General features: G+C 40.3%; 13 protein-coding genes across 24 annotated transcripts in view; 8 read left to right on the forward strand and 5 right to left on the reverse strand.

The window, feature by feature from the left end:
• The first annotated feature begins 14,205 nt into the window (after window positions 1-14,205).
• LOC138623588 (cytosolic 10-formyltetrahydrofolate dehydrogenase-like) lies at window positions 14,206-40,360 on the forward strand. Its single transcript, XM_069703180.1, has 23 exons — window positions 14,206-14,286; window positions 15,957-16,102; window positions 17,218-17,452; window positions 17,610-17,775; window positions 18,993-19,094; window positions 19,905-19,994; window positions 20,339-20,476; window positions 33,004-33,129; window positions 33,216-33,307; window positions 34,020-34,167; window positions 34,269-34,388; window positions 35,135-35,262; window positions 35,540-35,690; window positions 35,836-35,906; window positions 36,385-36,490; window positions 36,571-36,658; window positions 36,752-36,845; window positions 36,936-37,035; window positions 37,129-37,227; window positions 37,945-38,110; window positions 38,247-38,352; window positions 38,489-38,688; window positions 39,913-40,360. Exons 2-23 carry the CDS (start codon window positions 15,976-15,978, stop codon window positions 39,966-39,968), a joined length of 2,709 nt encoding a protein of 902 aa, XP_069559281.1. The 5' UTR covers window positions 14,206-14,286; window positions 15,957-15,975; the 3' UTR covers window positions 39,969-40,360.
• Window positions 22,375-31,836, reverse strand: LOC138623589 (zinc finger protein 679-like). The gene is made up of 2 exons (XM_069703181.1): window positions 31,566-31,836; window positions 22,375-24,802 (listed from the first exon to the last, which is right to left on the reverse strand). Exons 1-2 carry the CDS (start codon window positions 31,762-31,764, stop codon window positions 24,027-24,029), a joined length of 975 nt encoding a protein of 324 aa, XP_069559282.1. The 5' UTR covers window positions 31,765-31,836; the 3' UTR covers window positions 22,375-24,026.
• Window positions 40,361-42,754: 2,394 nt separating the features above from the next.
• On the reverse strand, window positions 42,755-45,446 carry LOC138623590 (zinc finger protein 605-like). The gene is made up of 2 exons (XM_069703182.1): window positions 45,210-45,446; window positions 42,755-44,124 (listed from the first exon to the last, which is right to left on the reverse strand). Exons 1-2 carry the CDS (start codon window positions 45,400-45,402, stop codon window positions 43,157-43,159), a joined length of 1,161 nt encoding a protein of 386 aa, XP_069559283.1. The 5' UTR covers window positions 45,403-45,446; the 3' UTR covers window positions 42,755-43,156.
• A 2,061-nt stretch (window positions 45,447-47,507) lies between these two features.
• On the forward strand, window positions 47,508-50,926 carry LOC138623591 (uncharacterized). Its single transcript, XM_069703184.1, has 4 exons — window positions 47,508-47,728; window positions 48,081-48,165; window positions 48,965-49,029; window positions 49,107-50,926. Exons 1-4 carry the CDS (start codon window positions 47,613-47,615, stop codon window positions 50,455-50,457), a joined length of 1,617 nt encoding a protein of 538 aa, XP_069559285.1. The 5' UTR covers window positions 47,508-47,612; the 3' UTR covers window positions 50,458-50,926.
• A 1,509-nt stretch (window positions 50,927-52,435) lies between these two features.
• On the forward strand, window positions 52,436-57,988 carry pdrg1 (p53 and DNA-damage regulated 1). Of its 2 annotated transcripts, none has more exons than XM_069703185.1 (5): window positions 52,436-52,522; window positions 53,628-53,703; window positions 53,941-54,015; window positions 54,140-54,220; window positions 56,137-57,988. In XM_069703185.1, the coding sequence occupies exons 1-5, from the start codon at window positions 52,439-52,441 to the stop codon at window positions 56,217-56,219; spliced, it is 399 nt and encodes a 132-aa protein (XP_069559286.1). In that variant the 5' UTR covers window positions 52,436-52,438; the 3' UTR covers window positions 56,220-57,988. The 2 variants fall into 2 exon arrangements, with proteins under 2 accessions (XP_069559286.1, XP_069559287.1); XM_069703186.1 differs by lacking the exon at window positions 56,137-57,988 and adding an exon at window positions 55,816-56,104.
• Window positions 57,989-72,950: 14,962 nt separating this feature from the next.
• Window positions 72,951-83,468, reverse strand: LOC138623593 (endothelin-3). Its single transcript, XM_069703187.1, has 4 exons — window positions 83,242-83,468; window positions 82,241-82,457; window positions 76,986-77,138; window positions 72,951-75,829 (listed from the first exon to the last, which is right to left on the reverse strand). Exons 1-4 carry the CDS (start codon window positions 83,309-83,311, stop codon window positions 75,736-75,738), a joined length of 534 nt encoding a protein of 177 aa, XP_069559288.1. The 5' UTR covers window positions 83,312-83,468; the 3' UTR covers window positions 72,951-75,735.
• A 15,092-nt stretch (window positions 83,469-98,560) lies between these two features.
• znf831 (zinc finger protein 831) lies at window positions 98,561-112,987 on the reverse strand. 2 transcript variants are annotated; one of them, XM_069703188.1, is made up of 5 exons: window positions 112,908-112,987; window positions 112,447-112,665; window positions 106,530-110,863; window positions 103,695-103,978; window positions 98,561-101,569 (listed from the first exon to the last, which is right to left on the reverse strand). In XM_069703188.1, exons 3-5 carry the CDS (start codon window positions 110,821-110,823, stop codon window positions 100,694-100,696), a joined length of 5,454 nt encoding a protein of 1,817 aa, XP_069559289.1. In that variant the 5' UTR covers window positions 110,824-110,863; window positions 112,447-112,665; window positions 112,908-112,987; the 3' UTR covers window positions 98,561-100,693. The 2 variants fall into 2 exon arrangements, with proteins under 2 accessions (XP_069559289.1, XP_069559290.1); XM_069703189.1 differs by lacking the exon at window positions 112,908-112,987 and having other exon boundaries at window positions 112,447-112,879.
• Window positions 111,752-123,593, forward strand: cstf1 (cleavage stimulation factor, 3' pre-RNA, subunit 1). 3 transcript variants are annotated; one of them, XM_069703192.1, is made up of 6 exons: window positions 111,752-111,836; window positions 116,836-117,026; window positions 117,110-117,387; window positions 117,494-117,691; window positions 117,904-118,294; window positions 123,113-123,593. In XM_069703192.1, exons 2-6 carry the CDS (start codon window positions 116,858-116,860, stop codon window positions 123,370-123,372), a joined length of 1,296 nt encoding a protein of 431 aa, XP_069559293.1. In that variant the 5' UTR covers window positions 111,752-111,836; window positions 116,836-116,857; the 3' UTR covers window positions 123,373-123,593. The 3 variants fall into 3 exon arrangements, with proteins under 3 accessions (XP_069559293.1, XP_069559291.1, XP_069559294.1); XM_069703190.1 differs by lacking the exon at window positions 111,752-111,836 and adding an exon at window positions 116,546-116,581; XM_069703193.1 differs by lacking the exon at window positions 111,752-111,836 and adding an exon at window positions 116,569-116,586.
• Window positions 123,594-133,701: 10,108 nt separating this feature from the next.
• Window positions 133,702-138,260, forward strand: cass4 (Cas scaffold protein family member 4; the record flags this gene model as incomplete). The annotated part of the gene is made up of 6 exons (XM_069703174.1): window positions 133,702-134,130; window positions 134,778-134,861; window positions 134,967-135,083; window positions 135,574-136,902; window positions 137,010-137,069; window positions 137,290-138,260. Coding segments are annotated over 6 exons (2,427 nt in total), but the record flags the coding sequence as incomplete, so codon positions are not given.
• Window positions 138,261-141,575: 3,315 nt separating this feature from the next.
• LOC138623597 (constitutive coactivator of PPAR-gamma-like protein 1 homolog) lies at window positions 141,576-164,374 on the forward strand. Of its 3 annotated transcripts, none has more exons than XM_069703196.1 (17): window positions 141,576-142,449; window positions 143,742-143,988; window positions 144,086-144,168; window positions 147,924-148,052; window positions 148,509-148,677; window positions 150,124-150,212; window positions 150,302-150,552; window positions 151,736-151,820; window positions 151,919-152,140; window positions 152,322-152,493; window positions 154,714-154,963; window positions 155,135-155,249; window positions 155,907-156,116; window positions 158,399-158,597; window positions 158,784-158,922; window positions 159,964-160,060; window positions 162,774-164,374. In XM_069703196.1, the coding sequence occupies exons 1-17, from the start codon at window positions 141,976-141,978 to the stop codon at window positions 163,071-163,073; spliced, it is 3,231 nt and encodes a 1,076-aa protein (XP_069559297.1). In that variant the 5' UTR covers window positions 141,576-141,975; the 3' UTR covers window positions 163,074-164,374. The 3 variants fall into 3 exon arrangements, with proteins under 3 accessions (XP_069559297.1, XP_069559298.1, XP_069559299.1); XM_069703197.1 differs by having other exon boundaries at window positions 158,793-158,922; XM_069703198.1 differs by having other exon boundaries at window positions 148,509-148,599.
• A 1,556-nt stretch (window positions 164,375-165,930) lies between these two features.
• On the forward strand, window positions 165,931-200,631 carry phf2 (PHD finger protein 2). Of its 2 annotated transcripts, none has more exons than XM_069703194.1 (22): window positions 165,931-166,345; window positions 177,824-177,909; window positions 178,132-178,246; window positions 180,200-180,360; window positions 181,026-181,167; window positions 181,292-181,478; window positions 181,661-181,823; window positions 183,500-183,587; window positions 183,905-184,011; window positions 185,727-185,818; window positions 185,912-186,001; window positions 186,641-186,994; window positions 187,813-187,929; window positions 189,691-189,806; window positions 190,017-190,195; window positions 191,579-191,646; window positions 192,357-192,523; window positions 193,356-193,663; window positions 195,347-195,442; window positions 195,529-195,638; window positions 195,720-196,035; window positions 197,516-200,631. In XM_069703194.1, the coding sequence occupies exons 1-22, from the start codon at window positions 166,248-166,250 to the stop codon at window positions 197,602-197,604; spliced, it is 3,249 nt and encodes a 1,082-aa protein (XP_069559295.1). In that variant the 5' UTR covers window positions 165,931-166,247; the 3' UTR covers window positions 197,605-200,631. The 2 variants fall into 2 exon arrangements, with proteins under 2 accessions (XP_069559295.1, XP_069559296.1); XM_069703195.1 differs by having other exon boundaries at window positions 193,377-193,663.
• A 66,763-nt stretch (window positions 200,632-267,394) lies between these two features.
• Window positions 267,395-270,308, reverse strand: barx1 (BARX homeobox 1). Its single transcript, XM_069703163.1, has 5 exons — window positions 270,107-270,308; window positions 270,013-270,015; window positions 268,594-268,882; window positions 267,975-268,059; window positions 267,395-267,562 (listed from the first exon to the last, which is right to left on the reverse strand). Exons 1-5 carry the CDS (start codon window positions 270,306-270,308, stop codon window positions 267,395-267,397), a joined length of 747 nt encoding a protein of 248 aa, XP_069559264.1.
• A 6,591-nt stretch (window positions 270,309-276,899) lies between these two features.
• Window positions 276,900-288,358, forward strand: part of ptpdc1a (protein tyrosine phosphatase domain containing 1a) — a 15,486-nt gene continuing 4,027 nt past the window's right edge. Inside the window, exons 1-7 of one of the 5 annotated variants that reach the window (XM_069703203.1) lie at window positions 276,900-277,009; window positions 280,666-280,761; window positions 283,832-284,003; window positions 284,314-284,394; window positions 284,622-284,740; window positions 287,484-287,621; window positions 287,712-288,358. The exon at window positions 287,712-288,358 is cut by the window's right edge and continues 447 nt beyond it. In XM_069703203.1, the coding sequence (XP_069559304.1) occupies window positions 280,674-280,761; window positions 283,832-284,003; window positions 284,314-284,394; window positions 284,622-284,740; window positions 287,484-287,621; window positions 287,712-288,358 (1,245 nt within the window). In that variant the 5' untranslated portion in view covers window positions 276,900-277,009; window positions 280,666-280,673. Of the gene's footprint in view, window positions 277,010-280,147; window positions 280,565-280,665; window positions 280,762-282,772; window positions 283,710-283,831; window positions 284,004-284,313; window positions 284,395-284,621; window positions 284,741-287,483; window positions 287,622-287,711 lie in introns of those variants that run through there. The other 4 variants (XM_069703199.1, XM_069703204.1, XM_069703200.1 and 1 more) reach the window with 4 other exon arrangements.

Consider the following 288,358-nt stretch of genomic DNA (forward strand, 5'->3'; position numbering starts at 1 on the left):
AGCAACTTTTATTGCCACATGCACAGAGGAGGAGGGAGGGTGTGCTGATCGGATAGGAAGTATTTTTATCACTGTCCCTAAGCAGCGCAAAGGCAAAGTATTTCATCAGCAGTTATCATGCAAGCTAGGAGTGCTTGGCTCATGTCTCTTCAGCAGGCCTTTGGAGAGCCAGGCTGAGACTAATGTCCTCCACGCAGTCTGCAGAAAAGAGGAGACTATAGTGAGTACACACTGAGGAGACATGCATCATACCCACAATATTTCTGATAGACAATATGATCTGACACTATACTTTCCTTGGCATAAAATATATGTTTCACTATATGAACCCTAAAGGAATTAATTTCCTGTCTTTAGTATTAAACAGTATTAAACAGTCATTGTAGGCTTGTAAGCTCTCGTAAAGTGTGTAGTTTGCTCCTTCATGGATTAAAGTAGCCGCAGTCAGCTTGTATGATCGGAGGACACAACTATTCAACCTGGAGTTTAAAAAAGTAACTCAATGAGCTTCTCTCATGATCTTTTTATAATATGAAATAGTCTGGTGGGCCAAAACTTTGGCGACCACACACAACTGAAGCAAATAACTGGTTATCTTGTAACAATATTAGTGTGGCATATAGGTCTTCACAGGTCCACTTGGCTCTGAGGAACTGAGACCAAACCCATGACCTAATTTGGACCATGACCAAATACTCAGTCCCATGTGGTCTGGTAGGCTCTTATTTTACTGCCATTTGCTGAGTGGATCTGAATAGACCCAGGCTCTTTCATCTCCGATCACATGATATGATTAATACATACAGTAATAATCAAGGAGGAAACAGCGTGCTTCCAGTGGAACGGGCCTTTCAATTTATATGTACTACTTGAAGCATATAAACCATTAATTGTTGTTATTTAGTGTTTTTTGTCTTCTTGTTATTATAATCTTGTTGCTGCTCCTTGCCACCACCGCTGCTGGTTAAGTAATCAAATTGATTAATAGCATGTCATGCTGCGGTCTGTGTTTGTGTTCTCTCTCAGAGTTGGTCTTTTTCGAAAATGTATTTATACTCTTCGGGTTTATTTTGCACGGATCCATTTTGGATAGGGTCCAATATTATGGACCAGTGAAGGTTATGGACCAGTGAGGGCCTCTGATCTAGAATATATTTAACAGATGTGGGAAAACTGGTAGCTGTAAAAACCTGAGCCACTTTGACGAGGGCAGAATTGTTGGCAAGACTGGGTCGGAGAATCACCACAAGACTTTACACGTCAGTAAATAATGTAGGAATATTTTCCGTCATCCGCCATGAAATACTGGTATTTCTGTGCCCACCCGTAGCATTTGACCCTGTTCCCCTCCTGAAAATGATTTTAAAGATGCTTTTCACTCTCTGAGACCAACACCAGACAGCCTTCGTCAGACAGGACTTTTGATGATTGGAGTCTTGTGTTGTTTATTTATCAAAATCTGTACCTGTGATGAAGTTGCTTTTCTGTCTTTGTAGTGATATATTGATCATCTGATGGTGTGCTCACTTTTGGTCTGCCTGATTGGCTACAACTGATCGAGTTTCCACAGCATTTTAGAGTGCCATCCACTTCCCTCTTAAAAACCTTCAGTCCAGCCATGATTTGCCTCATTACTTTGCAAAATAATCTGAGTTCTGTCACTTTCATCGAGTTCTGATGCTGTTTCCCACTAACTTCCGGCTGCGCTACGGTGCAGACGTGTTTTCTTCAGCTCCCTGCTTGCTCTCTGCTTTAGCTGTGCTTTGTGCTTTTTCTCCAATCTGCTAGTTTTCTAAATATTGTTCCTAAGCGAGGTACTATCAAGCACAGGAGGAGAGAAACTTTTTCTCACTACCAACAGGATTTTTAATAATTTTTTTTTGTTTGAGTCGAGCTGAGACGGGCCAGCTTACACTGAAGGAAAAGCCATGTCTCAAAACGCAGAATCGGTAAGCTGCATGGAATGTAAACAACTGCATGACAAGATAGCACAGCTTGAGAAAAAGATTGAAACGATGCATCAAATACGTGAGAGTGAGCGATTCATTGACTCTGTAGCAGCCAACATGCAAAATGAAGGTGGACACACAGAGATTTTTATACGAGGGGCTACAAATGTTGAGCCTCCTGCCACAGACCTGGCTGAAACTTTCCCCTGGATATGTCCTAATGTCACTGGACCAGCTGGGCAGGCTCCCAGGATTTATTCTGATGTCGTCCGAAACTCTGGATTAGCAGCAGAGGCTGCTGCACCTGCCTTTTCTGGTGACACATCGTACTGGCATCGCACTGGAGCGAGGCCGAAAACATCAACTCCAGCCAGGGCTCAGTTTGATGTTGTCCGCCACAGAAGCAAAAACATCAGTAACACAGCTCCAACGCTCACTCCACCGCTGGAACTCTCCCTGCACAACAGGTATGAGCCACTGACTCAAAATGAAGTGTGTGATAACACTAAGTATGTGGAAACTGGTCATTATATTACCGGTAATAAGGCTAATCGAAGCAAGAGAAACAGCCCAAAAATCACTGCTAGATCGAGAGCCAGAAGAGACACAGTTAAAGTCACACAGGAACCAGGCACTATTTTGATAGGGGATGCCAGAACTAAGAGTGTTAAAATGGCAAAGACTGAAAATCTGTGCTTGGATAACACAACTGTCAAGGAGTTAACGGAGCTACTCCCAGTTATCCTCTAGACTCGCTTAAGAAGTCTGAGGGTTATGATCCACACAGGGTCTTTTGACATCCTGCGAAAGAGAACGGGCACTGAGACTGAAAAAAAATATTTCACACTGCTGCTGAAAACAATGAGTGACCATCAATCTCAAGATGTGTTTATTTCTGGACCAATTGCTACTTGCAGGAAAGGAAGTGAATCATTCTGTAGGCTCTTCATCCTGAATGCATGGCTAACATCAACATGCCTAAGCCATGGGATACATTTTATTGACAATTTGAACACTTTCTGGAGCTGTAAGGAGCACTTTCAACCTGACGGTGTACATCTGAACTTCACTGGATCCAGACTTCTCAGCGCCAACCTACGTCATGCCCTTGGAGTGCCCTACCAAAACAAGATAAGGGCAAAGGACAGCTTGTTTCTTCCCCCACGCAGCACACACAGGACAAGGCAACAAACATGGCAGTGCACACCATCCCTCCCCGCCCCTCTTACAGGCAGACAGACCGCATCTCTCCCCCAGCCCTCCTCACCAGACCCACTACTTCACATCACCCAAGGCATCCACAGGATGTCTCTGTCCCAATCAGCCACCCAGCACCCCTCCCCCCTCACTTTAAGCTTAAGACAGAACTTAGACCGACCCCATGCCACTTCTTCCAACATACCGGTGATATTAAACAGCCGGTGGCATGGTCATACTCGTCATAGCAATCATAGACCATCTGGTACTTGTTTCAGTAATCTCAAAATTGTAAATGTTCAGCCACAACCAGCCTCCTCTCCAGTCTTAGATCATAATAAATATTTTCTGGTTAATGATCTCATAATTGCACAGTATGTTCCTAGTTGAAACATGGCCTAACAACACTACTGGTGAAGCAACACTGATAGAGGCTTGTCCTCCTAACTATATATTGTATCAGTCTGTTAGACAAAACAAGAGAGGAGGAGGGATCGCAGTCATCTCCACACAATTTGAGTGCAATGACATTGACCTTGGTGAATTTACATCATTTGAAGATTTTGCTCTTGAGCTCAAAGCAAAATCAACAGTTCTAATCATCACAGTATATCGGCCACCAACGTCCCCAGTATTATTTCTGCAGGAACTTGTAGTTGATTTCATTATGTATCACCAGATACGATAGATTAATTCTGAATGGACACTTGAATATTCATGTTAATAATAAGAACGACCACAAAACTATAGAGCTTATACATGTACTTGACATCTTTGAACTGACCCAACATGTAAAGGAAGCCACCCACCAACATGGTGACACTCTGGACTTGGTGATAACAAGAGGGTTACACATGTATCATGTTTCAAGATGTGAATTACCTATCTCTGACCATCACTGTATATTTTATGATGTGATTGTAACCATGCCAAAGACTAAAAGGGAAATTCTGTTTCAAATGGACTCCTCCAGGAGAGGGCTGAAGCTACATTTTCTGAGATGATGAGATCAATTGAAACATACAGTCATGCATACTCTTTAAATGACTTGGTTCAACACGTCAATAACACTATGTCCTCTGTTTTAAATATTGTTGCTCATTTAAAGGTCAGAAAGAAGTCGACTGGTAAAATGTCCCCATGGTTAAACAATAACAGTATGAAAGAGAACAAGAGAAGTTGTGGGAACTGCTGGGAACTCAAAAATATTGTTCTCCACTATTGAGCAGCTATTCAACACTATCCCCGGTCCCCTGCAGGTCTCGCCATCAAAATGTGAAAAACTAGCACTGTTCTTCAGAGACAAATCCACTTCAATCAGAGCCAGTATTGCTGCTTATGTTAACACAGACAAACTCCAAAAACCTTGTAACATAGATGCAACCATGGAAAAATTCACCTCCATCACATTAACTGAGCTTTGTAAGACTGTCACTGGGTTTAACTCCTCCACTTCCTGTATTGACCCAATACCAACAGCGTTTTTTTTAAGCAGGTATTCAGCAGTATTTCAAGTCATGTCCTCGAAAATATAAACAACTCCCTTCAAACAGGAATTTTCCCAGATGGCTTCAAAATAGCTGTTGTAAAATCATTACTAACGAAACCCAATCTCGATGTCAATGCATTGACCAGTTATAGGCCAATATACAACCTTCCATTTATTAGTAAGACACTTGAAAACATAGTTTCAGTGGACGTTGTTTTCTTAAACAAAACAACATCCTGGAGGAGTTTCAGTCAGGCTTTAGAGCACATCACAGCACATCATAGCACTGACTAAAATAATCAGCGATCTCCAACTAAACTGTTGAAAATAAGGTCTCAATTATAATCCTCTTAGACCTTTGATACGATTGATCATGATATCCTGATCTATCATCTTGAGAAGTTGGTTGGTCTGTCCAACAGTGTATTAAACTGGTTCAAAACATGCATCAGAGAGAAGAAGTTTTATGTCAGCATTGGAGATCAAGTGTCAGAGAAACATGACAGCTGCTGTGGGGTTCCACATGGGAGCTGCCTCGGTCCTTCACTATTCTCACTTTGCATGCTGCCACTGGGGAACATCGTTAGAGAGCACAATTTTTATTTTCACAGTTATGCAGATGATACACAACTGTACATTGCCACTGAACCAAATGATGATGCAGCTATGTGCTTCATCACTGAATGTCTTTTAGCAATAAATAAATGGATGAGTAATAATTTCCTAAAATTAAACGAGGACAACAGAAATCCTCTTTGTTGGCTCCAAAACAAAAAGAGAAATCGTAGAAACGTATCTGGGGCAACTAACTCTGGAAAAGATCAGAGTCTTGGTGTAATCTTAGACTCAGATCTAACTTTCAAGGCTCACATTAACAAGGTGAAGAAAACATATTTGTTCCACCTTAGAAACATAGCCAAGGTGCGGCCGTTTAAAAATCAGACAGATGCCTTCATGTCTAGCCAACTGGCCTACTGTAATGGCGTACCAAAGAAAACAACAGATAGACTTCAGGTCATCCAAAATTTTGCAGCTCGAGTATTAACCAGAACCAAGAGAAGAGAACACATCAGTCCAGCTCTGGCTGCTCTGCACTGGCTGCCTGTAAGACACAGGATTGACTTTAAGGTCCTCCTCCTCACATACAAAGCTCTTAATGGGCTCAGACCAAGTTACATCACTAACTCTCTGGTTAACTATGAGCCTTCAAGAACACTGAGATCATCTGCTGCTGGTTTATTGAAGGTTCTCAGCAACAGCCGAAAGAAAATTAGGGATTCAGCTTTTGTCAGCTACGCTCCAAAGATGTGGAACAAACTACCTGTAAAAATCAGGGAAACTAGCTCAGTAAATACTTTTAAAAGAAAGCTCAAAACATATCTCTTTACATTAACCTTTAACTAGTTACTCTTGAAGCTCTCTTGCACTTGCTTGCACTTGAACTACCGCCCCTTTAAAATTCACATTGCTGATTTTATATTTTAACTCTATTTGTGTTTTATTTTATGCATTTTATCTGTTTCGTATGCATTTTATCTGTTCTTATGCAATTGTTGTCTGCTCATCTTTAAAGGTATTCTGCATGCAGTAGATGTTCCTCCGATACATTTTTATACATCACATTCAGGAACTAATTGGTTTTTTTTGGCTCGGTCCTCTAGGGATAAGTTAATTGTCTCTGGCATAACTATTGTCTGTCCTCCGCATAAAAGCAGAGCCAACGCAAGATGTTTCTGATTTGAACCACAATTTAAAGTAAGTACTGCTGCTCCAGAGACTTTGGGTAACCTTGCTTTCTCTAAATGTCTCTGGACAGAGTCTGCCTAACTTTAGGCAGTAAGCACCAAGTAAGCATGAAGCTGAGATGTCCTTTAAATAACAACATATGTGTGGTGTGACAGGGTTGGATTTATAGAGCAGGACCAAACAGCTAGGAAGGCATTTCACTGTGACACAGTGGGAGCAATCGAAAGGGAAACATCTGCTCAGTAATGAAGGATCAGTCATGTTAAATCCAGGCTGCCAAACAAATGGCTGATGCACATGTATGGCATGTCTGTACATCTCTGGGTAATGGGTTGTTTATGTAAAGAATCAATTACCAGAGTACTAAAGTGTGGAGGTCAGCTGGGAATAAGTTGTCACAAAAAAAAAATTATATATATATATATATATATATATAAAACATCATACCAATTTTTAAAAAGAAAAGCCTGTACACCTGCATTAAGTAAACTTAAGACTGCTCAGCTAAATCATGAGAGAAGCTTCTGTTGTGTTCTCTCAAGAAACTGTTACAATATCTGATTATGGCTGATACTTAGTGTTTTGTGGAAATGATGGTTTGAAAAGTTAATGCACTAGTTTATGTTTCATGAACTTGTTGACCAACAATTTGATGAACACTGAGCATTTTGAGCAAAACTCTTCTCAAGACTTCACAATTGTGAATTTTATTTATTTATTATTTCAAAGCTGCACTTTAGAATAAACCACATGATTATGTATAATGTGAAAGAATTGGAAATCTAGAGAAAATGATTAACAACTCTAGGTTCCCCTTAGTGCTAGCAAAATGTTTAATGTCTTTATAATGGATAAAATTACTTTCATGTGTAAAATTGTTAGGGTTGATGTAATGGAGCGCAATTATCCACATTTTGTATTCACAATACAAAAATTAAATATTTATATCTAGTCCTAACATTTGGCCAAACCAGAACATTGAGGCAAACATGAACAGTCAATTGTGCTTTTGTGCTTACAACATGAAAACAGACAACAATTAGAGTGATCCCCTTCACCGGTCTGTACAATAATGATAATCCTCATCCTAAACCAAAATCTATTTCCAAAAACAGACTGGGACGACAGGCCGTTCAGATCATCGAAATTGCACACCACACCACACTTTGAATGTACCATGGCACACCTATTGAGAACCATTACATAAAGTTCAAAGGGTTAGTTCAAAGTTCAAACACAACAAATACCTTTTTTTTTAATGGTTTTTACACCAGCTTCTCTTGCTCAGCATACAACCATTCAGAGGACAAGAAATACTGCTATATGCTGGTCACCAGCATCAAAACACAACACAAACTGGTTAATACTGCTCACTCAAACGTGTGCATATACTGATCCCTGCACCAAAATGCTGGTTTATGGTAACTTTATAATATATTTTACTGTATTAACTGTAAAACAAAATAGTGAGTATACAATTAATAATTGTACAAGCTATGTGATCATATCTCTCAGTTGAAGGAATTCATGAATGCCTCGCAGTTCCAAAATTTCTGCCTTGTGAAATTTCCTTCCTCAAGGAGTACACAGAAGTAGTGAAGCCATCACCTGTAGCCCTTGACCTCTGTCTAGGTGAGAAGAAAGGCTATCCTGGGCTTGTTTGGCTCACACTTTAGACCTTGAGGAGAATGCTTTCTAAGAAGCAGCCTGTGTGCTTCCATGCTGATGTCATTCATATTTTTCTGTCAGTGCAATTGAGTCTCAGTTCGGAGTTGTTCTACAGCCATGATTCCCACACACAGAATGGATGATTTTTTTTTTTTTTTTTTTATGGCCCAGCAAGTCCTGAAGGATCACAAGATTATTTCAGACAGTGGACCACAAATAAATGTGAAAGATGAAGTTGCAAAGAGCTCTAAATAAATTTGATTCTCCAGTACAACACAGAATTAGTCTCAAGTGCTGCTATGGAGCAACTATTCAGCTATGTTGGCATCACAGCCGAGTGAGTGATGTGCACTTTGAGCAAGTTCTTTTGCTGACACAATCGCTCAATATTCTCCCCTCAGTTTGAAAAAACAGCAAAGTTGTAACTAACATTTTGACACAATATCTGTGTCGTGTTAAAGTTCAGTGAAAATGTTTTACCCCTCAATCTGTGACAAACTGATGTTCCCTTAGAAGACCATATTTGTGCACTTTTCTGTTTTTACTTTCTCGTTCACTTGATTTTAAACACTTTGATTTGAACAAATGTTTCTGTGTAGCCTACAAATCATTGTTATAATCTGACTGGAAATTAGGCTAGATCTGCCTGAAGTGGTTATACAGCATATAGTGAACTGCTTTAGATATAAAAAATTTTTTTAAAAATACCATGGTCTTTTAAATGTCCATTTCTTTTGATTTGTTATATTCGTGTTGATTTGCAAAAGGCAGTTATCAAATTCACCATGTAGAAGCATTACAAAAAGAAAATGAGCACGGCTGTTTTACATGTGCCATTTTCAAATTATTCTAAACATGTTGTGAATACATCACTTTTTAATGTACTGTAACAGGATACTTTACTAAGTATGTTTTAAACAGTGTACACAGGATTTAGCCATTGCTACTTTTTTCAAAGAAGTGCACCTTCAAGCCAAAAGCTATAAACAGTTTTGCTCTGCAGTTTTACAAACATCAACCCCCTTCCCGACCCCCATTGCCACCCTCATCCCCACATTATCTCTGTTTCCCTTGGCTCTTCAATCGGATGGGATTATGTAAGACACTGACCTAAACCCCTGGCAGAGTCCTGAGATTTTTATGAACTGGACTGTACATTATTTGTATTCCTTGTGGTGCTGTCAGTACTGATGCCCTTGCCAGCAGTGTGCTGTACGAGGCTTTAGGAAAAAAAAGTCACGCGACACCAACAACCAGCAAACCTGCCAGCACAGACAACATGCAGTATACAGTACCAAAATAATGTTGTTTTTTTAATCGTGCATTACTTTGTTCTCATGTGTGTTTGACTTTTACAGTTTATCTGAACGTGAGATGTTCAAAGGCTGCAGTTAACTAGCTGGTACGAGTTCATTCAGCTGCGGTGGAAGATGTTAAAAGGGAGAAATTCATTTTTGGATGATTTTAAATAAAAACAAAATACTGAAGGAAAGAATTAAGTATATTTGTTGATTTATATTCAAATCTGTAGATAGCTTATTGTTCTATTAAGATTTTGTGTGTGTGTGTGTGTGTGTGTGTGTGTGTGTGTGTGTGCGTGCGTGCGTGCGTGTGCGTGTATGTGTGCGTGTTTGTTGGATATGAGGGCAGGTGTTTCAGTTCATTTCCAGGAAAGCTGATGGAGGACGCGACATGTATTTATAGCCCTTGAATCTGCAGCAGTGTGGAGTCTGAGTCGGTGTGAAAATACTCTCTGGATACACAACAGCGACCTCAACGGTGAGCTGTTAGCCAATCAGGAGTCACACACATTATAATTATAATCTGCATGATGGATATGTGGAGCTCCTGTCCACACTGCAGAGTACAGAGTAACCTCCTCACTGCCAACACACTGTATTCACAGCAAACACTGTGAATACTGTATGCACTGAGCTATAAACACAAGCAGTAGTTCAGATCTCGACATCCAAAGATGTGTTTGTACAGTTTAAGTTTAAGAAGAGACTTTTTCATCAAGATCCCCCGAATATTTGTAGACCTCCTTTTATGTTGTTAAATATTTACTATCAAACACACATTCTGGCTAAATTAATTCCAGTATTTTCAGTTTATTTTTACCTGGTGTATCTCCCTTTACTGCAGCCATTTTGGTTCTATGGGTCATGCTTTGCATTCTCTACTTTTGTTGGAGAGATGCAGGGATGAAAGGAGTTGCACAAAATGTCAAAATCAGGAATGTCAATCTGGGGTGCCTTACCTTCATCACCATGCATATTCATTAGCAAAAGAGCTGTTCCAGGCAGCTAATTTCTAAATTTACTTTATTTGTCAGCTCTTACTTTAAAAAATATATATATATTACTTTTAAATGGGTGAATATTATTGATGGATTAGAAATAATGTAAAACAATCATTATGTTTAGGATGGTCACAATTCACTGTTGATTGACCGAATATCAGAATATTGTGTAACATGGTATTTTAGGTTTAAGGACATGTTATTGATCAGTGAAATTGTCATATTGATGGTTTTTGATATTTTATTTTCTTTGAAGGTGAAGAGTAGGAATATAATGAAAGACGTGGTGTCATGGTAGAAGAAGGGCCGTCATGAGCTTGGGCGTCAACCAGAACCTTTTAACAGGAAGTAAAGACTGTTTTTTTGTTTTTAATGCATATTGTATGTATTCTGCATGAAGCTAAATGATGATCAAATATAAAATCAACTTAATCTACATGTTTTTTCCGCCCCACGCTTAGTGATGTAAGCTTTCTGTTGTTAGTCATCTGTTAGCCATCTCAGATTGAATTTGTTCATGGTATGAACAGTGAACAACAAACAATCAGGCAAAAGTCTTCCCTTTTATTGTATCTTTTTCCTTATTCATTGAGCGCTTCTTCCAAGAGTCGTGGTTATACATTCCATTATACAGTTTGTGGATATCCTTCTTTTTTTTCTGTTTAATGATCTTTTGATAATCAAACCCCATTGGGTGTAATTAAATCCAAAATGTCTTTACTTACCTTTGCTCTACATGTACATCAATTCATGCAAAATGTACTGTTCATTACGTTTTTATGGGCTAAAGAGGTCAAACAGAGGATACACACAGTCATACAGAATCTCAAAACCTTCTACCTCGTTCTTGGATTAATCTGGACCCTGAATGGTGTCTGTTTTGTGGTAAAGTGCTGCCCCCTTGTGTATGAGAAAAGGAAAATAATAACCGCTTCTAGGATGAGATGGAGGTTGATCAGACACAGCCAGCAAACACTCAGCAGGTGTGAATGAGAGCAAAACATCAGAAATTGTTGAAATTAAACACTGTTCTGAACAACAACAAAAAAATCTAACAGCATAATGAAAATGTGTTATTATATTATATTTACTGGCTTTTTGGGGTTGTTTTTTTTAACACTGCTCATAGAACAAGCACACAGGCACACACACTGAAATAGCCATCCAACTGAGTCTACAGAGCTGGTCTGTAGTCTATACTGAATGGATCATTAACTTTAGTGAATATTGAAGACCAGAATAAACCAGTTCAGATTTAACAAAGGAACACAAACACACATATACAAACACACACACACGAGTGTTGCAAGCTGTAAGGAAACAGCAGTTAAGGTTTAAATTGTTCTTTGGAGGGAAGCCTAGGATTTTTTTTCCATCTTGTCTGCTCATATTAATAATTAAATGGTTTTCTGTACTCAGTCATGGCTCACTGTAGATTAAGACCAGAGTTTATTGTTCAGAGGTCCAACTTTTTAAATGGCTGTTTATCTGATTGATTGGGTTAAAGGAATATGTATCTTTGGGCATTTTGGATGGCTGACAAAAAGTTCAGGTCTCATTGTAAACGTATTACTTGGTCAGAAATGCATTATGTCAGTATCTGTGCAGATTTCAATATTTGATCTCTCTGTTGCCAGACCACTGACCTTTGACTCATCATGCTACAAAAGGCCACTGAAATATGTATACAATCTTTTACAAAGGAATTTATACAGAACCAAAAATAAGCAGGTGTACCTTAAGCAAACTATCCACAAACACAAGACTTGAAAGAAAAATGATTGTGCTAATCAGTGCACTCACAAACCTGAAGAGTAAACCAAACTATGTATGCCAGAACATACAGATTAAGAAATTAAATATGATGCTAAGGACAGTATGGGAAACTTCAATTAAAAGCGATTGAGACAAACTGGTAAGCAAAAAAAGTTGTAGTACCACTCTCTGCTCTGTCACGTGCTTTTTGTTTGTCACGCTAGCTATCTGCAAACTGTATCTATATTGTCTTGTTGACTCACAGACTTTGACCTTGCTGTCCTCTGACCTTTCTTAACATGAAAAGCAACAAAAGCTTATCAGCTCCCATATCAGTTACTATGTTTTCACTATTTCCTTTTAGTGATTATCTTACCGATAGGAATTGGTTGCCTGTGTATCTTTACTGCTCAACCAGATGTTAACCCTCTTATTGTTCTTATTTTACTGAACAATAATATCATTCTGTCTCATTCAGAGCCAAAAGAGTGACTGATTTCAGCACAGCACAGATTCAATAGCACACATTTTCCATCGCAAGCAAGTGGTTTGTCGCTTGGTGATTTTTAAACTGATTGACATTTTTACACCCACATTATTTTAATATATCTCTGAAAGAAGGAGCTGTATTACTAAAACGAAAAGTTTTTAAAAGCGCGTCAACTTTTTTTCCTCTCACTTTCTGGATCTTTGAATGTGTGAATGTTGCTCATTTTTAAACTATTCAAAACCAAATCTCTCCTGCTTTTTTTATTGTATGTGTGCTGGAAGTTATAATGTTGCTCTTATCTGAGTTGCTTTCTGGACTGTGGATGGCCTCCAAAATAGTTGTAATGTTATCAAATGAATTATAATCCTCTAAATGCTAAACACAGACTACATTCTGTGCAGATGATAGAGAACAGTATATTCAAGTAAAACATAAGCAAAACATGTGATTCTGTCATTCTTCTTTTTAGACCTACTAAGCAACCCACAACCTTCCCGTCACCATGTCGAAGACGCATCATCATCAGTAGGGTCTAATCGCCAAATCCCTTCTCTGTTGTCAACCTTAATAAAACTACCTAAACACATTATATTGATCTCTCCCTATTGGACCAAAGTTAACCTTTATCAGGCACCATGGACAAAACTCAGCTAATGTTTCACAGCAATGTTTATGGCAAACTGTTGGGAACTGTCGTGCGTATGCAATAATTACAACACCTGATATGGCTAACGCGCAACACTTGTGTGGTAAATTTGAGGTACAGCCAAAAACAGGTGATCAAGGGCTGCAGGTTGATTTAGGCTGCTTGAACAGTCCTCTGATGAGTCGATCAAATGCACCTGAGTGTCATCTGCGTGCTCAATCAGTGAAAGGATAAATGTGGTTCATGCAACTTGTTTGCTTCAGAATGATTGTTGACTGAGACATTCTGCAGAATCAGGAATATTTGTTTTTTTATTTTATATGTCAGAACTTTTTGTGCTTTTAATAGTTTCTAAATCCTTAAACTTGCTTTACATGGAAATTGCCTGTGTCTCAGACTTTTGGACCCCACTGTGCATTGCCCAACTTTAAATCGTTCTTACATGAAAAGGCCCCCGGAGATAAACGTTTCAAACTGAACATAACAAAATAACCTATACCAAAGTATAGTACTTTATCTCCTGTGTCCAACATTTATATTAGATTCCTGGAAACTTTATTTTGTTTTAATGTGTAACATATTGTGTATTATGTTCTTTTTTTTGGTCAACATTTGTTGAAATCTTGTCTTTGTAAACACACTGTAAGTTGGTGCTGCTGGTACTTTATACTACATTTCTTGGATTTCTTGAACTTGAGTGAGTTGTTTTTTATTATTATTATTTGTAAACAAGTATATAGATTATTTCAATATATTTCTGCCCGTTGCTCACCACAACAGTCACTTAAGTCAGTGTGTTGCAGTGAGGACACCATTGACATTTCTCTTATTCCCGTGTGAATGGGTTCGTTCACCGACAGTAGCAGCTGATTAGGCCACCCCTACAGCCTCATGGCTCACCCTGTCCAATCACCCTGCTGAATTTACGTGTTATGTAATTGGGCCGCCTGCATGTGTTGGCTGAAGGGAGGAAATTAAAAGCAACGTTCTCCGTCCAATCGCCCCGTTCAAGCAAGTGGAGGAGCGCTGGGTCTGCAGGCCACGGTGAGATCGCATGCTTTGGTTTCAACTTCACATTTATATTTCATTGTAAGATGGGTACTGTTTGGGGAATGAGAGTGCTGTGTGCTGATTGGTCTCCTGCTACAACACACACACACACACACACACACACACACACACACACACACACACACACAAGCGCGCGCACACACACACACACACACACACACACACTGTTTGAAATAACAGATGGTTGCAGCCTCATGTTGAGGATATCGTAATTCTACATTATGGCATGTCATAAAGCGTGGTGAAGTGTGATGTTATGATGGATTGTAGTTTGCGGTGAAACTTTACATTTTGAGCTCTGCGTGAACATTGCTCTTTTCAAATGCCTGAAACTCTTCTACTCATGTGATTGGTCAACACTGGAGGCACGAGCTGTTGTAAGGGATTTGATCGGTTTACGCAGGTTGGCAGGGTTCCTGCTCCTGCTCCTTTTCTGTTAGGGTCAATAAACTGTCGAAAGGACAGGCCTGTGATTACTGAGCTTTTTTGCAATGTAAATAATCAGGGATATGCTGTATCACGGTTGTATAACTCCTGTCATATAAGTGTTTTTAAGCTTCGTGTAGTTATGTAAACATTACGGACACGATATTGACATGTATTAAAAAAAAACTTAAAAAAAACTAGAGCTTGTATAATACATTTTAACTTTCACAAAAAAATATAAATTAACTGCCTTTACATGTACAAATATGAAACATACAGTCAGTTGGCAGTTTATTAGATACACAAAGCTAAAACTCATCCAATCTGATCAAACAGTCCTGCAACACAAAAATGGCATCTTTATGAAAGTCAGACAGTTGCATTTTTGTTGTAAATGACTAACAGAAGTAAGATTTATGGTAGTTTTGAAGGCCGTGGTTTCTGGTGCTGTTGTATCATACTATATTATACCAACAAGTGTTTCTATTATTTAGTCCAATCAACACATTCCAGTGTGTGTAGGGCAAATAAAAACAGAACCACATCTCTGTATAATGCAATACTATTCAAAAATGGCTTTTATAATGACAAAAATTACCTCCTTTATGGCAGTGAGAACAAAGCCAGAACAATATGACGTTCATCATGTTTTATTGCAGGGCTGCTTTGGCTTTAGATGCGAGTATCTAATAAACTATATTTATATAATATATCTGTCCACTCGTTTTCTTCAAGCATTAGTGATTGAAGCTCACTTTGGTTTCCTATGGATCCAGTCACACGTTAGAATGAAGTGCGAGTGAGCGCCTTGTTTTTAGGACGGCAAGTAACGACCATTGTCATTAACAAATAACGTGAATCTTTTGATAATTTGATGTGACAGGAAAAAATGGATAACTCATTTTAAACAGTCTAGTGGGAAAGGGAATGTCATGTCTTATTTAACTGACAATTCAAACCCACAAGTTCAAGTAACAATGTTGCATTTTTGATAACTTCAAAAAGCTAAGATAAGTTACATAAAAGCAGTACATTTTTGTAGCAAAAGCTGTTCATTGTCCACCAAACTAGTGTAAAAAGGTTTGATACAGATACAGTTTTGATTTCGATTGCTGATTCAGAAGCAGGGGGTCAAATTTTGACCCATTCCTTTCTCCTACTTCACTAATTTAAAATGTATTTTCTGGTTGTCCTGGTGTGTATTGCTGCCCCTTCAGAACACAGTGAGACGTGACAATGAAGATCGCAGTGATTGGTCAGAGTCTGTTTGGCCAGGAGGTTTACAAGGAGCTGCGGAAGGATGGCCACACCATTGTAGGAGTCTTCACGATCCCTGACAAGGAGGGCAAGACTGACCCACTGGGTGAGAAATCTACTGATTTGGACCTCCATACTTTCCATACTCAGGCTGTGCCATAAATCACTGTAGCACTAGTTAAAGCCAATTATTAAAGCCTATATGCAGTCATGGTGGTGCCAAATGAAACGTGGACCCTTCACAATTCTAGTTTTACCGCTTTATTTAAAAAAAAAAAAGAATAAATACAAATCTTTGTAGCTTTCTTCTCAACATTACGTTATCATACTAACCCAAGTGCAGTGTGTCACGTTATCTTTGTAAGTGACAGATCAATGATCACATAATAACAATGAACAGCAATGATATGTCTACAAATTGATTTACATCACTGCTGAGGAATGTTGGATATGAAGTGTTGGATATGAATCCTGTTTCATGAGTTCAATTCAATTTTATTTTATTTATATAGCGCCACATCATAACACAGATTATTTCATGGAACTTAATACGTTAAAGTTCTTACCACAGAACTTTACAATATTATACAGAGAAATTCAACAATTTCCACATAAGATAGGAGGGAAAAACTTGGGTGAAAATGCTTGACAACTTTTAGGGGGCTCTAAAGATGCAGGTTGAAATGTTGCAGATCAGAAACAGAAAATATAACTGGTGAAAATTTACATTTTATGAGCGATGAAGCATTATGCAGTTCTGCAAATTACTTTGTAGTTGGGTGTGGTCAGAGATGCAAATACTATTTAATCTTTTAACCCATAACCATCAGAGCAGATCATTTACTCATACTTGTTTGATGGTGCTCTGAATTCCTTCTGTACTTCCTTAATCCTCTTATGCAACAGCACATGTACAAAAGCTCAAACTTTCCAACATCACGTTAAAGTTATTTCAGCTAAAGAGACATATAATCTGTGCTACGATTTCACAGTTATTGCTCTTTGTTTTGAAGCATTTCAATAAAAACAGAACAATACTAATTTACAACAATTATTGCAATACATACTAGCATCTTGTGAGAAATATAATATAAATGAAGCCATAAGTTCTAACAACACAGTTTAGGGACACCGGCTGTGGTAACTGATTATTCACTCAAGTTATTTGCTGCAGGATTTGCAGCTTTTTTATGCCGCCTGTTTGGTTTTCCTTTCCTACAGCCACAGAGGCGGAAAAGGATGGCGTGCCTGTCTTTAAGTTCCCCCGCTGGCGAGTGAAGGGCCAGGCCATCCCAGAAGTTGTGGCTCAGTACAAGGCTACTGGCGCAGAGCTCAATGTTTTGCCCTTCTGCTCTCAGTTCATCCCCATGGAGGTCATAGATCACCCCAAACACGGCTCCATCATCTACCATCCCTCCCTGCTGCCTCGTCACAGGGGAGCCTCCGCTATCAACTGGTGAGTGAGGTCCATGGTCAGGTTAATGTGTGTGTGTGTGTGTGTGTGTGTGTGTGTGTGTGTGTGTGTGTGTGTGTGTGTGTGTGTGTGTGTGGTGGGGGGGTCATTGCAGCAGGTCAGAGTTTTTTTGTTTTACCTGCTGCCTTGGACTTCACAGGACCCTGATCCACGGTGACAAAAAGGGTGGGTTCACAGTGTTTTGGGCCGATGACGGACTGGACACCGGACCAATCCTGCTGCAGAAGGAGTGTGATGTTGAACCCAACGACACCGTCAACACAATCTACAAGAGATTTCTGTTCCCAGAGGGAGTCAAAGGCACAGTAAGTGTGGCTTTGAGGGTGGAGAAAACAAGCGGTGTAGGCTCAGCTTGCCGCTACAGACAGTGATATGATGAAAACATTTTTACTTTAGACACATTTTAAACACTCATTGTAAATTATTTTTTTTTTTTTTAGATTTTATACACTTTATTAATCCCCGAGGGGAAATTTCTTAAATGAATAATTTTAAATTTCTTAAAATTATGCTTAAGTGTGTGGTATAACCACACAACAATTGTCAGATATGACCCCTTTCTTAGAGGCTTTCTCTTGGGAAACACAAGAGTATGCCTTCTCTCTAAACCTTTGTCTTTGCCCTTATGTGCCAGAGTTAAATTTTAACATGATTTTGTTTTTCCTCAGGGGTTAAAGTGCGTCATGTGGAAACGGCTGTGCTATAACACATTTTAACACAGTGACGTCTTAACACACCCAGCAGACACAGAATAATATTTTATTATACAGTGCTGTATTCATTTTAGCTGTTAAATGCCCCACTAGGTTCGCCATCTAGCTGATAACATCTGCCTGCTGGAAACGAGGTCAATAAAGATGATTTAATCAAAATTATAAAGTTGCTGGCCGTAAAACCCAAATAATGAGCTGAAAGATGCTAAATGCTACGGGAACTGCAGCGTTGGGTGAAAATATTGTTTAGGTTTATCAATACAAGCAATGACCTTCACATTAGATAGTCATTTTGATTCATTGTTGACATAAAAATATTGGGTAGTGCAGCTTTAAAATATTAGATTAGTTAATTCGTTGTTGTATTTTTTTTTTTTGTAACAACAGACCTTCAGGATTCTTCAATTGCCATGCAGCTATTTTTCAGATTCCCTTTTTTGTTTTTTGTAAAAAATATTGGGAAATGCAACTAAAGACTGGGGGCCTGATTTAGTAAGATATCAAATAAAATTGCGTGTTCCTTCCAAAAGTTTGCACTTTTTTTTTTCGCACCCGTTTTGCGGGTGATTTACTAAGAGTAATTGCGTCATTGAAATCAGGCGCAAATCGCTTTATTTAAATGACGGTTTTGCATGCGTTAAAGTGATTCCAGCAATGGAAAACGGAGCGACCGCAAAAGGAAAGGGAAATCTGATCCCGTTGAATTTAGAAATATAAATATAACAAGAACAAAACGCGATATGGGAGATTAGAAAGAGAGCACGATTGTTTTTGCGTCACAAAACTGATCTGCATTGTTCTGGCTTCAGGTGGAAGCAGTGAGGCTGATTGCTGAAGGGAAGGCCCCGAGGATCACGCAGCCACAGGAAGGAGCCACTTACGAGTGCATCCAAAAGAAAGATAACTCAAAGGTAAATACCAGACACTTCACTTCCTTCTACTACATAATAAAAGTGAAGAATAAGAGGAGGAATATAACTGGGGTAAATAGAATGAATGCTTTGTGGTTGTATGCACGCCAATTCAGTTGCAGTTTACATCCATGTTTCACGTAATATACAGTATGTAGTAAAGTCTTTACAGAAGTCCTTATGTATTCACCTGCTTTGCCAAATAAGACGATTCTGATTGAACACAAAGTTGCAGCCATGACAGTGGACAATGTTTTATATATAGGTGTTGCTGCAAAGAAGCTACAAATTTTGTAACCAAGATATTTCACTCACGACCCAAAAGCACAGAAGTTTCTTTAAAATCACTACAGTTTCAAGGTGGACATCGAGAATTACTCTCACCAATTGTGTATATGACCAAATGTAAAATATGGTCAATATTTCCCTTCTTTTTATTATGGAGTAGAAGTGTCTTGAGGGTAAAAATGTTAGTACTTTGTTTCTGACAATGGGGATGTGGTTTAGATTAAAGAGCTGATTAATTAAAGCAATAATAAGTGCTTATCATTTACATTTAAGTGCCACCACTGGAACCTGACAGAAGGAATCAGGTATCTGCTGATAGAGCAGCTGCACTACTTGCAACGCTACTGGCAAAACGAAAATGTATCCTGATATAAAACATAGAAAAAAATGAATTAAATTTATGATTTACTTATGATATACAATAAAAGTATGTTGGTGTCTGTCTTCTAAACTCTATAAAATGTCAACTGCGGGCAGGTAATGACGAAGAGGTAGTGATGGCAGTTTTCTGTTTGTCTCCAGATTGACTGGAATCAGTCAGCTGAGGCTCTCCACAACTGGATCAGAGGAAACGACAAAGTGCCCGGAGCCTGGGCAGAGTTTGACGGACAGGTAAGAGGAGAGCCTGAGCGATTCAGTGTTTCTTAAGACTCAGAATTCATATTTTCTATTGATACATATTGTATCATAGTATATAGTTAGGTAAATTGTTTCCTACAGTAGTTGCGACTTTTAAAGCACAGGCGAGATTAGTGCTATCTTGTCAGGTAGTCAATCAGGTGACGCACCTTTCTAGCTGCTGAAGATGTCTGAGCAATACCACATCCAGACCCACAGTTGTGACTGACACATACACTGTTGAGCCAAAACGTTATAATCTCTTTACCTAATATGCTGTTGACTGTTAAGTTTTGCACTGACTGCTGCTGCTCTGTTTTGTGTCTGTCTTGCTGCAGAAAGTGACTTTGTATGGCTCCACTCTGGTGGATAACGGCACTGCAGTTAACGGTCAGGCCCTGGAGATCCCTGGAGCCAGCAAACCCGGCATTGTCACCAAGGCAGGCCTGGTGCTGTTTGGCAACGATGGCAAGGCGGTAAGTCCTCTTATCTACCTGGGGAGATGCCTAAGTGTCTGCTTTCTCTCGATTTCCAGAATTCCAAAACATGTAATTGATATATATGTGTTATATGGGTCAATAATGAGGTTAAATGACAAATTACATCAAAGAAAGCCTTCATGTACAGTCACTTATTCAGACCCCTCAACTTTGTGCACACTTTATTGTGTTGTAGATTTAATTCTCAATTAATGTAATTGCAATTTCGTTTATCAATCCACAATTAATAACTAATAATAAGTGGCCAATCTACAAAATTTGACATGGGGTAGAAAGAGGTTTTGGCTGGATGGCAGGGCAGGGCGGTACGTGGGGGTCCCCATTATAAAAACATACGATTTCAACTTCTGTAGATAAATGGATCAGCAAAAGAGCCACAAATACACTTTTCCAATATTAATTGTCATGTGTTGATATACACTTTCTCAACTTACTTAATAATGGACAACAGGAACAACAAATTAGTGTTCATATAAAAAAAAAAAACTGCACAGCTCTTACTTTCTCTAAACTATCCCCCAGCTCACGTCTGAACACAAGTAAAGATTCTGCAGGCTGTGCAGCAAAATCTTTATGAAAATTATCTAAATCGAGGCCTTTGCACATCGGTTAGGAAATTCCTCAATTCTTCTGGGACTATTCAGGTCACGGCCACTCCGTGTGGGAGCTTCCGTTTGATGACCTCTGCAGTTTTAGGTAATATCTTTGAATGAGGCTGCATTACTCTTTCATTTTTACATATTTGAAAGAAAACAAAAAACAGAAATAGGATTATCTAATACAGTCATAGCATGCATGCATACCTTTTTACTTTCAGTTTGATCATCATTACTGATAGAAACAAGATCATTGTCACAGCATCATAGTGTCAAATCTTTATAAATAAGCTTTTCTTAGATATTTAGACAGTACCTCAAAATTAGTAATTTTACTGATTGTACTGTAAATTATACGGAAATTAAATAAAAGCATACCATGAGGTCCAGCTGGGATTTCAGCCCAGGTAGCTCTTGTCTACCCGCCATCTGTCTCTTATGTCCTTTCTGTTTGTTTTATTATATTCTTCCCTCGCGTTAATTTCCATCTCTCCCTTTTCTTCTAGCTTGTCCTCATCTTTTCCATCTGTGGTTTTGGTCTTCTGTTTCTCCTACCTACTGTCTTCTTCTTTTCCATTTCTTACCGTATCTTCCTCCTGCCCAGTCTTCAATATTCTCTTTCTGGAAAAGCTTGAAATATCCCAACCTTGCAAATTCCTTTTCATCTTCAGTTTGCACTGCCGTCCAGTCAAACTATTCTGACCTACAGCAGTCGCGACTCACTTGTTGCGGTACATTGTAAATGTTGGGAAGGGGTCAAACCTACGGGAGCATCGTCTCTTGCAGTATCCCGTGGCCTTGGTGTTGTGCTAAATTTCTGACCAGCAACAACTTTTTATATGGTTTTGAATTAGATTGTCCAAAACTGGGATGGAAAGTAGATGTTCCCCTGCTCACGATTACCAAAGATGTTCTAGAAATTTTGCAGATTCATGAAAAATCTACAACAGAAATCTGTCATTTACAGACATATTCAGGCCTGTTGTGCTAATGTGCATCCTGTTTGCTTTATTTATCCTTGAGGTGATTGTAGACTTTTGTTGGGAGTCCACCTGGAGCAAATTCAAAGAATTTGTCAGTTTAGTTATATATCAGGCTGCAAGAGATGTCACTGTTTTTTTTTTTTTGCATACAGTATTCAGTATTTTACAGAAGATGTAGCCTCTGTCTTCTATTTTCAGATAGACTGTCTGTTTTCAAAAGTAACATCAGATTTATGACTCTGGAATCATTTGGTAACTTCCAAACGATTGGTCTTTATAATAAGAACACTTTTTTTTTTTGTTTTTTGTTAATACATTTCAGTGATGTGCATTATGCCTTTTGACAGACAAAGTGATAGTGCTTTCTTTATTAGGCAATAGTTAAAAAAACAAATCACTTTTTTTTTTTTTTCCTCGACTGCAATATTTGCCAATATCTGCAATTCTCAGTGGCAGGGACAAAGACACGAAAGATGAGTGAAAAAAGTTAAGTTAATACTTTCTGAGGTGACTTGAGTATCAATGGCAACTGAATGTGTTCATCACCTTCAGTCCATCAGACACGAGAAGAAAAGATCTTGGGATGTTACCCACCATTTTTTTCTTTCTCCATCCGTTCTCACTGTGGTTGCTTGGAGAAAATATCTACTCTCTAATGTTACAGCTGAGGAAACACCTGCCAATAATTCTCCTGCAGTGTTACATGGCAAAAATATGGGGTACAAAAAAGGGATAAGACGACAACGATGCTTTTCCTCGATATTAATCACATCTGAATATGTGGACTTTTTTTTTTTTAGCTTTGTACTTTCATGTTCACCATACAGGTTTACCCAATGACTGAGCTTTGGCAAAAGAAAAACAATAACCAATGTATACACATTATATATAAAATATATATATAGAAGTATTTTACAGTGTAACATGGGTATGTCTAACTGACAGTTTATTATGGTGTAAATAATTCGATTTTTAATAATACTTTTTAAAAGAATGAACTTCAAGGAATGATGGTCACTGAATGAACATAATTAGGACGCATGTTTAGTGTCTTTAAGCTCGTTCTTTATACGATGAACATTAAAATTCTGGTGGTTCATATTAGCGTTGGCAGAGACACTAAACACAAAAGAAATATCCAGCACATGTGACGTTTTGTAAGTGTTTCACAACTTCAGAAAGGCAGCAGTAAAATCAAAAATTCAGCTATCGGTTTTTGTGTTTTGTATATCTAATCTATACAGGGCTGGTTATTTTGAACTGACCAAATGTGTCTGTAGCATGTAGTCTGTTGAGTTTTGAAAACTGAAATGATTAAAAGTTGTTTCAAAATGCCTGGTGAAATTCAAATGAATAGGAAGAGCCTGGATTCAGTTGGCATTTTGGGAAATATAACTATATACAAGTTAGATGAAAAGATCATGTTCATGTAATTTACCAGAAAAACGCAACTGTGCTTTTGAATTTTTGTTGGTGGACATATTAAAGAAAATAGATACAAAATGTTAAAAATCCCTTCAATTCATGTATTAAGACATACAAATACTGTGCTTGAAACAACAATGTGTTTGATATGTTTTTCATTTCTCAAAAAGTGTTCAATTTTCTTGATAGTTATTAAAAAAAAGTTTTAAAAAAAAAGAAGTGTGAATGATCTTCTCATCTAACTTGCATTTAAGGATATTCCCCACAATGTCAAACTCTTCCCGTAAGATCACTTTGTCAATTCTACTTCATTCTTCTTTTAAACAAATGTCTTGTATGGCCTTAGACAACCTTTAAAATCGGAAAAGAATAGATTCATGCAAAACCAATTTTGCAGTTCAATTAAAATCCCTATAACGCGAGGTTTTGCAAAATGTCAAGAGATTCCAAGCCCGGTTCTCGACTCAGGTTTCGGGCCAGACTATTTGCAAGATGTTCCACTGTTCTGCTTTTGAAGGTCTCTTAGGCCGGACTTTGGCTCGTGGATAGTTTGATGCCGTGAACCTTTCTCATATGCCTCTTCATCAGCAGCCTTTCGGTAAATAACTCGTCGCAATCCCCACATTTGTACGGTCTCTCCTCTTTATGTTTGGCTAAAACGTGTTTCCTCAGAGTGGAACCCCTGTTGAAGGATTTGTCACAGATGTGGCAGCTGAAAGGCTTCTCACCTGTGTGAGTCCTTATGTGTTCCGTCATGTGTCCTTTCAGCTTAAAACACTTGCCACAGAAATGGCAGCTGTAGGGTCTCTCTCCTGTGTGCACTCTCATGTGGTTCTGCAGGTTGCTTTGACAGGGGATGTGTTTGCCGCAGATGTGACAGTCAAAGTTGCCCTTGCTGTCGTGCGACTTGCTTTCGTGCGTCTTGAGGTGCCACGTTAGCACAGTCTTTTTGGTGAATATGTAGTTGCATATGTGGCAGCGGTACAAGGTGGTGCTCGTCTTCTCTTCGGAGAGCTTCGGATCGTCGGCGGGGGGTTGCGTTGGCTCTCTGCTCTCCTCCGCCGCTCTGCAGTCCTCCAACTGCTGCACTGTTTTGATGAGTTCTTTTGTCAGGGCGTCCCCGTCGTCACTGTCCTCTGCTGACGGTTGCTCCTCGCTTCCGTTGATCCACAGTTCCTCCTTCAGCTCGTCTTTAACGTGGGACGGCCCCGCCTCGTCCTGGCACTCACCAGGGCCCCACTCGGGCTCTTTCGGGGTAATCTCCTCTGTGGATGTCGGCGCAGTAGGCTGTAAGGCATCTGCAAGGACAAAGGGAAGTTAATGACACTCGCGATACGTTGGAGTTGCATCAACTCCACAAAGGGAGACAACTGGTGTCGGAACTCTGAAGCATTTTCTGTTATGTGTTTCACTAAACCATTTTGTATTTAATTGAAGGAGTGAAACCAAAGGACACGTTTACCGTAATCTGGATACATAAATGGGTGACACTTTGTTATCAGCTTTTGAATGTGCACAATTCGTCTTTCTTAGAAGCATTAGATCTCTGGAAGTGCATCCAGTTTGAGTGCAACTGCTAAAAAACTTTTCCATTTGTGTTTACTCCCTATAAACTACCAATGTACAGGTATTTGTTTGTTAGCTTGCGTTGTATCGATGCATCCATTTTATAAGAATCCTGTCAAGTCACTGCTCCGGACACTTAAATAGTTACAATAACTTCCTGTAAGAACCACAATTTGTGTATCATTTTAAAATGTGTATTTATGTGCAAATTTAACAAACCAGGTTTTTAAATATTTGGGCGCTTAAGAAGTATTGGTAGGTTACTTTTGAACTTTGAAAAGAGCCAGGCTATTTTCTAACCAACTAAGATAAACCTCCTGACTCCAGTTCCATACTCCATACGGAATAAGTGACTCGAGCAAATAACACCATTATGACTCGTGGAAAAATGTACTGACGTTGTATTTCATGAGAGGTGGTATAGGAGTGCATGGAGCCACCGCTTATTTGGAGCCAACCCTGCAGGCCCGATTCAGACCTGGAAGCTAAGTCCACTTTTATACACAGTCTTTGCTCTTTGTCTGCAGCTTTGACAATGTCATGTACACGACATTCACAGTATACATATCTTCCTCAAAAGATATTAGAACTCTACAATGTTTAGGTTGAAGTCGGGTGTTTATTCTGTTCAAAAAGCCAAAGTACCATCTGTACAGGTGTTGGCCGGCAGTAACAATTAGCATTGTACGCCGTAAACATTGCCTCTAAAATCTGCCTTGATTTCAGTCCCACGACAACTTGATTTGCCGTGTACTGTATAAGCAATGGTTTGTTATGGTAAGACAAGCATATGTTGGCAAATGCTGGTCAGTATTCTGCAATTCTTTAATGCTCTTCAATTTTTAGCTGAGCTTCACAAGCGATGATGATAATTTAATCATTTAGCCTGGTTCGTATGAGTGAGCTGAAAAGTACACACAATATTGGGGAAAAGCAGGCCGGGCTTTCCTGAATCCTGCATCGGCCTGGCATTTCAAGAGCTGCAGTGCTTCACGACTGACAGTTAGTCAGTCCATCTCGCTCTCTCTTCATTCTGAGGGTTGGGGAACGAAGATGTTGAGACGGCACTGATGAAATACTGAGCAGAATTTGATTCAACATATCAGGCCACGTTTTGTGCAAAAAGAAAGCAACGGATTATAAAAGATGTTTTCTCAATGCATCACTCTGCTGTTATACCTTCACTGATTTCCACCTGCTGAATATCGCGAACGGCAGTCGGCATCAGCTTCGTCACGTCGACAGCGGTTCACACGGAGAGGGTGACGTCGCGGAAGGTCTTCGTGCGGCGCTTCAACAAAACGAGCCGGGGAAAGCGCCGGCTGCACCGAATGCACTTTGAAAGCCACGTCCTCGCCGTGTTTGATTCGGGCGTGTCTGCTCGCGGTCGAAGGTCTGTTGAAAGCCTCGCCGCGAAGGCAGCCGTCGTATGGCCTTTCTCCAGCGTGCATCCTCGTGTGTTCTTTTACACGAGCTTTCTTTTTGCATTCGTTCCCACACGCGGGACGGGAAAATGGTTTGTTCGTCTCACGTGGCATGTCATTCGAGTCCCGCCGTTTTGTATTCCTGTCACGGGCCAGGCGGGTCAACTTTTTGTTGGCGGACTCTTTTGAAATGTTACGAGTCCATTTGGGCCATGCGGAGGTTCGCATTCGCAGCGCTCTCGCTCGGTCTCCAAATGTCACACCTTTAGTTACGCTGTCCGTCGTCTCATTTTCTTCCTGTTTTACAACTCGAGTCCGTGCATGTTGCAACGCTGCTGTACTCCGGACGTATGGGCTTCTCCACAGATCTGTCCCAGGGTTCAGTGTCTTCAACTTTTAAGGGGCAGGATGACCTGCATTTCCTCGCCTTTGCTGGAATTGCATTCCTCCTGCGTCTGCCCGTCTTGAGCACAAGCTTCCCGAGTCGGTGCGGGTAAATCGATCTGCCTTGAATCTGTAACAGTGGATAGGAAAATGTTTTTGGGTAGTAGCTATAAAAAATTTAAAAAAAAACACCTCGCTGATCACAAATGAACTAGATGTTGGGAAACTTGAATTGTCCCCAGCAGTGAAGCTCGTCTTAACGGCAGCAGAGCGATCAAATGCGATTTATGGTGTGAAAAGAGTAAATTAGAAATAAGCAGTTAAATGTATTTATCCCCAAATGTTCCGCACAGGATCTTTGGCTCAGTTCATCCTTTTTATTTTTTATCTTATTTTATTTGTGTATATATTGTGCATTTAAAAAAAAAAAATTATATTTATACTTTTACTACCTCCATTTTTATTCTGTAATCGTTATTGCTTTTGCTGTATCTTCCATGCTGCTGTAACGAAAACATTTCCCCATGCTGGATCAATAAAGTCCGTCCATCCATCCATTCATCCTGTGACCCGACCAGTATACCACCATTTGAGTGACTTGACTGTTAAAGTGATAATTATGGCCAGTGACACACTTTTCAAAATACATTTTCAAATAATTGTGTCCCCTGTTGAAGCCACAATGTACTTGCAACATGACCCCCAACATTTGGTGTACTGGTACACCCACACTAGGTCATAAAACTTCACTTACAGCTCACTAAAGAATATAAAATGCGAATTGATAATGCATGTAACCCAGTTTGATTAATAAGCCCGCAACTATTGCACACATTGTTCACATCATCACAATAAAGCCTAAAAATGATGTAGTAAATAGAAAGGACTGCAAAACATGTTGGGTATATCATGTTAATACTTTTATGAATAAAAGCTGCGGACTGACGTATACAAATTATTTTAAAATGCCGATTTGTCAAACGATGTTAAATATACGATGGCCATTACAAAAGACTGCAGCCATTTGAATTATTCCCAGATAGTTAGGTTAGGTAGTTACTTTATTAATCCCCGAGGGGAAATTTTTTCACTACAGCAGCATACAGAAGCAATAGATAGTAATAGAACAATAGAAAAGCAATAAAATAGCAGTAAAATAGCTGTAAAAACTATAAAATATAAATATAAAATGCACAGTATGTACAGTATATATCTATATATATTATATACAAACAACCAAGAAACACAGTCAACAGTGTTATTGTTATGTGATGGATTTTGCCAGAGGTGAGTTATTGTAAAGTCTTATTGCAGTGGGCAGGAATGATCTCCTGTATCTGTCCTTGTGACAGCGGAGCTGGAGGAATCTTTTAGAGAAAGTGCTCCGCTGTCCCTGCAGCAGGTGGTGGAGAGGGTGGACAGGATTATCCAATATGGATAACAGTTTGTTCAGCGTCCTCCTCTCCACCACCTTTTCCAGACTATCCAGATTATAGCCGATGATGGAGTCGGCCTTCTTAACCAGTTTGTTAAGTCTGTTGGTGTCACCGGCTCCAATGCTGCTCCCCCAGCAGACCCCAGCGAAGTACAATGCACTGGCCACAACAGACTGGTAGAACATCTCCAACATCTCGCTGCACACATTGAAGGATGGAAGTTTCCTCAAGAAAAGGAGTCGACTCATCCCCTTCTTGTAGACAGCGTTGATGTTGGTCTTCCATTTCAGTCTGTTGTCGATGGACACACCCAGGTACTTGTACTCCTCAACCATGTCCACCTCCTCTCCCAGAACTCTCAGCGGTTGTGGAGCCGTCGTCTTCCTCCTGAAGTCGACCACCATCTCTCTGGTCTTGGCCACGTTCAGGAGCAGGCGATTTATTCCCGCCCACTCCACAAAGTCCTCCACTACTACCCTGTACTCATCCTCCCGTCCATCCCTTATACATCCTACCACTGCAGAGTCATCAGAGAACTTCTGCAGATGGCAGGACTCTGACGTGTCCACCCCAACCACCCGCAGCTTCTCACTCAGCAGCAGTGGTTGGATGGTGTTGAATGCACTGGAGAAATCAAAGAAAGTGATTCTCACAGAGCCACCGGTTCCATCCAGGTGAGACTGAGCTCGTTGCAGCAGGTAGATGATGGCATCGTCCACTCCCACATGAGGCTGGTGAGCAGACGTTTCTGTAAAGACCTTGCCTCGCATGATAATTTACTTTAGGAAAGGAGTTTAAGTATTTGACCATGACAAAGAGGTAGCAATCACACAGTTGAGTAAACAGCCACCCTCCCGCCTCCTCTGGGTCGACACCTACACCGGAGTACACCCACTAACTGGTGTGAAGACGAAGTATTATTTGACTGAAGCAAATCACCACACAGTTCAAAGTTATGGGATAGTTTAGTGTCATAAGTCCAGCTGTAATCACCCTTGGGGAGAACCGGTCAGTACTCTGAGTGTGTTTGACTGGCAGCAGCATGCAGCTAAACTGTGGGAGGGTGAAAAAACACTGTAAACAAACTAATGTTGGTAACTGTAAGTCAAGGACAAAAGTTTTGTTTGCAGTCTTGTTGAAGAGCAAGGACATTGCCGTTTGGCCGGTCTTGACAGTTTTAGACCGCAAACTTGTTTTAGCTATTAGGGTGCACAGAGGTGTGCTGATTGCAACAGATCTACGCGAGTGGTATAAACTGTGAATGTAGCTGTAACCGTATACAATATACATGTATAGTATGATCCACGTTTTGTGATAAAAAAAAAAGAAAAAAGTTGTGTAGTCTTTTGAGCAAAGAAGAGTTCCTGAATTTTGTGCAGATTCATTTTGATTATAGCAACATGACAAGCTGCAATTAAATCCAAGGAGCATTAAGGTGTTTCAGAGCTCTTCAACCAGCCGTGTAGGATGTAACAGGACATTATTTGAATCTTCAGTCATTTACATAATGTGTAAAGAAATCAACAATATATATATTATAAATGACCAAATGTTCAATGTTGTCCTTCTCTTTCCTTCAAGATACTCCACAATAAAGCTGTAGGGAAGAATGTATAATTCTCATCAATGCACTGACTGCTGTAGCACTGCCTCAACACTATATACATGGGACATGCATTTTGTTACACTAGTGACCCAAAATTATACTCTTGACTTTGATCAATTCAGATAAAAGGAAGGTTTGCAACGGAGATGTCTCTCAAAGCTTTTCAGATCACAAGTTTGTAATTGGTCAAACAAAAACAAAAAAATCAGCCTTCACTAAGAGGGTAGTTACTATATGCTGCACGAGATGGTGGCTCCTGCAAATTACATGCATGTTAACCTGTTTGACTATCGGCACATTCTTTAAAAAAAAAAAAAAAAAAAAAAATGGCTACATGAAGGGGATCATCAATAAATTCTCAGAAATTTAGGTAAAATACTTGGAGGCTAAGTTTTTCTCTGCTGGTGTCACCTTATTAATAGCGTTTAAAAAGTAAAAAAAAAAAAAAAAAAAGAACTGTATCAAAAACTTTTATAGTACAGTATAGCCAGGCCACATGCAGTGGCGCCACAGGCTACAATATTGTAATTCCAAATGCAGTTTCCCGCTGCTGTCGTGCTTTTATGCAGTTTGAATTTAACACATGAAATAAGATGGCTAATTTAGACTATATTGAAACACCGGACCTCGGGTCAGATTGAGCTTTGACCCTTCACGTCGATGATTTGACTTTCTTCCACCACCCCAACCCCGCTCTTCCAAACTCAGCAGTCAGCCTGACCGTGCTGTAGTGACGGCAGAAAGATGCGTGGGGTCACCGGGTTACAATTGCAAACGGTGACGTCACATCTTCACAGTGTTGGCAAGCATCCACTGACACACGATTACTGTACACCCGTGTAGGCCACCGTGGCACATCATTTGTACATTTCCAGAATCCATAGTTTATCCCATGCGCATGGCTAAAATGAAACAGTAAGCTACGAAATGAGTAAAGGAGCAAGGTTTTTGTTTTTGTTTTAAAATATATATATATATATTTAATCAAGTGTGTCTATTTTCTTGATATACATGGATTCGTAGTAATATTTGAATAGGGAGAACAAGGGGCTTTGCCCAGCCAACCAATTACTTTCACTCCCCCCCCCCCCCTCACATTTTAAGTGGATGGTGGGGACAAGCATCATCGGCTGATTTAATAAAAGTGTGGCTTATTTTGGAGGAAACACATTTATGCCGAATTGACCAGTGTGTCCTTTGCACCCGGGGAAGTACGTCAGATGTGTTTTCCGAGAAAGACACGTTTTCTGAGATCGAAGTCAAATTAAATACCAAAATGTTTGTAAGGACGGTTTTTTTCTCCCCCTAAAAGACACGAGGACGTCTTGGATCTAAGCTAAATGTACCATAATGACCTTATGACAGCGTAACGGAGCGTAACATGTGGAAACGTGTGTTGTTGCTTTTTGTATTATTATTTTTTTTTAATTATTGTTCTATTTGAAGTGATCCGAAACGAAATTGCAAATATGAAAACTGATGCACCACCTTTGCAGCCAGGGAGCACCGGCTAACGTGGCTTGCTAACGCAGCAACCTGAAGGTGGTTGAATGCAAAACCTGTGAACTGACGTGACACTGTGGCCCGTCTGACGTGGCTCACTTTGACGGCCCGTCTACTTATAATGCAACTGGGAGAAACATACCTGCTCGGTGCAGTCTTATCTCCGGCTTGTAGACCAAATCCAGCAGCCGCTGCAGCCTTCGGTTCTCCAGCTTGGTTCGGTACACCTCGTCCTGGTACTCCACGACTGTCTTTTCGACAAATCCGTAGATGTCGACCGCAGCCGCGGTTAATCGCTCCGTCAGGAAGACGTTGAATGACTGGAGAGTAGCTGTGGCCATCCTGCCGCTTCACTGTAATTGTTGGATTTATGCTTTTATCCTGTCGGTGAGAGTGACAGCCTCCGCCTCCTCCTCCTCCTCCTCCTCCTCGTCTTTTTATGGCGCGGGGGGGAGGAGGGTTTAGGAGGGGGTCGCAGCGTGAAAGTGCATTACCAACCCCCAATTGTTTTTTTGTTGTTGTTTTTTTTTGGAGCGTGTGCATCTAGTATGATTATAGTCCCGTTTTAAATAAATAGAGTACTATACATTTTCCACCGACTCCTTTTTGCTTGCTCCCATAATCCTGATGGACATTTGTTTAGTGCAAAGATATTAGGTGTGGTAGAGTGCGCTCTGCCCTCTGGCCTTGTGGGTTAAGACGGTTAGGTTAGGATGCCCCTCCTGTTTGGTGCTGCTTTTTGTCTTCACTTTGCTCACTGGCTCGCTGCGCTGCATAAAGATGTTGTCTCGTCTGTGTTTTCTGTATCCCAACTGTGCTGTAAACTCTTTAATGATCGTTCTTTTGATTGTTCCTTTTGGTTCAGATAGGCTGTGTTACATCGGCCTGCTTCCCTTGGCACACTTTACTCAGCCAATATTCCCATTCATGGCCGAATCAAACTGTCGAGGCGTCCCTGGGCAAAGATCTGTTGTCCGGCTCTCCCGACCCCTCATGTGCATGTCAAAAGCCCAGTCAAAGTCCAGACCTTAACCCCGTAGGACATCCGTGGGTGGACCTGAAGATGACTGTTCACGAATGCCTCCCATCCCAATCTCTTTAGCTTTAGAGGATCTGCTAGGAGAATTGCAACAAAAGGATGCAAAGCTTGTAGAGACTTAAGAAACTGCTGCCGAAGAAGCTTCCACAAAGTATTGGATAAGGATGAAAAAAAAAATGTTGACATTCATGTTGAGTGTGGATTGATGGAAAATAATAATGATATCCGTTAAGATTTAAATCTATTCCCCAATGGTAGTGCAAACAGTGAAGGAGTCTGAATATTAGCCTAATTGTGACTGTATAAACCTGTGCAGGAGTGTCAAAGGTAGTTCAAGGGTTATAACACCGAATTTTTAATGAATGTAGTGTAACAGTTGTTGGAGTTGGTTTTTTTTTTTCTTCTGTTGAATTTGTTAAATACATTTCTACTGCTGTCGACATGCTTTCTACACAGACAGAAACTGTAACACTGCTTATCTAATGTTTTTTGAATCATGTTTTTGGGTGACACTGTTTTCACGTTTGCCTTTTTTCTGCAGCTGCTTGTGAAGAATCTGCAGTTTGAAGATGGAAAGATGATTGCTGCTGCACAGTACTTTCGTTCCGGGACCAGTGCTGCTGTGGAGCTCACTGAGGAGGAGAAAACCTTTGCTGAGCAGATGAGGGTAGGACCTCCTCTCCTACTAATTCAAGGCAAGTTGGGAATAAAAGCTTTTGTCCGTGTGCTCACTTTTGACATAATATCTTCCAGGCAGTGTGGCAGAGCATCCTGACTAATGTGAGTCAGATCGAAGACTCCACGGATTTCTTCAAGTCTGGTGCTGCTTCCATGGATGTGGTCAGGTAATAAATAATAGAACTACATCAAATAGGTTTCTTTGTATTGTTCCTCTCTTACTTGTGTCATATTCTACTTGTATACACGTCAGTTCCCTGATTACCAGAATTACAAACATCTGAAAGTGACGTGGATAGGTTAGATTGTTTATATGATAGTAACATAACATCAAAAGTTATGGGAATGCATCTGTCCAGTGCTTTAAAAAAAAAAAAAATACAATCTGCAATGTGTTTAAACACATCCTGCAGTTTTAGTGGGTGACTCAAAACGTTTGCAGTGCCTTTCTGCATAAAGAACAGCAACTCGAGCCTTGTCAGTTTCAATGATTGATAATCAAGTTTCCACAACAAAAACATAAGCATTAAAATCTCCATATAGAACTCACCTTTCCGCATTATTGATTTTCATGCAAAATAGCCCATTTTAAATGGTTCCAGATTTCCCAGTGTGAGGATACGCTGCTTTTCCTTTCATTTATTTTAATAATTAGTATTTATTTTTAATGGTTTTAAGGCGATGGGAATTTCTTACTGTTTCCTATGTTTTTGAAAACAAGCTGGTTGATTAATTCAGAAGATAATCGGGATCAATTTATATTAAAAAAAATAAATAATCAGTTGCAGTCTAATATAAATCCACTTCAACCAGCTACAACTGTAAAGAGCTCCATAGACATTACCCCCCACCTACTTCCACCTCCATTTCTGCCTTCAGGCTTGTGGAGGAGGTGAAGCTTCGGACCAGCAGCTGTCAGCTGCAGAACGAGGATGTCTACATGAACACCACCTTCCAGGATTTCATCCAGATGTGCGTTAGGAAACTCCGAGGGGAGGATGATGAAGAGGAACTGGTCGTCGACTATGTGAGCTGACTTAATTTTGAATTCACAGTATTTGTTGCTGATCAGCGCAGGGAAGACAAGATGTTGTCATTTTTTTTCACGTGCACTGTTTAACTACTCAGGTGGAAAAGAGCATTAACAACATGACCATAAAGATGCCTCATCAGCTGTTCATCAACGGAGAGTTTGTCGATGCAGAGGGAGGAAAGACCTACAAGACCATCAACCCCACTGACGGCTCGGTAAGGAACACCAATCATTATGTGCTACCACCTGAAAACCAGTAAAAGTAATAAGAATACAAGCAACAAGAATGGGCAAAAATGGCAATGAATAATACGAATCATACATGTGTCATTAAAACAGTATGTACATATGCTTGTACAACAGTGCTCACGCAGAGGTGAGCTGTTATGATGAAAAGTAACAATGATTTCCTAAAATATTCTGTATGACAGCAGAGCTAAATTATTTTGTTGGATAATGAGTTTTGCTCTATTTGTATTTGTGTCATGGAGTGGGTGGGATGGATTGTCCATGATAGAGAGCAGGTTGTTTTTTTTCAGTGATCTGCTCCTCACTGACTCAAACTACTCCAGGTTTTGACTAATGATAGTTCTAGCCTTGTGAAGGAGTTAATTGATCGCAATGACATCTCTGGCCTTGACGCTGCTCCCCCAGCAGACCACAGTGCAGTAGATGGCCCCTTGCAATCTTGTTACATGCATTAAAAGATCTGAGCTGAGTCAGTTTAACCCCCGTCTTATACATGGGCGGCTGTGGTTCAGGTGGTAGCGCAGGTTCCCCACTAATCAAAAGGTTGTCAGTTCAATCCCCATTTATGATTCACATGTTGGTCCTTCAGCCCAGTCCGTCATTCAAGTTGACTTCCAAGTACTTGTAGCGATCCATTTCAATTCTCTCACTAATGATTTGTGGCTTTGTGATTTTTTTTTGTTTTTGTTTTTTTGCCCTGATTGTCCTTCAGGCCATCTGTGACGTGGCTCTGGCTCAGATAAGTGATGTGGACACGGCAGTGGCTGCTGCTAAGGAGGCCTTTGAAGAGGGGGAGTGGGGAAAGATGAACCCAAGAGACAGAGGCAGACTCATCTACAAGTCAGTATACAAACACACCGGCGGCAACTGAAATTCAGCATCAATTAACAGAATGGTCTGTAGCGCAGCAATTTGACACCCAGACTTCCCACACGGACGGATGTGGACAAATTAATTGATACCCTTCCAGTATTTTGTTCTAAGCCATATTTGGGTGCTTTTAGCTATGTGTTTTGGTTCATTGTCCTGTTTGAGGACTCGTATTTTTCTTGCTGAATTAATCAAGCAGTTTAATGATGTCACTGACAATGTGCCTCATCTGCCACTCTGCCCACAGGTTGGCTGACCTGATGGAAGAGCACCAGGAAGAGCTAGCAACCATCGAATCCATTGACTCCGGAGCTGTTTACACTTTGGCCCTCAAAACCCATGTGGGCATGTCCATCCAAACTTTCCGCTACTTTGCTGGCTGGTGTGACAAGATCCAGGTAAGACAGCTGATTTAAAAACCTGAACTTCATCCTTTTATTTGCAGAGAAAATTAAATGAGATTTTGATACATCCCAGATACACTACACAGGTAAATACATTTAAATAATGACGAGGAATGATGATGATGTCCTTCTTTTACAGGGCAGCACCATCCCCATCAACCAGGCCAGGCCCAATCGTAACCTCACTTTCACCAAGAAGGAACCAATAGGGTGAGAAATGAAGGAGTGGATTTAAAAAAAAGTTTGACACATTACTTTGGTTTATGAACACATACCTGAAGGACCATAGATGTATGAAGGAAAACAAGTTGGTGCCTCATTCTTTTAAATGCAAGTTGCAGTTAAACCTTTCCCTAATAGTTAGAAGGTTATCTGTATAGAAGTTCATGAATTCATTACTAATGAGAGCTAAAGGAATTTTAGGCTCAACAGAGCTGTGGCTCTTTGTCAGCCTGGCGACAGTGCTGAAAAGAAACCTGTTGTGTTTTCTTATTTTGCTATATGAATGATGAATAAAATGCAGTTATGCCATTAGGCTGGGCAAATTACTTCCTAATTAGTAGAATCCCAGCTTTCACAATGACTGCTTTAAAGTGTACATTTGCAAATTGTATCGAGGAGCTAGTCTCCTCTCTTTCATTACTTTGATTCATTAACACCCAAAAACTCTCCCTTTCTTTCTCCTCAGAGTGTGCGCCATCGTGATTCCTTGGAACTACCCTCTGATGATGCTGGCCTGGAAGACAGCAGCTTGCCTGACAGCTGGAAACACAGTTGTCCTCAAACCTGCACAGGTCAGAGTCCCATCTGACAGACACTGTTCTTAAGAAAGTAAAATTATTATTAATTTCTCTTTTATACTATTTGTTCCCAGGTGACTCCCTTGACAGCTCTGAAGTTTGCTGAGTTGGCAGCAAGAGCAGGTCTGCCCAAAGGAGTGGTCAACATTCTGCCTGGGTCAGGTAGGAACACAGACACAATACATGAATGACGTGATCCTGACGATGACTGATGAAGCTTTGTGAGTTGTTATGGAACTGATCTTTTTCCTGTAGGTGCTCTGGTGGGTCAGCGTCTGTCCGACCATCCTGACGTCCGTAAACTTGGCTTCACAGGTTCCACTGAAATTGGTAAACACATCATGAAGAGGTGAGAAGTAAAGCACCTTTATAAAAGTCTCATCTAAACAAAGTGTAACATTAATGCTCACCTTTGTGTAATTGTTTTCTCCATTTAAAGCTGTGCTGTCAGTAACGTAAAGAAAGTCTCTCTTGAACTGGGTGGGAAATCCCCACTCATCATCTTCAGTGACTGTGACATGGACAAGGCTGTGCGCATGGTGTGTACATTAAGGGACATTTTTCTTTGTAATTTTCACACATGTAAATAGTTGCAGAAGTACGACCACCGTGTTGCTGTCTGTATATTTCAGGGCATGAGCTCAGTGTTCTTCAACAAGGGAGAGAATTGCATCGCAGCTGGCAGACTGTTTGTGGAAGACTCCATTCATGACCAGTTTGTGAAAAGAGTGGTATGTGTCCGTGGATTGCGCACTGTCAATGTTTCTCTACTCAGATCACTGAACAGCAAAAAGCGGCGCTCTTATCTGGATTTATGTCAGCTTTGATTAATCACTTTTGACAGATCAGCTTTATTATTCTTTTTTTTACATTGAAGGCATCATGTTATGTGTTTGATTTTACAGTAACGGCCATTAGTTTCACATCAAATCATCATAATACTGTTCATACACTGACTCGTAGACGGAGAGCTTTCTTTCATACTGCTTATTTTAAAGTTCAACATGTTTAAGTTGAGCTTGATGCCCTGATAGCTCACCAACACCAAATGTAAACAAACAACATGGCTGAACCTCAGAAATTCATCTTTCTATGAAAGCTTAATGCCAGCAGCTTAATTGGATTAACATAATGAGTGTGGTCATCATATTTCACACAACAGCTAATTCCCAGGAAGGGAAAGAGGTTCTTTATCGAAGTGAGGAGGAGCGGTTGATCCTGTTGCTAGGTGTAACGCATCCTTTTAAAAGGAGTGACTGGTTGGTAAAAAAAAAAAAAAAAAAAAAAAGCTCTATGTGTTATAATTGGCATAGAATGGACATTGACATCCAGTGGAAATTAAATGAACTGCATCCCAATATGAGGCTGTGAAAGTGCTGTCAAAAATAGACCTATAAATGTTGCTGATATGACCTTTTTAAAGACTGTTTCTTTGTCTTTAATCTCAGATTGAGGAAGTCAGGAAGATGAAGGTTGGTGATCCACTGGACCGCTCCACAGACCACGGCCCTCAGAATCATAAAGCCCACCTGGACAAACTGGTGGAGTATTGTCAGACTGGCGTCAAGGAGGGAGCCACCCTGATCTGTGGTGGCAAACAGGTACAGCGACCAGGTAAGGCAACACAAGCTTGAAGTTATGAACCAGTCAATGTGGTCCACCTCTGTTATATTGGATTCTGTAGATGGATTTTATATTCATTTCACATGTAGGTCTGTAATGTGCTCTCTCTCTGTATGTCTGCTTCCAGGTTTCTTCTTTGAACCCACAGTGTTTACTGATGTGCAGGACCATATGTACATTGCTATAGAGGAGTCATTCGGCCCCGTCATGATCATTTCCAAGTTCAAGAATGGGTACGTTAAAATTCACCACTGCTCACCCCCCCACCCCCCCCCACCCCCCCACCCCCCCCCCCCCCCCCACACACACACACACACTTTCTCCCCATTTATCACCTAAAACTAATCCCTACTGTCTCCCTGCCTTCAGTGAGGTGGAAGATGTCCTGAGGAGGGCCAACGCTACAGAGTACGGCCTGGCATCAGGGGTTTTCACCCGTGACATCAGCAAAGCTCTGTATGTCAGTGAAAGGCTCAATGCTGGCACCGTTTTCGTCAACACCTACAACAAGACTGATGTGGCTTCGCCATTCGGCGGCTTCAAGCAGTCTGGATTTGGCAAAGACCTGGGTAAGAAAAACTGCCGCTTTTACTGTATAGCTGTAGTTGTTGTTATTAATGTATCTCTATAATAAATTTCATTGAAATCTAATAAAACAGTAAAAAAAAAAAAAATCCCCAAATAGAATTATAAACACTAATTCCCACTTTTAATCTTAACTTGACTGCTTAAAACAGGCCTAAATTAACCTGTTCATTTTATCCATCAGACATACCTACATACCTTTTTTTTCTTTTATATTTTCACATTCATATTGCATTGAATTAACAGTTAATCGAATAAATAAACTAAGACTACTAAAATCTGCACCTAAAGTCTACTGTGAAAGTCCTGCATTTGACTTTTGATTCCACAAAACTGTTTTATAATTGGACCCTTAACCTAATATTTTGTTGCACAAACTTTCGAGGCAATCACTGCAAACAAGCAAGTTCACTTCAGGATATTTCTAGGCATTTGGATTCAACCTTTGTACTTGTTTTTGCTTGAACTTCAATCAGATGATACGGTTATGTGAAACCTGGCTTCTCAGAAGTCCAGCGTTTCTTATGCCGTGCTCTCTGGAATGTATCACTTACTATGACTTTCTCCAGGTAACACTGTTGTATTATACTAAAGGGCAATTGCCTAAGTGTTCATGAAGTTACTGTAAGTTGTGATTTTGTTACAAAATATTTGAATTAATCAATTCATAGAAAGTTAATTCCAAAATTTAAATTTCTCATTTATTCAGGTACTTATTTCTTAAACCATAGTTATTTTAAGTCTCTATGACAGTAAAGTGAATACTATCCATATGTTGTTGTTTTTTTTGACTGACTGGAGGACAAAATAAGGCATTTAAAATAGTATTATTCTCCACTGGGGAACAATTGAGAGGCTTGCTCTGAGGAGGTTGTGGCACAAACTGCTCAAACTACAGTCATGGTCAACACTTCACATCCCCTGCACGACTTACTGGTCCGAGAGCAGAGAGTTTTCAGTCCGAGGCCCCTTTAGCTCCGCTGTAATAAGGACCGCTCCTGGAAGTCGTTCTTGCCCATTGCAATAACAAAAGTATGACTTCCCTTTGTGGTGGAAGGGGATACTCATGAGGCAGAGCTACAAACACCCGCCTGTTTCCTCCCTGTGTGACCTTGCTGGTAACAAACCCACCCGGTAGCATCAGGACAGTGTAAGCCTGTGTTGACTCGTATCCATACTTACTGTCAGTGTCTGTGTCATTCCAACAGGACAAGAGGCTCTTAATGAATACCTGAAGACAAAGGCCGTGACCATCGAGTATTGAGTTTCATCACAGGTGGCAGAAGACCGTTAGAGGGCCACCTAAAATAATGACGTGTGTGAACACTGACAGAGGAGACAAGCACAGGAACACACAAGGCAAATCAAGTGTTGCTAACTATGATACTGTATGTGCCCTAACATGCTCGTTGATTACACTGACCTGATAAATTTGTCTAACACATCATTGTTTAATCCTCAATAACAGATCCATGTTGTATGAAAGTTTCCTAATATTGTCCTGAACTATGCAAATTAATGTTTTGTATTAGTTTGACCAAGTGATTTGAGTGTAATTTAGTTACAAGACAGCATTTCTAATATGGCTTACATTAGGTCAGACAAGTCTTACAAAATGTAACATTCACAATAAAATGTTTTGGCTATCAATGAAAACTGCTGAGCATCCCACTCTTGCAGACCCCTTTATTTGTTTATTTCTAAATCGTTTTTGGCAAATAAGTTTCGAAACTGCTGATGTTAACTCTAGATTCTCAAACTTGACCTCATGCACCGGTGCCACACTTACACATTTGTTTTTCATCTTGCTTGAAATAAAAGTCAAACTTCTTAAAAACATCAGCATTTAATGTCTTAAAAACAAAGACATACAAAGACTATCCTTCAAAAGAAATACAGTACAAGATGATTATTTCAACCGGGGAATAACTCCTTCAACAATATTAACAAGACAGACTCTCAGTGGCCAACTTCTACGAGTTAGTTTTTAGTACTCGCTTCAAATTTCGTTTTGATCAAGCGGAGTGTGCGAAAAGCATTATAACGGTAGGATATGAGAGGCTGCAAAAAGTCATTTTGCATCTTTGTCGTCATTTTGTAGCTCGAAGTTAAACTGTAAATTTACAGCAATTCCCGCAGTTTATGCAAGTTCTTATCTATAGAATCACTTTGCTTTCCTTAATAGTTATGTTTTGCATATTATAATAGTTTATATTTGCGAGTGTTTAAAGTGACTTTTTCAGTGTGCAGGCCTTGGGACATCTGAAAATGTATCCCACGTCAGCTCACAGGAAATCATGTACAAAAAACTATTCTTTTAAAAACATGGGTAATGGTGCATATTTTTAGACAATCTCTCCGGTGAGGCATTGCCAGTGTCGTGCGTTAAAAGTGCCACAAACAAAACTTTTTTTTTTTTTTTTTCATTTTTCATTTTGTCTCCCTGCCCTGCTCCTCTCACTTCCACAGCTGGCCACGAATGAAGTGTGTGTGTGAAAGTCGGATCATCGGTTTTGGAAAAGGGAACAGAGAACTTGTTCCGTGTGCCATCGGGAGGGTGTGGGAGTTTATTTTAACACGCACATGCAGCTGAGACAGCCTCACTTTGAACTGTGAAGGACATTGCTTTTAAATGATAACAAACAAAAAAAGCACAGCTGTCAGCTTTCCCTTTATTTCCCAAACTAGACTCTGAACATGCAGAATAATATACAGTATGAGGCCTGTATTATAACTGACCCTTATTTATAAACTTAACAATAATATGTGGTCTTTTTTTTTTTAAGCTTATTTAATTCAGTTCCTTCCTATTCTATCATAGTTGTGTAATTATGTCGTATATACTTGACCTACCTGGACATTACTGCCGCCACATAATTCCCCCTCTCGAGTAATAATCCTGGGCTGTTGTCTGATGTTGCATGAGATGCTGGTTGCTATGGAAAACTCAAAAGGTTTTTTTTCTGGACCAATTTTTGCATTTCCTCGCAATACATTTTGCGTTACTTGCAACAACTTCTGCATTTTTATGCATGACGGTAGTCTGCCGCTGGATGGGACTAAAGCCGGATTGTACTGCACCCTCAGCTGTGACTGCTCAGGCACAAGTCTCGTTATTTGCATTTAGACAGAAAACTAAAGGAGCTGGTTCACCAGTTCTCCCGCTGACTGCTGCGGGGGCTGATTGAGACTGTGTTGAGGCTATTGGCTGTGATAATGACTGAGTGGCTGAGTTGTCACTGTGATTGTTACAGTTCTGGCTGTAACACATTCGTTTTTAATGAATGTAACAGTTACTACATTTAGCGGTCGTATGCAGTTGTGTACTGAAAAGGTTTGAAAGGTGGTTGTCTTAAAAATGTCATGGAAATTAGTTTTGTTTCAGTTATTCAGTTTTAAAATTTTGCCGGTCCAAGTGTGAAATAATATTTATTTAAGGGGAATCACTTTATTCTATATGTGTCATTTAACCCCCCCCCCCCCCCCCCCAAAAAAAAAAAAAAAAGGCTTTCCAGTTGCGCTCCTCAGGGCAACAGGGATGCGTTGAATAACTCGCCTGAGACCAACAGTCATGAAGTCATGACGACTTAAGTGCAGGCTGGAGCACAGAGGGGAGAACAAATAGAGGTTGGTAGAGGTTGTAAAACTGTCAATAGTTTAATATGTACATCTTGTGAAGCACCTCTTTTGTGGAATAAATGCTCAACTTACTGTTTTTTTTAAATAATGTTTTTATAATGTATGACAATTTCACTTGGTAGCACTGCTTCAAAGATATTTTTGAGTTCTCACGATTTCAAGTCATAGTGGTGATGTTCCCATGGAAATGCAGGACACGCTGATGCACTGAAACTTTAAGAGCCCACAGTTACCAACAAAATAGAGCAAACAAGCAAAACATTTTAACAGAAGCAAAAGACGCCCAGACACTGCTTGGGGTTCAGAGGGTTATTCCCGAATTCCTGTGGTGTTTCGGCAACTGGAAAAATCCATGTAGATTGAGCCAGAGCAGCAGCAGCAGCCAAATTTGGAGCAGTAACCACATCCAGCCACGGCTCCACCCGTCACAGCCTTTATTGCAATTAAATGAGTAATGTGCACCAAGTGTCACCCCCTCTTTCCTTTCTGTACTACCTGCCTACCTGGTTTCCCTTAGCTGGCAATGTGTTTTAACAGGACTAGATCAAAAATTTAAAAAAACTGTTTCCTGTTGGTCAGTCATATGGAAATTCAAAAATTGATCCCCAAAAAAAAAAAAAATCCCCCATCGTGACTTTTTGTGGGATTTGTATCAATGCGCTCATGGTAAAATTTGTAAAACCTACAGTTAACAGAACTAGTTGATTTATTGTGAAATGAGAATCGATCACTACAAAGTGAACTCTAAAAATATTTGAGATCAAGATCTAATGTAGCTCCATTTAAACTGTGTACAAGACCACACAGTGGTTTTCACGTCTTCGTGTGGACTTGCGTGTGTCTCATCATGTCCTTCTTGTATGCAAAAGGTCTGGAGCAGATGCCGCAGCGATAAGGTTTCTCTCCTGTGTGCATTCTCATGTGACTTATCAGGTTGCTCCTCTGTCTGAATCCTTTCTTGCACACTTCGCATGTGTACGGCGTCTCCACTGTGTGGATCCTCATGTGTATTCTCAGAGACTCACCTCGTGCAAATCTCCTGCCACATTCTTTACAACAGTGTGGCTTCTGTCCTGTGTGGATCAGCATGTGCCTTTTTAAATGGGTCCTCGTGGTAAAAGTTTTGCCGCAGATGTGACACAGATTGTCCTCCTTATATGTCTCTAAGAGTTGAGGCCCAATCTCTGCAGATACTGCATGATTTGAAGGACGGATAGCGGGCGTATTGTTTGCGTGTGTTTTAAGATGTATCGTTAACGAATACCTGCGGTGGAAAGCTTTTCCACATAGCTTACAGCAAAAAGGTTTCTCATTTGTCCTTGGCTGAGTGTTTAAGATGGGACCGTCCTGTCTTTGCTTCACACTTGCATTTGCCTTCGCCGCCGTCGAGCACGAGTTTAATCCACTGCTCTTCATCCATTCGGCATCACCGGTATCATTTTCAGCCCCACTATCAGAGGAGATTGGCTGGCAGAAATCGAACCCTCCGTATCCATCCATTTCCTCTTCAGTTTTCTTCCACTCTGTTGACGTGTGGGGTAGAAGAAGCTCTCCCTCTGTGCCGGCCACAGTTTGGCTCTGACAACAAGACTCTGTCCTCTGCTCAGACTTGACAAAAGCAAAGGCTTCTCCTTGAAACAGGTCCTGCAGTCTCCCTTTGTCTCCGCTCGGCCAGTGCTCCTTTTTCTCCAGAAATTCTGGTCTCGGTGTGTGCAGCTTCACCCCTACCTGCCTGTCCTCTGTGCATGAAGGCTGGATGGAGACACTGGGCACTGGGGAGGCTGTGGACACGGTGGGAAAGAATATGTGGATGACAAACATCACTAATACACATGGCAAGATGTGTCATACTGCAACACGAGACAATACTCTTTCTATTCTGCACATATGCTATATTTAGATTTGTTTTTTGTTTTTTTTACTTATAACTTTACTTAAGGTTATAATACAACTTATAAACATCTCTGCAAATGTTATCATTGAAGAAATTAGATAAAGCAAGGCAAATAATTGCTTTGTTTAGAATTTACATGCAAAAATAAGATTTACATTTCGTTTCATTTGAAGCGATCATGGTGATGTTTTGACTCTTGAATGAGTAAAACTCACCATCCTCTCATCTCCAGCACAAAACTTAGTTGTTTTTTTTTGCCGAGCATGAAAACGGCAACAAACAAACCTGCTTTCAAACAACAACAAAAATACATATCCAGGATAATAAAAGTACTAGTTTCTATCACATAGACAGTCCCTGTACCCAAATAAAGAACATGAATCGGACACTGCACCCCGTTGCGCGCGGCAGCGGGATGTCCACTGAGCAGACAGAAGTTACGCACTTTTATTGACCACCGGTACCTGCGCAATTTCACCATGACCTGAAACTCGAGCTACATCAAATTGCGTGTCATTTGGCGCACAGAGGGAAGTCACAGGAAGGGGGAGGGGGGGGGGCAAGTATGGTTAACAACCACGCAGACGTCAAAGAAAACTCGCCCGGTTTGCGCCTTCAGAGGTCTTGACAGAGACGCGCTCTGCCCCTCCGGGAAAAAAAAACCGCGAACGTCACTTTACGCATCGACCCGGCTCGTTGCTCCACGACCCCTCGACTTTCTGAAGCGATTTAACGATCGAAAGTGCGCTCTCAGCTGAACATTAGGTTCACGGTTGAGATGATAAATCCGCATGTGCCGGTTGTCACTTACAGATCTGTAACACAGCTGCTTGTTTTGAATCGAGGTTTTATTTTACGGGGGGGGGGGGAAACCGGGTGTGTGTTGCCCGGATGCGTGCCGAGACCTCGAGAGACCGGAACCATCGTGAATGTACGGGTCTCGTCGCCTAAATAAAGCGGCTGATCACCAACCTTGTGTGAACACCTCCTCCCGTTTCAGAGCCTCCGCTAGCGTTAGCAGCTCGCTGTATTTCACATCCTCCGTTGACCCATAAATGTCACTTTGAAACTCTAAGATGGTTCTTTCCACAGCGCCGAAGATTTCCTCTGCTGCCGCTGTGAGTCGCTCATTGACAAATAGTTTTAGCTGATGTAACTTAGACATTTTGTGCGAAAAGAAAACAAACCGACGGTGGTCACTTCTTCTTCTCTGGCAGATCAGATGCGGAAGCGGGGAGTTGCTGCCCTCTTCTGTTCGGTTGATCTTCTTCTTCTTCTTCTTCTTCTTCTTCTTCTTCTTCTTCTACATCTTTGGGTTTTAAGGGAAGCTTGCATCCATAATCTGTGCAACATTATGGATAGTAGTGCGTACTGCCATCTTCTGATTCTAGTTACTTCCTACGGCTCCCAGCCTGTTAGACTATGTGTATCAGTCCTCACCAGGAAGCCGACCAAACATCTTCCGCCTTGTCCCCACACTTAAGAATGCCTTTCAACCCTGTTCCAGTCCTACTTAATCTTCTCAACTCATTCATCAAGTCATTCCTCTGTGCCACATAGGCTACCTCCCACAATTAACCATCACGTGTTCTACAGTTTCTGTTAGTTGGTCATGTTCACAAAGTCCTGTTTAGTGCTTTCCAATTATATTGTGCTGTTCAGTTCGCTATGACCTATTCTCAACCTATTTGTTATTGTTCGCTCTTTCCTGCTGCCTTCTGTTCTTCTTCCAAGTCCAACTCTATTGTGTGTCTTACAGCCTATTTTGTCTTAGTTCTATTTCCTTCTATTTCCTTTTACTTAGGAATGATAACCTGGAGATGACTTTGATAGAGAAAGAAATATATCAACAGTTGAATTGCACACACAAAAAAAAATAAAACAGCAACCAGTTTGTGTCAATACTGAAAAAGGGCCCCAGACCACCAAGTGCCTCAAAAGCTCCAGGTTCAAACACTCATTATCTATTGTCCATGATTTAAAGGGACACTCCAGCAATTTAGCATTGCTGTGCTGTAGCCTATTCCAGATGGGCAACAAGAGACCGATTTAAAGAAACAGCCAGGGCCAAAATATCTTTAAGCCAGAAACATCAGATTCCACCATGCACTTTTGAAAGCGACATCAGGGTTATTTTTGCTAGATTATTTAAAAAGCTCCCTTCATGGTTATTGGTCATGGCTCTGAGCCATAGAAGACATACAACTGCATTAAGTGCATTGGGGCCGTAGCACTTTAAAATGTGAATTATTTGATCAAATAACATAAGCTAATTAAAATGGTCCTCTTTTATGCATGCGTAATTCCTAAAATTGAGTTTTGTCTACCAGAAACTGACACACAGAGATGTTTAATGCTCAAGCAAAGGAGTTATGGTAGGTAAGTAGGCCTATACTGCAGATGTGAAATTTTAGATCAGCGTGAATGAGACCTGCATGAAGGGTGATTTTGAAGAGGTCTGTGAGTGCACCTCCATCAACTACAGGCACACAACACAAACTGCAATATTTGTACTCTCTTTTATGCTTATGGGCCGATATTGCTGTAATGTGCCAGCTGATAGCTGTCTTTGTCCTCCAGACAGGTATCCGTTTAACATCTGATTTTTCATAAAGGAGGGGCTTTGAGGCTCCCTCTATGTGGTGTGATTAGTTTGGGCAGAGTCTAAAACAGGTCTCACTCCAAAAGTGCGCAACCCTGCCGGTTGGTATTTGGGAAAGTACACCATAAAGAGAAAGTTCTGTCGCAACAATGTTATAGCCTTTCTTTGCACACCCATGTGTTTTGAATTAGTCTAGATACAGCAGTTGTTGACATTTGCCAGTTGAAGATAAATCTGGGACAGCTGCGGGAAGGATACACTTTTTCCCTGAGTTGCTATTTTATTTGAAAAGAAACGCATTAGGTCATTTTTAGCCAACCGAGAGTTAAAGAAATACAAGGTTGAACAAAGCTGTGACTCTTTGACAGCCTGGTTACATAGCCAGCAATATTATAAATCCAAATGTTTAAAAAATAAAAAAAAAAAACAAAACAATAGTCAGACAAAAGAGGGGTTTGAGAAAACACCAGGCTAAATGTTAAATTTCAGTTTCAGATCGAGGTTGTGACTAAAACGGTGTGTGGGTTAATTTACATACCGACGTTGTGGCAGTTTATCATTCCCAGATGAACAGGACGAAGCTGTGCTGCGCTCTGCTGGACGACAGCTGAATCGTTCATCACGTACAATAAAAAAATTAATTAATTAATTAATTTAAAAAAAAAAAGGGGTGCATTTTGTGCATTTTGGCCATCCTCTCATTATGATCACACCATCGTTTTTCGCGTGAACAACCCACTCGCCAATTTCATTGGTGCTCGCTGTAAACTGGGATGGGCACCATTCTGCAGGAGCGAGTGACACAACCGTGTCTGGAGAGGGTCTCCATCAGAGAGAGGGAATGGAAGAAGAAGGCTTCGTGGAGCAACAATAGGCCTAATGTGGCCAGGTAGCGTCAGATATTATTATTATTATTATTATTATTATTATTATTATTATTATTATTATTATTATTAAACAGTAATAGACGGTGGAGACGGAGGTGCTGTTTATTTGGTAGACGTTAATGGGGCATCAGTGGCGGCGCGGAGACGCTGGTTGATGGTGTGTGACTGCACTTTGATCTATGAGCGCTCACTGTATGCGTAAACACATTACAAATACCGCCATGTCCGTCCTGCAAACAGCCGCTTTTGTTATTGTCTCTAAATGCCTATATCTATTTTTTTTTCTCAGACAGTTTTATCTGGGTCAATGAATGTGTTTAATATTTAATTTTTTTTCAATATATTTTTCTCAAGCAACAAAATGGGAAGGCGGCAGTCACAAAGGAAGTCTCTGCCGCCGCAGGACACGTTCCCAAGTCAGGACAATAATGAGGAGAAAGTAAGTGAGGAGTAAGACTTAGACGATGTGTCGATGAAATCCATCCGACTGGAAAATGATCTGCAACTAGTTTCATTAATGATTTTTTTTTTTTTTTAAGCATAAATGGCCAAAAGTTTCAGATTTCAGCTTCTCATTTATTTGGATTTGCTGGTTTTGCTTCTTTTAAAACTATACCTTTTAAGTTTTGAATGTTTCCTCAGAGATATCACGATTTTCTATATGTTTAGACATGCATGCCCTACAGAGAGCTGTGGAATCAGCTTGAAGTAGGATATTTAACAGACGTTCAGTCCAAAAACAACTGACAACTTATCAACCTTGCTACTTCAACAAACCCTCACTCAATTTACTGCCTGGATGAAATTTCAAATTGACTATTTTTTAATCAATAAGGTGATTGGCAGGACAATTTTATGGTTGCCCTGAAATTAAAACATTGTATTTTGAAAAAAAAAAAGAAAACACAAGCAAACCAAGAAAACCTCTGCAGTTTGATGAGAAAAAAAATGCTTCAAATAAAGGAAACACAACCAAATGCAGAAACAAACTACACACACATCTGTATTTGGTTGTGTTTTCTGTAATTGCACATTTGTTTGTTTTCTTAATATTGTGCTGGTATTGTCAAATTGGTGAAGATGTTTTCTTAAATTGCTTTTTGACTTACACGGTGATGCAAATTGTCAAAAAAGATTAATAGTGTAAATCAGCATTAGTTTCAGCCATATAATGTACATGTATCAGTGATAAGAGAACAATGTAATGTATGATAACAGTAACCTGTCTGTAATCTCAGAGGCTGCAGCAAAGAAGAAAGCACAGGCCTAACACCTCCTTGACCAAATCCAATAATCAACACAGGTGAGATTATTGTGCAGATTTAGTCTTATTCTGTTCTGCCTGGGTGCTAAAATAATAACATTTACTTTTCCCCACAGCGCTCAGGGAACCTCAGACTCAAAGTCTCACCCGGTGTCCCCTGCAGCGGACAGGATGGAGCCGAAGGGGCAGCTGGCTGCTCAGCGCTGCGGCCACAGAGAACACAAGCACACAGGTCTCAGAAGGAGCAGACACACAGCAGCCTTCCCCTGCCACCACATGTCTGATGCAATCACTGATCTACCAGAGAGACACTCACCGGAGCCAGAGGTTGGAGGTCTCGGAGAGGAGGATGATGATGACACTGACTTGTCGGAGTCAGAGAAACTTTCTGCGTCGCCCTCTGGTCATGTTCCTCCGCAGCTCGAGCTCAGGCCAGAGGTCATTGAAGCTGAAAATTGCTCCTCTCGCAGTCACAGTACTGGAAGACATGGCCATGGTGGTTTTGACTTCCCAGACTTCCTCCCTCCACCTTTTAATTCATGGAGCCTGAGTCAGCTGGCTGTTTTCTATAACATGGAGGGCCAGGGGGCCCCTCGGCCCAGGCCTGTAGGCCCTTTGGAAAGGTACCTGGAGAGGTTGCTGCAGCTGGAGTGGCGTCAGATCCAGACTGTCCAGGAGGAGAGTGGGAAGACCGAGGTGTCAGAAATTATATCCAGCTGTCACAGGTCACCGGCTGCTGCCTCATCACGCCTAAGCTCTCCCAAGTGCATCCTCCAGAGTCAGCGTGCCTTCCCCATTACCATCCTCTCCCCCCTGGCCAGTCACTCCACCCTGCTCTCCGGCTGCACCTGCACTCTCTGCCAGATACGCTACTCCGCGTTTAGCGCGTCGTGCTGCCGCTCCTCTCACGCTGCTCAGTCCAGACTGAGTTCCATGCTGGAGTGCAGCAGGGCGCCTGTGTCGCACCCCAAAAGGAGCTACAGCGAGAGCCGGGTGCATTCTACAGACAGGGGCTCCCGGGTTCAGAGGTTCAGCAGCCCCGTGAGGACCAACAACCACCTGAAGAGAATGCAAGCTTCAGGAAACATCCGCAACCCCGTCCAAGGTGCTACTACTACTACAACTACTACTACTACTAGGCCTCACTCCTACCTGCCTACTGCCTGGGATTCTAGTGACCTCACTGGGAAGGGGGATGTGTTAGACTATAGGACAGGAGGGTTTAGGAGAAGGAGTGGCTCAGAGCAGAGGAGAGGTGGAGTAGAAAGACAACAGAATGGATCAGAGAAAAGACGGAGTGGCTCTGAGTGTAGAAAAGGAGGAGCTGAGAGGATGAGAGCAGCTGAGTTTAAGGAACGGGAAATAAAACCAGATGCTGTCACTGCAATAATGGACAATTTACCTGGGTCAAAATATTCTCCTATAAGGAGGCCAAGCAGACCGAAACAGGTTGAATTTATTACATAACAGCAAGTTAACTGCTGTATTTGTATTCTGAATGCCATAACTATATTCACTATTGTTTATGAATGAACATTTTCAGTCATTCTTCTTTATTTGAATGGGTTTACAACAAGTACAGCAAGCTTGTTCATGTATTACTATTATATGTACTGTGTATTATTTGCCTGATTTTTTGTTCTTTTGATTGTCACATGATTATGTTGACTCCAATACTGTAATTGCAGTCAAATAAGCTAATGCCCCAGTGGATGTTTACATGATTGATCATACATAAAGAGCCTGCGGATTTATATATGACATTTTTGTTTCATTAAAATAATCCTGTAAGCCTTTTTCAACACAATAGATTTTGTATATGTTTGTACGAATGACCTTTCAACACTGTTAGGTAAATGAAGTACCCAACACTACAACGTCTCTCAAAACAAATATATAAATAGTCACAAAAAGTTATTAAAGGATACCAAACATTTTTAATTGAAAAGTGTCATTCTTCAGATCAATAAGGCATAGGCTATTTTTGCCTGGAAAACGAACAAAGATGAAAACAAAACAATTCAGTCAGTGACAGCTTCTTCGCTTCTAAGGTTGACATGAGCAGTCTTGGACTGCATGGGTAAGAGAAACTTAGGAGAATGTTGAAATGAGGAAATTCTTTACATCCACATCACCAGAAGTCTTGAAAAATGGAACAAAAAAGTGCTACTGCTGAAAATAGTAAAATAGAGAGCTTTATGGTAATGAGTCAGCAAACACTAATATTACTGAACCCATTCTAAAAATGCAACGGCAGCTCTGCCAAATTTGATACATCAGAAATGAAATACAACAAATGCTTCATCCATTTCAATAGTATTACTCGGTGGCCACTTCACTGAATTTGCCGTGAACAATGTTGTTGGTTTGCATTTTATAACACATCCAGCCTAGGCCTGGACATTAAAACTATCAATATTTTGCTCTCAAGTTTTGCTCAAGTGTATGCTATTCATAGAGATCGAGTTACCCTGCAACAGGACCTGGCTGAAAGGTTAGTTCGGAGAAGGGAGAGAATGAATTTCCTGGAGGAAAACCTCATGCATCCTGCAAGACAATTCAACCACGATGATCCATCCATTACCTATTTTATCCTGAACAGGGTCACTGGAGCCTATCCCAGCTCACTTAGGGCAAAGGCAGGGTACACCCTGGACAGGTCGCCAGTCCATCACAGGGCCACATAGAGACAGACGGAAACAAAGACCATTCACACCTAAGGCTAATTTGTAGAACCACCAATTAACCTGAGACGCATGTCTTTGGATGGTGGGAGGAAGCCGGAGTACCCGGAGAGAACCCACACAGGCACAGGGAGAACATGCAAACTCCCCAGAGAGGCCAAGGCCCGGATTCAAACCCCGAACCTTTTTGCTGTGAGGGGACAATGCTAACCACTGCACCACTGTGCCGCCTGCCACCATGATGATGTTCCAGAGAAATAAGAACCAAAAACATAAAAGCAACAGCCTCAGAGCTAATAAAAAAAAACTTATAATAATGTCCTTCAATGGCCAATTTAAAGCCTGGATGTCATTCCACTGTAAGTTTAGTGGCACAACTTGACTACTGTTTTACACTCTTAGTCCCCATAGAACCTTACAGAGCCTGAGCTTGAGGGCATTTTGCTAAGCTGACACAGAAATACACATACAGACTCTAGTTAGGTTGAAAAATCCTGATAATGTCCAATATGAGACATTGCCACAATTGACAGGCCAGCAGATTAACAAACTGCTTAATAAATAAACTAGACATATGCTTTAATTTTACCGATGTATTAGTTGTACTTTTCTAAAAAAAAAAAAAAAAAAAAAAACTTAGCCTAAATCATGTAAAGTGGGTGGTTGGAAGAGACAGAAAATGTCCCCTGGCGGTCCTTTTTGGTTCTCATTTGCTGTTTCACACCGGACGTATTTTTGTGGCGACACAGCCAAAAAAAAAAAAAATGGACGCGGAATCCCAGCGTGCTTTGGAGTATTTAACAGAAGTCGAGGAGGCAGCTGAGGATGTTCTCACTACTAAACAACAGGTAGTTGAATACGTAGTAGGTACGAATAAATTGTTAATAATATGCAGAGCGCGGCCACGAGGAAAGACTTTGACATGCACAGCTGTTTGCTGCCAGGACTGTAAATAACTTCGAGCGCTACCAGCTAAGCCGGCCAGCTAAATTGTGAGCTTGTGGCTGTCAGTCAGCGTATTATGACGAACCTATATTTTAAATTGAAAGTTTTTGATGTGATCTTTATAGACTTGCAACTCTTTGTTAATACTAGTAGGGCTGTAAAATGCCGGAACACACAGATAGCCCAACAACAGAAACACGCAGGGAACAAACTTTACTTTCAGCTCTTGAGAGACGGATTTTTTTTTTAATTTAATTTAAAAAAAATTTTTTTAAAGCTCTTATTGCGGTAAAAGGATGTTTGATGTTTTAGATAAACTCTTAACTCTGGCCGGGATGCTCTATTTGTGAAAATGTAGCAAAGGGACATGTCGTGTCTTTGTTTCTAGACCGTATTGGACCTGGTCCAGATCCGTGACCACTCAGCTTTGACAGGTCAAACCTGAACTAGTTGATCCTTGTGAATCAGAAACATTTTTTTAATTTTGTTTTTTTACAGTATCTCAACTCGTTCTGAATTCATTTAATCCAGCTTTTTATCAGTCTCGATACAGTGGTTTTATATCTGGACCGGGTCCAATTGGTCTAGATGTGGTAAAAAGCAATGAAATGTAACTTTTGTAATTTATTTTCACGAGTACAATAAATGTTTCACTCATCAGAAACTGTTATGAAGAATGTTTAGCCTGCGTGAGATAGTCTGTAAAGAAAACAGTGAAATGTCCCTTTGCTGAATTTTCACAAACAGAATAAAGGTGTGACCAATTTGAAAGTAGATTTCAGACTGCATTAAGGCTTTATCTTTATCTCTTTATATATGTATATATATATGTATATATGTGTGTAATTTCATATTTACTTTATACACATTCAACTACAATATGTAGCTGTTAAAATGTATATTAACTTTGGCTTGCTTTTTTAAATTACATAATGAGCTAGTTAATGGATTTTGCAGCATCGCCTGCTGTATGATGTCATGAACTAAGGTTGTCTGTTATTATTCCAGATCGTGGACTTGGACACAAAGAGAAACAAGAACAGGGAGGCTCTGAATGCACTGAAACATGAAATGTCAGATTCAGGTGAGTGAACCTTCATGGCAGCGTGTTGCCACAAAAGAGAGAGGAAGTCAGTGGACACTCATAGCTTTGTTTATTAAAACTGATTGCAGAAATGTCCCAGTGGAAATGACACGTTACTGTCTCTATGTGTGTGTGTGTGTGTGTGTGTGTGTGTGTGTGTGTGTGTGTGTGTGTGTGTGTGGTGTGTGTAGATGTCACTGTACTTCAATTGATATTTAACACTGCTGACATTTGCAGAGAAAGTGAAGGTTTGCTTTGGGAACATGTTCATCAAATTTCCCAATTCCAAGACAAGAGAGATGATTCAGAAAGGTAAAGATTTCCAGATAATAAAAGCTGAATGCATTGGATAGCTTTCTGCTATAACTTTGAATAATAATAGATTTGTTTTGCACATCATCCTAAACTTTTTCAATCTTTGTTTTTCCATCCGTAGACCAGGAACAGCTGGATAAGGAGATAAATGACCTTCGCAAAGGGCTGAAAGCAAAAGTCAATGGTCTCAATGAGATCCAAGGTACGGAGAGTGTTCTGACTGTAATACATTTCAGTTGGCCATTTTTTTATGTGCTAATTTTAATCATTAGTTTGACATGGGGAAATGTCATTGATGTGTTGTAATAACAATGCATCATTCAATAACTCAACAAAATGTAAAAAAAACAACTTTCACTTCATTATGTAACAACACACATACTTTGTCATTAACAACTTGAACACAATATGTCCCAAATTTCCCCACACTTTGTTATAAATTATTACATATTACAGTAGTGATTGCAAAATGCAGGAGTCGCACCTTTTTTTTATTAATGAAAATATAATAACACGGTGCAATTATGTAAAAACCAGCCAATACGGATGTCTTCCTTTATATAAAGTGTTATAACATTATAACACTAATGTTTATTACAGGCACTCCAGTAGAAGTCATACTGACACAAAAATAGATTTCAAAAGATACTACTGGTTCAGTAGACGAGTTGTACCTTTCATTGGTCAAAACGGCAAGTGTCACTTTTTCTTAGCTTCATAGAAAATGTACTTGATGGTTCATAAAAACAAACAAAAACAAACAGAAACATCGCCACACCGAGTGCTCTACTGAGTCCCGTTGTAAACTTCAAACGGAGACGTTCAGTTTAAAACCCTCTTGGGCTCCTCATGCATCACTCCGGAATAAGCTGGTGAATCGTTAACCCAGCGAACCCTGTTGAAAAGTCACAAGATTATACATCCTTTTTTTCCTGACCACGCTTGTGGGTCCCTTCTACTTTTCATTGGCTTTGGGAATGGGTATGAAGAAGTCTCACTTTTTCTGACTTGCATTATTTTCATCAGTGTTTCAGTGATTATGCTGCAACTGGTGGGCCATGTTCAGAATAAAGTTGTTTTGAGGTCTATGTCCTATTGTTAGCTTTTAATGGTCTCAGCCATCTGTATTGACTGAAGAGTATTTATCTTTGTATACATACAGTAAATACATCAGTGAATATGTATCTACATGTAAAACGGCCATGTCTAGGCTTCCACTTCCTCATATCAAGGAGGTCAGTCTAATGCCGGTCCTGCACTTCTTTTGCTCTAATGGGCCTAAAATGGGTTTATATACAAATCTAGTACTTTACAGTCAACTGTCAACAACAGGCCTGCTTTTAAAAAAAAAATATATATTTATGTGATTTTCGCGTATTCGGTCTTAGTTCATTTGGAGAGTCCAACACTCTCTATTTGTTTTCTTTGATCCCAGGTAGTCATGGTGTAAAGTAATTTTACTGTAATTTAGCCCTAATAGTAGTATATTCTGAAAGCTTGAGCTAATTGTAAGGCTGTACATATTGGTGCTGCTGAACTGGACCACATGCTATTGTTGTGTTTCTGGTATTAATCCAGCCCTTTACAAAAAAAAAATTGCAATTGTATTGCTGAGATAAGCCTTTATTATATTGCTAATTCTGGCAGATTCCACTTGTGTAAGGTCTGGAAATGCTAATGAATCTAGATAGGAGGTTTTTAATAAATGGAAGGAGTCATCAGGCTTTTTGCTTTGGATTCATTCTGAACTTAACATTTGTGCCACTTCGACCATTTTTTTGACCTTTCATTTTTGAGCCCTGAAAGCAAGGAAAAACACCGTCATCACGTCTGCAAAAGCTCTGCAAGTCTTCATGGGATAAATGTTTGGTCTCCATGTTTATCCTGAAAGCAAACATTTTCCTAATAAACGTCCGATTGATGCTGAAGTGTTGTCAAACTCTTAAATCTCCTGAGAAATCCTTCATGTTCATTATGGGAGAATCCCGTAGTCATTATAGCAGCCAATGTGAGTTGCAACTTTTCAGTTGCTACTATCTGCTTTCATGATAGTGAAATATCATCCGTGATGTTCTGTGAAAAGTGCCCATGACGTGTTGTCTTTCTGTTCTTTTGCAGGAAAACCCGAGCTGAGAGGCTACAATCTTTCTCCACTGTCCACTGATGAAATCAAAGCTATTAACAGCCTTTTGAAGAGATGACATTAAATCCTAAAAAAGTTGTTTGGTGATTGTTCAAAGTCTGTCTGCAAACAATAGTCCGATTTTGCTTGGCGTAATCCTTCCCCTGTTCAACTGCCCTCTTAATGCATTTTCAATGTACTGATGGGAGGACGCGGTAATCATTCCATTTAAAATTGTATTCAGAGTTTACCTCAAGTCAGTATGAGGCTCCAGCAGTCCGAGTTTGACAAATCTAAAGGATTCCTCCCAGAGTTTTAATCTTTTTAAGTTTAAAATGCCCTTGTTTGGTTACTATCCCTTCACTGCAGTTCAGCGCAGAAACAAAAGGAGGACATTTTACTCTATACCTTTGGAGGATACTCACTTTATTTTTCAGAGATGGCTGTAGCCTCACCTTAGCTTCTCAATACATTTGTACATCAGTAGTCTGTTTTGTCCCCCATCACTTAAATGAAACATTAGAAACGTGTCTTTTATGAATAGAAGGAATAACTGTAGCAAGCTGAACCTGTTTCAGTGTCCATGTAGGCATCTGTCTGTTGTTTTACGACCGACTTAAGAAAGTGTGAACCTGACCCTAAAAAACGATTTCTACAAGGGTGTACTCTGAAAAAAAAAAAAAGGTGCTTCACGGAATTGATTAAAAACAAAAATCTTACAGGAATACAATATTTCTGCTAGTGATCATTGATGTACAACAATGCCAGATTTCAATTGATTTATTTAAAATACAGAATTCAACAAGCAGAATAGAGTTAAGTAGAACAACCACATAAAGACTTCAACGTTTACATACAGGACATAGAGTGGTGGATAAGATGGTCACGTTTGTCTTACATCCCCTGAGATATTAACGGTAGTGTAAACATGCAACAGACATGTCTAAAGGTATAACGGCAGATAAATGAATGTCATACTTCGGTACACTCGTTATCTTTGCCACTCCGACTCCCAATACGTTTTAGCCATCCTTATAAGCTTCTTTAAAACAGCATCTAAGAAGAAGCAGGGTTAACCTGCCTCTGAAAAAAGAGTGTGAACACAGCTGTGTATACAAAGTATTGCTGATGATGTGTTTTGGACTGTTAGCTGGTGCTGTGGATGTGCTTTAGCCGCTGGCCTCAACCTTGGCAGTGGAATAGATCTCTCGGTGCAAGCCACGCTGCCAGCGAGCGTGTAAACCAAACATGCATATTTCCGAAATTTCAGGGTATCTGCAGTAATTTGTTCAAGTAAAACTACAGGTTATTAGACTATTCGCCAAGCTCCAATGCTCGTTTCTATCGGTTGTGGTAACATTGTCACCGAATTACCTGGATTTATTTTTAAAATAATGGCAACGTGTTTACAGTGCCAGCATTAACTTTGGCGGTTCAATGTTCCGACTAAGAGAGAACTGTTCAAATGAACAATCAAATGTTATTGTTTATTCAGTGTTCACGTTTTTTTTTAGCTGCCTTTAGGAAACACAATTTCCCACAAGTCCTGGATGTTTGTCGGCTAAGTCTTAGGGTCACACCTAACGACTTTTCTGTTATCGAGATAATCGGTGATTTTAGACAGCAGAGATTAAAAAAATTAAAAAAATCTGAAATTAAAGCATCTGTGTATTTTTTAAATACAGATTAAACCAAGTTATAATGTATTAAATTAAGGTTAATTAACCTTAACGGTTATTAAATTAATGTCATGAATTAGCTGTAGTTGTAGCAGAGCCAGCACACCCACTGAGGAGGGTTGCCTAATTTATTTGATGAGAGCACCACCTTGTGGACGTGGTGACAAGCTGGAGGGGGGGGGGAGGGGTGGGGGGGTAACAGGACTGATGTGCTCAGTGCGTCTTTGATTGTGTATTTGTGGATGTTATGAATCAGACTTTACTTTAGATTCAAAGTTTTGTCTACATCGACCAGGTTTGTAATTGTCTTTATTCTGGGGCTTGTATGCAATCTATCCATCATGGCTCAACATGTAATGTGTTGGCACTTGCTGTAACAGAACATTTTGGTTGTTTGGTTGCTTTTCTTAGTCAGAAGATGGCAGTGCAGGCATCCACACTGTATTCACTGTCTACCTCCACAGCCTTCCCTCTCATTAAAATATGCCACGATTATCGCTTCAAGGAGTACTTGAAATAATTGTTGTTTGTAAATTCATTCAGTGTTATTTAAGATTATGGTGTCACCGTGTAGTAAGTTTTATACGCCTGTGTTTTGAACTCTTTTTCTTTCTTTTTTTTACTTTCCACCCAGCCTTTAAACAAATGTATTTAAATATTATTATTTTTGGCTGATTTGCATGTTTTGTACAGCTGTACTTTTAAAAAAAACATTTTTGTCTTTTTTTTGTCTTTTTTTTTTTTTTCCCCTCAGTTGAGACATACAATACATCCTTAGTCACAATCTGAGCGATAAACAGCCAGTGAGCTGTCCTGAGGTGGTGTGAACTTAATAAATAGGGATACTGCGGTTTGATTCCGCTGTCTGACATGCCATTGAGCACGAGAAGACATGAATAGCCTGAGGCTAAGGGAGAGGCGATGCCAGTCACAGTGTGTGAGAGAGAGAGTGTGTGTGTGTGTGTGTGTGTGTGTGTGTGTGTGTGTGTGTGTGTGTGTGTGTGTGTGCGTGTGGAGGTGGTTTTGGTTCCGTCTCTCCTCAGACTTTGGTTGCGTGCCACCGCTGTCCGAGCTGAAACCGGGTCTGAGTGATGAATTTATGAGTCAAAGGATGAGAACCTGCTGATCATCTCAAATGTTACATGGTTATACCAAACAAGACACGCAACGGTGCTAAGAGAAAGTTGACACATTGACACTGAGCGTTTGTCTCCCACCTGTGAAACTGCGTATCAACATGTTCTAAACTGATGATTATACAACCATATTGTTTGCCTCCGCTAGACCACAAGAGCAAAAATTATACACCTGTGAAAGGAAAGAAAATAAATCCATAAACTATGTGTAATTATAGTGGATTTGACAGTGCAGAGTGGAGATGCATCAGGGGCCAAATCTCGGGCTCTAATTGTGCTTTAGCTATACTGACATATTAATCACAGTTTACAGGTTAGACATCCGCATGTGCACTAGAAAGCAGTAATATTGCCACGACATTGTGATTAACGAGCTGCATTATGTACACATGCAACAGCTGTCACGCTTTTGGGAGAGGACTTGAATTCATCTGCTGTTGAATTCAAAATGACCAAATAACAACTCGCATGGAGAGGTTCTGACTTTGCCTTGGCATCTTCACTCTGTGTGTGTGTGTGTGTGTGTGTGTGTGTGTGTGTGTGTGTGTGTGTGTGTGTGTGTGTGTGTGTGTGTGTGTGTGTGTGTGTGTGTGTGTGTGTGTGTGTGTGTGTGTGTGTGTGTGTGTGTCTGTCTGTCTGTCTGTCTGTGTGTGGCCATGGTTCTTGCTCTGAGACTCAATTGCTTTATGGCTTTCTAGGGACCAGATCTCATTCAAGCTGTCAGTCCCATACATGGCATATTGGGATGCCTGCCGAGCTTGAGTAATGATTTACTGGAGGTGTGTGGCTGTTTATGAGTGCAGAAAACTCAAATTTGTACTGCAGTCAAATCTGGAAAGAATAGAAGGGAAATTTCACGTTTGGGGCAGAGATGCTTTTTTTTTTTTTATTTTTTTTTTTTTAAACTTGGGTTACAAAGTGTAGTTGACTTGAGCGGAGAACATGTTCTTTTTTTCTTTTATCTGTCAGTGACAAGTTTAACTCTGCATCATACAGCTGCAAGTGTAACATCACCCATTGGTTTGAGGACTGCCATTTGACTGTCACCATCTGGTTTTTTTGGAACATTATCTGGACGAGCAACAAGGGTTGGATCTGTATTGACTTTGTATTTAATGAAAGAACTTGACGCTTTTTTTTTTTTTTTTTCAGAGCTAGCCCTCAGCGGCCTTCGGTAGCATTGCACTTCCGCATTTGCTTCTCTATTCAGACCCTGAGACTAAATCAAGTTTTATATAAAGTCTATGATCAACAGTCATTTTTTTTATCCAAAGCTGGTGGAGATCAAAAGAGGAACTATTGAACTTACATGTGCCAGGTGGCCACATTCTTGACTTGAATGAATGCCAACATTGCTTCATAAAAAGTGATTATACAGCTGTTGAAGTACATGTTAATTGGGAACACCCGGCCAGTGTTCCTTAGTTTATTTACCCTGCCGGCACAGATGTCAGTGTGTTGACGACCTCGTCACCAAGCACCAAGTGTTGCTCCTTGTTGCGTCGCGGTCTTTTGTTTTTACGATTCAATCAATTTCTCTTTTTGGAAACAGTATCCTTGTTATTTTCAATAATCCGCAGCCTGAAACGTACGGCTTCCTATTTCCACAGATTTTATCCCCGGAATGTGGGTGAACTCGCCTGACGTATGGAGCTTCCCGAATAAGACAAAGGTAATTCATTGGGAAAAATAGGACTTGGTAGCTTTTGTTACCTGATATAGTGGAATTGAATATGGGAACAAAAGCATTGATCAGGATGCTTCTCGTCTACCTCTTGTCTGTGTGCGTGGGTGCTTCACATGTCTTTGGCAACTAGCAGAGCTTTGACACCTGTGATAAAACCCGATTGGTGGTGTTATCATGCAAATCAAAAACAGACTGAACAAAATGCCTTCTGTTATTAGTTCTTTGAGCCCCTTGTAAACGGCCTTCTGGTTCAGTTTGTTTATTACCAATCTTTTGAGCTTTTCACCAGTATCCAACACAGTTAGACGCACAACATTTCTGTCAAGAAAATAGGATGATAAGCTCTGTAATACAACACTTTACGCCCAAACAACACAAGTGTCAGACAGTTAGGAGGATCCCGATGCCTGTCCTGTCGATTGCTTTGTTCTGAACTCGCCTACAGGATAGAAATAGCATTTTGTACACTCCCTACGTGTTGTCACACTGGTGGTGATATCATCCATTTACTGTGTAGTTCACATAAATCGTTTATGTGCAAAGTACAAATATATTTTCTGTGAATACATGTCTTTTCTTTATAGTCCCATATTTGTTGCATGGATTATATGTAGTTTACTCCAGGTCTGTCCACTCACATTTTGAGGTTACTTCACACTGTATCTCCTTTTTTATAACTAACCCTGGTGTGTGGATGTTCTTAAGTCTTATATTCTACTTCTTAATTTGACATTTTACCTCGCAGTTAGCCGTTTGAACAACTAAACTGCCCCCACAGAGATCATTCATTTATTTTATCTTATCTTCTAATAACATATAGCACTGGCTAAACATTCGAATAGACCGTAATCCTGTTATTTTGCATTTCACTCTCACCTAAGTTTGTCTTTAAGGTTCTGGTCTGTAGCTCCATTGGAATATCTGACTGAAGGGTTAATGCTCGCTTACAAAATAGAATAGAATAAATAAATACATAACAAAATACTCTTTTCCTTCTGAGAGACAGCATAACATAATCGGAAAAGACTCATCGAGCTAATGTTACCTTTTTCCAGTTTTTGGTATCTCTCTATGAAGAAGCCTTGAAATCTTCCATGAGAATAAACCGTATATGTTTTTAAGAAACATTTTTGATTAGGAATTTTTTTTAAAGGTGCACAAATTAAATTCCACTCACCTCTTGTTCTAATAGACTCATTTAAAAAAAAAAAAAAAAAAGTGCCAACTTATTTTATATTTTTACACAAATCATGTCATTACATTATTTTTTTTTACCTTCGGTTTAGTGTTTGATCCTTCTGATAACATTTCCCTAATTAGTTAGAAAGACATTAAAGAAAGGTTTGTTTAGGGGTGTGCCTGGTTTGGTTGACATACCTGGGATGCAGTCCAATATTTTTGTTGTTATCTCATTGCTAACAAGTGTATAAAATCAAGCATGCAGCCATGTAATTGTCATTGACAGACCAACCCTATCGCACGACCAGAATTGGACGATTCAGCAAAATCCAGGATTGTTTTAAATGTATTTATGCTCATACAAACATTTCAAAAATTCTCACTTTCTAAAATATTACAGCAATGTATTGTGAAAGCCAGAGAAAGATTCTGGGTGGTACATTAAAATAATGATTACGATAAGGCAACAAAACACTATTCAACGGTAAGAAAGGCTTGTGGTTGCAGGTATTAAAAAAAAAAAAAAAAAAAAAAAGCAAATGTTAGGTTCAGGTTGGTTAAATCACATGAGGACCAGCAGTTATTACGTCTTGTGTGGTTAGTTAAGAATATGTCAAGCTTTATCTCCTCCCACAGTCATGTTACATATAGGAATCTGTAGCTCAACCCTAGGCAAATACTGTATTCCCAAAATCTCAGTTAAGCCGCCAAATCCCGTTGCAGCTGCAGACGTTTAACTCAGACTCACATTGTCTGTTCTCCGCATTAAGAAACTGGCTTTAAAAGCTTCCCATTAGACAAGCAACTGTCGCTGACCCTGTAGGTGTGACAAATGTTAAAATGGACAATATAAAGACTAGATCAGATGGTGACATATTTATGCTCGTATTTTCAACACACTGGTTGAATGAAGTTATTCAATTGTAGACTGAGATTTCCAGCAAACTATGCCAGATGAAATGATTTTTTTTTTCTCCAGAATAAATAAGAGACTTCTTATTCTCCAGATTTGTAACCTTCTCTTCTTGGTCTGCCTGCTCTCCCGTGTGCTAGGAAGTGTTTTAACTGAGGCAGCTGCTCATTCTGCTTCAGGTCGGGTCAGTGATAGAAGGCAGTTATGACTGTGGCTCACCTCCTTCATCACTAGATATGCTAAACAAAGCAGGACATCTGCAATCACTTTGTGAATGGTTTACATTGTCCTTTTGCAGGTCTTACCTCGGATACACTTAGGATAATGTTTACTGTTTTATAGTAGGGGTGTCTGCAGTCTGTATTTTGCAATTGCCTGATACATTCGTAATTTAAAAATAATTGTTCATTAATTTATTTATAGAATTCTTTGGTTTTTTTTTTGTTTGGCCTTTCCAGCAAGAAATAATGTAATGTTCATAACATTTAAAAATAATTGAGAATTTGTCATTTACAAGTTTCTTTTTACGTTCCCTGAATTCTTTTGACTAAAATCGGGGAAAAAAAATAAAAAATGTTTTGATCTTTTATGGTAACATTTCATTAAAACATTTGAACAGTACTGGTACATTAGACACATCGTTCCTAAAAGACAATTTGAACTAAACATATGTGTGTCGGGGTTGCAGAAAATCGTTGGACTTTTTTTTTCCACTTCACTTTCCCCACTCAACATGCAACAACTATAAAAACCTGACAAACTACCTAAAGAAAATGTGCTTTTATTGTTTCATTTTTGGCATTTTTACACAAATCAATACAATGATGAAAAAAATAGATATTTTAATAGTTCACAGCTTTATGTTCTAGTGTTTTCTTGTCTGTGAGTTTTACTTGTGTATGACCTGAGTGTGCTTATTCCTGGATCTGCCATTTGCCTTCTCCCCCTCCAATACCTTTGCCTGTGCGGACTGACCTCTGGTTTTTGGACTACTGGAAAGTTTTTGTAACTCTGAGTTTTGGATTGCCCCACTGATACCTCTGCATTTAATGTTTCTGATTTCTATAGGTAAAGAACATGTAGCTGAGCTGTGAGTCTGAGTCATGCATTTGAGCCCTGTAGGCCTTCCTGTTATATTACAAAGGCAAGTTTATTTGAATAGTACCATTCAGACACAAGGCACTTCAAAGCATTTCACAGGTTCATATAAATAAGTGATTAAAAAAAACATTAAAATTGCCTTGAATGAATGAAAAGTAACAAGACGTAAAAAAAAAAAAAAATGGTTAGGATAAATCTTAAAAGTATAAAATAAGTTACACATTTAATTTCCTGGGAAGCAGCAAAAAAAACAAAAACATTTTGAGTCCAGATTTAAATGAGCTGATCTTAGGTTTTCATGAGGCTGGTTCCACAGGTGAGCATAGAAAATATAAAAGCTGCTTCACCCTGCTTTGTTTTAATTCTGTGAATGTAATGTAATGTAATTCTGGGAACACATTGTAAGCCCGGCCTATAGGCGACCTTGAGGGCTCTGAAGGCTTCACAATAAGTTCAGCTCTGAACTGGTCGATTAAATTTAATAGATCTTTATGCCTTCCAAGCTCCTCTCTGTTATGGGGTCCCACAGGGGTCTATTCTGGGTCCCTTCTGATTTTCTGTATTTGTGAGTCCCAGGGAAAATCATAAAAATCAGACAGATTATCAATTTTCATAACAATATACAGCTAAATGTCCTGATAAAGCCTTTGTAACACAGATTTGTTCATAGTTATTCTTTCCCTCCCTGAAATTAGGAACTGTATTTCCTGAACATGAATGTCTCCATTTGAGAAAGTTTCAACGTTTTGAGTGTGTTGATTTTTGATGCACAGGGGACAAAAGTGAGTCTTTTTTTCACCTCTAGTTGAAACATTGGTTTTCACTAAGATTCGGTCATTCTTTTCATTTGCAGTCCAATAGAAGAGCATCCATGCTTTTATATCCTCTACACACCACAGTTGCAGCACACTTTACTCGAGTCTAAGCTGGTAACTAAGCAGGTGAAACATCCAAAAGCTTCAACTTCTACAAAATGATGCTGCGTCCAAATTCTATCAGTGTTTACTTCCTTTCACTTGTTACCTTCCAGTTTAAGAACTGATTTTAAGATTCCATACCCATATATGGTCGGACACCTGCCTAGAGCAGTGTTGTTTTTTTAAGTTCTCTATGAGCTTCCTTATTCTTTGTTTTTACTGTTAATTTATTTGACTTGGTTTTCTATTTCATAAACTGTATTGCGGTCTACAGCAGCCATACCAATTGTTTGCTAATGGTGCTAATGCAGGAAATAACATTGTTGTATTTTCAACAGAGGACCTGACGACAGCTGATAAGGAGCCAGTGAGCTGAAATCAAATTAATATTAGAGCCATATATCAACCCTATAACCTATGTCATAGTGCAGGTACACCCTGAGATAGACATGCAGCTGTACAAAGGCAAGACTTTTGTGAGTTCATGAGGTGCTGGTGAATAGTTTTCAAATGCCTATGATTCCCTTACAGATTCCTGGACTCTTTCATTTTGTGCCGAAAAAAAAAAATGCAGCTGTTTACCTATAAAAGAGAAACATGTTGGAGAGGTTTGTTGGCATTGTGGAAAAGTAAAAATGTTGATATGTTGCTAATGTTGGCACATTTTGAATTCCACGTAGGTTTTTGGCAATACATAAAAGTATTACTTAGTCCAGGTGCTCCGTTCACTAAATCATACGTACATACAGTATGTAGTGACTCGACAGTGTCTTCAGTGGAATGACATTTTTGGGGATTGTGACCAAAGTACCTTTATTTTCATATTTCCAGTTTTTCTTTTTGAACCTTCGTAAACATTTTCTTTTCCATATTTATGGGGATCGTGCTTAGAGTGTATAACAGTCTATAGGGATATGGGTCATGATATTTTCCCTAACCCAATTTAGCAGTCCATACTTGGTGTCTCTCAGGAGGATGAATGCGTCTACCGTTTTCACCCTATCCACTGACTTTTGGGTGCTGACCTGTAGCTCACCTTTCCAAGCTGAGAAATGCTTTGCACATGTCAAATGGAAGGAAAAAGTCAACACATCGACATCCAGAGCAAATTCTTTACACTTACCCAGGAGCTTGCTGCGTTCTGCCTCACACATGACGGTCTTTGACAGATTAATGAGTTCCTTTGGAGACCCAGAGAAGCAATCAGAGAGGCCCCGCAGTCTGCCCTAGTCTCAATGCACTTGTCAACTTCAAACTTCAACCACTGCCTCAGAGTGTTCACACTCGCACTTTTCATAACTCAGACAATAAGTCACAGAAGACTGTCAATGGGCCCAAGTGATTCATGGAGTTGCAGAACACATGGAAGTCCCGCTGAGCTTTGGAAACTAAAATGAAGGATTCAGGTAATGACAAAGACGAATGAGCAACAAAGATTAGTAAAGAAAACACATTTGGGAAATGAACACAAACATGAAGAATGGCTGGAATTTCCTTCAGTGATATTTGTAGAAGCTGTGAGATAAGTTACAAATACCGCTATCTACCAAACAGTCATGAGAAGTCATGATTCATAGAATATAGCATGCAAACATTCAATACAACTTGGAGGACACCCCAAAACTCCCACACACTGGGACATTCCTAGTTCTGAATTAAAGACCACAAGGATCCCTCAAAGCATATTTTTGGAAACGATAAGGGTAAATTATAAGTGTAAAAGAAATGGCATGCCAGAGTGGAAAATTCTGTACTAAAATTTAATTGAAGCTTTCAGCAAAAATTTAAGAACAAACACAGATATTATGACAGGTACTGTTATCATCCCAAAATATGCTGCCATTGCCCTCCAAAATGACCATCCAAGACTGCTTTCTGATTGGCCACCAGGTTGCTTTGTCGTCCTCCTTCGTCATTAAAGGAGCAGTGTGAGCAGTGGTGAGATTGCAGAATGTCCTTTCCCCCCCTTCCAAGCATGTAAGAGAATGTATGGAGACCACTAAACCTGTGTGCTTAAATTCACCGCTTGTTCCGGTTTCCACTCGGTTTGCACAGAGTTTGTTGTGGTGAGGAGATGAGAGGAGGAGAGCCGTACTGACTGTAAATGAGCAGTGGTGTTAGTAAAGCGAGTTTTGTCTGAAAATACTTACTTTGTGCTTTATTTCATTCAGCACAGCTTCGGCTAACATCATTTTTGGCGGAAAACAAAGAATTGCAGGAATTTTAAGATTTTGCAAGCTCCTGCATATGTTGCGGAGTTTGCTTGAATTTGCTTTAATGACTGCGATCGCAAGATCGTGCTTTCCTGCTTTTTTTTTTTTTTTTTTTTTTAAATATAGGTGATCTGGGTACAGACACAACCTCTATAGGATGTTGAAGGTTTTGGGTGAGTGACAGCTCTAAAAGAAGCTGCAGAGGAGCGTGTAAGACTGCAGCTCTGCGTCCTGGCCTCAACCCTGGGATGTCAGGTTTTAGGGCTGTTAAGAGACATGGCTATATTTCTGGAAAGAAGAGCTGCACCATCCAAAGTAGGAAGGATGCCATCTCTCCGGATCAGACCAGGTTTTCCCCAGAAAGTATTCCAATTGTCAATGAAGCCTACATTGTTAGCGGGACACCACCTCGACAACCAGCGGTGAAGTGAAGACGTACGACTAAACATGTCCTAAACATGGCAAAACTGGTCCGGTTAGGAAGGGGTCCAGAGAAAACTACGGAGTCCGACATTGTTTTTGTAAAGTTGCACACCGATTCCACATGTTTTGATTACACACAGCACAGAAGTAAAAAAAGCATGCAGTAGTTTTTCAGATTGCCCCTAGAAATCTGTTTTATATTTATAGTTAGTGAGTTTCTGAGGTGTTTAGGACCACAACACCAGCTCCACTTTTGTCTGAATTAAGAGACATTTACAAGTCATCCAAGCTTTTATTTCTTTAAGATATGCTTGAAGTTTGACTGATTGGTTTAATTTGGCTTGATAGATAAATATAGCTGGGTGTCATCTAGCGCTTCCCAGTAATATTGTAGAAGGAAAGCATTAATAAGGTGAAAAGTATTGGTCCTAGCACATAACCAATGACTTCTTTTTGTGTGCATGAAAGAGTCATTAATGACATGAACAAACTGGAATCTATCTGATGAACATGACTTAAAAACAATCTGGTGTGATTCCTTTAATCCTTACGACGTGTTTCAGTGTCTGTGAAATGTTATGATCTGTGGTGTGAAATGCAGCACTAAGGTCTAGCAGGACAAGTATTGGTAGAACATCTGAGGCAATAAAAAGATCATTGTGTCAGGATCCCTGTCTGGCCCGTTGTGTTTTGTCCTTTGTTTCCCCCAATCTCCTCTCCTCATCTGTGCTGTCATTCCCCTGTGTGTGATGGTTTGTTACGGTTTGTTGTGCTTTGTGTTTTTGGTCTGTGTCCTCCACTACTTCCTCCAGACACCTCCCATGGCCACGCCCCTGATTGGTGCACAGCTATGAACAATCCAGCTGAGTACCACCTGTCACTATATCAACCCTGGCCCTGCAGTCCTTGGTTGTCGGTTCATTACGTTTACTCACGTCAACCCTGCCCTGTTCCATCACTTCGCCTTGGATGCACGTCATGGCTGCTTTCCTGTGTCGGACCAAGGGAGCCCACACAGTTTGTCCAGCCTGCTGCCCTGTGTCGGACCAAGGGAGCCCACACAGTTTGTCCAGCCTGCTGCCCTGTGTCGGACCTCGGGAATCCGCCCTGCTCCTGCCAGAGTCCCGCCTTTGGTTCCTCCACGTCTGTATAAAGTCTGTTCTGTACCCGATCACTGTTCTGTGTCTGCGTTTGGGTCCTATCCTGCTGCACCTCTTAACACATTGGCTGTGTCTGTGCTTTGATGGACACTGAATCCAGCCTGAAAATTGTCAGAACAGACACTCCTCTGCAAGTGATTACATAACTGATTTGCGACAGCTTTTCTTGGGACTCTAGTAACCATGCTCCTTTCTTCAGTCATTAAAAACTTGCAGTGTGCCACAGCAGTTTAAAGGAAATGAGATGAGCTGATTTGATTTGATTGGCGATGATTGAAGTCAGCTGTGACACAACCTCTAACTATATATCCTCCTTCTTCACCACTGCACCATGCTGTGCCAGAGTTGTGCTGTATTGTGTTTGCGCTGCGCTGAGGAGAACCAAAATAGGGTTCCATGAGTTTAGGTTGTCAGAAAAGCTTCAATTTATGAGATGATTTCTTCCAGCAGGAACATTTCCACAATGATTCTTTTGAGCCTCAGGAGTTTCCTTACGTGTTCCCTATTTGGATGGAATAGTGTATTTCAGATATGAAATGTCACATCTGCATTTTAAATCCCAATGTCTCTCTTGTCCTGAAGCTTTCCCATAATCCCACTCATTTGAAAATGTGCAACATAAAGGTAAAGACCGTTCAGACTGCGGTCAAATGGCAACTGATCAGAAATGTGTCTGTGATTTTTGGGAGAATATTTTATATTCATTCCATACTATGAAAAGATGTGTGACGGAGGAGGAAAAATACATCTATAGATGTGCAGCTGGAGCCTTTGGCACACATTGTACTCGGGTAATAAATGAATGCCATAATGTCATAGGCACTTGCCTTTCTGTACATAAAACAGTAATGCGAGCTGTGTAAATATTGTGATTATTGACCGAAGAGAAGCAGAAGCAAAAATGTATCTTGGAAATGTTTTGAAATTCAAGTTGTTTCAGCTTTGCAGATGTTTAAACACATTTGGTTCCATCTCAAGCCTCAATAATGTGCCTACTGCATCCATTTGCTGCATCCAATTTTTATTCTTAGTCATTTATGTTTAGGGCAACTCTGAGCAGTTTTGTTTTGGGTGCAACCTAACCCTATTATTACATTGTAATTTAAATTTTAAATGAATAAAATCATACTTGTTCCTATCAATCTATACTCAATAACATATAAAGACAATGTAAAAAGTTTTTTTTTTTTAATATATATATATTTCTGCAAACTTCTTAAAAATCAAACATTACAATCTCTCATTTACAAACTTATTCAGACCTTTGCTGTGGCAGATTGTTTTGATAATCATAGAGTTGTCTGGAACCTGTATTGAAAACCACCTGTGGCAAACTAAATGGATGATGGTTCAGAAAGTTGCTTGTATAAAAGGTCCCACAACTCAAACAGGTTGTCAAGCCAAACCTGGGTCATGAAGTCCAAGGAACTGTTTGTAGACAGCTATGATTGAAATATAGTAGCGTATGGATCAGGGCAAGGGTATAAAACCATTTCTAGTTTTGAGTGTTCTCAATGGCCTTAAATACTTATGAAATGGAAATGTGAGATTACCCAAGACTTTGACTTCTGGCTGAACTGATTAATCAAGCAAGAAGGGCCTTGGATAGAGAGGTACCAGAAGAACAACCATCTCAGCAGCACTCCATCAATCAGGCCTTTAAGTAGTGTTGAAAGGAAGCCATTTGGAGTAAAAGCAAAAACATATGACAGTCCTCTGAGCTTTACAAGCAGCATTACAAAGACTCAGAGCAGGATGATCTGATGAGACTAAAACTGAAGTCCAAACACTTTGTCCAGCAAACACAAGGCATCACCTGTTAAAACCATTTCTACAGTGAAGCATAGCGGTGGTACCATCATACCAAAGGAGTGCTTTTCAGCAGCAGGGACAGGAGACTGTTCAGAACCGAAGAAAAGATGAATACTCCCAAATACAGAGAGGTCCTTAAAGAAAACCTGTTCCAGACCTGAAACAAGGGCAACGGTTTACCTTTTAGGTTAGTTTAGGTAACAAAAAGCAACGACCACATCGGAGTGCCTTCAGGACATGCCTCAGTGTTCTTGAGTGGACCAGGGGAAAACCCAGACTTAAACGCTCCAGAACATCTGTGGAAACCTGAGGATGGAAATTCACAGATGTTTCCCATCCCTTCTAATGGAGTTTGAGAGGATATGCTATGAAGGATGGGATAAACTCCTCAAATCCAGGTGTGCAAGAGCTGAGCCAAGAAGACGCAAAGCTGCTCCCAAAGAAGTTTCTACAAAGTACAGATATATTAATATATACAGTGGCGTGAAAAAGTGTTTGCCCCCTTCCTGATTTCTTTTTTTGCACGTTTGTCACACTGAAATGTTTCAGATCGTCAAACAAATTTAAATATTAGTCAAAAATAACAAGTAAACACAAAATGCAGTTTTTAAAAGGTTTTTTTTATTATTATTATTAATGGAGAAAAAAAATAAATCCAAACCCACATAGCCCTGTGTGAAAAAGTGTTTGCCCCCTAAACCTAATAACTGGTTGGGCCACCCTTAGCAGCAACAACTGCAATCAAGCGTTTGCGATAACTTGCATTGAGTCTTTTACAGCTGTGGAGGAATTTTGGCCCACTCATCTTTGCAGAGTTGTTGTAATTCAGCCACATTGGAGGGTTTTCCAGCACCAACTGCCTTTTTAAGGTCGTGCCACAGCATCTCAATAGGATTCAGGTCAGGACTTTGACTAGGCCACTCCAAAGTCTTCATTTTGATTTTGTTCAACCATTCAGAGGTGGACTTGATGGTGTGTTTTGGATCATTGTGCTGCTGCAGAACCAAAGTTGGCTTCAGCTTGAGGTCACGAACAGATGGCCAGACATTCTCCTTCAGGATTTTTTTGGTAGACAGTAGAATTCATGGTTCCATTTATCACAGCAAGTCTTCCAGGTCCTGAAGCAGCAAAACAGCCCCAGACCATCACACTACCACCACCATATTTTACTGTTGGTGTGATGTTCTTTTTCTGAAATGCGGTGTTACTTTTACGCCAGATGTAATGGGACACACACCTTCCAAAAAGTTAAACTTTTGTCTCGTCAGTCCAGAGTATTTTCCCAAAAGTCTTGGGGATCATCAAGATGTTTTCTGGCAAAAATGAGACGAGCCTTAATGTTATTTTTGCTCAGCAGTGGTTTTGGTCTTGGAACTCTACCATGCAGGCCATTTTTGCCGAGTCTCTTTCTTATGGTGGAGTCATGAACACTGACCTTAACTGAGGCAAGTGAGGCCTGCAGTTCTTTGGATGTTGTTGTGGGGTCTTTTGTGACATCTTGGATGAGTCGTCGCTGCTCTCTTGGGGTAATTTTGGTCGGCCGGCCACTCCTAGGAAGGTTCACCACTGTTCCATGTTTTCTCCATTTGTGGATAATGGCTCTCACTGTGGTTCGCTGGAGTCCCACAGCTTTAGAAATTGCTTTATAACCATTTCCAGACTGATAGATCTCAATTGCTTTCTTTCTCATTTGTTCCTGAATTTCTTTGGATCTCGGCATGATGTCTAGCTTTTGAGGATCTTTTGGTCGACTTCACTTTGTCAGGCAGGCCTTATTTAAGTGATTTCTTGATTGAGAACAGGTGTGGCAGTAATCAGGCCTGGGTGTAGCTAGAGAAATTGAACTCAGGTGTGATAAACCACAGTTAAGTTATGTTTTAACAGGAGGGGGCAAACACTTTTTCACACAGGGCCATGTGGGTTTGAATTTTCTTTCTCCCTTAATAATAAAAACCTTCATTTAAAAACTGCATTTTGTGTTTACTTGTGTTATCTTTGACTAATATTTAAATTTGTTTGATGATCTGAAACATTTAAGTGTGACAGACATGCAAAGAAATTGGAAATCAGGAAGGGGGAAAACACTTTTTTCACACCACTGTATATAAATATATAAAACCACTCAGCAATTATAAAAAAAAAAAAAGGGACCCTGGGACAAGAAGGGTTCAAAGCAGAGACTTCTAACACAGATGTGTCATTTAGGGTTTTTCTGTTGCACATGCAGCTAATTTCATAAAGAAAATCTGGTTAAACATTGAATATGAACAGTCTGACAAAAATGACAATTTCCATTTCTCAATATCACTAGCAAACCCGTTCTGAAATAAATTCATTTTGTATATCTGCTGTTTGTTTAAAAACATACAGTAATGTGAGATTATCTAAAACATTTTATTCCTTCAACTTTGACTGAGAGTAACTAAAATCCCCAAACAGCTTCATGGACAGAAGTCAGGACAGGAATAGTTTTATACCAAAAACAAAAACACTGACAGTAGAGGTTGTTCAAGGAATATAAAACTTTGTCCAATTTCTTTCTTGAAAAATCCTTTATTTACAAAAACGTTTGTTCAAGTATGAAATAAAATATCAGGATTGCCGTAACATGAGGAAAGACCAAATTAATTTGTGTATCTACTGTGAAAATCTAGACAAATAATGATTGAATCCCTTAAGCCCTGGGCTATTTTCTTTAAATTTCCTGTAAATTTTTTTTAATTTGAACTGAAAATAAAACCCAAACATTTGCACACACATTCAGTCAGTAACACGTCCACAGCAGTGTGGCCAAAATAAACCTTGGGCTCTATGGCAGTGTTTTTTTTAATGCAAGATTCCTTGTCCCTGTGACCAGGTCAGTGAGATTTGAAAATCTCCATCAAATATTCACATTTCTACTTCAGTAAGTAAAAACGGTAAATTAGCGAGTCAATAACATTCTTATAAAAGATTAATCGGTGACACTGATGTTAAATATTTTCTGAAAATTCTAAACTGCAATTAAGCAAAAGAAATGAAGCTCAACAATTCTGCATTGATGTCAATCCTAGTAGTAGTTGGCCTTCACTGAATGTGTCATTCACTGTAACCTTAAAAAAAAATGGCATTTTAATAACAGCCTGGTCCCGTTGGTACAGAAACATCCAGGGTGGGAAGAGTTACGTCATCAACATCTGTATCTATTTAGTGATAACTCTCAGTACTGTAATAATTAGCAAATTGCAATATGGTCTGTTGTAAAAACATATTTAGGTTTTATTCACAATGAGCATCTGTGTTTGTGCCATAGTTTTTTTCCCACCACATTCCTCAAAACAAGCAATCCCACTTTCATTATACCCTCAGAAGCAAGACACATACCACATATTATTGGAAGATGACAACATAATGAAAAAGCTCAAGAATGCCCAATTTGATTTGATTTGATCCAGGAATGACTCAAGGATCTAGTGTCTAAACACGTTAATTGGTTTAAGACAGTCCTCGCAGATATCAGGAAAAAACACACAAGAATAGTAAAAAGTTTAATTTATCATTGTTAATTGAACATTTAAATCATTACTTGAGAATTTACATTGAGAATTCTGGAATTGATTTTGTTGGCAACAGTCATTATCTATAAGACTAACAGGAAATGAGATTGAACTGCATGGCTGGTGTTCATGGTACAATCCTCTACCATCCTGAGCAACACCTCAGATCGTTCCCATTGACAAATGTAACATTTATATTGGATGATTCTGCAAAGTGATGAATATGTTAATTTACAACATTTTATAAGTCTTTCTACCCTGGTGGGGCCAGGTTGTATCTGTTAGTCAAACACAACCCACCGCCATTGTTTGAGGGTTGACAATTGTGGATGTAACATTATTGTTCTTCACTTGTGTTGCGGTTGACAATTTTTAGAACAGGTTCAATAAAATCAGTGTTGCTGACTCATTTTTATAGTGCTGTTATTGACTTTCCACCTTGTTTAATAAGGTCCTGACTGCTTCCTGCGCTGGCACTAAACACATGTCACCGGTCCAATATCATGTGCTGCCTGAATGTAATTCATTGTGATACTGACTCTGTATGATATACTTTAACCACTATATATGCTGCATTTCAAGCGCCCTCATGGGCTTGAGCCAATACCATGGGCTACTGCTGGCTGAAGATTTCAAGCCTTATATATATATATATGTGACCTTCCTTTGGGCTAAAATGCATATTATACTGTATTATTGTGAACCATGCTAGCAGGCATCAACATATACAACACATGCATAGTTTTAATCATCCATTTTTTTTCTTTGTATAGTGTTGACAGATATAAACCTAAATCCCAACACTTTAAATAAAGCCAGATGTACATTAGAATATTTCAAACATAAATCAAGAAAGCATTGTCTTTCTTTTGTCAGATTTTGTGTGAATTATGAGTAGTGCTTTGCTGGAGAAACTTTCAACTTACCACAAATCACTTGCACAGCTAGAAAGCTTTGTCTTGTCATGCCTCCTGTGGTGCGCCATGAATGTATTGTATGGTAAACAGTTCGTTTTTACTTAACGGAGTTCTTTACCACAGAATAATGCTGATTACCATGGTCACATATATCATTTTATATACAACATCTTACCATACATCTTTATTGCATGTACAGGTATTGTACGAAAATATAATTTATATCTTATATGTATCAAATCACATTTCATATACACAAAATGTTGGAGTCAGCTTATAAAATACATTATGACATGAGGTTCTTATTTTTCTCCCCCCGCTTCTTTATCTCCATAAATCTCGTGCCTGCTTTTACAATTAAAGCAGTCATAAGGGAACAAGCCAATAACCAAAATAATATCCTGATGTTTCAGTGACTTTGACAAATTGTGAATTTTTTTTTTTTTTTTAATGCTGAGTTAATGGCAAGTTAAATATTGTCCATGTGGAGAAAAGAAGGGTATGTTATACATTTCGACAATGGCAGTGTCCGATGGCAATGGCTCTTTAGATCACATTTAGACTGCAGATCACGCGGCATGGACATGTGTGAGCAACACACACTCTACCAAAAGTCTTTGATGATCCACACAAACCAGCCATGTAAACCACTTGCAGTTGTGACAGGATAATACAAAACATCTTTGACGCCTGCCAAACAGACGCTGGCAGAGATTCCTGGAGGGGGGAGAGGGCGCATTCTGTTAGCATTCCTGCTGGAACCCCTCACTTTCAGTTTTTGTGCAAGCAGCTTGGCAGATCTATATTCATCATTCTGATGATAGGGCACTACAAACATGTCCATCTGCACAAACGTAGATATGAACGCGACTTTTCTGAATAAGAGGATGCCTCATGTAGGTCCAACTTTCAGTTTAAAGTTTCATTTATATGTTGATTTTATATCAGACCCACTGCGCAAAGTTGCTGTCCTCTTGCCTATTTTAGGCACTGCTGGGGGTGGCTTCCTGTCCCTGCTGGGAAAAATACACAGATGCTTAAGGCCACATCTCGACGCTTGTTCAGCAGAAATTCACAAAGAGTTCATGTTTATTTGTTTATGTGAGTCCATCATGGGTACACTAGGGTGAATCAAAAGCTCCTGAGACTGGTCCTCTTACGCTCAAACGTTGCACAACGCACTGTTGTGTGCGAAGAAAGGGGGAGCTATAACATCTGTGAGTAAATATTCCAAGTTTTGCCGTTTGATGAGCATCCGCACCCGAAGTGCAACTAAGTTGTTGTTTTTTTAAGTTGGCATTTGAAGGGTTGTGGACTGTAAATTCGTCCAAAAAAAAAATTCCCCTCGGGGATTAATAAAGTATATACCTACCTACCCTACCTACCCAACAGGCTGAGACTGATAATTCTGACCGTGCCCTTCCGAGGAATCTGAGGGAAAACATTCAGTGCAACCCACTGTGGCACGGTGGCACCTGTAACTTCGTTCCCCTCCAGAAATTTGACAAACTTTGTGTGTAATTCAGGTGTTGATGCTGATCAAGTGACGAAACTTGCAATACTTATGAAGGTTATAGCTTCCGCCTGCTTTGTGCATGTCATGGTGCTGAACACCGTTTGTGCAACGGGAACAGTCTTGGATATTTTGTATGTTTTATGTGGTTTGCGACACAATTTTCTATCACGTTTTTTTATTGCACATTTTGAATCTTAAACAGGAACAAATGGAAGAGTTTTTAATTGATCTATTGTCAGCCACAAACCAGAGAGAGAGAGAAAGGGGACTAAGTTTAAATTCTTAACAATTTTAACAAACAAAATAGACAAAAGGTTTAGGATACCTTTCAGTATTTTCAAGATGGACTTTATACAGTTCTGTCAGGCTCACTGTACAGATTTATTAACCGTCTTACACTGGAGCTGACCACTTTAAATGCCAGTATGTACAGGAGAAATGATTGCAGTAGCTAGTAACCCTTCAGCATGCATGAGGTATGTCAACATTTCATTGTAATAAAGCTACATAACAAAAAGTCTACAAGCATGATAGCACAACATGGAAATGCACATGCTGTGCTTTCATGCTATCATAGTAGGGTTGGAATGAATTTACTGGTGTAATATAGGGTTTATGACATATAAAGATTGCATGTGTTTCTTTCTTGGAGTTACCTGTTCTTGCAGAAGCTGCTGCAGTCAGGGTCTGTTTGCAGCATACATACACAACGCTGGGCCTCCGCTCCCCTCCTCCCCTGCTCACTGCCAGCAGAGCGCCTCATACGCAGGGAACCCTGGGAATTGGACATACCGTATGGTACAGTGTGCCTGCAATAAGACATAAGCCAATACAATGCGGTGAGTGCCCAGACAGAATATCACCAGGTTACTAGGTAAACCTTTAACGTCTAACGCACCGGCACCATGGAACACATACAAGTATCACTTCCACCTTTGTGAGGCTTAAAGGGATTATTTTCTGACTCAGAGGGGAGTAGCTTGAACTCTGTTGTGGTTTTAAGGGGCTGTACTGGACTGCATTCAATTTAGGGGTGTTTCTAATATTTTGTTTTCCACCATTCAGATCCAAAACGAGGACAGAACATCTGAAACACCTTTCAGAATAATTCTGTACAGTACAAAACAACCAAAGACTGATGCCTCCAAAATGACCATATTTAACCTTTTTAAAACACTTTAACAAAACCCACACAACAGTGTGATTTATTATAGATCTGCAGTCACATTGTAAAGGTGTACCTACTAAAATGGAAAGTCAGTGTGTTTTGTATACATTACATTCATAGATTGAAATCAACATTCTCCCATGGTAGATGACAGGAAAATATAAAAACACCAAAACAAATTGTATTTATAATGGACAGTTTGGTAAATACATCACGTTCTGTTTCTCTTCTAAATAAGTCACCAAATTTGGAAGTTTACAATTGGGGATTTTTACAATTTATCAAACCTCATCTCGTGTCTTCCGATGTTGTGGCATTCCCATATTTCAAAAATTAAGAAACAGTGGTCAAAACCACAACAGTAAGACCCAAGCTGCAGTAAACCAAGGTTTGCCTTTAATGTTGCTGCTCTTACAGCATGCACATGCTGAGCTCATCACACCAACCCTGCCCTCCAGTCTTGTTCTATTCTCCCCATATGGCTGTAAACTGCAAAAATGGAAAACATTAAAGAACTTCACAGTGAGCTAAAACTAGATTGAACCACCTGTGTCCTTTGAACCCCAAAGGTGGTTCTCAACGTAAACTGTGGGGCTGTCGGAAGATCTTCAGGCTGACCCTGAGCACCACGCTACGTAACCTCACCTCCTCCAGAAACAGTCGAAATCCTGTCTGATCCCAAACTTCCCGCACAGAGTCAGTTTGCCGTCAAAGAACTGAGAAGTGTCTATCGTGTCTCTACATTACAGACGGTCGCTGTGGAGCAGCTGCTATTAACATTAACTTTCACTTCTGGCAGTAATGAGCACATATTGTGATCCAAGATGTGTTGTAATTTTGTTTATTTCCTTCATTATACAACTTTTTCTGGATATGTTAGGCCTGTAAAAACCAAAAGCAAATTAGCTCTGTTTTACAGTTGAAATGTTAAAAAATAAGAAATGTAAGAGTATTGAAAGAGAATGTCAGTGTGAAAGTCTGGACAGAAACACTGACAAAATTCTGAAGTTTTTGTCTAACAGCAACACTGCAGAGGTGACTTCACCTGGAGTGAGCGATGAAGCAAATGGTTGTTTATCACTGTGATATTTAGCTGTCAGCTATCATATAACTGACACTGAAACTAACTTTGGGGCTCAGCGTGATTACAAAGCTTTCACTGTTTTAATGGAGTGCAGCGGGGTTATTTATGACTGCTGACATTCTAGAAGCAAACAGCTGGATTCATAGCAGACCTCAGGGTGTAGATCCTTGTTTGTCATTGTAAGCTCTCTTGTGTTAAATATGCTGACTCACCGACCTGCCACTGTGTACTACAACTACCAGTCCATTGGAGAACAGCACGGCAGTGTAAGATTTGGCTTTGCTTTGGAGTTAAAAGTAAACACAAACCACATGGCACAGGTCATGTGACAAAGGTGATGTGATGGAGGTCATTTGACAAAAGTAAAAAACATACTAAAGTTTCTCCCTATGAGGATAGGGAGGAAGATTAGGGTGATTGGATGGGTGAAATAATGGATCGTTATTGAGAGACATTGACTGTTTCAAATTAAAACCACTAGTTTCAAATTAAAAAAACCCAGTGTTAAATGCACGCTGCAGCCTTGAACTAGATTCTGGCTTAATTTTCTCCACAGCTATCTGGCAGCCCCTTGAATTGAATTTCTCAACCTGGGAGTATAACCTGGGCATTGTGACCACCCAGTTATACTTTAAAACAGAGGAGGAGAGTGCAACGTTACCATGATTCATAGAGGCGCAGCAATGGGAATTAAGCAAGACTTAATCAAACCGGATTTGTCCGTTGACCCTGAATTGGTTCTGAAGCATTTTCTTTTGCGTTGTACCAGCCAGCCTGACAAACCCTTTTACAAAGTTTCACAGGGAGTGCTTGTATATCTCCAAAAAAATCACTTATTTTGCACAGACCGCACAAGCCACAACGTCAAAACATTTTGCATCCCTACTCAACGGTTTTAAGTTGACATTCAAGAAGACAACCATCTGTATAAATGCAACGCAGTCAGTATACATTCTGCATTTACAATATATCTGTAATTCAAAATTCTGAAGAGTACAACATGTGATCAAAAAGTTTTGAGACTACGCCTATAACAACCGAAAACTGTACCTGATTTAAATCTGGCCTCCATCCCATTCAAAGTAATCCACTTGTGCAGTGTGACACACTATATATTCCAGCACTCCTGTCATGCTTGGAATGCTACCTGCACGTCCCATTCTGTAAGCGGGTCAAGCATCATCTGCGATTTGTGATTGACGAGCTCTGTAGTGTGAAAAGGGTGAAGTTTAAGCTTAAACTTCATTTTGGGGAATAGAAAGAAATGCCAGGAAGCCAAATCCAGCAGATAGGCGGGGATGAGCAACAATTGGGTTGTTGCGGGTGAGAAACTTGCACGTTGTCATGTAAAACCCAAGTGCCACAGTTCAGGTCATTTTCCCTTTAGATGCCTCAGAATATCTAGAAATCTGCTATGACACTCTGACCCTGGGGGACGGATTCAAAGAAGATCCACCTGGTTGCTGACCAGACGCACCTTCTTCGATCTTAGACAGGGACGTTCTGCCTGCTTGAATCGCGAGTGTCACTCAAAACACCTCACCCAGCTCATTACTTCATTGCCATAGGCTTTCTGAAGCATTTCAAGAGGCTCTATTGCCCATTTCCCAAGACTGACACAAAATGTCTGCTCAAGTTTCAGGTCTATGGTCAAATCACAAAGTGGACAAATATTAGTGGTCACAAGTACCTGTGTAACACTGGTGTTGATGTTGATCAAATGACATAACGTGGAATACGTATTCACAAAAATTATTGCATTCTCCTGCTCCATGCGCGTTACTTTCCTGTCGTGCTCAACAAGGAATAGTCTCTGAACTTTTTGATCACATCTTTAAGGTCAGAAGGTCAGTTTACTATTAACAGCTGCAGGTACTTTCGGAGCTCTGTCCCCCACAAGGCATACAACTTCAGCCAATTCATGTAAATTTGAGCAAATCCTCTCACAGATTAACATACACATGCCCCAATTTGAAATGCAAATACTAGTTAAAGCTGAACTGTCAAAGGATGACTATTGAAGCCATGTGGTTCTTACAAACTATTCAGCTCCAGTAAATATGTAAATGTAAATATGAACTCATTGATTTACACGTCAGTAGAAAACAAGTTGAACAGGAACAGGTGCAGTACATGTATGGTCTGCATTATGCTGCTCAGAATAAGTTGGTTGTCAAAAGAATGAATTGGAAAAAGTGATGAATTTAATCTCATGCTAATTCTGAGCAGAAGCTCTAGACCGGCTGTGTCCCATTAGCAATTCGAAAGCTGCAATATATTTTCAGAGGAAAGACCTTCTGGCTGCACATGGAGCAAACTCTGAGAACCAAATGAAGATGAACTTCAAGCTTTAACTATGAAATGTTACTGTAGAAAAAAAGCCTGTTTTACCAGCTTTAAATAGTAAGAAGACTTAATATTTGTTTTCCTATGAACATCTACATGTGCTTGCTGGTGCAGAAAACAGATGCTGCACTGCCCTCTGCAGTCTGAAATATTCATCTCTACTGCAGTGGTGGTCACACTGTCAAAAGCTCAATCAATTATCAAAGAATTGATAGGAGATGGATGTCATCCCCCACCCGGCTCTCACCGTAACGCCCACCTACCAACTTTCTCACACACATTTCCAAAATGCGGCTGCCTGAAAGGTGTATTTACATAGCCTTTGAGCACCAAATTAAATCACAGCTGCCCTTAGGCCTGTTGTTTGCAATCAACAAAGGAGCCAATAAATCTGCCAACTAATCAGCAGATGTGCATTAGTTTGTGTCTTGAAGTGCTGGTGATTAGCTTTGTATTGTCTTTTGCATGCCAGAAACCAAAAAGTTCAAAAGGACTTCAAGTGCAAAATTTCAAGGTTCCTCATTTGCAGATTGAATCTGAAATGAAATAAAAACAAATACAGGAACACGAACAAGAATGCTGAATGAGCGAATAACTCATGAGGGAAAACAGCGGTGTTAGGAAGTCAAACCCATCTGAGGGTGTTGGTTTTGGTATAACAGCATGAAGAACCATTGCTATTTTCAGACAGGTTAAAATTTTGCATTGCCAGCTGAAAAACGAATTATGTAAATGTGCAAAGGATCCCTTCTGTCTCAATTTCTACAGCTTCTTACTAATAATCAAAACAACAGATTGCCAAAAGACCTCCCTCTTCCCACCCCTCACCCCGCTGCCTGTCAGAAATCCTCAGTAGAATTAAAATACCTGAGAGCTCAGGGTCTTGACCTCTTCAGGTTTCATGCACAAAGTCATAAGAAACACTCATATATGAGAAAAAAAAAAAGCCTGCAGCTCAGTTTCCTCAAATCCGTTTATGGTTTAACAAAAACGAGGAGGATTCCTTTCATTCTGAACCTTTCTACGCAGCTCACATATTTGTGAATCCTAAAGCAAACGCAATGTGACGATGGCTTTAGAGCACATACAACATTTAGAGAGTAAAAGAGTTAATTGAAAAGTCTATGATTAAAGGTTAGAACAACAGAATGCTATTAAAGCTGATGTGAGTACACGAGTAATGTGAAGAAGAATAAAAAATGCTATGAACAACACAGACACACTGTATGTCCCGATCTAATAGTGCCGCAATTGCATAAGTGACACACTTAAAAACTGAGGCAAGCTAAACATGTTCAGGGATGGACTCTTACTCTGGTGTGTTGATCCAGATGATGTCCAGGTGGCAGTAATAAACACACTCCTTGTCTTTGTAAGTGTAACATGTGCACCTCTTGGCGCGCCTCCTGGCCCCCGTCGGGTCACAGGCAGAGCAGGGCTTGGCCTCGACGTGGGAAGCGACAGCAGCGAGGTCATCCACCAGCCCTTCCATCTCCTTCCTCTGGCTCACATCTTTGCTGGATGAGAAACCTACAAAATCGCAGCAATTTTGCAGCTTAGTTTAAAATCCTTGGCATTAAATAAGCATCCCGTGATGTAAATTGACCCTACTTTTCCATAACCTTACCACACCGTACATAGTCTTACCTCTTATTTTAGTCATATACTAGCCCCTGCACATTATATTGCTAGGAGGACAATTTGCAGGACCATATAGCAATTTGAGAAGCCTTTCTTAACTTCCTTTCATATAAATGGCCAAAAATAGCCTGACTAAATGTGAACCTGTTGACACATTACAGTAGGCTACTATAGTATAGTGTGGTTTGGGAAATCCCCCGGGTTCAAATGGCTATATTTATTTATTATGATTAGATTAATGACTACAAATAATTGTCTGGCAGAAATTAAAATACTATAAGTATCCTACTTCAGTGGCATCTTCTGCTACAAGAAAAGTCCAAATCGGATCAGTCAATACATTTGAAGGTCTCAACTATTGTCGTTATCTTATGTATTGTCTGGACTCGATACTGTAAAAAAATATATATATATATATATTTACCCGTTTAGATTAATGCATTCTCAGTTCCAGCACAAACACCTAACATGCATCCTTTTTGTACTATCATATTTTGTTATCTTATGTGTTTGTTCTCTGCCAAAGTGAATTGTTGTCTTATAGTGTTTGTACATTTGCACAGTAACAGGTTCTTTATCGCGCACAGTTATGTTTTGTTTTCATGTGTTACCAGTAGTTGGTGTATGTGAACACTATTTAAGCCCCACAGTAGTAAGAGCACGCACTACTCACCGTTGGCCAAAGATGCTGTCACCATGATAAGAAACAAGACTCCCACATCAGCTGTTGATGCATTAGCCATCTCACGTGAAACATGAGGGAAAAAAACAGCCGGAATAAAAGACCCAAAAGCCCAAGAGCGTCCGTTGCTTTGCCTCAGAGAGTTGAATCAGTCCTGTTAAAATGCCATCTATCTTTCAGAAAGACTGTGGAGCTGTGCGACACCAACTCTGGTTTGCCTCCTGCAACCGGACTCTGGTTTATTGAGATGACAGCTTTGCGACAAGTCAGCCGTGATATCACGCAGGCTTCCTGATGTGGTTTTCAAAATAAAACACTCCATCAAACGCCCCCTGAAATTTGAGCCGCCTGGGAGGAGGTTTACGGCACTTAACCGACCTGCAGGAGGATCAGTGCAATTTGTGGAGAGAATTGTGCCACAGCTAAGTGGAACTGAATTAGACTGGTTGTAATTGCTCAATTCACAAAGTCAGAATTTGGAATGGTTGGGCCAAATACTTCATGTATTCCATTACATTAAAAAAAAAAAATGTATGTAGGCCTTTTGGTAATAGGTACACATTTATAACTTACAGTTTGATAACCATTCACCCATTCTTACCAGTTCAACGGCGGCAGATCTACCTTGCAACGTGCTCGCCTGCTATCAGGAGCAACTTGGAGTTCAGTGTCTTTTCCAAAGACATATAAGAGGACATGTAAAATGGCTGTGCTTTTTCGTAATTTTTTTTTTAATTTTCTTTTTGCAATACTTCTGGACGTAAATTTTTTTAATTAGCCCACACATTGCATATCAACATTAATGAACAAATGAAAGACCAAAGTTGTTTTGTTTTTTCAAACTGGGTGAAACCAGGAGACCAGCATATAGCAGTATTTGTTGTGCTCTGAACTTTATGCTGTTTCCTAAGGAGGAAGGCAAAGCATTTTATTTATTTTTTAAAAAAAAAAATTTTTTTTTTGGGGGGGGGGTTGTTTTTCGCCAGAAAACCTATTGTTAGTTTGCTTTGTTGCTAACGCCAGCATCTATAATTTAGACCTACAATTAAAGTCATCACTTTGAACATTGTTTTTCGAGTTTAAAATGCATGTAACAATTCAGTTCTCATTTGTAATTCGTCTACGCTTTTATTTTGAAGGTGAAATCAGTTCGCTTCTAACTTTGTGACTTTGACCCGCCTGACACTGCAGAGCACCATCCCCTGGATGCAGTGCCCTCTTGATGTATCTGGGTTCAAGTCAGCACCTCTTAAACCATATGGCCAACAATCCAACATCATTGGTATTTCATTCATTTTAAGTTTGCAGAGATCTGTGTTCACCTGAGGGATACGAGATAATTTAAAGAACACTCTTGTAGACAGGTGTTTGTAGGGCTGAGTTACCAACTAGGACATTTCTACAGTTATGTAATTGATGTATATAGATACTTCATTTATATAGATATGTATATATATACATAGTTATAGATATATTTATAGACCATATATATCTCCATCCCTAAGACACAATTTTTATTCTGCTGTCATTCAGTAAATTGACAGCAGGAAAAGCCACTCTATGAAGCCCAATACTTTTTTTTTTTTTTTTTTTTTTTTTAAAGCATGGAAATGAGCATCGCCTTAAAGCATCTGTCGAAATGTTTGTTCATTTATCACATTTTTACATCAATTCTGGCACTGGTATCTGGGGGAAGTTTGCTTATAGCTTAACACAATGACTAGAGTTAGGTGAGACAGCGAGCCTGTATGTCTACCAATGCCTCAGAAGCTCATAGATCATTTATTTAAAAAAAAAAAATTCATCTGAACACAAACAGAAAAAGTAAAAACACACCGTGGAAGTAACACACCTACCGTTTTTAATCCAACAGCCCGGCCCAGAGACAGAGAAGTGCTAGAAAAATGAAAAGATAAACTAGACTATACAACAAAGACTCTCACCTGGAGTAGATCATCGAACCCAGAGAAAGTAGTTTTTTTTGGAATCTTGAGAGAGAAAAAAAACCAACGGACACACGTGTCTTTTGGGCTGCTAAAGATGGACACATAAAATCAGAAAAAAGACATCAAAGCCTGTTCCCATAAAATTCTGTGTACACACAACATTGACACACATTGTGTAAGTGTAGATTTGAGTATCCACACACCTTCGGACACACTCTCAGACACGTGTCTTACATATTCCATATATCCAATGCTGAATCAAGCTTCTGCTATGTGGTTAAGTTTCTTTTAAGTGATAGAAATTGCATTTATATATATGATAAAAAAAAAACAAAAACATTATTGAGTTGATAAATACAAAAATACAATCACATAAAACGCACGAGACCTGAAGGCAACAGTTGGCACATGAAGGAGCCAGCATTAGACATTACATATGACACTGAGACTTTCAACCTTAAAAGACAGATATACATACTCCACTGTCCAGATTTATTATTTATTTGTTTCTGATGACAATAGCTTCTGCAAGTGCTTTGATTTCTTAGCTTGGAACCTGAATGACAACAAGTGTCCCGCTTGTTGGCAAATTTTCAGGTGGAAAACCCAACAGGTCCCAACAGGTGTACCTCAGTCGGTCATCGTCTAACGGCTGCATTTCCAGTGGATTTGTTGTTCTCATCTTTAATTGCATTTATTTTGTGTCAGCAGAGGTTTTATGCTGGAGACTGGAAATGTTTAATAAAGAAACCACTCAGGCGTAAAGAGGTCTGGAGTGCAGTGCTGGTTGCATGGTATGTCTTTCAAAATGTCTTGACCTTGAAATGCATAGGAGTGCATCACCTGTTTTTACAGCCGGCATTCCACATAGATCCATAGGACAAATAATCCAAAACGAAACGTAACAAAACCCGCCAGCCTCCCAGCACTCCTCGATTGACTTCATAACGTCACTAGTCAGAGCCTATGTGGTCTTTGCCACAGAGATCAGTCCTTGAATCAGATTATAAAGTAAAGCCATGTTTATCTTCCAGGGACATGATATTATGTATTAGGACTTTGGTGATGTGCTGAAGCCTAATAAACAGAAAAAAATGTGTTGTATATAAGGGTAAAATTACACAGTGTGAATCTGAATACTTATTTGGTCATTTTACTTTCCTACAAAGCCTCACACAGACATCTGGATAGGTTACTAAGTGTTGAGGTATTTGTCACAAGATTGGTCTTGATGAGACATACAAAAACAATGTCCTGAAATGTTTTAGCATGATGGCTGTTTAAGATCTGAGATCCATCAACTTGTCAAAATGAGTCATATTAGTCACTGGGAAATGAACACTAGGGAATCACCCGTCCTACAGTGAGTCCTACCTTTGTAAAGCTGATATTTACACCCAGTTTGAAAGTGCAGTCTGGGTTTGGATTGGATTTACACCTGACTGAGATCCAGTCTTAATGTGAAACTGATCCCCTCCAAATGTCTGACTTATCTGATCCCAATGTTTGCTTCGTAACTTGTGTTACCATATGGTTTCCCTTTTCCAGTTACCTGGATACAGATGTCGCAGGTGTAAATGGGGTCATAATGTGTATGGTCAAAAAACTGTTGATTCAACTTCATCGAATCATAGTATGTTATAAGGAGCTGATGTTGACGTGTTTTACAGTAGAAACAATGTAAAGAAAATGTTAAAGGTAGCATAAGAACAAATAATATTTGCCTGCAACAAGCAGTTGTTTTTATGAGTTATTCTAACCTTGGAGCTGAAGTCAGAACAGTCATTAGTGATTATGGGGGTTGAAGCATTTGCAGCAAAGTCATTACTTGTGTTGTGACACGATCAGCAACTATGATGAAAATTTGTGTTTTATAGTTTCGTAGTGGTGCTGTGATCAGTATCTATGCTTTTCAGTCTTTTTGGTCATTTACAGATATCTTATAAATACAGGATTTATTTTCCTGACCAACAAAAAATAGATAATAATAGATAAGCAGATTGGTATCACACACTCTAAATAACAATATTAAAAACAACACTAATAATAATAATAATAATAATAATAATTAATCCAGCTTTAATGTTAATTGTTTCACCTTTACTTTTATGCTGCTTAGAGTCAAATTGTCTCCCATGTGGGAGGTGAATAAGGGAACTGCCAGTAGCAAAATCGTCGCAGAATATCATCTTGTTGGTAATAATACATTTTGTAGCTCGCATTCAGCATACAGTTCATGGACCTTAGCCATCCTGTCTACTCAATTTACAACTTCTGAGAATGTACAGTGCATCCGGAAAGTATTCACAGCGCTTCACTTGTCCCACATTTTGTTATGTTACAGCCTTTTTCCAAAATTGATTAAATTCATCTTTTTCCTCAAAATTCTACACACAATACCCCATAATGATAACGTGAAAAAAGTTTGTTTTAAAATTTTTGAAAATCTATTAAAAATAAAGAATGAAAATATAACACGTACATAAGTATTCACAGCCTTTGCTCAATACTTTGTTGAAGCACCTTTGGCAGAAATTACAGCCTCAAGTCTTTTTGAGTATGATGCTACAAGCTTGGCACCTATTTTTGGGCAGTTTCTCCCATTCTTCTTTGCAGGACCTCTCAAGCTCCACCAGGTTGGATGGGGAGCGTCGGTGCACAGACATTTTCAGATCTCTCCAGAGATGTTCAATCAGGTTCAAGTCTGGGCTCTGGCTGGGCCACTCAAGGACATTCACAGAGTTGTCCCGAAGCCATTCCTTTGTTATCTTGGCTGTGTTCTTAGGGTCGTTGTCCTGTTGGAAGATGAACCTTCTTCCCAGTCTGAGGTCCAGAGCGTTCTGGAGAAGGTTTTCATCAAGGATGTCTCTGTACATTGTTGCATTCATCTTTCCCTCCATCCTGATTAGTCTCCCAGTTCCTGCTGTTGAAAAACATCCCCACAGCATGATGCTGCCACCACCATGCTTCACCGTAGAGATGGTATTGGCCAGGTGATGAGCGGTGCCTGGTTTCCTCCAGACATGACGCTTGGCTTTCAGGCCAAAGAGTTCAATCTTTGTTTCATCAGACCAGAGAATTTTGTTTCTCATGGTCTGAGAGTCCTTCAGGTGCCTTTTGGTAAACTCCAGGTGGGCTGTCATGTGCCTTTTACTGAGGAGTGGCTTCCGTCAGGCCACACTACCATACAGGCCTGCTTGGTGGAGTGCTGCAGAGATGGTTGTCCTCCTGGAAGGTTCTCCTCTCTTCACAGAGCAACGCTGGAGCTCTGTCAGAGTGACCATTGGGTTCTTGGTCACCTCCCTGACTAAGGCCCTTCTCCCCCAATCACTCAGTTTGACCAGGTGGCCAACTCTAGGAGGAGTCCTGGTGGTTCCAAACTTCTTCCATTTACGGATGATGGAGGCCACTGTGCTCATTGGGACCTTTAATGCTGCAGAAATGTTTCTGTACCCTTCCCCAGATCTGTGCCTCGATACAATCCTGTCTCGGAGGTCTACAGACAAGTCCTTGGACTTCATGGCTTGGTTTGTGCTCTGACATGCACTGTCAACTGTGGGACCTTATATAGATGGTGTGTGCCTTTCCAAATCATGTCCAATCAACTGAATTTACCACAGGTGGACTCCAATCAAGTTGTAGAAACATCTCAAGGATGATCAGTGGAAACAGGATGCACCTGAGCTCAATTTGAGTGTAATGGCAAAGGCTGTGAATACTTTTGTACATGTGATTTTTTTTTTTTTTTTTTTTTTTCGTTTTTGATTTTTAATAGATTTGTACAAATTTCAAAAAAACGTTTTTTACATTATCATTATGGGGTATTGTGTGTAGAATTTTGAGGGAAAAAAATAATTTAATCCATTTTGGAATAAGGCTGACATAACAAAATGTAGAAAAAAGTGAAGCGCTGTGAATACTTTCCGGATGCTCCGTAAGCCTCTACTGTGGCACATACTGTTTACTTTTGTTTACTGGAACACCATGTGCCTCTAATTTGACAGCTATGCTGTGTAAAGTGGAAACTATACCGTACTTGGTGGGGACCCAAGTGCACAATGAGCTGTAGGAAATGCAATATGTGACCTAGAACTGGTCTACACTAAACAAGCTGTTGTGGACTTAGATCTGAGAGAGCACATTCAAATAAATGCAGTATTGTCTTGTAAATCATCCATCCATTTTTCGCTTGTTTATCCTGTTCAGGGTATAAGAGGGTTGGAGCCTATCCCCAGCATGCATTGAGCAAGAGAGAGCTTTCCCTGTGGGACAGGCAACCTGTCTTGGGTGGCAGCTGTTTCACTCCTAAGATGAAGTATCTGCTTTATGTCCAAATGACATTTTGACAGTTTTTTTTATCAACACAAACCCAACTTTCTCTTCGCCAAGTAGACAAAGAGGTTAAGTTACAGATCAACATGCAATAATTTAATGCTAGTGTGTTGATTTATGTTGGTTCAAACACACTGTGTTTTTCAAGCTTCCCTTTCTGGTAACCAGCATACTTTTGTTCAGAACATAACAAATGCCTCTTTATGCCGGTCACCAGGTTTCACCGGGTTTCACCTGGTTTAAATTTGAAAAAGTACTCTGGTCTTTCATGTCTCTTGTCATTTAATGTTTATTTGTATTATTCATGTTGATATACAAAAGGTTGGCCAGTTAAGAAATCCATCCCCTTCAAGTTTAAAATCAATCAAATCAATAAATTATGATAAAGCACAGCTGGTTTGCATGTGCAGTCTGGTAGCAATGGGTTCCTTTTCTCGTTATGTTGTTTATATTCTAACGATTCTAATGACATTTTTCCATTTTAAACAGTGTATTCAGTATTCAGCCCGTCGCTTTTTAAAAGTATTTTACCCAGCACACACACACAGAGAAACAACTTCACAGTCACACCAACAGGCAATGCGGAGCTTCTGATTCAAGGAACTTACACGTCTGTAAACTGTGGGAGAAAACTAAAGCACCCACACAGGCTGGTCTGGCTATGAACCAACAGTGCTAACAACTACGCCAGTGTGCCACCCACTCACATATCAGATAGCTGTCAGTAGCTGTCACAACATTTCTCAATCTCTTTACTTTTGTGGCTGGCTCAGATACACTTTTTACACACAGATGTATTGATGACTACTGTCAGCAAAGATCTCTGCTCTCCAACTTGAATTTAAAATCATATTTATAGTGCAGCACCTTCTTTGATCCTGTGCCACATTAAAAGTAAATGCTTTTCAAAGTTGCAGTGGCAGCTTTATTGGTGCCACCATCAGTGTCAACCGAAGCTGGTGCCCTTTGCTTAATGGCGTATGTTGCGCTGCTAATATTTGCCTTCTGTTGGCCACCAGAGAGCAAGTTGACTTGAAGCCGAATACAGATGAGACTTTAGAGACACTGAGAAAAGGAATAGAGAGAGATAAATCAGTTCAGTCTGTCTTTCATGTGCACACAAGAAAATAAAAAAAATTTATGAACAGGACAGCAATTCAACCAAACAGGCAAAGTGTATAAATCCTCCATGGTTCTCTTTCTGACAATTGGTTTGCAAATTGTTTGACAATGTGCATAAATATGCAGTGATATACATACACAGCAAACCTGGCGCCAGGTATGGGTGACAGGGCACAATAAAAGTTGACGGAATGGAGGGTGAATAGGCCACCGCAGCTCATTTTACCCCAGGTTTCCCAAGTAGAAAACAATGCGGCCATAATGTGCCTCTATTCAAACTGCAAATATATCTGCAGCTCTGTACCAGCTTTACATCTTGCCTGAGTTACATCATCTAAGCTCTGAACTGAAACCCATGTGCAGTAGCACAGGAACAGATACTGTATATTCATATAATCCACAATAAGTGCTGTTTAGACTTCTCCTTGTGTGCTCTATGTTTGTGTATTGGATGAGGAAATAAACATGGAGGGCTGAGGGGTACTGAAAACCCCTAACTCTTGTTTTGTTTTTTTATTTGATTGAAAGTGTTAGATTATTAATTATAAAAACATACAAAAATATGAACATTAATTCAATTTTATTTGTGCAACCCAATATCACAAAACACACATATGCCTGAAGGGGCTTTACAATCTGTTCAGCACAGGACACCCTCTGTCCTTATACCTTGGACTCAGAATAGGAGAAACTCTCCCAAAATTTCACTTAACAGGAAAACCATGAGGAGATTTTAGGTCACAGATGTGAAATATGTTTTGTGTCCAGTACATATAGACATCGTTATAGACAGAATTATGAAGAAAAATTATGACGTAAAAAAAAAAAAAGATGAATAATGTGAACCAGGCATCAACCAACAGATAGGAGGACAGTACTACAAAGATTTGCAGTTATTGAGGTAACTTCAAGTTTAACTCTGAGTTTATATGATTACAAAGCTGGTTCACTTCTTAGCGTGATACATCGCCATGGTAAATTATACTGCAGACCTAACTTTCTCCGGAGCAGGTTAAGTTTGAGATAATAGATTAAAATATATAAAAGCACGACCTACTGACCAATCAATTCTCTTGGAAAAATTGAATCACCAGTCGTAGAAGATCCTGTGGAGCTCAATGCTGTGACAGTGACAAAGTCCTGTGTTCAGAGACTGACAAACCTCTTTGGCTATTCCTGACAATTGTTATATGACATATAGATTCCATTTCATTGTGTTTTTGTGCACCAATAACATCCTATAAGACTACAACAGAGACTGATGGAGCCCTTAGACTACTTGTACTTATGAGATAGGACAGTAAACCTACTACCTCTTTGAATTATGTTTCAATATTTTTTTGTATTTACTGCCTGGTCCATTTGGCATCAGCGGGGCTTCAACTGAAAGAAAACGACTAAAACTGTCATACACGCTCTAAGAATACACTTCATTAAACTCTTATCCAATTTTCCACATCTGTGAACTCATCCCATCCACAGTTCATTACATTAGCGCAATTATCAGTAAGCTATTTGTAGTATTACACTACACATTACACATACTGCTTATACTGTGTACAGTAGACTATTTTAGTACTCTATTGTGAAATGTTATTTGTATATCACCTTACTTGGCAATACATCAGATGCTGATACATCTACGCAAGACATGAATGAATGAAATTAGTCAGATGTTCTCGTGCTCTAAGTGATATTTGAAGCAACTGACACATCCACACAGCAGGGTTTTTTTTGTTTGTTGCCAACTATCCTTCTTTCATTTGGCAGCTGCAGCTGTGTTGCTTTTAGCCTGGATTATGTGTTCATATTTGTCTCATATCATTGTTTACTTTCCATTAAATATGCTGCTCTGCTACCAGTACACGTGTCTGTGTTTGCGATTGGTCAGATTGTGCAAACAGCTTGCGTCTTATGTGAACGCACTCATAGCTGGATTGGGTTCATTTAGCAAGTTTTAACCAGCTTTGTGTGACCGCTAAGCACAAACTCGTTTTTAAGGTTAAGTTAAGGCAGATAATGGAAAGATATCCTGGATATGTTGAACCTACTTTGTAGTACAGCCCCAGGACCTGAGCCACCACCATGAAGACCTGGAAGGAGCACAAACTAAACAAACATACAGTAGGCAGAAACTCAAGTACACAACCACACAGAGAGGATAAATAAAGCAAAAACACAGAAAGAGAGATAAATGTGAAGAGAAGCCAAATGTCCTGTAGGGCAAAATCCAGATTCTGGCATATTGTGAATTACCAGATGTTCACGCTTACCGAGCACATTTTTAGCTGTTTGAATGAAGACTGTTGTAGCCTAAACTGTTGTAGCCTACACATTGATTTTAACATTTCTACATTCAAATGCTTATTACAAACAAACTGACAAACTAAATATGATGTCTTAATGGTCATAAATAAAAACAATAAATAAAGGAAGAGAACATAAATATACACATATTCACAAAGATACTCTCAACATAACAGATTAGGAACAGGAGTCAAGTGTTCAGAACAGGAGTAAGGTGTTTTAAAACATGTTTTTTCTTGTGCAAACTGATAGAAAGGGGCTTATTGATCCCCTTACAGACCGTTTTTAACAGTGTTTATTTTGACTTATCATTGTAGGAAAAGCATAAGTGAATTAATGATGGCTGCATTTCACTTAGGGGAGGTCCTACTTTTGTACATGTTTGCTCTCTGTCATGGCTTACTGGGATACTTAATGGAACTGAGCCATCATTTATACACCTCTGCTTTCCCTAGTGTGTTAAATCAAAAGGTCTGCCATGAAAAAGGTCTATGTTGTCTCATATTTCCACTAATGGTCAGCAAACAGTCATGATATAATTACGTGTCGCATTAAGCTGCCTTCCCCAATGGCCCATGGGATCTTTTATGTGGAAAACAGTCTCTTGTATCTGAGCTTCTCTATTGATGAAAAGGGCAAATTGGATAGGCTTGTCTGAAATGTTTTATTAATATAGTAGTTTAAGCTTTAGTCAAACTTGTTCGATTTTTTTTTTTTCTTACTACGAGGTTACAAAGGAATATAACAACTCCAGCTAAAAACGGTTTATTGGCTTTGCTCTAGAAGCCATACATTTGATTAAAACCAAATGACATAGAAAGTGTGGCAGTTTGACAACAAAGATAGGTTTCATGTCCTGTATGTGGTGAGGTTTAAATGACCAAAACACTGGTTAAGATTAGGGACAAAATATGGTTTGTGTATGTAATGGAGAAGTAAAATATAATTTTTAAACTGACTGAAGGAAAAATGTTGACATACTGTACTATATGTCCTCAGGAATTTCAATGGACTTGATGTTTCTCCAAAATGCACACTTGAAGCAGACTGAAAACCCAAAACCAGTGACTGATGCACAGTAAATGAAACAGCCAACTGTTTGTTCTTCAAAATTGAAGTAATGAAATAGCTCATATGCATCTAACCAGAAATTCAAGATCAGATAACATCTGTACATTTTTTTATAACATAAAGTTGAATATCAGATCACTGAGTCTGTAGCTTAACACTGAACTGATCATACACAGAGGAAAAGAGAAACAACACTGGCTTATTGTATTTGGTTGTTCACCTGTGCAGTAAGAGTCATTAAGTTGGTAGTTTACTTCGCTGTCCACCAGTGATACAGAGAACCCTAGGAGTTTTATGTAAAAACGTGATTAAAGGCGGTGGACCATGGCAATATTATCATTTTTGTGGAGTATCTAAGAAAGGATGGGATATAGATTCAGACCTGCAGCTTAGTGATCCTCTTTAGTCCAAGGATGGTACATCTCTTATCATGTACTATTTCTATTTAAAGCAGTACTTAGGTTTAGGGGACAAATAATAGCTGTAAGGAGTTACACTCTATGTTTATACTGCCTTCTCCCGTTCACATCATGTAATTCTTAACTAGAACAGATCTGGGTTTTTGTTTTTACTCAACACTGGTTGCAAAATAGGTAATAAATCAACCCTATGTTCGTGGAAGAGACATAAGCAAAATGTTAAAAAAAATTGAAGTGCACATCGAAAACCTTTTTCCCTAAAAATATTTTCTATTACATTAAATTATTTTACAATGATGTTTTTTGAATGACCTTTATATCTGTTTATGGATTTCAATGTCACTGAGGCATTTGATATTCCAGACATTTCAAATGTACTGTTTACTGTATCTTGAGAGGGACTGTAACTGATAATAAAAAGAACAAACATTACCAGCCTTACTTTCAAAAAGAGAAAGCCAAGTCCATAAATTCAGTGAGGTTTCAATAGATTATTAGAAGATTGAAACCAGACTCTGACGAACAGCTGCAGCAGCAAGAAGAAAAAGACCAGGGCAGAATAGCACTGTGATTCGAAGGTACTCTCTCTGCTATATCTGCTCAGCTTTTCACCTCAGTCACCATATTGGCTGTCATGTACACCTGGAAAATGTGTATTTGTTGTAATCACTTTCAAAAGGCTCAAATAACTTCAAGGTCATCATCACATTGGGGTTTGTGAAATGTATTGTCTTTATGTGGTCTTTCTTAATTGTGTTATGTTCATTCTTTGGCACATGTCTTCAGTTATGTTATTTGCTTTCTGCAATTTACAGAAAAGTCTGGACCTTGATCTGTTTTCTATAGGACAGGGCCTGCACTATGTAACATAATCCGAACCTCAGAGCAGTTGTAAACATCCTGAGGAAAGCTTCAGTTGGCAATAACTTTCATCATAGTAATAACAGTAATACTATTGAATTTAAGGGTTCATTTAAACAAAAAAAATGTGTCCCTTTGTATTTAGTGTTTAAAAAATTTACCTATTCTGAATCAAACAAACAAGCAGAGGTATGCTAATCACAAGGACTCTGTACAAACAATGATCATTTAGTTTCTGTGTCTTGCTTTTTTGTCTTCCCTTAGGCTCAGCGGCGTGCACACACGTGACAAGTATGGGAACTGGTGATAGATTAGATTTATAGTTGGACATAACTAGGAGAACAGAAATTGGCTTTGTAGTTAAGTACAAATTGACGTCTCACTTCATTGCAGTAAAATAACAGAATGGAAAAAACACAAACTATGGGAGAGAGAAAACATATTGTTTATGACATTGTGGCATATAAATGAATCAAAACAAAGGATAGTAGCGGAGACGTGCTTATTGCATCACCGGGTATTACCCCAGCTGCTAATACAGGTTTGGTTCAGGGTTACCTGAGCCACCCTTAGCTATGGGCTTTATCAAAAGGAAAAGCTTTAAGCCTAATGTTTAGAGTAGAGAAGGTTTTTGCCTTTAGGAACCCAAACTGGGTGCTGGTTCCAACAAGAGAGGAGCCTGATAGCTCCGCCTCCAATTCCAACAGAAACCACGAATAAATCTGTAGTTAAAGAGTAAAGCATTTCTATTGGGATAATCTGGAACCATGAGGTCTTTGTTATCTTTCATTGAGAAGGAAATTAAATGATATTCTGTATTTTACAAGGAACCAATGACGAGAAGCAAATATGATCTTTCTTGCAAATTCTTGTCAATAATCTTCATGCAACATTCTGGATAAATGTAAGGCTTTTCATAGATTTATTGGGACATAGAATAATGGATTACAATAGTCCAGACTAGAAGTAACAAATACATAGAATAATTTTTAAGCATTAATCTGAGATAAGAAGATCCTCATTTTGAAAATACTGTGTAAGTGAAAGAAAGCTGTCCTATACAGACTTGTATGTGTGACTTAAGGGTCATATCCTGATCAAAAATAACTCCAAGGTTCCTCACTGTACTGACGGCGAATGCAATGCCAACCAGAGTAAATATATAGTTAGATAATGTGTTTATGAGGTTAGGATTTGTTTCATCTGGCTTCGTAAGCAAAGGTAGCTGAGTTTTATCTGCATAGTATTATTACTATACTATACATTAGTAGTATTACTAAGTACAGCAGACCAAACCGATTGTCTGAGGCAATGACAAGATGATTGCTTGAGGTTTCTGTGTTCAGTCTAAATCCTGACTGGAAATATTCAGATGGTCACAATTGATTTGTGAAAAGCTTTTTCAAGGATTTTAGACATAAAGACATGGTTTGATATTGGTCTGTAGCTGGCCAAATAACCTGGATCCATTTAGGGAGAGATTACACTCCAGCAACTTGAAAAGACTGCACATGGCCTTTTAACAAATATACATTGATCAAATGTATTATGGGAGTGTTAATTGAGGATGAAATATCCTTGATAAGTCTAGTTGGGATGGGATCGGAAACACATGCTAATAATTTGAAACAATGGTTGAAGTCACATCAGAGAGACCAATAGAAGAGAAAGTAGTCTGACTATAAATGAGGTCTTAGAGACATTTCCAAAGCTTCTGTTCTTGATAATATAGTTCATCTGTGACAGCTGTGGAAACGATGTTGTTTATTATTTTCTCTAATAGTTACAATTGTATCTGGCAGCTCATGAAATTATTACTACTGAGAGCTAAAGGGATACAAGGCTCAACAGAGCTGCAACTCTTTGTTAGCCTGGCTACAGTGCTGAAAAGAAACCTGGGGTTTTTCTTGTGTTACTTCATAACGACAAATGATGTGCTAATATGGCATTAAGGAGGTCCTTTTTCTGTTCTTTTTTTCCTATGTTTTTGTATGTTTTATATGTTTATCTACCCAGGCTAGGTGACATTCTCTTAAATTAGTGGAGCGACACTTTCTTTCTGCTTTAAAGTGCAAATTGGTAAATTATATTCTATCGAGTGATGTAGGTTTGATTGGAATAATGAAGCAGTCAGATTAGTTAAAAGCCAGTGAGGTTACAAATATAGCCATAACGTGTAGTTCACTTTTGCAAATGTTGGGCTGCCTGCTTGCTGATGTGTTCATCATGCATATCAATGTGTTTTGAGTTAATCTATTTGATAAGCAATGTTTCCATTAGATGTTAAGGTAGCTGATAAATAATGATAAAGTGTTTATATTTCTTCTGCAATTTAGTCTCTTGATGCATCATTGAAGGTATAGCTTAAATTTCAAAATATTTGTCTTTAAACTTTAAGTTGCACCTCTTTAACCTTCTTACCAATGAAACAAATACATGTCAAAAAGGTCACTACCAGTTACGATCCCACTTAAAATGTCACTGAACTCTGCAGGTCTATTACTCTTTAAGCATTTTTATCTTATTGTCTTGATTTTTTGAAATATTGTTTTGGTTCAGTCTCAAAGGAAGTCTAACTTCTACCAATGACAAATCCATATATTTTTCTCTGGAGGAGACCGAAACAAAACTACAACTGGATTTAATACAAATTTTTAAAGTGTGAGTGTCATTGTTTGGACTTCTGTTTTATTGTGTTTATTTCAATCTGAAATTTAGGGTTTCCTGTTTAACTTTGTAGCTTTGTTTGCTTTAATTAAGTTTGAGTTTTTCATTTCCTGTTATTTCCAATTACTCTTGTTTTACTTACCTCTTTTTGGTCAGCTGCCCCACCCTGATTGGGTTCATCTGTCTGCCACTGTCCTTCCCTCCCTGGTGTATTCAGTCAGTGTGCTCTCCTTCCGTCAGTTTTTTGTTTGAGTTTTCCAGTTGGGTTCTTGTGCATTTCACACCCAGTAAGTTCTGTCTTTCTGTGAGTTCATGCAACAATAGCAATAACATTTGCACAACGTACTTCTTTGCAGCTTACATATAGTCCTTAACTTAATCCACTATGTAGGTTTTGTGAAACAGCTCTGCTTTATTCACACATGGGCTCAATCGGACATTACACAAACTTTGTACTGAGTTTAATGTCTGATTCAAACATTTGCGTTCTCACATATAGCTCCTCTGACTGCTATCTAAATAAATGCAGGGTTTCAGTTATGTGTAAAAGAACTGTCAGAAGTTTATCTTAAGAACAGACACACAATCAGACCAGGCAAAGGATTTGTGGTTAATTTTTAATGTATGACTTGTGTTAAAATGATTGAAAACACAAAAAAAAGTGCAATAAATCTGGGACTCATTCAATTAGTTTGTCTATTATGCTTGCTTGTGCATTCTTGCCAATGTAAAATTAGAAAAGACAAAGAAAACAAATATTACTATTTGAACACAATAATACATCAGCTTGCAACTTGACCAAGCAAATAATTTGTGCCCATGGCTTACCTTTGTACCAAACAAGCACTATCAAGTTATCTCGCATGTTGAACCAAAACAGGCCTGAACAGATTCATTGGAGCTCATTCAGCACTTCACTCACCTGTCAGCTCCAAAAGGTTTTATAACCACTAATGGGCTGAATAGCGAAAGCAAGTCAGCGTGAGCCATAGCTGTGGATTTATCTACAGAATGTTACACAAACACGCATTTCCTGTGCCTTGCTTATTACTCATTACAAAACCCAGACTGGGAAAAGGGTCATGGCCCTCCAGTCACTGCCTGCTTCACCTGGGGCATCTAATTGGCAGAAGAGATCAACTTAATACATATTTGGCAACATGTGTGCATGATTCACACAAACAGGTGTTGTCTGGGAGGGCTACAAAGGGCAATTTATGAGAAAGAGTCTGTGTGGGAAGGCAGAAACAAATGCTGGTGAATTATGTGTATATGTGTGGGTGTAAGTATGTGTGAGCAGGATAGAGGTCACACAACATTTCTTAGGGATAGAGGTAATCTCATTGGTTGGGTTAAATTGCAGAGGGAGCCACAATGTTCCTGTTTTTACTCATGAAGCCAAGCAAAAAGACATGAGGTAAAACAGGAGAGACCTCGTAATGTGATGGCATAACAGAAAAAGTATCCACATTGTTTTTACAGATTTCACTGTGATTCCTAAAAAGGAAAGTTAATTTCAGGTATTTATATAATCATCAGTTACTACACACGACAGGAAGCTGCATGGAATAGAGGCATGCTATTTTAGTCTGTACTGTATGTGTTTCTAACTAAAACTTGAGCCAGGCTAGATTTTCTGTGTTAGTTAAAGTGACTTTGCGTTTACCGCACAATGGATCCAGAGCTGAAGGAAGCAGAAAAAGAAAAAGAAAAAAAAAAAAAAAAAAAAAAAGGGAACCTGCTGGAAGAAATGTAATTGCGATGCAAAGTTCAATCAACTTGAACTCCATATGACCTGTAAACTCAAGACTGGGTTACAGACCCTGAAGCACTTCCTCCACTCACATACCTGGACATTGTACATGATGCCACTTTTGGACTGAATGCATATATTTTGTGTGAGTTTAAAAGTTACAAATCCAGCATCCCATTAACAGTTTTACAGTGGCTGGGTGTGAGATCTGCTAATTCACAAGCTGGCAAACTGCAAGAGCACAGTCATACTCACAAAGATATGCCTGGATTCCCATTGGCGCTGATTGTGACCATTTTAGACAATGCTTGTGATTCTACCAGACGCGCAGCAGAACGTGTCAGAGGCATCTCAGAAGGGGCTCCCCACTTTGCAGTAAATATACACCAGTCCATTTTTGGTGGAAATGGCACTCATGGCTAATTGGCCGACCCAATTACATCACTCTGTCAGGCTACCTCATAGAAGTCATAGCTGTGCTATGTGGAATTCAGTAGTAAGTTGGCACTCCTCTTTTCAGCCAAATTATTGAACTAAACAAACTGAAAAGAAATGTCAGCTTTGTGATTATATCGTTGAGTCAAAAGAGGTAAGTTTGATCAGTCTCAAGATTTGCTTTAATCTTGATCCTTTTAAATAAAACAAAACATGGATTTTTGTACTTGCAGAGGACAGATATGTTTAATATTTGGTTAGTATTGGTTATGTTAAGTAGAAATGAACAGAAACCAGATTTTACAAGCCAGTACAGTGTGTGGAAAAAAAAAAAGAATAGTTATAAAATACACATAAAAGAAAAATAACTACAGAGTTTACAGATGTGGTTCTGTGGCTCTCCCCACTGAGTTAATTCAGCCATTGATATTACTTGTGCATCCTGAGCAATTTTGTCTCAGAAAAATACACATGTATAGCAAACAAAATTCAAAATAGAATATGTATTTATTTTTGTGTCCACTTTTCCCTTAGAGCTCAATGATAAGCTTCCCTTCGTCATCACTACTGCTGGTGTCTTCTGTGTAGTCCAGGCAGCTTTGCACAGGCCTCACGCCACCGGTCAGGCCCTCGGCAGGCTGGTAGCCGAGAAGCGGGCCAGAAAATAAAATAGACTGGTATTTGTTGGCAATGTCAGGTCTCCCAGAATTATTGCTCTGACCCATGTAATCGTTTGTTGAATTATCTGTAATGTCATGCCTTTCATTATGTTCTGCGTATGAAAAAGGCTTTGATGGGGACCCAGTATTCTGGTTGTCCTTTGATGTTTGAATATCTCCTGTCGATCCGTAGGGTGTGGGGGAGAATGTTCCGACATAAGGTAAGAGGCATTCGTGACTTTCTGATGGTAACTTATAAAAAGAACTTCCTGAAAGAACAGCTGCGCTGTCGTTATCTGCGGTGAGTTTTCCTTGCTGAATGGACGGTTTGCTGATGGTGGTTTGCTTTTGGTCCTGATGAGAGAATGTTTGAGTTTGTTGAAGGCCAGGCTCAGTTCTTGAAAAAACATTTTGTGTTTCTGAAAATGTAACCTGTGCTTTAACATCTCGACTTGTATTTAATTCATTTAAGATTTGTTTTTGGTAGTTATGGATAAAGCTGCATTCCCAGTTTTGTTGTGAGAGATTTAGGTTCTTTATTTCCAGTGGAGGCTGTGGCAAATTGAAAAGGCTAGTCTGGATGCTGCTGGCAGATACATTAAAGTTATTTGGTGTACTTAGAGCTTGCTGAGGGCTCTGTAGAGGGTATTCAGACATTCCTGAGTGTGTCTGGGAAAGATGCTGAAGATGCTGCTCAGATAGCCAGGAGTTTTTAAAGGAACCTGCCTCGACCTTTCTGTCTTCTCCCTGTTAATAAAAGAAGAATATAAGGCACATTACCATCTTACCATCACTACAATGCAATCATTGTCCTCCACCCAATGAACCTCATCATTAGCTTTCTGCAATGCTCAAATACTATAAGCTTGTTGTGTCCATTGAGTTGTGAATTATGATAAAATCGTGACAGAAGGTTGATGGACCATTCAGTTGTTACAAGCACTGCTCTTAAGCTATGTATTCTATATCTTTAAGTATGTTATCTGATGGAAGAAATTCATCCATACAAACAGACTTTTGCATGTAATTGTTGTCAGCTGCTTCATTCTGGTATTGCTTTAATGAATTGCTGATGTTTGAAATGTAGGCAAAAGACTCATAAATCCTCATAATTTATTTCCCACAGTTTGTGGCTCTGTAATATACATAGTTGTCAAGTTGTATAAATCTTGTTATTTTCTTGCACCACTTTATTCTCTGTTTTGACATGTTGGAAGGTTTTACTTTTATTGTGCTGCAAATATTTCATGAAAAAGAAAGAAACAGAAAGAAATAACACAAATTCTGGTTTGGCTGAATAATTTTTCTTGGTAAATGCCAATGGAAATCAGTTATGTGTTATGTGTTGTAACAACCCATTTTGCCTGAAACGTGTTTGCACATGATCCCCCAAAGAAGGACATTCTGAATATGTGAGAGATTTTTGGAAAACTTTACTTGGATTAAGAATAATTAAAACAGTAAAAAGTGTTCAGGAAGAATGCTGCATTGGAAAGAATCCTAAATTCAAAGTGTTTATTTACTGACTTTGCATTCAAGAGGACTTATGTTAAAGAAGTGGTTGCAGAAATACTCATCCATTTAAGTGAAAGCACCCATGCAGCAAAAGAATAAAGTTTTTTTTTTTTTAAATGCATTACAAGTAAAAGACCTGCTTTCAGCATCCACTTAAGCAAAAGTACCAACGTATTACTAAAAATATTTACTTAAATTATTATTAGTAGCCTGTTACCCTGTTAGATATTTTATACATTTGCTATTTTCATTCTAAATTGCATTTTACTGCTTTAGCTGGGTGCAATAAAGTTAGTCCAGTCATCCCAAATTTATAGGGGTTGGGCCTCAAATTATGTCAAGATAAGTTTTGAGGGTTGTGAGGTGGTTAAACAGAGATGAAGTTAAAAAAAAAAAAAAAAAGTTCTGAAACACAGAATTGGAATAATTTCCTTCATCAATTATGTTAACAATCAATAGTTGTAAACAATGATTGTTGAGAATTAATCAAATACAGTGGATGCTTTTCCGTAGGCTAGCTATTTTTCAACCACTGACATTTACGTTCGCCACAAACTCTGTGTATGTTGTGAATTTGTAGAACAGATAACGGAAACACTATATCAAGTGGATAAACTGCTCTTCAACATGTTAGGTTCACATTAGCATGAGCTGACAACCCAAAACGTTTCACAATTTAATGCTGCAGTGTTCAATAGCATGTTGCAGAGTCAAGGAGGTGGTTTTGACAGGAAGAACGTGCACTTGTTTCACAATTTGTAAAACCCTGTACGAAAGTGGTTAGCAAATTCCATATTATTAAACACCAATAAAACAGGGCACTACAAAAACATCGACAAAACATTTCTGATACCGCACATCCCTCATCTTGCATTATCAGTTAACATATTTCATTTCATTTAACTGTTAATGACAATAATGGATTACCAATTACCTATTACCATATAGTTGCAAACAATGATTGATATCTTGATTGTTAATGAAGATGCACAGTAATGATGGTACGTCTTAACTAGTCAAATTTAAGTTGAAGACAAATTTAAGTTGAAGACATCTGAAATTACATTACGTAAGAGTTGCCTATTCAATTGTTTGGAAAACAAATTCAATATATTTTCAAGTCCATTTTGCCGGTCCAAAATATAAATTCCTTTTAAATCCTGACAAGGATTGAATTCGAAATAAAAATGATCAAGATCTACCTTTCATGTGTTAAAAAGCCTTACAATAGCTGTAAAGCCATTGGCCTTTTTCAAAACATGCCAGTATGTGTACTGTAAACACTGCATGGCGGGAAACAAGAAATGCATTGTAAACATGCATGCAGCGAGCAGTAATTTGATTTACTCAACCTCACCTCTAGCTTCTCCTGATCTGGTGAAAGCGCGTGTCTGCAGTTCAACTCTGCCTTGCCCTTCTGTCCTGGCAATTTGTCTGTCTTGATTCCTCTGTTCTTATCCTCTCCCATCTCCCCACCACCACTCTGCTCCTCCAAGTACTGGTGGTTTGTCTCCCTGGCCTCTTGGCTCTGCTTTGCACCCAAGTTTGTGCTGTCTGGCTGCCCAGGAGCCCCTGCAAGTTCCCATGTCTGTGGCTCCTTCTGGGCTGCACATCCCACCAGGGAGGCTCCCTCCATAAGCTCTTGAAGTAGAAAAGCAAATGAAAAGCATGATGAAAGTGTTGAATCCACCATTTAAATTCTTATCAGTCAGTCTTGAAAGGTGCCCATTTGAAACGGGCTTTGTTGCTATGATAATACCATTTATTCATACTGGCTATTTAAAAAAAAAAGAAGCTTTTTATGGTGCTTTCCCTGTGTGAAAGTGATGGGGGACCCAATACACAGTCCTTGCTCTATGCAGGAAAATATTCAGAAGTTAATCAATGACTTCAACAATGCTACCGTAGACTAGTGGCAAGATTTAACCATAACCTGACAGAGATCATAATTATTTAGAGAAAAATTTAATTTGCGGTAAACAAATTCCCATTGTTCTTGGTCTCCAGTGTCAGTGACGGGTAATTGGATGTACACAAGCCTCCACCCACAAGAGCCCTGCTGAAAGATCTAACAAATGCACTCCAGCTTGCCCAAGTCCAACAGAATTGTCCTGCGCATCACATTAAGATGATGTAAAAATCATTTGGTAGTCTTATAAATATTTTAGAAAAAAAACATTTGCTCTGCTTAGGTGCATATGTTGATGTCACATTGCATACCGCTAACTTTGGCACAGAATCCTTCATCTTTGATTTTAGCAAGCTGAATGACTGAAACTTGGAAATGGTTACAACTTCCAAAAAACGATCAATCGGCAAGTTACAACCTGGACCTGAAAGGTTCGATGTACATGTCAATGCTGAAGAAGAGACAAAGTCTATTTGTTTTTGTTTGGAAGTTTTTGGTGTTATTAAAAGTGACTGAATGAATCTTCTGAAAAAAAGATCAAACGAATCAATAGTCAAAGCTTTCGCTCACCCTTTTACAAAAGGCACAAAATGGTTTAATCCACTTTGCACGAGGATTCACCTCTAAACACAGCTAATCGAACCGAGGGAGGAAGTCATGTCATTCCCCCAAAAAAGGGAAATTGCAGTACCAAAATAAAAAATAAAAAATACAGAAAGGAAAGAGAAACAAAAGTAAACTGAGGGGAAAATATCAAAAGAAAGGTGAGCAAAACTAACACAGTTTAGGAAAAGGTAAAGTTTATATCAGCAACTGCTGGATTGAAGGTAGTCAGCCAGAAATCTAGCTTGGAGTATATCTGCGTCGTGTAAAAAAGTATTCAGTAACATAAATTAATCAGCATCATAGCTGCAATGCCATATGATGTACAATATCTGTCAATATTGCCAAAATATATCAAGAAAGGAGGGTTGGGATGTGGTGAGATTCCATATTTTGCAAACTTAAGCAGCTATCACAGATTCAGTGACCACCACAATATATACAACATATTCATGTGTACAGTTATTGACTCAAACATTAAAACAATTCAATTAAATGAAAAGATGATTGATAGACATTGATCAAGAAGAATGGGGCCCACATAGACTGCTTGTGTAAATGGCCAAGAATTTCAGCTGCACCTTGCTGACTTTGAGTCATTTTTGTGAGTGCTCTGATTGAGTTATGAATGTATTTTCAATTTTGAAACAGTGACCTTTTGTTGTTGTTATTTAGACTTTCTGATGTTTTCACGGTTAAATGAGATTTTTTTTTTTTTTTTAATGAAATACCTTGTTGCTATCTGCAGTGGGAAATAGTAGGCCTACTAGAGAATTTTGTTTTGGTACATAGTGGTACATGGTGTAAAAGGATTGGGAATATCTGGCCTAGGACTACCAGAAACCAGTGGATGACGGTTACTGAGTGGCAGCTGTTTTATTTATCCTTTGCTTTCCTTTGGCCTTTTAACCCTGTTATTGTGTGCAGTCCTCTCTCTTCTTTTACTTAAAAAGTGGAAAAATAAGTGTTATGCACTGTGATGGGATCAAATGACAATTTCATATGGAGGACACAGTTATGTGTGAAAGACTGGGTGCAGCTTACATGTCATAGTAATTTGAGTTATAACAATCAAAATGAAAACCATGTGGACTTTGAGACAGGCTATTTAGTTTTGAGAGGTTTTTTTTTTTTAAGTAAAGCACCTTTTGATTGCTTTTTCCTGCAGTTAAAATTCCCAATAGAGCATTTAATTCCTTTGATAGATAGAAAAAAGACATATCAGTTGTGGGTTTTGGTGACCCTGCAGTAAAAAAAAAAAGCATGGTCAGGTGAGGGCTCCATTCTGCAAACGTATGATCATTTACTGCCACCTTGTGTTAGAGGGGGTCCCTGTCTTTCAATTTGCTCCGACTGAAACTTTTTTAGTATAAGCTACTATAGTGATGTCTGCTCAAGCAAGGTATAACTGAAGGACAGTGATTCTTGTGTTGTCTGGACATTAGATTTTAAATTTAAAAAAAAATAATAACTGTAACATTTAAGCGATAACAAACTTTTTACCCAATATGAATGTGCAATACCCTTACAGTAAATTATTTACAATCTTTGATACATTTTTATTCCAGTATGCAAACGTAGAGAGCCAAATTAATGACAAATGCTTAAATTGCACAGCATATCTTTAAGATCCCAAGCAATAATATGTGAATCACTAATAGAATTGTAAGTCATAAATACCTGCACTCGGGCTCAGAACAGCTGGAATGTCTTTGGGTCTTTCCACCTGGATGTTAGAAGACACTGTGATAAGTTGACCGGGTCGTTCTTCTGAGGGAGTAGAGATGATTGCGTCCTTCAGTTCTAATGAAGGGGCGGAATCGTCTGAAGGTCCCTCTCTCTCACATCTCACGTTTGCTTGTTTGGGTGAATTCAGAGTCTCAGATAATGTAGGTTCCACCCGCTTACTGCAATGGATGGATGCCTGTGGGTTCAGCTGTTGTGGAGAAATGGATTTATTGATTGAAAATGAGAGTTTATTTGCGCATGCAGCAGTGGGGCCCTGACCGAGGCACTCTCCACTTTCCAACTTGCTGCTTTTGTACGCCGAGGGTTCAACCTTGGTTTTCACTGAGCCAGCATTACATGAGGCTTCTTGATTTTTAAGTTTGTGTTGGCTTTCTTTGCCCACTAGTTCACTTTTCATGCTACCGTTATTGACTGGGCTGGGAGAAAAAGACGTCACGCTGACTTTGTGTTGGCCAGAGTGTGTTTCTGAGACCGCTTCTCCTTGGCTGACCCACGTGTCCAGCAAAAGTTGCTCCTTAGCACACAGGTTCAGAGAAAGGCTCTGTTTTTCCTCCGAAGTTTGGCTCCCTCCTGACTTTACACCTCTGAGTGAAGCAGTAGTTGACATACCATTGCCTACACAGCCCTGAGTCTCTGTGACAATGTTTACATGACTGCTTTTGTGTGGGTGTAGGGACAGGCCGAGAGTTTTAGGAGGAATGGATTCAGCTGATGCTGCAGCCTGAGTAGAATTACTGTGTTCAGCCAGATGGCGACCTGGTTCCGCTTTCCCATACTGTACTGACAGTGGAGGTGTTATTCTCTCCGTGTTCAGTGTGGGAAAAGACTCACTTTTGTCTACTTCCTTTTGATGTCCTGGCTGTTCATGATTCCTTCCCTCATTACTTTCCACGGTGACTAAGCTTTGAGTTTTATTTTGGACACCTTCTGGGGCTTCCATGTCAAGTCTCTGTGTAAGGTTAGTACCTGATGGACACTCAATCTGGGGTTCAATGAGGGCCAACTGCTCGTCAGATATGATCTGGAGGCAGATCTGAAGGTCTGCTGTGTGTACATGAAACACATTCTGAGCAGCTGGCTGCACCTGGTCAAACGGTACAATATGACAAGGTACAATTGGGTTGTGTGGCCCAACGTGTGCACTGTTTCCAGGGTCCAACAAGTCAGATTTTGCTGATTGTCGTGTGTGTGACAGAGGAGGGTTAGGGCTAAGGTAAGGCTGCTCTTGTGAGACAGATGTTCCAGCAGCAGCAGACGTCTGACTGTTTGCCGTGGTTGCTGCGAGTGTAGCAGGGAGGTCGGCAGCACCAGGTACAACAGATCTGGGTAACAGCAAAGGTGTTAAACCTTCTGCATATTTTGGAGACTCTATCAAAGTGCTGCATAATCCTGCCCGATAATCTTGTCGGCAGTTTGTGGTTATCGTGGTATCTGCAAATTGCCTGTGCACCACAGCTCCACTGCATGCTGAATACAGATTGAGTTGTGATGTTCCAGCCTGACAAAAGGTTGTGACTGTGCAGGGCAAGACAAGCTGGTCTTGTGTGGAGTTGAAAGCATTCATATTCTTGATATCACAAGTTTGCATCAACGGTGAAGTGACTTGGTCCCTACTATTCACTACACAAGTCGTGAACAAGGGTAAGGTTTGCTCAGAGTGAGGAGATGATAGAGCAGAGATAAAAGTGCGGCCATCTGTTTCTTCGAGTTTAACTCGAGGTGAAGGATTTGAGTCAGGCTGAGCGGCATTAGGTAATTTGAGCTGGTACTTGGGCAGGAAGTTGTTCTTGGCAGCAGAGGGGACGGAAGTGGCTGGCGAGGTGGTAACAGACATCGCATTTGCATTGATTATGCATGGTGGGAAGAGAGCTCCTTTAAGCTGAGAATGTTTTGAACTTTCTTGAAGGTTGATATAACTGAGATTTGTATCCTGCTGAGGCACACTGCTGGTGACGGAGAGAGCGGGATGAGTCATTGTGTTTGGGTCAGTCTCCATCTCCAGAGGCCAAATTACTTCGTCATCAGTTCTCTGCTTTTTCCTATCAGAGGGAATGTGGGCTCTGCAGAGCTGCGATGTGGAGTCAATATGCTTTTCCTCATTAATCAATCTCCCAGCCTCTGTTCTGTTCACACAGTCTGTTTTGTGACTAACTAGTGATCCAATAGAAGGTAATGGAAGTGTTGACAATGACAGATTTCTCCGAAGTGGAGCCTTAAGAGAGCTGCATGATGAATTAAGCTGACTGTTTTGTAAATTCAAATCCACGGCAGTGACAAGAGATTGATTGGCAGGAGGGCAGTCTAGGTGGCCCACTGTTGCACTGCTGTTTGTTAGGTTTATTGTTGAGCCTGCTGTTGTTACTGTTCCCTTATGAACCATTGGCGAACTTTTTTGTAGACCATGAACAACCTCATGCTCGAGGTTTGTCGAACACTTCCTGCCTTTGGTAACACTGTTATCACCACTTTTCTCAGCGTTGTAGAGTTTTTTAAATGTTCCTCCCCCGTACATGTACCACTTGTTGTAAGCAAACTTCTGCGTTTTCTTCCTCCGGAACTTTCTGTTGCTTGGCTCTCCACAAATGTCACCCCCGTCGCAGCTGAGACTGCCGGTGCACGCCTCCTCCACAGATGAATTCATGAAGAGACCGTCTGTTGCGTGGTTGCAGTCTACGGCTTTCTGCCGGACCAGTGGGCGGTGGGTGGATGCGTGCTGGTTCATAGGCTTGATTGTGAAACCTGTTGGATTGATCTGGCCAGAGCTCCCCCTCCGGACGTGTGTTACATAATTGCTCGGATAGGAGGAGGTTGGGCTGCTCCTCTCAGGCTGTAGAAGTGTAACGCTGAAGGGGAGGGAATTGCTGCGGGTTAAAGGGGCATGCTCCATGGTGGACGAGCACTGAGTGGGCACAGAACTGTACAATCCTGGCTTCCTGTTTTTTTGTAAGCCAAAATTCTGAGTCTGACCGATCCTCATATCAAAGTGAAAGGAGTCTTTGTAGGTGTATGGCATAGGGAGGTCAATACTACCCTGTTTTGACAGAACTGTCTTCCGTGGCCTAACATTCTCCAACTGTTTGTCCTCCACCACAGCTGTATTCTCCGAAATAAGCTTAGATATGCGCTCTTCAAGTGTCTTCTGCTCATCCTCTCTTGTTGTGTCTTTGGGCTCCTGTCCACAGTGGCTTGCTTCCAAAGGTTTGTGTTTGCTGGTGGTTTCTTCAAGATGCTCCTTGGTGGATTCTGTGAGGGAATCCATACTGTGTCCAGGTAAAACACTGTTGGGGTCGGGATAGTGATCACTGCTTTCACTAAAGCCGGAGTCTGTGCTTTCATGACTCTGTGATTTCCCTCTGGATACAGAGCTCTCCCACTGCTTGGAGAACAGCGTGGCTTCTTGTCTCTGAAGGGTTAGATGTCGGCTAGCAGTCAAAGGAGGTCTTTCATTTTCTGTCCTCTGTTTTTCCTCTGTTACCTTTCCATTTTCATTTGATTCAGTATTGTGACCTGTGAGGGTCAGCTCACTCTGCTCACCGACAGAACCTTGCGTCTTTAGAGAGAAAAGTATTGTAGTATTGGCAGGAGTAGCGCTCTCAGTGGCAGGTAGGGTGGCATCCTTTTCCATGCCTCCTGACTCCACACTACGTTCATCCAGAGATAAACTGGAGGTACAGGTCTCTCTTGAGCTGGACATGCTGTCTAGGCTGCCAAGGCTGCTCTGCTCTGATTCAGATGAAAGGCGGGCGTGAGCCTGAGTCCTTCTATGTTTGTAGAGGTTGCTCTGAGTCTTAAAAGAAACTCCACAAGTGGTGCAGGGGTAAGGCCGCTCCCCAGTGTGGCAGCGGAGATGCTTCTCCAACACACTGGGCTTCATACAGTCCCGTCCGCAGTGAGGACACACGTGCTTTCCAGCAGACTTGGGTTTGGCTGCAGGAGCAGGAGCAGCCAGATTTAATCCTGGCTGAGACTGCAGCCCACCAGCAATATGGAGCGTCAGAAAGGGAAGTGTCTCCTTGGAGTAGAGCGGTGGTATGGCCACATGGAGTGTGGTTGGCTCCCGGGCAGCTGCCGGAGGCTGATGGTAAGGCTGCGCTGCTAGAGCAGGCACTGTGTGGATGTAAACAGCCGTTAGTGGGGCCTGGATGTCCATCCTTTTCTCTGCCTGTGCTGCGACGGAGCTGATGTGCACGGGAGCGTTCGCCAATCCTCGCTTGCCAGTCTCCATGGTAACAGTGCTGCTGTCGTGATGTACCAGTGCCAGGTCTCTAATTACATGAAAGATAAGAACAGTTTGCATTAGACCTGTGCTTTGCTGCGGATCTGTCTGTCTGAGAATGTTTCAAGGTCTCTCTTAAATAAGAAAATGTGACTACTTCAGGAGAATATTTTGTTCTTACATTGGTGGATGAGAGAAAATGAGCACAGGAATGTACTAAAGCAGTTAATGATGACAGATTTGCAGTACCCTTCAGGACAGATGGCTAATAAAGCAACTCATCCTGTCTTGATTTTGCATGGTGATAAAATCCAAGGAGGTCTGTTTTGCAATGATGCCCACAATTCTAGAGCACCAAAAATAAAAATGCATCTACATTGAAGTGACATCATTGTTGTGATGAGCAATAATACCCATGGTTACAAAGCACAGAGAAAAATAGAAGCATCTGAATCAAGGGTAAGAGGTTCAGGAAACCAACTCTTAATGTTCTGTGTGCAGGGAGTGAAAATAGGAGACAAAATATATACATACAGTAGAAGCAGGGGATGATGTAGGAGAGTGACTCACATGAGCAGAGGGATGAGGGAGAGAGATCAGATACTCACATGTTACATCAGAGGCTTTTATCTCTCCAATTGAAATGTGCCTGCTGACATTAGCTGTTACCTCTGTCACCAGTCTGCACCAATTATATGGAATACCCTTGATGTTCATGGTAGCATGTGGCAGCTGTCATATTTGTGCAGTAATCTAATCAAAGCTTAAAGCCGCCTCCATGAAAAGATAGCTGTCCACATATTAGGGAAAGCAAATTTAATTTCCTGATGCTGTGATGCTTCCTCTTCATGTATGTTGAGTTTGCATAATTCACCCACAGAGGTACAGCTGGCATGAAGCGCACTCTTTTGTTGGTTGTACAGCATTAGCACACCCACATTAGAGACTTTTTATGCTGCTGTGAAATGAAGAAAGTTTGTTTCTGATCTTCTTTGGGTGACATCTCGGTAAAGGATCACTGTGTGAATATACTTTACTTTTATGACATTATTTACTTCAATCTGTAGCACTGCAATGTGCTTTCACTTCCTTCTGTAAATATGACATGTATGCTTCATCTCCGTGGAGAAATACAACTACTACAAGGTTTTGTTCTACAAGCGCTTGTAGTCAGTTTATAAATGTGTGTCCAAGCGGGAATGATTTTGATAATTGGTCACACTATACTGAAAAAAAAAACAGCTTTTGCATGCAGGAAGATCAAACATCAGCAAAAAAAAATGACTAGCATTAAAATGTAAATAGAAATAAAGACTTTCCAGATGTTTCTGGTTTCTCATGACTGCGAGATATTTGGTTAGGTTAGGTAGTTACTTTATTAATCCCCGAGGGGAAATTTTTTAATTTGAATTTGTTTTTCCTTCTTATCTACTCTTTTAATCTCATTTGTAGCTTCATTTTTGACCACATGAGAGGAAAGTTTGATCAGAGGAAATATCTGGCAGTTTTCATCACAGTGTAGGTAAGAATTACACTACAGAACCCAAAACATGCTGTACTGAACTAGGCCAAAACTCAGGCGCAACAGTTGAAAAACAAATAGCAGAAAACAATATAGCAGAAGTCACTTACCTTCTTCCTTTACACTCCAATCAGTGAAAATGATCCATCTTAAAAAGCCCACTACACTGAACAGCCCCATCCTCAGTGTACCTGCTGCTCATTTTAAGCTGTTCTGTCATCCAGGCTGTGTATTCCTCTCCAATCTGATCTTCTCTCACAGCTCTTTGACACGAACTGTTTCTTGTCACGAGGAAGCGGAAGAAATGCAAATGAGAGAGAAGATGCACTCTGAAAGTGAGACAGAGAGGAGGAGAGTCAGGGAAGGAGAAGGGCTGGCTGGGTGGCTGTCAAACAAAGACTTCCGGAGGACAAGTTGAAAACATAGATTACACAGAGAGAGATCGGCGGGAGTAAAAGAGTGGTGAGGCCCTGAGCATAGATGGAAGGATCTGAGGCTAATACAAAGTGTTGCTCAGTAAAGTGAAAGCAACTGTCTGGTAGAGGAAGTGCCGTGACAAAGGCAAGCTTACCTTCAACAGCTGAATGATTGACTTTACCATCAACAGTTTGAGGCAGTACCTGACATCTGGCTCCCTTATATGCTCGCTCCCCCACCTACCTACTTCCTCCCACAGACTGTATTTCATACACCCACATAGACAGAGTTCAGCAAAGCTATTGTTGATGGGGCTGCTTGCCTGCACGTGTGCTGCTCTCGCTCTCTCAGGCAGAGAACAAATGGATGAATTGTGAGTGGCCAAAGAAAATTTCCCACCTCCGACTACAGCCCCCATGATACCGTATGTATCACTTTGCAGGGGTACAGCAGTTCACGCAGCACATACTTATACAGTTGTGCTTTTTTTTTTTTTTTTTTTTTAAATCAAAATGTCTGTTTTATACTTACAGCAAAACCATGGATTTTAAAAACAGAATCCATACTGTGGTCATTTGTTTCAGACAGAGAATAGTGTGGAAATGTGGGGTTTTTGGCAGCCGTTTTCCTCAACATGACCCATAGTAAAGTTGTAAACAAAAGGCATGATGAATTTGTCTTTAATGTTACCACTAAATTAAATTAATTAAAATTAAGAGGTAAAGATTTCGCAACTAACAATACATTACTGTCTTCTTATGGTTCATGACAGTATAAAAGGACAAATGCAGTGGATATTTTTCACATACATACCCACTCTCTGTCCAAGAAATGACCAATGTCAGTTCTAGTGGCAACTATACATTGAAGGTGAAGCTTCGTAGTGGATGGTCTGTTACAGGATAATTAAGAAAATCATGTGATTTAAACATAACTACACCACAAGATAACGTGACTGCGTTGGATTACATGTTTTGGCCACTTGGGGGCAGCACAACAAGGTTATATGGATGTGTTAGCAAGCATTTAGGTATTTATGTAGACTCAGTGGATACCAACCAACAACAGCATTTTTTTTAATTTTTTTTTTAATGTAGCGTTAAGGCCACCTGACTATCTTAAACTATGTGGTCAATATTCACCAGCTTTGTTTTGGTCACCACCGACTTCTGAACAAAATTATTCACATTATTTTCAGCTGCCTTAAGTTTATCTTGTTTTTTTGTTTTTTTCTATTTCTATGTATGAACGTGAATAGAAAAACATTATACTCTTAAACCCTCCAATGTAAGGGATGGGCTCTGTTTTTCTGACCATTATGTCATCGTGTTGGATCGGCCGTGCAATTATCAGATGACATCTGCTGAACGAAAACAAATATTTTTTATATATTTTGCTGCAACAGACTCCAGCCGGTCTCCAAGGCAACTGCAGGCTGCTCCGCTCAGACCATGCTTTGTGTTGATATGGCAACAGGACACCTCCTACCATGCATGTTTTCTACCGTCTTCACACTGCTTCTCACAGTCCTGCAGGGACTGCAGGAAGCTGCCAATGTTGTTTTAATAGCAAATGTGGCCTTCAGCGCCCATAGAGTTTTTGGTTTTAAAATGAGCTGTGGTGCATTGCTTCGCGAATTGCATGCTTGAGGCTGGTAATGGTGATTGCGCGACCTGGTCTTACTGCAATAGCAGTAATTTCCTGTTGGGTCTATTTTTCAAGGGAACACTGGCAAGATAATTACACAGGTCCACAACATGTGTCCAGTCTGCTTGTGACACAAGGACATGCAGTAGCACGCAAACATGAAAGACACTCAAAATCAATAGGTTACAAGGTTATTATTGTGTGGGCTACATCAACCTGTACACTGCAGATCCGTTTCTTCTGCAGAGAAGCGTCTTTTCCACAAGTATACTTGGCAAATCTGCCATGGCAATAGCAATTGTCCAAAGTGCAAGCACACCTGATTTTTTTTTTTAAGGAAACGGGAGAAGACATTGTTACAGCCAAAACACGATTAATTACAACTCCTTTGGATCATGTGCCTCACTTTGCTCTCAGATCTGCCGTTAAACGAGAAAAATAGGATTTGGAAATACCCTCAATGCACTTGCACTATTGTCCTTAAAATATAGCCCTTAGTTGTTTTGATGCAGGTATTTTGACTTTTACTCATGTGGATACAGCTGTTCATTAGTTTTCAGCCATTAAATGGGATTATCCGGACATGTTCAGTCACACCACTGATGTTAGCTTGATCCCAATAGTCACAGATACTTCTTTAGACCGAGCTCAATTGAGCACATTGAGAAATTCACCCTCAGGTTTGACCTAATTTTGAAACTGTCTGCCTCAGCACACTGCGGTAAATAATCATGAAGTTATGGTACTGAAAGTCCCCCAGTGAAATATTTACCCTACTTCATTATGAAAATGGCCCCTCTTTTCACAAAATGGCAGATGGTGTCATTTGAATAAGCCTATGTCTTAAGCAGATGGAACTTTCACAATCTGTTTGTCTTTTTTGGCCACCACACCTATCACGTGATAAACCACATTGCAGGAAGTTGCAATTAAGAGATTGTGTGTGTGTGTGTGTGTGTGTGTGTGTGTGTGTGTGTGTGTGTGTGTGTGTGTGTGTGTGTGTGTGTGTGTTTTTTTTTTGGGGGGGGGGCGGGTGGGCTGAATTGCAGCAGGCCTATATGTTCCACTTATATGTTCACTAATGCCTTCTTAGTAGCTAAAGAAGTAGCAGTCTCATGTCCCACTTTTATCTTCCACCATTCTATTCTGCTGCCAAACACAGTGCATTTTACCTTTCACTGTTGAACTGCAAACCATCACACCCTGACACAGTCATAGAAGCTGTAAAATTACTTTTTAAGTTATCACTGGCATTAAAGTGCCAAAGCATAAATCAAATCCTGAGCAGATGAAGACAGCTTTTCTTTCTTTGTCTGAGATGCTGCACTTTGGCACCCTCTGCTGGGATTAGTGTAGGTAGGCCTTTATGAGTGAGATACAATACTTTTTTTTTAAAACATACAAAGAAATTATTTGCATTAAAGTGTAAGATTTGGGTTACTAAAATACATAGTATAGTAACAATGTATTTGGTATTGTTTATTAGGGTCCTAACATGTAGCCTATATATATTTTTAAGGGAACAATACCGAAAAAAAATACTATGACTTTACAGTTGCTTTTACAGTTTTATAGTAAAGAAGAAGCAAATGTCTACTCACTGCTGTAGAGTAATACAAAGACAATTATTCGTTATTTATTTATTTATTGATGCTCCCTTATTGATCACATTTTGCAGCTTGGGTTATCACCAAGACTGTAATTTTGCAAACACCACCCTCCAAGCTATAACACCGTTGTATAATTATCAACATATGGTAAACAAAATTTGCAAATTCCGTTTACCGAGAAGGAAACCTCACTCTGACATGTCATTTCATTAATACTTGACTGAAATTGTGTTTGTACATAATATATATAGATATATACTGTACTGTATATACTGTATATACTGTGCATTTTATATTTTATATTTTTTTACTGCTATTTTATTGCTTTCTATTATTCTATTATTATCTTATTGCTTCCTGTATGCTGCTGTAGCGAAAAAAATGTCCCCTCGGGGATTAATAAAGTAACTTACCTACCTAAATGTTCAGAAGCGGATTTGTTGTTCTCTTGTTTTCTAAATAAAGTTGTTTAAAAAAAAAAAAATGTCGGCGAGTATGATGACGTATGACGCAAAAACGTACGACGTAACGCACGTTCGTTCCAGAAGCGCCATCCGGAACTTTGAAGCGGGTCCGGTATTTAAACGTTTGAACATTTAAAAACAATAAAAACAGCTTCTCATTTCCCGCCTTTAAGTAGCACATGCTGCTTTTGTTGCAGCGTACATACGCTTTAGCCTGTTCTGGATTTTTGCATCCGCAGTTAACCTTTGTTTTTTTTTCCTTTTTGTTTGTGTGCGCGCGAAGCTAACGTTGTTAGCAGCACTGCTAAAAAAAAAAATTTAAAAAAAATTTGTTGCCCGACGTGGTTGTCTGTGGTTGCAGCTCGGGCGACGGAGACCTCGACATGTATCGTCCCAAACCGACCCTGAAGGACCGACAGCACCTTTACAAACTCATCATCAGCCAGCTGCTCTACGACGGATACACCAACATCGCCAACAGCCTCATCGGCGAGGTCAAGCCGCCCAACGTCGTGTCGCCCTCCGAGCAGCTGATGCAGCTGGCGAAGATCGGTGAGAGTTGTTTACTCCGTCCGCGACCGCGCTTTTTGTTTGTGTTTACTAACTCGCGCCAAAATCCCTCCGACCCGTCGCAGGGATGGAGAACGACGACAGCGCCGTCCAGTACGCCATCGGACGCTCGGACACGGTGGCGCCCGGGGTCGGCATCGACCTGGAATTTGACGCGGATGTCCAAACCATGTCTCCGGAGGCGTCCGAGTACGAGACCTGCTACGTCACGTCTCACAAGGGTCCGTGCCGCGTCGCCACCTACAGCCGCGATGGACAGCTGATCGCCACCGGCTCCGCCGACGCCTCCATCAAGATCCTGGACACCGAGCGCATGCTGGCGAAGAGCGCCATGCCCATTGAGGTGAAAGCAGGTTGGAGAACACGGGAGGGACGGGGGGGGCGAGAGTCCAAATGTCCCATCGGCCGTCTCCCTAACTTTTGTCTTTGTCTGTCCCTCTGTACGCCAGGTGATGATGAACGAGACGGCGCAGCAAAACATGGAGAATCACCCCGTGATCCGGACACTGTACGATCACGTTGATGAAGTCACCTGCCTCGCTTTCCATCCCACTGAGCAGATTCTGGCGTCGGGCTCGAGAGATTACACCCTCAAACTGTTTGACTACTCGAAGCCCTCCGCGAAGAGAGCATTTAAATACATACAGGTCAGCACGTTTTTTTATATTAAATCATTTCTCAAAGCTTTTTTTGGGGGGGGGGGGGAACTAAAACGTGGCCTGTTTACAGTGGAGACGACCACCTGTTAAAAAAAACAAAAAACAAATACAGGACAATTGAAACTTCTTACCCAAGTAAAACTTTGCTCGCCGATGTTTTGGTTTTTGTCATCGAATCCCCCCCCCCCCCCCCCCCGCAGGAAGCGGAAATGCTGCGCGCGATCTCCTTCCACCCGTCCGGCGACTTCCTGCTGGTGGGAACGCAGCACCCCACCCTGCGCCTCTACGACGTCAACACCTTCCAGTGCTTCGTGTCCTGCAACCCCCTGGACCAGCACACCGACACCATCAGCGGCGTCAGCTACAACCCCTCCGCCAACAGCTACGTCACCTGCAGCAAGGACGGCAGCATCAAACTGTGGGACGGCATCTCCAACCGCTGCGTGACCACCTTCGAAAAAGCCCACGACGGGGCCGAGGTCTGCTCCGCCATCTTCTCCAAGAACTCCAAATACATCTTGTCCAGCGGGAAAGACTCCGTGGTCAAACTGTGGGAGATCTCTACGGGTCGGACACTGGTGAAATACACAGGTAAAGTGGGGGCGGGGGGGCGGGGGGTGCTTTGTTGGAAGCTTCAAAGAGAAGTGTCGTACTTTAGACCTGACTTCCAACGCGTTATGCTTTTAATTTAACACGCGAGGGAGTTAAGAAGTTGACATGGCGTCTCTGTTATGCCGACTGGACAAAAAGTGCGCATCTAATTCTTCCACCTGATCCGGCGAGGATTTTTGTTCGCCAACGTGAAACGAACACGGATCCGGTTTTAAAGCTGCGACGTGTAAATATTGAGTCCTGCCTTGTAATAACTTTGAACAGGCGACAGTGAGTCGAGAGCTACGAACACCGATATTACGCATCGGTAGCGCGAAAGCAATATGATGTTAGTTTTAAAAGAAATACGGTGGGATTCTCTCCTCTCCCCAAAAAACAAACAAACATTAAGGGGGGGGGGGTCTTGTTTCAGCCATTTATTGGGGACACGTCCTTTTTGATTCGCAAAGATTTGTGACGAGATGATTTGGAATCGTCAACTCGTCTATATATATATATATATATATATATATATAGAGTGTAATTTGTAGCATCTTAAAACATGAATGAGGAAAGCGGTAGTGAGTTTCTTGCAACAGTTGCACTTCTAGCAGTGATGAACCAGCCAAAACATACAAAAAACAAGAGGGTCGTAAATTTGCAAACGCCCGTGGGTGCTTCAAGGGAATACCTCGGAGGCTTATGCAAATTCATGCTGCGTATTTGAGACGGAGGAGCTCTCCCGTGTTTCGTCGACCTCTCCCGTCATTTTGTGGACAGTTGCCGTCTTCTCCCAAAAAAAAAAAGCAAGACAAAACTCTCTCGCGCAATACATTTAAAAAAAAAAAAAAACAGAATCGCAGGCGACACTTATCAGCTGGTTTGAGTTGAGCTGTTATGAGCCCAGAAACACTGTCGCAACGTCCTAAAACAGAACGTCTCATCACAGTTGTTGTTGTTGTTGTCGTCGTCGTCGTCTGAACCGGCCTTCGGAATACGAACAAAACTTCAGATCAACCGCCTTCACACATTTAATTGACTCCATAACCATATTGGCTCAATCTGGATCAATTTGAATTTAAAATGTAAAGAAAATTCACAATGTCTTTTCCGCATCATAATCGCTGCCAAGTCTCCCGAGGGCTCGTTAAAATGCGAGTTATTTTGTTGGCGTATCCGGGCCCGGCCGCGTCTGCACGTCAGGAGTCGGGGCGGCCACGGCTGCCTTCAGTTCTTTCTGCAGCTCCCCGTCCAGCATCATCCGCTGCTGCAGTTCGAGTGGAACATCACACACACACACACACACATATGGCACAGAAGACGATTTTTTATTATTATTATTATTATTATTATTTTTTTTTTTAGATTAGATTTAGACTTTATTAATCCCACAGTGGGGACATTTAGTCTTCACGGCAGCACAGAAACACACACAAAAAAAAAAGGTGCACACAATATGAAAAAGGTGCGCAAATACGTATACGTAAAATAAGATGGATTTTTAAAAAAAAAAATTTACTTTGGAAAAAAATAAAAGCGATGAATAAATACGCAGACTATATACGCAAAAACAAATAAAATACAAATAAATGTAATCAAAATAAATAAATACAGCTTTTTGTTGATCAAATAATCAAATCTCAAAAACATCCGGCTCCTTTGCGAACAAACAAGTCTGAAATGAGCAATCTATAACAAGTTTGACAATCTAACTTGGACTACTTGTACAGATTAGTCATTCACTGAGCGGAAGCGAACTTTAAAAAACAAAAACAAACAGTTTTTAGTTGAGGTGGAACATTCCTGTGCTGGTGGACTGTAAATGCAGCAACTTGCGCTCCACAAATCGCACCCCCCTTTTTTTTAATCGCAAAGTCCAAAGAGCTCCATCGCGCACGTCACCGAGAATGCGCCGACTGTTGCGGCTTCACCCGATGTTCCGATAAATGCTGTTGCGAATGGAGCCCTCCCTGCTCGAGTGATAACGCCGTCCTCTTTGGTGTTTCTTGTTTCTTCTTTACCGTGACGTTTCCTTCCCTTTTTCTGCGTATGAGCGCCCTGTGAATTATTCTTGTAAATGCCGCTTAGCTCAGCGCAACAGTGACAGGAGCAGAAGTGGCGGTGCTTGTTTCGCTTGAACCTTTGCGTGCTCTGAAACCGGGGGAATTCTTAATTCGGCGGTTGTTTGGAATCATTCATAAGTTGTTGTTCCTTTTACATAGAACGAGTCCTCCTGATTTCATCACTGCTTACCGAACACTGAACAACAGCTCGCCATGTATTGGATTAGTAACACGTTCTTTTTCTGTTGGGTCTGTGGTCCATCACGATTGATTTTAATATAATATAGTATATATATTTATTTATTTTTTTGCTGTCACTAATGAACTGCTGTCCCACAAGTAACTGAATGACAATTTAACCAAAAGGAGTTTGTGTCTTTCAGCATTTGAACCAAGGCCTTCAGTGGTTTGATCAAGTGAAATAGCAGCTGTAGCTTGCGGTGCATCAGATACATATGTATTCAACATTTAGGTCAATATAATTATTGGATCAGATTCAAAGATATTCATTGATAAAGAGCTTTGATCTTGATTGGCCCTTAAAAAAAAAAAACAACAACAACATCAGAGCACTCCTAGTGTCCACTGCTGTGGGAACTAATCCCCATTGTGAGTCAGCTAATGAAGCATCCCTAGCTGACATTGAGACATTTTAAACACGCGTGGTGATAGTGACTCAACACAAGACGGGGTGACCTGACAGAATATGACTTCATGTGAAAATCACAATTTTAGCAATACGAACTGAAACAAATATCGGGTCAGCTGTCAGATTTAGCTCGGTAGCAATAAACGAAACCGGATCTTTTGAAATACAGCCGTGCACCTCACGGCGAACCTCTTCTCGGCTCAAGAGGGAACCAGAAACGTCAAAATCACCGGGTCCCGGCTGACGCCTGTCGGCCGTTCCACACCTCCCGTGACTTGTTTGCTGTCCGTTCACCGGATCCAGAGTGAGCCCGCACAACAGACACTGGCCTCTCGGTCCTCTGCGAGCACTTCCTCATCTGCCCTCACACCCCCACGTGACATTTCTCCCAACACTTGAGCCATTTCTTCTGTTTTGAGTCAGACTGATCCGACTTGGACGATCGCGTCACTTAAAAAAAAAGCTGATACTGAAACAGCGCTTGGCCCCCGCTGAAATAGACTTGCTGAAACCAGGTGACGGCAACACGTCGGTTTGTTCGCTGCTAAATGAGAAATGGCAGCGGTGCGACGCTTCAAAAGGAAACAAATCACTGTTGTTCGGTAGAAAGTGCTTATTTTTAGACTATTAAATGTCACAATTTGCTTATAACAAAATACTTCAAAAGGAAAAAAAAAAAAAAGCAAATCACTTGGACGCCAAAAATACTGATACTTAGTTGACTTTCAGGAGTCACAATCTCAATTTTATTATATTTCTTTCCCATACATAATTCCTATCGAAAAATAACTGCTGATAGCTGACGGTTTAGCGTGCGTGTAGTTTCGGTCGCTACGCAACAATTTGAAATGCAGTTTTTGTTTTTTTTATTTAGTAAAGTAAACACTCCAAATATTTAGAAATATCAACCGTTACAAAACGCGGTGCAATCTCGAGCTTTAGAAACGCACAAATGAACACTTTGATCTGTGTTTTTTTCTACACTAAGGACACGGCCTGTAATTTTGAATTACCTTTATTGGAATTTTCATCAAATTTGTATGTTCAGCAGGAGCTCCGCAGGTTGGTTTGTTGATCCGTACTGTTGTAGCTGAGGAGTTGCAGGCTCTGGCTGCAGGAAGGCTGAAGGCTGCTGCGCAAGGTGCGATCAAAAAGCTCCAAAAAGGTTCCTTTTGTGTCCGCAAGGAGCTCGGCGTTTGCGCAGAGCAGGGGGGTAAGACGCCTGAAAACCAAATCCGGATGAGAAGAGGCGGGAGGGGGAGAAACTCTTGAGCGGGAGAGTTGTGATGTTGGAGAACCAAATTGCCATCGCGCCGCAGTTCGGGTCATTTGCCCCAAATGTTTTCCCAAAAAAAAAAAAAAAAATCACAGGTGAACTCGGTGTTGACAGTCTGACCCCGGGGAACGAATTCACGGTTGCCACGATAAGTGACACCCCGCCCCTCTGCAAGGCAAACGTCACTCAAAACACCTCACCCGATTCATCGCTTTCGTCCCATAGATTTTCTTGCCCATTTAAAGGGTGTCTGTTGCCCATTTCTTGAGCGCGACACCAGATTTGATGTGCTCTCTCTCTCTCTCTCTCTGTGCCCAAGTCTTCAGTGGAATCACAAATTTGGCGTTCGAATGTAATAACGTTTGAACTGTAATAAAAATGTACCGCCGACGTGCACAGCAGACCGCGGTAGGTCATTTATGAGGGTGTGGATCAATAGGGTCCGAGACTGCTCCTATTGCACACGAACGAGGCGCGGCACCTCGACGCGCCGAAGGTGTAACCCCGACGGGTCAGTGTCACAGTCCGATTTAATCCAAACGAATCCCGCGTCGGTTCGTTCGGATAAAACATTTTCCACAAAACCGGCGGCATTTTGTAGACGTACGTCCATCGAGCACCGTTAACTGATTGACGGGGAAGCTGTCACCGTTATCGGTGTAAACGGCAGCCGGAACTGCAAAACAAACAAAAAATACAGCTCAGCAGGAACGTGAAGTTTGACAACAGCGGCAACAGTAACTTGGGGCGGGGGGGTTTAGTCGGGCGGTCAAGTTACCCGCCGATGAAAGCCGACGCTCCCACTGACGTGTCCCTCCCGCGCGTTGCAGGTGCGGGGCTCAGCGGCCGTCAGATGCACCGCACGCAGGGCGTGTTCAACCACACGGAGGACTACGTGCTGCTGCCCGACGAGCGCACCATCAGCCTCTGCTGCTGGGACTCGCGCACGGCCGAGAGGAAAAACCTGCTGTCCCTGGGCCACAACAACATCGTCCGCTGCATCGTCCACTCGCCCACCAACCCGGGCTTCATGACCTGCAGCGACGACTTCAGGGCCCGCTTCTGGTACCGCCGGACCACCACGGACTGAGCCGAGCCACGTCTCCCAATTACAAAGGGAGCTCTCTTGACTCTTCTGAAGCCTTTCCACGAACTCGTGGCTGTGGCGTCTTTTGATGTTTTTTTTTTTTTTTTTTTTTTTTTTCCTTTTGTTCAAACTGGGCAGTTGGATTTGTGGGACAGTACTTTAGAAAAGAGAGTTGTCATCGCAAGATCTTTTGAATAAAGAGTGAGGTCACCGTTTCTCCAGAAGTTCTCTCTTTTGAGTTGTAACACTTTTCGCTCACATTTCTCAATTGTATGTCATAATCGACTGCCTCTTTTCCACGTTTATATTTTGTCGATGTCCTTTGCTGTAATTCAGATTTTTATTAAACAGTTTAAATGAAGAAGCCTCCGCCAAGAAGTTGATGGTGAATAGTCCCCTTCATATCCTGTAGCTATTTTAAGACTGTGGTTACTGCAAAAAAAAAAAAAAAAAAGTGAGCAGCAACCTGCAGCGTGCACAATTGGGCAACTGCCACAGCTCTAGATATTTGTTTCTGTCATAAAGCAGGTCAATTAAGGAGATCCTTTTTTTGTGTGTGTGTTTGTATCTGAGAAAGAGAAACAAAAACTTGTAGAAGTTCCTCAATTATCTTCTCAACTGCGGCCTGTGCCCTCAGACTGAAATCACCCTTCTGAATTCTCCAAACACACCGCCCCCCAGCCCCCAGAGGCCACTGTCTGTTGTCCAGACAACAACAAATCAGTCATGCATATGGAAGAATGGGCCGGATTTAGAAGAAAAGAGGAAGCAAACTAAAAGATAATGGTTGAATAGTCCCTCCTCATATCCTGTAGTCAGTTAGTTAGAAAAGTAAACTAGTGGCAAGTGATGTACTTCCGCTTTCCAGAAAGGTGGAGGAGAAAGAAGATAAGTGGGGGAAAAAGTAAAGTGGTTAGGTTCTGCAGCTGCTTGTGTGTGTGTGTATGTGTGTGTGTGTGTGTGTGTGTGTGTGTGTGTGTGTGTGTGTGTGTGTGTGTGTGTGTGTTAGATGGGTGGAGGGTGGTTTGCTATGACCAATAGGGCTGCGGGAAAGCAGCTCTGTCATTGACATGCAGCTCAGTTTCTCCGCCCAGTGTGTAAAACAGTCTGGCTCTCAGTGACAGCTCAAACAATATGCTCAAGTGAGACAGAGGAGGAGTAAACCCTGAAGAGTTTTCACACCACACTGGTGGTTGAGATGGTTCACTGAAAAGTGACCCTCTGAAGACGGACTTATTTCTGTGTGGACACCAACTACTTCCAAATAACCATGGTGAGTTCTGCAGCTGCTCTCGGTTGTGAAAAGCATAAAGTGGGAAATAGTCCTTACCACTCGGTCAACTTTTGTTTTGAAACGATTTGTAAAGTCAATTTTGAAATGTATGGTTTCGTGTCTACTGCTGCTCATCCAGAGGAATGTCCCTGAAGACCACCTCCTTGGATTTCACTTTATAACTTGCGGCGTCAGCTACCACCTATTTAAACACACACGCCGTATCCCCCTCTGACCTGCACTACTGTAGGCTGTAACCTGAGAGTTTCTTAACCTGACACGGAGCTGTGAGGGAAACTTTATGACCCTTATTACCATAGAAGCCTTTACAAGTGAGATTATAAACTCAGGCTGCTCAGGAACAAATAATTGGGGATTTTGGGGTGGGGGGGGGACAGTTTAACTTCCTGCACTTTTGAACCTGTGTGTCCTTAAAAGATCTTCCACTGATTTACAAATTAAAAAGAACAAATAGATAACCCTCGTTGTGAGAAGCTCTTAATGTTCATGATGGGTAATCAAACTGTCAACATGTTTGATCTAAAAAAAAAAAAAAAAAAGTCTTGCGCACATTTTCCTCTGTGCTCTGTGTGCACTTTATATTTGAGGGAGTTTTGCAGTTCGATGCCTCGTCAACCTCAGCACGCTAAGTGGACTGGATGTTGCAAAAATTGCTACTGACAACACTAATGCACTGGTTTCTAAAACAGTTTGCATCTTGATAGCAAGACATGATCATGAGTATGTTTGAACCATTGTGTCTCTACACATCAGCGTTTGTTAAGGGAATCCTGGAGTAACTTGAGTTTTGCGGCAAGGTATCCAGCAGCAGATGGGGAAAGCATTAATGTTAGTCCAACAGGGGGATTCTGCTATAGTTCCTGTGTTAAATCTATTCTTAGATAGAGGCCTGCTAGGACAGTGGATGTTTGACTTGGTGGGGGGGGGGGGGTAGAAAATGTATAAAAATTCAAGACATGATTAATGTAATAGCATCTTAATGTAATCTTCCAAGGTCCTATCTATAGCTAACAGTAGGGGAAGATATGCATCATTCTGACATTTCCCAATGCGCAGCAACTATGCAACTGAGCTCGTATTCATCCCTTCTTTAAAAAACAGTGACGGGTTCGGTTGATGACTAATTCAGTTTAAGCAATCTCCTTTCCGTTCTGAGGTTATTTTGCGTTGGAATTTATGTTGTTTTTTTTTTAGTTTGTAGAGTGCTATTTTGGATCGTCTCATGTGTTGCTGTTGTGTCTGTTTTTATCATCTGAGAGCAGGAGTCAGTAGACAGTCATGAGGGCCAACACAGCAGGAGGCTTTTGTGGAGAGGTGGCAGCATCCTCTTCACATCCCACAAAAGAAAGTGGAATTCTTTTTTTCTTCTCTTTCAGCGAGTTCAAGCTAATAATGTTATTCAGTCACAGTCCCTGTGTTTACCGGATTATTTAACTACCTCAGGAAATCTAAACAAGAGTATGAAAATAAAATAACTGAGCCATTGATAAAGTAGTAAGTGAGTAAATATCTATTTGCAAAAGCACATTTGGAGCAGTATTGGTAGAATGTTTAAAATAAAATGTCGAACTGAAAATGAAGAAGCTCTAATTACATTTATATGTATGTGTATGTATATATATATATATATATATATATATATACGGATCATGTATATGTGGTGAACCAAAACTGTTACGCAAACTCTTGCCCCCACTGGTAATGACCTTGCATTTTGCCTGAGGATTGCTGTGGAATCATCAATGCTCTCCAGCAATGTACGATGGACAAAGTATGATGATGTAGCATGAATATATGTCTCGCCACGCTCCATAGGTATTGTAGGTAGGTAGGTAGGTAGGTAGGTAGTTACTTACTTTATTAATCCCCAAGGGGAATTTTTTTTTTTGCTACAGCAGCATTTATAGATACAGGAAACCAATAAAATAACAGTAAAAAATATTAAAAATAAAAATGCACAGTATATACAGTACAGTATATATATATATATATATATATATATATATATTTTTTTTATATATATTTTTTTTTTAAAACACATAAGAGATTGTTTCCAGTAATGGATCCTATGGGCATAGACTTTAGGTTAACTTTAAAACCATCAAAGCAGCCTTTAACTAGTAGGTATTTACCACCGTACATCATAAGTCTACCACTGCCGCCATTGTTGGAACTACTCAGCCTTATCCCACTTGGTCACTCCCACTATGGTAGTTAAGTGCCTCCCCATTGGCCTCTGAGTCACCACAACAGGGCATTGAGCAAACCTTACTGCAAACAGGGTTTCCAGACTATAATCATAGCGAAAACTGAAGCTGTTCGCAATAGTCAGGCGTAGCGAGGCTAGCAATGATGTGCACATGAATGTGTAGTTCAAAGGAAACACAGAAGCACCCTAAGCGTTGGGTGGTATTGTTTGCACCATTGATCCTGACATTACATATCTCATACAGCCGATTTCTTTTGTGTCGTAAAGAAATCTCCATTTGCCTTTTTAAAGGCACCTTGTGAACGAAGTTTGTTTTCCTCCAGTAGCTTGATGCCATTCTTCGTGAGTTCATTTTTGACTGAGGAAACAGTAGTTTGAAAAAAAAAAAAACTAAAGATGGACTTACTAGTTTCTCTCTGGAGCGTTCAACTGCATGTTTTGGGCTTCATTTTCTCAGTTCCAATGGATGTCACTGGTTTGTCATCACAAACATGACATGACATTTTGTCACGTTACCATCACTAACTATCGCTCTTCAGAACATCAGAAAAAAAACTCCAAAGGCCCACAAATCTGCCCCTGTATGTCACATTAAAGGTAGTGTATAGAATTGGTGTGAAATTCTCCTGTCTGTTTAGGTAAGCCAATGGCTCAAATAAATAGTTTTCCAAGGTTTCATGTGGCTTTCCACTTTGGTGATTCAAGTTGCATATATGCAGTGAGAAACAAATATTTGTATTAAAAAATAAATAAATGGTTCAACTAATCAGCGAGTCAAAATTGGCACACTCTCAATAACCTCACATGCATGTTGAATGCTTGACTGCAACAAAAGGCAGAAGATGAGTGTGCGGAAGTGTGAGTATAGATAAAACCGGAGTGCAAGCAATGAGATAAGTTCCTGTCAGGGACCAGTGAGCCTGCAGCCTGCCTCTTATCTACAGAACTTCTCCTCACTTCGTTCAGCCTGTCAACCACTGTTACACCTCTGGCATGGCAAACTACAAACTGTCCAGTGGATAATTGATACTCACTGTAGCATTTTACACTATTTCTACTCATTTTGTTTGCTTTTGGCTCCAGTTTAACAAGTCACACCTTATTTGAACCTAAATTGCACCTGAGATCTGTTGATCATAATTATAATAATTATAATAATGCGCTACAGGCATTTCTTTGCACGATTTTCAGTTTTTTTTTTTAATTTTTTTTTTTTATCATATAGACCCATACAGGCTTTTTATGTTGGCCCTCAGTTCCACCCTGGTTTAAAATGGGGTTTGTTTTAGCTCTTGTCTCTTTAAGTCCATCTGATGAGCCCACTATTTTCTGATTGACCATCAGACCTTTGGCAGCTCCGAAGCCATGAAAACAAACAATAATAGTCAAATTATCACTTTTCTTTGTAGTTGTTTACTCAAAATCCAATTCATCTGTACACGTTTGATCTGAAATATGCTAACCTTACTGACTAAGATGACTAAGATCATTTGATAGGTCAAAGCTTTGGACTTTTCATGTTAAGGGTATATTTTAACATATGTTGACCAGAGGTTTTTGATCTGTATAACAAAGACTTCTGACATTGTAACAGTATATAAATCTGAGGTTACTTAGAAATGATTTAGTAAAGCTAGAAATTGGACCATATTAAGGAATCTAGTGTTAAATTATTGTCATAAATCTCAAACATGTTGAACATAGTACAACAGCATTAGTAGCAAAGACTCTCAAGTTGTCTCTGCAGGCTTATGTCCATAACTCAAAGCTTCTATTCAAATCAGACCAAGTGAGGCGGTAGCAGAAAGTGTGAGTTTGCCAAAAGGTGCATATTGTTGCTTATGAATCCAAATATTCATTTTCAACAAAAAAGATTTTGTTATTTGTCCTTTCTGAAAGGCTATAGTCTCGCTTCGAAGCTCAAAACTGTCAAAGAAGCAAATGGCCCGATTTAAAAGCAGATTTCCTGCATTCATGTACCAATTTCCCCTAAAAAATTCCCTCTGTCCTTTGTACTATAAAAAATCCTGTCTCATCTCCTTTGGCCCACATACTGAGTTCCCCTTAAGTCACACTGACTCATAAAAAAAAAAAATGACAATTTTAACATTGACAGCACATCAGAGTAAAGTAATTCTTCATAATTAAATTAGATCAGTCATCTTTAATGGGCTATTTTGTTGAGTATTAAAACATATTAAGTCTTAACTGTGTTTTAGTCTGATGTTGTTGGAAGAAGTTTCATTCTAAGTGTGGAATGTTGATTGTCCTCTGAAGGCTGCTTGGAAGTTTTCATCAGTTGTGTGTGTTTGCGTATGAGATTTTGACATAGTTCTCACCAGTTTCCATCCAGGAAATACCAGGGCAGCTGCAGCGAGTCAGTGTCACTGCCATGGAGTCTGAATCAGTCTCCACAGCCTCCTTCTAAATTTCTTTGGTTTGGAGAGAAGGGCGACAAAGGTGAACTTACACAAAGCAGATCTGAAGATCATTTAAGATTAAATAATTATCTACCAAAGTTTAATTTCTTTGCATACCAAATCTCTCTCAGTATTCTCCCACTGTTTGTCCGTCTGTCCCTCTCTTTTCTCCTCTTTAACCCCTCTTCGTCCTTCTATGACTCTGTGGGAAAGTCTTATGTGTCATATTTACAGGCTGACTTCCTGTCCAAAGTCAAGAGAGAAGTTGATATCTGCTATGTGCTTTGTCTCATCTTGAACACCCTGCCTGCGCCACTCTGCCTGGGAAAATGAACATTATTCTATATTTCAGTGAACTTCTGGTCGTGTGTGACAGATTTGTTCACTACCACCACGGGTGTTGTGCAGGGCCTGGCATGTGTCTGTAGGTATAATGGATGAGGCGCTGACCTCAGGGTCCTGCCCTGGCTGTCGAGGGGCAAAAGATCAGAGTGGACCACGCGGGTGTCGTTCCCACACTGGCAAACACTTCTTATTCTGGTTCCTGTTCAGTTGGTCTCTGTGACTGTATAGTTGACACAGTAGTGCGTCTCTTCTCATATGGGGGGGGGGAAAGCCTCTCAACAGCATTACGCTTTCAAAAACAGGGATTTCCATTGTTTACTGCATTTATGAAATACCAAATGAATGCGCGTCAATGGCTGCAAAATAGTTACCCAATGAGATGAATTGTACAATACATGAATAAACACTAGAAATGATCAGTATGAATGCAATCAGAAAAAAAAAAATCACCAGCATTTTGGTAAGTCACTTTAAGACCATTTGAAAACTCGCTAACAATTTAAAGTAAAAATAGCACCTGCCCTCTTTTACAAATGAAAAGTTATAGTCATAAACAGCCCTTTGTTCACTTCCATACACACTTTTGGAGGGTACTGAAGTGAGCTGCTACAGTCCAACTTGGTCTGATGTGACCTGTAACTTATGGTGGCTAATGTTATCCAACCTTGGGTAAACATTGCTGCGATATGGTCACTATTGAGCCACTTCAGTTTGCTACAACTTTGCTGCAGTTTGCAGAAGCATATTAGTAGTATAGTAGTACTGAAGAGGTACTACTATGATTAAAATGGATGGAGCAACTTTGGGCTTTATGACGGTTGCATCACATTTGGAAGAGTTGTAACCTCAGTGTATACGACCTCACTGTCTAATGTTGCTAATCTATTTATATCACATAAAAATGAGAGAAATACTCACACCATTTATTTTCAATATACATGTCAGAATTCAAGACTTTTTTTTTTTTTTTACTTTTGTTTTGTGGGTTTGAACAAGTACACTGAAATAAAGTTAAGAGTAGTATTGTGTTCTTTCTGTTTTAAAGCGAGCAGAGTGTCCTATAAACAATCGACTCCACATTCACATAGATTGTATTGGAGTTGGCATAATTTGTGGCACGGCTTATTGCCTGAGCAGAAGCTGCTATCGTTGACTTCTTGCGTTGCGTCCGACTGGCCGATGTTAATTTGTGAACAGGACGGCATGCAGAGATGGGGAGAGGCGAGGCAGAGGCAGCTGTGCAGTTGAAGTGCTGAGGGTCAGTTGTCTGAGGGGCTGATCTGCACAAGCAGGCGTGTGCAGGAATCCAAAAGAGTCACAGCTGAATCTGACTTTGTTACTGTACTCGGTGATCAACACACCGACACACAATCAGGGCTTAAAGGTTCACACAGCAAGGCGAGATGGGGGCTTGTGCCCAGGACGAGTGACCTGTTTTATATGCTGGTTTATGGCTTAAACAAACGTATGTCAAATTTGGGCACCAACAATTAGCTCACACGATTGTGGTTTTAAATGCTACTTTTGAAATTATGCTGACTTTTTACACACATCTCACTGTGTGATGGATGCAATACAGAATAAGTGCAACACGCACAGGGTTTGTAGAGATGATCATGAAACCAACCAGTTGTCATTTAAGGTTATTGCACATGTGATGACTCCAAGTAGAAAGTTAAAAGTAAATCCCTGACTGCTGCTGACTGTCATCTGACCCAACGTATTTCACTTGCATGTCTGTAGCATGACCCAGGGGATTATGGAGTTTGCTGAGGCCTGGTGTGTTGAGGAGGGCATGAACTGCTGCGGTCACTGTGCTCCACAGGCCTGTATACCAACAGGTGCTGAGCGTGTTCGTCTCTTATGGTGAATGGGGTCTTTGTTGCAGAGGATTCACCCTCGAAGAGAGGGCGCAGCCAGCAAAACCAACCCCTAACACATACGCACACACACACACACACACACACACACACACACACACACACACACACACACACACACACACACACACACACACACACACACACACACACACACACACACACACACACACACACACACACACACACACACACAATCAGCTGACAGTGGTCTGTGAGTGGGTGTGTTTGTTTATTTCAGGGTCCGTGTGCCATGATCCCAAAAGTTTCATTTCTTCAGTGTCTGTTAGATTTAAGTTAAGTGGGGCGTAAAAATGACTAAATGGCAAATGCTAAAAGAGTAAATCTTAGCAGTCCACAAAGCGCTTTACAATTTGTTCCTAGTACATAGCCATTCATACACAAATCAGAGCTGCCAAGCAAGGCCTTCCATTGGGAGCAACTTGGGGTTAAGTTTATTGCCCAAGAACATTTTAGCATGTGGACAGACAGGGATTGAACCGCCCACCTTACGATTAGTGGGCAACAGGATCCATCTGAGCTGCTTTATGCTGCTGCAACAGCCTCACTCTTGCTTTGCAAAAATATTTTCAGTCACAGGAGCATTAGTGTGGTCTAGCACTGATGTAGAGTGATGAGGTCTGGCTCACCAGTCATTGTTAAATCTAATTCTAAATGTCTTTGAATGGGATTAGGGTTGTGCAGGTCATTCGTGTTCTTCCACAAAACTATGATCATGTTGAAACAGGAAAAGCCAAACACAAACTAATGACACAGTTTGAAAAACAGTATTGATACAAATTTAAGTTTAGACCAAAGAATTAAGATTCCCCTTCATTCGAACAAGGATGAATAAAAGTCGGTGTAAAATATGTAGAGAGGACAGTCCACCCCCAACCTTGCAGAAATATTTGCAAAAAATAAGAGTTATTATTATCGTCATGTGTCCATTATTGATGACAAAGCCACACCATGTTGTGTTTCTTATTTCTGTCTTTTATAGCTGTTCTGTTTGTTCATTTGATGGGGAAAGTCCTCACCATGTCCACTAAAAAAAAGAAACAAATTCAGTTAAGTGCTCCAGTTGTAAAGGTTCATAAGCAGAAAACTGAATTTACAGGGGAAAAAAACATCAATAGAATATTGTCCATTGTTCATTACAAGTATCAACAATGTGTTATTAGTTGAAACGTGTGCTTTCAACTGACAACTGACTCTCAGTCTAACTGACAGACAACAAATTGTGCCCAACAAGAATAAGGCAAATCAGCTCGATTGATCTAAATCACATATCACATCATATATCATATAATACATCGATCATATATTAGTCTATCGGAAATTTAAAAGATCTTTCAGTAAGCCCAGTTACTTAACCCATTTTTCCTGGAAGTGGCTTCACAGAACATCAGACCACACGCTGCTGCCTGTGTATTCAGCCTGGTGGTTTGGGTTTTGAGGTGCATGTCATTATTCAAAGTTATGTTCTCATGACTGCCTGTCCACAAGAGTAACCACAGCAAAAGGGTTAATAGATGCAACTACATGCAATGTCTGAGGGAATTCTCTCACACTGCATGTAGTCCAATCAGATTGACATTTGTCACATACAGAACAGAGCAGCGCAGTTCATGGAAAGCATGAGTGATGGTGGTTAGGAATGCCTCAACACATGGCAGTGGGTTTTCAGGGATACATGCTTAAAACACAACTCCTTTCATTGCTGTTTAGCAGATAACACCTGGGATTCAAAACATCTCGAGCAAAACGAGGTTGCATTTGCACAATGTGTTGTATTTTGGGGGTGACAGGATCGGATTCTTGCAAGTCTGCAAGAGAAAGCGTTGAGGAAACTTGTTTTCCATTTATCGCTCTGTCGGAAGCACAAACCAGGAAGTGAAAATTGAGAAGAAATATGTCATTCAAAACAACTTCATAACCACTCGAACAATAAGGGAACAAGAAGACAACTTGATGTATTAATTAGAAAAATTACATCATTGTTAAATGTGACAGCTCAGACGTGCAACTTGCTCCCACGTTTTGCAAGAGGAAATGTCGTTCTGCACATGATCTTAAGGTGTTGGTAAGGGAAGTTATTTTTCTCATGTAATAGTGTCATGACGTGTCTGCCAATTGGTATGTTGTGCCTCATAATCCTTATTTCTTTATCTCTGTTCTTTATTTCAGAACCAGCTAGCAAAAGCTCTGTATGACAACACAGCAGAGTGTGCAGATGAGCTTGCCTTCAGAAAGGGGGACATTGTCACAGTGATGGATCAAAACGTGGCCGGCACCAGCGGGTGGTGGATGTGCTCTCTGTATGGACGGCATGGCCTGGCCCCTGCAAATAGACTGAAGCTCTTACCGCAGACTGGAACCACTACAAGGTCCTTCAGCCATGTCGTAGAAAACCCCACATCAACTCATGCTAAAACTGATGACAGGGTGCAAAATATCTATCAGATCCCAAGTGTACCCCGACCCACCAGCAGCCCTGCTTATGAATGCATGGATGTGATCTACAAGGTCCCGTCCATTCCTTTATCAGCTTCAAAAAGTCCAATCCCACCAGCACTTCGGCACAGCACAGAAGGACCTGAAGGAAACAAGGTACAAATAGATTTTTCTGCAAGCATGATTTTGTGTTTATTTTAAAAACAGCTAAATGTAGATGTTAGTCTGTCTTCTCTGAGGTCAAAGTTGCTCCTCCTTCTTGCGAAGTGTTAACACTCATGATTAGAGAGGTAGACTGCTGCAGAAATGCAACGCTGTGAAACTCCTGCTGGCAAAAGAGCTTACAGATGGGGACCAGGGGCCTCTCCATAGGGACAGGCATGCAGCACCGGGGTCTTTATGGGCCTGTAAAAGACAAAGAGACACAGACTTCAGACACTTTTAACTGCAAACAGCAGCCTATGCCAACAGGGACCCCAGAAAGACAGAAGTGTCTGTACGGGGTGCCTGTGCAGAAGAAGGTGGGGAGAAATACACCCACATGTTCACCATTTCCTCTCCTGCTCCAGGGGAGTCCTGTTTCCTTCTGCAGTAGCTACCTAATACTCATGGAGCAGCATGGTTTCTATTACGGAGCTGCGTTAATTGGCAAAGTGTATGCATAATGGTGTTCTCTGGCACTCTCATCAGGCTTCACAGCAAAAACTGTCCCCATAAATGTGTTGATGCAGAGGTCAGAGAGGTAGAGCCTTGATCAAAGCAATGTCAACTCCAATATAACAGCCTGTCTGACTTGTCTACAGCCTTCTTTCTTCAACTATGCGTCCAGTCCAAAAGGGGAGGTTTATGATGTCCCGAATCAAGCAAGAAGAGCTTCTCTTTTCACTGTGAGCAGACACATGCATCAAAAGTTGAAACCATTTGTAGATATACTGCCACATGAGTGGGGATAGGTCTGACGTCTTCACAGTGTTTTGGTGTTCTATTTTCAGGAATCAACACCTCCTCGACAAATGTTACGGAAAAGCTCCCTGATTCCAGCTTCGGAGCTGGACAAGAAATTTGACTCTCTTGAGAGTTTGAGATGCAGCAGTCCAGGAGACACTTATGTAAGTGCTAAATCAATGAAGAAAGGAATCTATGATGTTCTCACTTTGAAATGCAGTCTTTCTTTCAGTACTTTTACATGTTTTTCACCTCTTTTAACAGTTTAAGACAGTATGTAAATATACTGTGAAATAGTTCCTACAACATGACATCAGATTATAAGGCAAACATGTTTACATCCATTCTAAATGGCCACACTTGTATTTGGGGTGAAAAACCTGCCAACAGCTTCCTCCTGGCTGCATCACACTATCTCCGTGGTCTCTCTCCCAGAACATGTCATCTTTTCTTCATAGTCTCAACACTTTCAGTCATTTGAGTCTCTTTTTGAAGATTTTCACAGTGTTGTACTCACTTTTAGATGATCCAATAAGAAATTAGTTCGAAGCACACTGAGACACCTTTCCACCAAACACAAGTCAATGTCTGCTTAATTTTTGAGGCCTTTTCTTTGTCTATAACTGTGGTATTGACAACTTTGTTCTTGTTTAGGTGTATGCTGTTCCACCACCTCTGCCTCAGGACCCAAACTATGACATCCCTGTTCCATCAGCTGCAGAATCCCAACTGAAAATGAGTGGTGGATTCAGCACACTTCCCAGCCCTCACAAGCTTGAGTGGATCTATGATGTGCCAGTTGGTCCTGAGAAACAAAGTCCACTCCGAGGTTCCTATGACATTTTGCCCTCCAAAGCTTTTTGTAGGAGTCTCTATGATATTCCTCCAGCACATGCTTTGCCCATTCAAAGAGACAGTCCAACTCCCTTGCTCTATGATATACCAAAACCCAGTTGTCTTGACATCCCGAGTCCCCTGAAAGTGCAACCAAGGGCCCCGCTTTGTGACAGACCCCCAACTCAGAGCCTTACAGAAGAGTTACATGCTGTTCCACCCAAGGAGGAACCCCTCACTCGAGTTGTCAGCGATCTTCCCAGTGATCATAAACCCCTGGAGTGCAGGGGAGACTCAAACAATACATATGAACTCAAAAGAGTGCGCTTGCAGCGGATGAGGAACTTTCTGGCCTGTACATCTTTCCGTGACCTTCAAGGAACTGGGGAGTCACTGGTGCCGGGGGACGAGCGAGGTAGAGTCCTCGGTCTCTCTGCAGCAGACAGCCAAAGAATCAGCACAGCCTCCAGCTCCTCCACCAGCTCCTGTGACTCTTTGGCCCTGAGTTCATCTTCTCCTGAGCCTCTGCGAGAAGTTACGCTCTGTCAGGACGAAGCCTCCCGCAAACTCCTGGACCTGCAGGAGTCGGTTTTCAGGGCTGTGCCCCGACTCATGGATTTTGTCAGCAGTCGCTGGAGGTGCAAAGAACATCTGGAGAAACACCTCAAGGAGATCAAAGAAGCAGCTGAGGGGATTGCGTGTGCCCTGATGTGCTTTCTAAACTTTGCTCTGGATGTTAAGGGCAATGCCCGCCGTTTGACTGATGTCAACCTGCAGACCAGGCTCTATAAACAGCTGTCCATCATAGAGGACTCTGGTGTGATCCTACAACAAACAGTTAGTGGTCTGAACATGGCCGGGTGGCCACTCAACACACTCTGTCAGGACCCAGGGCAGGTTCAGACACCTGACCAACTGGATCGCTTTGTGATGGTGGCGCGCACTGTTCCAGAGGACGTTAAGCGGCTGGTATCCATCACCAATGCCAATGGCAAGCTTCTTTTCAGAGCTCCTCAGAAAGATCCAGAGTCTGTGAACACCACAAGTTCCCCAGAGACAAAGAAAAGTCCTGATGGAACTGAACAAAGAGAGGACTTAGTGGAGGATGACAATGACTATGTAGAGCTGCAGGTGAAAGCCTCCAGTCTTGTAAGTCGTCATACAAAAAAGTGGTTACTGCAGTTACTGAATGATGATTTCAAGGAAAACCCGAAGCACATTTATTAATGTAATGCTTATACTTTTCTTTTTCTCAGAATAACAGTGTGCAGGGGGAACAAATTGAAAACATCACACCAGTCTCTCAAACAGCAGAGGTGAGTAGGTTCTGTTAACACTACATACACTATATACTATATTCAGTATACTTAATCATCACGACACAACAACCTGACAAAAAATGTACTATTGTATCCATCTGCAATCTACAACCTACGATTTAGGACTTACACTGTGGTCAGAAGCAAACAGGAAACACTGTAGTCTATAAGACATGGTATGTGGCCATCTTCACTTTTTTTATTTTGTCCTGCTCAGGGTGATAACTCCTCTGACTCCGGCAATGGCGCAGAGGAACATCAGGCAAATTCCCTGTCAGAGCACTGCCGGCTTTACTTTGGGGCTCTCCAAAAGGCCATAGGGGGATTTGTGGGCAGCCTTCAGAATGGCCAGCCACCTGAGAAGTTTATCTCGCAAAGTAAGCTGGTGATCATGGTGGGCCAGAGACTGATGGACACCCTATGCAGGGAGGCCCAACGTGGAGGATCCAGCCAAAGACTCCTGTGTAAGAGCAATCAACTGTGTGCTCTCCTTAAACAACTGGCTGTGGCCACCAAGAAGGCGGCGCTGCACTTTCCTGATCAGCAAGCTCTGCACGAGGCTCAAGAGTTTGCAAAAGAACTGGCCCAAGGAGCACAGCACTTTCGGATATCGCTTGACCTCTGAGAGCGCACATGTCAAGCATTTCTTTCAAAAATGTTTTATTCGTCAGTCATTTTTTGCCATTTTCTTGTTCATCAATATCATATCCTACGACTTTGGCTTTTGCAGAATGTTGGTCTTATAATGAATGCATGTGATGTTTAAAATGTTAATAATGATATAAAAAGCCGCTGGAACGAGCAGAAAAATTCAAGAAAGTACATTTGTACAGAAGACAGTGGGTTTGGAAGAATTGCACATTTAGGATACTGCATTCAAAGCAAATAAAAACAAATGTGATTTAATTAAAAGTGTAAAATATATTTTGTTTTATATAATTCACTCCAATTTTATATTCTTTGAGTATTGTTTTTCATGTGAAAGCTTTTTGTTTTTTATGTATTTCATTACTTTATTGTGTAAGAACTATATTGTTATCCTGGGTAGTAGTTTGATACAGTCTTCTTTTTGTAAATATCTATGTAAATATTCCTTAAAAAATGTGTTATGCATTCCCAAACTCTACTCGACAAAAGACTGAGTACAACATATATGTTGGATTTGTATTGATATTAATTAAAAGCTGAACATTTTATATTGTTTCGTTAATCTGTATCATCCATAAAGAAAACAGTCATGACCTCTGTATAAAAGATTAGCCAGGGTTTTTTACTGGGAAAGGTCAAATGACGAGAACTAGTTGGTTTGTGAAACAGACAATCCAATTACTGTATGTCACTGCAGTTATCTCAGGCAGTGTTTGGCAAGTTACTGGAAAATGGTTATTACTTGTTACATGCTAAACTAATTAACCTCTAATTAACCAAAAATCCTTGACACCCACATGTTGCAGATTTTGTGCAGGCACAAGCAGGCAGCCCAAAGGTTTGGAGGGATAAACTGACCATCCAAGCAGCAGCTAACTTGGCCCAAAACCAGAGACTACAAATCTGAATTTGCTTCAGTTTTGGCCATTCTTTAAGAAATCTGTCTCTTGTGAGTTCCCCAACTTTAAGAATGACTTGAGTAAATCTTTAATAGTGTGATTGTTAGCTCATCACAGTGAAAACAATCTTTTCATCGTACTGCCTATCGAAGCTGTCACAGGTCAGTGTCATTACAGAACAGGAACCCTGGAGTTGGCAGAGCTTAAGGTCAGTCAGCTGCACACAATATAATTCATAGTTAACCTTTTGCCACTCTGCCAATAGGATGTCTGCAAATATATAGGGAACGTTACCTCTCTCAGACTATGGATGGATGCGAGCTGTTTTGAAAAGAAAGTTCTGTCATTAAACTAATCCTGAGCCAATGACAATGCAACTAAAAACTTTAAAAAGGCAGTTTGAAAGTCTGAAGGTTAAAATAATCACTAAAAGTTGTAAATCCAAATTTATTGCAGTTTATGCAGACTATAAATGAGACAAATAATCTCATAAAATCTTTTAAAAAGCAGACAATATTTCAGTCATGGAACATTTGCATTTAGAACATTAATTCAGATTTCGTTTTGGTGGCCTGAACAAACAGGTACTTCAGGATAATTAATCTAATACATTGCAGCCACTATAAGTTCACATATACAGTATGTTCAAATCCAATTTTCAGCATTATCACAATAAACAAGTCAGATGGTTGGTCCCTCTGACTACAATCTGGACTGTGCAGGTATAGCAAGACCAAAAAAGAATAGTCTTTAAAATGTGGTATGAAACTTAGAACATAAACAGAATAAGAAACATTACATACAAGCAAACAATTATCCTGCTCTTGAATTCAGACACAGTGACTTCTCTCTGTCAATGTAAGGATCCAAGGCTGGATAAAAAAATAAAAAAAAAAGGGGCAAAAGGGGTCTCTAAAAGCCTCCAGGTTCACTGTGTGTATGGCAAGCAATAGCTTGCATACATTACTTCTGTGGGGGAAAAAAATACATTAGTCAGAGAGGCAGGCAAAGTTTTTCACCTGCCATATAACAAAGGTTTTCAGTAAAATATACTTTTATATGTACACTGACCCTGGCCATTAGGGTCTTAATATGTTTCCCTAGATAAATCAGAGCAGCTCTGTGTCACATGGCGTTACTGGCTGAAATTTGGAGAAAAAAAAGTTTGCAAAGAAATCATGGTAAAGTCTACGACTACATGACTAATGCACACATGGTCGTTACTGATTGGTTGCTGCCCTCTATCAGCATTGGAGGGGAATGACTTCTTTCACATGTTTTTCTTGCTTATTCTGAAGCAAATTTGGGATTATCAACTGATTGATTGGTCATTTAAGTCTATTTGTCAAATTATTCAACATGTATGCAATATGAGTTCTCTGCCTCTCTAACTTTAACGTTTATACATTTTTCGTTATAAATTAATATTCTGGACTGCCACGTGGCAAGGAGGAAATCCAGGGGACTGTTGGGGTCAAACAGGTGTTTTACAAGGCTCTGTAAATAATACTAACACCTGTTGCATTAATATGAGACAGTAGACACTTTGTTTCATTATTATTACCAAAATACATGCGTGTGAATATCTGTTGAACCACAGCAACCACACTGCAGTGCAGTTGAAATTGTTGGGGCGCTTACTTCCCAGCCTCGGTGAGCTTTTGAATTAAAATGGTCATTTTTACATCTGTTGTTAGGTGATATTTAAACAGTTTTCCTCCAGCACATGGAAAACTACTAACTCGCTGATTGGTTGCTTTGGACTACAAGTCTGGAGATGAAACCAGAATCCACTTTGAACCCAAAGCAAATCAGGAAGCAAAAGCCTCAAATCCAAAGAGTCACACTAGTCAAGATAATTCAAAGCCTTTGATAGCCAATTCTCTGCACTAGCATATGTTCCTTTTGTTCCTTCCATTGGTATTTCTGAAAAATAACATGTTCTTGGGGTTTACTTTACATATATTTTTAGAGGCCATCCACTACAGAAGTCTCTATCATTAATTGAAACCTTTGCAATTTGATCAGAGTTATACAAAAATCACATTGTGAACAAAAACCCCACCAGAGATCCAATACAAATGTAGGCTACCATTGCAACTTGGTTTTGCCAATATTCATAATATTACCAACACTTCTTTCCAAAGGCATTTGTTAAAAAATGTGTAGCCTAGTTGTAATCTCAGCTGTCTAAAAACAGCTTCACTCACTCATTGACTCCCCTCTTGTTCATAAATTATAAATAATGACAATGTTACCACATGAGATATTGAGAGAGGCTCTGTTCCAATTCTGTATTTTCTAGTTTTTCCACTTATTAGAATAGTAACAAAAGGATGATGAATGTACTTTTCTTACTTCTGGAAAAGATACCAGAAGGTTCGGTTTCACTAAGTAGGCCTACATGTAAAACAAATATAGCCACTGAACGGCATATTAAAAGGGATTTTAGCAATGTAATAGATGTTTTTTCCATTATCTTTGGACAAGACATTGCTATGACATCATACATTAATAGCTATTTTTGGTAAAGAAATACATGACTATAAAGTAGCATGTAAAAATGATCCGTTTATTTAAAACTTTGGTGTATTTTTATACTGTTCTTTTTAAATGACGCTTCATTTGGTACTTTTTGGTTTGCTTTATGCGGTGTTACTGGCTATTGTCCATGTCTGCGATCCTTGTTAAGTTGTATAAATAAATGCTTCATAATAAAAGTGGCAAAAAAAAAATGAAAGTGAAGATTCATGCGAGTTATCTCAAATTATCTGTGGTAAATCCCAGTCCAACATCACATCACGTTACTTCGTTTACAAATTTATATTCACGGACAATAAAGACACCATTTTCTTTTTTTTCTGGAGGAACAAATTTATTATCTTTCCAGTGAAGGTTTTTTTTTCCTTTAGCTGCGTTGAAATCAGCAAATTCAGAAACAAGCGACAATGCATCCTTTTTGCTTTCCTCGTGCGCTTCTGTAGCTGTACGTGCCTGTGCGTCATGTCGTCACGTGTTCCCCTCTTCCTCCCTCTCACTCCAGTCAGATTCACAACCGCAGACATGGCTCCGTGAACCGACACATGGCAGCCAGAAGCCATGAACCAAAAACAACTCACCAAAAACTGATCATGTCTAAATAGTAGCCTTATTTTTTGTTTTGTTTCTTTTCAAATTATTCCAACTCCTGCAATATCCACAGTTACCAGCCGGTTGTCAGTCACTGTCAGGGGGAGAGGCTCACTGCAACCCACTCCGGTTTAATTTCCTCTGGTATCGCGCTTTTTTTTCCTTCTTCTTTTTTTTTTTAACAAGTCACTTTTAAGTTTCCATTTTTTTTTCCCCCCAAGCGGAACATGGGTATTCATGGTTTGCAGGAATACATTGAAAAGCACTGCCCCAACGCCGTGGTGCCAGTGGAGCTCCAGAGGTTGGCCCGGGGGAGTATGGTCGGAGGTGGCCGGCAAAGACCCCCTCAAAGTCCGCTGAGGCTGCTGGTGGACGCCGAGAACTGCCTCCACCGGCTCTACGGAGGATTCTACACCGACTGGGTCAGCGGGGGCCAGTGGAACCACATGCTGGGCTACCTGGCCGCCCTCTCCAAGGCCTGCTTCAACGGCAACATTGAGCTCCTGGTGTGCTTCAATGGCGCCCTGGAGAAAGGCCGTCTTCACGAGTGGGTCAAGCGGCAGGTGAACGAGAGGCAGACCGCTCAGCAGATCATCAGCCACGTCCAGAACAAGGGCACCCCGCCGCCTAAAGTCTGGTTCCTTCCTCCGGTGTGCATGGCCCACTGCATCCGCCTGGCCCTCCTCAGGTTCCACGTCGGGGTGAGTGATAAATTCGGCCTTGAAGTGCCTGTTGAGCAGAGCCACTCTGTGCCGCTGCCGGCAGACATTAGCCGGCTCTGTGTTTAGCCTCCTAGCTGCCCACCATGTCATCACCGCCAACTTGACCCACGATGAAAGCTGTTTCTCCCCCCCCTCCTCCTCCACCTCCACCTCCACACAGCCAAGTTAATCAGTGCCTCAGAGAGAGAGCCAGCGGCCTGCTTCTTAACACTTACCTCATTCTGATTTAGTATCACCACCTCAAGAGTGTGAATGCACGTGATCAACACTGTAATGGAATCTGCTCATTAAGAAAAGGCCAGCTCCTGCTTCTCCTGGTCCCAGCTCAGACAAAACTACTGACTCATTGAAGCGGAGGGTCTCAGAAAGCCAGACAGAAAAACAAAACAAATCACTTTGGGAAATAGAAACTGTACTACTGCAGTCAAATGAATGAATGAATTGCCGTTCTGATTTGTTTAAGCAAAAAAACCCCCCAAAAAAACAGTCATGCAGGGAGACAGTAAAGTACAGAAGATCATTTGTTTTTTGTTTGTTTTTTTAACTGAGTATCTGCAGGGCTGCTAGGATGCCTCAACCGCAATCTTGGTTATATTGCCAGAGCCATTATCAACCGCCCTAGATTTGGTTTACTGAGACAATGATTTGCGTGGCGGAGTGTGAAAAGTAAGGGAGGCTCAGATTTGCTTTATTCGTAAATCGGAAGATATTGATAGGCAAACAAGCTATGGATCGCTCCACGCTGAATGCAATTTATCCATCGAGATTATTATAAAATGCAGTGTTTCTGCTCTCCGGATGGAATATTGATCGAAAAGGATTTGTGCTTATGTGGATTTGAAATTTGGGAATCAGGATGAGCAGATGCCACAGTTGAGGTATAAAAAGACGGGAGGTTGCGTCTCAAATGAAGATATGACTTGTGACCTATACATTTCAGCTCGGCAGGTGGATTTATTGTAAGACTGCATGGGTAAGTTTTCGTATAATAACGTAAAGGTTTTTATTTTTATTTTTTTTCCACGCACATCCTGAATAGATTTTAGAATATACATCTTGTGTATTATTTATCTTATTATTCAGTATTTTGAGGGTCCAATCAGCTGAGTAGGGCTCACTCACTAACCTCAGCTCAAAGAAATGTATGCCTCCTTTGTAATCCTGTTTCTGCACCCCCTTCTCGAGTGCCTAAATACACTGCGTCTGTGTAAGAGGTTTATTTTGAGGCTTTACCATCCTAAAGACTAATTCTTGTCTGTGCTGCTCTTCAGGTTGTCCAGAGCATGGAGGACCACCACCTGGAAGTGATAGCCTTATGCAGAGAGAGCGGCCTGCACGGCTTGCTGGCTTACGACTCGGACTACGCTCTGAGCAACATCCCATACTACTTCAGTGCCCACGCCCTCAAACTAAGCCGCAACGGCAAAAGCCTCACCACCAGCCAGTACCTGATGCATGAAGTGGCACGGCAGCTTGATCTCAACCCAAATCGTTTTGTCATCTTTGCATCACTTTTAGGTTGGTGCCATAGTTACCAGACGCAACACAAACGGGAATGAAGTGACAGCTCAGGTGAGGCTGACTGACACGTGCTGTGCTGCTGTGTGTTTTACAGGGAATCACATACTGCCTGATGAAGACTTGGCTGCCTTTCACTGGAGCTTACTTGGTCCAGAGCATCCATTAGCATCTTTAAAGGTAAAGATTATGATGGTGATTTTTTTTTTTTTTTAATTAATTTATTTTTTTATTTAATTACTGGTCTGGTGATACAAAGCAAAAGAGTGCTTAAATATGTTTTGGGACAGGTCAGTATTTGCTCCTGCAGTCCTGGACTAATTTCATTTACTTTCTCAATAGAAAGTGTTTTCAGGAAAACTCTTTAGATTTTATACACAAGGGTCAGGTACTGCGCCATCTGTAAAAAACAAAAAAAAAAAAAAACTGCCTGAGGATCTTCTTTTTTTTTTTTTTTTGGCTCTGGAGCATTTAGGACTCTATTGAATAGATCTATAGGGAAAATTGGATCTTTATCTGTTCAAATTAGTTTGACAAAATATGATCTAACTCTCTGAAAAAGCAACTTTAAACTGCTCCAGTAGCCTTCAGTAACAGCAAGAACGTGTCCAGTGGAGCTGTTAATTCACTGAGCAGGCTGCTGTTTCATATCTACAAGGGCGGGTGATAAAGTTCCCGGACTGCTGCCATTGCGTGTGCACGCAGCGCTGTGGTGTGCGTGGAGCAGGGGGAAGCTCTAACTTTTGTGAGCAAGTATTCCAAGTTCGGTCGCTTAACCAACAGCAGCACCCGAGTTACATGTGTTTGTGTCCACTGGTCAGGCGAAGCGGTAATTTCGGCGCGCACCCGAAACTCGTATGTACAGTACATAAAATAATCCTAAACCTAAAAAAATAAATAAATATATAAACCACTTGACTTAAGACATCCGAGTTAACTAGGGGTCTCCAACGGATGATGATGTCATCGACTTTCAGTGGGCAGCTCTTAAGTTTAGTGAAAAGAAAGGTCAACGGTCCTGCACATATTGGTAGCTTTCACGCGCTTGAAAGCAGATACGAGCTCATCTCTGCGTCACGATCGATGGCTAAAAATACTGCTCGTTGAACTGCATTTTAGCAGCGGCGTTTCCGTGGATGTAAACAAGAAAAGAACTTAATAAACCTGCGGCTCCTTGAGTATAACGGACAATACAGCTTACAGAAATAGCAGGTTGGTGGCTCAGCGAATCGTGAAGCGCGACTGCTGCGTGGCAGCAGTGGCCGGCAGTTTTAGGGCTCAGTGCGTAAACGCTTCAGCTGTTAGTTTTTAAATGACTTGTTGCGATTAAACAGAAAGCCATCTGCTTCACATGTGCCGCTGAAGCTCAGCTAGCCACATATCAACACATTACATTCCACGGCAGAGTGACACTCAACAGGACACAAACCCACGCTGCTCATACTGTATTTCTTTACTGGTTTCTGTTGGTGTTTACTTTTTTTCTTTACTCTCACCAGCAGCTTCAAGTAGGATACAAAATCGCATATACAGTCATATTGACGTATTGAAAACTGAAATTGAATTTAAAACAAGTAAAAGTAAATTCATATTTAACATACAGTGGCATCCAAATGTCTGAGACCAGGAGTGAAGATGCTTCTTTTTTCTTTTTGGACCTAATACAAAAAGTTTTCATGATAAATGATAATATCTGTTTCAGAACATTTAGTGAAACGTTGAAAATTTGAAAAATGTACATGAATTTCAACTTTAATGACAGAGCACTTGAGCTGTATGGACTCCCCAAGTTTGTTCAAACCTTATAACCCATGTTGTTTCTGCTTAATCTGACGATGTTTCAAAGAGCTTCTTGCTTCTCGATGTCAAGAATAGAGCAGTAACTAAAATCATTAGCAATTAATATGTTTCCTCAATTAATCAATCAGTTAGTTGATCCTTATAATGTCAGGTGACATGAAATGGGGAAAAATGTTGACCGGTGTTTTCCAAAGCTGAAGGTGCAGCACATAACGGCTTATTTAGTCCTGATCATCAGTCTATAACCAGTATTAAAATATTTTATGTCACACAGACTTATCAGGCTCTATTCAGTAAACCAGGGGTCCCCGGCCTCTTAGACAATGTACCACTGAGTATCCAACCAAATTCCCCAGGTACAATTATTTTCATTAAACCAAATTCACTGATTTAACTATGCATTAGCCTCCGAAAGGTTAAATGGAAATACCATAATGCTGCTGTTTCAAAATTGAATAAGACATTGACATCTCTTGCTAGAAAAAGTCCGCTTGCTAAAATCAGTGACTGAGGAGTCCAAATCTAACTGTCAAGCTTAGAGCCAGGCGATATATTGGTATTTTATCATATAGTGATATGAGACTAGATATAGTCTTTTTGGATATTGTAATATCGTGATTTAATATTTTTTAATTGTTGTCTTTACCTGGTTTCTAATGCTGCCTTACACTAAGGTCATGCCATTTTCTGAACTTACTAGACTGTTATTTCCCTTTACCCACTCAGTCCTCACAACAACATTACTGAGTTTAGCATTTTGTGAAAGCACCAATAGTCATCCATTCAATATAGTTGCAATATTGCTATCAAGATATTTGGTTGAAAATATTATATTTGATATTTTCCTTTTCACCCAGCCCTAGTCAAGCTGAGATTAGCATTATGCTATGTTATGCATGACCTGATGTCGCGCTATGTTACTAAGCACAGGCATATTTAAATTGCATGTAATGTCTTATGTGTATCCTGACTTATCGTAGGCCTTTCAGCAAGGCTCTTGCATAGCACCGTTGGTACACGTCCCACAGTTTGGGAAACACTGGACTAAACCACACCCACTGTTGAATGGAGAAGGTCCTGCAATTCACATTTGGAGCATTTTTGATGTCTTTCCGCGTCGTTATACCAGCACTGTCGTATTAAAGTCGAGTAAACACAGAGCTGCACTGGGGATTTACTGTTTTTGCACTGTGCGCTTCTTTCTGTGTCAAACTCGAGGCACAATACAGCACGTACCTCAACAGAACCTTCTTGTCAGGACTGGGGTTCTGCAGCATTGTGTCGAATCTGAATCAGACCGTCAATCCACTTATTAAATCTGAATCTTATTGATTCCCTTATTCTTGCTTCCTAGTTTGTTTGGTGCGCAATGAAAACATCCATTAGGGGAAAAATGTTTTATTTTCCTCAGCGCTGTAAAAATTTCTAGCGTAGTAACCAACCTTAATCACTGGATTTGGCTCCCTGGCGAATTCTTTCTGTTCCCCATTCATTTATCACAAACTTTGATGTGTGCTCTCTGCTCAAGTTTCAGGCGCATAAAGATTCCCACTAGTAGACCACTGCTCACAAAGGCATGCGTAACTCCGGTACTGGTTTTGATTAAGCGACCAGACTTAGAATACTTACTCACAAACGTTAGAGCTTCCCCCCCCCGCTCTATGCACACCACAGTGCTGCGTGCACCACCACCACTTCGTTATAACAGCTACAGCGCACCGTTCGCGGAGCAGCAAGAGCAGTCTCTGAACTTTTTGATCCACCTTTGCAGTTCTAGGTTGCGGTGCATGTGTGAAAGCACTTTCAATTACTCCGGCTAGTTTAGCAAATTTGAGCCCCGGCCGAAATGAAACTGGTTATTGAAACGTATTACAAATTGTTGTTCAAACCGTCCTTTCAAACTCGATTGCCTTGATTTGTTGTGATTGCAGTGTGTTGTTATTCCTCTGGTAAGGTATGGAACGTTATGCTGCAAATTTTATACACGGGGTCATTTTAAAAATGCTTGAAATGATGCCTTAACAAATAGACCAAAAAAAACCCCCAAAAAGCATGAAGCGTGCACATTAAAGGCATAGGAACCGAAAACAGATGAGAAAGTAAAGGATTGCATTTGCACATCTGATCTCTCTCAGGTACGAGCCCACCAGCTTGTGCTCCCGCCCTGTGACGTTGTAATCAAGGCTGTGGCCGACTACGTCCGCACCATCCCAGACATCACCGACCTGGACACCATCGCTAAGGACATCTTCAAGCATTCGCAGGTATGAGAAGTACAGCTGGATGTGTCGAGGGGAAAAGGATAATGTGGCATCATAACACAGATGTGTTTGTCACCAGGTTTTCCACCAGAGCCACCCATTCCTGTTTTCATTTTGTATTTAGTCAACCTAAGCTGTCTACAGTATTTATATTTTATCAGGGAAAGAAACGCATCCTTGTGTTTTGTGCGCTACATTAGAAAGGATCATGAATTTGTTTTGGACTTTGGAAGCGCTGTTTTAAAATAAATCCTAACCATCTCGCCACCGTTGAAAGGAGAACAGAAAAACTCTATTATAAGGAGGCTAAAGTTGAACTTTTGTATCAACCGAAGAAAAGCTAGATGCTAAATTATGTCCATGAGACAGGGCGTGTTGCATTTTCTTTCACTCTGTAAACCAGTCACTGACATGCTCTCTGCCCTCTCACCGTGTACTCGTTTGACATTTTCCTTTCAGTCTTGCACTATTGATAAAGTCATCCGCTTCAAGAAGGCAGTGGAATACTACTCAGCGGCCAGCAAACCCCCTTACTTCCCTCCAACGTTAGGTGGGTTTCCGTCGGATCTTACCGCGTGCCACTGGAGTTCGATCCGCAGCACTGTGTCCTGTGGAGGCAGCCTGGAAGGTCTCAAACTACATCTGCACTAAGCAAATCTGGTTTTAACCTCTGCTAACGTGGTGTTTTTACATGCTAAAAGGCATATGATGAGTCGAATAGGCAGTTAACGCCATTGCTGGCCATTTTCTACTTCAGAACTGCTGTGACAATCTGACATCTCAAAAACAGAGATTTAGACCGCCAGGGTTTTATACATTACATACCAAAGGAACCATGCAATCAACTATGCCCGAGAGCTGGAGGTGGCAGAGGAGTGGGTGGAGATTCATAGATCTGTGTTTACTGAATTAAGGCAAATATGTAAAAAAAAAAAAAAAAAAAAGGAGTTACATTTAAACCACTGTAAACCAGGGGGACTATTTAAAAAAACCCTCCAGATGTGTAATTTCGATGAACCGAGATCGATCTTTAGGCTTTTAACCCACCATGACCCAAGGCGCCCTCTAAAAACACATTCTAAAAACCTACGGTGTAGTTTGAAAACCATCTCCTAAATCCTTAAGATTTTCCAAAACAAACTGGATAGAATGTCATTGATCACTAAAACTTTTAATTTCTCAGCCTCAGTAGCAGATGGAAACGTGAAATGAAACCTTTTGAGAGCTTCAACCTTTGGCTTTAAATGGAAATGACTGAATTTGCTCTATACTTAAATAACACTTAAAAAGGTAGACAAAATACTTGTTGCACTTGTGGCACCGAGCATAGTAAGCATTGACTTTAGTGTACAACCGCAGTTTTGAATGTTTAGTGTCTCTGTGCCACTGTCATTAAGAGCAGGACTTCATAACCCCGTATACATGACAAAACCACTAACCCTGTTTCTGATTATACGGGCTTCCCCTACTCAAGATTGTTCTAGTTGACTAGTAGTTGCACGTTTATGATTATTTAATTATTTTTTATAATAATGTGGAATTAGAAAAAAATGTTATGTTACAGGGTTTACAAAGAATAAAATGGATAACATTTTTAGTAGTGCGCTACAATACGGAGAAATATAAAACCGTAGTAATAAGCTTTAAAGTACAACTTTTTTCAGCCCACACACAAAGCGAAGTGCCTGTTAACAACAAATGCTAACAGTGGTGATGTTTCTGAGTGCAGGGAGACTGGCCAGACACTGTCTTTGTCTAAGATACTAACAGATTATAGACAGCCAGGGGTGGGTGGGGGATGGGGGGGGCTGCACAGGGCTGCAGCATCATCGAGCTCTGTAACTGTGTTGTTACTGTTTTTTTTTCCTAAACCCTAAACTCTGGGCACTATGTGACAAAAGGTCGACATCTCCCACAAATGCCTTTCTCTTTTGTTGTAAACTTGCTCAATTTAAATCTGAGACGTGGCACTTTAAAGTAGCGTCCATGATTGCGATTGAAGAATGTGATGAGTATCCAAATACTTACGGTGCGGACTGTATGGTGAATGTTTTTTTTTATGTTTGTCTCACAGTTAGACCAAAACACCTGGGAGTGCCTGCTGCAGTGCCATCTCCAAAAATGCTTAACATTCCACAGGTGCCGCTGCCTGTAAAATCTGAGGTAAGCCTGGGAAATACAGGGAATACCACGGCGACCTACTGCAAGGGCTTCAGCTTGCTTGAGAACGACATGCTCGTGTTTGCCTTCAGATCCAGCACTCGTACCCAGAGCCACTGGCGGAGCACGGTCTGTCCCTGGACCCGGTGGAGAAAGGCCTCCAGAAGCAGGACAGCTTCGGCAACATTCCTCACAAGGGGAAGCACACACCGCTGTACGAGAGGTCCTCTCCCATCAACCCGGGCCAGGCTGTCAGCCCGAACCACACAGAGGCTGCTTTCTTCAACACCTCTTCCACTCCCTCCTCCTCGGAGAATGAAGAGAGCTCAGGCACGACTGCCAAGTGAGTTCAGCGCAACACTCTCTCGCTGAGTGTGTGTACATGGATGCGAGTATCCTGGTAAAGCCACTCAGCCTGCTTTTGATTATATTTGAGATAAGGCATTTAAATGAAGCTCAACGAATGTGGGTATTCATATCCCCGTATACATGACAAAACCACTAACCTATACATGACAAAACCACTAACCCTGTTTCTGATTATACGGGCTTCCCCTACTCAAGATTGTTCTAGTTGACTAGTAGTTGCACGTTTATGATTATTTAATTATTTTTATACATATATATATATTTTGTGGAATTAGATTTTTTTTTTTTTTTTATGTTACAGGGTTTACAAATAATAAAATGGGTAACATTTTTAGTAGCGCGCTACAATACGGAGAAATATAAAACCGTAGTAATAAGCTTTAAAGTACAACTTTTTTCAGCGCACACACAAAGCGAAGTGCCTGTTAACAACAAATGCTAACAGTGGTGATGTTTCTAAGTGCAGGGAGACTGGCCAGACACTGTCTTTGTCTAAGATACTAACAGATTATAGACAGCTGTGTGTGTGTGTTTGTGGATATTGTGATCTAGTTTAAATGTGGTTTAGGACTACCTATTTGAAATTAAGCCAATTTATTCAAGTCACTTCTCCACAATTAAGTAATTTCCACTTTAAAGTAGGGATTTACTCTCTTGGTCCTTCCCCTTCATTTTTTTTCGTTTGCTACAATCAAGAACTTACAAAAAAATGTAATCAAGAATTATGTACTAATTATCAGGATATTTTACTTAATACTGTGGCAGTCTTAGCTCAAGTAATTTGATCTAAAAACCAGTGTTGTCCACATATTTCAAACCTTTAAACAGTCATCAGAACTTGCTTATTTCCAGACAGGAACCAGCTTATTTTAAAGAAATCCTCTCGCGTAAAATGAACCAGCCGCCTGGACACATAATTTCACTGGTATTAAGTCATTATCTCCTCAAATTCAGTGTTTTTTTTTCTTGTGTTTTGGCCAAGCTTTTTGCAGCGTAAGCACACTCCCTACTGTCGTCACAATGTTTATCACTCCGCTCCCGCACCCGGCCTTTTCTATTTTCTCTCGGTGGAGTCGTAGCTCATCTTTTCAAGAAACCTGACCAGTGCTGCTTTGCGGGGAACGTAACGGCACCTTATTTCCCTTTTTCTGCTCTAGTCATGTTAGCGACGATAAGGAGGAATGGCCGAAAAATGGACACTCTGACAACACACCAGAGGTAGACTTGGAGGACCAATCAAAAGTGAGTTCAGCGTGTGGGCTACGGCGCATCGATGACATGAGGAATCTCACTACTATCCTGGTAGCCAAAGTGAAAACTATCCCCCCTTCTGTCCTCAGGCGGACCTCTGTGAGACCTCTGCCGCGAGTTCGGGATCACAGGCTGGAGGTCTCCACAGCCTGGATGCACAGATCCCCTCTCTGCTTTCCATGCCCACCAGGAACCACATGGACATCACCATCCCACCTCTCCCTGCCGTGGCCCCTGAAGTCCTGCGGGTGGCCGAGCACAGACACAAGAAGGGCCTTATGTATCCCTATATCTACCATGTTCTCACCAAGGTCAAATACACTCATTGTGCTTATATTTGTGTGGCGGTTGCTTGTAGCTTTGATTTTTTTTTTTTTTTTTTGAGGGGCGGGGGAATAAACATTCACATGAGATACCATATGTGAAGGAGGAATGTAAAGTATCTGTGCAGCAGTCATTGCGCAGCATCGAGGTAACAGTGTGTCTTTGCAGGGAGAGATTAAGCTGTCCGTCACCATTGAAGATGAAGCTAACAAAGACCTGCCTTCAGCAGTGCAGCTGTTTCGACCTATCCGTCAGTATGTTTACGGGGTGCTCTTCAGCCTGGCGGAGGCCAGGAAGAAGGCGGAGAGACTCGCCATGAGGAAGAACTGTCTCCCTGAATGTGAGTCAAAAACATCCATCCTCATCATTATTTTTGCAATAATATTTCACATACAGTGCCTGTAGACACATTTCCTGCCCTGCTTGAAAGACCGGTGGGCGGCGGGGTGCAAAACATTGATATCGTGATGTATTATATGATCAGAAGTCCGGATAGCTTGTTTACTTTGAAAAATGACAAGGTTCTCGAGGCTGTTCTTCTGTCTGACTTCCTGGCTGGCTGATCTGCTCTGTGCAGCTTCCTGCGGCTTCGGTCCAGCTTCCGTTAAAAATAGACTAGAACCGTATTTATAGTAGAGTGGAGAGACGCTTCTGGGACAGTGCTGACACGCGCCGTGGTGCGTCTGGTGGAATTGCAAGCATAGTCTAGAATACCAGCGGTCAGGTGGTTGTGTCGGAGCCAGGACGCGGCACAGCTGGTTCTGGTGGAATCCAACCTTAACAGGGCATCTGGGCTACTTTTAGGACCAGAAGTATTTGCTCAACGATTTAAACCGAGGAAATGACTTCTATTAGGGGTACGTGCCATCTCAACAGAAGCCGCTCTGTAACAACAACCAATAACTTCTGCGGTGGAAATCAAACTTGGCTCATACAGCGCCTCGGATAAATTGTACATATGGTGCATAAATCGGTGCCCCTCTAAGGATGATTCCAGTTTATTTCAACAAGGCGTATTAAATATAGATATGACTGTTGAGGCTCTGCGGGTAATGCGCACGTCGCACTTACCACCAGGCTCTACGCTTCCATTTAATTGTGGCACTCGTGCCACTAAGTGAAAAGAATTTAGAGGCATTACCATTACAAAAAAGTATGCGTGACGCAGAGCAATATAAAAGACAACAACAATGAATGAAGTTCAATAAATACATGCTGAAATAAATATTGAAATACATAGATAAAAGAAAAATAAATACCTTTTGGTAAGGGGAAAAACTACATTATTGTATTCATTTCTTGACTTTATTTCTGTATACATTACATTTTATTTAGGTTATTTTTGTAATTCATCATTTATGTTTTTCTCTATTTCTACATTTCTTCATGTATTTATTTCTGGATTCCCGTCTTTATATTAATAACCTAGATGCGCCCGACCTCATTGAAAGCCATTGCTTGTAGGTAACAGAAAGTTAGCACAGCTAGCTCGTGTCAAGTAGATTTAACAGGAATCGTTTGCTTCTGTCTGGTTAATCGAGCGAACGATCCTGCTTTATAGACTGAGGTTAGGACCGCCCACCTAATTAGACCCCACAATAAACAAGCAAATAGTCAAAAGAAAAGTTGATGCTTTGAGTGACATCCTAATTCATGTTCACAACCTGAACCTGAAACCTTGTTGACTTTGGCACCTCAACAGCTCCAAAATACTGAGGGGCCTAATTCATAACTGGAAGTTAATCTACTTAATTTATTGACCTGAAAATATGTTGATGTTCCCTCTGATCAGACAGACATGTTACAGACTGATGCATCTTTCACCTCATGAACAATCTGTGGCTGACTGCAGACAGTAGTGTGGTGCCGTATTGTGTTTCCCCACCGGCTCGCAGAGACACACAAACCAGACATCAGCGAAATTTCTTTTTGTTCTGTCGTTAGTTCTAATCATGAAATTCAAGTTAGTTGAGCAGCAATGAGAATCCGCACCAGCTAAAAATGGGAAGCTGCTTCGTGACTTGCTTTTTACGCTGATCTTCGCTGAGGTGAGTATTTACAATTAAAAAAAAAAACCTTTGCTCTTGTGCGCACCCGAATAATAATTTGTCACTTTTACACACTATAAACTTCGCCCTTGTATACTTGCATCGCACATGCCTGCTGTCACTTCTGTTTAGGAGATTCAGGGACTAAAAATAGTCACAGAAAGTAGCAAACCTGGAACATCCTGCTCCATATCTGACTCCTTACCAAGACACGCTCTGTTGTAAAAATCAGTGGTGATGAACAAACAAACAATCATGACACGGTTTTCTGAATAAGCTCAGACAGATCTTTGGCTTTCCTGTACAGTAACTTCTGCTCTCTTGTACTAATATCTGCTATAAGCTAATATCCTGCAATATATCAGCGCGACCAGTTAGTCGTCAAGATATTCACCTGAATAATGCGCGTCAGCTCCTACTTGGAGATAGCGATGGTTTTAGTCCCAAATTTAAAGTTGTATTTCAACAGACTTGTTAAATACAATTCCCTTTATTATTTTCTCTTCAAACAGACACTCACGTCATGGTTAAAGAGTGGGCCGCCTACAAAGGCAAGTCTCCCCACACTCCTGAGCTGGTGGAGGCCGTGCCCTTCAGGGAGTGGACCTGTCCCAACCTGAAGAAGCTGTGGCTGGGGAAAGCCGTGGAGGACAAGAACCGCAGGATGAGGGCGTTCCTGGCGTGCATGCGCTCCGACACTCCGGCCATGCTGAACCCCGCCAATGTCCCCACGCCCCTCCTGGTGATGTGCTGCGTGCTCCGGTGAGTAAAAAAATCGGAGACAACGCCGTCCTTGATTATTTGGATTTTCACTGTGTATGTGAGAAGTGAGACCAGTGTGACGTAAAGTGAAAGGGAGTGAGGATTTATGAAGACAGTGTTGATTAGTTCCTGATTTTTGTAACACTGTTAACCTTCTGTGTTTTGCTTTAGGTTTATGTTACATTGGCCAGGAGTAAGAATTTTGCGTCGTAACGAACTTGACGCGTTCCTAGCCCAAGCACTTTCTCCTAAACTTTATGAGCCTGACCAGCTGCAGGAACTGAAGGTGATTTTGTAGTATTTGATATATGAGAGGTGTCTGAGAAACACAAGTCAAAAATAATATCTTGGCAAAAATCTTCTGTTCACTTGTCTTATATCTGTTTAATTCTTCCGAGAGAATTGGCTTAGCTCTCCTCTTAGATTTCAGCTCGTTTTGTTTCTCTGGACACTTCTCGTATTCGACAGACCGAACAACTTGCTCAACAAAACCCTGTTTTGTACCAGCACGTTGCCACTGAAGCTTATAGCTTTGCATTAAGAGATGCATTTGTAGAGCTTTGGGTGGGTTCTTGTGTCACGTGTGGATGGTTTATCAACTCCACACCTCATGCCGAGTCGTAGAGAAGCCGGAGCTCTGTTCTCTTTCGGCCTTGTTAATGTAAACCATCCACACGAGCTGTGCGCTTTGCTCGTTGTGGTCTCTGTGCGTAGCTCTGTCAGCCTGTGTCAGAACCCAGAGAATCGAGATTGTGTCTGCTGGCTTTCTGTTTTGACTGGATTAGATTGTCCACTGATGTGTTTTGGCAGCCAGGAGTGAATGGGCTGCTTACGCTTGCTCTGTGCTTTTGCTTTAATCGGAATGCCGAGCTGGTCTATTAAGAGGTTCTTTGTTTTCTATTCATTTCAACATTATACAAGCCTGGATATTTCTCTTCTACAGATCGACAACCTGGACCCTCGAGGAGTCCAGCTGGCTGCTCTGTTCATGAGCGGAGTGGACATGGCTCTGTTTGCCAACGATGCGTGCGGACAGCCTATTCCGTGGGAGCATTGCTGTCCGTGGATGTACTTTGACGGCAAGCTGCTTCAGAGTAAACTCATCAGGGCCAACAGGGAGAAGGCCCAGCTCATCGACCTCTGTGATGGTCAGGTAGCTTCATCCGCACCAATCGCAAACCAAGAAAACTCACTCCCACTGAGAACTGGGTTATGATCTTCCAGAACAAGATCTAAAAGGATAACTTCGTTCTGTCTCCCATTATTGTGGCAATTAAGGCTCTATGGGTCCTGCTGCCTTTGCTGCACACTCCACTTCCGTTTTAGCGATTCGGAGAGACGAGCACAAAACAGAGCGGCGCACAAACGAGTGTTATGTTGGTGGCAAAAACGACAGGGCCTCTGCAGATTTTTTACACGAATCATTTTAAAAGTTATCCTGAAATTATGGTGGCCAAAAACGTTGAGACGCTGTGTAAAATGTAAAATAAAACAAAATTCAATGATTTGCAAATCACATAAACCCATATTTAATAGGAAGAAGAAAAAAAAAATACACCAAAGACGTTCAAATGTTGAAAAAGAGAAATTTAATTGTTTATGAAAAATATTGGGTCTTTTTAAATTTAATACCAGCAACACCTCTCAAAAAAGTTGGGACAGGGCAACAAATGAATGGAAAAGTTGGGTAATGCTAAAAAAAAAAAAAAAAAAACACCTGGTGGAACATCTCACAACTAATTAGGGTTACCCGGCAACAGGTCAGTAACAATATTGGGTATAAAAAGAGCATCCCAGAGAGGCTCTCTGCAGTATAGATAGGGAGAGGTTCAACACTGTGAAAAACTGCAAAATTGCAAAGAATTTGGGGATTTCATCATCTTTTGTACATAACATCATTCAATGATTCAGAGAATCCAGATAAATCTCTGTAGGCAAGGGACAAGGGAACACTGGGTTAAAAAAACAAAATTATCTGCATGGGTTAAGGAACACTAACAAAAAACATTGTCTGTGAACACAGTTCAACACTATCCACAAATGCTGGTTAAAACTCTACCATTCAAACATGAACATGATCCAGAAACACCGCCGCCTTCTCTGAACTCGACCTCATTTAAGATGGACTGAGGCGAAGTGGAAAACTGTCCTGTGGTCTGACAAATGAAAATTTGAGATCCTTTTGGAAATCATGGATGCCGCACCCTCCGGGGCAAAGAAGAGAGGGAGCACCCAGCTCGTTGTCAGCGCTCAGTTGAAAAGCCAGCGTCCGTGATGGCTCAGTGAGGCGTTAGTGCACATGGCACGCCGAGGAAGGCACCATTAATGCTGAACGGTATATACAGGTTTTGGACTAACATATGCTGCCGTCCGGACAACGTCTCTTTCAGGGAAGGCCTTGCTTAGTTCAGCAAAACAATGCCAAACCACATTCTGCACATATTTTAACTGCATGGCTTCTTAGTAGAAGAGTCCAGGTGCTAAACTGAAAAAATTTGGCGCATCATGAAATAGAAAATACAACAAGGAAGACCCTGAACTGGTGAGCAGCTGAAATCCTATCTCAAGGCAAGAATGGGACAACATTTCACTTTCAAAACTGTCCTCAGTTCCCAAAAGTTTAGTATTGTTAAAAGAAGAAGGGAAGCTAAACAATGGTAGACATGCCCCTGTCCCAACTTTTTTTGAGACCTGTTGTGGCATCAAATTCAAAATAAGCATATATTTGACACAAAACAATAAAATTCCTCAGTTTCAACATTTGATATGTTGTCTTTGGTCCATTTGCAATTAAATATGGGTTTACATGATTTTCAAATCATTGCACTTTGTTTTTCTTTACATTTTGCGGAGCGCCCCAACTTTTTTGGAAACGGGGTTGTAGATAGTCTTTGACTTGTATGAGTGTGGAGCCCTGCTGTATATTTACTTCCCCATTAGCATACTATTTCCTCCCGGTCCACATAGATATTCAGATCCATGTTAATACAAGCTGGAAATGAGCTATTTAACAGTGCATGTGGTGCAACATACTACTGGAGTTCTCTCCCGCATGTTAAGGCTCTTCCTGCTGTGCTGTTCAATCTTTCGTTAATCTGTTTTCTCAAAGCTCACGAATCAACTTTACAGCAGCAGTTAGCATTCAAACGTCAACATGCATACGTTGACAAGGTAAATAAAGGTTTGCTTCCGCAATGATTTAATCAGGCAACTCTCTTATTGTGCCGGGACATTTTCTTGTCCACCAGTGCCTCAGTCTCAGTGGAAGAATAGCAGCTGAGCTAGTGTTTTAAGCAGACCGATTTTTTTTTTTAGCTGCTAATTTGAGAGGCGGAGACCTCACCGATTTAAACGGAAAAGACCTTTTACGGTGAGACACGTAGAGGTATAGAGGAGTTTAGTCATGCAGCTCACGTATGATTTCTCCTTGTTAAGGCTGAGCTGGCTGCCAAGGTGGAAAAGATGCGCCAAAGTATCTTGGAAGGTCTCAACATGTCTCGCCCACCTCATCCTCCTCCATTCCCCCCACTGCCACCGCCACCTTCTCACGGGATGCCTTTCTACCCCCCCGCCGGTTTCTTCTACCCCCCGCCACCAATGATGCCTCCCTTGGGAAGAGGCAGGGCGATGCCCGGTAAGCGCAGCCGTGGAAAACGCGATGCCACCCGGTTTTGTGTTTTGATATTCCATTTGTAACAGTTCCCCCTGTTGAAAATAGTTTCCGACACCCCATCGCAAGCCAAACAATACCTTGTGAAACACTCTCCGCTCACATGGCACGGTCTAACATCTGCTCCCATTTGTTTGTTCTTTCTGTGAGGACTTCAAGGAATCTCGACCCAGGGAGGGAAGCTGGAGATCGCCGGCACTGTGGTGGGTCAGTGGGCCGGTACGCGACGCAGCCGAGAAAGGGGAGGGTTTCCTGTCCAGGTGGTGTCCGTCGGTGGACCCAACAGAGGGTAAGATCAGTCAAATGTGACGTCTCGTGTACTTCAATTGTGTCCCGGTTGCAATCAAAATGTAGTTCAAATATTAAGTGAATTTTGAGAAAATCTGTAAAAGAAAATGTAAATGAATGCTTCTTCTTTTTTTTTTTCTCATCCATTTGTGTTACTTTTAAGAAAGTTACAGTTCCACACAGATAATTTACTTTCTAAAGCTGCTTCCATTTTTCTTTTATTGATCCAACGTCATTTCCCCCTCAGTGGAAGTGTTAAATTCTTTTATCAATATTTTTAATTTGCTTGGCGACAGGTTTCTGACAGGCATACCGAGAACCGTTATCTTGTGGGCGTGTCCGTCCGTCCCATTCTCTGAACGCAATCTCACAACAACGCCTTGAGGGAATTTCTTCAAATCTAGCACACATGTTCACTTGGACTCAAGGATGAACTGATTAGCATTTGTTTGGTCAGAGATCAAAAGTCACTAGGACCTCACAAGTCATGTTTGTGGCCATAACGCAGGGATTCATACGCTAATTGTGACAAATTTTCACGCACCTTTAACAAGATAAAATGGTGAAGTGATGACATTTCTTTATTTGAAAGGTCTAGGGACTACATTTAAAATAAAAGGGGGGGGGGAGGGAGGGAGTTCAGGGAGGCAGCATTGGGGGACAGGCAGTTAAGGGAGACTGTACGAGTGGATGACTGCTGAATGGAGTGTGACAAGCTGAATTTGTGCTTTTAGAGCCTTAATGCATACAGTGAGTATTCCATCACTTACAGATTCCAGAAATTTGGAATCTAAACTGTGTGTGATGGAGGTGCAGGTTTTAACCACCTCATTGTATTACACTTTGAGAGATCCTTGTTGGTAGTAAATCAATTATAGTCCTTCCCTCAAAACCTTCTAGAAGTACAGCTTTAAACACTGCTGGGAGGTTTTTTGTAAATGTCACCTTAGTATGTTTTCTGTACAAATTAAAAATGTGCATACAAAGAGGAAGATGGAAACGTGCCTAAAGTGGAATTGTTTCTCGTTTTTGTTTTTTTTAGTCGTCCAAGAGGCTTGATTTCCACACCCGTCATCAGAACATTTGGTCGAGGAGGAAGGTATCACACTCGAACCTTTAAGAGTCAGGGACTGTACCTGGTAAGTCGGTAATGAATCATTATTTACACGGTTTGTACGTGCTACAATACACCCCCGTTACAGTTGAAAACTTTCCCTCCACTGGCCACTTGTGTGTCTTTGTATTGAAAAACTACAGAGGCAGAAATCAAACTTTACATTAGCTAGTTGCATTTTCCCTATTTCTTTTTGATACACTTTGAGTGCAGGTGATGGGAGACTATCTGTATTTTTCCCCATCACAGAAATTGAAAGTTGTTTAGGAAGAGATCTTTCAATGGCCATTATGGACAAGAGAATCGATTCCAGAAAGCGAAAACGGTTGCAGTGTTTTAGGGAACCTCACAAATGTTTTAACACAGATTTGAAAAACTTGAGCCTGTCCCTTAACTCAAGCAGTGATCTGTGAATGCACCCCTCTTCTTGAAGATTTATATGTGATGACAGTCAGTCGGTTCAAATGTCCAAGCAACAGCACGGACTAAAGATACACACTTCACAACGTGACACTGAAGCCAGATATGTTTTTTTCAACGGTACTAAATTTGTGTCATTATTGAAAATAATACTTTTGCAAACAATTTCCCAAGGCTCAGCTCAGGTCTTGTCATCTTTACAAGAAATTCTTTGGCGGACAGATTGACTTTCACGTCGGACTAGCATCAGCATTTTCTGTAGGTTTGTAAGTAGGTAATCCCTACGAATTTCACAAATGAATGCCATATGTAATCATAAAGACAACAGCATCAGCACTGTAATGCATTTGTCATCCAATCGCTATCTGTTATACACAAAGAAAATACAGTTTCATTAAACACACAACACGGACACCCCGATGGTAAACTGTTGGCAATTGTTTTCATGTCAGGTCAGACTGTTCAAATTTATTTTAAAAAAGATGCTGTGAAAAGGATCCATGAATAGAATGCATGGATGAAATGTAAAAATCCAGGAAAATTGACATTATGAAATAAGCTGGAGAAATGTCACTTAAATGTCACATTCACATTGGAAATTAAGGATTAACAGCAAATTGAATGATTAAATGCATCACTGATGCAACCTTGGAAGATAACTTTGATATTTAACAGACCCACCACTACCTCTTTTGGACCAGGTACCAAACATCACTCAAGTGTTGTCACTGTTTCTGTAGCAGCAATAAATACATAATACAAATACATAATAAACATGTTAAATACAAGCACCCATGTCGAAATATCAAAAAAATCCATCAATTTATGGGGCGGATTACCAGCAACGATTCCTGAATAAGACAGTTTGAGACATCTCAACTTCTGGTAATAGTCACATTAATTTGACATACTTGTGGTGCATACTGCAGATGGATCATCTTCTGGGAGACATAGCTGTACTCAGTAACTGCTTTGACATTACATTTCTGAAGTGTTGTCCTCAGGGTGGTGCTAGAGGAAAGGGGCCACTTGGCACACACTATGAACGGTATCACTATGTATGTATTTGTAGAGGAGTCACCGAGTGCTGAGTCATTAGGAATTATCCTCTAAAAATCCTCAATGTCTATTTGAAATCACAATTTGGTTCTACTGAACCAAATTCGTTGGAAGGGGGAGACATGTCCGAGCCCCGATGCCCTCATGCACTCGGAGTCCTTCAACTGTGGCTTATTAAACTCCAATCAAGAGTGTCATGTTCCTTTTACTGAAAGGTTTGTGTCCAGCTGCTCTACCATACAGGCCTAGTTGAAGTTGCTGATAGGGCTAACTCCTGCAAGCGTCCCGGTGGTTCCAAATCTCTCTCATTGAATATTAATTGTGGCCATTGGGAACACTTAAAGCTTTAGAAATGGTTGTATACTCTTTCCCTGATCAATGCCTCGACGCAATCGTATCACAGGGCTCTACAGAGAGTTTCTTGGACTTCGCGGTGTTTGTCCTGACTTGTAAATCACAGCAACTTATACAAACAGGTGTGTGCCTCAAAGATGTTCAGTCGGTGCAGTTTGCCGTAGGTGATTCCAGACACATTTCACAAGTTATTAAAGCAAATATGATGGACTTGACCACAATTTGAAGCCACGGCACAAGCTCACAGTAGTTTTGTAAATATAGGATCTGGTTTATATTTATTCTTAAAATTTCTATAAAAAAAAAACATCATGTCTTCCCTTTGTTCATTAGAGGTTAGTGATTGTACATTAGTTGGAAAATGTACATTTTAACAATTGAAAAGGAAAAACATGACGTTTGCAACAAACTAAATGCATTTCAATACTGTGGGATGTGGGAACATTTCCCAAATTTTGATTTGAAATTGAATGGATCTAGTTAAGAGAACAATGAAATCGTGGGGATATAAAAATTCAACTCCTCAAAACCAACCTCTTGTATCCCCTTTTTAGGATTGTGGGATAATCATCTCAGTTGCTGCGCAGAATGGAAATGCTTCACAAAGATCAAAATACAGCTGTTGCTCTTTTGACTGTTTAATTACAGTGTAACAACAAAACACGACCATTGTTTGAGCTTTCAGCATGGGATGAGTGGGAGCTGAACAGCCCCTCGGCAACCCCTTCATTTTGCTGCTCATTACCTTCTAAATGACTCCTTTTTGTTTGTTACCGGGACTCCAGCCCACATATGTATTTTCTGTGTCACACATGATTTTAAGAAGCTACAGACGCTATTGGAGTTTCATGTTGTTGTTTTTTTTTTTTTTTGGCAACAGCTTTTTTTTTGTCCTTTTGTACCAGAACAAGCCTGTTCATCCATTTGGACACGATGCTGCGAAAGAGAGAAAAAAGCCAGAGGAGGAGAAATCGTCTGCCGCACCACGCGACAGCTCGGCCACGGAGAACGGCGTGGAGGACAAAGAGCCGGAGGAACTAAGCGAAGATAAAGAGGAACGCAGGGCTCTCATCCAAGCTGAAAGTGCCTTTAGCAGTGACTCCAAGATGTGCAATACTAATCCTCACTTAAATGCACTAAATGTAGACTGCGGCTGCCATAGAGATGAAAGTCTGGAGGCTGCCATCTTAAAAAAAGAAGAGTAGGTCTATTTTTCTAGAGAGGGTGAAGGATGAAAGGTGGAACTGTCAAGGAATATCTGGTAATTTGAAAAACCTACACTCAATGTACATTTTTCCTCTCAGACAAAGAAACAAGATGAAATTCAGATCCCTCTCAGTATAAACATATGACACACTGGTAGCTTAAGCAGTTGTTCACGTCATTGTCACCAAGACTTCTACATGTTTATAAAAAAAAAAAAAAAATGCTACTTTTCATTTTTAAATGAAAATATTAAACCTGTAAAGAGGCTTCAATTTGGAAATATTTTAGATCTTATAGTTTGATATTCTGTACTCGCCATAGCGCCGTTATTAATTTTGTGTTGTCACGTTTAACTGCTTAATGAAGAAGCTAAATCTTCTGCTTCCGTCACCCCATTGAGTTTAGTTCACATTTAAGCAACTTTTTTTCACTAGTTCAGATGAGCTCCACGCAATTTCAGTCTGTCAGCTGCAAGTAACATTTAAAGAAAACAGCTCTGATACTCCATGTGGTTTCTTGAATCAAATGTAGATCTGTAGTTTTACCCGCTTCAACAGAAATCCTCTGCATGGTTCGCAGTTTAACAAGTGTGTACTTTTTATGCATGTTGTCCTTTTTCTTCCATCCTTCCAAACACCATGCTCATTTGCAAATTAAAGAAACGGCTAATATCAGTGAAAACCCATAGAAGGTGTTAACTGTTTGTAACATTAACTGTTCTGACCTTGATTTTTAATTATTATTTTTTTGTGTATGTAATATTGAATTCTTAATTTAAAAAAAAACAAAAAACAACAACGATGTTTTCTTGCCCCTTTGGGATAGTGTATTCAAACTATATTGTTCTCTGTTGCTGTTTTAGTCCAATATCTGAAAAATCAATAGAAAAAGCTTTGACAAAAATCACCCTTCTGTAGCTAAAAAGCAGTGTGCTCCACTTTCCAATTAAGACTTTCGCCATCAAGCCAGGTAATCAGTTTTGATATTTCCTCAGTGTTGTTTTACACTCATACTACTTCTCCACCATAATCATTTAACATTTCCATTTAATTCTCCTGAAGCTTTTCATCTTTCATTAGTGATCAGAGAAATGGTGTTTCCCCCTCCCAGCCCCCCCCCCCCCCCCCACCTCGCCAGAGCTAAATAGTTTACCTTCTATGTAAGTTGATCAGAGTTTCTTCTTAACTCATGGAATGTAAAAGAATGAACTGCTGTTGGGTTTGAGTGTTGATGGATTGTGGCCTGGTGTATTTGATGGCAACTTAGCTACAATGCTTAATAAAACTATATTCTTTTAGTACACGCTGTTGGTTTGTTTATTGAATCTTCAGAATACTGCAGCAGCTTGGAACCATTCATGTTTCCTCTTTTATTCTGCTCACTGGTTAACTTCTTATAACCTGTGGGAGCTTACTGTTGGAAAGGCAGTAGAGAGAGTGCAATGGGGAAATGACCGCTTTAAAAAGATTTGCTTCCTGGAAACGGTATATTTTAAGATGATCTTCTCACAAAACAACAGCAAGAGGAGAGATATAAAACATTGTTTTAAACTGGTAAAGAGTTTTGGCAAAACGGTTCCAACCGCTATCTTTTCCACAGCTTTCACCTGTATCACATGGTCTCCTCAGAGTTTGATCAGTTGTCATGGATCTATTGACAAAAGTGCTACTGAGTTTGCTTGTTAACATATCTCTCTGACAATGCAGCACACGTTGAGATGGTATTGTTTTATTACACAATTTTCAAAGGTTAAACAATAATATTTGATGCTTGACAGAAATCTGTATTTCACATTTTATTGATTTGAATGTTGCATTGAACCAAAGACAGATCAAATATCCCTTTAATCAGGAAAAATACATTTTTGAATAATGATTTTCTTATCTGCTTGGAATACCAAGGAGGTCTGAGTGTGATGGGGTGAAACCATAAATTATAGTGTAACTATGTTTACACAGTTATATCAAAATGATGATACCGAGGCTAAATTCCCCGAGAAGAAACCAAATGCACTGACGAAAAAGGGGGCCTTCAGCCAAACTAAAAAAATAAATTTTAAAAAAAGTCACATTTTCTTGGATTATTTAAATTGTATATTTATATAGCACCAGATGTTGCTGGTCAATAATACTGGAAAGCCAGATTAACCAAAGCCAGATTCTCCCGGAAGAACTCTGCACACGTAAGAAAAACTCGACACCAACCAAACTCTCTTAATTCTCCAAAAAAAATAAACACAAGAAAATCCCTTTTTAGTGTATTATGCATTCATTATTTACATATTCAGTTTATATATATAACGTCACAATATATTATATATATATATATATATATATACATATATGTATATATATATATACATATACATATATATATATATACATATATATGTATGTATATATATATATATATGTATGTATATATATATACATATACTGCCATGCAGTCACCAGCATATATATATATATATATATATATATATATATATATATATATATATATATATATATATATATATATATATATATATATATATATATATATATATATATATATATATATATATATATATATATATATATATATATATATAGTAAGAAGAGATTATGTAATAGCTAAAGAAACTGATATTAGAATTGAATTTGTCAACTAATTATAAGCAGTGTAATAATATAAAGCTCTCATGTGCTTCCATTCAACGGTTCCGTGATAAAATTTAAAAAAAAATAATAATAAAAAAAATAAAAAAAAAAATACGCTATCTGCATTGTTGATCCAGCCGCTCATTCATCCGATTTTGCTCCCTGACGTAACTTTCACATTTATTTATTTATTTTCGCGCCGACATCGAGGCTACATTTTCTCCTGGCTCCTAATATGACCGCCTCGGTGCCGTGCAGTCACCAGGGGGCATGCACATAGTAATAATAACAACAATAATGCATTTGAGGAAAGCCTGCTGCAACGAGCCTCCATCGTTTCCTACCGCTCCGTACGAACGCTAAACACGGCGGCGGCGGCGTGATGGAGCTGTGCGCTTAGGTTCATGTGTCCGGCGGGACTGCCCCTGGCTTTTTTTTTTCTGGGGAAGATCATATTGGATCATATTGTTTGCAGGACGTTGTTCCTCCTGCAGCCCCCCCAGTCTATCCCGACGTAGTTGTGAATTGAACATGGCGACTGTACCAGTGTATTGCATCTGCAGATTACCTTACGACGTGACCCAGTTTATGATCGAGTGCGATGCTTGCAAGGACTGGTTCCACGGCAGGTAAGGGCCACATTGTTCGTCGTGCCGTGTTTTTTTTGTGTGTGGCGGGTTTTTGCATTTGGTGAGAAACAAACAAAAATGGCGAGGTGTCGGTTTGCGTTTGACAGCTTTGTGGCTCTCGGTCGCCCGTCTACATCTGAAGAGAGGCCGCTCGGAGAAGAAGAAGGCGGAGTTAAATATAGCCGACCGGGGTTGTGACATTTTTTCGCGAAATAATACAAAACAGATTCCGCTTATTAGACATTGTGGCGGTTCGTACGGTGATTTTTTTTTTTAATTTTTTATTTTTGTGATGCAGGCTTCGTGTGTTAATTGCACTTAATGGCCATTTTAACGTCCCCGCATAGCCCCCAAACTAAACCCCTGCCTTCCCCGTTGCGAGGAGCGGACGGCAGCGGGGCAAGCCTCGGCTGTCTCGCTGCTCATTTGTCTCCATTTCCCTCCCCATTTCCTCCTCCTCTCTTCCCGGACGCTCACGGGCCCTTATTATTCGCCTAAATTGTCCGTAAAGTCAACATTTCAGCCATTTCTTCCGAGTTCCCCCGGTGGCTGATTTACGGAGCGCGGTGAAAAATCACGACCCGAGTCGGGAGCTCAGCCCCGTAAAACCAGCCTTCCTGCCAGGCTTGCAGCCATGGCTGACAATAGCGCCCCGTGTTTGGATGTCCTTAAGCTTCCGCGGCGATCAAATATATATATATATATATATATAAAAAAAAGATGAACATTCGTGTGGCTGGTTTTTTTTTTTAAAGTCTGTATTCACGGGGGGGGGGGGGGGGGGGCGATGGCGAATTGCTGTTTTGTTTTGTCTCGCGATTAAACGGGAGTCGTATCGTCTGCCGCCGCTCATCACCCCCCCCCCCCCGGTCGTACATAAGGTGGAAACGATCTCGGCCAGATCCCTGTTATCAAGCATGTAATATTCGCCTCCTGTTGTTGGAGTTGGCCTTAACACACAAGTCTGTTTCTTCTCTCGTGTTTTTTTATTTTTAATTTTTCTTGTATGTATGTGTGTGTGGGGGGAGATCGGGAGGTATCGCACTGTTCGGCTGCACTCTGGGTGTCTTTTTTGTGTGTGTGTGTGTGTGTTAACAGATCATTTGTGAAGCGCGTTTCTTTTAGTGAACAAGCCCTTCAGAGCCATGAAGAGTATTTACGCGCCTGAACGTTAACCCTTTAATGCTGCTCCCGGTCTGCCTGGTCTGTCGGCTTGTTGCTTTACCACATCGTTGCAGCTGGTTGGTGAATTAAATGCTCAGGGGTGAGCCGTGACCTCACGCCACGATTCAGCATAAGCCTTACAGCCACTAGGTGTTTGTGTGTGCTTATATATATATATATATATATATATATATATATATATATATATATATATATATATATATGTGTGTATGTATATGTATTTATCGATATGAATATATATGTGCATGTTTACATGAGTACTGTTGTCATAGATAAACACGTTTTTGTTTTGTTTTTTTTTGTCCCTGAACAAGTGGATTTACCCATAGTGTACATCCAAGCTTATTTTAAAATAAAAATAAAAAATAAAAAAATCCTATTATTCAGGCTCTTTGAGCTGAACCTTTATGAAGGGATAAATACAGTTATTCAAATCAAATTACATTCTCTGATTTTAACAAATTGCTCTGGCAAGTTGAAAGTGAAATTACACGACAAAACAAACTGTGTACAGAGCTGATAAGTGACAGCGTTATGAAATCGTTTATTATTTCACTCTTAGAGGACCTGCGGTGCGCAGAGTTCTGTCATGTGGTCACTGTATGTCATGGAGCTATTTCTCTACGTATCGTCACCATACTTGTGATACACGAGGACGGTGGAAGATGCAGTGTGACCCTGGAGGTTCTCGCACACAGTGTAATCAACCTTTACATCAGCTACCCTCAGCGGAGCTGATTTGGATGCTGAGAAGAGCTGAGAAGGTCCAGTATATTGACCTTGGAGGTGGGAGGTGTTAGCGCTTTATTGTACCCTGTTTTCTGAGATATATCACACACGCATGCGGCAAGAGGAAGCAATTACTGGTAACAATACTGTCGAGCTATAAAAAAATAAATACAATGATAGTTGTAATTGTATGTAATAGCACTAGTAACAGCACAGGTATGAAGAATGGTATGTATTCCATGAAGTCACACAGCAGGGCCAAACAACACTGAAAAAACAACAACTCCAGCTTCTTCAGCTGTCCTGTTTAGTTCCAAAAGTCATTTTGGTTTCGGACATTTTTGAGTCTCAACAGGGTTCAGGACAAGACTATAGAGAAGCCGCTTGCTTGCAGTCACAGCACACAGTTGTTGATCAAGGAAATAGTTCAAAACTTAACTACTCCTAAAACCACAATTTTTTTGTTGTTGTTGTTGAATTGCCAAATTCAATTGCCAAATGAACAAGGCCCAATTGTATGAGTTGTTGGATTTTTTTTTTTTTTTTAAACGGCAATATTTTTATATCAACATTTATTGTAGAAAATGAATGCGTATATTGTGAAAGGGGCGTCCCAAGTCTACCACAGGGTACAGTCTTGATGCTCTTACCGAACCTTTTTACAGTGTTGTTTTCAGCAAGTAAGCTCTGATAAGTTAGCTGGTGAGGATAGTTCAAAAATGAAAGTAAAATGAATGTTGGACTTCGTGTTAAAGCCCAGCTGATAAACTGACAGATATTTCTGGCTACTATTAGCTTATAACGTCAATGGACACAACAGTGTGTCGGTTGCCAAGTTAATAAAAGATGACTACACAGAAATGCCGGTAATATATAAATATCACTGTAATGTAATTTCAAAAATTGTGTTTCTCTATTAAGCTCAGTTTACTGTATGTACGTAGGCCAGAAAAAAAAAAAAATATATAACGATCGTGTGCTGCTGTTGTTGTAGATGTGCAAAACATTAGCCTAAGCCAAAAATTCATATCGGAGCTACAATTATAAGTTTACCACCTAAGTACCGTCATGTCGAGCATCCAAGTTATAATTAGAACTGGAAAAAGTATATATTTTTTTTCTAAAATACCATTTATGCCTTGGGACTAAATGTTATGGACGTTTCGGCAAGCGGACATGGACGTCTTACGTCAGCCAAAGTTCAAATTCGTTTCAACGTCATAAAACGCTGAATTCTGACCGATTTAGTGATAACTTGGACAAAAACGACCTTTTTGACCCCGTGTCCAACTCTGCAGTGAAACAAGCGGCCGTGGTTCAGACAACATCAGCCGCCCGGTACGAGTCGACTCACGGCTCTACTGTTTTAGGTGCGATATCAGCAAGGAGCAAGTGTTTGTTCAAAATCAATGCCGATCTGGTTGGTTGAGTTTATACGGCCATGAGTGGGTCGGTTCATCCGGTCACCTGATGGTACCCGCCTTTCTCAAACAGGCTGTATCCACAGGTAGAAAGCAATGACTTTTGTTGTCTTCTTTTGCTTTTTTTTTTTTTTTTTTTTTGTGCCGAGAGTTCCAGCCGCAGTGTTCAACTGTTCCGTTCATTTTAACAAGAGGTCAAAACACACTATTTGGTCTTCCTCTCGTGGGACTGTGGGCAGCCTGGGTGCTTCAGTGACTCACTGGCGTCTCTCACGACGCAGGGCGGTATCGTGAGTAGAATTCTCTGCAACACCAAACATAGTTTGACATAACACCGAAATGGTTATTTCTTCACATTCTGTTGATTCAAATCAAATCATCGATGATTTAGTCTGAACGCTTTCTGAAAGCGCTGAATAATATGCAGTTATATATATATATATATATACACGCTGACAGTCTTTTCCCCGCAGGTGAGTGTTTACTTGTTGTGTGCAGCGTGTGACCAACGTGCACGCAAGGACATATCATTTAGTGGGTGCGAGTGTAATCCAAGTATGTTGGATAGCTGCAATTTACAGATGTCCCCTAAACACCTCGCACGCAGACTGTCGGTAGATGCTCGCCGGGTTCTGCGCACAGAGAAGCCTCTAGTGCCCGCTCGGTTTACTGCGGTGCATGCAACTCGTGTGGTGTGGAAATTAGAGAAACACAAGACAAGGTCAAAACAGGGAATATTGCTGGACCATGTGTAAGACGCTAGAGGGCTTTTAATTTAAAACAAGGTACAGTAAGTCGCGGCATTTGTCGAACTGAATTCGATTCAATTCAAAAGGTTTTATTGGCGTGACAGTTTTGAAAACGGTTGTCGCCAAAGCGTGAAATACTGGAACAGTACACAATACAAACTCATTTTAACGTAACACTTTGATTTAAGGATACCGATTTAATAATTCATTAATATGTCAGATAATATAAGCTGATCACAAAAATGACACGGTCGATCTAATCATATACAGCATTTATTGAATTACATGAGGTTTACATTGTTCCAGTTGTGAGGAATTGCATTTTGTGTTTATTAATGAAAAACATTTATTGTGTTTGTTTTTGTTTTCATTGAATCTATAATGCAGTCACAAACTGTTTTATAAAGCTTCATAAATTGTGTTGTAAATTAGAGTCCATGGTTCAGAATTTTTTTCTTCGGCTTATAATTGTTGACAGTTCCTGTAATTAAACTGGAAAATCTTCACATAAAGCTCCACAAATTACATCACAATTTTTGAAAGCGAGTGATGCACTCGCTCACTCAGTTAATAACAGACATTTGGGTTTCTAGGGATGGCTCTATCAATACAGCCACACATCACAGTAATACATTTCCAGATCATTTTAAAATAAAGTGAAACTTTAACTTTGAAGATAATTGTTCAATAATAGGAGTTTTTAAGATTAAGAAATTGCAACATATAACCCAAAGCTTAGCACTTACTAATACAGTTTGTTAGCTTTGATTGAAACTAAAAGCCACGTGGCCTAAATATCACATTTCTAATACTAAGTATTAGTCATTAAGAGTACTTATCATGAGGGGCTTGTATAAACATGGCTACTTACAATTTTAATTTAACAGCTGCTTTTGGACAAGGAAGAAACATACTCTGTTGTATAAATAAATGTAGACTCTGGGTCTGAAAATCTAAACTAATGCGGAAGAGCTTTAAAGTGTAATACCACTGAGGACCATTTGGGGCTGGCTCCAAAAATGATGAATGATGAACAAGAAACCTCTGGCTCCAGTAGACTCTCTCATTCCTTGTGAAAAAAGTTCCATTATTAATTATATATTAGCCCTCAAAGACAGGTACAGTATGTTTGGGGGTATGCCTCATTTAACGGTGTGCAAAGATTCCTCGGGTACTCAGTCAGAGAACTCCACTCTCTCGTTAGAATATTGTCACTTCTGGCTCCAAAAACTCAAGATGGCAACGTCCAAAATGGCAGACTTGAGGCTTCAAAACGGCAGTTCACAAACTTGGCCAGCAGGTCAGTTTCGCTGGCCCCTTGTATATTTTCACTGGCCCAGCAGCCAAAATAAGGCTCTCTGTAATTTTGGTGATTTATTATACCCGATACTTCAAACAATGCTGTTACCTTCAAAGTTTGTTTATTTATGACATAAGAACACAAATTATGATCGTAACATTTTAGTGCATATTGGATGACCTTGATAATAAACTCTTGTGTCAAGAACTGAGTGCTGAAACCTGAGAGATCTCAGGGATTCCTACAGGTTGAGAATAAACTTGTCACCACTCATTTGCTGCAGCGTGCGCTACTCAGACACGTGTGTGGCCTTAACTTACACTTACCAGCACAATTTAGTTCACGCTGCCTTACTCCCTCCCCAACAGCTGCCGGCTACCGGCAGTCAACACATCCTGAGTCCCAACCAAGCAGCAACCAATGCGTGAAGCCACCCATTGGTTTGTGAACTGCCACTTTGAAGCCTTGAGTTCGGATTTTGGCCGTCGCCATCATGCTATTTTGGAACTGGAAGTAACCATGTTTGGACAAGCTAAGGAGGAGCACCACAGGCCTGTCAATCAAACAGACATACCGCCACACGTAACACTTTTTAAATCCTAATATCTGTAATCTGGAATTATTTTCAGTTGCACTGCCAGAAAACTAAGAAAAAGAAGTGACTTTAGCGTGACGCCATCATGCCTGGTGGAGACAAATTCAATGGGAGTCATTGGAGCCAGAGTCTTTTTTGGAGCCAATCCCCTGTGGCCCCCCGGTGGTACTGCAGTTAAAGGCACTCTGCATTGGCCTCATTTTTTCAGACGTATAGACTGTATACATCTATTGTCCCTACCACTCCCCTCTGTGTGTAACCGAGCAGCCGTCCACAGGGGTGCTCTTTGTCTTCCCAGTTGTACATCAGGGAATCATGACGCATTTCAACGACATCATCTTAAACATACTCATGCTGCAGATTCTGATTGGCCACTACAAGCCTGAATGGGCCAGCGATTGGCCAGCCAACCCGCACTCCGTAAACTTTTACTGACCCTGGGCAATCGGGCCATTGGTTATGTCGAACCCTGACCTGTGTTGCCACGTGATTTTACCACTGGCGCATTCAAAGAAAATCTATAGCCAGTCTCTTCTTTTTTCTCTCATATTTCAATTTCTAATTTCAATGCCCAAAGAAAAAAACGATTTCCAGCCTACATTCAGTATATGACTTGATTGTGCTGTGTGTACCTGGCAGAGATAATGTAATTACGGTGTTATATTTTTGCTCAAATTCAGAATTACATTCTCACATAAGCTAGTCGCAAAGTTTCCGTGAGCTCCAGTTGGATTTCTCTCGTGATCTTTTTTCCACCATGTGCGAATATTCAGAGTCAGTTCATCAATATAGTCTGCTGGTGTGTGTAGTTCTCCAGTCAGTCCCATTAAACCGTTCAAAATAAGATGGTGCAGCAAGATGACATTTTTGAAAGCACTCCAGTCAAACGTCAAACATTGAAAAAGAATGTAGAAAATAGGATGGACATAGGCATTTCTGTCAGTTTTTGTGTGCTACTTTGAGGAATGTTACAGTTTCCTCATTGGCCCACACACATCTGATGATATTTTTCATCTCTTTAGTGGACATTGAAATCACATGCATATGAATGTTAGTATATATTTGCAAAGTATGTTAACACATTTATTTAACCCTCCCGTTGTCCTCAGGTCAAAATGACCCGCAGCTGTGTTCAACCAAGTTCTATTTTATTTTTATATTTTATTTTTATATTTTTATTTGTCACCAATGATCCCCAAAAAAATATAAAAATAAAATAGAAGTTGGTTGAACACGGCTGCGGGTCATTTTGACCCGAGGACAACGGGAGGGTTAAGAAAACAATTCCTGCATTTCCACCCGAGTTATCGTACGGGCAAATTGAAAATGTGCATAAAGACAGGCGGATGGAAATGAAGAAATTGCTCCATGCACACATTCAAATGAACTTCAACAAACTGCATGGTCATTTAATTTGTCTACACTTTGTTTTGAATAAAATAATGGCAGCCGCGCAGTAAACATGACAACACGCCTGTAGAAACGTAGATTTCCAATAACTCTTTATACTAAGTACATGTGAGGTGTTTAGGTAACATCAGTAAATTAAAGCATCTATTGATAGCTTGCATGTGAGGCATTTGAGGGACATCATTAGAAACTTGACATGACGAGGTACAGATCAAACCCTGATTTTTGTGCACTGTTGTACCCCTAGTTAAATGTAGATGTGTAACAGTGCATGGTCGTTCTAGTATATTTTATTGCTGCAGTAGTCATCAGTCTTGCACCCCATGCAGGAGGGTAAAAGGTCGAAGACAGTTTTAAAAGCGCCCGAGGACGACGCTGCACTACAGCTCATGAAATGATGATAGAAGTCAGAATTGGTTGTGTCCCGGTTTAGGTTTAAAAATACACCCTTGTGCTCGTAAAATAAAACTGAGACAGCAATGAGTTCACTGAAGGTGATCTGATGCCATGATGGGCATTGAGTCTGTATTTGTGCCGCAGCTCTATATACTGTAGTCAAAATGAAATGTTTCCAGTGTTGCTGAAAGGTGAAACTGGCTAACTTGGTAAAAAAAAATACGTCTCAACCAAGTAAATGTACTGTGACATTTAATGATAGAACAATAATCATCTCAATGTAAAAACGGGACTAAAAGTCCTTCTTCTTGAGAAATAAACTGAGGCTCACTAAATACTTAACAAAACCCTTGCTACGGCAAAAATCTGTCTAATATAAAGTCTTTAGCATTCATTTAAGGCGTTCTTCTCCAAGCCACCGAGTGAAGGATGTCATGAACTGGCATACACGCATACTCTTCTATTTGTCTTCAGTGTAAGCGAGTGGGCTGTGTAGTAAAGCTGTGGAGATCCCAGGGGGGGGGGGGAGAGAGAGAGAGAGAGAGAAAAAGAAAACATTGTGGGGAAACTCCCAGTTCATTGAGTTTGAGAGCAGCGGCTCCAAATGGGAGGAATTTGCTTGTGCAAGACACCGTGACAGCTGCAGTTTGAAAAAGGAGGGTAGAGCTGGGCATCACTGTCATCCCGTAGAACCAGCCAAATGCTTTAAATCAATCACGTTCTCTCATCTTTGTCAATTTCTTACATCCTATTACAACTTTACCACCTGGAAAACTATTTTTTTTGTTACATTGCAGTTATAGATAAGTACTCTCTCCTATCTTTAGGGTGTTGAGTCTTGCTTTGTATCTCTCAGATCTTTGTGTGATTACAGTAGAGTTGCAAACATTATTTTTTTATGCTTCTCATTTCACTTCCAGAGTCTAGACTCGCAACTGTAGAACAGATTAAGGTAAAAGGCAAACAGAAGCGTGCTGCCCCAAGCAAGACTGGCTTTCGTGGCAGCCGTGCTACAAACCGCAGAGCTAAAATATAGACTGCTTATACAGTGTGTAGATGGATATTTATAGGTTACCGACTGACACAGGTACTCTGCTGTCCTCCACTGTCCTGTCCTCTAGTCCTGTGCTGTACTGTGGTCCGGATGCCCTTCTGTTGTCTTTCATCACGGACCATTAATCACTTTAAAGAACCATTATTCTTTTGCTGTTGTTTTGTCTTTCTGTTTTAGCCCATTTATTACAATTTAAAAGCACTTCTGATGTATATAAGTATATTGCCCCCCGCCCCCTCCCAACAGTTTTTTTTAAGAGACAAAAGGAGGGGGGAATCATACTCTTATGTTAATTTAAGACTTTTATTTTCATATTCAATTAATTATTTGTTGTTTTTCAAGCATTTTCTTACTATTCTATGACCATTAACTGAATTCTTAAGAAAGTAATGAGGTCTGGATGCCGTTTTGTTGTCTTTTAGCATTGGCCATGAACCCCTTTAAAGGATGATTCAGTTATTTTTTTTGGATGTTGATTTATTAGTAGTTAAAAACACATTCAGATAACGATGTCACAATACGGATTTGTTTTGGTTATTACGGTTAAAAAGCAACACATTCCAATAATGTAGTGGTTTGAATAGATTTCAAATTTTAGCATCACCCAGACTAAGTTGTATGTCTTCCAATAGGCCATGCTTGAGTGTATATTCCCCTTTACCCAGAGACAGACACCAGTTTTTGTTCATGCCACTACAAAATAAACAGTATTTGGAGACATATTTTGTATTTATTGAGAAAAAGCCAGCAGAATTTGTTTTTTAATTACATGTTTAGGCTTTCTGTTGGTCGTTTTTCTGTGTTTCATATCACAGAAAACTTACAATCATTCGCAGTTTTGGTTTTATGTTCATCTTTCATTCAGTCTTTTGTTCAGTCTGGTTTTTGGGTTTCCATTATCCATGCTCCTACCTCTTCAGACCAGCCACTCCACCTGCCCTGCATCACCTGACCCACCTCTCCTCTCCAAACATCTGTTCCCACTCAGTAGTATTCATACCTCCAGCTCAACTCTACTACCTTGCCGGATTGTTGTTGTGCTTGTGTCTCCGCTTTATGGCGTTCTGTCACTTGTCAGTTTCTTACCTTACCTCACCTCACATGGACTGTGCACTCTGCCTGGTTTTTGTACTCTTGAACCTTCTTGTTGTGAGTGAAAGCGTGCTTACACGTTTACAACCTGTATTTGTGCCAAACATTTGCGTCCTCCCTTCTCATTAAATAATTTATTCTACATTTCATAGCCCTAATTTATTTATCCCTTAACATTATTCACTGGGGCTGCCTCCTGAAAGTCCTAAATTAGCTAAGATTCAAGTTGAATGGTCTGGTTTTTTTTGGTTTGGGTTTTTTCCGTTTGTTTAGTTTTTTTTCCAAATCTAAGCCCATTCATCCTGCACCGGTGTATAACCAGCAGGCAGAGGCCGCAATGACGAAAGACTGATGTGAACAAACTGCTCTTCAATAAAGAGCAGTTTCCTCACAATTAGTTTGTTCTTTTGACTTTTGAGTTTATGATAACTGTTTCTGGTAATGTGCACGTGTCCCAAACACATTTTTGAGGCATTTTGTTTGTTGAACTCATAGACTTTATATAAAAGCGGACGCAGCTTACAGGTCTGTTTTGGCAGCTGTGTCTGTTTGATTGACAGGCCTTTGGTGTACTCAGATTTCTGCTATCGATGGGCGGAAAATAGTATCTCTAGTTTCCAACCAGTTCGAGTCAGATCCACCATCCGCTCCCTCCCAGCTCATCTAAATGCGGTCACTTCTGGCTCCAAACTAGCAATATGGCAACAGCCATTATTCGAATTGCAGGCTTCATAACGGCCATTCACAAAACAATGGGTGACATCACTTCAGGTTGCCACTCGGTTTAACTCTTACGGTGAAAATTGTGTTCAGCTCACAGTGATTCAACAAGTATGAGGCCCTTTAGATTTGTCAATTAATAGATTAATTGTAGGGTTGGGAAATATGGACAATATCAAATAACACCCATATTTTGGATCAAATAAAATTGTAAGGATAACTGGTTCCCTTTAGACCTCCATCATAATAAACTATTTTATGCTGCGCCTTCAGCTTGGGGAAACAATGGTTGGCATTTTCAATCACTCTCTGGCATTTTAAAGACCAAACAGTTTATCGATAACAAAATAATCCACAGCTTAATCGGTAATGAAAGTAATAGTTATTTTAACCCCCACTATATATGAGACGTGAATGCACTCTTAATCCAGACTAAGGAAATATTTTTGCCGTGGAATTAGTATCTTCACATGGTTCACACTGTTTACATTGTGAGGTCATGTGCTTTCAAAGTATAATTTGTCAAATGTGATTGAGAATGAGCAGATGCCATTCAAAATACTGTGGCAGAGCTTCACTGATCAATCGAAATAATAACTGTCAGATTAACTGATAAATGCTGCAATTCCAGTGATGACTTTGCAAAAAATAAAAGATGACATTAATGTCACTGTGACTGACCATAAAATCTTAAAGTTTCAAGTTTCTTTCAGGCACGTTGACTGTTAGGCTGTAGTGAACCTTCCGAAGGCTTCCTGGAAAATGAAAAACATGTTCAAAAGAGCCACATGATTTGACATTAAAAAGTGTTCCTGTTCTCGTTTCAGCTGTGTTGGTGTGGATGAAGATGATGCTCCAGATATTGACATTTATCACTGTCCAAACTGCGAAAAGACCCACGGCAAATCCACGTGTGAGTAGCTGTACTGACTCTTAAATGTTTCTCTGTTCAAGCAAAAAGTGCTGATTCCCCTTCTTTCCAGCTGTCTTTCACCTGATATAAAATTTCCTAAAGAAATTAAAAGGTGTTGGAACATAGTAAAACAGCATTTCAAGTCTGAATAAGAGCTACAAGTATTTGTCATTTCTTCTTCATTAATGGTAATATAATGTTTTTGTTTTGTCTGTTCTGCAGTGAAAAAGAAAAAGAACTGGAACAAACATGACACGGGGCAAAGCACCGATATCAAAGCTGTTCAGAACGGCAGTCAGGTTTTCATCAAGGAGCTTCGCAGCAGAACGTTTCCAAGGTAAAGACGACTTCAGGCCTCTGGAGTCCAGTCCACTCATCATACAATACACCCAGCATGTTTTATTTACAGTGACATTCACCCTATCGATGTATCAAGTAGAAGCAAGGCAGGAAATCAGTTGAAAGCTTTCACATTGTCTGTATGTTTGCAGACCATAAAGCATTTTTAACTGTGAATTATATATATGTTCAACAATTAACAGGCATACATTGACTCATTCAGTGAAAAAGGCACACAAATAAGTTGAGATCAAATCCCTTTACGACTAAATAACTATATTATAGTTATTTTCTTAAATTGACTTGCTGTATTTGTTTGTATTGCTAGAAAAAAAAAAAATTGATACACCCTAGAAGTGTGATATTAAAATAATAAAAATGTTTTTAAAAAACAGGTTACAAAGCACTTCACAAACATTTTAAAAAACAGTAAGCAAGAGTTATTACAATATTATGATAAAATACAACAAAAGATAATGAAACAAACAATAAATCAATAAAACAGTCAAATAAATCAAAAGTAAGTATGTGTTAGTTTACGTGATCCAGGAGGTCACTGAGAAAAGTTAGTCCGAGGAATGGCCAGAAATGAGTTCCCAGAGGACCCCAGATTGCATTTAGGCTCATAGGGAGTCAGGAGATCAGCAATGTATTCTGAAACTAATCCCATTTTAGCCTGAAGCGTAATCATTCAAATTTTTAAATCTGTTCTAAAATGGACTGGGAGCCAGGACTTGAAGTGATTATGATTAAAGATTTATACATTGTTCTTTCTTTTTTCGATGTATTTTGGGTACTGACAGCTTACTGCCACTTAAATTGTCAAAATGATCAGTCAGTATAACTGCTGAGTTCATGCTGTAAAAAATAAAGAATATCATGTCCATGAGCAGTCAAAAGTTCAGAATCATCTGATTCAAGGGTTTTTCTTTATTTTTTACTCTTTTCTACATTATAGATCAAAACTGAAGACATCAGATATATGAAATACTCCTAAAACATCGAATTATGTAGTTAGAAAAAAATGTAAACACAGTTTCATATTTCAAGTTCCTCAAAGTCGCCACTGTTTGCCTTGCTGACAGTTTTGCACACTTTTGTCAGTGTCTTAACCAGCTTCATGAGGTCGTCACCTGGAATGGCTTTCAGTTCACAGCTGAGCCTTGGTGGAAGTTACGAACTGGTGGAATTTCTCGCATTCTTAATGAGACCACCAGTTGTGTGTGGTGAGGCACTGTAACTATACAGCAAGCAGCCCTCTTCAACTACCTATAGTATTTCATATTATGGCAAGAACCGCTTAACTAAGTAAAGAGAAACGACAGTCTGTCATTACTTTAAGACATGAAAGTCAGTCAGTCCAGAAAATTTCAACACATTTTTCCTAAAACCATCTCTTTGATGAAAGTGTTTCTCATTAGGGCTGTGCCAGGAAAAGTAGAACAAGAGTTCATTAGTTACCAGCCTCAGAAATCAACAATTAATGGTATCTCAGATTCCAGCCCACATCAACACTTCCCGGACTTCTAGTAGCAGACGCATATCAACATCAGCTGTTCGCAAGAGACTGCATGAATCAGACGTTGCAATGAGCCAGAGTATCCCTCCAGACTGTGTAAGAGCCGTTTGATGAAGAGGCAGATGACATTTTGCAATAGATGACCTGGCGTCCACAATCATCACATATAATCCCAAATGAAATAACGTTGGACTGCAGAGGGAAGGAAAAGCACCCAGCAGGGATTTAGCATGTGGGAACTCCTTTAAAACGGTTTGAGTTTCATTCAATAGTTTTGTGTTAATCCACGTTTGAATAATTCCACAAGGGGGCACTGTCCGCTAAATTTTCAAGATCTGGCTGCATCCATGTTGCTGACATTATAATCAGATCTCGTTTCAACACTTCATGAAACATTAAACATGTCGTTCTCTCCTTCTGTGTGGTTCACAGTGCTGATGACGTAGTGGTGAAGCTCAGCGGCAGTCAGCTGACCATGGACCACCTGGAGGAGAACGGCTTCAATGAGCCGATCCTGGTTCAGAAGAAAGACGGTCTGGGCATGTCCATGCCCGCCCCCACCTTCTATATCAGTGATGTGGAGAATTACGTCGGTAAGGAACTCGGTGAATGTACATCGCTATGTTTACTTCTGGTTCTACTGCTGCTGGTCTTACTTCTGCTGTTTTGTGCAACCACTTCTATAAGTGCTACTACCACAGTTACATACATCTATTACTTCTACTACTTCTCCCACTATTGCAGCTATCACTGCTATGAAGCTGAGGCATTAATACTATTACTAATGCACAAATATTCCTGCTTCTATCCTTGTTTCTAATAGTACTGCATTTAATATTACAACCATGCTGCTACTACTTCAACTACCCCTATAACTAGTAGTACGGCTCCAACTCCTACTGTGACCACTACTGCTGTTGTTACTATTACTACTACTACTACTGTTGGTAGTTATAGGTTGTTTAATTAATGAATACTGTGTGTAATACTTGTGTTGTAGTTGGTGACCTACAATAAGTTTATGTTCGAGATAGAAAATGTGTTGTAGTGTCTGCTTTTCAATAGAGGGCGCATGTGTTCTTTCCTTTGTCTGTGCTCTGCTGCTCAGTGATGAGATCACTTGTTACACATCCAACACTACTGCTACAGACATGTTTTGCTAAACAGTTTGCTGTCTACGAGAAAACGTTTAGCTTTTAGGTGGTTGGTTTTCGCTGAACTTGTTTAATCGCGTCTGTTTCCTCTGGTATTGTCTCAGGTCCTGATGTTGGCGTGGATGTCGTCGACGTCACCAAACAGACTGACAGCAAGATGAAGCTCAAGGAGTTCGTCGATTTTTATTACAGCACCAACAGAAAGAAAGTGTTAAACGTCATCAACCTGGAGTTCTCTGACGCAAGGTACCCGTTCTGTGCCTGATGGCAAAGTTGAATAAAATGCAGAAAATGAGATATGGCTCGTAATGATACCCGTCTCATGGAAAAGTCCTGGTGCTAATTTTCCCTTTCTGTTTGTCTGGGACAGGATGAACAGCATAGTGGAGAGTCCGCAGATTGTGCGGCGGTTGTCCTGGGTAGAGAACTACTGGCCGGATGACGCTCTGCTTGGGAAACCAAAAGTCACCAAATACTGTCTCATCTGTGTTAAAGACAGCTACACAGACTTCCACATTGAGTGCGGCGGCGCCTCCGTCTGGTACCACGTCCTGAAGGTCCGTCCCACTTAGAGATAGAGCTGGAGCTTGAGTCAGCCAGTCGGCATCATCTTCCTCTGATATGATGAGAAATCTTTTTCATATAGTGACTGGGTCTTTAAGAGGAAATTGGAAAACATTACACTCCTACTCTCATCACAGAATAATGACAATGCTTGGAAATCTGATTTTGTTTGCAGGGAGAAAAGATCTTCTTCCTCATCAAGCCCACCTCGGCCAACCTGTCTCTGTACGAGCGCTGGAGATCGTCATCCAACCACAGCGAAATGTTCTTTGCTGACCAGGTGGACAAGTGTTACAAATGCACCCTGAAGCAAAGCCAAACCCTGTTCATCCCATCAGGTCAGAGCTGCACTCATGTCATCAATACAGCTGAACAGCATCGAATAATCTGAATAATGATACTGTTTTTCATTTGTGAGGGAAAATCAGGTGAAATTACATCATCTCTACAGGTGCAGTGGTGTGAAAAAGATGACCTGTAGGAGATCCATAGCTGTGTCAAATATAGCAAGCATTTAAACTTGCGAAACCTTATTTGAATTTCTTAAGGAGATCCCAAACAAGAAGTTGATTATTTGATCAATTGTCTGACAAAAAAATGAACCCTGATCCATTAATCATAAAAGTTATTTTTCTTCCAGAAGTGGAAAACATTTCTGTTTCCAATCTTTTAAATGTCCAGGTTCACTTCTTTTCAATATTTTATATAACTGTTAATTTGATATTGTTGGCTTTTTCGACTGTTAGTTGGGCAAAATGATCTATTTAATGATGTCACCTTTGGCTCTGTCACTGCACAGCAGCACGATAAGTGCATGTGTGCTCTGAGCTCAATTACAAATGCCCCTTGCTTGGGCTTTTGCCCTCTGTGTTAAAGCTTCATGTATCTATAAAGAAAAAGAAAAATTTAAAAAAAAAAAAAATTGCTGCCAGAGATACATCACTAGCTGTTGTTTTGGACATTTGTGTGTGTAGGTGTCATCTGTGATAAAACTAAAACAGACAGTGGGGGGAAAAAAAAAAAAAAAAATCTGATTTTGAGTGAATATTGTGAATACTCTGATTATTGTTTGTAAATAGATAGCTTTTTTTGAGATGGGAGTTTTGTTTAGTTATGTTTAATTTTAACAGCTGGCACCTCGGCATTTTCCAAAATACTGCAGACGCTGTGGATTTTTGCTTTAATGTGGTCCGTGACATTTTTTTTCTCTTTCCCCAATTTAAATCAAATGAAGTACTGGATAAACAGTTCATTCATCTAAAAGTAATGGATAGTAGTAGTTGCTAATAGTAAAGAACGGACATTCAAAACAACTAAAAGTAATGAGGTACTGTTGAGATAGTGCTACATAACATCCAGTTTAAAATCAACTCTGTGTGACAGCGCGGTGTTGATGAAAGGCTTCATCTGACAAGACCTGGTAAAAAAAATAAAATTGATTTGGAACCACAGGTCTATGTCATTAACTCAAACACAGTAACCTAAATAGTTTTCACTTCTTTTGGACACTCCCAACTTGTGTGACATCAGAGCATCTGCTTCACATGCGGTGTGTGTATTGAAGATGTAATGAGTTGGAGTTTCCAACTCTGATTTTCTTGGAGTTATGACTTCAAGAGCCCTTCAATCATACTTTTTCAAGTAGGAGTTGACGTAAGCGCAGCATTAGGTCCAGTCCATTGGAATGGATTGAATTATAAAGCCAAACTCTACCGTCTCTACACTTTTGTCCGGGCTAATGTGTTTTTGTCATGTTGCCCAACTTTACTGTACATCATGTCATCCTTTGTTATCAACCTGCAAGGACACGGTTCCACACAGTCAGTCAATAAATCAAATATCAATTGGGAAATGTTTAAAAAGACAGTATAGTAAATCATGCTGTGAAATGTAGTTGATGAGAGTAGGGGGAAGAAGTAGTTTTTCCTTCATGAGAAATACTGAATTAAGGAATATTTCAATACTGATTGGATTATTTTTGTTATTTTCTTTGACTGACACGGTCTCTCACCAGGTTGGATCAATGCAATACTGACTCCGGTCGACTGCCTGGCGTTCTCTGGACACTTCGTCCACAATTTGAGTGTGGAGATGCAGATGAGGTTTGGACACCTTTAGTATTACATAAACATTGGTCCTTTGTGAAGGTAATCACTGTGTTTGGTAATTGGGGTTTTGTTTTGTTATGATTTTATCTGCCATGGCTCTAGCAGACAGAACTTATGGGAGTGGGGGTTTACTGTGTCCTGAAGGCCTTGGCTGATATCACTCAGTAGTTTCCACTGGGTCCTTATCCACAACTTGTTTTTAGTTCCAAATTCCCTCAAATATGTTTGTGAATTCTCCTCATTTGTTGCAACAAACCCGTTGGTAATGCCTGACAATGTTTAGCTCAAACATCTTGGTTTATTCCCCTCAGAGCGTATGAAATTGAGAAGCGGTTAAAGGTCAAAACTCTCACCCCTTTCCCCAACTTTGAGACGGCGTGCTGGTACGTGGGACGACACTTCCTGGAGCGATTCAAAGGTGAACTCTTACGTCAGTCTGGTGTATTTATAGATTTCATTTTTGCTCAAATATGTTGTGTTTTAACATAAACTTACATCCTCAGTTAACTTTCCACTTCTCCAGGGGAATACACAAATGCAGAGAAAACACAAACACTGTCAGACAGGCCTTTTTCTAGGCCACACATCCAGTGTATGGCTGCATGTCTGCTGCCCAGATGAGGAGCTGGATGCTCTAATATTATTTCAGTCATTAAATCGGTGAATCGCAGAGTTCACAGATGATTAGCTTCAAAAGGTTTGGCTCAGCTAGAATCACTTGCTCCATTACATGCCTGTGTTTAAACTCCCCTCAGCTGGCTTGGGCCAACTGTTTATGTTTCCAGAATGTTCTGTATATGTGTGTGTGTGTGTGTGTGTGTGTGTGTGTGTGTGTGTGTGTGTGTGTGTGTGTGTGTGTGTGTGTGTGTGTGTGTGTGTGTGTGTGTGTGTGTGTGTGTGTGTGTGTGTGTGTGTGTGTGTTAAAGCCAGATTGCGATTGTGTGCGGTGCCCGCCACTACTAACCCATACGGCCTTGCCATTAAAATACCATTATTCTTTTCAACTTCAAGGTCAGCTTTTTCACTGCAGGAAAGAGACTCAGTTCACTGCTGCTGCTATTTAGCCTTGATCTTATTAATGATTTCCTGTTTTGATTATATATCCACTTTAGTTGACATTGATACTCAGCTATTCTGACAATTGTTTTCTGCCATTAAACTGAAATTAAATAGACAATCAAAATCCAATCAGAATTGGCATAATTTGACATATACAGCATCAGCAGGGTAGTCGTAGAAACTGAGTATAGACTGCTAACACTTTGCCCAAAGTTAAGAGAATAATAGAATTAAGTAAATGATCACAAGACGCACTTTGGAAAAGTGTAAATCAGTGACTTTGTGTGTAAACTGCGTTTACAATAGTGATGGGCTGATATTGGGGTGTTGCTAATATACTGGCATATATGTCAACTTTTTGGCCAGCAGACAGCGATGACAAAAATGTTTTTAACTGTGCTGCTCAGTACATATTTATAAAAAAAAAAAAATCATAACAACAAATAAGGGGGTGGGGGTTACTGCGCCATAACCATTTGACTACCAGAATGTATTTTTAAATTTCAGTTGAGTCAAAACTCATGTTTTACAAAGTTATATTATTGTTTTTTACAGAGTACAGATTTAGCAACAACAACAACAACAAAAAAAGAAGTGCTTTTTAGCAAATGGGCTACAATATATAAAACTTCTTATATGGAATTCTATGCATATACTGTATATATACTAATCTGTATGTATATACTAGTACATAGTATACTGTGTAGTTTTAACTTTGTAACAGCTCAATCCAAAATCACCATTGGCTACACCATATTTACTGTAGGTATATTTTACATTTTAGTGATTAAGCTGATGCACAGTGATCCGGAGTAAGTGAGCAGAGCGAGGTTGTCTTTGTTACTCAAAAACTTTAACACAACACTTAGCTGTTTTTTTTTTCCAAGATCAGCTCCCGTGTTTGGACGAACTGTCCTGTCACTTTAATTTACCAGTCACCCAGTTGACGGAGCCCCTCGCCTTGCTGCAGGGGGCAAGGACAGTGTAGTTTGTATTCTTTTTTTAATGCTAATTGCCCTGACTTTTCAATGTTCAATTCATTCAATGATAAAGTTTGCATTTCTTCCTTTGTAGGTTTACATAAAGCAAATAAGCAACCAGCTCCATACCTGATACACGGTGCCAAAATCATCAATGGAGCCTTCAGAGCTTGGACTAAAAAACAGGTATGCACATAACAGCCTCATATCCAGTGTCAGTTGTCTGTGTACATTATTGTAAACTTTTTTAAAACTTTTTTTATGCTTTCCTTGTAACAGGCCCTCCTGGAACATGAAGATGAGCTTCCAGAGAACATGAAGCCATCACAGCTCATTAAGGATCTTGCCAAAGAGATCAGACTGTCAGAGGTATTTTAATTTTGTTTGGCATTAAAGTTCTAAAAGTTCCAGTCGGTAGTTTTACACTCTGATGTCCCCAAGTGCGATAAAGGTTTAAAAAAAAAAGAAAATCCTTCACACACAGTGGACAGTTTTTATTTCAGTATTTGTTGTTGTAGAAATTTTTACAAGAGTATAAAAGCAAACAGGTTTCCTGTCTCTCCTAACTCTCTCTCTTTGTGCAGGTGAAATCTAGCTACCTACCTCTTACCTAATGCCAACCACATTAGAGTTGAATTTATTTCGTTTAGTTAACAGTTATTTTTTTTTAAAACCAAAAACACAAAGTTTGAAGTGTTTGTAGTCTTTAGTACGGTAGATGAAATTATGGGAAAGGCTCCAACTAACAACTTTCACCATCATTCAATCTGAACCTATAAAATGTCAAAAGTCATGACAACGTATCAGACTATTGTGAATGATTCCTTCAGTTATTGAATTAGTAAATTTTAGTTTTTTATTTTTATTTTTTATTTTTTTACCTTATAAATAATTATATTATCAAAATGATCTCTTTTCTTTAAATTGATCAGTTAACTAAACATGTAAGCCGGGGTCTTTAATTGTCTCTGGGTTAAATTCACATCACAATTCTGTTTTTACATCTAGAATGCCACAAAAGCCATTAAGAGCGAGCCCAGCATGAAGGTACCAGTAGAGGAACCACCGTCCACCCACTCCGAACCTGAAGAGCCCATGTCCCCGGCACATGTCCCCTCACCCAGCAGAGAGAAAACCAGAAAGAAAGCTTCCAAACCCCCCAAACCTCCCAAGCCTCCCAAACCCCCAAAGATACCCAAGGCCCCCAAGCCTCCGAAGGTCCCGAAGGTCAAGGAGGGAGGAAAGAAGAAAGCGAAGAAGGTGAAAGAGTCATCGCCACTTCCGAAGCCCTCCAGCTTCGCAGCTCTTGAGTCCCATGCCAAGGACATCTTGAGTAAAATGGACCAGCCAAAAAAGATGAAGGTGAGCGGACGGTGGCAGGTTGTTAGCATAAAATAAAAAATTATTCAGAATGGCAAAAGCAACCCTTCTTACCTTTCAAAGGCTGAAACACAATAATTACATATTTTTGGTCAAAATTGAGACCAGAGTCTGACTTTGTTATTCTTTATTTGGTCAGAGGACTTGTTATACCATACAATGATCAATTTAATTTGAACACAGAAAGTCTAGAGGTCTGTAAAAAACACAGGTAAAAAACAAACTTCAGTGGCTGCACTCTGGCTAAAGTTGGCTGGCTGCTAAATTATCCTTAACAAAACTTAATTGACTCAAGTCTCCTTGTTTGTTTGGATAAAAAAAAATAATATATATATATATATATTTTATTATTATTTTTTTTTAAACTTAAAAACTAAGATTTTAGAGCAACAAAATATATATCAGTAACTGCCTTCTCTTCAGCGTCTGACTCAGGTCGAATTCACATGATTTGATGTTGTTAAACCCCTTTAAATCCCAGATTTAAATGTGATGAAATAATAGTTCATCAAATTTGGTCATTAGTTCAAATGTACATAAGAACTGAGGATGAAAAAAAGACCTTGTTTTATGTGTTGACACTGCGTTCCTTTTATCAGAACCCAAAAATAGAAAATAGCATTTGTACCTAAATGTTAATTATGTAAGATCTGTGACGATGATTAATGATATCAGTTCAGCTAATTCCATTTTCTCTTCTTTACTGTGTCTGTAGTTATCGCTGTCTGCCTTTGTAAAGCAACATAGTAACTTTTTTGATGAGTTTATTTGTGAATAATTTTGTCTTTTCTCAAATCCAGGCTGTCAAGAATGTCCTGAGTATGTCAGAGAAGGAAATCGCAAAGCAGAATAATGTGGAGAAGTTTGAGATCAGAGAGCAGAATAAAAACAAGACTGAAGCAAAATGGAAGTATAAGGTAAGACCATTTCAGCTGAAAAGTGTTGTCATGATTTCAAACTAATGGCTGGTGGTTTAAGGATAAAGTAAACAGTATCACAATCTGTTCAAAGTTAAAACATACTGAAGGCTTGGTGTTGAAAAAGTTGTGAAGGTTACAAGCTGAGCAGCTGAATAGAAAAAGAAAACACAGGATCATCCAACAGTGATTTGCAAACTTCACTTCAAAGCAATCAAAAATAATGATGTGGCCCACGTCGCACATTTGAGGTCTGCAGCTCATCAGAGCTGCTCCAGAAACATCAACCCTCCCAAAGTTTACCTAATGGAATTATGCCACGTCCATATCCAACGCGTTCCACCTAAGTATTTACATATGGCCTCATCATTGAAAAAAAAAAGAAAGAAAGTTTGTTGTATCGTTATTGCTGAACAACAGGGAGAAGATTTTTCGGAACAAAAGTGTAACTCTGTCGAACGGAAGACATTAGCGAGCTTTAGTTTCATGGAAAATTCAATGCCAAACTGCTGTGGAATGTTTGCAGCCCCTTCATCCAACTGCTCCTTCACATCGGGCCAAACATTTACAGATGGAGAAGAGCCCCTGTTAGATGTTTACCAAGGTCACTGGATACCACATCTTCACTTGTGATCACTGTTATTCATGTAAAGACACACAGTTTCTCTGTGTCCTGTGTGCAGGGTAAAAAAAAAAAAAGAAGCATGTTTGTGTCAATTAAAAAAAAAACCCAGATGAGACGATGTCAAATTTCAGTTTCATGTTTCATGACGTGTTGTCACATGCTCGTAATATGAGACACAAAATTGTTTTGGGGTTAATGTTTGAAAATGTATATTGAATTTCAATTCATTACGGTGTGTTCAGTGGTGACTTCTATGGCAGTTGTTTAGCATTCCTCTTAGTAGATTTGGTTTAGTGTAAATTGAGTCAGAAAATGAGCATGACATGTGGGGATTAACATTGTGATGTCTTCACCCATTTATCAGTTATGTTTTTATTTTAAAAGCTGCCCCGACAATGTTTCGTTTTATTTTTGGTTATTTATTTGTTTAAAGTCAAATACAAGGATTGAATTCCAAACTAAATTTGATATGTTAAATTGATGTGGTAAATTTGAAAAGTCGTGTGCTTGGATTTTGAACTTGGTTTAGGGTATTTAAAAAAAAAAATTTAAAAAAAAGGATGTTTATGTTGATTAATTAAGGCTGATACAACAGCATATGTAGAGGGGATCCATACAGACAAAGATAGGATACAATATTTGTTTTACAGTCTATTTAAGCTGCATGTACAAAGTCAAGATGCTCAAACCAGAAGGAAATGGACTCAGTTTTAATCATGCTCATAATTTATTGTCATGTAATATAAGCAGATTTTAAAGCTACTGTTGGTTAAATTGACACTGCTGCCAAAAGACAATCTGGAATACAGACAGAGACTGCGATTTCAACTTGTGTTAAGTACTTGTATGTAGTGACGGCATGTTCAGATAGAACTGCTCATAATGAAAGCGGAAACGTTAAAGACACGTTGTGAAATAATATTACAACCTAAAAGATTTGTACATTTTTCGGACAATACCAATATGGATTTTGAGAGTTCAAAGCAACCCATCAAGTATCTTTCATCTTTTTTTGTGAACACGTTTGGTTAGAGTTATTGAACAGAGATGAGTTTTTAAGGGTTTAATCTTTGACATCATGCTGATTTTATTTACTTATGGGCATGTTTGACATGATCTTCTTTGGACCGTTACAGAACAGTAAACCAGATTCCTTGCTCAAAATGGAGGAGGAGTGCAAATTTGACAGAACACCGCTGTCAGGCAATAAAGACAGATTCAGCTTCAGCATGTCTCACAGGAAAATGCCCAGGTATGTATGGAATGGTTGTGATCGCCTCATAAATGTTTAGGTCTTTAAAGAAAAGAGCATGCCAGCCTTCTCATGTGGTGTATTACGGTGATTATAAAGCTATGTGGCTCTCAGCTCCATATCCATTAGAACTAATTCAAGGACTTCTCACTGTAAGTGCCGAGCTGAGCACTGTATCACTCTCTTATTGTCTTGTGGTTTCCTTTTCAGCTCCAAGACACTAAAACCTCAGACCAACTCAAGTGTTTTTGGATCATTACAAAACCTGAAAGAGGACAAAACCAAGCCAGTGAGAGACGAGTATGAGTACGTGTCAGATGAAGGTGAGCTGAAGATTGACGAATTCCCCATCAGGCGGAAAAAGAACACCGTTAAGAGAGATCTTTCCTGTGAGTATTTTGGAATTATGTGTTTCATGTTTCAGTTTATTCAAACTATCAACTAGAGTTGGGTAGAAATCTTTGAACTTCAAACACTTCAACTTTAATGTGTATGGAGCAATGAGTATCAACAAGTGCCAAAAATGTTTACTTTATTTTTACTTGTTCTTGATCTCGGATATATTTACTGACACTCGGGCATATTTTAGCTGTAAATATATATATATATATATATATATATATATATACACATAAGTACATATATACATAAGTAATAAAATATATATATTTACATTTTATTACTTATGTATTAAACAGTTTGTCAGAATTTGGTACATAAAAGGTTAACAACTAGCCTTGTTTTTTTACCTTTAAGTCCTCTGATTGGCATCTCTGGTTTGATCAGCAAACAAAATAGGTCTGCTGTTGCCTCAAAGCTGGAAACACAATTGACCAATCAAAATTGGTGTTGGTGGGATTAATAATTGAAACTTCCACTCCTTATGTACCCTAGTTTGCTTGCAAAAAAAAAAAATGGCTCTCTCTTTTCCAGCTCTCTCTCTGTGCCTGTCATTTAAGGTGGGCAGTACACAGTGCTGTGGGCACAGGTCCCAGCGAATATGTCCGTGGCTAAATTTCTTTCCCAGTGCCCATCTGTGCGTTTAAGCAAGTACATGTGTACCAGTGACAGTGGATTACTGGTACCTGAGAATGTGGTTTGTGATAAAAGTCATCATATTTCTTGAATGGCCTATGTTTTGTCAGTATAGTCAACTTAACCTCCATCTGCTGGATTGTAAGATGGATGGCAGTTAGTAGGCCAAATGCCACATCATGAGTTCTTCGTGCTGCAACCTTCCACCAGGAGTCATGGAAATCGGTCCAGTAGGTTTTTGTAATCCTGCAACAAACAACACAAAAAAACATAAACTCCCCAGGAGGTAGAAAAAGACAACAAGCGTGAATGAAATTGACACAGCTGTTTAGGTTGTTCACTTTCATAACTATCAATTTATAAACTATCATAATCATGACAAATCTTTTTTTTTTTTTATTGTTATTTATTATTATTTGCTCCAAACATTGACAACCACAACTTCTTTGTTTAAAAATCTGGGGCTGGAGAGAGGGATGGGGTTTGCACAAAACAAAGCAGAACCATCCCACAAATGAAAAATAAGGAATGAAAAGAAATGGCAAGTCAATCTGAATATTCGCTCGAATTTGACTAAAATAACATTCTATTAAAAAAAGAAAAAGAAACGTTTTGTCATGAGTACGAATGATCAGGTATTGCACAGTCCTGCTGTCAATGCCTAAAGCATATTTACATATTTCGAGAATTTGTGTTTGGCTGTTGCTCAATGGATGAATTTATTTCCCCTCCTCCAGTTTTGTCAGACATCAGAGAACCCATTCAGCCAGCCAAAAAGACAAAGCTCCAACCCTTATTGACCAAGGTACGTATCAGCTGACATCACCTGTAAGTAATGACCTTGCTAAAAACAAGCAAAAACAACCTTTTCTGAGCACCAGTAGGAATACACTCCCAATGTTGAATGAGTTCTAACTCTTGCTTTTACATTACGTAGGTTGAATTCACTTGTAAATGTATTGGGCAAAAGCAAATCAATGTAATGGCCTTAACAATAATCAGATGTTGTGACTTTTTATCCAAGCAACTAATATTGACTGGATGCATATGCATTTGTGTTTTGCCTTTCTGTCAAAAGCTCTGTTTTAAATTGGCATTTTATATAGTTTTTAAAACAACAATTTTATGTTATATTTTTTAGAGTTATTTTTAGTCTCCTTTTTTGTTGTAATGTTATTAAATACAAATTAGTTATGATAGAGGTGATAATAAAGGATCTGCCTTTATTATCACCTCTTTTATCTATATGTGTTTAAACGCGTGTGGTGCATATTTCTAAATACATTTGTGTTAAACTGTATAAACAGAAAAAAAGGGGGTTGGTCGGATCCAACTCATTTTTGTCCTAATAATCGTACAATAAACAATCAAACTGCAGTAAAACTGTCATTAGACATAAAAAGTGAATGTACAGGGAACGAAATATCTTAAATTCAAAGAAATTCCTTTCAAATGTCACAACTTCAATCAGCGCCATATTTCCCCTTTCATGTCTTGTTCCTCCTTTTCCACCAGGGCATCGACTCCTCAGATGAAGAGACTCTGCACATCGACACAGAGGCCAAGCCTGAGGTCAAAAGTCGCAACTCTAAGGTGAAGAAAAAGGGCGGCAGCGCTGCAGGGATTCTGGACCTGCTGCAGGCCAGCAAGCAAGTGGGTGGGATTGACTACAGCACCAACAGGTAGACTGACCCGAACCTGGCGTCATTATTTTCTGTTTCTTCACTCCATTCCCTTCAACACTTCTAAACTCTTTTGGGTAACAGTGCATGCCCGGCATTCATCTCTACATGGCTGTCGCTGGACCCGCTCTTCTCTCAGTAAATTAATTTTAGATCTCTGTAATGGGGCGAGTCACTGACAAACAAACGGCCCGCTAAACGACAATCTAATTGGATGAAAAAGCTGAATTTTATAACTCTGCTCCGAACTGGAGCGACTGGAGCAACAGTTTACGCAGATTCTGTCAGCAGTTTGTGTTAAGTCAGTGTTTGTTTCATGGAGCGTTAATCTATCAAACGCCGCGTGGCTCCAGGCTCTTCCGTTTTCCTTTTGCTGTTTCGTTCTGCTCTTGATGGTCTATTTCCACCACACTGAAAGCTACAAATGAGCAATGAAAGAAAGAAAGAAAACATTGTTGAAATATGGTAATTTACCTCAAATTGTTTTGGTGCTTTGAAGAGGGAATGAAGTGTTTACAGTTTATTATAGCAGTGTTTGATAGTAACTTTGCTCATTGTTGCAGCTCAGCAGCCAACAGGCATATGAATTCACGTTTCTAGGTGCTTCTTAAAGTAACTTCAGGCCTTTGGAGAATAGTTAGACGCGACAGTTTTACTTTGCTCTTACAGATTCAGCAGTTTTCAACACTTGACACGTGTCAGTTGATGCATACATGCAAATCGACTTCGAAGCCTTTTTCAATTATTTCTCTCTTTCTCTTCACCTCTACCAGCGTGTTGACTGCCGTGTAATGGCTGTGTTGTTGTGTATTTCTTATTGACGTACTTACAGTCAGCCACCTGCATCTCCCAGCACACAGGAGGCCATTCAGGGCATGCTGTCCATGGCCAACCTGTCGTCTTCAGAGAGCTTGCAACAGCCGTGGAGCAACAGCCAATCCAAAAACAACAGCCAGTCGAAGAGCAACTCGCACAGCTCGCAGGCCGGCAAGAAGGCCAGCGGAGGAGCCGGCGGCAACAACAGCAAGCGGCCGACCAAACGTCTCCCAAAGAAACCCAGGAAAAGCAGCAGTATCGAGAGCCTGGATTACGATGACGACCAGGATCACATGGATGCGTGTTTCAAGGACTCGGATTATGGTAAGCAAACAAAGACGAGACGCTGTCCTTTTGGTCCCGGCGCAGCGCCGTGATGTGCGTAAAGCACAGAGTAGCTGTTAACCTTCATGAGTGAATACGCCAAGCGACAAATGCTTTTAATGACAATTTGGGTGCATCTGCAGCGTTTTACACACCCGAAACCTGAGCAGAGAGCGCAGATGAAAGTTTGTGACAAATTATTGGGGAACAGAACGAAGTAGCAGTGAGCCAAATCCAGCGAATAGGAGTGGTGGGGAGTGACGATTGTTTTATTGTGGGCAAGAAACATACGCGTTTTCAATGCGCTGTAAAGAGGCGCGTTGTCGTGTTGGAGAGCTCAAGTGCCATCGCAGCACAGTTCAGGTCAGTTGCACTCAAGGTTTTCCTTAAGACTCCTCAACATCACAGCAGAACTTCCCGCTAGACCCATCTGTGACTTTAAAATGATTTCTTACACTTATCTTTTTAAAGAAGCCTTTTAAAAGTATTTTGTTTGTTTTACTTGGGGCTCCAATATCTATTCATTATTTTTAGATTATTCCGCTGAATGGTTCAGTCCAAATTTTCCTGTAAAGCATTTTGTAGCTGTGTGTTTGCAAAAATAAAGTTTATTATTGTAAATGTCATCGTTAAAAGTCTTAAAAGATCTTACATTTGATTTTTAAAATTTAAGGCCTAAAATTATCTTACAAAATCTATTCTTTAAAGAAATTACATTTCAACATTTGGATTATTATACTGTATTTGAATAATTTCCCGTGTGACTTTGGTGACAGTTTGCCTGTGATTCTGTGGGTCAGCATTGGGAAATATCCATATTAATATTGATTTAAAAGACACAGCCCTAATGTGCATTTCAACTGCTGTGGAAAGGAAATTTTAATTTCCTAGTTTCGGTTTGAAAAAGGACTTACCTGGCAAATTTGCAGATACCCTGTGTTTAATTTGAATGCCAAAAAATGTGGCAGATGATGGAAGCTCAGTGAGGTCAGTCCACTGTCACTGGGTTATTTTTGAGTGTGCAAATGGAAAAATAATGATGTACCATGTCTGGTTCTCACTCCCACTAGCAGGTGCTGTTAAAAACATATTTCCCCCTGATGGATCAGCATGTCGGTCTTTAATTCTAAATCTGGCCTGGAACTTTTCATCAGGAGTAGATGATAGGGCCTCATGTTTAGTTTTCATCCTCCCTTTCGTGTTGTTCCAGTTTGTGATCTTTTTACCTCCCAACTCTTTTCTTTGTGAAACCCTTCCAAAACCAGCTGTTTGGACCCTCCCAGCTTGTTAATAAGCGATTAACACGAGTTCTGGATGCTTTTTGTACTTAATTAGTGGAATTAGTTCTTCTTACCACAAACATTCTTGCTTAGAAATCCACAGAGCGGGTTGAAGCTTCTCTCACAAAGTGGCCTCCTGTACTGCTTTTCTAAACAGGCAATTTTTTTTAATCATGGTCGTACAATTATCTGATATTGTAAGGTTTAGATTAGACTGGTTGTGATGTGAGCAGGCAGAGCGAAGGAGGCAGTTAACAGCTGTTTTACAGCTGTCCTGCATGCTGCCATTGGAAACAATATTTACAGAAATATGTACACCTGTGTCACATTCTGTGCTTTACATTCTCTCACCGCAAAGCTCGCACATCAAATATTTGTAATCTGTTTCATGTTTTGATTTTAGTTTACCCGTCGTTGGAATCTGAAGAGGATAATCCTGTGTTCAAATCCAGATCGAAAAAACGGAAAAGCAGTGACGACACTCCATACAGCCCCACAGGTAAACATTTGCATTTATAAATAAAGATCTACAGGCAGTTTTATGAATTAAAAGTGTTCTAAACCGTAACATGGACCTCGTCGCAGCTCGTGTAGGACCCTCAGTCCCTCGACAGGAGCGGCCGGCGAGAGACGGGGCCCGAGTGGCCTCCATAGAAACAGGCCTGGCCGCGGCCGCAGCAAAGCTTTCTCATCAGGTATGTCAAGTTAACTGTATCTTCACACCACAGTAAGTTCTCCTGCAAATACTGCTCAAGCTGAAAATGATGTGTCAATAGGAGGAGCAACAGAAAACCAAGAAGAAGAAGAGAACCACCAAAAAGAAGGCAATAGTGATTGAAGAGCCCCAGAAAATCTCTCAGGACAGTAGCTCGCCGGAGCACAATCTGGACTCCCAGGACGGCAGCCTGACGGACCACGAGTTCAACACTGGAACAGTCAAGTCGCCGGGAGGACCGCAGCCCATGGCGCCGGGGGTCTTCCTCAGCCAGAGGCGGCCGTCCATGTCCTCTCCCAACAACAGCACCAACTCCACGAGCACCAACAGCAGCTGCGTGGCGAAGGGAGATCGTGGGGGGTCAGCAGACGCCAAAGGTGAGCCGTAATGAAAGCGCCGATAAGATGCTCGTTCTCTAATGCGGACCAACATATTCACCATCCAGCTTTGTTTTTAGCCGTGGTTAATTGTTGCGACGTCAGTCCAGACTTTCTGTCTTACCAAAGTACCAAATGACAACATCTTCATCCCCAGCTGCACCGTTGCTGCGTTCAAACGGGGTCGTATTTACAGCGTACGAAAGTCGACTCCGTACGAACACCCCACAGCTTTCCTGCAAAGCCTTGAGTTCACGAGTCGGGACGTGCTTGCTGACGTTTAAGGAAATGGCAGAGGCCACGGTGGTTCGTTTTCGATTTAATGTTAAGCTAATATATGGTAATTTTAGTCAAGTTGGTCTTCATAACTCACACGATAGCCTCCATCTGAGGAAAATGTTGATCTTGCCAACAGCCTCATCTTTTCCCTCTTTTGCCGTTGCATTTCCTGCGTTATGCTGCCCGCCTGTTCACTGGTTCCATTTAAATGCAGCATTTGTGTTGACTCAGATTAGCTTTGTCGTTTCGAGAACGTTTGCTTGCTGATGTTGTCACGGAGCTCGAAGCACCGTTGCTTCTAATTCAATCCGCACGGAACAACTGCGATCAACTATTTGTTCACCGGGAAATTTCAAACCCTGCATGAAAAGGTTTTAAGCCTCGATAATCTATTGGACCGGGGTGACGTTGTCTGTTAGTGGATTTGAATCATTCGCCTTCTTGACGTTGAGATTCTTGCTTTCAGTTTTTTTTTTTTTTTTTTTTAATAATGGAGCAGTACTACATAAATATTTGCTGGGTTTACGTTGAGCAATTTGTCAAGGTAATGATTGTGTTTGATGGCGTTTAGTTCGAAAATGAAAAAGCTTCATCTGAACTACTCAATAGTAATTCGCAAAATCCCGTTTGGGTTTCAGGGGCGGCAAAGTGCATTAAAGCTGCGGTGTTAACGTTTTCGTTTGAAGGCTTTCAAGTCTCCAGGTTAGGTTTAGACAAGTTAATGCGTCCGCCTGTGTGATTTACGTTGTGCTCTATGTTTTTATTATTTATCTATCCATTTCATCAATCCAAGTGCCTGAGGTCTAAAGTGCACGGAGCGAGTACATCTCAGGGCGTGTTCAAAATCCACTGCGCTCGTGGAACGGCAGATAATCTGAGCCGGTAAGGCGCGCGGATCAAAGGGGCGGTACTTAATTAATCATTTGGGCACAACATAAATAAACCAATCATCCCCCTTTAAGAGCCAGGTGTGCTTGCGACATGGCAGACTGCTATTATAATGGGAGACTTGCCGAGTCGGAAACAACACTTCTCTGCAGAGGAAACGGATCTGCCCTTTGAAAGTGTAAACAAGGCAGGAGTCAGTACACACTATATGGATGCCATCGAAGGGTTATAGATTTTGTCCCTGGGGTGGAAAGAAAAGCTCTCATTTAGCTGAGCGTCGTGTCTTACCTGTCTTTTCTTGTTCTTTCCACAGCTAAGCGGCTAAAGAAAGGCATGGCAACAGCTAAACAGAGACTTGGAAAGATTTTAAAGATCCATCGAAATGGAAAGCTCCTCCTGTAGCATGCAGCAGACTGTTGTAGGACTGGAAATTCATGAGCTGGGTCTAATCCCAGCATCACCCCCTGTTCACTTATTGAAGCCAACGACGGGAAGAAAAAAAAACGAGAAAAAAAAGAAAAAAAAAAACTGAGACAAGATGGGAGAAGAAGAAAATCATGCATTTTTCAATTTCTAAGAAGAACATCACTCAAATAGGTTTTTGCCTCTACTTATACTTTATAACTTTCAGATATTAAAGTGTACAGAACCTACTATAAATATTTTTTAAGAGAACATGTCTCATTTTACTACAGCTGTCAGTTTATCAGGGGTTGCTAAAACATGAAGTAGAAGAACATTGCAGTCATTCCAAGATTTGTGAAAGTATCCCTTGCATGTATTCAGTTGCATGTGCGCTTGGGTCAGGCTTTAGGGGGGGGGGATTTAATTCCTACTATATGGATGCAGCTTATCATTGCCACACTGAGTTCGAATGAAAAAAAAAATGAAAAAAAAATCAACTTCTCCCTTCCTTCCAAGCCAAGCTTCTCGGTGTGTCGTAGAGCACGGTTTAATCAGAGTCAACGCGAGCATTCATCTCTTTGTCTTTTCACTTCATATTTGCAGAGCACTATCAGTGAGGATATTTATTTATTCATGTCGAGTCATAGATAGGAAATGAGGAGCAACTGTAAAGCACAAAGCGAATCGTGGGCAGCGGTGTCCGGGTGTTTCTTGAGGCATGCATACCAGGATTTGATGAATTGGACAGGAAAAGCATAGGATTTCTTGACACTACGGGGGACCTGTAGCTAATGATAAGCCTCATCCATGTCAGGTTTGCAGTTACATGGGGATACTTTCTCTCTTCTTTTGCTTTCACAGGCAGCACCGACAACCTAGACTCATCTCTGCGTTTTTACGGCTTCACACAGTACAGTATATAGAATGTAGCTTGTACATAGCCTTTTAAATTCCTACTTTTTGTATGCTTTCCCCTTAAGGCTTAATTCTACATTTTTACCGGTTTTGCTAATTATGAATAAATGAATAAAAATATATATATGGATATACAATATAGTCCTAATTTGTAACTTTTTTTTTAATAGCAGAGATTCATTTTATTTTTTGTTTTATTTTTTGTCATTAGATTTAAAGGTGTTGCCTGGAAAACAACTGAAGAAATGATACATTTTATTGTCATATGGCCTTACATACACAAAGCTAATTGTATTGTGATTCTGTTTGAACAAGAGATGAAGCTTTGAGGACAAATTATATAAAAGGAAAACAAAAACGTGTAAAGAGCAACTTGCAGGTCGGCAACCCCAAGTGAACGAATGCGTGGGTTAACATATATATGCACTACAATAACATTCACAGTCATTTTTGTAAAAAAAAAAAAAAAAAAAAAGTTTTATACCCGCCTCAAAAAACACAAATTGGTTGTGATGTCACCAAGGGGAGAGCAGGACAGTAAGGGCAGGCCACTGAAGAGGTCAAAAATGTATATTCATACACATATGATATCCCACAGCTTTAATACCATGAGCCCGCCGGGTGTCAGAGAGACCAGGAACAGACACGTCAAGGAGAAATTATGGCCACCTGCAAGAAATGAATTAATGGTTTGAGTAGAATCAGTGCTGATGTTGTTGAATGATGTGTTCACCTCATTAAACTAGAAAGTTTGCTCTCACATATCAGAATATAACACGACTATTATTGGCTATTTTTTTTTTTTTTTTTGAGTATTAATGCGTAGCATTAGAACAACTATTGCAGAAGGATCAGCCGTTATCGTTCATAAGAAATTGTAAATGTAAAATAAAACTAGCAAAAGAGACGAGCTCATGAAGTCCCAGCTGCTCAGACTCATTACCACCTGGTACTGCACAGTGGTCTACGGCAGAGACGACTCCCTTAGGTGATGTAATATGACCTATCGTGGGGAGAAAAGTGTGTTTTTAAGAGCACTGCTAAGAATGCCACTTTTTCATCCGAATGTCTGCTGTTTGGTCTCCTTAAACATTTCATATCGTGTGTTAACTTTTCAGATGGTCATTTCCAACGAAGATTAAATCTAAATTTGATGAAACATTCAACCTGTAAGTTGCTCTTTAAAGTTTCTCTGACCAGCCTCTTGTTCAAGTTCTAGTATCCTGAAGGGTTTCGGAATTATTTTACTAGCACCTTGTGAAGTGTTTTTGTGTCAGTGATGTAATTTATTAATGTTTGTAGCTTTTTTTTTTTTTTATACTTGTACAATTCTTAAGAGTTTTGGTTTTGAATATATCATCAAGTTGTGAAATTACCCTTTATTTTCTTTTCTTTCTTTCTTTTTGGGATGTGTGTGTATTAGGGGGGGCGTCACAAACATTTGACACAATAGAATCTACAATAGCATTTTTCGTTTTTGTCTCCATTCTGTCCCATTTCCAATGTGACATATTATAATTATTGTTATTGTTAATATTATAGTTCTAAGCAGCTGCGTCCACACCCTTTTTTTTTTTTTTTTTTTTTTGGTCAGAACATTTTGAACATGGTTTAAAGTGCTCTCCTCTAAAGCAGCAGTGTTTCATGTCAGCTCAGAAATGACATGTGCTCCGATCAAACTGTCAGCGGGACATATTTTCAGGTTTTTATTTGTGCTATATGTGTGTTGCTTTGTTGTGGTTTATTTTTGTATGTCCAACCTATTAAATGCATCCACTGTGCCAGGACAGTGAATGATACCTGTTGTAGCTGTCTTCCCTTACTGTTATTTACAGTACTAGTAAGTATTTACAATCCTTTTTGACCTGAATCTATATTTTTCTGTATTTAGACGATTCTGTTTGAGGTCATGGCTCACTTTTTTAAGACGTGGAGAAATGGCAAACTCCGAGGATCAAACATATTGTTGTTGAATGATATGATTGTCCACCTTGTTTACTTTTGCAATACAGTTACTGTGGAAAACCTACTTTGTAATGTGTTCCTCCTCTTCCACTTGCAATGTGACGGCTTCTGTGGTTAAGACTAAAATTGTGTTTGTTTGTTTTTTTCCTGCTTTACATTGTCATACTTTAAAGTCAAATCCAGCACCACACTTATCACAAACTGATCAGAGAGCTTGCTGAACTTTCTGCTCCTGGACCCAGGAGCTTTAGTGTCCTCCCTTTTAGCCAAGTCATTAATTAAAACCAAGCCAAAGTCAACACCATTAAAACTTTCAACGTAAAAGTGGTCCCGAGCAGTCAGACTCTTTTTACTGGAGGACGACCTCAGCAGGTGTTGCTGTGGTTAAATATACTGCACACAGAATTCAAAAAATGATCTTCTCAGTAAAGAGAAAATATGTTCTCGTGTTTACTTTTACTGCCTCACAAGATTTTATTTTAGTTCTTAAACCTGTCTTCAAACAGCCAGTATTAAGGGTTGAAAACTCATGAGCAGTCTCAGTCTGTGCCACTAGATGGAGTCAACAAATGTACGAATGAAGCACGGATGCATGCTTCTAAATCCACCTCATGCAATGTTGTGTTCATGCAGACCAGAAATGCAGGATTCAGCTGTTGGAGAGCTGCTGTGTTTTCTTGTGATCTGAAGGTTTGACCAGTCAAAACATTTTAATACATATCTTTATTTGTCTGGAGCTGTTTTTTTTGTTTTTATGTCTATTACATCCAGATGTTATCACTAAAATGGAAGGGAAAACTGTTTTTTGAAGAGAGGAAGGGACGCGACCATGAAGGAGGAAACTATAAGAAAATTAGTTACAGCACATTTAAAATGAGTATGTCCAACATAAATAAGCCAATTAACTCTGCATTTGTGTAATTAAAGAGTGATTACATAAATAGGGACGTTATGCCTTCATACATTATGCTGCTTCTTTCCCGCCATTTTAATCCCGGACTAATAACACATCTGGACACAATTGATTTCACAAAAATAAAACGTGCAGGGATCTTCATGGGAATCTGCATTTCCCCATAGCCTACCGCTAATTTATTTAATTATTTTTATCAGATCTGTGTGCGTGTGTGTGTGCGTGTGTGTGTGTGTGTGTGTGTGTGTGTGTGTGTGTGTGTGTGTGTGTGTGTGTGTGTGTGTGTGTGTGTGTGTGTGTGTGTGTGTCTGCGTGCGTGTGAGATCCATGGGTGCAGCGAAGCAGTGCGGCTGTTAAAGGTCGTGACCCCGTTTCCACCCTGGTTAGCATCAAAGTGAGTTGTTATTGTTCACTAATTGTTAACACAAGAACGTGAAAGTGCTCCGACGTCTGCAAATGAAACCATCACACAGTTTGTCCTCTCAGGATCTTTTTCACGCAGATGACATGAGGGCACGCTCATGAACACTGCCTAGTTCCATACTTCTGCTAATAGGCTCTTTCCAGTGGGATCAAAAACGCAAACACAAACCAGCTAAAAAAAAATTAAAAAATAGTTAGTATAAAAAAGGTAAATAACATTTTGAGTGTGCTTTTTTTTTTTTTTTTTAATTATTATTATTTATTTTTTTAAATTGGTATTTATTGGGATAACGTGTGACACATAAAATGAAACTCCAAATTGATTTTGTGCCAGAAAATGAATTGAAATTAATTTGAGAGAATACCTGAAACAAGGTTAAAGCAGGATTTCCACTCCACCCTGATTTAAAGATTTGTTTGTGGCAATTAAATAGAAAAATATCTTTCTCTCAACACCTCCTCCCCTCCTCTCTTGTTTCTTTGCCGCAGTTGGTCCCCTCCAAAGGGCAAGTGGGATCACAATTTAAATGTCAGTGTATTAATAACAATGCCTGCAGAGTGTTACAGTCTAACTGCATTCATGGCCGTGTTGTGCTGCCTTAGTGATCACAGATGTGAATGGGCCGCCCTCGGCTGCTTTGAAAACCCCTCTGGTCCCGTACAGGAGTCCCAAGTGGTCAGGAGAAACGTGCCATGTGAGAAATGGAATGTCAGGTTATATTTTGTCTTGGTGTGGCCGTGCAGCAGTGCAAGATTCCCCCCCCCCCCCCCATCTCGCTCGTCATCACCCTTTGCTCTCGTCTTTTTATTTGTCCCATTCTTCCAGGTCCAGGGCTGTCGTAACCCCAAAACAAATGCACAGTGATTCCTCGGCCGAAAGATTTGGGAAAGCATTGGAGAGCCCTGCAGCTATCTCCTCACTAGTCTTGGTTTGTCTGTTTTTGTGGCTGCCATGAAAAAAGAACGGACTCTCGGTGATTCCCCTGCAGTGGTTTGAAGCTGCTTCCCTTTGCGTGGATTGATTCCTCTGTCGGCCAGCAGGAACGCCTCTGCTGGTGTTTCACTGAGCTCAGACGTGCAAGAGAGACGTTAAGGCTCCTGCTGACACTCAAACATCCACGGGCACACACATCCTCCTGTGTGTTTTGGTTTGTTTCCCAAAAATGATCAGTCTAATTACTCTTAGAAGGATTCTTAATTTTTTTTTTTTTTTTTTTTTCCTTGACAGACCAGAGGTGGAAGAAGTACTTCGATCAATTACTGAGGCAAAAATACCAGTTTCAAAATAAGTTGACTAACAAAAATATGAGCAAAATATCAGCCATATAAAATATCAAAATCAAAGGCCGTGTGATCTGCACACTCGTGATGTGTTGCAGTTGTTTACCATCTAAATCATTACAAATCAAAACATTCCAATTTTAATTTAAGCTATATTGAAAACAAATAAATTCAAAAGAGTTTGACAGAAATCAGTGTTGACTACTTTTAGGTTTACACTGACAAGTTTTAATTTGCATTCTATGACTTTTCAACTTTAAAGCCCAGTTTAAAACATTTATTAGAAAAGTAATCATAAAGTAAAAAAAAGAAAAGAAAAGTATAATACCATTATTTAACAGCTTTATTCGTAACAGACTTTTTTTTTTTTAACATGGTGACTTGTAATCTGCAACTTTTTACATTTCAAAAGTAACCTTCCCAACACTGCACACTGCTGCCTGAAGAATTGCATTCAGGGTTCCGATTGCAAAAGTTTTCTGCTTAAAGATCCTTCAGTCATAAAATAAGAGGAAGCTAAAGCTTAAAAATCATTGTCAAACAAAACACAGCGTTGTCTCAGCACTGAAATGAAGGCCGGACAGCTTGAGAAGTGCAAGCAAACGCTGCCCAGTTTCAAGACAAACACAGAGGCTCTGTTTTATGGTGGTGTGTTTCTTTAACCTTTGGCAGGCCTGAAATTTTGGAACTGGAAAACAACACTTCATCGCTAATTTTTGACGCCCATCAAGGAAACGACTGTCACGAGTGAAGCGAGAGCCCACCCAAATAAGACTATTATTAATGTGAGCGTGATCAAGGCCTCGGTGGAAATGTTGTTTTATTCACTGACTGCTCGCAGGGACGGCTGCAGTCACAGTAAAGCAGACGTACTTTACATGTTTGCTTTGATTTCGTTTGATTTGTTTGGATCATTTATACGTGTTCATCAAAGCACACCAAAGACTAATGTGCGCTACGATGCGAAAAGACTCTACCCATCTTTTTCATGTTCAAATAAACCATGACATCAAATAACATGTTCTGAATAACTATATACCCAAGAAATATAGAATTTCATTGAAAAGAAACAAAAAAGGAAACCTTTGAGGCAAAGATGAAGTAAAGTCCAAGCGTCACTGCAGTTACTGCTTTAGTTTTGTGATGCTGCATTTATGTGAAGTTAGCAGGGTGGGAAACCCTCATGTTACTCCCACTTGGACTTATGCATTATTCCCAGTTGGTTAACCCCCCCCTCCCCAACAGCACAAACCAGCAGGCACACACTGTCAGTCAGTTAGGAGCTGGCCTGATGCTCGGTTTGTTCTGCGGATAGAATAGCAAGCAGGAAAAAAATGGACAAACCTCTGAGAATCCTTGAATGTGGCACAACTCTCAATCTTGCCGCAGAGTCCCGAGCACGAGGGTGCACGTGTCAGAAATGATGTCATCAAGTGTCTCAGTGATGCACCCAGCAGCAACCACCTACTTGCTTCTCTATGGCATTTGAGACATGTCGCCCAGCGGAATTATCATCAGAAGACGAGGAAAAGGGAAGTAGAGAGGGAGACAATAACAAAGAAAAAGGCCTTTGCTGTCTGTGGCTAAATGTTCAAAATAAGCCAGTTCGCCAGTAAGGGACTAGTCACACACACAACCTAAAACACACACACACACACACACACACACACACACACACACACACACACACACACACACACACACACACACACACACACACACACACACACACACACACACACACACACACACACACACACACACACACACAAGTAGCTATGCAATGACTCTTCCTTAACTGGCTGACAAGGGTAAGAGAACAGAGGCATGTTTTATTGGACTTTCGAGTTCAAATGATCGGCTTCATTGAGTGTGTGAATGTGTTTACTTTTGTGCCGTTTGCTTTATGAAGCGGAACATTTTAGTTTTTTGTGGAGTGCTTTTTGGAATTTGATATTGTACTTGCATATATTGTTGCTAGCTTATGTCTAATTTCAGTGAATGTGTGTGGGGGAAGTTTGATACTTTTAAAACACTAGATGAAGAGCTGCTCCTTACCTCCCTGGGGCCCAAGCAGGGGCCCTCCCACCTGACTAGTGAGCGATGCAAACCATCTGTGTAATGGCAAATGGCCATTCAAACTGGCTTCCCCAGGTGTCCTTTTATGCATTTTCAAATATAAATTACGATTTATACTATGCTTTATTTTTTACAACGAGATGTACATCCATGTAGCCGAGTATGCCCAAGCTAATAAACATTTTAAATTCAAAATGTAATCAATAAACAATGTCAGTGCGTGACTTTCCATCTCGCATTTTTCAGAGTTGTGATTAAATCTTAACTGCGATACTAGAATCATTGTCTTGATTGAAAATGATGGGCGCCTGTATTATATTTTGTAATCTGAATAACTATTCTCTCAGATTAACATAGTGACCAGATCTAGTACTGGTTACATCAACAAATAAGGTTAGCTCACAACTAGCGACCTGGTGGTTTGAGTGAACTGGGTCGACGCTAACAAACTCCTTGAGGAACTTTTTTCAAATTCGGTGCAAACGTTCACTTTGATGCAAAGACGAACTGATAATATTTTGGTGGTCAAAGACTAAAGGTCAAGGTCACTGTGACCTCACGTCCATCCGTTATTGTAAATGCAATACCTTGGGAACATGTCGAGGAAAATTCCTGAAATGTACAACCATTGTACACTTGGGCTCAACACTGAAGTGAAGGTTTTGGTGGCCAAAGGTCATGGTGACATCACAAAACTCCAGAATTCACCCACTAATTATGTCAACATTTCACAAAAATGTATGAAAGGATAAAACCATGAAGGTGTGGCATCTATATTACATGAGTGTGGACAGCTAGGGATTTAAAGTGCAACTCGACTGGTTGGCCGAGGTATACAACCGTGAGGTGTAATTCTAGTTTTCACCAAGTGTTTAGCAATACATATTTGTGTAGCTGCAGCACATTAACATCTTTCCACAGGACCTTAAGTAAATGGTGCTTTCATTTCCTTTCCTTTTTTAATTAGCAGTCCACCAGAATCTTTTTCATTTCACATGATTTGTATCCAAACTCCAACCGCTGGCTCAACCTCAGGAAACATGTAGCTGCACATGGTAAATAAAGTGACACATGGTAAACTGAAGTGATCACTTCAGAAGTGGGCACAGTTTGTGTGTGTAGAGAGGGGTGGGGGGTGTGTGGGGAGGATTGTGGGGGGTAGGGGGGGTTAAGTGAGTTTTATTCTGTCATTGCATCAAGGCCTCCTGACGTAAACATCTATGGTCTGCATTTTGTGATACCTCGCTGTAAACAGAGAAGCCAAATAACAGATGCAACATATTTAGCTCCGAATTGCATAAATGCCAACATCTGCTGGCTGAGCAGTTCTTTTTATAGGATTTTACTTTATTAGAACCAGCTCTGTAAAATAGTACTGACTTTATTATCATCCTTGACAGAAATAGTGACTTTTAGCAGCAATAGAAGTATGAGTGGTGATAATGCTCATACATTATTAGAATATTATTTGTTACTATCAATACAGCAATATAAAAGTAGTGGTGATCCAATATGTTGAGTAGGGACTTTATTTTGTTTTATTACCATTAGCACCATTCAGAAGGAAAATACAGTGCAGAAATGCCAATGCTGTGTTTTAAAATGCATACAGTATATTGGACTGGACTCCAATCTGTTGACATTAATGGTGGCTGGAAAAATCTCAATCACATGAAAAACAAGACAGCTAAGGAAAGGGAAGGCCGAAATGAATATATGCTGATGAAAAAGTCATTACTAAAAAAATATATTAAATGTTAAAAATTCATGTTCATTAAACAACCTCACTCAAACTATAGACACTGTTTAATTTAGTGTTACAATTGCACATATATGTTTCTGAGATTTAATCATTTTCTTTTTCTTGTGTTGTTTATAGTTGTAATTATAGTAATATTTGCTGGTAGTGTTCTCTTTTTCTAAGTTTATTTTTCAACTGTAAAATATTCTGCTTCTTAAATAATACAGGACTCTAATTACCAAATTTAAGTGATTCTTCTTCTAAAAAAAAATTGCTTTTGTTATGTGTACAAAAAAAAGACTGTTAAAATACAAATATCATTATAAAGTTGTGTGAACTTTCAAATATCAGGATCAAAGTAAAAAAAAAAAAAAATCACAGACTAGCAGTGGTATTAGTTGTGATCAAAAAGAATATCATTGAGAAAGGTTGCTATTGCTGTCAGAGAGTTTCTGACTTCATTGTAGATGATGCAGAAACAAAGTACACTCAGCTGGCACTGGGAGTCTCCCAAGGACAATTACTCTGTTTACACGCAGTAGTAAGGGAGGGAAATTGCTTTTGAAAGCACTGTTTAAGGTCATGGTTTTGTTGCTGTGGATAAGCCCAATGTTTACCAAAGTATTTTAAGGAAACTCAGAGCCGTGCCACGCATCAACTCTCTTAAACAGCTGCAAAAAGGCCTCATTTTTGGCCCACTGAAGCGAATGCTCAACCTAATCCTTCAGAGAGGCTCCCGTGACACGCCCCCGCTGTCTCAGAGTGCGTGAGGCCTCTTTAACAAGGTGCTGAAGTCACTTAAGCACAGAGCAAACAAACAAACAATCTAAATCATTCCCTGCATTTCCTGGACTCACTTCTTTAAACAACTGCACGCACAATGCGTGTACCAGCGGAGCGTCCGAAGCTGCCGTGCAGTCATCTGTGTGTAATTATTCATCATCCTATATGGGAATACCAATGACGTGCTGCACTGGTGAGGCAGCATTACCTCTCTGAAACAAGTGGGGTTTATTTTCAAACCTCTGCTTTTTCTCCACGGCCAGATTGCCCAAAGAGATTGGCTTTCTCCGGGCTGTGTAACAGATACCATCTAAATCATTAGGGCTCATTCATTGCCATGTGCCACTCTGTGGCTCAGGTTCCTGTGACCCCGAGGTCAAGCGACTGAGAGCTCCCTGACCTCCAGCACTTCCTCCGAATATTAACAGGGTAGTTATGTAGTCAAAAGTCCTGATATAGAACATTGGTTCATTTAGATAATAGCCAATCAGGCGGAGCGGCGAGGAGTGTAGTGATCTCCACAGGATGGCTGAGCCTTTATGTGGCTTACTGAGGGCATAATGACAGCAAACAGAGGAAGTGTAGGCCTCTCTGGCTAAAATTATGTGGTCACATGCCTGCTGGCTGTAATGCTTTCCTTTAACCCAGCTAAACGGGGGACAAATCCAGCCAGGGTCTATTATGAAGATGAATGTTGTGCAGTTATCTTGCAGACATTGGGCTTTAATACAAGACAGAGGGGAGTTTACAGGCCACCACTGTGTAAGAGGCATTTACCATGCAACCTCTGCACATGACGCTAAGCCAAAAAATCAGCAATAAAATATTCAAATTATTTTTAAAGTAGGATGGTGCGTACCCACTGACTTGAAACTGGAAATGATTCAATTGTGGTTTGAAACGTTCTCCCATCAAAATCGGTGTATTTTATCAGCCATTTTTTAAGCAGGAGTTTTATCTCATTTTCTCCTTTGCTTTTTTTGTCATGCATTTATGATCTCATCATCACTTTTTGTCTAAAATTTTTCTTTTAAATATTTTGACTTTTTTTTATCTCTTTTTTTAAAAACTTTTTTTTTTTATCATAATCTCGACTTTTTAGCTCATAAATTCGATGATATGTGACAAACCTTTTTAGCTTATTATTTATATTTCAAGTAGGACTGGGCTGCCCTAGCCATGTGTAAGCCATGAGCAGAGATGATCTAAACCAGCTATGCCAATATCACTCAAAACAACTTGCAGGTTACACAGCAGGTGTTAGATCCCTGTTACTCATAAAATAAAATTGCTTCTTTGAAATGCAATAAAGTTAAATCCGTGAAGCATCTTTTTTAATCTTATGGAGTTTTGATTGAATCACATCGGAAATTATCGAGTTGAGGCAATTTTGGCCTCATCTTGGCGTCTTGACTCCCAAAGTATCATTGACCCTGTTTGACTGCCAAGCAGCCGCTGTTCATTCACAGCCATGCTATCGGGCCTTTAATCAGGAAAACATTGCCGTGTGTTTGTGGAACTGAAATGGAGCGTGGCAGCCGCTGGAGGCTCTCTAGAGATAGACGGCAGCCACATTGTCACCCCTTTGTGCTTAATCGTCTGTGTGGAGGAGGAGCAGAGATGAGAGGGTGGAGGTTTCAGTTGTTGTCATTGATGGGCAAATGGTTAATGAGAAGTGACGGAGAGTAGACAAACAGAGAAGAGGCTCTATGTGTCTATGTCTTTGTGTGCACGCTGCAAACATTAGCCTGAAGAAGTCACATAGTCACAATATAATCTTCTCTGAACTTTTCTAGTTTCAAGAAAATCACAAATCGTGAAACTTTGTGAAGTAATTTTCATTTTTATTGAAATAGTAAGATAATCTCTCCTTCGACCAGGTGTTGTCACTTTTTTTTTTTTTTTTTTTTTAGGAAATGTTGAACAAATAATTGACTGAGGGGTGTTTTGCTCAAATATGTCACAAAAACAAGAAACTCACTCGTACATTTTACTGTAGAGAAGTTAAACACACTAACAAATAATACATTGACTTGGCTTTTCTATTGTGTGTGATTTTTATCCACCAGGGTAAATGTAGGTAAAAAAAAAGTTCACTTTTCTTTTACCTCAGCTTTTTGTGTCCCCTGTGAAAAATATTTGGATCTTTAGCTGCTAAATTCAAGGATTCAAAGATTCAAAACTTGAATCCTTGTTGAGGCAAATGGTGGCACCGAGGTAAGAGCGTGTAAGAGGATAGGAACATCGTCAACATAGCCACTCACTCACTCACTCATTGTGAATTCTCCGGACAATGACCTGCTCTGTTCACACATGGGGCTCTGTTTTGTTCATTTCTGTACAGCGCAAATACAAGTCGAAGCTCTTTGCGCTGGGAGCACATGTAGGTGTGGCCAACTTTTTGGGTGAAAACAAACACAAGTGCATCTGCGGCGCAGTGCACGCAATGGTAAAGTAGGAGGAATAGATAATTAGAAGGCCGACTTCAGTTATAGTCAATCACATCAGTTCCTCTCATTCCCTTATAAACCGCTGCGGCGCACAGTATTGTCAGTTTCGTAATGGCTGAAGAAGGAGCAGCTCTGCACTGCCAGCCAGAGGATGTAACAGCTTCCACAGTCTTAGCTCTGAGCAGCTAGGATCTGGAGGGTGTCAAAAATGGCATATCAGGTGATATACCCAATACATAATTAGGTGCTGGAGGGATGTTGAATAAGGAGCATAAGTAAATTACGCACACACAAAGCTTCAATTTTTTTTTTATAAAGAGCACTGATGAAGAGCCATTTGCTTAAACAAATATTGTGGTATTAATAAATAAACTGCATCAGTAGCTTGGAATGTGCAACATTTACTTCCAATCATTAAATAAATGGCCAAAGCTGTCATGCATAAATTGCCCTCACCTTTTGTGCATAAATGACACAGTGTCACACTCCGTGGTCTTGCACGGCTGGCTAGATTACTAAACCAGATGAGTAGATGAAGGCTTTTTCAATTGTTCCCTTTTTTTCTGTGTAATTTAATTGCCATTCATTTGTAGCTAACCCAAATGCCTTTTATATTTTATGGCTGAGATTGGCTATTGCGTCATGACATGTGCCAACGGCCTGATTCACATCCAGTTCAATAGACAAGAGTCAGCTTCATTTTTTATTATAAAACAATAGAATTTTGCATTCAAAAAAACTTGTTTTAATTATTTATGTAAGTGGGATAAGATACGTATGACATCCACCAGACTGAAGCCACAAAAAAAGCGTTGCACTAAGACCTGATTTGAGCTGATGGAAGCACAATTTACCCTTAAAACGGACACAAATATTGCACTGCACAAAGTGAATCTTAACCGACACAACCCCCGGTGCGCCATTCCACCCATCCCGACGCGGCTGGGGTTCATGTTTAGCCACGAAAAATAACTTGGCGCAAGCGAGGAAAAAAAGCCCCTTGTGCTGCATCTAAATGCAAATGCACCTGGATCTACTCTTAAACCAGCATTGCAAGGGTATGAAAATAGGGCCCAAGAGTTGCATTGCACGAGCGCATCTTTTCTGACACACCCGTTGTCTCTTCCAGCAGCTTAAGTTTGTTTTCACACATGCATTTGGGGCGGCTGTGGCTCAGATGAAAGAGTGGGTTTCCTACTAATCATGGGGATGGTTCCTACTGGCCACATGCCAAAGTGTCTTTGGGCAAGACACTGAACCCCAAGTAGATGTAGAGCCACAAGATTATTCTTTGCGGCTTTGGCACAACGACGGGTCCCTTTTTACAACCCTGTTTTCCAAATTAAAATAAAAAAAGAAGATTGTGATTGCAAATCTGTAAACCCATATTGAATTGAAAATAGATCAAAGACAACGTATCATGTTGTTTTTGTTCTATGAAACATACGATCATTTTGATGGCAGCACCACAATTTAAAAAAAGTTCAGACGGGCATGTTTACTGTGTTGCGTCGACCCTTCTTTTAACAACACGAGGTAAACGTTTGGGAACTGAGGAGAACTGAGGAGATTAGTTCCTGGAGTTCTAAATGTGGAATGTTGTCCTATTCTTGCTGGATATAGGATTTCAGCTGCCCAACAGTTCGGGGTCTCCTTTCATGATGTGCTGGTATTTTCAATGGTCGATAGGTCTGGACCGCAGGCAGGCCAGTTTAGCACCTGAGAGGTGTACTACAAAGCAAGCATAACATACCCCGGCTTTTCTAGTCTGAGCTGGCTCAACAAAGCGGGAACTCTCAGTCAGAGACAATCGGTACTACGAAGGTGGTTATCAGCTTTCTCTGTTAACTCAGGCTTTCTGCTTTCTGCTCTCAGCGCGTTCACATAAAGGAGGAGGTGTTTGCAGCATCTGGTCAATCACAAATATGGACAAGCGTTCTGATAGCAGAGCCACATATTTTAAAAACGAGGAGCAAACTATAATCTTAAAAAACCTATAATGAAGTTAAACTCATAATCCACACTGAAAGCAGCACAGCTGCAGCTGCTAAATGATGGAAGGATGTGCAAAAGAAAATCGCCGGCTGTGTGAATGTGCAGCCCAAGTTGAAAGACTTATAATATCACTTTACCACAAAGTGCACAGGAAGGTTGGACTAATATATGTGTATATTTCATTAAATTAATCTATTAATAGATATGTTCTCATAATGTGCATGAACATTTCAGTCTTGTCATTTCACCTGAAGCCCCGGAGGTGTCAAACGGACTGAGGAGCAAATAAGAAATAAATATAAAAACATCATTAAAACGAGAGGTAGGTTTACTACCAGATCTTATAAGTGCAAGTGCAATGCTTTAGTGCATCAATCAGTTCCTGTTGTTGGATGATATCAGACAAAAACACAGTGAAATGAATCTATACCTCATAAAAATCACAGGGGAAAACCAGAGGTTTGTCGGTCTCAAAATGGATGCTGGCTGTTGAGCTGTGCGCTAATAACAAGCAGGAAGGCCCCTCTCCTCTTTAGCCCTGAGAACACAATGTCCATGATTCTGAAAAAGAGTTTAAAATTTTGATTCGTCAGACCACAGGACAGGTTTCCATCTTAAATGCGTTTGGGCCAGAGATGATCTTTATATGCGGTTTCTTCTTTGCATGGTCTTTTTTTTTTTATCCTGCATTTGTGGATGCAGCTATGAACTGTGTTCACAGACAATGGTTTTCGTAAGTGTTCCTGAGCCCAAGCAGTGATTTTACATTGCAGATTTGTGTCTGTTTATAAAGCAGTGCCTCCGGAGATCCCAATTATCACGGACCATCCAGTGTTGGTTTTCTGCCTTGTCCTTTGCATATAGAGATTTCACCGGATTCTCTTAATGTTTTTAGGAAATTATCATGGTACGTAGATGAGGAAATCCCCAAATTATTAACAATTTTAAGTTGAGGAACATTGGGCCTCATTCACCAACCATTCTTAAGAAGAAATGTCTTCTTTAAAAAAAACTGCATGAGTGGGGACTCGCGCAGTTTTTACGAAGATTCTGGCATTCACGAATGTTTTTTATGTGGGATTTTTTTCTTAGGTAAGAACAAAAAAACTCAAGAGCACGCTTACTCACGTCTGAGTGCTGACATGTTTGTGCCAAATAATTGGTTATTGCGTTTTCTTCAATCCTACAGTTGTGTAATAATACAGGATTTAAGTTACAATGATATTTTAAATAATTTAAAAGTTTTGATAGGTTTTTTATTATTTTAAAAAGCATTATGATATAACCCCCCCCCCACTAAATTAACACTTAAATTCACATCAATTACATGAATTGAGAACCACGCCATCTAATAATCGGTGATCGCTCGTGCTATTTATATGCCCAAAGTAGGCCCATGCAGGCCTTTTTGCACAGTGACATATTTACTGCTGCTGCAAGATGTTGCAGATCGTGCTCTGTGTAGGGAACGCATCTTCCAGGACCATTTTGATGTCTTTGCAGAGACTGATGAATACTATTTAGTGTGCTTTCGACTACCAAGAGCTGTCCTCATGGAGTTGTGCAACAGTTTGGAGCCAGCGCTGCGGATGCCGTCAGGCGGAAAGGGAGCCATTAAATTTTTACAGTGTAGATTGCTTTGTATTTTATTTTTGCTGTGTATTGTTTCCCTTCCAGAGAAATTCTAATTGTTTGCTTTTATATTGGTTTTAGCATGGGTTGTTTTTATTTGTATTGTGTGGTTTGAGCATGTGGTGTTTTATTTGCAAGTTTTTATAATCTACAACTTTATCAGGCATGTTATTGGCCACTCTGCTCTGAAGCTGCTTGTAATTACTGATCCCCTTGCACCTGCAAAAGTTCAGCTTTGTTTGAAGGACAAATCATAAGTGCTGGCAGGGCAGAAGCATCCAACAGTGCAGGATCTCCCCTCCCCCTACGTGGACATCAGTTAGTGGAGCTCGTATGTAAAGGAGGACTACACAATAGAAGAGGACAGCAAGGGAGGACAGCAAGAGGGGACACCAAGAGGGACAGCGAGACAGGAACGCCAGACAGGAGCATCAGACTAAAGGGCCACGGACGGGAGGAGGACTTGAAGACGACAGGCGCAGTGTCCCTGGTGGTTAGACTCAGGAGAGGATGGGTGGCTGAGCCACAAGAGCCAGAAGCATCAAGAAGACCCTGACTCCCCTCCCGGTGGCGTGCTTTTAGCTGGTGGAACTTTTTTTTCATTCTTTTAGTTGTTCCCTTTTTCAATGTAACTTGGATTTATTTTTAACTTGTTTTTATGACATTACACTGGACTTTTAACTCTTTTTAACCTGATTTATTGACATGACACTGAACTTGTTGTCTTTTCTCTTGCTGTGAAGCACTTTGAGCTGCATTTCTTGTATGAAAGGTGCTATACAACTAAAGTTTATTATTATTATTTGTATTATTTTAACCTCTTTTAATTTGATGGGTTTTAGATTTTAAATACAAAAAAATTACCAATTACTTAATTGTCATGTCTTAATGATCCCTGCTGCTCTCCCCCTGATTTTATAAGAGCTTGCGATTGCGATTTTATAAGAGCTCGTGTTTTAAATGGAGACCTAGACTCCTTAAACTAGGTGGCGTTAGTCTTCTAAATGATGAAATCTTAAGCCCCATCCATCAAACCCTGTACCACCACATATCCAGGTACTCTTCACCTTGGGTGTTTTAGCCACTGGGATGTTTCAGAGGGAGCTAAGTGATAGGGTGTGTATATCCCAGGTATCCATCAGCTCTCACGAGTCCTGGATGGAATTATTCAACTGGCCACGCAATATATCACATTTCCATATACCGCAGAATCACAGGTCCTGGTCAAAAGAAACCTTCATTCCATTGCTGGTCTACCAAAAACCATCGCCGCAATAGACTGCACTCACATTCGTATGAGGGCACCCTCTCCGGATCCATTCCCATATCTCAACTGCAAGCAATACCACTCATCAAAGGTCAACTGATCTATGACTCCCAGCACCACCTTCTGAATGTGGTCTTCCGCTTTCCAGGAGAGGTGCCCACGACTCATACATTTTGCAAACCCCTCTATAGGTATGTGCCTCGAGCAAGGAGCTGCTGGAGAGACGCATGGCTCATTGGTACGTATCTTTTGAGTGAGTATAATTGTAATCTCAGCAACAGTGACCTTGTATTCATACAATGACTTGTTTTATTAGGAGATCAAGGATATGCCCTGGCCGCCTGGTTGACGAGACCCTCGGTCACCAATCCTGAGACGCACCAGGAGGTGTCTTTTAATCAGAGACCTGCACGCACCCGCTCCACAATCGAGCGTACCATTGGTATGCTTAAAGGACCCTGGATGTGTTTAGACACAACAGGTGGCAAGCTGCTACACAAACCGGAGAAGGTGTGTATGAAGATAATGGCTGATGAACTGGTTTATTCTTTACAATATAGAGAGCATGTAGCCAAATTCTGTAATTTTTGCGTTTAATAATCATTGGGAAACTTTTCATCGCTTTAGGTTCGTAAGATAATCATGGCCTGCTGTGTCTTGCACAACATTGCAGTGAGACGTGGTGTACCACTTCCCCTTCAGCCACCACAACAGCATGATGATGTGCATCCTGAGCCACTCGTAGGGCCAGACAACAAGCTTGCTGTTCCAATCAGAGAGCAAATAATTGCTCGCCTGTAGCCTAAATAAAAGCATTGAAATCAAGTTTGACTTTTACTGTGTGATTATTTATATTTTACAATTAATCTCAGACGGAAACATGTCACAAAAACAAAATACAGAACAAAACAAATAAACATTTTAAACAAAAACGTGTTTCAGAGTAGCCCGTTTTTATCTTGTCAAATTTTCATTATTTTCTTCAAGGGTCTTGGAGATTGTAACCAGTGTGGACGATATCTGGGTCAGTGTTTGGGCCATGCGCTCCTGATTGCCCAGGACCGCATCCGAAATTAGACGTGGGGCAGTTACGGGGGTGATTGCCTCTCATCTGTGAATAAATGTCGAAAATCAAACCATCGTAGTGACCTTTTATTTCAAAGGGTTAAATGCACGCTTTGGTAATCCAAAAGCAAATATTTACAAGTTGTATACCAAATAAATGCTTATTAAACACATGGACATGTTGAAGAGAACACGTCACAAGAATAGGAACCCTTCCTTTAGTTTTTACACACCGGTGTTTACATGGTAAATGTGTCAATTTACAGCCTTTAGGTCAAATCTAACGTCAAATTGTATTTTCGAAAAAACAAGCTTACCTTCCGGTTCTGAGGAAGAACAGGGCAGAGATGAAACTGCTGACATGGGGCCCGGCTCTCTGTACAGATGATTCATTGCTGTTTTTTTGTCTTTATTTTACACAGCACCCCAACTGGGGGGTTGTACACATGTCTTCTTTATATTGTTAATGAAAAAAATCTGCACTAGTTTATTATTTGCATTATTTTTTTTAAAGAATCCTTATCAAATGCAATCATGTTAGCGTTTATGTCAAAACCTGGTAAATAGTCTTCACGTGTACGGTGTTTTATCACCTTTACGATCACATGTGTGAAATTAAACACAGTCATTTTATCAATTGCTTATTCAAAAATATTGATTTGTGCAGCTTTATAATATAAACTTAAAACCAAAACTGAGAGATGGTCAAAGATTTCATAATGCTGAGAACATCTATGCCCTATCAAAACTGTTTATTTTTGTATCTTTATGATTATTCTCTTTTAATTTGTAACAACGGCTGACCCCTTTTTACTTTACAGTGTTATTTTATTTGTATGCCTCTGTGCTGCCGATAGTTGTTGCCAAGGACATGATGTTTTCAGATATCATGTGCGTATACAGAAAACAATGGTCACAAGTGTTGTTCACATGGCTTTGCATTAAAGAATAACAATAATAAAACACAAAACAGGTGGAAACAACTGGCCTACATTAGCTGTTAAGACTGGGGAGTTTTCTCCAAAGTGGAGTAGCTCAAATAATCTAAAAGACTCTTTTCATTGAGCTCCATCAAAATGGATGCTTAACAGTTAACACCAACTCTGTGTCTGGGATGTTTTACTGGTTAGAGTTCATATAAAAGCTTCTAGAAACCTCCTCGCATTAGACATAAAACTAACTGGGGCAGAAAACAGTGAAAAGCAGAAGATAGGTTTCTTTAGATGATGAGCTTCCTTGCTGCTGTCAGACACTCCCATACAGAGCCTGAGGAATGCCATTCCAAGCTTGAATGCATTTCAATTACAGCCACATTTTCTTCGACCTCAGTGAGTAAATAAACACCCTTAGCAGTGGATAATCATCACGGCCACTTTTGTCTTATTGCAGATATTATGGTACGTGGAATCCGCATGCAGGCGGCCCTCCGCTATAAATAGTCGGCAGCAATCAAACAAAATAAATGAACTGTCAGAGCACAAGTATTTACAAGCACGACAAAATTTTTAAGTAATTATAAGTAAATTTGTTGCATTTCTGAGTAAGTGGTAGCAGATAGGCCTCTGACAGCGGGGCAGTGGTGTGTGACGGGCTGATTTAGAACAATGAGGCTGCCCAGCTCTGTGTAAACCCTCAACCCTAGCAACAAAAAACAAAAAAAAAAGCCCGCTCCACATCCCACACAGACCGCATCTCAACGGGGAGGAAAGCTAAAACATCTGCAGGACCATTACACACACTTAGCCGCACATCAAGGAAATCTTGGCAGCTTTGCCACTCCTGTTAAAGTCCCTCCAAATGGCTATTTGTTTCTCTGTTAACTGTCTTTTCCCCTGGGTGATTTTAGACCGCTTCAATCTTGTTCCCATCGTTGTCATCTCTGAGTGCTTTAAAAGTTGTTTACGGAAACATGCAAATTCTGACCGACACGAGAAAATACAACACGTAATGGAAAATTGATAAGCACAGCGTTATCCCATTTGAGATGAAAATGTCGCGTTTTTAGCGATTCGAGATGTTCACCGCATTACCATATTTGCGCACCATATGACATGATTTACAGACAATCATGTGATAATTTACATCTTGATGTCCTCATTCATGTGGCTTACTGAGGAGGGATTTGCAGAACCCGCCGCGCTGATTACAGAGTGAGTTGTGCTGCTAAAACAATGCGTGCTGTAGTCGCCGTGAGCAGGGAGAAACACTTTATAATCAAGAGCTATTTATAGGCATTTTGAATCTTTCATTTAGAATAACTGCGGCATTTATTCAAAGGCAGTCTCTGTTGGAATTCTTAACAAGCCAGATAAACAAAAAGCCAGATTGAGTGGGGTAGTGAAGACATCATGCAGGCACTTGGATGGATGTGTTACACGTACAGAGTTGGCCTGTTTAATGAAACAGTGTAAAGGTGGGACTTTCCATGAGCCACACACACACACACACACACACACACACACACACACACACACACACACACACACACACACACACACACACACACACACACACACACACACACACACGCACACGCACACATACACACACACACACACACACACACACACACACACACACACACACACACACACGAGCACGGCCTAAACTGCCTTTTTGAGCTACTCAATGGAACAATAAGCAAATGGCAGATAAGGAATGATTTGCTAAAAGCAAAACCTCAAAAATAAACAAACCATTACGGAGAGCTGGGTTAGCGCTTCTAATTCAGGTGAATTGCAGACAAATTTCCCCTTGCTGGCACACTTACAGCTGTAATAATACAGAGAGGGCTGGGAGAGTGGCTGGGCCGCAGACCGGCCTGCACAGTATCCACACATGGCCCAACTCTCGCAGCAACACCTCACATAGATTAATCTTGTATGTTTTGTATATATGCTGCCTGTGTGGTTAAAAAAAAAAAAAAAGTTGTGTCTTGATGTGTGTATTTAGTCATCAGCCTGCTTCTGAATCTTTTGTCTGTTTAACTCCAGACGAGGTTTCAATAAATATCTGTTTTTGTTGTTGTTTGTTTGTTTGTTTGTTTGTTTTGTTTTAGAGACCATCTTCCCAAAAGAGGGCATCTGTTCGCCGGGTGTATGAGCCAAAAAGATGTCTGGCCTCTGGCTTCGCTTTCATGTTGCACATGTTTCTCCCGTGGGTTAGTACTCAGCACATAGACTTTACATCATGAGGATTTCTTGTGAACAGTTTCACAGACAGGCAGTCGAAGAGAAAAATGCTTTTTGGACCTCATGGGATTTTTTTTTTTTTTTTTTTTTTTTTCATTGCAGTGATGCAAGTTGACCACTGGGAGAAATTAGCAGCAAGGCTGAGTAGTGGTGTCATACCGACACTCTGAATACACCCATTGTTACAATCCATAGTTAAGTTCTACTGTTAAGCACTAGAGGTCATGTGAAACACCCTAAATCGTTTTATGCAAATGCCTTAAAACAACATGTGTTTACATTCCAATGACTCCCTCTTGTGGCTTTGGTATTAATGACAGGAGTCAAATGTTGCTGTTATAGAGAGCGTAGGGAGGAGGTTGGCCTCGCTTCAGCAAAATATTGGACTGTAATGGCAAGGCCGCTGTTTACGTTCTCCTGCTTCAAAATGACAATACAGTTTGTTGGTGGCACATCTCCAGCAGCCAATACACTCCTATAGGTCGTATAAGAGAGTAACAAACCATCTGTATGGTTGTTTGCTGGAGGACTTGCTCTATCTTTGTTTTTACAAATGTAAAAATTTGGGAGAAAAAACCCCAAAACAAACGTAAATATTAGCTCCATATTTTCCCCATGCCTCTATGTGTGCCTGTGCGGGTGAGTTGTATGTTCCTGCTGAAGGAGGGCGGGGGAGGGAGGCCAGGTCGTGGGACAATCCCTGACAGAAAGACAAAGCGGGGTAAATTTGTCCCTGTTTTCTTTACCAGGAGTGCAGTGTTTATTTTTTGTTTCTTTGGTTTCAAAGCGTGGGCACCAAACTGCAGGGGAAACATGAATGATTCAAATTAAAGTGCTTTGATTGAACGCTGTTTTTCCAGCCTGTGGCACAAACATTTGCAGTTTAGTCCTTTTATAGGGATTTTAATGACCTGTTGGGAACACTTGGCCCTAAATGATGTGTTACAGGAAATAAACTTCAGAGAGATATGCCTCACCGTTGCCCCGAGTAAGATTATGTAAAGCATATTTAATGGGTTTGATGTTTACAACAGTTAAAACATTTGAAGCTTTGAAAGCTTAAAAAAAAAAAGAAGCAATAATCAGCAGCTCTCAGTTATAATTAAGCTGGATGTGAACAGTATGCAAGGTGGGAGTTCTGCAAAGAGGCCAGAAGAGCATCCAGGAGTAGAATAAGGACATTTTCACTTTAAATCCCCATCAGTGAGGCCACACACTCTCTTATATTTACGCCGTGGCGGAGTTGTGAGTCTGAGGAAACCTCGCTCATCGGCGGGCTCGAACCGTCGAGTGTACGAGCGCGAAGGGCAGAGCAATGACACGGTCCTGAGCGCCTGATTGCAGGCATCTTGAAAAGATCTGGCTGGCTCGGGCTCACCACAGGTCTCCTTTCAGTGGGCTGTCATTACCGCCGAGGTGAGCTCTCACACGCTGACCCACACACGCACACACACACACGCGCACACACACACACACACACACACACGCACACGCACGCACACATGCTCGGGGGGGGGGGGAAGCGCGGGATGAATGAGCGCACTGAGGCCTGGGCCTGATCAAGCGAGCGGTGGCCGGGAGTTGGTGTAAGGAAATCCTCTGGTGGGACTATCGGAGCACATTAGACTGTGCAGACCCCGACTCTGAGACACACAGCTGCAGGGAGAGCACACTGAAGGCAGTATGTTTCAGCAGCCGCTAAACGCTGCCTCTTTAATCCTAATATAAATATGTTGGCCAAATTGGAAAAAGGGGCGTCATTTACCTATTTCATAAATATTCTGTGTAACGAGGATTAATTACTCATGCAGGCGTTTAGTCATCCAGTAAGAGGCAGAGGCAAATAAGGTGCGGAAAAGACCTACCGCTCTCATAAAGGACCTGACAGAGGAGATCAAAAATAGACTTTTCATGAGCTCCCATCTTTCTTGGAAGTTACTTTGGAGGTACGCTTTTGATCTGGGCTCGATTTCCTGTCATTCGGATGATAAATACTTTATTAAATTGTTCCACAGTGTGTGTGTGTGTGTGTGTGTGTGTGTGTGTGTGTGTGTGTGTGTGTGTGTGTGTGTGTGTGTGTGTGTGTGTGTGTGTGTGTGTGTGTGTGTGTGTGTGTGTGTGTGTGTATAAGAGAGAGCTGTCTGACAGGTGTCTACTCCTCTCCCTCACAGACTAACACATGCAATCAGAGACTGTTTGTAAACAGTCTGTCCTTTCTCAAAAGGGCCTCGGAGATTTGCTCAAGGAAGTGAAATTGCTGCAAAACGACCTCATTTGGCACCAGGCTTCAACTTGTATGCTTGACTGAGCGTAATTGCTGGGGAGGGTGGGGGGGTTGGGTGAGGGTACGGGTACGGGACAAACCCGGCTTCACGTTCAGTATCTCTGGGCATACCTTCCCCTAATAACGACCGACTGAAATCAAACCCCGCTCTGTGTTTGCTCCGAGAGGTGATTAGCCTGAGAAGTTAGGATTTCAAATAGCCCTCATCGGGCCGCTCTGTTTACATTCACTTGAGATTTATCGTTGCATTTGTGATTCATTTTAAAAGGATTAGTCCCACGCATTCTCTGTCAGGGTAATTGTGTTTAAGTGGAGCGTGCACTAGCAACAGATTGCTGTGGAAAATTGGTTTCATTATTGGAATTATTTGCCATTTGCACAACAAGTAAGAGCATAATCTCCTTCTGCTTGTTGTCAGTGGAGAGAATGAGGATGTAACCGTTGGCCTGTTGTCAAAGTGTGATGCGTGTGCTTGGAGCTATCACCAACCACACTGGGCAGACCGGAGGCTTTTTGTGCAGAGATCTGTTGAGCTGCTTCCCCCGGGGTATGGTTTGATCTCTTGAGGTAGGTGTGTGTGTGTGTGTGCGTGCGTGCGCGTGTGTGTGTGTGTGTGTGTGTTTGTTAGCAGACGTGACCCGGCCAGGCGCAGACCTTCATGTCGGGTGTCAAGGCAGACCAACCCGTGGCTGTCAACAGCGATGCTTTATGGGGGCATTTCCTCCGTCGCTCTGACATGTGCTGTCACCTAGGTGTGGTAGACACTTCCATCTGCCTGCTAACAGCCACTGCTGTCAACACACACACACACACACGCACGCGCGCGCGCGCGCGCGCACGCACACATGTTTGTTTTACTCTCTTGCATGGGCACACACGCACACTGACACACGTGCACGCTCAGGAGAACACCCACCATCAGATATCCCCAACAGCCCCCCCCCCCTTCCCCGCCCCTACCTCCTCCCCACCTCCGCCCCCCAGCTGTCTGCCAAGAAAATGATCAGGATGGACCGGATTAGAAATATTTCAGTCGCTGACAGCTTTTCACCGGAATACTTTAACGACTTGTCTCCCAAGTCTGAGTCCCTATTTCATCACGTATCACTTTTAAGTGGTAAGTGTGTGTTGTCTTTGCTGCCATGCACATTGCATTAGGCCTTTTAGTCTTTTAAGACCAATAGGGATGTTGTTACAGTTAAGTTGCCAGCTGCTGACATCTTACACTACTTTCTACTGCAAACATTTGCGTGTCAATTTTAATTTAGTATTTAAGCTTGTAAAATAATAATGCTGGAATGTAGCAGTAATAGTATATAAAATACTGCATACTAGCAGACAGGTTAATACCCATTATAATTATGTTGACAGCTAAATGTTGAGCACCATACACTAAGTATGCCAACACGTTGAATTAATGAATTAATGAAATATCAAATATGGCTGGGATCTGAGGAAATATGTATGAAATAATGCACAAGACACCATATATTTTACTTTTCAATGAACGTATACTTTGAATTGCTTTGTTGTTGAAAAGTGCTATACACAAAAGAATGAAAAAAAAAAAAAAACCTTCATATATCCCCACACGTAAAGCCCACATGGAATTACTAGATATTTCTCAAACATGAGCTTGAGGTTGCATATCAGCAAAGTGATACGTCAGTCTAACTTGATGTATATACTCTATACGGTATGGTAAATGCTGCATGCTTCACCCTTCAGAAAAATGCCAGTACTCTAAATGTGTTGAGTAGCAGTAATCAACAAACACTAAGAATATCAGGCTTAGCAGCTGACTGCTACGAGGGTCACCTCCGTCTGTGGAAAGATCCCAGCGGAGCCGAGAACATAGGGACGACATGATCCTTGCAAGGCTCTGCGAGGCAGTCACATGGATGGTATGAGACGGCGGCAGGGACCACCCCTCAGGAGCGGCTGTTGGTTGGATGTGATGAATTGGCTGCATGCTTGAACCCAAAGGTTGGCAAATTAACAGTTAATTAGCGGTTGATAAATGACAGATCGACACAAGCCCTCCACCGCCGTAGCCCTCCACTGCTATCTCACTGAAGCAAGTGTTTATGTGCTGGTAACAAGTGTCGGAGCAGACTGTTATGTCTGCGTTTTGTCACATGGTGCGATTGCTCTCAGATGTGCCCAACCCCCCCTGCACTTCCCCCCCACCCTGCACCCCCTCCGCACAACCAACCACCCACCAACTTACTCCAATCTTTCCCCGGGCCTGCCTCCATTTAGCCCCAGTTCACTCCCAGTGGCCTGGCCCTCCTTTGCCTCACTTATTACGCTGTCTTCCAGCACACATTTTCAACCAGAATTAAAATGTTTGTAAGTGTGAAAAATGTCCAGAAGAACTTACAATTCTATGAAGTTAGGAACTCCTGTCAGCAAACCATGAAAATACGTTTTCTCCTCACTCTCAATCATTCTGAGCATGATAATTGCATTTTCCCTGCTAGATCGTGTTCCCACCACGACCGAAGGAAGCAATAATTTTAGGCCTAAGGATGTAAATTGGAGGCAGGTCCTGCGCGCTTGACATTTATGTAATGAGTGCAGAGGAAGACATATTTAACCTAACAATACCGCCTGTCGCTGGCAATGGGCTGTAAATGGCCTCGTATTTAGAGAAGTCATGTCTAAAGCGGAAAAGCAGAGTTCTTTTAATGGTCCCTCTCACTTTAAACTTGTTTGTCCTTTCACAAAGAATTTACATGAACAAGAAGGCTTTTCTTACTTGACCTAAAAAAAAAAAAAAAAAGGACATTTAAGTTATAAAATACAAATGACTATTTGGTCTGCAGTATAAAATCGGTTTCCTACCCTGATATTTCCTTTACTGGAGGTCGGGCATGTAATTTCCAAATAAAAGAGAGCAGAATTACTCTATACTGCATTTACATTACCATATGTTACCCTTCTATGTAAATGGCATTTGATTGAGTGGTCCTGAAGGAAAAAGACGGTTTTGTGAAATATGTCCTGAACTGGTTTTCAGTCATTCATGTTTCAACAGCAACGGGGGAGGCAGAGGAAACAGCAGCATGAACGTACATTCATTACTGCAGACTTGGCATGGGAGGAGAAATAATGTGTTTGAGCTCAGTGACTGACTGCCAGAACAAAGTACATACAGTGCTGGAGCTCTGCAGCTCCACCGCAGCTTGGAGGGGCTTTGGCTATTTGCTGAAACATCTGAGCAGGAGTTTTGTGTGACAAAATCATCATTGGGTACGAATTCATGCCTTTGATGGCGTGTTTTTAAAAAGATTAAGACAACAGATAGCGGGGAAGTTAAGCAGCCACACCTGAATCCAGCAAAATCTAATTCTTTTCCGTCAGCTTATTTTCTCCTGTCTTTTCAAAAGGCTTATCGAGGACATAGCATTCATCACCTCAGAATTAACGCCAGTGAGAAAGCGGAAAAATGAGCGGAGACCCTGCAGACCTGAAAGGCGATCATTATCATTATCCCTACAGATATCACTCAGCCTCGCTTGGCACGCAGATTTTCTCTGGTCCCCGGGTAGAAAACGCAGCCATCAAGAGGAGAGGGGCCGCCGCTGTGCTCCTTCCAGCTGCTCCAGCAGCAGGCAGCTGGATCTGCTGCTCTCTGAGAGCGCATGTTAACGCAAATTCTGCCATTGACACGCCGAGAAGAGAGCGGTCACTGCGAGGCCCCCCGAGCCAAACGCGTCTAAATGCTTTGATTCCCTCTCCCATCTGAAACGGAAACAATTTGGGTTTACAGTACATTTCGGCCCCAAAAGCCTCGTTGTTGTGCGTTTCTGGGGGCCATCTTGGCTGCTGAGTGCTTTGAGCCAGCGATGAGTCACATCGCTAATGTCGGGAGCATTACTCTCATTATTTCATGGTTAGTTTGACACGCGGCTAATATTCAGATGGCAGGAGTTGAAATGAATAGGCCGAATAATATGTGAAAATATGTGAGTGGGAGGTCTGCTAGTCTGCGTTGATGTGAGTTAGTGTGTGTGTGTGTGTGTGTGTGTGTGTGTGTGTGTGTGTGTGTGTGTGTGTGTGTGTGTGTGTGTGTGTGTGTGTGTGTGTGTGAGAGAGAGAGGAGGGGAGGGGAGGGGAGGGGCATCTGGAATCTGCCAAACAGTTCCTGACAGAACAGTGCCTCTCTTGGCCATTTCCTTCAAACAGCAATCAGGCCGAATCAAAGCAGCTGCTCTTTTCTTGAATACTCCAATTGCGCTAATCAACTCCGTTTAGCAGCTCCTTGGCTGGCGAGGGGCTGAGCCTCACTGCCTCACTGCCTACTGAACACACACACACACACACGCACGCACACACACACACACACACGCACGCACGCACACACACACACGAGTTGGGTGCTGTGGGCTCAGGCCACCGTCCAAAAGTCCAGTCAGAAATAATAACACTTATTTTATTAGGCCTGCTGGAGCGATGCCAGCAACATTTAAGAGTCTTACACATGTTGAATGCAGCAATGGAAATGGTGAGACTGCTAAAGATTCATACGAATCATCTGCTCATTTCTGGCTCCAAGTGGAGCAAAACTTAGGAAAATGCGATAATGCGGCAGGAGAGGGAAATGCCATATTATTGTGCTGGATCTGTTACTCTGCAGCAGCTGTTGTGTCTATTGTATATGACAATTCCACTGTAAACAACATGGCACTAATCCGCCAATTTCCATTCACTCAGATGACAACAATTCAGGTTAATCTTGTATGTTGAAAGCTACGCAGCGGTGATCCAAACAAACGTCTGGAGCAGGCTTTGCCTTGACTACCCCTGGATGCTGTGATAACGAAAACAATGCTAATTGTTCTGACTTGCCTGCCGATTCCAGCTCTGTGTCAGCCTGCTAATTCATTTAGTGACTTCAGCCCTGCCTGCTGCTCGCTGTGATCACCGTTACATAAATCCTAACTTTTAACAACACAAAGCGGAGGAAGTAAAGGCACACAGAAAGTGTTTCAATGTGGTCTGGCTGTGTAGCCTTGGCCCTGGGAGAGACTTCCTCTGTGAAGTATTTAATGTTGGAAGCGTTCTCTCTCCAAACACAGAGCACCTGGGACAACAGCGGCCATTCCAAAGCCAGTGTTAATCAGACTGGCAATCAGCAGTACCCACAAGAATACAATTAATACGGTATGCTGGCTCTCTGTACGGTCATGCCGCCTCACTTGTGAAAACAAAAAATTATAGCGTTAAACTGCTCTAAACATTTGGGAGAAGCTGTGTGGTACATCCAGAGAAAATCGACTTGATTGCTTAAAAAGGATTTCAAAGAGTTTGCATGGAAACTGGATGAAAGAGAGGAAAAAACTCCAAGCAGCTTTAAAAGCATTCTTTGCTCCACTGCAGTCAATTATTTTCTTCTGTTTCAGGCAGACAAAACACGTCCTCTGGAATTCATTCAGTGTCACTCCACAGTGCTGGAGAGGATTTCAGGCAGAGGTATCCCTGGCTGCTCATGGCCAACAGAAATTAGACAGATGGCGCCTATGACATAAATAAAAAGCCATTTTATTTTTAGCTGCCAAGGAAAATGCTAGCAGTCTCTTAATGAATAAGTCTTGTTTATTGCCTACTAACTTCTTACCCAAGTCCATATTTTTGGGATCGTTGCAGGCAGAGTCACCTAAGAGGCCTCTGAGACCAAATTTGAGATTTTTGGTTATATAAATTAATTTACTTGAAAGTCGTACAAATGTGGCGACACAAGAAGTCACAGATCAGGTCGTGAAAAAAAGTCGACAGTATAGCTACATTGAGGAAAACATTACTACTACTACTAGCATAATAATAATAATGACAACAACAATAATAATAGCAATATTCATAATTTCTTGTTTCTGATTTTAATGCTTTAACTAAAATATCAACCTGTAGCAACACAGTATTAAACCCCTGAAATCATAGTAATAATTATTACCGTTAAGTTACAACGCTGGCATGCTTTTAACTTCACCTGCACAACGAAGCAGGATTTGCGGATATCGAGAACTTCAGGTTTAACTCTGGCTTTTCGAAGATGGCTCACTTCATACTGGCCTGGTGACATGGTGCAGACCTAACCAGCTCCGGAGCAGTTTATGTTTGAGATAAAAGATCAAAATGTATAATGGCACCGCCTACTGACCCATTAGTTCTCCAGTCGTAGAAGCTTGGTGGAGCTTGATACACTGACAACGACAAAAGTCCTCTGAGGAGGGCAGTGTTCAAGAGACCTACAAACCTCTTTGGCTTTCCCTGACAATTTTGATGAGCGGGTTGGCCACCAATCATAAGGTTGGCGGTCCGAACCCCGGTACCTTATGTGAATGCGCTCATTGCTGGAACGGGAAACCTTGGATTTGCTAATCAAGTTGATAATCAACTTTGTGTGACCGCTATCACAATCTGGTTTGTCCGATTTAGTTAAGGCAGATGAGAGAAAAAAAATATTCTAGGTATGTTGAACCTGCTTCGTAGTACATGCCCTAGGCCTATTTACAGTCAAGATGGGGAAATGACAGTAGTATCCATTACGTCTAATATTCATTCTCCTTCAGCGCTATTTTGGTGTCCACCTACTCTTGAAAAAGATCACTCATTAGCTGCTACATACGTTATATGATGGTCACTGCTGATTAGTTAAAGGCTGCTCAGATATAGTTTCAAAATCATCCCGTGGCCCATGAGAACGCAATGACTGAAAACAGTCCTCAGTGGCGCACGGCCAGACCAATATATTCATGCAGTGAATTTGGGTCAGGCTGGTAGTGTACAGTGAATTTATTACAGATTTTTCTCCTCCAAAAATTAAATAGTGCACTCAAAGATGTGAAACACTCTGTAGCTGATAGGAACTGCCAGGTCATAACTCACAGTGCATTTGTCACAACAAGCACATTACACATATTAATTCGACTTGTTATTCATTTTAAAAACAAAAATGGATTAGTGCAGCTTTAAAGAGAACGTTTGATGTATTGTAGTAGCAATTCCCATCATTATCATTTCAATAAGAGCCTGTCATGACATGCCCATTGTTTACAAAAACATCATTACTGTTTGAAACCAATTTGTTTGACTGTTACATTATGAAGAGAAATGAAGTGTAACATGACCTCATAACCAGCTAAACTGCAGGCAAGAGCACTTCTCAACACTCGAGTATCCAAAAGGCTGTAGACTAATAGCCTAGCTTGAAAAAAAAAAAAAAAAAAAAAAAGCACACACTGGCAGCGTTTGAGAGTGGTCAGCCATGTCATTAACTTAATGCTCGTCCACAGTTTGGTCTAAACACAGAGCCTTTTATGGAATTATCCTAATTAGTGTGACCATTAGCCTTAATGGGGAGTAATGGGCAGTTAGATGTTATTTGGTAAAACAACACGCCAGAGGCTGGAGGTGTTTTATTACAGCTCTATATTAAGCTCATTTCTGGAAGGTAAAGAATGTTTCCAGATCGCAGGCAAAACTGGCCGGGCGCTAATTCAGTTTCCACATCTAGCGGGGCGGAGACCACCCACCAGGAAAATAACATGCAGCTAGATGCTCACTGTATGTTAATAACCTGCCTGCAGTGACAGCTTTAACTTAGATGGACTTCTTGTGAGACATCGTCCAGCTTGGATCTGTCAGCCTTTTTAGGAAAACTCCAACATGCTTTAAAAATCGTTTCAGGTTATTCGCAGCTACAAGATTACACACAGAAGTTAAAAGATGAAAAAGCTCAGCATTTAGATTTCATTTTCAACTGTGGTTGTAGGATTTGATGCTTTAAGGAAATTACAAAAGAGGCCCTGTTTGAGCAACAGGGCAACATCAGGGAAAGTCTGGACTACATTGTTTTCACATTACACCATTCAGCGACGCAGGAGTTAGACCAGAGGTGACCATCGCATTCATATTTCACCAAGACACAGGAGGTTCTTTTAAAGTTTAAAGCTTAGTGACAAAATGTTTTACAGCGTAGTTCAGCAGCAGTTTGGATAATTAAGCCTGGGAACACAATAACCTCTGGCACTGCTCACATGGTGGGGACTACAGTCTGCTTTTTTTTTTTTTTATTATTGAAATGTTGATTCTCTGGAACAGTTGTAATTGCTATGTTTGTACTGCCCTCCCTGTGGGAAGCACTACGAAGTCGGAGTATGAAAAGCTATCTGCAAGGCTTCTAAAATCACAAATAGACAACTTAGGCAAGAAAAATGACATTATAGGACAACTTAACCCTGGTGTTTGAAGCATTAAAATGATTTCCAGAGCACCATTTCCAGGGGAATTCCTTCACACCTTCTGTAAACACAGCCAATAATGAGTTAATTGCCTAACAGGGTGAATGATATCCAGCGATTTAGTTTCGGCAAACTCTTTAAGTGTGAAATGTGGATACAGCGTCACCACATTCAGTGTCTCTGAGATTTACGGCACATTTGCAAACTAGTTTAATTTCAGCGTCTCTGTTTGAATTTCGCCGTGGGCCATTTGCTTCGCACAAGCACCATCATTCTTGAACTGAAGTCGTATTATCTGTCTTTATGAATCACATCCAGTGAATAGGACTTTTTTTCCCAAAAGACATATCCTACCCTTGGATAAACCTGTCACATCAGGGATTAATGAGGAATGTATCACAATTCAATCACAAATCTGTGACTCGGATGCTGTGCTGTGTTTGTTATTGAGGTCAGTAGGTGAAAAACTTCTTACTTACTTTTGATACACACATACACGTGGTGACATATACATTTTAATGGCTAATTTTAAAGACTAAAGAAACAAATTCCAATTCTGAATCCCCTCGTAAAGAAAAAAAAAGATTTGGTGAAAAAAATAAGAGACTGGGGTTAAGTCACACAGTGCATGCTGGGACGTCTGCCCATGTGCTAGTTTTGTGTAAAAATTCATTTATTTGAATTAGCTTCTTAAACCCTTAGCAGTATAACCATGAAACAAATCATTTGAAGTCTAAATGAGTTAGAAAAAAAACACATCTTCATGAGCTCTACAGTGGTCAAAATAAAAATGGAAAATAATATAAAATATTTGTATTTACATTAACAAGAGAATAGTCATTTCCAGAAAAAAATTCTGTATGACGTTTTATGTTGTAACAATTCTGCCAGGAACTATAGCTTCATTCATAGTAATAGACAAAGTCCTAAAAATGTACAGTATTTCTGTGTGGTGCACCTGTCTTTTGTGTAGGTTATATTAAAGAACAGTACAATACAGAATAGTTTTAGAAACAACAAAAACAAAAACCCCGAATCCAGGCTGCGGATATCCTGACTTGGGGCCAGCCCGAAGCTCTGTTCTCTTCAAGTCACTTAGTGAGACAGTGATCGACCATGTACAGAACCCGGGCCCTGAAACTAAAACATCTCAGTGTTATTAAGCCATTGGTGATGTTATTATTTACACCTGTGAAATATCTTCCATTTGAAACGGTCGGTAACTGCTTCGTGCGGGATCAAAAGTTGCAGTCATACCAGTAGGTAATGATTTAATCTAACATCTGATTTTAAGCAGGGTTAACAGAATGAACTTTTCAAAGCTGGGACTTACCCTGAGCAAAAGTATAAAACTGCACTAGTGATATCACTTTGAAGGTATGTTTAGTCTTTAAAAATGTCTCCTCAAGCCCTAGGAACTTGACATGCCCCCTCCAAACCCTCCACCCTCTCCCCTCTTCCCCATTTAGTGATTGGAGTTATTCGACTTTCTTTTTCAAACAAGCAGCTGCCCATCTGAAATGTGCCAGCTTATCAATATCAATCTTTCTTCCTTTTTTAAACTTTTGACTGAAAGTCAACTGGAGAATCATGTGGATGCTCCGAGTCAGACATGAGGCCGTGTGATTGTCAGGCTGGTTAATTTACCATGACTGGAGGTTCTCTAGCCACTGCAGTGTTTGCTCTCCACGCTCTGATTCATGAGCTTCAGTTCAGAGCCTGCAGGGCTTCTCTGGCTTGTTACTGCATGAAAATCTTCTTCAACACTATGAAGAAAATTGCTTTTTAAAACCGACATGGTTACATATGTAAAATACGTATGTAATTATACATACAAACATTGCGACGTCACTTTATCTCAACACATCACAACCTGTTTGCGTGCAGTACGACAGATGTCCAAGGGGTGCACTTTGAATAAAAAAAACAACGAATGCAGCTGAGAACACATTCCAGTTTAGTATTGTTACTTTAATGATGTAACAGAAATAAAAGCTAATTAGTTGCCTCTTTGTAGGTGCGGCATTTGTCCGTGTAAGACCATGTCTTCAGTTGTTGATCATTCACCCTTCTTCAGACTGTCAGTTCCACTTGAGTCAGTTTAGCCTTCGGCTCCATTATCAGCCTTGTTACGCTTGTCTTTCAAACAAGAATCAACATTGGGATAAAAGTCGTTGTCGAGGCAATCCATGATATTTTCATTTCAAGATAACGAGATAATTAATTTATGATTGGCAGATGACAGCAAGGAAAGTCAAGCAAGCAAATTAGCCAACTGAAACTGAACCTTGTTGACTACCACCGTGCTTTTCAAGCAGGTCAGCTTTATCATAAAGGTGCATTCCATAAGTGATTAAATGTTCTGCACTGATAAAGCGCCCTTTCACCTCAGTGATCTCAAAGGAGAAACCAGGGATTTAAACCATCAACCGTACGATTGGTGTGCAAAACTATTCGTGGAGTGAAATTCAAGCATGAAAAACAATTTAAAAAATATGCTGTGCTCAGGAAAAAAAAAAAAAAACGCTTTGGTGGACACAGTAGGCAGTAGCAGCGGTGGCAGAGTGTCGGACTGTTTCAGTGCGATTTGATTGCTTAAAATTAACCCGAGGTCTACGCCCAGTAGGATGGAACGTACGTATGTAAACGATTCTCTATGGAAGGTAGCCACACCCATATCATTACGAAGTGAAACTGGGTAGAGTTCGAACCAGGCTACGTGTGTCTACTGTAGAGGGGAAGATTTTCTTTAGTGTAGCAGCACAGAGACTGGCGGGTTACCTGGAGAGGAATAAGCTGATTGACACTTCTGTACAAAAACCTGTAATCCCTTTGCAGGTTGCATAGAACATGCCAGTGTAATATGGCATGTTTATGACGTGCTGTTTTTAGATCTAAAGAACATGTTTAGCTCAGTTCAACAGAGCCTTGTCTGGAGTGTGTTTGACTTCTTTAGGGTGTCCGGAGAGATATTTAACCTAGTAAAGGAGTACTTTTGAGATATCTGAACGTGTCTCACCATAGTTGGTGTTATCACAGCATGGCAGAGGTTGGAAATAGGGCTTGGAGCAGGTTGTACTATTTCCCAGTTAGCATTTAGCGCCGTTAACCATGGAGGTAGTGATCAGAGTATCTTGGTGGGTTGTAGGGGGGAGAGGTGGCAGGATGGGCTGCGTCTTCCCCTTTAAAGCATATATGGATGACATGGCATTAGTTATGCAGCCTGTGCAAGGCAATTTTTGGGGAAATTAAAGGAGCATTTCAAGTGGGATACATTAAGAATTAAGCCTAGTGAGTCGCAGCATCTCGTTGGTTAAAAGAAAGTTAAAGGAAATATGCCTATTCTGTTGGTGATGAAGAAATTCCCTCCTTCGGTCTGAGCACAGGGGGTGCAATGTGGAATAAGGATGCCCCCCCCCCCCCCCAGAAAGAAGGAAGCTACTGATTGATCAGGTGTGTCGTGAGGAGGAGTCAGAGAGATTTGTTAGGGCAATTGCTGAGGGTAAGCAGGGACAGTAGGTGAACTGGGAGAGTGTAGAGAAGAGAAGACTTAGTTGGAGGGACCTCTGGTCCATGGAGTCGAGTCGTATAGGCTTTCTGCTGGGAGCAACGTACGACGTGCTTCCATCGCCATAGAATGTCAAGCAGTGGGTAGGTGAGGATGGAACCTGTCCTTTATGCTCAGCGGGAGAACGCATTCTGTCGGGTTGTAAGATTAGTTTCACACAGGGTAGGTACACATGGAGGCATAAGCAGGTACCGAGGTGCTTGGCTGCTGCCATCGAGAAGAGGAGAGTGGAAGTAAGAGCAGGGAAGAGTGGAAACAGTAAGGCAGCTATTCGTTTTGTCAGAGAGGGAGAAGAAAGCAGGGGAGGAAAGGGCCCAGATCGGCAAACTGTCAGTGTGTTAAATAAAGGTAGAGACGGGGAAATGCGGGTAGGTCTGGGTAGAGAGCTTGTGAGAAAGTAGCATTTTCCAAATTATTGGCTGTTTACTTAAGGGTTCGATATGGATGCACAAGCGACACATAGTACTTTACTGATCTTTAGATTACCAGAAAGCTATTGCCCTTAATTCTGCAGATAACTTTTCTTTGTTGTATATACCTTAGTATATTTCTTAAAACATTACTAAATCCCAAAGAGCATTTGACTACACAAATTCCTTATGGTCTAAATCAGTTGCTTTTTAGCCAGATCTGGTATAATCCTTCTAAACAGTGTTTCTGTGAGTGTTCGTTGCTTGTTTTACTGAGAGCTGTGTCTGCATCAAGGACCTCCAGTTTCCACATGGTGTGGACGTGGTTTTTGGAGTTTACATCCACATCACATGGACCCTGCGTGGAAGCCTCATATTTCAAAGTACAGCTGGCATTAGGACATTTGTTTTCATTTTTGAGGGCAAGCATAGGAAAATGAATGGTCTGACAGTGATAAGTTGTTAGTGTAAGTGAGTTCTCAGTGTTTTACAAGCACTGAAACCATTTGAGACACAACATTACAAAACATGTCATAAATCTACGTGCAGTGGAGACTGGAAACTACAGTGTATTGATTTGCATATGGTGTATATCTAGATAACAGACACGGGCTGCAAAGAAATTAACTTAGAACATGAGTGTATTTGACTATTTAGCTATTTTTTACAAAACCGCATACAGAGTCAAAGGCACAACAAAGCTGAGTTAACAGAAACATGTTTGTAATCAGTAGGAGTATCCTTCATTCAGCCTGAGGACAACATTACATAAAGGTGCATTTTTCGATGCAAATGGAAGAAAACTCGATTTGGCTAACTTAATTTACGAATGCCAAGATTAATACAACCTTTAAACTCAACAACATACAGTAGCCTACATGTAAACAGAGTAATTAGGCTCAGTACGTATACTTATACCTTAGTTTTACTTGAAATATTTGCAATTTTATAAACAACAGTGGTTAAATAGTTTTCCTTAAGGGGGTGTAGAGATTTTAAATGTCTAATTTCATCTTATAATTTTTTCCATCCAGACTTATGTCAAAAATCAATGTCTTCTAAGATGTATTCATATCTAAGTGGGACTACACCGATCCCCCTGTGCTTGTAGGCAGTTTGGTTCCTTCCAGCTGCAGAGCTTGAAGAGCAAATCAGCAGCAGGGTGCAAACTGAGGTGGTAACTGCAATGTGAGGTATGAATAACCAGTGTGACTAATGCTTTTGTTAATTACTAGAAACATAAAAAAGTTGTTGTTTAAAGTGATTTTATTGTCAGTGGTTAACCAACAAGTATACCTAATAGTGTTGGCTTGTTGTCCTTTGCTGTTATTAGCAGATAAGTTGGGTTTTTTTTTAATTAAAAAATAATAATAGTAATGCTACCAACAGAGAAGTATACTGTTCACAGTTTTTGATACTTCTTGAATACCTCTCCTGCATATCCCAACTGCAAAGGTGTGGTTGTTTAGAGTACTGCAAATTAATTGGATTGACAGACGAGAGCCGGTGCAAATGCAAACAAGACAAGACAATCAGAAAACAGGCTTAAAACTGTGAAATAAACGTACATAAATTAGATTGTAAACCCCTCCAAAAACTGACTGCTTAATGCCCAAAAATCTTGGACTGTGTGCTTTTATCTCTGACATTTGTAATATTTGCATAGAATATGCTGATGAGATGTGTTGATAACAGTTACTGTAATGACATGGCTACAACTATTCCTATTGGCTGAAGAGCTATGCTTAACTGTGATTGGTCCAGTGACAAAGTTAGGTTGTACATGCAAATGTAGTGTGTGTGAAGTTCAATTCATGTACATATTGTACAAAACAAGACAACAGTCTGATGTCTTGTTGATGAATCGAAGTGTTGTCTTTTTCTTTACAATTAATATATTAACTGTGAGTCTAAATATTTAAAGTGTGTAGTTAATAAAATGTGAATAAATGCCCATCACAGAGTCCATCATCCAAAACAGATTCAATTAATAATAAAGTAAAGCATACAAAAGGAGCAAATCTACTCAATGGAAAGGAACCAGAGAATGTTTGACAGTTCTGATAAATTGATCTGTTGAATCAGAATTGTTGTATAATTTTGTTAACTAACCAATTACCAACTGTTTCAGAGCTATTACAGCACTATTAAATTTGTAAGATTTAGCTCCAGTAATTCTTAACGCTTCAGTAATGATAATTTTGTAACTTTTATTTCCAATAACTTTAGTACTCCATTTTAGTAATGACGCTTCATTGTTAAACACTCAAAGCCTTATAATTTAGTGTGTTTACATTTCCACTTTTACTTCAGTAAAAAGTCGAAAACTTTTTCCACTACATTAAAAAAGTATATTTTATAAGTTCCTCACTGTGTTTATGAAGCAGTTTTTTAATCACATCAATCAAAACAGTGTATTTAACTGCTTCTCAAGTAAAAGAAAATATACTGGTTGGCACCTGTGTGAGAGGCGCCCCAGGAAAAGGAGATCCGTACAGAATGAAATACAAACAACACACAAAAACAACAACAAAACATAATAACGGAAAATAATAATTAGTTGGCAACAGATTCAGCATTGAAATATGTAATTAATGTTGGGAATGGCAGCTACAGTATGTATTTTTATTCATAGAACAGCTAGAGGATGTACTTTATAATACAAATATCAAAGATATTACAAACAAGATGAACATGACAAAGAAGAGAAAATAATTGTACATTTTTGGCAATTTAAAGAAAGCTGGCCTACGGAAATATTGTGTAGATTTAAAGATGTAATAAAAACATAAAACTACAACTAAAAATACAAACTAAAATAAAAACTATTTGCTCACATGTTGTTGTTTTTAGAGAAATGTCATGACAAGCTATTGTAGCATCAGACCCTGAGATCAGACAGGAAAGGTCTGAATGTTTTGTGCATCATTCAACTTCAATGTGTCACATGAGAGCCCTCAGTTTGCTGTTCAAGGCCATGCAGAGTGTTGCAGCATGTTTGTTAAATCTGCTGGGTCTTTTTTTTTTTTTTTTTTTCTCGATCCATCGAGCGGCTGAGGTAATGCTTGACGTCCACGTGCCACAATGATCCCATCTGGGTTTGGTAAGGGTCCCTGTAGTTCCCCTGGAGACTTTCTGATCTTCCCTGATTACATGTGGCAGCCTCTGACCCGCACCAAAGACCCTCTGCTGACATGGAAGATTGACGATTATCGATGCAGAAACCTTTGTTAATTCGGCGTACAAGGTTGCTTGCTCTCTGCTGCTGGATAACTGTTTTTACCTCATCTGTGAGCTGATCAAATCAAGTTTATTTTGGGATACAAATAAATGAGGATCGTGTACTTTATTCTCCAGAGATGCGGGGTTAGCTTGTACCTCTCTGATGTTGCATGTAATTTCAGATGTAGCCCGGCGTCTGCGGAAACTGGAGCTCCCTATTTGATTGAGTGAATCACCTGCTGTGGAAATTATAAACACTGTGCAGGAATTTACATTAGGCACTCAGTGGAAAAGTGCACTGTGCTGATGGCTTTGTCTAACCATGGAGTAATAAAATCTCTTTTGTATACAACACGTTTCATTAAGGTATCTGCACTTCTTCACTCGGACTCTTTAAAAGCCATTCCATCCATCTTCAAAATAAGCCAAGTGTGATGATTTCAAAACATTTGAACTTGTTCTTAACTATACTCAAATGAAGATGTTCTGCCCTTAAAACTATATACTGCGCAGGAAATCTCACAGACACAAAGAAAGGACTTCAATTTAACAACGAATTATTGAAGACAAAAGGTAACGGCACTATGGAGCAGAAAGTGTGTGTGTGTGTGTGTGTGTGTGTGTGTGTGTGTGTGTGTGTGTGTGTGTGTGTGTGTGTGTGTGTGTGTGTGTGTGTGTGTGTGTGTGTGTGTGTGTGTGTGTGTGTGTGTGTGTGTAAGGTGGGTGGTAGTGGTAAAGTTACCTGCTTTGTTGTCATGGAAGTCTGACAAAAATGTCTTCCTGATACCATAGTTACTGATGACTCTGCATGTTAAAACACTTCAAAACAGCAGAATCGTCAGTTCCTTTAAAATCAGTAGCCCACAAAAACTCTCCGAATAATACTTAAAGACTGGAGCTTTTGCACATAAATAGTCTGAAACTGAAGTCAATAAGCGGCTCCATGTCCACTACTTGCTCTATGTCCACTACTTGCTTTTGACCACGTATACCAGCCAAAGAGCCTTTTGCCCTCCGACCACTGTGTCTTAATTCCTAGCGGCTCATTTTGCCGGGGGGAATTCCTCTTCGTTTATTTTGGTGGTTGTGTTAGCCAAAAGCAACTCTGCTGTCAAACAGATCCTGAGAGAAAAAGTTTCGCAAGGTTTATGGGGATTTTTGTTTTTTCAAGGTATCGGGGTTAAATGTGGGTTACTACTAAAACAAAACAAAAATCATTTTCGAAAGGCTTGTGCACATCTATTATGCAGGGTTGTAGCCAAGAGGTAAATATCCCTCCGGGACAGACTTACCATGTACAAAATTCATGTTTTATTATTCTTCATTGAGCTGCTAAATGACTGTTTTTGAATGGATGGATGGATTAAATTTCAATCATTTTTCAAGCAAATATGTAATGTGAGCCAAGTCTAGCTTTTCCAGTAGGAGGTTTGTCTTTACGTTTCTTGTTATTATATCATTGTAAAGTAATATTGGCTTTTGGCAGAAATTGTGATGGTCATTTTTCACACGTTAACGACTAAATGATTAATTTAGACAAGATTAACCAATGATTAACGTGATGTTAATTGCTGCCCTGCTTCCCAGCTGTGTCATGTTCTGTCATTTGTCCACTATGGATTTCACTGGATGTGCCTTACCGACAGCAGAAAGAGTCACAATATGTTAGTTATGGTCAAGTTACATTAATTCTTGATTCATTTCATCCATCCGTCCATTATCTATACCCACGTCAGCCTGAACAAGGTATCCCAGCTCACTTTGGACAGGTCTCCAGTCCATCACAAGGCCAACACGTAGAGACAGATGGAATCAAACCCAGAACCTTTTCGCCGTGAGGCGGCAATGCTAATCACTGGACCACTGTGCCGCCCCTTGACCTGTCCAGGGTGTACCCCGCCTTTGCCAAAAGTCAGCTGGGACAGGCTGCAGCCCCCCCGTGACCCTGTTCAGGATAAGGCGGATATGTCACTCATATATGTGATCACATGCACCCTCAATCACCTGTTCTTCCAGCTTTACCTCGACAAAATATTTATCAGTCAAGCTTTTCAACTACATTTAAATTAAAAAGTCATTTGTTGATACTGGGCTATTAATGCTGGTCCAGCTTGAGGATCTCACTCCACCATTAAGGCTCAGTCTAGACATAAGCTACAGTTGCTCTGTGTAGTTCCTCAGCAGCTACTCGGTCCCCAAGTAGTGCAGACATTTAAATCTACAACTGCTGTCACTTTGAGTGCACTTGAGGCCTCATTTATTGCAGGGCACTTGTAAACTTTCTCATTTTCAAAAGAAGAAGAAAAAAAGAGTGTCAGTCTTTTGAGGAAGTTAAGTGTAGTTTTCCATTTATCAATGGCTGGAGAGCAGCCAGGCAGATGTGCGTAGGAGCGAGCCTTGCCAGACCAGACTTTCTCAGAATACATTAGCGTGCCTCAATAAGAGAGCGCTCTCATCCTTAAGAATTTCAATGATGCGATTAATTGCTAATCTATTTAGCATTCTAACCAATTCTGTTTTGGGATGGTTCATCTGACAAATCCGGATTCTGAGCATCTTAGACCTCCGGAAACAAGTGGAGCATGCCGGAGAAAGCTAAGCTCAGTGACAACATAAACGGGCATAAAGATGTGGTAAATATCATAAAGTAAACATCAATATTAACTTTTGCTTTTTTTTAAGGGTTGTGATATCCAGCATCACCTATTGTACATTATAGATACTGGAGAATTAATACCATTGGTTAAGTTTGATTTCAGGACCTGTGGTTAGCTGTAATGAAATGCTGGCAGATAGGTGATAGGGACAGGGTGAGGCAAGGGAAGCATGTATACCTCCTTTCATTGAGAGAACACATGGATTTGGGTCTGCTAAATGTCAATATGAGTAAGTCATGTATCACTTTGTTTCCATGATTTCTGCACAATTAAATCATTAAGTGTCATTAAGGGACTTGTGTAATAGTCCCTTAAGTTGCAGGCGGGAGGCTGGAGAGAAATCCAGCTCAGTGACTGTTGCAGGCTTTACTGCACCAGACCAAACTTTATTCTGCAGGTTATTACAACATAATATTTCTATATGAAGCAGCATTAAAGCTGCTCACTCACTTCCATTGCGGTCTCTGAGAGAAAATCTGACCTCGGTACAATCACTGGGGAAGTATAAAGTTTTACTGTAAATGTTGTGATGGCGCGGGGGGATGGGGGGAAAGGAGGAAAAAGGGGTTTAATGTTCTGCATCCACGTTGGCAAACTACTTGAGCGGTGCCGAGCCAGGTCAACGTTCTGGAAAATGAAAGAGTCATTATGAGTGGAAACACTTGTATTTAGATCATTACTTCACACAGTAATTATTACATACAGAGTGTAATGAGTCATTGCAGGGAGATTAGCTTGTTAATCTCCAGGAAACAAAGAGCCTTGAGGACACCGAGCGTGCAGAAAAACATCCACAATTATCAAATAATGTTTCTTGCTTGCTATTGTAAATACACAGTAACTGATACCTGTTTTCTTTGCAGAAAAACAAAGCGTTGAGGAGGCGAAGGCCTTTGCTCTGACTGCCAAAGCCCTGGAGAACATTCACTGGTGAGGAAATGTAAGCTCTGTCCCGTCCTATTGCATTTTAATGTTAAAGACACTAACTGGAACCATTACAGGCCGTGCAACACACAGGAGTGTTGTGCCTCATACTTCTCTAATGAATAGATGCATAATAACTCCAGCAGGCAGTTTTCAGTTACATCCGATTGGAAACAAATGGCTTTTATTCCTTGGAATACCAACACAGCATTATACATGTCCATGCAAATACCATGTATACTTGCTGCTTGGGTAACAAATTGCCATATCATGTGTTACAATTACCTCCTCACTTTGGCCAGGCAATACATCTTCCCAATGAAATGGGTTGAAAGCTATGAATTATGGCCATATTTCAGTCTAAAAGAAACAAACCACTAATTGCAACGTGGCCTCTCGGTAATTTCAACCAAGAGCCCAGAAAGGCACTCCAGCATTGGGGAAATCATTTACTGCTGCTCCTGCTTTATTTTGGTTTCAAATAACAGACACTACTAATTTGGTGTGGGCTTGACCCCTGCCACCCCCACCCCCACTCCTCCCTCATGCCCCGTGGGGAAAACTCCAATCAGCCCACATCTCCACTCCACTTTTTTTTTTTTTTTCTTCCCTCCCTCTCTTTTGCAAGCCCTCTCTACTACCAGCAAACTGGAGACTGCCTTTCTGAAATGTTTCTGCTAATTCCCATTTCCTTTATAATCACAAGCTTTCATGTGAGTGGCTGGCTAGGCCCGGCTGGGGAGGGGAGTGGTAATTACTCTGGGGTCCCGGGCATTAACCCGACCAGGTGTCACTGGATGGCCTGTTTACCTCAGTGATTAATGAATGGACTGCTAGTCTCTCACTGCCCCCCACCCACTGCTCTTTTTATTCAACATGGAGCGTGCCACTGAATCAATTTGCTAAGCAGTGACAGGTCTGAGCCACATCAGGCCTCTAAGGCCAGCCGGTCCACCCGGCTCCTCTGTTCTTGCCGGGCCAGCTCATCTGTTGATGGTGCTAAGCTAAGGACCAGGTTTAATGAATGGCAACGCAGACAGCGTGTGCCCTGAGATAACATTTGTGTACAGCAGCAATGATAAATAACCTGTTGATTCTCTCTCATAATACGTGAACAGTGAATGCTATGTTCCCCCGCACGGAAAGACAAAAAGAGAAGACAAACTTATATGTTTAGCACTTTATAAACTACAATAAAAAAAATAAATATTTGATAATCCTGTTTTGTAGTGGCAGAGGTAAACGGATAATAACCTGGCTTGCATTAAAAGATTAACTTTTCATCATTTCCTTTTTTTCCCCCCGTGATTGGACAATAGACCAGGCCAGACCTCACCTGGTGACTTTGTTCAAACAGTAAATATGTTTCACCATCTCGCAGGCAGCAGCAAAGCCTGTTATCCGCGCTGTGATGAAAAGGGTGTGAAAGCAGAACTGTGTCGTCCCCTCATGTCTGTCAAAGAGGATATGAAGGGAGAGCAGTGCGCAGGCTTTGTGTACACAGGTGATTACCTAATCAGCATGTCCTCTTTAAGAGGGGCCAGCGAGGGTTCACGTCACTCAGCCACCACAACTGAACCTCCCAAAGCCAAATACAGCCTCATTGCTACGATACTGACACAATAACAGATGGGGAGGGGGAGGTGGACATGAGCATTTCTTCAGTAAATGTGCATCTTTCTTTTCAGCAGTGGAAGCAAGAAATTAGGCTACGTTCACTGTTCTTACTTTGATCGAGTAACCCTTTGTGCAACAGATTCTCAGGGTCCTCGACTCATCGATTTTTTTTTTTACATCATATAGAACACGAAAAAGTGGATTTTTGCATTGTAACCATAAAATTGTTTTCTCATTTAATTGTGTCATTGCGATTGCTGTTGGGAGAAAATTAAAAGTAGTAATATAACATGTTTAGAAAAATACTCTGCCAGAAGTAAAAGCTGTTGTTCATGATTTGCCAAACATGAGAGTTATCAGAAGAATGTGTTATATTACTAGGTTACTATTATTACATGCATGCACAGCATTTCAATAGTGTAGCTAGTTGAAGTCGAGCTAATTTCAGCAAGTCGACGTGATTTACGTCTTCAGCTGCCTTTAACAAACCGCTTTAACATTCGTGAGTTTTGCTGTAGTACTTACTGTGGATTGATTGAACTTTCAAGTTTTCTTTTTTATAGCGTCAGTTACAACTTACCCTGGCTGAGTCCGGTCAGACAGTTTTATGCAGTGTGCCATTAGTTCAGATGTATTCTATGCAGACCAAGTATTTCTAATTCTACTGCCATTTTATTTGTGCAAGTATTTTGTATTTCTGCTTATTTCATTGAGAAAGGAAGGCGTAAGCCAACATGAAGAGGACAATGCACTGCATCGTATTTTAGTTTTTTCTAATTTGTGATATCAAAAGTTGATAAATGTTAGCAGGAAAGAAATAAGCTTAGATATCATCCAGTATGCGTTTGTAGCCTGGGATGTCACTAGTTTCTCGCCTTGTTTGTTTGGCATTGTTAGAGTTACTTGCAAGAGCAATGACAGTATGTATGAGTGAACCATAGCCCCCAGTGTCGTGCCTAAAAATGATATTCTACCAAAACAAGCACATGCAGCTTGTTAAAGTTGCATCGCAGAGTTGATATATATCTAAAGCTGCCTTTATTTTGATCAAACAGTAATACCAATAGTTTTATGTCCATGGTAATAGCAAAGGTATGTCTTTGTGAAGCTTTCTTGTAACCAAATAATCACAATTATGACCAAAGAAGTATCAGCAGTACAGTTGTAATCAGGTAGGACATACTATAGCATACTATATACCAAGAAGTGATTGCAGCCCCTACCATGTGACTGTTTCAGCCTCAAAATGACTTTCATTTTCACAGAAACATACCTATGTTATTACCACGCATGGAAGTTCTAGTTGCAATGACCGTTTGATCCAGACAAAAGCAGTTGTAGACATATACTAGAAGGCCTATACAGAGAGGGCAAGCATCTGACCTGACAATCAAGCCCAGCGTTCACATGCACATACGATGCTGCTGTGCCGCTGTTATCGCCCCCCATGTTGATCTGCTGAAAGTACTGCTGACCTGCTGATGTCTGAATGACCTTCCAGTGTGAAGTAATTCAACAAATTCCTGCTGGGATCAAATTAAAGGAACATAACATGTAGAAAAATTCTAAACACGTTAAGCATCACCTTAGTGACATGACTGCACCTGTCCCTCTCTTTTTAAAAAAAAAATCTGACTCAAGACACATCGAACTAGGCAAACAAGCGATTTATGAGCAACTTTACTACGAACTACATTAATGACAGAACAGATAATTATTTATTTTATTAAACATTTATTTACACATTTTGATAGTGACAAAGGAGGTGCTACATCTAATCAAATAGATCCCTATCCCAAACTTGGAACACCTGGATCCTGTTCTGGCAGGATCCCCACAAATTAAACATGACGTGAGAGGAAATTTACCACTTGTTATATTAAAAGCTTTATTTCTAATATTGACATTTAGAGTTTAGAAAGCATCCAGTATTACTCAATCACATGTAGCCTGGGGTGTAGCTAGCTAGGTTTCTAGCCTTGTCAGCTTGTCAGTATGTTTATCGCCTTGTTATTTGTTCTTTGAGAGCTACTGCACCAGCAAAAACAATGATCATATGGAAATAGTAAAAGCCTTTTCTGTTGAGTTGTGTCTATGATAAAATAATAACATACATCACACAATATTTTAGGAAATTCAGAAAAGTCAAAACCCCCTGCAGTTTTATATTCCTTCTTTTGAACCTCAAGGCTCCAATACAACATTAAATTGTAATTCAACTTTTTTTAAAAAACATTTTTATTTCAATTACATTTTTTGTTTCAGTGTATTTAACATTGGGTTTTTTTCTCTTTTTTTTTTTTAAATTTTTTTTTTTTTTTTTTTTAAAGTAAATACAGTTTCCTGGTAATTTGTTTTACAGCTCCTGACTGAGAAATACTTTCTATTCATCCAAGTTGTCACTTCTCACTCCAAACCTTATGCGGTACATTCGGGTGAGTCAAGGAGACGTGATAATAAAATGATCCTTTTTGCCATGATCACTGCGTGTCACGACAGAGCACATTCCTACTTATGTGTTGAGGCTCAACTGGAGTGTCATGACATCAGCTAACAGTGAACATTAAGACAGGCCATTAACAAAGCTGATGAGTTACGAACTACCGCTGCTATCATTCCCAAGCTCTTAATGGATTGCATTTTGATTGTGTCAGCCAACACCCGAGTAACCTTTTACATGACGGTTGATGCTTTGCCGTACACTTCCAGCAGCTGTTTTTTCTACACTGTCAAAACAACATGGTTGAGTCATGAGGTGGTTGTTATAGACCGGAGAGAGGGGTGTGGGGTGTAAATTGTTGTGACTACCACAGGTGGGGACATGGAGAATGGAGAAAGAGAAGCGTAACAAGTCAAGCTGTCACTGAGGAATGCTAAAGCATAAAGGGAAGTATCTGCGTTCATAGCGCAGGTGTACTGGACGCTCAGATGGATTAATACAGTGTTAATGAAACAAAAACATGTCAAAATTACCCAGCGCTCAACGGAGTGTTTTAACACCTGCGGTTTTCTCTGCTGTTTGCACTTCAATTTATAGTGCGTTTCACATGCTTAGGGGCAGACCAGGGGAATTAGGCTATCATAACATCATGGTGACCTATTACGTTTTGTTCCTGATGAGTGAAAAGAACAGAATTACAATTACAACGGGATCACAGTGGTGATTATTATGGAAGACAAAACATATTGTTTTAGGCACTGAGTATGCTTCATATATGTGTGTGGTCTCACGTTATTTTAGTTTTATAAACTGTAACCTGATAATTATTCCAATACTAAATTCCATTGTGATTAACAAAGTGACAGAAAATTATTAACAAATATAAATAAAAGCATGAACGTTACCCCGATTAATGAACAATCTGCTTTCTTTCACAGTGTGATGCCATTCAGTTTAAAGATGCATTTTCATAATTACCGAAAGCCTGTGAAGGAACGAAGTACCCAGTTCCCGTCTTAAATATATTTTATTAAAATTATATTAAACCGATAGTATTGCATCCTTTGATGAGCATATAAATACTTTATATTTAGTTGGATAGTCAAATCTGTGTATCTCTGTTTTATAGTCTATCTATAGTCTGTCTTACAGTATAAAATGATCATACCTGTATGTGAAGTCTTTATTGGCAAAATAATAGTATAGCTTTTATATAAGCATTGTGGATTAGAGGTATAAAATTTCATTTAATTAGAACACTCAAGTAAAATACCAGTACAGTTTTTGTGCTGTAATTAATCACATTTGTTTGAATACCGTGCTTTATTCGTGTGCACTAGCTGTGATGTTAATCTGTGTGGTGTTCAGTCTAAAGACGTGGAAAATGTCTCAACATATGACTTTGACAGATGGTGACAGATGTCTCATTGAAAGGTATGAATTTGTGATGAATTACGCCACGATCCATTTAGTGAAACCTGACGACGCAGAGCCAAACCTGACTGGATTTATTCATTCTCTCGAAATGTTGCTTCGGCATCTTGAATGAAGATTAACAACTTTCAACAGTGTAGCAAGAGTGGCTCTGTGTCTGTGGTGGAAACATTAGAGGGATAATGAAAAGGTTTTCCTGAAAAAAAAAAAAAAAGTCTGTCATGTTCTTACTAATGTCTCGTAGCTTCCTTTCCATAACCTTTCTTTGATTTTCCGGAATAAGATGCAATCCGTCACACTGGTGGCACAAAAATGTGAAGTTCAACTGTTTCAGCAAGACGTTACTCGTCAACACAAACCAGAACTGCTCCGTCTGCAGTAACTGAGAAGCAGTGGCGCATTACATATAAATCAGCGGTTATTAATTGCAGCTCAACAGCGAAAGGGGTATGTTTGCAGAACTAACAGAACATGTGACAACACATTGATATCCAGCTGTCACTTTATACCCAAACTAAAGTTTAAATATGGAGGGGAAAAAAAAAATAATATTTAATTAATAATCACCAAACCAAATTCCAAGTTCAAATTAAGTACAACAATTTGTGTCTTGCACTCCGACAACGTTGCCCATAAGGGTATATGCTGTTCCCTTAAGTAAAGGAGATAACTACCTAGCCATGCTGAACAGATAATTATAGTTCACTACATCTATGAATAAATCTTTAACATTGAATTGTCAAACTGTACTGACTTTACTCAATCATTGAATTGTGATTGAATAGCTATCAGCAGTGGAGTACTGTCAGCTCAGCAGTTTTAGTTAAAAGCTAAAAGAAGGCAAAAGCACACAATCGTTGTTGACTCATTAACTTTATAAGCAATGCTTGTACAAACCAAGTTGTGTCTTTACATTTGCAAAACTGTTTGGAACCTGCAACCTACTGAATGTAGTAGTGGACACCAGTCAGAAAATGCATAGGCATTAAATTGTATATTCAGACTTAAATGCATCATAGCGGCCTTGTGAGGCGTGTCTCTGCTGGCTCAATATTTCACCAGTTTCACTTGAATCCTTTTGTACTTTTGTACTGCTTTTGGGTGTTTTCAAAAGAAATGTTAAAACCAAGCAACATTTCACAGGTGAAAGGTAACTGATGATATTTTACTATTTAGAGCATGTTGAATTTGACACATTACAATAACTAATCCTTCTCTGAAACTAACATGAGTGAGCAAAGCCGTCAATTATTAATTCTGTTAAGTAAATCTTCAATGTTTTCTAAATCGTCTAAATATTACCGTTACTATCTATAACAAGATGAAATACTTTGATGTGAAAATGCACATTTTAATTTCACCAAGTACACTGTGTCATTACATACCTGCCACTTGTAGCAAACCAAACAACTTGAAAATCAGATGACATTGGGTACACAGTGGGGATACTGGACTCAAAGATGATTCAAAAACAGTGGTTGCTTTCTCTTTACTGAAAATTGTGAACAGACATTCAGCTGGGGCACATAAGATGAACATTAGTGTGCGATACAAGATTACAATATAAAAGAAATAATAATTTAAAAAAGCAATAAATTAATCATATTAGTTCATTGTTATATGTAATTTGATGAGACATCTGCAAGTTTGTTATACATGTATTAAATAAGAGCTTAACATAATGAGTAGACAATACCGTGAGCCACCACTGGGACAAATCCAAAATTTATGGGATATGATACATGGACTATGCATATATGTAGGAAAGGTATCATTTAATGCAACAGTATGAATATTGATGACTTCATGGACTGATACCCGCTGGTACACTGGAACAGCCCAGAATGAAAATCTACCAATCAACAAACCTCTTTTAGGATTGGGTTACAGTGATCATGTGAGAGTAGATTAGAGGAGTGAAAATGTGTGGATTTAAATTTGTTCAAACTTCTTTGAATTTTTTTCTTTGAAAAGTGGATGGCCTTAAAACCTAAGAGGGAAGTCACTGTATACTTGAAGACAAGAGGTATAGAGATGAGAAATGACAATACTATAAACAAACATGCAACAAGAGGAATCTTGAGCTGCCATCCATCAGAGGCTTCCTTTGTAGATGCAGGTAGTCTGGCAGGAAGGTCATCGGTCAGCGTCTGGTTTACACCTCTCTCCCCTCTGTTAAAGGCCGGAGTGGGCTGAGTGGTAAGGTCATGGTATTGATCAGGGCCTTTGGATGGAAGCCCTTGACCTGCACCTCCATTTAAAAGCTATAAAGGAAGCCCTGCTCCAATCTAATGTTTTCTACTAAGGTGCCAGAGGAGCCAGTGGACACCTGCACTTTGTCAGCGTGTTTAGATTGGGAGCTTAGGCTGATACAGCCAGCTGGCCCTCTTTATCATTAGAGCAAACCATGCTCACAATAACAGAGAAGAAGGCAACACAGAAACACGTTAGATTTCACCTTATTTCTGGCACTTGGTGACAAGAGTACAGCTCACAATCCAACTAAGACATTAGCCGGCTAAATTGATGCAAAGCACTTTCGGAGCTCATATACCAAGTCTAGTGTCTGGTGCGAAGATGCTTGTCTGCTGTAAATATTAGGTTTGAGGAATTTTTCAGCTTGTCAAACAAACCCCCAAAATTGCTTTTAACATCCTTAATCTTTGGATGATTGTTCAAAACCGACCTTGACTCACTCTGCTTTACATCTGTTCAACCAGCTCCCCTCACAGTTGTTGAAAACCATACGGCTGTAGACAACAACAAAGAGAAATTTCAGTAAGCGTTTGTTTGGCTTGATTTGTGGTCTTTTTTGATGGAAGTATCAAGTATATTCTCCACTGTGAAAATTACAGAAGGTATTGGTTTACCAGTGTGCATGAACTTGTTTATAAAAGTTGTATGCGTGTAGTTTTTTCCAGAAATGCCGCTTTGCAAAATAAAAATATCAAGTAACCGAAATCTGAGTGAGTTGTTTTCTGAAGATGACAGCAACTTTTTTCGTTCTTTGTATTTACTAAAATAAGTGTTGGGTAGTACCTAAGTACATTTACTTTACTTTACAAAGGTTCAAAAACTGAAAACACATTTCTGTATCACAGCTTTGTTTTTTTTACTCTTTTCTCCCGCAGTAATCATCTGACGACTGAATACTTCAAACTAGCTCCACCTGGAGCAACTATCGGTAACAGGCTCTTTACACGTTGATGCTTCAGCATTAAAATGATGTCATATGTAATAGTGTATCAGTTAGACGGACCAAACCAGTACTTTTACTTTTATACTTTATCTACCGATTGCTGCTGATACTGTACTTTTACATAAGATAGATTTGCCATGCAGGACATCCACTTGGAAGGGGGTATTTTTTTTTTTTTTTACAAAACTGCATTGGAGCTTTTGCATAAGGATCTGAATACTTCCTCCACCACTGCCTAAAATATTTGACCTGGTAACATATTCATCTCATTGTGGGACCTCCACATAGTCTCATGAGTGATCCTAATGATGAACCGAACTATAGAGCTTTAAATGTTTCATCTTATGAATAAATCATGGTGAAGGGGAGCAAGGCATTTTTAGGCAAAGTCACCACCATTTTGGCCTCAACATGTATTAAAAATACCCCCTATTAGAAATAATTTTAGTGATGAAAGAGAAACTGCTGTCTTTAGGCTAGAGAAACCATGTTTTTAACGGACAGGATTTTGAATGCTTTGGTTTCCTAATTGCAAGTCATTCAGTGTCCCCATTTTTGCTGACTGTGTTAGATTACATTTTCTATGTATTTTTGTTCTCTGAGGTTTCCATTCACTTTTTGTGGTAAGAAAATTCAGCAGCACACTCAGTAGTAGCTGTGTTTATAAGGTATAATGTGTACGGTTACCCAATAAAATGTCTCAAAACAACTAGACCCATGTTAAGCATTTTGTTGAGTTGTGTATAGTTACATTATTCCAGATGTTTCCATCAATGTTTAAACTGAGAGAAATTTATCATTTTAATCAAGGTAACTGTCCGTTTCATTCAGTAATATCAACTTTACCCCGTCTACTTGATATAACTTCATAAAATAGGTCATAAAACAGGTCAGCTAGCACTGGCTACTGGGACTGGCTAACTGCAGCAGTTAATGACTGGGTTGCCATGGTCCAGAGCCTCGCCTCCAACATGGCAAAGGAACTACATTCATGACATGTACCATTATCGAGGCAGAAGAATAACTTAACACAAGACACACTGTGCTAAACTAATTATTGATTTGCACCTGCAAAGGTAGTAGTTTAGTCTATAATCCCACGCTTCTCCACCACGTCTTCAAACTCTTGTCTTTTAATTTTTCTTTTTTTTTTCTTTTATTGAGAGACCCCTAGCCATAGGATTTACATACTGTGTATTGTCTTTCCGACATTCCTGCCCTGTCAGTCTCACTCATTCTGCCACTGGTTGCACCTGAAGATAAAAACTTTTTTTTAAAAAGAGTCACAAATTCATTTTATTTACACCTTATTTATGAGATCTTTTCTTGTAATTACGAAATCTGGATCCTGTAATTATAAAAACTAGTCCCGTAATTACAAGTTTCAGTGTCATCATTATCAGGACTTTATCAGAAGTGTTTTGTCCTTTTAATTATATTTCTTTAAGTCAATGAACCATCTATATTTTCAATGAAGAACAAATTCGCAGATGAGGATTTCGTACACTTGTTCAGCTGCTCTCTTTTACCCAGTGTGTACATGTGTGTGTGGGGTGGGTTACATTGCTGAATCTAAATTACTGGATTGTCTCCTGTCAAAGTTCTCCCTCACTTTTTCCATTAACATTAACACCTACCTAACTGGGTTTATGATAGGACAACTTCGCTCAATAATTCAGCTGCCTGTAACCACAGAACTTTCATGGCTTTGTGTTGTCAGCTTGTCTGCAGTTGTCACGAGAGGCATGAGCTTTTACTTGTAGCCAGCATACGCTTCCATTTAAAAGCAAATTAGAGTCTGCGTAGTGAATTTTTGTGCTGGGGACACGGGAGAGAAGCGGAACAGAGAAAACGGAAAGATAGGGAACGAGAGCTGCTGTGTGGCCGAGCAGCCTTGCGCAAGGTTAGCAGAAAGGCACCCATCTGGCAGTGTGAATTTTGACTGGCACATAGTTAAACAGTGATGCAGTTTGACAAATTTCAAACAGAGCTTATGAAAAGGTAACATAAACACAATAGTCAGTCCGGGCTCAGCGTCCACCTGTGTGTGTCACCCTAGAGTGTGAGCTAAAGGCCAGTGCTAATGACCAGAGCTGCTCCGTGTTCTTGGATTAAGGTCTTTGTAAAGTAAATCACTGTCAGATAAAGGCACTGTGTTTATAACGTACCATTAATATTTTGATTGGTATGTTTAAGAGAGCTTGCTCCTTAATGCACAGTCTTGGGTTTTAATGGGATGCCCTTGCGTATCTTCCTCAGTCCCACACTGTGTTAACAGGTAATGAATCTTTTGCCAAATTAAGCACCATACCCTGAGACAGAGACTTCTTTTTTACTTCGCAGAACTGTGTCTGCGAGGCTCGGTAAATATTCTTGGTAGCTGCAATGTTATTTGGTGAGTCTCCGGTGGAGGTGGGAGGGCGGTGGGTAGAGGGGAAGGGATCAGAGACATTAATGGTTATCAACCCTCGATTTTACAAATGAAGTAATAATCTTTTTCATTTTGGTGTCCTTAGCCTTGGAACAAGAAGCATTTATTTTTTTCATTTCCAGTGTCCACTGTTGTTTAAAGATCTTGAAATGTGGTTTGTCATTTTATCTTCAGTTATTCATTTCTAGTGCACAAACATTAAGCTTCTTCAGGAGTCACACTAAAAGTGCTGAATGAAAAGGCAGTCAGCTTTACCATGTGTGCTAAACTGCACCATTCCACCCTTTCTAAAGCTCAGACTAAGCTCAGTCATCCAATGCAGACATTCTTCTTTTTGTGTTTCGACTAAATATATTTAATAAACCATTAAAAGCAAATGATTATCAAGACTGAAACCCAAAGCAACCCCAGTGTTACTGTAGCCACAAATCAAATCCAAAATACCCAATGATCACATGCCCTAGCTCTCCAAACAGATCAAGAAATGTTTAAATCATATGCATTAAAGGATCATTCCAATTCATTACAACACTGTTTAATCCCTAATTACACAGGGAAACTGTGTGTATGAACAGCCAGAGCAAGTAGACTGTTAGCTGTGACATTTAAGATGTGTTTTAATGTTATTAACAATAAAACTTTGTTGACCAATACTCCTTACAGAAGACCTAAATTATGACCAAAGTGATGCTAAACTAAGCCAAAGATGTTGCATGTAGCATTCCCATGGAGCACTGTATGATTGTTAAGGTCCCAGCATTTAAAAGGGACATCGCTTGTGGCAAAATCAGTTACTTGCAGTGGAATTGCAGCAAATACGGCATCCGCTTATGGGTGCTAAGCAATTACATGCAAATGTTTCGCATACTGGGCAAATTTTCAGAGGCAACTATATTCCGTCCTCCTCTGCTGCTATTAACTGCTGATAGTTATGAAGGAGTTATGAGACAAGAGTCCAGATTATAAATGCATCAGTGTCTCCTGTCCCATTAGCAGCAAATCTAACAAGCTATAAATTAGAAAGCTAGTTAGTGAAGGCAGCATTTGCAACCATGATTCTGACTGTCTAGTGTTACAAGTTATACTGGTATATCAGTATATTAACTTCACTGTTCCACTTTCTGGTGTCACAGGGTGACTAACATAGACATAAACCCACTGAAAAACAAACCATAACTGCTATAAATAATGTTACATACTGCTGCAAAAACAGTGAGGCGTTTTGTTTTCTGGACATTTTGTCTATCAAACAATAAGAAATCGGAAAGTCATTTTTCTGCCATTGCCAGTAGTTGAATGGTTCAGCTTCACTTGCGATTGGGAAAACGATCCCCTTTTTCTGTGTTGTGCCATAAATCGGTGACCATTTGTGCTGCCAAGTAATTCAGCATTGACTTTGCAGACATAGTAGCGCCTGCTCTTCTCAATGCTGTTCTTGGTTGTTTTTGTAATGGTAGTCATCACAAAAAGTCAGAAATAAATGCAGTATGGCATTAACATTGATTGTTGTTGGTCTATGCATGGCAAATGACTGCATTCTGGTTTTACACAACCAATGGTCAGATGACCGTTTTGTGATCTTACAGAGGTATAGTTAAGATTTGGTTAGGTTTATTAGAAAAAAACAATTTGGTTAGGTCTAGGGAAAAAAAAATGTTTGATTTCGTTGACCCATCCATGCACCCCAACCTCCTCATTTATTATACCTGTTAGATCACACTACAGTATATTGTCTATAATGTGTGACTGTCCCAACAGACTAGAGTCATAACAACTACGGCCATCTTTTAGGGCATATGCGGAGACTGATGCTTTAGGTGGGAGGATAGTTTCCCTCAATTAAATGCCCAAGTGAATAGATCACAAAGCCTGAATTCTGCATAGGAGGTTAGGTCTCTTAGTTTAGTCCAAGTCGTGTCCAACATGTTTTCCATACACATCTTTTACATCCCTGTTAAGGAATCTCTTCCTCATCTCTTGCCACTAGTCACGGCTATACAACGGTGATTATAACTGTCACCTCTTGTTAAAATCTCCAAGGCCATCATAGAATTACTTACAATTCCTGTGCCAGGAGTTTCTGATTGTTTTTACTGAAATCCACAAAAGGCCTGCGAGGAAACTTCTCCAGTGATTCCAGAGCCATGTGAGGCACATCTGGGAGATTGCTATGCTTGTGTCTCTAGTTGACAAGAACCCAAGGCCCTCTGCTATTTTAATCCACATTGAATATTGTAACAGCCTGCAATCAAACCAAACGCGAAAGGATTGGACATGCAGCAGAAAGTTGGAAAATTAAAAACAATTGCCGGATATTAGGGAATATGATTGTTTTGTGCATGTCTTGTTCAAATAATTGTAGAGATGTGGATTCCATTTAATGTTCAGAAACCAGTTGTTGTCACATCTTGTAATGCTGTACCCTATCCTTGATCATGGCCATACCAGATGTTTTCTTCTTAAAATGTTTATCTTGAATATTATTTCAATTGAGTCATAATCACCCATAATTGCAATGTGATGCAGCTGAAGTCAAGATGTCACAATATTCCACATGATGAAAACATGTATTGCACTTGTCTGTGATATATGTATATGGTATTATTTGTCCACAGACACATATTATTCCAATCAAGTATTATTCATCACGGTTTTCCCCTGTATGAAAGGAAAACATGTTTCAGGTGAGTTTTTACTATTAAAGTATTTTCGACCACTATTATCTGACTCTTCAGACACTGTCGTCCAATTATGATGTGATCGGAGTTGACAAAAGTGTTAATGTGCTTATCTGTGTTGCCTTCAATTATTACCATGTGCTCAAAGCAATAAGCTGAAGGACCAGCAGCCCTTGGTGTTTTATGGCTTTGTTTTCACCATGGGTTTTGCCTGTCAGGCTACTTGCAGGCTGCTTGAAGTGGTGCTTCAAAGTAGCTTCTTCTCTGCAGATCCACCTGTTTGTACTGAGGGCAACAGCCTCAACTACAAATACTTAAGATGATAACATACCCTCAGATACTAATTTCTGGGCTAAATTCAGAACTTTGTGTGCAACCACAAGAGTTATATTGAATGATAAAAATCAGGAGTCAAAAATGCAGTAGCTCTAAATGCTCTAATGTTTTTTAACAGTGTTTCTATGCTGTTTAAAGTAAGTTTCCGCTTCTTGGGTTTCATCTGTTTTCATAATCTGTATAACTTAAGACAGGAAGTGCTTTTACAAAGCCACTGCTGGGCTGCTTTTTCACCATTTAACCGGAGCAGAAATCAGCTACATCTAAATGAAAAGCTAAATATTAATGTAGTACACGTCCATAATTAATTAAAGAAGGCTTTAATGAGAAATAATGCTGTTTAAGAGGCTTGTAGTGTAAGTTCTGTCCAAACAGCACTTGAGAAGTGACGTGAGGAGGGCATGGCAAACTCTAAGGCATGAGGAAGAAGAGCTCAGAAAAATGTGAGGGGGAAAATATTCAGCAATTCGAACCACGAAGCGTTTAACTATGTTTTCATGAGGGCAAGTATTTCAGGAAACGGGGTAAAAGATTTGGTCGTGTTCTGAAGCATAAACTAAAGAGGAAGTTTCAAGACAACAAATGAACAACTGGATAAATGCATTGCCGTGCACCATGGGTACTGTAAGTCTTGAAGTTCTTACCGAAGTTAAATCACTGTCTTGTCATGTCTTACTTTTGAAAAGCCAGAGAAAGTGGGATTGACTTTCGAGCTGGATTTTAAAAGGTAAGGGGTTTTGTGATGTAATTTCTACATAATGAGGGTTTCACTGACCTCCTGCCACATCTTGGCCATGTTTTTTGTATTTACTCGTCTAGCAAAAGGCAATGACTATGTTAAACAGATGGAAAAAATATCTCTGTCCAGCTCCTGCTGGAATTTGATTTCTCCCAACAGCTGTCTTTCTTTATACAAGCATGAAGTCAGGGAAATCGCCCATCTCAAATCAATCACGCTGGCTGACGTTTCCTGCAAACTGTGCTCATAGATCTGAGCAGATGAAGAGGCAGTGGGCTGAGAGGGGCGCATCATCATGGTGAAGGAGCTGACGGGCTGATGTGCTCTTGTTTATGTCCTCTAATGCCTTCTCCCATTAGCTGTGTGGCTGAGAGCTGTGAACTGAGCCACAGGAAATCACCTGACACCTGCAGGAGGAAACTTCACTCTAACACAACTCCATTATCGCCAAGATTTACTCTGCGTGCATTTGTCGTAGTGCTGGGCCAGACTGCTAACATCACAAGTACAATATAAATGTTTTTTTCCTCCAACTTGAAGTCATTGGTATCTGTAGGAGTGTGATAAAGCACATATTTGTCACTACTGTTTGGTTAGGTTTAGGTACACAAACAAATTGGTTAGATTCAGAAAACAATCAGGGTTTGGGTGAAAGAAAAGGATGTTGCCTGTCATGACAATATTAAACATGTTAACTTTTTTTTGGATTGATCATGGCTAAATAAACATTGACAATCGGTTTGAAATGAAACATTCCAATTTATATTTTCTTAATCCAATGTTTATGGTGGCCCTAAGGGTCAAATGCAAAAACATTTCAAAGAGCACACAAACATTTCATAAAACGCAAAAAAAAAACATTTCACAAAACGCAATGACATTTCACAAAAAACTAAAACATTTCACAAAACACAAAAACATTTCACTGAACACAGTCGCTCATACTGTGGCTGATGATATGCTACTTCAGATGCAGCAGTAAACCAATCCCTTCAGCAGTATGCCACTGCTATGTACCAATCGCTGGTGGTGTCTCACTCCTTTTCCGCCGGCACATGCAATGTGCCCGAAGCTACAGTCTCTACAGTCTCTAGTCTACTAGAAACGGTATTACAATGCCAGGATTTCGCATTTTTTATTTTTAATAAAAATGTTTTTGCATTTAGGGAAATGTCATGGTGTTCTGTGAAATGTTTTTGTGTTTTCTGAAAAGTTTTTGTATTTTGGAAATGTTTGTGTGTTGTGTGAAATGTGAACCCATACCTCCAACTCTCAGGCTCTGTAGCTACGTGAACTTACTTTCCCCTTTTCTAATAATATTTACTACGTCCTCTAGAGAGTGCTGTCACTACGAATGTAAGTAAAGGTCGTAATAAGATGCTTGCATAAATGACCTTTGGGGTCATTCTCTATGGCTGTGAAAGGCAGCAATTACATCCGATCAAAACGTTTTACTAAAATAAATGTCTGCATTGCAACTTGCTAGTCCTCCATTAGGTTAGAGACACTGCTGATAAAAAAAAAAAAAGTTCCTCACTCTGACATCTTTGTCAAAACATACATGCAACAACATGTCTGTGACAGTGTAAACAACAAAGTAAAATTCACCTAATAAAGTGGTCTCTAAGTGTCAGTTAAATTAAGGCTTTACTTCCTCGAGTAAAAAAAAAAAAAAGGTAAACATCCCCTTAATGTTTAGAATTTTTTGCATTTTTCAAATGATGCTTGTGATATTTATTTCTTCTAAGAAAAATTGAACAAACTGGCTGAACTGCTTATCATCTCAGTGTCTCAACATCAGATCCGGGGTCTTTTTCTGATGCCACCTCTGCTTTTTGCCTGGACTTTTTGTTCCTGAAGGAGATCAAGTCCACCACCAAGCAGTAGCTTATTTAAATCATATATTTATTGTTTATACAGGGGTCTATATGTGGTCAATGTCTGTGTTCTAATCAAGAGGTGTGAAGCTATTATGTCTGTTTAGAAAACGTCCATCTCACTCATCTCACTGAAATTACACGTGCATTGTTGTCCCAGTTTCCCACCAGCCCTCAAACATGTTTGTGGTTCTGTGTGGAGCTGGAGAGCATAAAAAGAGTCTCAAAACTTAAATTGAACCTGATTCGTGCACATCAGGCAGTCCGTGCGCACACATTAAACAGTCTGTGAATCATCACAAAAGAATGTCGCACGTATATTTTGACATTATAGGCAGGGAGCTTTTTATATTCACACACACATTTGTGACCATTTTCAGATGCCATATATGTTTTTGAGATGACAGGCAGTAATACCATGAAAGTAAAAACTCATATTCTTACCTAAATAAATGTTTGCTTTACTTCTTGACAGACAGCTGTCACATTCACTGCTCTTAAACACACTGGTAAAATCACCACCATCTTTGCAATTGTTTTAAAATGGATATTTCTTCAAACCAGAGAAACGGAAACTAGATTGTTGCCCTAGCATAAAGAATATAATTTAAATGTTTTGCTGTTTGATTTGTTATTGCCTGATTTTCTCTTTAATGCTGTCAGGAGCACCAACTACACTACCAAATTACATTTACTTCCATTGTATTGAGGTGACAGTAAGAACTTCAGACATCAGGAAATCCTATTTTATCTTTCAGGATAAATAACTTTCCCTCTTTAAAATTCAACTTTGATACACTGAAAAGCCAGACATCAGAGACGTTAAATACTTTATAGTAACTCCAACCAGACAATCGCCTATTTTTTTTCAAGCTGGCATGTATTTATTTGTAAACGTTTTTTACTTTTATTTAAACTGTTATCTATTTGTTTGTGGATTGAACATTGCGCACCATCAAGTACTCACAAATCTTCATACACTTTTGCAAATGTTTTTATTTAAAGATCATGACTCCCACATTTCTCACCAATATTGACACTAATTTCTCTCTATGTATAAGTGAAAACACACAGTCCTACTGTGCAAAATTATTTGCCACCTATGATGTACAAGATTCTTATCTGTCATGCAACACCACCAAGAAGGCAACTAGCTAGCGCTATTATAATAATAATATTAACAGTCCTATTCTTTAGTATTACTTCTCACTCAAACCTTGTGCATCTGATTAAGTAGTTTTTTTTGGAGGGAAACGAACATAAATGATATCCCGAGAAAAATCATTTCCCCTCAGAGGGATGTGGCAGGTCGACTGTTCCAACTGGTCATTCTGAATTATAAAACGTGACTCTGAAGTCTGAGTACACAGAAAATAGTATTTATTTAGACTGCAGGCCTGGGTGAGTGCCCACTCACGAGCACAAGTTGTCATAGAAAAAGAAACAGTGAGGACTTTATTTCCCCGTCACTTCAAACTGTAAATGCTGCTCTGCGGTTTGCTTCATGTCACCATCAGAGTTCTGACAGTTCAGCCTTATAATGAATGGAAGTCCCACTGAGCTATTTTGTAAAGCTGAGAGTCTGTAAGTGTGTCGTGTTTCAATGTGACTGCAGCTGATTGCCGTGATAATTGATGAGAGAATGACTTGGGAAATTAATCGTCATCGTTTTTTTTGTGTTTACAGTGCATGTTTACACCAAGACTGTTAAACCGGTCAGGTAACTTAAAGAAGCACTCGTCAATGATATCCTGCCGTGACTTATGAGGAATTTAATTGGTCGGCAGCTTATCTACCATCTGTCATATTATTCAGGTTTTTGTACGCGTTGAAGGCCCACTGCACCTAAATTATAAAGCAATATACGTTCTTACTAAACCCTGGCCACGCAGGTTTAGCTTTCATTTGTCCAAAATATTTGTTATTGTAACTAGCTTTATGATACAGTCCTATTCGCAGCTGGATGCACTGTTTCTAAAAAAAAGATTATACTTTTTAACTTTGTGCCAGTCAGCCCAGGCATGGCTGGAGTAACATTTCAGGAGGCCCCATAGCAAAAATTAGCTGCTGGGCTCCTATTAACCTATTAAGTTATGTAAGACATGCGTGGACAAAAAAAAAAAAAAAACGTAACACAACTTGAAGCTGCTAATTGGTCATAGCAGAACAAGCTGTAATTACAACACGGACCTATTATCATCTTGTAAAGTAGGAAACACATGGCTAATTTACACATCCCACAGACATGCGTCTTATTTCTGGCCACCTGTAGTGTAACTCCAATCCTGATCCTCGTCTTAGCTCTGTTTTGAGCTCATGCTAAATGCGCCACTATTTCCATATAGTCTCTTTCAATAACTAAATTACTTCCAATTAAAATCAGATCAAAATAGGTTATCAGTAGTATTATACTATAATACAGCACACAGTGTTATAGACAGAAACCCAAGAATTCCCCCTTGAGTAAGCACTTGGCAGCAGTGTGGAGAAAAAAAACCCTCCCTTTTATTGAGAAGAAACCTCCAACAGAAGCAGGTGGGCGACCATCCGACTCCACCAGTTGGAATGAGATGAGAGCTTTGACTGTCGTTTGCTGCTGGGCAAGTAGTGTACAATTAATTCTTTTCAGTTTTCGGGGAAACCAAAACAATCAGCTGAAAGACCTTGTAAGTCCAAACACAGAAGATTTGAAAAAAAACAACACTTAAAGACAATTTTTTTGGGGGGGGGCATTTAGTGCGGTGTAGAAAGATAAAATGTGGGAAAAGAGAGCAGAGGCATGACATGCAGGAAACCTCCAGAGACTCACTCCCAACAGCCTTTGCTCCCAAGACTTTTGCACACTGACCACTCATCTTTGGGGTTACCCCAGTAACAAAGTTTTTATGCTTGGCAGAGACGCAAAAAAAATGTATCAGTAAAAGTGAAACGCAACCAACAGCAATGGCAACAGGCTTAATAAATAAATGATGACATACATAAAGCGTATGACTTCAGTTTTCATAAGAGACAAAAGCGATGTGGCTGTACTGTAACCTTCTTTGAAGTTATTTTATTATTTTTGTTTTTGTTTTTTGTTAAAGGTTTCATCCCATTACGTCATTTCATCGCACCCTCTTCTTCAGCTCCAGAAATAATTAACTCTTAAGATTTATATAATGGTAGTTGATGGAAATAATCCAGTGTTAATATAGAATTTGATTGGCAGCATTAAACAAAATGTACCCTCTTGAACTCAGGAGCTCATATCAGATAATATTGCGGGACCCACGTTATCCCCTGTGTCCCTAAAAGAACCAACTGCTATTTTTAGACAGTTGCTAAGGATGCCATATTTAATGAAGGTTATCAGTTCAGCACAAAAACAGTAAAACTGTTATTGAAGAATTTGCCCACTTTTGCAGGATGAAGAAATTCAATTTAATTCCACTGTGTTGGGGTGGAGGCAGAAATCTTTGAGAAAAATACCCCAAATACCGGCAATAATAAACCAAAACTATCTGTATGGCTAGATTCCACTGAGAAATGCTTTTTTCCTAATATAATTATTTAATATGTAATTTGAATGAACTGACCTTTTTTTTTATTATTATTATTATCATTTTGACACCAGGACATTGTAATGCCTTTATTTCACATTATACCAGATGAAAAGAACGTGTTATAAAAATGGAAGACCTTTAAAACTCGTGCACTTTGACTGCACTCATGTTGGCTGCTTCAGAAATGTTTCCCTAGTGTTGTCTACCATCCGAACCCCTTCTTGCATTTCCATTCGAAGCATTTTGAACAACATAGTTCTTCCCAAAGAAGTTAGAATTATCTTTAAAAATCCAATGTATAACAGGCATGTTGTCAGGAAGTGTCCAATGAAAACAAAGAGAAGAATGGCAGAGCTGATGTGGAGCTGGGCCTGCACAGAGTTGGGTTTCAGGCTAATTGGGATCATACGCCGCATGTGCAGTTTTGGCACATACGTTAGATTAATCAGGGGCTCTTTAATCGTGGAGAAATTCTCTTGTGCACGGTTGGGGCGGTCGTTCGCCTCCTCCCCACCTCCAAGACCCCCAAGCCTGCGCTCTGTCTAAGCACGGACCTTTTGACTCCATAAACACCCGCTCTCATAAAATTGGGGTCAACCTCTCATTGCTAGCACCAGAGCGCTATCATGCCACCACAAAGGGTCCCCTTAATGATTAAATTGTATGGATGTTACGAATCTGCAGATTCCTGGCGGCTGACTCTTCCTCCTGATTGTAATTTATGTCGGAAGTCATTGCTGTCCAACACTCGGCCCAGTTCAAAGCCCAGGAGAGGGAATGTGCACGTGGATGAAGTCTGCATCGTGCAGCCTGCTGCAGTTTTAATCTGCATAGTGAAGCTGAGGCGACCGCACACATGCACCTTGTAACATGGACCAGTTGACAAATGCATTTCTAAAACGCGGTCAAGTTTTTCTGTCTTTTTGCTGGAACCTTTTTCTCAACCTCAGCTCTGCTGTTTAGGTTAACCTGTCATTAATCTGCATATGATTAGGCCTTGACATACATTTGACATGCTGGGCAAGGACTGATTAGCCATTTGCTTGGATGATGGTGGTGGTGCAGGGGTGGGGGAGAGGGTAGTGGTGGACTTGCAGATGTCCATGTCAGCTGTGGATCTTTAGGTGAAACTGAGAACTGTTATACTAGACCAGTAAGAGGAAAGGTGGAAAAGGAAAAATAAAATATTTCAGATGATTAGCAGGAATTTTAAGAATCAGGATCCCATCATTTCTCAAGAACCAGACGTAAAAAGGAATAAAGCTTAGTCTGCTGCAACTGCGTGAAACTAATACAAATATTAGGTTTTAGGTTTCCCATTTTTTTACTTTTATGGTTTTTTTTTCATTCATGCAAAAATTCTAAATATGTTGTTTTCTTTTCATCGTAAGAATTCCATAATTAATGTACAAAATATTATTTTTATATTAGAGTGATTACTGGAAAATATGCGTAACTTCATTAATGAAAACAGGTCTTTGAAACAAATAAGATATGGTACCTTTATATTAAATGGAGGATACAAAAAATGCCTCATTATAAGTATTATGAAGAAAAACCCAGAATAAAAGACAACAAATTGAGCGAGTAACTTCACAGTCGTTCAAAAAGAACAACCTTGGGCACTACACGTAAACAATTGAAATCAAATAGGTTTCTGTGTCCACATCAGCAGGCCAGGGTGAGATGTTTACCTCTGCCTTGTGAGTCAGTGACACTGATGTTATTAAACCTGTGCTAAAAATTCTCACCTGCAATTTAACCCAATTTGATGAACAGAAATGAAGCACAACAATGCTGAATGCTCTGCACTCGCGTTAATCACGGCAGCATAAAGGGGCTTCTTCACTGGATGTGCTGCAAACTGCACATTTTGAAAAATGGCAGTGGTTTGCGTATACAAGGGCCTTCGGGGTGGAACGGGTTAAGTATAGTGTGTTGGTATGGACTAAAACTCTGGGGATTTTGAAACAACCCGCCATTGTTTGTTTTGACCTTAAACGGTGAGATTCAGACCTTTAATTTTCATATTTAAAACATGTTCCCTTTGAAGCAAACGATCCCGGCACTCAGACTTTGTTCTTTTGTTTACAACACTTTATCCATGCCGGCGTGAGCACTGGTGTTCGCCACATTATGACCCAGCTGCTTATTGAGCCCACACGCTTCCAAGCCTCAAGGACAACACCTTAAAAATGCAAGGTCATTGAGTATAGCTTTGGGGAAAGCAAATTTAACACCAGAGTTATCCCAGAAACACACATGTTGAACTGCTAAGTGTGAAAGAGTGAAATCATTTAGCTCGGTTGTTTGAATTGCCGTTTTTTTTTTTTAGTGTTTTCTGATGTAAAGCATATTTTCCAGACTGATTTGGGCTCCGACTGTCACTCGCGTGATCCAATGAGATGCTTCATGATGAGTGCAAACTTTATGCCATTAATTTTACGCTACGTTTTTCAAATTATGTCAGCCATCAATGTCTTTTAATTTGGCATGACTGGTCCCAATAAATGTTATTATATTGGTAAAAAAAAAACAAAAAAAACACAATAATAATGTGCTTTATTGGTATATTCTCATGTTGGAAACTGAAATCGCAGACGTTGTTCTCGTCTAAAGATTAGATGTTATATCTGCAACAATAAATATCTATATTGTGAATCGCCCCTGTTAACAGTAAACAATTAAATAAAATTAATGTCTGGCGACAAGCCTTTTGTAACCTTTAACATATGTAACGACAAGTACATGGGATTTTTTTCAAAATGTTGTATCTATCGCAGCAGTACTTTACATCACTTTATTAGTAATTGTTTTTTGACTTACATCTTTAACTGGAGGACTGAAGAGCAATCAGACGTACATGTGTTAGAATATATTAACAGAAAAGTACGATCCACTCAAACGGAGTGTTCCGTTTTTAGCACAATAAACACGGTTTAACTCAACATAAAATATTGTTGCCGTTTTGTCAGCTATCTGCAGATGCAGCTGCATTGTTCATTTATACAATCAACTGGACATTTAATGGCTTAATGAAAAACATGACTATAAGTTTATAAAATTGAACTTGAGTTGGAGCTGTTGTCCTGCTGAATTTTTTTTTTTTCTTCTGTAATTGTAGGCCTGTTTTACACATGTAATATATGTTGTATTTTGTTTGGGTTGCAGAAAAGGCTACAGTGAAAATATTCATACTTAAAGTCTTGTCTTTTATCAAACCAGCAGGCTCTTAGGCTGCAATGATAAGGCAGATCAACAAGAGTCTCAGACTGAGTTATTTCTGGTCGATATATTCAATATTAGCTTAAAGATTGTATCTGTCAAAAAATGTTTATCAAAATAATAAATTCTTGAAATACTGCATATTTTAGACATTTTGCAGAGGTTTTAGGACACAAAAGGAAAAACTGCATATTCATTGCCATGTAAAAACTTACAACTTCCAGCAAGCAGTCTAAGATTTGGCCCAGTTGTGGACAAAACTGGTGGACTAAAAAAATCTGAAGAGATTTATAAATCACATTTCAGAAAGCTACAAGGTTTCTGTAAAAGAAAAAAAATCAATTGCGGTATTTCTTTAAAATGGGATTAAATGTCATACAGGCTACTCATGACAATTAATAAGTACCAGGAGAATTCATGTTATACATTGAATGGTTCCAGTTTCTTCTTCCATTTTAGCAATTTATCACTGTTCTGTGATGTTTACATTTATTGCATTAAATTGAGATATGTAAAAAAAAAAAAAAAAAAAAAAAAGTTAGCTGTATTGTGCCTGTAATACTCCCTCTGGGACCCAGCAGTCATGATTTTATCCGACTTAATAATATTGTTTAAAAAACCAGGCCTGTGCTACACACTAATGGGTTTGTAGTGCCCTTATTTAATGGTCTTCCCTGCTTCTACACGGATTTATTTAGTCTAGACAATCCGTTTTGAAGAAGGATAAAGCCTGAAGTAGGCTATTTTGTGAGATGCTTTGAGAATATTCCAGGAAAAAAAAGTGATACAGAAACATTACCATACAGAGCTCTGACAGATAATCCGAAGCACCCTTTCATTTGATGTCATCAGTCACACTCATTATAAACTGGATTTTTTTTTTTTTTTTTTTTTAAACAAACTATTCAAAAGCAGATACTGTTACAAATTATTTTTCCAGATTTTTGAACACTCATCAGTGGCATAAGCAAGATGTTTCCAACATTTATCCATTACTTCTTGCTATTTCAACTGTATATCTGTCACTTTAAACTGTCTAACTGCATTCTAGCCAACTATTTCAACTGTTTATATCTTGCGTGTAGCTCTTTTTTACAATATATTTTCATGTTTTAGATAACTATTTCAACTGTTTATATCTTGCTTGTAGCTCTTTTTTTTTTACAATATATTTTCATGTTTTAGATAACTATTTCAACTGTTTTTGTGTTATCGTTTTACTTTTAGCTATAGTTAGTTTTATTTGTGCAGGCTATCCATTGGAAGAATCCACCAAGCCATTACTATTAATCTATTGCTTTTAGCTTCCTCCCCATGACTTGTAACATGTTTTTAATAAGTTACGGCAGGCTATTTCACAATCCTTCCATGTTCCCGTTTCATTGTAAAATCATCTTTCCCATTTTGGATCGTTGTTAATTAAAAACCTTGAGCCACAACTAAAAAAAAAGTGACACAAAATTTGGGATCGAATTTGCGTACTTCAGTGGGCTGCAGCGGTTTTATGCACGGTTCTGCAACTTCAGCGCTTTGTAGTCCAAAGACTTACACAGATTGGACCGTCTGCACATGAGAAAGTGTGAAAGAATTACAAGAGGACGCCTCGTTTGAAGCAATGCGTTGGCGTAGGTGTTTGTGTTGATTTCATAAGCTGTTGCTTGAGGCTGTTGCAGTATAATTTGACAATCTGACGCCTTTCTGCAAAAAATGCGCAAGACAAAAAAAACACCTTGCACGTTTTATCTGAAACAGGTGGCTCGAAAATGCAAGAAACGTCCAACGGATATATTCTTAAAATTTGAGGCAGTGGAGGCAGATGCTCCTCATTTTAAGGAATTATTAAAATGTCTTAACAGCTTCAGATGAGCACATGGATTATACTTTATTTAATACGAGTTAACAGTAGATATTAATAAATAGCCCAAACGGGACCGATTTCTGTCCATAATTTTATTAAGCTGCAACAAAAGGCTTTGCCTTCCAGTTTTACGTTCAGTTTTCTATTGAACCTGAACGCCTCAGTCACTTATTCTCTCTGCTGTCCACTAAACATTCTTCCCGTCTGAAAAGTAAAGCTGAATGTTAATTAACAAAAAATAAAAACATAACATTGTATATGAGAAATGGAATGTAAAACAATCGTAAAGGCCTAAACCATCTGCTGGACCATCCCACTGGCCGGCACTCGCTTCAAAACCTGCATCAAAATAGCAGCGCATCCGTTTCAACAGGCTACAATCAGCTATCTCCCCAGTGTTTTAAAAATGTCACACGTCGAGAAATGTTAATAAAACATATAAAAGAATACACGTTCAATACAGAAATAATAAATAAGAAGCCCTGTTCGTGTGAATGAGCACTGAAATAGTTCAATTTGAGCAAATCTACACAGCCTGCTGAAACACTATCCTCAGTTTGCATCATTTACTTGCATTTGGCCAAATCAACCTAAAATATCCCCACACCGCAGGGAAACATGTTGTTTTCCTCACCCAAGTCACAAAATCTGAACTATCTTTACAATAATTCGAGAATAATTTTGTGCTCTGTTTATATTTAGCCCCTCGAGCCAATTAATGATTCCCTTTTCCTTCATGCATGAACACAATGAACAGAAGCACCAATGGAATAATAGCTGCTAAATCAAATAACTTAGCATGATATAATACTAAACTTGTTAGATGGTGTGCCTGAATTTCTTTAAGAGCATCATTTTACAGGCCTGAATACATGGGACTCTCACGTCTCTCTATGTGGGGTGTGACCCGATATGTCTGGGATCAATGAAACACTTTCTTAACGCCATATCAGGCTCATGTGAACGTGACAGTGTGTGACTGATATCCGGACTAGCACACGCTGTATTAAAGCTTATCATTAAGAATGTGTCCTTTATAATAAATAGAGAACAGCATTAGTGAAAATATATTTAATAATTAAACATAGCATAGTTACAAAAAAAAAACAAAAAAAATGAATGCAAAACAGAAGATCCTTAATATGAAGGGTAGACCTACTGCAAAGGTTTGAGTTCCCTCCTCAACTGCAGCAAATTCATCATGAGGGGAATGCATGGGTTGCGATAACAACACGTGGCTGTTAGAGGATGTCGCCGTGTGAAGTTTGGTGTCCGCGGGGAACCGTGGGGTCGCGCGCGACTGCACGAGACAGTCCAGCAAGCGTCTTTCTGCGCGCAACACCGAGCGTCCCAGAGGGTCTGCGCGCCGAGTCCCAGAATGCGTGCGGGCTGCGGAGAGGTCACTCCTCTTGAGTGCTCTCCAAGTTGGAGCCCGAGCCTTCGGACTGATGGTCGGCCTCTGCCGCAGATCTTTCCTGCTCGGAGAGCTGCTCGCTGCTTGGGATGGAGTTCTTTTTTGGGCGGCCTTTTGGTTTGGTCGGGGACTCCAGGCCTCCTCCCTGCAACACCTGTAGGTCCAGTGCGAGCGAGTAAGTCGGGTTAGGGTTCAAATACAGCCTATGATAATTCAACACGTGGCGATGACAATAGCCACCAAAATGCAAACATTGTCTATATTGTTTTTTTTTTTTCATAATCAATGCAATATAGGCCAAAAATACTTCTTTTAAGCATATATTTCATATAATTTCCCAAAAAGGTCACTTCTGTGGGAATGCAGAAAGAAGGCGCGAATTAATTCCACTGAACAACATTTCCAATCAGTTTCTCTTAAAATAATTGAGGTAGAAGTAACTCCTGTTGATTGTACGTCTATGTACGTCGTTTATTGCGTCGCATTAACCCTCCATATAAAACTGGCTATAGCATTATCATTATCATCATCATCATCATCATCATCATCATCATTCTCAGACTTACAATTTTCTTCCATTTCATCCTTCTGTTCTGGTACCATGTTTTCACTTGCAGCTGACTGAGACCCAAAGACTCCGCCAGATCTATTCTGTAAAAAACAAATGCATCATTAAAATTAAACATTTCCACATTCAAATTCAAGACCACATCAGTTTTGCCAACAAAAACCCAATTTAGACTTTTATTTCTCTATCGGAAATGATTCTAGTACTTTAAAGAAGGGATTTATTGCTACTTGTTACAATTTTTACTCTGCTAAAACCCACTAATCAAATGTAATGTTGTGCCACCTGAAATCCCCGAGGTCGCTTTATTTTTTTTTTCTATTAACTCGTAGCTTTTAGCAGACATTTAAAGACTGCACATAGCGAGTATTTTATGAGCTGATTCCAGTCATTTTAGGGTTACGGGGTTAGTGTTACAGACCAACACAAGTGCCTAATAGTATGCCTATAATACCAGTACAGGCAAGGTTCGGAACAATTTAGACTGGTATTTGGAAATAGCTGCAGGTTACACTGGACAAGTACAATTGAACCGAATAAATCTAAATAGAGTTTTGCGAGGGTGCAGGTGGTGACCGAATCCTGCTTGCCTTCCTTTGAACACGCTACAAACCCACCTATCAGGTGTAGAAAGGTACTTCTGCTTCTCGAAGCGTTTCTCCAGGCCCATGAGCTGCAGCTCGGTGAACACGGTGCGGCTCCGACGGCCCTTTTTGGTTTTGCTGCCGAGGTCGGCTCCGTGCTCCAGCTTCCCGCGGAGGTGCAGGTCCAGCGGCAGGTGGTGAGACGCCGTCCCGATTTGCAGGCCCGGTGCCGCGGACAGAAGCGGGGAGCCGAGCGAGCCCAGCGAGCAGGACAGCGGGGGCATGGGGAATTTAAGGAGGCTCGTCTGGTCCGCTTTAAGCACTGTTGAGGTGCCGAAAAAGAAACAAAGGCACAAAGAGAGTGGGTTTCATCTCGAAAAGTTTGTTGTGGTCTCTGTTTTTAGCTTTTAGAAACGACCCACAGGCTGCCGGGTCTAAGGGGTCAATAACTACGCTCCCATCAAATAAAAAGTCATTCTGGACTGTTTTTTTCACCGCATGTTTGCACATCTCGGAATATCTATCTAATAATACAGACATGTCTGGGCAGATTTCAGATCGTTGTTCCGAGGGGGGAAATGTATGATAGTCATAAATTCAGTTCTTACCATAGCCTATATATAGAAACTCTATGGGCCTGAAAAGACATCTGCATTTATCGTGCTATTATTATTATTTAGATATGTTAGTTCTATTTGTATCTATATTTATCATCCAATTTTCAAAATCACGTCAGGGATACATAGTTGCGTCAAACAGAGGTCACAGTTTGGACTAAAGTCACCTGCTTTGAGTCTCCATAAACAAATCAGAGCCTGTGCTGTACATTTCCAGGAGTTACAGATTATAGATGTTAAAAGTAATTCAAACTCTTTAGGAGAGCCTAATGATGACTGATCTTTTTTTTTTCTTCTTTTTTCTTCTTTTTTCTTTTTTATCTCGCTCTGAATTAACGGGCTTGGTTACTTCTTCGCTGTATGCCTACAGCATATATATATATATATAGCAGAATATTTTATTGTTGTTATTTCCAACATTGGAGTAGAATCAGAATGTAGCAGCAATGACTGCCGAGGGAACTGGTTATCCAGAAACCCACCAGATAATCCACATTTTACAGACGGATTAAGAAATATTTAGATACCGTATTTATTTAACCTTATTTTAAATCGTTAAAAGTATTTTTCTTAATCCGATCAAATCATATGTTTCTGTTAGTTTACAATACAGATCATGTTACAGTTATTTTCTTGAACTGAGACGTGCTCGAAAATTGTGCCTGAAATTTTGGAAATATATTGCAAATTATTAGCAGTTACTAAAAAAGCAACCCCGCAAATGACAAACGTGTTAATCTTGAAGTAACCACATTTTTCAATTATCCTCTGCCATATTTGCATGAAACGTGTCAAACCTATTTTAAACTATTATCAACAATAGGCTAATAGTGACCCGCTGTATCTATTGTCTTCATTTCCTATATTTTCCAGCATGAAACAAGTCTCATTCTGTTGATCATTAATTTCTCCTCGGGCGCTTCTCTTACCCAGTTGGTTATGGAAAGGCCGGGCAGACAGAAGAGCATGTACTCCGAATTTCAGCAGTTCCCCGCCCGGAACAGACGCTTTGTGCTCCGGGTGATCAGTCAGGATCTCTTCTATCATGAAACTCCTGTAGCGATGAGTTCTGTGGTCAGTATGAACTTCGGGAGGATAGTAATGCGCCCCCATGTCCAAAGGATGCTGCATAATCTGGCTGTGCGGTCACCTTAATTGACACCAAGAGCGTACACCGATTATCACTTCCTCAGTTGCCCAAACCAGAACTCATATTCCCTCTGTGGCACCGCTATTACAGTCCGGAGATCAATGTGGGTCAAAGTTATCCTCAGGTTCTAGATATAGAAAAGCATCAAGTACAGGTTGCCGGCGTTCTCAGCGCATCTGTGCGTCTTTAGATGAGGTTTTACGCGCTACTTTTGTCCCGATGTTGGTCCGTTTGGAGAAATCTGAAGCCGAGAGCAAACTTTGGACCAAAAACTCCCGAACCCAGCCGTGTTCATACCCTTTCCCTGTAAGTGAGCCGTGTAGGTGGAGGTATTTGTCAAGCGGGGAGCTCGTCACCTTGGCACTGAGTAGAGGAATAAACTTTGCGTTTTATGAACCTCGTAATAGCTCCACCTCTTCTCGGGGTTTGTCTGCTTGCTGCCTTCGCTGAACCAAAATTACATGCAAAGCCGCACTTGTCCTGCATGGATTTATGCAAAAGGGAAGAAAATAAGGAGCTCAAAGGACCGACATTAGGTTGCAAATGACTTTCCAATTCATAAGTCATTACGCTGATGATGGTCAGGATTTGGAGCCGTTGGTGCAACACAGGGGGACGCAACGTTCAGAAGATTGAAAAACCTGATGCTTTCCATTGCTACATGTCTTTTTTTTTTTATAGGCTATGTATATTTTTGAGTGATGACTTATTTGATCAGACCAATATTAAGACATTGCATGCTTTAAATATGGATTCAACAGGTGGTTTTTACCAAGATATTTTTCATTTTAGCTCTACTGTTTTGTTTAATCAAGACGTGTAACAATATAATACCATGTAATTAATAACAAAATGTTGCAGATACGATGTAAAAGTCAAATCTCGGTGTGCCGCTGCAGGATTTTGGGAGCAGTGAAGCAGTTGAGGCGGCTCAGAGGGTAATTTATCATCATATTGGTCAACAAACCAACTCCAGAGCTCATTGTTAGGTTTTTTTTTTTTCCCCTTTGTACTTATTTGTTTCAAAACTTGTGAATGACCATACTTTGGCCTTATATGAACCCTGGAGCTGTAAACCTCCAGGAATGAATCTATGGATGTGTTGAAGTTGTCGATCAATGTAGACTTTTTATATATTTTATAAAATATAAATCTTTTGGCCTTTTTTTAAATTTAACCCTACACTGGACAGTATGAGCAGCTGACATGAAAAAAGGAAAAAAATTCAGAGGTCAACACCACAATCTGTTTGAAACTTATGTAACTCAGAAATTGTGCAGCCGTGTATGGTGTACATAAGTAGCACTATTTTTTTAGGTTTCATAAGCAAATTAAATTAAATAAACATTTAATGTTGTAAGACAGGAATGACAAAATATATACAGTATGTGCAAATGAGAGAAATAGTCTACTTCAATGTAACATTTTCTGTAAAGTGATTCTTTGAATTACAGAACTTCCAACAAAATGTCTGTAGGTTTTATGCTTTATGTAATAAATGAAAGAGCAAATTTAATCGTAGGATGACTCCCGTGACAGTTCGCAACCATTGCTCCCTCAATATATTACATTTAAAAACGCTATTTCCATCCAAAGGGGCATAGCGTGCCCTGTCCATAACAAATTCTGCTCCCCCCAAAAACAAGGGATGGTCAGGGGGGAACAGTTATGGCTTTTCTTATCAAATACAAATCTGTAAAACCTTTAGGCACGTATTTCTTTAGATCCCTCACCACAGGCATCTGATTGATTCCAAATTCATTCTGCAGCAGGTCAATGAGCCCAAACATACATCCGGTTTGTTAAATGGTAGATGGTCACTCCCCACAGAAGTTCTGGGATTACATGAAGAGACAGGCAAAACGCTTGAATAACCAACCTGCCAAGTACCTTGAAAAACTGTGGAAGTGTATGAGGACAACTGGTCCTGTTTTAAATGTAATATTAATTTAATTATATATATTTGTTCCTCTTTACATCACTTTGTATGGATTTAACTGATGAAAAGCAGGACTTTTCAAAGAATAAATTACCTGGCACTGTTAGATAATATCTTCCTCTGGTGGTCACTTCTGAGATTGCAAAGAGAGCTTCCATTCAAGATGATGCTCATTGGCATCATCTCATATGCAGAAAAAAATGATGGAAATGTACAGATGATAAGAGCAGTAACATGTACGATTTCAGAGAATAGATTGTATGAAAACATAAAGAAACATTATATTATCTGAAATGGGATCAGGTCGTTGTGGCCGCTCTTTCAGTACTTGTCCCTTTACCATAGACGTGAAGTAACTCCCACAGCTCCTTCATACTATGACTGGTTCCAATCACTGCTACTGCCACACAGATGCACATTTTACTGGAATCTCATTAAATATTGCATATTGCTTTGATCTTTGCACACAAAAACTATGTTTATTTCTATGTATTTGCTCAATATTATATATTTATCTTTTTGTTTTACGCTTTTCTCATCTTAATTGACCTCATTTATCTTTCCTCCACTTGATGATTTTTGTTCTGTCTGTGACTCATTGTGAGTTTAACCTCCTTGGGGGCCAGTGAATTTCTGCCCCAAATTTACGGTTAAGCCCCTATTTGTCCTCCATTACATAGGCTATGGAAGTGTTATTATTGTCCCTGGTACCTAGAAACCAAGCTGCTGACAGGAAATGAATTAGCAAGTCATTATTATATTCAAAAATACATTTGTTCCAGCCTCTCACATGATAATGTTCATTTTATATATATATTTTTTTTTGTCTTCAATGCACTTTGTATGCAGTTTGATAATACAAACATATACATTGTTTACTTAAACAGAGTTAAAATATGAATTCCAACTTCTGGACATGATCATGTTTTGAGCATTTTCTGTGTCAAAAACTCTTTTTGTATTGTTGACAGCTGATCAGACAAAACAAAAACAAAAACAAAAATTAATATCGGCCCGAGGGAGCATGGTCATTTGGTTAATGCAGAAAAAAATAATTATCACCTATATTGATAACGAAAAGCGTTGTTGATCACAGATGATGAGGTAACTTATCCTTGGCCAGAGGTTTTCTGAGTGGAGAGTGGATGCAGAAAAAAATGTAAGTAATTTGATGAAGCAAATTATTTCCATTCTTTTCTGTCTCATGAAGAGACCAGGGCCAACCGATGGAGGTTGAGGACCTGTCAGTTTGTTTGCATTTCATGGTGCAAATTTTAAACAAATTGGTAACTATCAAAATATGCAGAGAGACAGAGAGTTGGATTAAATTGGGGCTTTTGGAGGCCCCTCCCTCCTTCGCCTGGCACCCGCCTTTGTTTGACAACGATTGATAAGTTTGTGCTCCTTTAAGCTGACTCTTCTATAGTTATCATGCTTTAAGATACTAAACTAATTGTAGAATTAATAATATAAACAAAGGCCACATATAATACAATGTATTTTATCAAAAATAATGCAACAAAATTATTTTGAATGTGGTCAGCATTTAAGAAATATCAGTGTATCTTTCTTGGATAATTTTAGCCTACGAATATAGAGTATAAAGCAGGCCACAACATAATACATGTTGTCCACCTTGCATATTCATTCTTCAGAGGCTTCCATTGTTCCCCCACTGCCCCCCTTGTAAGATTGAGCTGTTTGGACAAGTGACCACATAGTTGTGGACTGTCTTGATTTCTTACGTAGAGGGCCCATATAGTAGGCTATAAGCAGTAACCTGAAACATCCTTCAGAAATCTGAGGAGACAAACACTTCTTTAAAGTTAATTTAATTTTGCTTTACTTGTGTCACTCTCACTGTTACAGGCTATTCCTTCAGCCTTTAGAAAATCGTTTTGATGGACTGAGCTTTGTGACTACGGAATGAGAAATATTAACAAAAGGAAGACTCTGATTTCAGGCCTAGTTGGTTTCCTGTGTCCAGCCGACCTGCTTTGTCGTTCATTCACTGAGCCGAGGCTTGTTGGAAAATTTATAATATGATGACACAAACCTATAAGTTCACACTTCCTCATCTAATCAGCCGCTGCCTTACTACAGGTGAGTAAACGTGTACTGATCAACGTGTCACATCAGTTTGCAAAATTGCCAAAGTCAATAATCTAACTTCACAACACAAACATTTTATTTGTGTCTTTGTTTGTTTGACAATTTAGCGAAAATCAAACAGCCTAAAGTAAAAGAGATATGAGCTGCAGCTTCTCTGTTGATAGGTACGCACTTTTAAAAGGTCTGTTTGTAAAGTAATTTCATATCATTGTCATTGCAACAAAAGCTTCCATTAGAGCTACTATTGGCTGAAATGGCTATGGTTTCAAAAGCATGTAAACCAACAACAGACAAGAATAACATTCTTAGATTTTCTGGTAAAAATCATGTAAAGCAATTTGGGTAACTTTGTTTTCAGTTCAATTCAGTTTTATTTATACAGCGCCAAATCACAACAGGTTATTTCATGGCACTTAACACATGAAAGTCCTTATAGTAGAACGTATTACTTAGAACCCATTATACAGAGAAACCCAACAATTCAACAATTCCCACATAAGCTACGAGGGGAAAACTCCTCTTTTGAAATGTGTTGTATAAATAAAGCTTATTATTATGATTTGCTCCAGTCCATTGGCCTACTGATGCATAGTCTGATGGCCAACCCACAGTGGCCTCCCGGTATGAAGCAGCACCTGATGTTGGAAAGTAGTTAGTCAGTGGAATATTATCAACATATCATCTAAGAGTAGCAGCATACTGTAGGAAGAGGCATAAACCACTGAATCAGAATCAGAATCAGCATTATTGGCCAGGTATGTTAACACATACAAGTAATTTGACTCCGGTTGTAAATTGAGCTCTCAGTGTGCAAAAAAAAACAACCAGACAGACATAAACAGACATATAAAACATAAATAGACGTATATACAGCCAAGAAAGAAAGAACGAAATATATACACCTAAAACAACTACAAAACGTAGTGCAAATGATGCTGATGGAGTTGGGTGTAGTGAAAAAAGGTCCAGTCATATTAAGTGTTTAACAGAGCGACGGCCTGCGGATAAAAGCTGTCCTTGTTCCTGGTGGTTTTGGCGCACAGTGCTCTGTAGCGCCTACCAGAGGGGAGGAGCTGGAACAGCGGGTGTCCAGGGTTGGATGGATCTGCAGAGATACGACCGGCCCGTTTCCTGACTCTCGATGTGTTTAAGTCCTTGAACCAAGAGATGCATACAATGGACTGCTTTTCAATCTTGGCATCACTGTTAAACTTTTAACCATATCTCACTGTCTTTTTTGGCTGATTAACTTCCATGCAAGAGCTGTATTTAGCAAAACAACAACAACAACAACAACAAAAAATGTAAATCCTGCCATGGCACATTTCAAGAATAAAATCATTTAAACATTGCATTTTTGAGGCAAAATATTTGAGTTAACTAGTTTCAAGTAATGCATCCGATTATTATAATCACAGTTAAATATGAATAGGATTTTTTTAAATATAAATTATTATGTTGACTCTATGCTGTTTATAGGAAGCCAAGATTGTTCATTACTACAATAAAAACTACCACCCACAATACTTTTTTTTTTTTTTTTAGAAAATCCAGACTAAGTTTTGTGCCAAAATTTTTTTATTTGACATCTGATTTTACCAGGATGAATGAAGACTGTTACCTCTTTGTTCATTTTTCCGATTGATGACTGACTTTTTTGAAGTAGAATTTCATCAATACATTTTTTTTTCATATATCTGGATGATGAGTGTGTTTTATACTCACTGTCATATTCTGTTCATGATCACATTCATTTATTATTATTTTTTTTTTGCATGCACTGTTCTGTTTCATCCTGCGCTGATATCCCTTTACTCTGAACACCGTCACTTTTATCAGCCGCCACTAGGTTGCACATGAGGGCTTCAGAAAAGGATAGATTCTCATGAGTCACCTCTCTGTTTCTAAGGGGATGTGTTTCTTGTCAGCCCGTTGTTAGTAGGCTAAGCACTCCGCAGAAGAAAAAAAAAAAAAAAAAAAAAGGCATCCTAATATTTACCGTGTAGCCTACAGCCCCTGAAGCGTCAAGTGGAAAATGTGACAACTGAAGGTGCAAAGACATCAAGTTCATTTAGAATTACTACAATATATTTGAAATATATCTTCTAGAATTATTCAACAACAACAAAAAAATACAAAAGAATTGGCAACGAGTGATAATCCTACAAATGAACACAAACGCAGATAACGTTATAACAAAGGTGTATTGAAAATGACAATTTACCACTAGAGACCCTTCAAATCTTCTGTTTTAAAGTTTGCTGTGTAAGAAAATGATGAACGCATCTTTTTTTTTCCCGGGAAAAAATAAACAAACAGCGGATTGTATCCGCGCCATCAGCTCGATGGTCCGAAAATATGCAAACGGTGCACAGCTGGTCACGTGACCCGACGGGACCGTTCCGCACGACAACATGTCTGGTTGCTAAGTTAGCTCGCGAGCTAGCTGGACTTAGCTGACCGAATGATGTGGCTGAGAGAGGAGAGGGAAAAAAAAACAAAAAACAAACAAACAAAAAAAAACAACCTCTGGTTTTGGCGACGGTGCAATGCGATAGAGCAACAAATGGCTTTGGAGCGATGAATCGACTTCGTCGGAACCCGCAAAGACAGCTCGGCGCTGCGACGACGGTAAGTTAAAGGCCCTTTTCAGAGGCACCGCAGCCTGCAGCATCAGCACCGGACACACCGGGGGCTCATCCGCGCCGAGCGGGTCGGTCCTCCGGACGCCGCACGGCAGCGACTTTTAAGCGAATGAGCAGATGACCTAGAGGTAATAACGGTAATACAAATAATAATAATAATAATAATAATAATAAATAATAAAAAAAAGAAGAAGCTGTTTTAGTGCAATTTAAGATTTCATCCGCCGGCGCGTCGCAGACGGAAGTCAGAGCAACGATGACAACAACCGGGAGACCGCGTGTCCGTCAGCAGCTGCACCGTCCGCACTGACGGTTTCAAAAGGAGGACCGCATGTTTAAAACGCGTCTCTGTTGTCCCGTCAGCGACGAGTGTCGCCGCGCTGACAAAAAAAAACAAAAATACTGGAGTATTATTGTGTAAGATAAGGAAAGTGGGGGGGGGAACCTCCACACGTGCATCTTCAGTCCGGAACCGGTTCTTCTGTCATACGTCACATCACGGTGATGTTTTGTAGATGTGTAAATACCGTAACCTTAATAATAGATCTTTTTTTTTTTTTTTTCTCACCGTGGACATTTTGGGTTGTCAAAGCAGGGGGAAAAAAAAGCTGCTACTGAGTGATTGCACTCAAAACAATTAAAAAAAAAAAACACACCCGTATCCCATTAGGACCTGTTGAAGTATGCACAATACCACCTGCCACAATGTCTACTGTTAACAAGATCCCTCTTATCACATCTCCCCTCAGGTTGGATTTTGATATTAAATGAGTTGCAGTAATAGGGGTCACTCTGAATATCACAGCCCCCCCGCCCCCCCCTGTAGTGCTCAATGCAACAAGATGGTGGTCGCCTGGCTGTAACTTCAGCTGTACCAGTGTGCCCGGTGTTACAGTAATTGTTTCGATGCCGCACCGGTATGGCGATATTTGAAAAATGTATATTGAATACAAAAAAAAAAAACCAAAAAAAACCCAACAACATCGTGCCGTGTGAACTGCTCTGCCGCCCGGCACTACCTCACAATAAATAGCAGCACCACTGTGTTCCTGAGTGGTCGAGGGTCATGTTGCTTATTGCACTCAGACAGACAGCGGTGCCGTATTGTTGCCGAGGCACATTATAATAAATTAAACATGGTGTGAGGACGCCGCCTCGCCTGCCATATTTCTTTATTAGCACTCGGTGGAAATGACTCTCACATCCCACACTAATTAGCAGCATCCTCTGAAAGATAACTCTCAGCTTTCACACCGTCTCAGTCGTGTCCACCGACAACACTGGCTTCCCAGCGGACATGAGCTTATGGATCGACCACAAACGTGTGAAGCCTTTCGGTAATTCGTTCTTGATTACAGGCTGAGTGAAAAGATGTACACGTTGTCATTACGGAGGGCCAGTTTCATACAGCATTTAATATTTGATGCGCGTACGTCACACACGTCACGGAGAACAGCTTCTGATTCGCTGGCGTGTTATCGAGAGCTTCCCATAAACAATGCCAAGTGGTGTCGGGCTCCGGCCGGACAGACTGCAGAACTGATCGGATAAGGCTTCTTTCCGGCTGTAATGTTGGAAACACTTCAGCCAGTGTTATACTAGGTTTTTGGTGCCATATCAGTTTGTAAGGAGACGTGTGGATTACGGTGTAAAAGAAGTCCAAAAACAGTTGTGGATGGAAAAAGACAAGCTCTAGCTTTACACTGTCAATTATTCAAAGGCTCCAGGAGCGCTACTCTTAACCGAAGAAGCGTTGTGATCTAAATGTGACCTAATTTACAAGCCCTGCGAGATGCTTTTCACTAATGCAGTTTGTCACTGTTTTTTTTGTTGCAGAAAATAAATCATATCATTAAAAGATATCCACTATAAAGCGTACTTTACAAAGTCTACTTCTCAGGCTGATACCCTAAATAACAGAAAACACTCTCTTCCTGCTTTCTGTACGCAGATACTTTTTTTTTTTTTTTTTTTTACAGGTTTTAAAGAGCATATAGCAGCCTTAAAGCCCAACACACTGAACAACCGGCTCAGGTGTTTGCTGCTCTGACTGCTCAGATCACCTCAGTACTGTACTGCAAATGAATATAATAGATCTTTGAATTAAATGTCAAGAGTTTAGTAGAAATGCATTCGGCATAAAAAAAAAAAAGGAAGTCCATTTACTTTGATTTTCAAGCGAAATTACTCATTTTCTTAGTATATTTACAAATATATGAACGGTTTAAATTAATGACAGATTGCTGCGGAGTTCAGTACCTTGAATCTTACTTGGTTTTTTTTGTGTTTTTTTTTAAGTTTAAATGTTCCAAACAAAATAATGTGTTTTTGAAGTGTTGCGGGAAGTCATGACGGTGAGTCAACACGCGGACTACCAGGACCCATGAACTGGCTCACCTAAATAGAAATCAGTTTGTTTGTTTTTGACAGTAGTTCACCTGTGCTTTTCCCGCTGCGGCGCTGCTGTTTATATCCCAGCTGCCGTGCACCCTTTCTTTAACGTGTCACATGCACCATTAACATTAAATATCTCATTCTGCTCAATTTCATTTTCGGGTTGTCAACAGGCTACCACGGGAATTTTGTAGTGGTGTTTTTTGTTTTTGTGTGCCTCCTTTTGTCTTCAGCTTTGTGTGACGTTAAAGAGAGGACATATGGCAGCTAGATGCATTTTTTTTGGGGGGGGATTGAAGTTTTAGTTTTCTCACCATGATATTCATTTTTTCTGTAACATATCGTAGAAACGTATTAACCCCTCTGAACCACTGAGGCATGTCTTCGGCTTTGGAAATCTAAAACTCAATTCATGTGTGTATTCTATCCATTTAAAAAAAAAAAAAAAGCAGGCCTGACTATTCATCTCACCGGAGAGACTCCTTACTCTTTGATTAAGCCCTCCTCGTTGACTTTATCAAAGTAGGAAGGAAAAGGGAAAAGGTCAAGGAATCCTTTGGCCATGAAAAAGTCAGCATGTGAAGGACGGTGACCCTGCTCAATTGTCGATGGGTCGCGGTGAGGCGGCCAGCTGTGAAGGTGCAGAGTTTCACTCCCGCAGCAGCGGTCGTCGCCACCGTGGCGAGGCCCGTCAGAGGCTGCGGGGGTGTAACGTGAGAAACAGTCGGTCCCGGGAGTTGAATTGACACCGTGTGCGAGACCTGCGTGACACCGACTGTGATATTAGGTTCCGTAAATCAGGTGAGAAACTCAAAAGAGTTTCGGCCGAGAGCGCCCGAAGTCCGTTTCACTGCGCGCTCACCCTGAAGCCCCCCCCCCCCCCCGGTGATGATGTGCTCCGGGCTCCCACCGTTGTCCTCGGGCCACGCCCACCTCGCTCCCAGAGGTGCGCGAGTCCGGCTGACACGCGAGCTGCTCGCATGGCGGCTCAGTTTGCAACGTTTCCGCCCCCCCCACCCCCCACCCCTCCGCCCCCTCCCGGGTTACCGTGGCCGGGCGACGCCTCCGGTGCTCCTCATATCTCATCTGTGCGCGCACCCCTTGTGACTGTTTGCGTTTTCGCGGCACAAAACAAAAGATTCTGCTTGTGAGCTGTTATGTTGGTTTTTTTTTTTTTTTTTTCTGGCTTTTTTTTCCCCCCTCCCCAACCAACCTGCCTTTGACACAATGTTTATTCACACCTTTCAGCCCCTGCCATGGCAGCAGGTGTCAGCATACTGAGTGACCTGCCTAACTCCACCGGTGGAGCCCGCAGTGGAGAGATCAACACAGAGATGGAGAGAGGTAGGGGAGCTCTGCAGCACAAAAACAACAGGGAGGGAGGGGGGACGGGGGGACGGGACGTCTGCTGCTTTTTATTTGGCAAAGACCTGTGCAGGGACTGGGAACCTGAAATGGTTTGATTCGCTAAAGTTAAACCGCCTTTATATATATATATATATATATATATATATATATATATATATATATATATATATATATAACAGGGAGGGAGGGAGGGGGGGGACGGGACGGGACGGGACGGGACGTCTGCTGCTTTTTATTTGGCAAAGACCTGTGTAGGGCCTGGGAACCTGAAATGGTTTGATTCGCTAAAGTTAAACCGCCTTTTTTTTTTTTTTTAATATATATATATATATATATATATATATATATATATATATATATTGAGTTGAATTTCAAATGAATTGTCAGTCTTTGTTTGAGGTTGTATTTTAGGTGAGCTGATAAATTGCAGGCCAGCTTCAGCATTGAGACAAAATGTATATTAATTGCAGCAGAAAGGCACAAAACTGATTTATTGTTCTGAATGCCAGGCACCGCAAGTGTATATTAACAGTAAGATTCACAAAATGAAAATAGCGTACTTTAGATTTGATGAAGGGTGTCAGCAGGTCTATCATCAGACAATAGGTATTGTGAAGAATTATAACTAAAGAGACTTGCGGGAAGTACGTAATAACAATCGGTCAAATGTTTTCATCAATTTGTTTATCCTGGGTTGGCCGTCTTTCAGAGTTCTTTACTCCTATTGGAGAATAAACAACAACAGCATACATATATGTAGGACACATATATGTGCTGCTTTGCACTGTAAAAATCCAAATATTCATTTTTTTTTTTACCGTTTGTTTTTGTCATTTACATGCAAACTTAAAATTAAATAATTGATCAAATATTCCGCAGAGAAATTGAGAACTAAAGTAATCGTTAGTTGCAGTCGTATTACAAACTCTTCTACTTGATAAAAAACCTAATCAAACTTTTTTTTTTTTTTTTTTAATAAACATCCGGCAGGCTACACGGTGGATCTTAAAACAAACTGAATTTAAGATTTGTCCTCATGAAATACTCTTTTCAGTTCAATTGTTTTGTCCAAATCCTTTTGGCTTTCTGAAATGGTTTGTTATTAGCTTCAGAAGAACATCTGGGGCAGACCGCAAGACTACATAAAGTGTCAGTTGAATAACTAGTCGTAAAAACAGAGCACGAAGGACGACTGTGCCGGATATTTAGGATGCATGTTTTTTTTTTTTTTTTTTTTTGTGGCTGTAGCTCCTACTTTGTGTTGCTGCAGCCTTCTCTCAGCTTTGCTGTTAGTCATGCTTCCTGCTGCTCCCACGCACTGAAAGCCTCAGTGAGCCGGCGGTACCACGTCACCCTTTGGCTTCGGCTAGGTGATGGACTGGCTGCTGAATTGTCGAGTGGCCCACGAGCACAATGTTTTGTCTTAACCGAGTGCATACAAGTCCTGTTGATACACATCTTTTGCTATAATTGATGAACATCGTTGTCACTGTGTGAACAAAATGGGCTTCAAGTCCATAAAACAGTCTAGTTAGGTCCTGCTGGTTTAAGCTGGTGTGGATTTTCCAGCTTCTTTTTTTTTTTTTTTTTTTCCACTTTATTTTTTACCTAAATGTTCCTTGACCAAATCATTTCTCTGTGGGCTCCGATAACGTCACTTGACTTTTGTTGTCGACTGTTGACAAAAAAAATAAATCGCTTGACGAATAAGAAAGTTGTTTACATGAAGCTAAACGAGAGAGAGACGATATTATTTATGTGTGTGTGTGTGTGTGTCTGTCTATATATATATATATATATATATATATATATATATCTCATTATGTTGTCGCCCTCCTCTATATCTCACAGCGACCTCTGTCACACTACAGTTTGACCTTGATTAGCTCTTATCATTACGTGTGGCTTGAACGTGTCTTGTTGTGTTTTTCCTCCTGATTACTCTGTCTCTCTCTCTCTCTCTCTCTGCTGTGTATCCTCGAAGAAGAAGATTTCTGATCATTGTTCGGCAGTGATGGAAAAAAAAACACCCTCTAAAATCCTTGGCATTGACCTTGACTCAGATGTAATCAAACTGTATTAACTGAACAACTTTCAGTTGCTGCTGGCGTCCACAGGGTGTTTACGGATACCAAACAACCGATGTAAAATGTTCCCGTTTTTCAGGATCAGAAGCCATGTTTTATTGACATTGCTTTAAACTTTGAAATAGCCTCCTAAATGCCATACTTCCATCTCAGCATACACCTTATATTTATTTGTATTTATTGTGTTTGTGCGTGTGTGAGAGTTTAATCTGCTGTATTTAGTTTAATGCAAACCCCTTGGTTATTAATGCCAACCATGTCCGATCAAAAGCTGAGGAGGTGTCTCGTTGATAAATCTGGTTAAGGCAGCATTTTTACGGCTGCACCAGATGTACAGCTGTTAAACAAACAAGAACAGCATTTTCCTCTTTCATTTACAAGCCTCAGATCTGTGTCTGTGTGTGTGTGTGTGTGTGTGTGTGTGTGTGTGTCTGTGTGTGTGCGCGCGCGTCTGTCTACCTCCCACCGACAACTTTGGAGACGGTTGTCATGGTGACACTTCAAATGCTGCTGATGAACTGATCAGCACCGGGTTATTGTTGAGCGATGATTCACCACAGCTACAGGGCAGTTGAGCCAGAGATGCCCACAGTGCAGGCAGCAGCACAGTCACACTGAAGATGCTGCAGCACGGAGGACGCCGCTCTTTGGCCGCGGACGCGACGGCCAGTGCGAGGAGGCACGACCGCAGGCATTCCGCCTCGGACATTCTGCTGAAGGTGCTGCAGCGCAGACGCAGCTCTGCCCTCGAGATCCTCTCGTCCTCTTCCCACAGACTCATGGTGGCCGTCAGCATGAACCAGCCTCAGCCCCACACTGAGCGCAAGACCAGGAGATGTAACCGCGCCGCAGAAATAACCACTGAACTAAGCACCTCTGAACATGGTCAGATAAACTGTCCTCATGTTTCTTTTGTTTTTGTTTTTGTTCTTTTTTCTTTTTTCTTTTCTCCTCCTCAGCCAAAGCAAGGGTCCCGACAGCAAAATACACCAAGATGGGGGAGACCCTGAGGCACGTAATCCCCGGTCACATGCAGTGCTCCATGGCTTGCGGAGGGAAAGCCTGCAAATACGAGAACCCTTCTCGCTGGAGCGATGAGGAGCAAGCCATCAAGGGACTCTACTCGTCCTGGTATGTTACGTAGTCTTACTGCGTGTCAATGCACTCTCAGTGCCGTGCTCGGTCAGCGCAGGTTACTCAGCTCCACATTATTAGTTACATAAAAAGTTCCGTTTTTTTTGTTTGTTTTGTTTTGCGCCATATTTGCTACTAATTGAACAAGCCACATCTTTGGTTTCAGTGCATTAAGTATGTCTGCAGTTGTGTTTTACCTTTTGAAAGAGACCACACTTCATTGTTTAACAGTCCTCATCAAACTGTATCCTTCTTTGTGTGGTATGTGCCAACACTCCCTCTAACTCCTGACATTGTCAACTTACAGGATTACTGACAACTTGCTAGCTATGGCAAGGCCTTCCACTGAAATCATAGAGAAATACGACATAATCCAACAGTTTCAAAGGTATGGCCTCCTTCTTTCACACCTCCTTTGATTTGAACATTGTTGTTGGGTTTGCTTTTCTGTTGCTGTTTATTTACACTTTGATTAACGAGGAAATGGAGAGAGGATGTTGAGTGGTTGGCTCTCGTTGCCTATATTCCCTTGCGGTGCTGTCAGATGTCCGGGTGCAAATATTTCTTGCTAATGTGCGCGTTGTGTTGACTTTTTGTGTGGATTGCTGCGCCCAGGTGTGGTATGAAGACGGTCATAAACCTGCAGCGGCCCGGAGAACACGCCAGCTGTGGCAACCCGCTGGAGCAGGAAAGCGGTTTCACTTATCGGCCCGAAAAGTTCATGGAGGCAGGCAGTGAGTTTTTACATCCACCATCACGAACATAACGCACTCTCTGCAAAACGGCCCAAACCAGCGCGCACGTGTCGTTATCGAGTGACCGGATAAGTGAGTGCACAAAATGTCAGACAAACATCGAACGTCAATGTTCAAAATGTTAATATATCCGCAGGGTTGAAATGATTTTCTATTTGACAAAAGGCTCATGCGATTTTTTTTTTTTTTTTTCTCCAACTAAAACAAAACGGCTTTGGTGTGCAAACTAACTTTGTAAACTAAGATATTAACTTTGAAACGAGGAGTCGCACGAAACGGTGAGTGAATGGCGCGTGTCGTGGGCAAAAAGTGCTAGCTCCCTACGGCTTTCCGAAAACGTGAATCGAACAAGTTTGCTTTCAAGTCTTATTGAAAGTTAACGCAGAAATTAGCCACCTTGGAATGGCCATTCTGCTCACGACATTAGAGATTTCCACCCGGGGTTACTTGCCAGCTGATTTTAATCACCCTGTTCATCCATTCCCACTGGAATAATCAACAGCTCAATGCAATGTCGGATTTCCTCGTGGACCATTATGAATGTGAAGTTAGCATGACCCACAGAGCTACAGTATCCAAATTAAGGGAGAATACGACCATGTCAGTATAGTTTTACACCTCCTTTCGGATGCTTCTTTCTGGAGCTCTGCCAAGAACAGGGTGTTTTGTGTCTGCGTCTTTAAGGCGGGATATCAATGACCCTCTCCTCAGATTGGCTGCCTTTTCTGAGTGACGCATGCCAAGGCCAACCACAGTTTTTTTTTTTCTTTCCTTAAAAGGTCGGAAAGTGTGCTGCGCGGAGGGCAGACGTATGACAAGAACGTGAGTTTGTGACATCACAAACTTACCTAAGTTCAAATGGCTTATTCACAGATGCTGAATACAGGCTTTGTGCATTTTTCGATGGACTGAGCATTTGACACTGTCACAGTATTTATGTTGCACCGACATCGGCTTTAAACGAAAAAAGACACGGAAAGCTGAACGTATACAATAAATGGTGACATTTACCCACACAGATCATTCAGTGGTTGATCTGATCAGGGAACAGATACACACTGCAACAGCTCATTGTGCTGTTTCAGGTGTCGATCATTGTGTTAAGTGACAAGGGGGAAAAACACCTAATTTAATTCATTTCCTAACTTCAGCAGGAAGGATGCATTCACTGTCTTTTTGAGATCGGATTGCTATCCTTCCTGCCCAAGATGCATTAAGTATCGATGGAGTTTAAATAAAAGGTGTAATAATGGTGTTGCTCTCATTAAAGAGGCCCAGAATAATGCTACACAAACTGCAGAAATGTTATATCACATCTCAGAAACAATAAAATCACTCAACTGAAAAGGGCTTACTAAGTGTTGTAGCAGTACTGGTTGAACTCCTCCATCATCCAAGATGTGATGCGCTCCATAGTAACCAAGTAATTGCTCGGGGATTCCACTTATGTTTTGTCTCGGGAGGGAGGCAATCTCTATTCTTCATCGTAATAATGTCCTCTGAGATGTCAAAGCCTCAGCTGGAGTTTGAGAAGTGCTCTCTTTCATTTCACATTCAGTCAAAAGCCTGTGGCATAAACACTTGTTAACCTGGTTTAACCTGTCAAAACTAAATTGTGTTTATTCCAAGTTTGCACGTTTATTTTGCACCCGTTTTGCAGGTGATTTATTAAGAGCAATTGCGTCACTGGTATCAGGTGCAAATTGCTTTATTTAAATTGAGGTGTTTGCGTGTGAAAAACACAGAACGACAACAAAAGGAAAAGGAATATTGATAGCATTGAAATCAAGAAATGTAAATATAACGGGAACAAAATGCTATATGGGAGATTATCAGCAACAAAGCCGACACCGTGGGGATAACAAAAAGACCAGTAGATGAAATTAAGAGAAGATGGCAAGATATTAGGTGGAGAAAAAAAAAAAAAAAAAAAGGCTTACTAATGAATCGTCGGCAAATGTGAAATTCTGTGGGACCCGAACAACACACCTGTATAACGGGACCGGGTGGGATATCCAAGCAGCGATACGCAGCAATGACCCAAAAGGCAGGACAATGCTGAGTCGTAAGAAGTTTTTTTTAATTGCTGGTATTACGCGGGTCCTCTTTGTTGTTGGCTGTAAATCATCATTCAGTTCATTCAAGAACTCAAAAAATGTCATCGACAGACAGATATGTCTGAATAATTTTTGCCTTTGACATCTCAAAAAATGTTTACCCGTTCTCCACATGTTCTTTGGTTTCCCCTGCGTTTCCTTCTCACAATAATAAGAGCAGCCGTCTGTCCTGATGTGCACATCTGATTAATACATGCCTCTCGGCACTAATATACCTGTTTCTACTTTCAGGTTTAGTAAATATCATCGCGGGGGGGGGGCTAAATTTATCTATTTGCATTTCCCCTCCCAGTATTTTGCACGTTCAAGTAGAAACGCCCAATATTACGTATGCATTCAGGCAAACACGCAAAATGGACAACGCGTGTTAAATTGCATACAAGCACGTCCGTGGTAGATCTGCTCGGACGTGTTTTTTGCGGGTGATGTGAAGTTTGCACGTGATTTTACACACGCCAAACCTTTACTAAATCAGCCCCAAAGCGTTCTAATGAACACGTAGTTTACAAAGGATAAACAAAAAAAAACGATCCATTTGTAACCAAATATCAGGCAGACATGTAACAACTCTGATATTCTATTCTGCGTGGCTTTGTGTGTTTCAGTCTATTACTACAACTTCGGGTGGAAGGACTATGGTGTGGCATCTCTGACTACAATCCTTGACATGGTGAAAGTTATGTCATTTGCTGTCCAAGAGGGGAAGATCGGTGTCCACTGCCATGCCGGTCTTGGAAGAACAGGTTGGCAGCAGCAGCATTTTGGAATGGCATAGATCATCATTCACGCTGTTAAAAATATCCCTTTTCTGCTTTGGGTTTTCCTTCGCGCAGGCGTGCTGTTGGCTTGTTACTTGGTCTTCACGACCCGAATGAATGCTGACCAAGCCATCCTGTTTGTGCGAGCCAAAAGACCCAACTCCATCCAGACCAGAGGCCAGCTGCTGTGCGTCAGGGAGTTCGCCCAGTTCCTGGTTCCGCTGCGAAGCGTCTTCTCCTGCGCAGAACCCAAAGCGAGTGCCGTCACCTTGTCCCAGTACCTCACCCGGCAGCGCCACCTGCTGCACGGCTACGAGGCGCGGCAGATGAAAAACGTGCCAAAGATCGTCCAGCTGGTGTGCAAACTCCTCGTCGACATCGCGGCCAACAGACAGGTGGTGATCGAGGAGGAGTGGCTGGAGATTCCCGACCTCACAGCTGAGGTGGAGAAGACGGTGTCCCAGCAGGCTCTCCAGCAGCTTGGGAAGGAGATGAGAGGGAAAGGGATCCCTGTTCCATCTTGTTCATCTCACCCTCTCAGCCCGCCTGCACCGCAGACCACGCATGCTCACGATCAACCTCTCGCCAGCGACAATGAGCTGGACCCTCTGTGGAGGCAGCAGCACGTAGAGCGCCCTCTGACGTTCTCTTTCTCCAACAGCAGGAGACTTAGCTACAGCGATTCGGTCCTTTACAAACTTGACCAACGGCAGTGCCATTTA

This window comes from Brachyistius frenatus, unplaced genomic scaffold (genome assembly GCF_029030835.1).
Source record: "Brachyistius frenatus isolate BFR_SWC_R1_liver_20210118 unplaced genomic scaffold, ASM2903083v1 Contig_45, whole genome shotgun sequence".
NCBI lineage: Eukaryota > Metazoa > Chordata > Actinopteri > Embiotocidae > Brachyistius > Brachyistius frenatus.

Excerpts from the sequence above, each read along its gene's own strand:
- LOC138623588 (XM_069703180.1), top strand. The coding sequence starts at position 15,976 with ATGAAGATCGCAGTGATTGGTCAGAGTCTGTTTGGCCAGGAGGTTTAC. Across the intron at positions 35,263-35,539 it reads AGAGGCAGACTCATCTACAA|GTTGGCTGACCTGATGGAAG; the intron begins GTCAGTATACAA and ends CTCTGCCCACAG. Across the intron at positions 36,846-36,935 it reads GGTAAACACATCATGAAGAG|CTGTGCTGTCAGTAACGTAA; the intron begins GTGAGAAGTAAA and ends CTCCATTTAAAG.
- LOC138623589 (XM_069703181.1), bottom strand. The coding sequence starts at position 31,764 with ATGGCCACAGCTACTCTCCAGTCATTCAACGTCTTCCTGACGGAGCGA. Across the intron at positions 24,803-31,565 it reads GATAAGACTGCACCGAGCAG|ATGCCTTACAGCCTACTGCG; the intron begins GTATGTTTCTCC and ends TTGTCCTTGCAG.
- LOC138623590 (XM_069703182.1), bottom strand. The coding sequence starts at position 45,402 with ATGTCTAAGTTACATCAGCTAAAACTATTTGTCAATGAGCGACTCACA. Across the intron at positions 44,125-45,209 it reads GGAGGAGGTGTTCACACAAG|CCTCCCCAGTGCCCAGTGTC; the intron begins GTTGGTGATCAG and ends CCGTGTCCACAG.
- LOC138623591 (XM_069703184.1), top strand. The coding sequence starts at position 47,613 with ATGGGCACCATTCTGCAGGAGCGAGTGACACAACCGTGTCTGGAGAGG. Across the intron at positions 47,729-48,080 it reads AATAGGCCTAATGTGGCCAG|CAACAAAATGGGAAGGCGGC; the intron begins GTAGCGTCAGAT and ends ATTTTTCTCAAG. Across the intron at positions 48,166-48,964 it reads AGGACAATAATGAGGAGAAA|AGGCTGCAGCAAAGAAGAAA; the intron begins GTAAGTGAGGAG and ends CTGTAATCTCAG.
- pdrg1 (XM_069703185.1), top strand. The coding sequence starts at position 52,439 with ATGGACGCGGAATCCCAGCGTGCTTTGGAGTATTTAACAGAAGTCGAG. Across the intron at positions 52,523-53,627 it reads TTCTCACTACTAAACAACAG|ATCGTGGACTTGGACACAAA; the intron begins GTAGTTGAATAC and ends TTATTATTCCAG. Across the intron at positions 53,704-53,940 it reads ACATGAAATGTCAGATTCAG|AGAAAGTGAAGGTTTGCTTT; the intron begins GTGAGTGAACCT and ends TGACATTTGCAG.
- LOC138623593 (XM_069703187.1), bottom strand. The coding sequence starts at position 83,311 with ATGGCTAATGCATCAACAGCTGATGTGGGAGTCTTGTTTCTTATCATG. Across the intron at positions 82,458-83,241 it reads GACAGCATCTTTGGCCAACG|GTTTCTCATCCAGCAAAGAT; the intron begins GTGAGTAGTGCG and ends GCGATTTTGTAG. Across the intron at positions 75,830-76,985 it reads AGCAGCTTCTGCAAGAACAG|CAGGGACAGGAAGCCACCCC; the intron begins GTAACTCCAAGA and ends TATTTTTCCCAG.
- znf831 (XM_069703188.1), bottom strand. The coding sequence starts at position 110,823 with ATGGAGACTGGCAAGCGAGGATTGGCGAACGCTCCCGTGCACATCAGC. Across the intron at positions 103,979-106,529 it reads TGTTCTGAGCCCGAGTGCAG|AGCTTATGGAGGGAGCCTCC; the intron begins GTATTTATGACT and ends TTCTACTTCAAG. Across the intron at positions 101,570-103,694 it reads CAGATCAGGAGAAGCTAGAG|GGAGAAGACAGAAAGGTCGA; the intron begins GTGAGGTTGAGT and ends TTTTATTAACAG.
- cstf1 (XM_069703192.1), top strand. The coding sequence starts at position 116,858 with ATGTATCGTCCCAAACCGACCCTGAAGGACCGACAGCACCTTTACAAA. Across the intron at positions 117,027-117,109 it reads GATGCAGCTGGCGAAGATCG|GGATGGAGAACGACGACAGC; the intron begins GTGAGAGTTGTT and ends GACCCGTCGCAG. Across the intron at positions 117,692-117,903 it reads GAGCATTTAAATACATACAG|GAAGCGGAAATGCTGCGCGC; the intron begins GTCAGCACGTTT and ends CCCCCCCCGCAG.
- LOC138623597 (XM_069703196.1), top strand. The coding sequence starts at position 141,976 with ATGGGTATTCATGGTTTGCAGGAATACATTGAAAAGCACTGCCCCAAC. Across the intron at positions 148,678-150,123 it reads CTGTGGAGGCAGCCTGGAAG|TTAGACCAAAACACCTGGGA; the intron begins GTCTCAAACTAC and ends TTTGTCTCACAG. Across the intron at positions 150,553-151,735 it reads AGCTCAGGCACGACTGCCAA|TCATGTTAGCGACGATAAGG; the intron begins GTGAGTTCAGCG and ends TTTCTGCTCTAG.
- phf2 (XM_069703194.1), top strand. The coding sequence starts at position 166,248 with ATGGCGACTGTACCAGTGTATTGCATCTGCAGATTACCTTACGACGTG. Across the intron at positions 186,995-187,812 it reads ACCAGCCAAAAAAGATGAAG|GCTGTCAAGAATGTCCTGAG; the intron begins GTGAGCGGACGG and ends TCTCAAATCCAG. Across the intron at positions 195,639-195,719 it reads CAGCAAAGCTTTCTCATCAG|GAGGAGCAACAGAAAACCAA; the intron begins GTATGTCAAGTT and ends ATGTGTCAATAG.
- barx1 (XM_069703163.1), bottom strand. The coding sequence starts at position 270,308 with ATGCAGCATCCTTTGGACATGGGGGCGCATTACTATCCTCCCGAAGTT. Across the intron at positions 268,060-268,593 it reads TACCTTTCTACACCTGATAG|AATAGATCTGGCGGAGTCTT; the intron begins GTGGGTTTGTAG and ends TGTTTTTTACAG. Across the intron at positions 267,563-267,974 it reads GGATGAAATGGAAGAAAATT|GTGTTGCAGGGAGGAGGCCT; the intron begins GTAAGTCTGAGA and ends CTGGACCTACAG.